Source organism: Melitaea cinxia, chromosome 24, assembly GCF_905220565.1.
Source record: "Melitaea cinxia chromosome 24, ilMelCinx1.1, whole genome shotgun sequence".
NCBI lineage: Eukaryota > Metazoa > Arthropoda > Insecta > Lepidoptera > Nymphalidae > Melitaea > Melitaea cinxia.
Window position 1 is genome coordinate 1,382,608 of NC_059417.1, and position 288,358 is coordinate 1,670,965.

Genomic DNA, 288,358 nt, shown 5'->3' on the forward strand with positions numbered 1-288,358 from the left:
GCGACGTTATTATGACCTAGGGCAGTTTTATATGCACCCTAACGATTATCAATATTTTTTTTTTATTTTTTATAACTGATTATGTATATGTATATTTTTTCAAAACATGATAATTTGAGCCCAATATATAAGTGTATAATCTATGATTTGAGCAGTCGATAGCATTTGTATCACTATTTTTAACACCAGTAATGCTATCTAGTAGTAAGTAGTAGCAACTTTTGTACAAATTTTGGATGGCTGCCCTACGGCGACATCTATTGAAAAATTACTCAAACAAGAAGCGTATTAGTTATCTGTTGTAACAATTCTCGCGATGGGAGAATGAAAAACAACTCGCGCATTAAGCTATCAAAAGCAGGTGTCTTTCATTTTATAGAAGAATTCTATAAAAGAGTAACCATTTTCGTGTAGTCGGCTAATAACGCGCGAAACTCATTGATATTTTCCAACGCACTAAACACTAGATATAAATGTAGTGTACATCGAAATTTGACATGTTTGACCTTATTTTGTAATAGTAATATATTTTTAAATAACACAGTGTACAAATAAAAGCAATTCAATTAAATAAATGTTAACAAAATGTCAAAATATTTACGTATTTAGTGTAAACTTAAGTGTGGAATTTATTCCATATATTTTTTATTATAAATTCAATTTATTAGTGTCGTAGGTAATAAATAAGCGTGAAACTCCTTTTTAATATTATAATCTGTTACATGTTACTTACTATTAGAGGGATTATTTAAAAATTATAACATCTTTATTCAATATATATATCCTTGTTACTGTTATTAAAATATAAAAATATTTATTCGTAAAAATGTCATTTGTAAAATGTTGTTTCGAATCTACCGAGGGACATGATTTTCTCGATTCATTTGTACAAAAGTGTACTGATCCAGGATGTAAGTATTTTCATCAATTTTTATTTACATTTTTTAAATAATTCCTTAATTTAATTAGTCGAGTCAATTGCATGCGGCACACGAATATTCGTACTTCTTAATTTAATTTTGGCACACGCTACTCCTGTTATTGATTGAATATTTATCTTTAGTTAGTACCGCCAAATTGGATATCCGCATTATTTTCGGTTTCGTTCGGAAATTTTTCGGAATCATAAACAAGTTAAACGTAACAATTTATTACACAAAACTCGTACAATCTATGTTTGTTGAAATTATAAAAATATTAGTATAACTTTCGTATAAATACTTTTTATTTGGGGGTTAAATTTTTGACATGCATAATAATCAAAACATGCAAAACACAAAGTCAAGAACGTTTAAAAAAAAAAACAATGTTGATAAGTGTGAGTCAGACATATTAAGGCCTTTAATTTTTATATTCAAGACCTATGTGATTTTGTATTTTGAAAATATAGTTTTGTTTCAATTATGGCGCAAGGTAAGTCACAAACTGTGATAGTTTCTGTCTATTAAGCCATAAAAACACGTGTATTATTAAGTTGACATCTATTTTGGCAGCGCCATTTTGTTTTTGTCATTTTATAGTTGTCACTACTCGCTCGATCGCATTAAACGTACATTTTGTGTATACTAAACGTGAATTTATTGCAAAAGTATTTTGAAATGCATAATTTATTTGTATTAAGTGATAAATTACAACAGTATATCATCATACAGTGCTAAAAGTGTGACATTAATTCAAGTTCCGTGTAAAAAGTTGCGACTTCCAAAATGACCACTACGACAGTTCAAAATCAGTCAAAAACCACGAACGCTACGCCAGCGAAGCCCCAAAAAAAGTATGGGAAGATAGTACTAACGCTACACAATTGTCTATTGCCTGAATCAGCGTTCAAGGAGACTCCATCACAGGCTGATGGCTTGGACATAGAAACTGAGACAGATCTCCGTATACTCGGCTGCGAAATGATACAAACGGCAGGTATATTGTTAAAATTACCACAAGTGGCCATGGCTACTGGCCAAATGTACTTACAGAGATTTTATTACTCAAAATCTTTCGTCAGATACCCTATGGAGACCACAGCTATGGGTAGCATTTACTTAGCGTCCAAGGTTGAAGAGAAACCTTGCAGGATTCGTGATGTGATCAACGTGTTCCACCACATAAAGCAAGTGAGAGCACAGAAGACTATATCCCCATTAATTGTCGATCAAAATTATATTGAACTGAAAAACCAGGTTATAAAGGCTGAACGGCGTATCCTTAAAGAATTAGGATTCTGTGTCCATGTTAAACACCCACACAAGCTTATTGTAGTATATCTACAGGTATTACAGTATGAAAAGAATAAACAGTTAATGCAAATGGCCTGGAATTACATGAATGATGCTCTACGGACTGATGTGTTCATGAGGTTCCCACCTGAGACAATAGCTTGTGCCTGTATATATTTAACAGCTCGGAAAATTGGACTGCCACTACCAAACAATCCGAGCTGGTATCTTTTATTCAAAGTTACAGAAGAAGACATTCGAGTAGTATGTGTAAAGATTTTACAACTTTACAAAAGACCGAAGGTCAATCCTGAAGAATTAGACAGTAAGGTTGATGCATTGAAGAAGATATACCAAGCAAACAAATACATGCAGGCGCAAAAGGAGCGCGAGGCAAAAATAGAGGAGAAAAAAGCCGAATCTCCCACTGCGTCCACATCGAAAGACTCAAAGAGAGATTCAAAGAAAGATAAATCTCCTAAAACACCACCACTGTCTTCAAAATACCATAGCAGTCACAAGAAGAGAGAGAGAAGATCTCGTTCCCCATATGACAGGAAGAGAGAGTACTCAAATAAGCGTCACAAATCTAGGTCAAGGGATAGAGAAGTTGATAGGTCTAGAGAAAGACGTTCGGATGATAAAAGGAGTCGTGTCTCATCTAGGAAATATGATGATTATGATCGTTCTAAACCAAGAGACAGGGACGACAAGCGTAAACATTGAATTTTAATTTTAAGACTTGAATCGTGATTATTTATCTGTAATATCTGTATGTAATATAGGATTTGAAAAGATTCAATGTAAAATCTGTTTCTTTTTGATCTCCTCTTTCTATAATTTAATTTTTTAAGTTCATTCGTGAACTATGAGAATAACTTTTTTTTATATTTTATATGAAGAAACACATTTTTACAAGATTTTCTTTTAAATAAAAATACAAGAAAAATAAAATTTAATCATACCACAGTAAGTTACAGTTAAGTAACATTATAAGCTAAATTTTAGTAGTCAATTTTGTAATAAATAAATTTATATATAATCTATATGCACACATTAATCTGTTATTAAGTTTGGCAACATAATGATTGTGGTTTAGGGCACTGATACATTTAATTAAAGATGTGTAATTATAAATGGAATTTAATAATATAGTAGGTACATAATTATATAATTAATAATCTCACACTTGGAGCGGGAATCAAAATAAGTATTGATCAAAAAAGACCATTGCTAACTGCCAATGGCTAAAGGCTTGCTAAATAATTTAACTTAGCAAGATTCTTCTTTTTTTATTTATTTTATTTGTCTTAATCACAATATCTCTGAAAAGCAATCCCATAAACTATTAAATTGTTTACTACTCAGTCTGACTTTAACCCGACTGTTATGGTTCTACCTCGCCAACTAACAAATGGATGAGATGTTTATAATTTTTTTTTAATTTTATTTGATATTTCTGATTCTGTTTTTTCTTATTTTTTATTTATTTATAAGAACAACATGTTTTTTTAAGGTTTAATTTATATATATATATATATATATATATATATATATATATATATATATATATATATATATATATATATATATATATATATATATATATATATATATACACATATATTAGACAAACTTTTCTTTTAAAGTAAAAATTTTAAAATTGTTTCCAAGTCATCATTCATTCCTCAAGATTATTCCAATTCCAAAAGGGTATTTAGGTAATCATAATAACAAGGACGGCAACACAAAGGCCTCCCTGTGTGTGAAAAGGGCGATTGATGTTTATTGTTAGTTAAAGAAATATTGCAGCTACACATAAGTTATTAGGGCATATCAATAAAAAACAAGGCTATTTTTGGTTAAAACATTTGTGACACATCACACAGACATGTTCTTCCCGTGGGTGTCGTAAAAGGCGACTAAGGGATAAAACAGTTCCGCTTACCACCTTGGAACTTAAAAAGCCGACCGGTGGCAGGATAACCATCCAACTGCTGGCTTTGAAATATACAGGCCGAAGACGGGCAGCAGCGTCTTTGGTGCGACAAAGCCAGCCCTGCGGTCACCAACCCGCCTGCCTAGCGTGGTGACTATGGGCAAAACACATGAGTTCACGTTATTTTTGGCGTAAACTTGTGGCCAAGCAGTGGATTGTATTAGGCTAAAATGATGATTGTTCTCAAAGAGTGTCCGGGTCCCCTTACTAAGGATGCGGTTTCAGTCACACTATATCTGAGGAGTATAGATACAAAAGTGTTTCTTTACTATTCTAAGGTCAGAATGTTTTTTTATTTTTATTTTGTTATTTGTTGGCAACCCTTTTCTACTTATCTTTGGTTTTATTGTAAGTTCCGATATGCACTGCGAGCACTGCACAGTGTAGAAATTCGTTCCGTTATGGACTGCCAGTATACTGTCGCAGTACCCTAGAGAAATAAATGACGTCATAAATCGCCGCCATATTTCACTGTGAGCACTGGCGTTTTCGAGGTAAGGAACTCGCAGTACTTTGATCACGTGATCAGTCAAAACCACTCGAGTACCAACTGCCAAATGTCTTTTAAACAATGCCTCCAGTTTATTCACAAAATTATAAAGTTCTGTAATTAGTTTAGATTAGTAAATAAAACAATGGAAGACCTGCAAAAATTAACCATATTAGACTGTGTTCAAAATGTTCAATACGAGCTGAAAGTTACTCAGGAAATTTTTGATCGTGCAAAGATAGGTAAATTTGCCATGTATATATTAATTAAAAAAAAAAACTCCTAATTTTTACACTATACGCTATGATCTTCAGTGATTTTCTCTAAGGTCGAGGTACTACACTACCCAGTCGGAACCCTCTTAGGTTCAATCAATCGAAACCCAAGAGGGTTCCGATTGATTGTGTAACGACATTTTCTAATAACGCCATCTCAGATAGATAGATGGTGTTATTTGATATTTGCTATTTGATATGGTATTCTTTTTCTGAGACTAGTGAGCCTTTTTTGTGCATATCTAGAGAATTTTAGACAGTCGATCTGAAGGAGTAAACTCCAGTCATCCGTCGGAGCTGACACACATATTTTTTTTCGGTTCCTTGACCGACTTTATATCTATATTTTGAATACAATACTAACCGTCTCGATAGACGTTGTTCTGTCAAACGAGTGAAATTTAAGCATACATTAAATTTTCTAAAATTTTCCATAGTTTTTGATAAAGCATTGTCGTAAATTGCTAACGAAGTAGTTTCTTACACTGTGTGTATAAGCAACACCTACAATATCGTGAATATCAGCTTCTGTATAGTAAAGTAGTTCAGTAGACTATAAAATATATCGTTACGGTGCATAGAATTGAAGCAACAAAGTAACAGTGTAACGATAGGATTACAATGATGTGTAATCCAGTATACTATAGTTTTGACGGTTTGGTTCTGTGGTCACTTGAACTGGCTGTATCAGTACTAGGTCGGCAAATTAGCGTACAACTCACCTGATGGTAAACGATTACCGCTAGCTTATAGATGCCTGCAATTCCAGAAGCATTGCACGCGCGTTGCAGACCCTACCCCCAATCCCCAGGAACTCTGATCACCTTACTCACTACAGGAACACAACACTGCTTGAGAAAAGTATAATTTAGCTGTGACCTTCTGTACGGTTTTCTGCTGTGCTCTACCTCAGTTATGTGTGTATATAGGCCATACAGATATTTAGAGATATTTGCTAGTCTGGGAGAGAATGTGTATCTCGTGTGCTCGTGAATTCTCAATTCAAAATAAACTCGTATATTTTAGAAGACTGTACTATGCTATATTACTACAAATTATAAATTTATTTCTGGTTCCTATATTTAAAGACGTATTCGTTTTGTAACTAAGTGGTCGTTAAGATGTCATTAACCCTCGCTGTAGATTACTAAATTATATTTTTAAATAAACTTAAAACATTTTTTTATCTATATATTCAACAGAGTAAGCATTTCCATTCCCGTGTCACTATTTTGGCCATTTCTGTTTAGTTAAATATAGAATAGCTTTCACCCCCACCGGCCGTTTCGCTCAGTATTTTCAGAACGTCCTTGGCGTTCGGACGTGTCTGTGAATAATTAAAAATATATTAAATTCGCGAAATTGTGCTTGTTATTTATATATATTAAAGTGGATTTATAGTTTTCTGTGATTAGTGTTTGGGTTATTAGTGTTGTGTTATCATTTGGTATTATAAAATATATCTATAGTTTTGAGGAAAAATAATTATTAATATCATAAATGTAAAGCAACGGTGTTCAGTTGATTATACATAGATTATTGATCATATATTATTTATAAGCGATTTTAAAAAAATTCTGTTGTTTCCTTGATCATAAACTAACAAATTAATTAATTGTAAGACGAAAAAAATTCCAAACATTTACATTTAAGAGTGAGATTAAATTTTACTTTCCAAAAATATATACAAAAAAACAAAGAAAAAACAAACGGAATTGAAGAGGAAAGAAAATACATTTAATTAACAAAAACAATATAAAAGATAAATTTAGTTCAAATAACAAAAGCTACAATATTAACATTTTAATTATTAACAATACGAATTAGAACGTTGAATAATAGAGGGAAACGTAAATTGTTTTACTGAAATAATTTTCGGCTGCTCGTTTAAGTTACTCTGTAACATATCAAAGTTTTTGTGCCCGCCGGTCCGTGAAAGGATGCCGCTTCCATAGGACGTTAATAATAAAAGAAGATAAAATTGTAGGAACAAGAGAATTCGTATAATATTTAAAATGCTGTAAACAATTCGGCAATGCTAGTAATAAAACTAGTCGATACACTTGACTCAGACTGCGTTGCTTATTATAAATAACTAACTGTATACCGCGGTTTCACCCACGTTAATTTAAAAAAAAGGTATTAAAATATTATATAGCCTATATCGAGAAATGAACAACACAAATTTATCGAATTTTTCAATTCGAAGGTGTAGTTCCAGAGATTCGCGTGTTTAAACAAACTAACTTTTTAACTTTATGATATTAGTATAGATAACGAGAATGAACAAAAATATACCGAATAATGCTAGAAATAACATCTTTGGATTTTATTGCTCTGGTGGCTGGCTGGTTGGTGGTGGATGCCGGGGTGGGCTATGGCGCCGGGCGGCACAGACTACGATTTTTTTCAATTGACAAAAAAAAATAGTTCAAATCGTGTCTGTAATGTAACACAAATAAAAAATATAGTAGAATTGAGAACCTCCTCCTTATTGTTTTCTAATGTTTACGCGAATTTCACCCATTATTATGAAAATTCAAAAAAAAAAAACAATTTAAAAATAAAAGTGAGTGTTGCTAACCGCAAAACGAAAACGGCGGGATCGACCCGGCTATATTTTTTCCAGTGTCTAAGTTTTCTAACACATTGTAGAAAGTTCTTATGACATGACAAGTTAAGAAATTACGCTGAAAATGGAATTTGGAAAATATCAGAGATCGTAAAGATTATTTCAACTTCTTGCTTTGACAGTTCGCAAGACAAGAACGTGTTTCGGGTCGCTTAGTAGCTATAAATAATATTATAGTCGTCACAAAATAAGAGAATTATCAATAACATAGTGTTTTTAAAAAACACGTACATTTTTTTGGCGCCTTAAATAATATGGTATAATATATTGGCAGTATTCTTTTCGCGCTTACTTTACAGTAGCATACTATTTGTAATTATTACGAAACGTTTCAAAAACAGTTACGTTCTAAGTCTTTTTTTTTGTATATTAGTGCTGTAACTAATTAATTACCAGTTTCATTCGATTTAAATCTTAATTAAATATTGTGTAGTGATCTTTACTGAAAAAAAAAGAGTTTGGCACTCAGAAGTAAATAATATTTTGATTTCGCTAATAAACCGCGATAAAATCCGAAAAAAAATGTTTCATTATAATGAGTAAAATTCGTGTAAACATTAGAAAACAATATAAACATTTAAAATAAAGACAAATTGGACTTTTGTACCATAGTAATATTTCAAAAAATTATCGTTAAATTTCTTGAATCGATTTATCGTGAGTATCGAATACTTTATGGTTACTTGACTATTTACGTCTCTATGACATATGTCCAAACGGGCTTATTATTTTGTGACGACTAGAGTATTTCGATTATATAATGCGTTAGAATGTTAGATGCTGAGATGACCCACTTGATAGAACGCGGTTGAGACTAAACAAGACTAAATAATAGTACATACTACTGTTAATAATTTTAATTTTATATTTTCGATCGCTCGTATATATCGATATCTATAGATCGTATAGATCGAGAGATCGTAAGAGCCATGCAAAACGCGTCGCTTACGCTTTTTTAACCAGTAATGTATTATATCTTTATTTTATTTTTCGTTTTATCGAGTTTTAAATCACAACGCTCTTACAGAAGTTACACTTCAAATAATTGTATTTGCTCGCAAACGAAAAAAACCGACTTCAATTACATCGACAAGTAATACAACGTAGAAAGACGAAAATATAGTCAAGTAAATACGCGTTATCAAAGATTACTCAAAAAGTTTTAATCAGATCTCGATAAAATTTATATGTGACCACATGATAAACATCAGCTTTCGATTAAATAATATTAAAATTATCAAAATCGGTACACCCAGTAAAAAGTTATTGCGGATTTTCGAGAGTTTTCCTAGATTTCTCTGGGATTCCATCATGAGATCCTGGTTTCCTTATTATGGTAAAATAATGTCGAAATCGGTCCACCCAGTCAAAAGTTATGAAGTAACATACATTAAAAAAAATACAGTCGAATTGAGAACCTCCTCCTTTTTAACCGACTTCCAAAAAAGGAGGAGGTTCTCAATTCGACTGTATTTTTTTTTTTTTTTTTTTTTTTTTTTTTTTTTTTATGTATGTTACATCAGAACTTTTGACCAGGTAGACCGATTTCGACAAATTTTGTTTTAATCGAAAGGTGGTGTGTGCCAATTGGTCCCATTTAAATTTATTTGAGATCTAACAACTACTTTTCGAATTATATCTAATAATGCGTTTTTACTTGACGCTTTTTTCGTCGACCTACGTTGTATTATACCACATAACTTTCTACTGGGTGTACCGATTTTGATAATTCTTTTTTTGTTGGAAAGGGGATATCCCTAGTTTAGTACCATGATAAGGAAACCAGGATCTGATGATGGGATCCCAGAGAAATCGAGAGAAACTCTTGAAAATCCGCAATAACTTTTTACTGGGTGTATCGATTTTGATAATTTTTACTTTAATCGAAAGCTGATGTTTATCATGTGGTCACATATAAATTTTATCGAGATCTGATAACTACCTTTTTGATTAATCTTTGATAACGCGTATTTACTTGACATTATTTTCGTCACCTTACGTTGTATTATACCTCATAACTTTTTACTGGGTGCACCGATTTTAACGTTTCTTATATAAATTAAAAGCTACTATTTGTCACGTGGTCCCATTCAAATTTAATTGAGATTTGATTCGTAATTTGTGAGTTATATCTAATATTGCGTATTTACTTGACGGTTTTTTCGTCACCCTACGTTGTATTATACGTTATATCTTTTTACTGGGTGCACTGATTTTGATCTTTTTTGTATAAATCAAAAGCTAATACTTGTCATGTTGTCCGTTTTAAATATGATTGAGATATAATGAGCAATTTTTGAGTAATCTTTGATGACACGTATTTACATGACGATGTTAAGACGACTGTGGTCATGTTCAATACTTTGCCACAACGCCATCTATCAAAATGTTATGAAATTACTTCGTTCACTATCGATCAAATTACAATATTCCACTAGAGTAGAGAGTAGCAGTTTATTCGTTATAAATATATTTGAGCTTTTAATTTTTGAGTTATCGCTAATACTGGGTATTTACTTGGCTATTTTACGTCGACCAACGTTATATTAACCTCATTACTATTTTACTGGGTGGACCGATATCGATGATTCTTTTTTTAATCGATAGGTGGTGCTTGTCATGTGGTCCCATTTAAATATAATTGAGATTTGACTCGAACTTTTTGAGCTATATCTGATATGGCGTATTTACTTGACTGTTTTTGGAGTTTTCTCCTTAAGAATCGATTTTCATTTAAGGCCCCGGAATGAAAAAATTGAACAGTAAAATCTACTGAACGAATGACCTTGTTAGAGATGGCGTTCAGACGTTTTCTAATAACGCAATTAGGTTCCGATAGATGGCGTTATTGCATTAATTTATTCACAATTTGATATAGTAATAATATATTTCTTAGACTAGTAAGCCTTTTTGTGCCTATTTAGACAGTTGATCTGAAGGGGTAAACTCCAGTCGTGCATCGGAGCTGTGTGAAAACATGAACATTACATATTTTTAATAAAAAAGACATAAACCGTAATTCAATATAAATCCGCTTCAACTAAAAAACCCGCCGTAATAAGCGATGTCAGCGCTTCGCGCGAATCGACGACGGGCCTTTTATGAAATTTCTGCCTACAATCGCTAACAAAATGTTAGAAATAACAGTAGAACATTATATAATTCTACAATTTTATAATGTCGCGTTATATGGAATACGAACAAAGTATTACTATTTTTTCGTCGATCTACGTTGTATTACTCTTCGATGTAATTGAAGTCGGTTTTTTTTTCGTTTGCGAGCAAACACAATTATTGAGTTTAAATTAAACTGGTAATAATAAGAATTCATTCAACGTGCTCCGCAGAACTACACTACTGCTAGAACACTTTTTTATTTTGGTAATTTAACACGGCTCTATTGAAACAGTGTTGAAAGTAATAAAAAAAGGATTTAGTTGTGATTGGTCGCTCGTAGTGTGATTCATTACTTTTTTTATTAAAAAAAAAAAAAATTGCGATTAAACCTTTAATTTTTTCTATGCCTTGTATTTTATTAGTATTCTGTTAGTATTTAATAGTATTCTGAAAGTGTTTTTGTAGATAGACGGGAGAGCCAAATGTTGGAACATTGCATAAAACTCTGTGTGATATAACAAATTTGTAAATATAAAAATGTTACTATTCTAAAGTTGTTATTGTATTAATGTTACTATTTTAAATTAGTTATTTGTTATTGTACTAACACTAGGTTATAAGAAACATTGTTACTAACACTATATGGGCTAGTTCCGAAATAAATTTTATTATTATTATTTTCTTTTTCTTTTTAACCGACTTCCAAAAAAGGAGGAGGTTCTCAATTCGACTGTATTTTTTTTTTATGTATGTTACATCAGAACTTTTGACCAGGTAGACCGATTTCGACTAATTTAGTTTTAATCGAAAGGTGGTGTGTGCCAATTGGTTCCATTTAAATTTATTTGAGATCTAACAACTACTTTTCGAGCTATATCTGATAATGCGTTTTTACTTGACGCTTTTTTCGTCGACCTACGTTGTATTATACCGCATAACTTTCTACTGGATGTACTAATTTTGATAATTCTTTTTTTGTTGAAAAGGAGATATCCCAAGTTTAGTACCGTGATAAGGAAACCAGGATCTGATGATGGGATCCCAGAGAAATTGATGGAAATTCTTGAAAATCCGCAATAACTTTTTACTGGGTGTACCGATTTTGATGATTCTTTTTTTGTTGGAAAGAAGATATCCTTAGTTTAGTACCATGATAAAGAAACGAGGATCGGATGATGAAATCTCAGAGAAATCGAGGGAACTTCTTGAAAATCCGCAATAACTTTTTACTGGGTGTACCGATTTTAATAATTTTTAATTTAACCGAAAGCTGATATTTGTCATGTGGTCACATATAAATTTTATTGAGATCTGATAACTACTTTTTGAGTAATCTTTGATAACGCGCAGTTACTTGACTATTTTTTCGTCGATCTACGTTATATTACTCGTCGATGTAATTGAAGTCGGTTTTTTTTTCGTTTGCGAGCAAACACAATTATTTGGAAGTCTGTTAAAAAGAATTAAGTGAATTAATCTAAGCCGTTCTCAAGTTGTGCGCTTAGCAACACGTTCTGTTATTTATTTTTATCTATATAGAAGATTATTACTGTGTTTTATTATTAGTATACAATAAATAATGTTGTAAATGTTTACATTGTTTGACCAGTAAATTTCAAGTAAAAAGTGTTTAAAGTAGTTTCAGCTCGAAGGATTTAACTCCATAGTCAGATTAACAGGATATTAAAAGCTGGTGTACTACAGTTTTTTGTTTTACTTACCTTACGTAAGTACCTTTACTCAATAACCGTCTCTCAATGAAAATCCTGCTGGACAAAAAACATAAAAATAGTCCAGTCTAATACAAGCATTTTTATTGCTATATGATTGTCATGAGTGGGATCAAACACGCAAACTCAGTAGCAATCTGCTGCTTTGATTGCATTGTCAACCTATACTTAACATCGTTAGAGTCATAGAGTATAGCTATATGACGTCATGAGTAATTAAATATGGCGGATAGAAATTCTATTTTGAAAATGATTGATTCAGCTTGTAGCATCTCCCTACTGGGTATCTCCCCCTTTTTCTTTATTTACCTACTATGATTAAAGTTCGTTTACAGGTGAACTGAAAAATACTAGAACCAATTTTAATCAGAGAAACTAGTATGATCGTATACGTACATATGTGTATTTCGGAGAAGATGTTTCCGTCGTGGATATCCTATTTTAAATATCTAGGTTACCCGATAAATGTCAACCTCATAATAGTCTGCGGTGTTCATATATATGTATTCGTGTAGGTATTGATTAACCAATAACGAGAGATGGGATTATTGACGGTTATTGCTGTGGTTATATATTATGTGGTATATAATTATTGTATTCTAGATGTATGTGGCTTTATATTGTATAATTTGAGGGTAAATTTTGAGTTTCTTGCCGATTACATTCAACAGAATCTATGCTTCAAAATTATTAATCTAATCTCATTGACTATAATAAATAATTCTATATTAAAATGATGATTCAGAAATGCTAATCAGAGAAAATTGTTTTATTTTATTTTATTTGATACCGTGAATAAAGTGATTTAGTTGTAGCATACTCCTCTGCCCTATAGATTTCTTGAACTTTAGTTTTACAATAGAAGCGTTTAGTGTCTTCATATTAACTTTATTAACCAACTTCCAAAAAAGGAGGAGGTTCTCAATTCGACAGTATTTTTTTTATGTATGTTACATCAGAACTTTTGACCGTGTGGACCGATTTCGACTATTTTTTGTTTTTATCGAAAGGTGGTGGGTGTCAATTTATCTAATAATGCGTTTTTACTTGACGCTTTTTTCATCGACCTACGTTGTAGTATACCGCATAACTTTCTACTTGATTTACCGATTTTGATAATTCTTTTTTTGTTGGAAAGGAGATATTCCAAGTTTAGTACCATGATAAGGAAACCAGGATCTGATGATGGCATCCCAGAGAAATCGAGGGAAACTCTTGAAAATCCGCAATAACTTTTTACGGGGTGTACCGATTTTGATAATTTTAATTTAATCGAAAGCTGATGTTTGTCATGTGGTCACATATAAATTTTATCGAGATCTGATCACTACTTTTTGATTAATCTTTGATAACGCGTAGTTACTTGACTATTTTTTCGTCGATCTACGTTGTATTACTCGTCGATGTAATTGAAGTCGGTTTTTTTTCGTATGCGAGCAAACACAATTATTTTAAACTATTTATAAACACAGCGGAAAAATGGCGGTTGTTTGTTGAAGTTACTGTCAAATCTTGAAATATCGTCTTCTACGTTAATTATTTATTATCGCTTATACAATTTTGTACTGCCAGATGTATTTTAATACGCCATTTTTCAGTTAGTGATTCAAGGAAGTGCTGCGCGATGGTTGAAAGTTTACAGCTTATAACTTTCTTAAATAAATTTGGTTATAATACAAAGAGGATTTAACTTAAAAAAAAAAAAAAAAAAAAAAACAGGTAGTCTTTCAATTAATCATAAACGGTGAGTTAGTATGATTATAATCTTTATAGTATCGTCTTAATCGTAAACATCAAAGTTAAGTCAGTCTTTAATAATTCATTGAGTGCATTGTAGAATAAATTATCATAAAACATGTAGAAATATACTTTATGTACAAATTAAATTTTAAATTGCTCTTTTGCGAAGGTTTCATAATGTAGGTATGTTTCCATATGTTACATCATCTTGTAACAGCTGAATGGTGTAATGGTATAGGCTTAAAATTGGTGTAATAACAAAATAATTAATACACGGAACATACAATGTTTCGTTAAAATAAAATTATTCTGGTGAATTTCCATAAAATATATCAACTTCTTAGACTTCTGCAGAAGTTCCGTAATATTTTAAGAATGCGTACCTATTTGCTACGATCAAACTTAAAATAAGTAAATAAATAAATGGTAATCGTTGTATAATTTTATCCCTTATTTCAAGATTCAGTGATGTTAGTTCCGATTTTTCGATATTTCAGTCAAGATTATATATCATTTATTATATATGCAGAAAAATTTTGTCTATTTTTCCTAATTTCGATCACATACTAATTTAATTTAAAAGGTTATTACATAGAGCAAGACCAAATTTCTCCTCTTCGCTTCAGACTATAACCGTCTATTGCTGGACATATACGAGTACCCGAGTTATGTTAAATATTCCAGTTGTCCGCAATCCTGTACTACATATTTTACGGTTGGTAAAATTATCTATCTACGGCATGATTCTGTAGTAACTATAGGCCGTTATAATTTAAAAAAGTAACGCAATGCATCGAAAAATACTACGTAAAAAACTATATAAAGTTAAATTAATACATTTACAGAAAAAAAAAACATTGCTAGCCAGCGGAACCGTTTTGTAATATAAGTCAAATAATAATAATATTGTACTATTAACAAAATGATTTTTCAATTGACAATATGAAATCAACTGATATCGAAAGTACTAAATTTTAGGTTTGGTAACGACCCACGCGATCTCAAATTCATAGCAGCGTAAGTAGTCAATGATCTTTAGACAAAAGATGGTTTGTTTTATAATTTGTAGATACTTGAAATCCGTCCAAATTTGTTACATTTGCTTTAACGAAATCACGGTATAAATATTTTCAGATAGGACGTATAAAGATTAGGTTTACGTATCAGTGAAAGGTTATGATCGGATGCAAATCTGATATCATAGGCCGCATATCAGATTTCGATCAAAGATTCCAGCAGACTCGATAGATTAAGTAAATCTATAAAATGCATTTATTATATCTCCTGCTAGCTGTGTCCGACTTCGTCCGCGTGGAATTCAACAAAAAGTTATTGTTTAGTTCGAAGAGCTATAAAAAAATATCTTAAATAAAAGTAGCCTAAATTACTCCTTATTACATCAGTTATAGTGTAAGTCCCGTCTAAATCGGTCCAGCCCTTTCAGAGATTAGCCGAAACAAACAGACAGACAGACAGACAACATAGTAAAAAATGTTATTTTGGTATATGTACCGTGTATGCATCCATTTGCATTTAGTAAAAGCGGTTATTTTAATTTTACAAACAGACACTCCAATTTTATTTATGTGTATAGATGGCTATAAAGATTTAACTGTTGAACTAGCTTTACTTTTAATGACCGAGGATTACCAAGACTTACGGTCGGTTTTCAACCGACTTCTAAAAAGAAGGTTATCATCATGTGGTCACATTTTAATTTAATGGAGATCTGACAAGTACTTTTTGAATTATCTCGAATAATGCGTACTTACTTGACACTTCTTTCGTCTACCTGCGTTGTATTACTTGTCGATGTGATTGAAGTCGGTTTTTTTCGTTTGCGAGCAAACACAATTATAGTACTCTATCTCCGAATTCTTACCAGAGATTAAATTTTGTCATAAAATCCATACGAATTCTTTCTTATATCTATCGCCAGCAAGTAAAACCGAAGAGGGTAGATATCTATTGCAATGGGCTGTTATTTACAATAGTGTATCAAGTAACTCTCGATCTGTACTCGAGAAATTAGATAATTTTTTTAAGGCTGTGATAATATAAAATATATAAAAGTATTTATAAACATTTAAACAGCGTAACATAACAAATAATTTATTTATATTAAGATTTTTGAAAAAATTACAGTAAACTGTCATATCACTTACGATTCGTCTTGTAGATATTCGTCACAGATAAGGTTATTTTAGGAGATAAAGGTCGCAGCAAGTGGCTGATGCGCTAGTGATCGCGAGTTGGATCTTCGCACATGACAAATGTTTTTATAGGTCATAGAGATGTTTGCCGTGGTCTAGACGTCTGTGGTTGTTATTGTGTGTATCCAAACCTTGTTACAGGAGTAATATCTCACAGTAAGCTGTTTGAATTTGAAGAGTTGATACAGACGTAATATTTTTAATGCGCAGATGCTTATTGTCTCTCGACCAGAATTGGGTTATATTTTTAGTTTGTTTTTAAATAGTAAAAGTAAATATGATATTCTTTCAGACCAAGATAAGTATATCGGCTTTTGAATGTCGCTTATTTTATTTTAAAAATTATTGCATGACTTCGCATTTAGCTGACTATCTAGTATGTTCTATTTCATTCCATTCTTGTAAGATTTCGTTATAAGTTCAGTTGTTTGCCTTAACTTATAGAAGAGCAGACGGTGGATTGATTCATTTAGTAAACAAGATGGGAGTATTCAATGATATAACCGTGGCAATTAAAATGGTATTAGAGAGTTAAGTACATTGTTCTAAACTTTCACACATAATTTAAGGTTGTATTCCTCGTACCTTTTATGGAATTTTCACACGCATTATAAAGAAAAAATGCTGTTTTTGTTCATATTTGATGAATCGTCCAGATAGTATTAATTAGCTAAAAATTGGTCGCTCTTTGTGTTTGATAATGTCTCAGTGTCTTACGTATTTTCAAGCACTTGCCATACATAATCTAGTTCTATAGGAATTTGTCATTATTTAGGTGATTTTTGGTGAGAATTGATAAATTTGTCGTTTTTAAATGTTTTTCAAGGAATTGTTATATATTCAACGACTCAAATTTTTTTTTATATAGTTACAATAAATAAAATTTTATAATATTTTTTTACTTTAAAAGTTTTACAAATGTAACGTAATGAAATAAAGTAAATTAAAAGTATCAAAACGAAATTATGGATAGAAATAAACGCATCATTGTAATTGCGTTTTAGAAACCTGGGTATTATTAAACGGATGACAAAAAAAGTAATACAGAAATAAACAGAGAAATTGTTGTATTGAGGACGATGAGTGCTCGACTCAATGAAGCGGCTAATTCAGCTCCAATTCATAGGAAAATGTCTTGCTATAATACCGTATAAAAATAATCCTACGTTCTCCACTATATGGTATTAATCACTTAAGTTATTATTTTTACCAAATAAAGGTACATTATTTTGTCGATTACATTAAATGGTTATAGGTTTTTAGGCCTTTTGGGGATCGGTCAAATGTCTTAACAGTAATTTGAGCTACTAGAAATTTCGGTATGGAATATTATTTGTGACAAGAATAACTGGTAAAGGAGAAAAAGAATGGTAGTTAAGGATTGCTTGATCGAAAGTATTTATTAATTATTTGTCAAAATTGGATGAATGTCCGAAATCTTTTGGTCATTAGGATTTCGTATATTGATTTGGGAAAAGTCTTGTAAGAGTCATTTGTTTCTTGGACATCGATTTAGGGCTAGTTTTGTATTTTACATTGTATTCAACAGATTCAAGTTAATCATATATTTTTCTTTTTCACCATTATTTTTTTATTTAATTTAATCTCTTAGATATTTTAATTAGAAAATTGTAAAACTTAAACTTGTACTTTATTATGTGCGGTGAAACAGGCCCTAAGAGTTCATATTGCCTTTGTGAGAAAAACGGTATCGACATTCGGTGAAAAAGATTTTTTGAATATGCATGCATAGGTATGGTACAGTAGGAAATATGCCTTTGAAAAAGTCAAGTAGCCCGACTGGTCAAGTACCTCAACCTCACAGAAGGTCACAGCGAAATAATATTGCTCTCACGTAGAGGTGTGCTCCAGTGGAGAGTAAGGTGGCCAGATCTCATCGGGTGGGGGGTAGAATAGGCAATGCGCATGCGATGCTACTGCCGCTTATCATCAGGCAGGTGGTACTCTTGTTTGCCAACCTAGTCGAAAAAAAACTTGTTTCAGAATTGCCCAAACCAAGCCAAGGTTGTTCCAGTTGTGATCATCTATTAAAGAAAGCGCGGTGTTTACTTAATTTTTTGTTAACCGCTTGCTATAGTTAAAGTAGTTTAAGATAACTGTGTCACGAAACCGATTATGTATCACTCGTGTCTTGTTCTGTTATCAATAAATGTTATCACAACGTACAAGTGCGTGCTCTGTGGCACATCGTAAATTGTTGTAACTTTGGATTTTTTTAATGTTGAAAATAAATAAAATTGTTGTTTCAGTGTTGTAGTTATTGAGATTTTTTTTGAGTACGTTGAAGTGATGTTTTTTTTTTGTGATTTTATAAATTTATTTTTTAAATTAATTTCGTATGTGTTGTAACTAGTTTGTAATAGATTCAGGTTTCATTTTGAGATTATTAATAGATTGGTGTAATAGTAATATAATTAAATTACGTTTTTATGAAGTAGGTTTAGATAAAGTAAGTGGGATATCCAGTTTATGTTATTACAAAAAGTATTTTACAAAATAAAAATTAATTTGTAGTAATGTCGTCTGTTTTAATAGCAAGTCAAACAGAAATATTCACTTAGATATATCTGATTTAAAAATAATTAAAAACAAATTAGACTAAAAAACATTACAAAGTATTAAATAATATTTTTATTTATACACATACAAAACTTTTAATTCAGGCCAGGTGTAGATCATATAATTATATATATATAAAAAAAATACTTGTAAATACTAGGTAATATATATAAAACTAGCATGTCGCGACTTTGACCGCCTCGATGACACGATTTTGACTATTATTCCATTTACTTTCGTTAAAATACAGCCTAGTCACGCAGTGATAATATATGTATTGGTGACATATTTCCTGTAATCAGTTCAGTATTTTGAGTTTGACAATTACAAACAAACATACAATCAACTTTTTTCTCTTTATAATGTTATTAAAGATGTAGGTAATCTAATATATAAAATTCTCGTGTCGCGGTGTTTGTAGTTAAAACTGCTCCGAAACGGCTTGACTGATTCTCATGAAATTTTTGCATATTGGGTAGGTCTGAGAATCGAACAACATCTATTTTTCATCCCGCTAAATGTTAAGGGTAGTCCACCCCATTTTTTTTTTAATTTTTAGATAAATTATTTATTTTTTATTTTATTATGATTTGACGTTGAAAAATACATACAACCCTAAATTTTCATAATATATATGGCAAAACAACGTTTGCTGGGACAGCTAGTAAATATATAACATAGAGATCCTATTTTGAACTCGGTTATAAAATTAATTTGTCATCGTTGACAATAAAGTAACCAGATGAAATTTAATACCCGCGTATAAGCTGTCCGTTGAAAGCAGACTATGATTTTAAAGAGGATACGATTTATTATTGACGATTTATCCCGCGATTTTATCCCCGTGGAATTTAACAAAAAAGTTATTGTTCAATTCGCAGAGTTATAAAATAAATAAATTTCTAAAATAAAACTAGCCCAAGTTACTCCTTATTATATCAGCTATTTGCCAGTGAAAGTCCTGTCAAAATCGGTCCAGCCGTTTCAGAGACTAGCCGGAACAAGAAAAACAGAACAGGAACGATACAATCTGGGTGCCTTCAAAGCCAGAGTGAATAGGCTGTTATTAGGTAGGCATGCTCCACCTTCGACCGCATCATCACTTAACATCAGGTGAGATTGTGGTCAAATGCCTGCCTATTTGACATTAAAAAAAAAACAGCTTAACATAAAAAATTCTTTCAAAGTTTCTTGTTTATTCCGGATTTCAAGTCGCTTAGATTTAATCCCGAGCGTTATAAATTATAGGGTCTGCAATTTTTGAGTTAATTAACGAAAGATTTTGTAATGTTTAGCGGATAATCTCTAAAACATCTCCTGTCTAATAAATGATTCAATCTGTTCTGATTACACGTTTATAAATTATAACTAAGATTACATTTTGACTTTAATAATTAATCTCCCAAGGGAACCGTGCCGAGTTTCGGTATAAATAGTACCCAGTCTTAGTTCGTAGTAGTCTTCCACTAAAATTAAATGAAATAAAATTAGCCCTAATACCAGCGGTCGCGAGTTCGATTCACACTCGGAGTGGAAATTTGTATTTGTATAAATATTTATTGTCACACTGCGTTGTCTGTCCTTGTGGGTCTCCCCATCGTGCATCGGAGAGCACGTTGAGCTGTCGGTCCCGGTTCTTATCTTAGACCAGGGGTTCCCAAACTTATTTTGTCTACTGCCCACTAAGAGAATAGATTATTTTATAGTGCGCCCTTTAAGCAATCTTTTAATAAATAGTTGATGTTCACAAGTTGCAGTCGAGATTCCTTATAGATTAAATGACAAATCCCCTCCCAAGCCTCTACACAACGCCACCATTTTTTTCTAGGTCTCTTACCGTCTCTTTTAATTCAGCGCCCACCAGGGGGCGTTATCGCCCACTTTGGGAAACACTGTCTTACGGCCGAACCCAATATTCAATCTAAAGATAGAGATAGGTAGTTATCATCGACTGCTAATAACTAACTATCTATCCTTTGTAGTTGTCCCAATAATTCGCATAAGGGACTACTATCTCCAGTTAGCTGTAGATAGACCGGCTACCTGAGCTCTTCCTTACATTCCAGTATACGTAGCGTCACAGACGGCCTCAGTTATGTTACACAGATGTTTTGTAGTATTTAAATTTGTCATACAAATTTTATTCATATTAAAGTAATCTTGTTTTATAAAAATATGGACAAATTAATTTTTACATAGACTTTTTAATTTATAATAAATGATATTATTTTAATATGGAATCCATGGTAAATCTAGTAACGGAACGTTTTAACACGACACGAAAAGACGCTACGACGCCATTACGCTTTATTGAATCGTCGTTTCGTTTGTATTTTTTTTTTACAAATCAAAATTCAAATTATACAAATCATTGCAAATTATACAATCATTCACCAAATTTTTTGTTTTATTCACAAGATGAGTAAAGTAAGTATTATTTCAAAGGAAATTTTTTATTTTTATTCAATTAATTGTTGCAAAAGAGCAATATCACTTGAACTGCTACTTGAACTTGAGTCTGCCATTATTTTTCACTCGAAATTAATTTTATTTTAAACAAAGAAAATACTTCTTCAATTAATAAATCTTAGTTATCCCCCGAAAACTATAGATCGGATATTGTTGTTACTAAAGATAACCAACGCTACTGACAGATAGAACTCTATTATTATTGGGACGCTTACACTGTCATTTTCATACGAACTGTTATCTCTGGTAAGCTATCCTCCCTCTCGTCGATAGACAGCTTTGAAGGATAGGATTGCCTATCGTCGACAAGTTTATTGGGTCAGTAAAATGAATGATAGATAGATATTTCTGTCTCTAGTAGGACATAACCAGAGATAGATTGAATATTGGGTTCGGCCGTTAGACACATGATAGCGATCGCTACTCATATTAGGCGATAAATCAATCGATTAATGTGGTGGATTAAGCTCCGAACCTTCTACGTGAAGGATGAGGCATATGACCAGCAGTGGGATACTACAGACTTATTAAATCAAAGAATAATTTTATTTAACATAAAGTGTAAAAATGTATTGTAGATCTACTTTTATGGAGTCGATGGTTATCATGCTTACGTATGTTTGTCGATTTGTTTGTATATAAATATCGAAATTACTCTATCGCATGTTCAGTAGTTTGTTTCAAAAGTCAATAAGATTTACTAGAATTTATTTTCTTCTGCAGGCCTAGCATGCGCGCCACGACAAAATTTTGTCTACCCCTTTTCTCGTATTATCTCTCTATGTCTACAGTAGCTAACATGCGTGCACGCGATACTCTTCTCGTTACGTCAAGAAGAGATAATCATTAAATTTTAGTGATCTGTGATATTTATCTCTACGGAAGCTAACATGACATCGTAATTTTGTCGAATTTTGTCGTTTTAGGAAGAGAAACTTCTCGTCTTCAATATTATCGACGAGAAAGACGATAAATAAAAAATAAATAAAACCGGGTGCCTATTTTTTGTATACCATGGCGTTTCCCTATTATAATTATATAATTTCGGTATACGAAGAGCGGGAAATGCGAAAAGTCGAGTGAAGTGTGCCATATAATGACACAAAAAACGTATTTGCGCCCTGTTGCTTCTTATTCTAAATAATAATAATAATACTTTATTTCAGACCAAAGTATAAGTCCATATTGGGTTAGTACAACAAGACAATACAACATTCAGAATAAAAAACAAAACAAAATTATATTAAAAAAATCAATAACTAAAAATAAAATTAAATAGAATAAAAGTAAAATCAATAATCAAAAAAAAAAAATTCAAAAATTCAAAAAATTTTAAAAATTAAAAAAAAAAAAAAAACAATGCTTGATAGAATAACAATTATCTAATGTGCGACAAGATATAAAGTACAACACGAGCATATTGTTTTACATATATAATTAAATTCATTTACTTACGCCGTTTTATTTTCCATATTAGATTTTTTAAATTAGATATACACTTTTTATCTTAGCCAAAAGGCCGAGAACATTGTTAAATAAAACATGTGTCACTCGTTTGAAATTGGTCAATAACCTTGTAAATTCAACTTTACGACATAAGAAATAAGAATGATATTCAGTTGTGATTATGGTTGATAATGTTTCTCTACTCGACAAGGCGAAGTCTTCGGAAGAGAATTTTGTCTCTCGTAGTGCGCATGTTAGGGTAATCGAGAAAATACTCGATGTAGACATTATCTCTCTCTCTCGTCAAGAGATATCTCGTTGTATGCATGCTAGGCCGGCTGGACTAGACTTCTATCACTGATTCACCCATTTTTAAATTGAAGTCTAGTGTTTTAGTACACGTCATTTGGTAGGTAAAGATTACTAATAGGATACGATACTTTTGGAGAATAGATTTCTATAGAGTAAACTTCATTTCCTATATTAAAAAAAAAAAAAAAAAAAAAAAACGATCCGTTTTGCAAACACTTATTGGACACACACACATATTGGAAATTGAACTGCTTGTGAGCAATACCAATGGTTTTAGTCAATATAGGAACTAGGCTAAAGGTGGCTATATTGCCTATAGAGGTTTCAGAATTTATCTGTTTCAAAGCAATAAATCCTTATTTTTTGTAACGTCACGGCGACTGGGTGTCGCTTTTCAATTTTCGCTCGTGATAAATATTTGTGGAGACTATATGTATGTCGTTGTTTGGCTGTTCGTGTTTGTACTGTATGTGCTTCCGGTCCCTTGACAGGGTATACAAATAGGGGACGAGAGTGACGCTTTTAGGTAGTATATTGGAAATCTAATCTTTTGAGGTCTGTGTTAGAGGTCATCTGTATAAATAAAAAATGTATAAACGCGTATATCTTAAAACTACTCCACTAAGTTGATTTAGATTAGTTCAAGGGCAAGGAGCAAGCAAAAAATCGATATAATCATGAAAAAAAAAATGGCAGAAGGAACATTTTTGAATATCATATCTAAAATTGACCGGTCCAGCGGGGTTCGAACCCGCGTCTCCGACTGGCCGTGTCGGAAAATGTTTAGAATTCCTAATGTGTGGGTAACACAAAAAGTAAAAATCGTACATATGGCAGAAGGAAGTTAGTCGGTTCAGCTATAGCCATATATAAGTTTTTAAACCTTTTTTTGATTATATATATCGTAAATGAGTGCTAGATAGTTTGGTCTATCATTGCTTTTTATATTAAACGTTCAGCTGGCATTTATTTTATTAATTAAATCACGCAATGCATTAACATAATAACTGGGAGTATATACGTTTTCCTGTTTTGGTAACCTTGAGCATGTAACTTGTTTTGATTTTGATTTTTATTTTATTGTCGATCTTATGACTTTGTCTATTTGTATGTGAAACATGCTAGGATTTCATTAAAAGAAATCCTAGCCTTTTATTGGCAATTCATTTCAACAATTTTCATATAATTTTGATTAAGACTAGTATTTGGAATTCTTTTTTTTTTCTTTTCCTTTTGAATATTTTATATATATATTATTTAATATATTTAATTATTTTCTCACATTATATATTATTTTTTTTAGAATATTGATTTGAGCTACAGAAATATATTTGAGTTTATTAGTAGTTTGACATGACTGACGTAGAAGATTTAAGCTCCGATAGCAGTGATATATTTACAGGGAGTCTCATCCCAAAGTGATTTCCCACGTCGTCTTTCCCGTTGTTAGAAAAATATATGTTTTTAATTTTCTTTATTGCAACTGTGTTCTAGGAAGTGTGACTTTAATTTTTTTGCACCGTCTTAAAGGTGAATTACTAACGCTGTATGAGTCAGTTTTATAGATAATCTGTTTTTTTTAATCCTTAATAAAGTTTTTGTCATTAATATGCAAATAAGTTATTATAAATAGTAGGAAATGAATAATAATTTCATGTAACGATGTAATTAATAATGAATTAAAATAAGTTTTTTTGGTTTGTTTTAATAAATAACAAAGTTAACCAAAAATTTAATTAATTATGTGCTCACAGATAAATAAATTATTATAAAACAGTGTCCATCAAAAGTAAAATAAAAAAAATAAATAATAATATTCACTATCTATTAAAAAATAAAAGTGTAACTAAAAATAAATGTTTCAAATATTTCAGTGACTTAATATTAATGAATCAGTGATCCAAACGATTTAAAGTGTTTTTTGTGATTTATAAAACTATGTGATTGTGTTTAAATCCGTTTTAATAATAATAAATAAAACGTTACAAATGCGTAAGATCGCTCACCGGACATGTTTCTTCATAAGCAGAACGATTTATATGTCATGTGAGTTTATGTGGATTATTATTTTAATATAATTATGTGTTTATTTCTATGTGTAATTATCAAAAAAGGTAAAATATCAGTTGAAGTTGCCTATATTAGGAACAGATGATCGTATGTATATGTTGAATGTATTTATTTGTTGAAGTAAAACTTCTGTACGCACGTTTCACTTGGGGAGTAAGCTGTTGAATGCGTGACGATAGCGTTACGAAAACTGGAGCAAGAGAGAGAGGTGCGAGCATACGTTTTCTTTCTCTCTTTCTCTCATAGCCAGTTACGTTTCGTTAATATAAGACACACTGCATGCCTATTGTGTTGAAGTTTTACTTCAATCGTTTGGTCTAAAGCACACTCGTTTTTATTATTATTTTATGTTGTATTTTTGAAGAAAAAAATCTATTTAGTCGCGTTGAGCATTTGGTAGGGGAAAATCATATGGGCTCGCGTTATCGACATGCTCATGACGTCACGCGTAGCGACCGTGTGCTGTGTATTAGGCGCTTTGTGGATGGGTAAAATATTGTACGTTCCCGTCACCGACATTCAAATTTGAATACTAAGTTTTAACTTCTATTGGCAGTTTCTATAACTGCCAATTTTTTTTTTTTAATTTAGGAACGTTTCATCAGAACTTAAAATATCTACCTCATTGTTTTCTAATTCTTCATTTCAACCAAACATTTACAGATTTCTTCAGTGTACAGGTATTAGAAACACGTGTATTACAGTTAACATATATTTATAAATTAGATATAGGTAATACGATTTATTACATTGCCATTTATCATGGGAACATAACAGCAGTCAATAAAAAAAAAAAAAAAAAAAAAAATTACGGCGATTTTCGTTTCCAAACCCGATATTTCGGCGACGTTGCAGACTTCGTTCAATGTATTCGTTTTTGTGAAAAAAAAAAAACCACATAATTCATTGTGTTAGTGACGATAAAAGATTATGATTGTGGTACATGTAGTAAAAGATTACATTAAAATAAATAGTATTTAAAAGATAATGTCTACTAATAGTTTAATGCTGTGCTCTAAAATCGTGTACCACTCAGTCAGAAATTGTACCGATTTTCAGTCTCAATTGATGGTGTTCGTAATGTGAATTTTTGATACCTCCCGGGAAATAAAGTAATCATACGTAAATATTCTGTTACGTGTGAAATCGGAAAAGTTTTGGGTTTCGATTGTGTTTTTAAATATTCACTACTTGTATCTTATGATTCTACGGCAACACTTGTTACTGTATGATATCTATCTATAATATAAAAATGAGTCGCTGAATGTGTTGCTAAGCGCAAAACTCGAGAACGGTTGGACCGATTTCGCTAATTCTTTTTTAAAAATATTCCTTGAAGTACGAGGATGGTTCTTACGGAGAGAAAAATTCTAAAAAAAAAATTAATAAAATTAAAGAATCGACTGTTAGGCGATACGAAGTTCGCCGGGTCAGCTAGTTAAAAATATATATAAAATATATTATTGTTAATTCAAAATTTAATACCCGCTAGCAACAAGCTGTTAAAACTTATCGATATGCAATAAATTTATGGACGATGAACAAAGTACCATTGATAAGAAATTGAAAATACACTATTTGAAGATTATTCGGTTGATTCACGAAGCCATTGAAACATTGTCTCTCTTGTAAATATTAAATACAATAAAATAAAAATCACACACAAATACACAAACACGCACACACAAATTTATTCCACACATTTTTTAATCATTTGTTTTTAATACTTTTATTGTGAATATGTTTACTAATACTAAGGGGTAAACATTTTCACAAAATTTGTTCCAAATATCAATATCTTGTGGTTTATCATTAAAATACTGATTGATTTAAATGATAATAAATAATTTCATTATAACTGATATCTTTATTTACAATTTATACAAAATTGTAAGAATCATTCACTTAGATATACCTAACCGCCAAACTCTTCCGCTTAGCTATAAATTCAGCTGTATCACAGTCTATACTATTACGGCTGCCAACGTTAACTTGTATATGTTTCTGTTTAAAATGTGAATACTTAACGTACTGTAAATTGTTTTGTTAAAAGGAGTGAATAAATAAATTATTATTATTATTATTAAAATTATTATTATTATTACAAATTTATTAATTTACTAGGTTTTGTTTATTTTTGTGAATCTTTTAAAACAGACAAAATGTCAATAAATATATAATTACTAACTAAAGTCGTAACTAATTTTATTAAAGTTTTGACAAAATTAATCGTAACTAAGAAGACGTTTTAACCGTAATTCGAAAAGAATACGATACGTCTAGCTGTTGTTTCGATTTTCGAATGCCAAAGGCTAGCCCCCTCCAAAAAGTATCTATTTACACTTAAGTCAGTGCCAATAACAGAGAAGCAACTGCCCAGATTCTGAGGCATAGACAATAAATAACTGACCAGGACCGGGTGGCGATAAAATTAGAATTTGTTTTATTTGAATGCTGAAAATAGTAATTCATATTTTGGTAAATTATTTTCAAGATTATCCACTTGGAAACAGTTTTATCGTAATACCTAATTTTTCATAAACTTACGCGTTATAGCATAGATTACACCGATACAAACAGTCGTAGGTATTTAAACGTTATTTTTACACTAAACTCACTAAATTCGGTTAAATTTTCATATTTTCTGCCTCCTCTACCCCAAGGTTGTCTGGAAGGAATCACTTACCTAGCGATAAGACCGCCTTTGTGCATAATATTGTTTTGTAAATTTTATTTTTAAAGATGTATGTTATGTTAGCTTGTAATTTGCACAATAAAGTATATTTCTTCTTCTTCTTTTCTGCTGTTTTGATACGCGTTCCATACACAATATCACACTGACTAAACTTTATTCGCGTTCCAATATTATGGCGTATTTTTTTTTATTAAATGTGGTTAAATGTTTTTGGGCTCAAATCAATCTTCGTCTTTCCAGGTTGCTGTGGATGTTGCTCCGCGCTCCGGCCGCGTTACAAGCGACTCGTGGACAACATCTTCCCAGCGTCGCCTCAAGATGGCCTCGTCAAGTCCAATATGGAGAAACTCACCTTCTACTCCCTATCAAGTCCGGAAAAACTGGACAGGATCGGCGAGTACCTTTTCCAGAAGGCCTCCAGGGATATTTACCGGCGGAGACATGGGTATGTAGATTAAGGAATTTTGCCCATTGAATGACTCAATTGTATCTTGAACCTTTTGCGGATTTTACGTTTAACTTGATTTTTTTTTCAAAAAAGGGAAGCTTAAAGTCCATAACAATTTTTTAAGGTTTCAGAAAATGTGTTTAATATTTATTTTTATTTTCGTATTAAAGAAATTCTAGGAATTGTTAGGGGAAACCTAAAAGAAAAAAGATAGCCGAATAGGTCCAGCCGTTCTCGATTTTTGCGCTTATCAAAATTTAGTGATTTTTTATTTATATAGATTATATAATTAATTCTTTGTTTATTTCCCTTTTCTAAAATATTGACACATTCAAAGTATTACTTTAACAGATGAGTTTTTTGAATGATATTACACCACTCTAGATAGAGTATCATAAGTGACGTCTGAAGGTCAGATGATTAGAGTCAGGTTTAAGAGTACCTTATCAATTACTAGATTAATCTGAACAGTTTCGATATTGATTTTTGTTTGCGTAACAAGAATTAACCGACGAAAGAAAAAGTTGTGTCGCATATTACAGTTATACCTATTTTTCAAAAAGATATGTGTGAATATTTTTGATTTATGAGACTCATAGACATATTTGACATTTGTTTTTGTATGTATCATCAATCATCTTTGTAGATACTCGTACATTCATCAAATAAACATATATTAAACATAGAGAATCGTTTGTTCAGTTGTCATAGTATCTAGCTATAGCGCTGATGTTAGTTGGTCGAAGCTCGGCTGCGACAGATTTTTATATAGGTCATGTCTGGGTTTGTATTGGATTTCCGTATTCCTGACAAGGGACTCTCTTATTTTACTATGTTTATTTTTTATTTATAGTAGTCAAACAACGGTCCTGAAATACCCTAATAGGTATATAAATACTAGCTGACCCCGCAAACGTTGTTTGGCCATATATGTTATAAAGCCCCTTAATCCCCCCAAAACCCCCTCCACCCCCATAAGGGGGTGTAAGTTATAAAACTTAGGGGTATGAAAAATAGATGTTGTTCGATTCTCAGACCTACCCAATATGGACACAAAATTTCATGAGAATCGGTCAAGCCGTTTCGGAGGAGTTTAACTACAAATAGCACGACACGATAATTTTATATATTAGATAATGCAATTGTGTATGTTATCAAACAACAAAGCAATCTTAATTTACACTAACAATTATAGTACAGTTCATATTACTATAAGTTCATATAACTATTCAATTGAGAACCCTTTCTTCTTTTTTAAGACGATTAAAAAGCCTGTCTGTTACTATTATGCTATGGAATGCTTTCATTTCAGGTTCGTCATAATAGCAATGGAGGCAATGGACCAACTGCTGGTGGCATGTCACTCGCAGACCCTTAACTTGTTCGTGGAGAGCTTCCTAAAAATGGTGCAAAAGTTGCTGGAGTCTACTGACCCGCAACTGCAGATTTTAGCTACACAGAGCGTAAGTATTTCATCCTTAACATGATGGAAACTTAATTTGCCAAAAAGCAGACGTACACTCAAATTTATTTGGAACAGTTAATTCTTTAAACCTTTTCTATTATTTTGTATGATAGAGCTTAGTTATGATCCGATCCGAATGGTAATGAACAATATATGAATCTGTAACTGTGCTAGATCGCATTATAAAATATCAAGGTAATCTTGGAGACCGAAGACTAAAACCAAGATATTACGGAAGATAAGACTGGGCACAAATCGTTATCTAGTCATCTTTGAGCGACTTCCAACAATCAAATATCTGTGATTTTAATGTAAGATTTGTAAAAATATTGTGGTCTAAAAATTGATTTAAAAGTGATAATATTAGAGGTCATTTATTCATTTATTACTGGGCTAAAAGGGAAAGCCCATTTCAGGCCCACAGTAGACTACAAATCTACCATAAAAAGACATGATTTCTGATGATATTTTAATAACTGCCGCTACGATCAGTAATATTTCAATAAAAAGGGAATTTTATTAATAAATATAATAAAGTTGAGGTGAAATATTGCCCGAAGATAAAATATTTTATCTACACTAATGTTGTAACATTCTACTTATGTTTCCAATACTTGACTTATAATTACTACTGTTATAGCGCAGACAACAAAACACTCAATTTAAGCAATTTCACATGATGGTTTAATATCCACATCGATATCGTAAAATCTCATTATAACATCGCGCGCATGCGCGCAGCTGCGCTCTCATTGGTTAGATTTTAATGGCGCCAAAATCACTGTGACAATATACGTACGCGTGAATTTAATTTAATAAATTAAAAGTTAAAAATGGATAGCGACGATGATATTTGTACGCCTCCGGATATTCTAGAATTGGCAACAAAATTAACTCACAATCTTTTGCCAGAAAAATCTAGAAAATTATATGAAAATTAACATTAACTTTCAGAATTGTACCATCCAAAATTTGAACAATTATTATAAATAAACTATTGTCAGCTTTTACTCTTGTTGTTTGATTAATTGCATTAGTGAAGATAAAGTAGTGTATGCAACTGCATATAACACGGGTATTAAAACACTCGTTATTATTATGAAACTCGCTGCGCTCGTTTCATAAACTCACACCCATGTTTCCCTTCATTATATGACAGTTGCATAAACTACTATTAACTATGGTCAATCGATCCGAATATCGATTTATATATATTATATCGATTTATATTATATTTAAAGTTTATTTTATTTGTTTATAAACAAATAAAAAAAAAAAAAACTTAGGTTAAGTAAAAATAACGGGCCGCTGGTGGTTATTCTATTAGACTTAACCAAAAGAAAACATTTATTATAGAACCAATGTGTACGTTTGTTACTTTATTCAGTAAAGATTTTCAAACAATCATCATTATTTTTATTTACGTAACCGATTTATCGATTTATTTATTTATTGTGACAAGTGGCAACACTGATGACTGAAATGACGTTTTTCAAGCTAATGAAATATGATTCGTTTGGTATATTAAAATAACTAATAATTTTGTTGGCAGAGATGAAATTGAATTATATTATTGCAATTTCATATTAGGGAAACGCACGATATATAAGATAATATTTACGTAGTATAAATGTTATGCTAATCTATAATGGTTAAAAGATATTGTTGAAAAAAAAAAATCCATCTGAAAACGCACCAAAACTATTTTGTCAAACTTAATAAGCTATATTTGAAATACACCTGTTGTTATACTCAATATCTTATTATTATAAATTATTGAAAAACTCGGAAAGGGCCTTGAATTATATTTCTTTCATGCACATTTTAATAATATATAAAATAGCCAAAAAGTTAAAGAAAAATATTTCTACAATAATGGCGCCATTTTAAGTTTTTTCCCAGATCTAATACTGTTACGACTTTAGAACATTCAAATTTATACGATTTTTTTATGTCTACATTGGGCCTGAGACACTATGGAGAGTGGGCATTTTCCTTTTACACTTATTGTTGACATCTTGCATTTGACGATTAAGTGGTAAAAGTAGGCCGTGCATTATTTACCAAAACATTGTTATATGTTATAAAATTTATATTGTTATCAGTTTGTCCGATTCGCAAATATCGAAGAGGACACTCCATCTTACCACCGTCGGTACGATTTCTTCGTGTCGAAGTTCTCAGCGATGTGTCATAGCAATCACAGTGATAAGGACACAAGAGAAAAGATACGGTTGGCTGGGATACAAGGGTTACAGGTGAGATTTGGAAATCTTCACTTAGCGCTTGTATAGATTATAAGGCATAGCAGGAAACATTCAGCTGAATATTTTAAGCGGCTTAACTGAGGAAGTACCTGAACCTTACAGAAGATCACAGCTAAATAATACTGTTTTCAAGCAGTGTTGTGTTCCTGTGGTGATTAAAGTAGAGAGCTCTTTGGATGGTTTGGGGTAAGGTTGTCAACCCACTGATAATGCTACTTACTAGTGTTGCAGGCTTCCATCAGCTACGGTATCCAATTACAGTAAGGCGTTTATATGCTTGTTTACCACATTAGTGTTAAAAAATTAGTACATAAAAATTTAAAAAAGAGATATTTTCTGTACTTTTAACTCTTATTTTGTGAAAATAGAAGATTGAATCGTGGGATTATTATTTCAGGGTGTTATACGAAAAACTGTGTCTGACGATCTGGTGGAAAATATTTGGGAAGCCCAACATATGGACAAGATAGTGCCATCTCTGCTCTATAACATGCAGGTATGTTACTGATGATACTCACTAAAACGATGAATTTTGGTAGTTATCCTTTTGCACTTTAAATATACATTTTTATATATTATACTGATTTAAGTGGGCAAAACTATCTCTGATAGAGATCTCTTCCAGTGTGCTTTTGAGGAGAAATAGTTTTAATAGGGTAAATAGTGCAAGAAAATGTCATTAAAGTGAATACCTTATATAATATCTACGTATATAATTATATCTAATATATAATAAGTTACAAGGGAGGTTAAGAGGGTTAATAAAATATTATGAAATTTTTTGTGCATATCGGGTAGGTCTGAGAATCGGCCAACATTTATTTTTTGAGGATTTAGTAGGTTAATAAAATATATGGCAAAACAACGTTTGCGGGGTCAGCCAAAGTAGTATAATATAATATTGGCATAAAGGGTATCCTTTGAGCTCCTAAAACATATTTGTGAGATTGTTACAATCAAGAATTTCTGGAGTCTGTATACTCTATATTGTAATTAAAAAACACATACAAAATAGAAGAAGAAGAATATACTTTGTTGTGCATAAAAGTTAAAGTACATAGGTATCTTAAAAAATAAAAACTTACAAAATAATAACATGCACATAGGCGGTCTTATCGCTAGGTAAGTGATTTCTTCCAGACAACCTTGGAGTAGAGGAGATTTTAAAACAAAACAGAGTAGGGTCATCAAAAAGGCAAAACAAAGTGAATCCTACAATCTAATAATATAATAATAATGATATAAATAAATAATAAACATATAAATAAATAAATAGTATGTGTGTGTGTGTATATATATATATATATATATATATATACACACATATACGCGCGCTATATATATATATATCAGTGATTTAATATTTTCGTTTGTACGTCTACCTACTTTAATTTCTGTCTGTAACCGTTCCTTTTTGGGTGTGCTGGAAGAAATCTCTTACAGGGATAAGCACACCCATTATACGTGAGTCTTCATGACAAAATATTGTGTATAATCCTGTACATATAAAAATTGTTAAATAAATAAATAAATAAATAGATTAATAAACAAATATTGATATAATGACAGTTGGCAAGGTATAACTCTCTAAAAGAGATTTCTACCAGTTTAGTCATGAGAAAAATTGTGAAAAATTCCAGTCTGCAGAAAAATACGAAACTGTCTCTTGTATGGAGACGGACACCCGGGACGGGTTGGAGGAGGACCCGCCGCGCCTCGCGGAGGCGTGTCTGCGCGAGTTGGTGGGCCGGGCTTCCTTCGGGCACATTAGGAGCGTGTTGAGACCTGTTCTCACGTGAGTACTTTGTAGTTTTTGATTATTTCAGTACTGTTGGTGTACCTTTTACTTGTCTTTTTGTTCTCCTTCGTTTGCTCTCTCTTGTCCTTAGTTCTTGGGGATCTGCAAATGCTTTGCTGGCGTCATATAGCTACGTCACACTGATTTTCTGCTAGTTTTTGAGCCTCTGTCTTATGTCGTTTCTCTTTAAAAAAAATACAAACTGTTTTCACTGCTTTTCACTATTCGTGTCATATCAAAAATTTTCTCCAGTAAGAAAAATCAGATAGATCATTGAAATGGGATGTTGTTAGTATTGATAAAATTGTACTAAATCTACTTCATTTTCATTTGAAAGTAAACGGCATGTTTCACAGTGTACAATACGGTTTCACTAGAGGTCGCTCTACGAAAGATGCTGGTGTGGCACTTTTTAATATATGCATATATGACACTTGGGAGAGGTCAAAAAATGCTATTAGTTTATTTTGTGACTTATCAAAAGCATTTGATTGCGTGGATCATGAGATTTTAGTAAGTAAACTCGAGTATAACAGAGGTGATAGTTTTCGCCATGCCGCCATATTGCGAGCACACAGCCCAAATATGCGTTCAACTTATAAAATTTGATAACAACGCCCGCGGCGTTTTTTAAATTTTACGTTAGTGGAATGGCAATTTGAGGGGTCGTGATTGATGGCGTTGTGGGCCTTAGGTGGAACGCGCCCATTTTTATTACTCCAAATGACGTCACGCGCTCTCAGATGACATAACATGGCGTTTTGACGGAATTTTGAGTATTTAAAAGGCTATAAATAAATAAAATTTTGTTTTTTTTCTGCTTCAAAGTGTCAAGCGGGATAGTTGTTTTTTTTCCTTTTGGCAAATTTTCAACTTTTTATTTTGTTGTTTGTTATAATATTAGTATTTATCTATTTTGTGTTGTGTTTTGTTCGTGTATTGGTAAGTTTGTATTTAATATTATAGTTATTTAAATCATGGATAGAAATAAACCTCCCGATCCGCCCGATATTCATCTACCCTCAAACATTCAATTACCGTCAACGCCTACATCGGGTTTTTCTTACACACCGATATTAACAGCTTCTTTAAGTGATTTTAATGCAGTTGAAAATTTATCACGGAAGCGACCAACTTCAAATGAAAGATCTACAAAAGAAATTCCGAACAAACAAAAAAGGCAAAACGAATATAGAATAAAATATACTGAATCTGATATTCGCCCTTTTTTAGTTCATGTTTCCCGTTTGGAAAGAGATCCCTCATCTGGGACCACATTACACCCTATTAAATTCGGCCAATTTCTAGAACGCATGCGATTCTCAGGCATTCTTCGAGATGGAGTAAAACGAGTAGGTCGCAATAAAGTGTCTATAGAATTTAGCAACGCAGAAAATGCAAATAATTTTATTACTAGTCCCTCAGTTACTGAACATGGATATGCTGCTTCTATCCCCACGTACAACATTACACGTATGGGTGTCGTGCGAGACATTCCAACGGACTGGTCTCCCGAGGAAATTATTGAAAACCTAAAAGTCCCTTCTGGAATAGGTAAAATTATTAAGGCTCGTAGAATAAACAAAAAAAATATGGTCAACGGATCCCCTGAATGGCAACCGACTCAATCGGTAATCCTAACATTTGACGGTCAAGTTCTTCCTACTCGAATTTACTGTTGCTACACAGCATTAAATGTAGAATTATATAAATATCCAACCGTGCAATGTTTTAATTGCTGTCGTTTTGGTCACACTAAAATGCAGTGTCGATCCCAACAGCGCTGCTTTAAGTGTGGTCAAAACCACTCGGGCGATAGTTGCTCCGTGTCGGAAGGTGATTCATTATGTATTTTTTGCTCCGGTAACCATTTCTCAACAAATAAAAAATGCCCTGAATTTATAAGACAAACCGAGATAAAATGCGTCATGGCGGAGAAGAACGTATCTTATGTAGAAGCCGCTAAGAGTTTCCCCGCATCTTACAAATCGTACGTAGATGTCTCAAAAGCTTCCCCTTCCCCTTCTTTACCATATTTAATTCCCTCAAAGTCGGTCACTCATCCATCTACTACATCCTACAAAAAAACCGTATTCTCCAACCCTAAGTCAAGACCCATTACAACTCCAGGATATGACAAACAAGCTCATCGGGCCATCCTAAAAGAATTTAGTATTCCTCAATCCGAAAATGGATACGCTTTACAGACAGACTCGACTAACTCATATGACAATTCTGCCACAATTACGGAACTCCTAATAAACCTACTCGTTAATTTAATAAATAAGAATAATTATTCTATACCTGACCACGTTGCATCTACTTTAATATCAATTTTAAACAACAAAAATGGATCCACTCAAGTTTCTACAATGGAACGCTCGGAGCATCCTCAGTAAGAAACATGAACTAATATATCTCTCTAATAAATTACTCCCTTCCCTTATATCAATCGCAGAAACTTGGCTTAAGCCTCAACAACATTTTAACCTACAGGGATTCTCTTCGTTTCGAGATGACCGTCTAGACGGCCATGGCGGAGCAATGATTTTAGTCAACAATAAATTATCCTGCTCGCCGCTCTCCATCCCATCTCACAACAGTAACGACATTAATGTTGTTGGTGTTAAGATTAAGAATATTAATGTCCTGTCTATTTATGTCCCTCACCCTAATTCCTCTCTTCTCGCATATATACGCAATCTATTTCTTCTTTTTCCTCCTCCCCTTCTAATTTTAGGTGACTTTAATAGTCACAATACAATGTGGGGCTCAGATACAAGCGATTCCTTTGGTAATAGGCTTGGTGAGTTGTTAGAGGACTTATATATCTGTATTTTAAATAATGGATCATCAACTCGTATTACTCCACCTGGTCAGAGAAAGAGCTGTGTTGACCTTTCACTTTGCTCAAATGACCTGTCTACCGTCCTCCAATGGCAACTACTAGACAGCACATATGGAAGTGATCATTTCCCCATAGAAATTGTACATACATCTAGATACACACCTCATTATGATTTACCTCCTCTGCTAAAATACAGAGTCTCTAGTGCCAAATGGGACTTATATAAAGATATTTTAGAAGAAATTACCAAATCTCTACCCAAAATTAACATGACTAATCTAGACACATGTTATAAACAACTCACAAAATCCATATCTGACGCCGCTAATTGTAGTATACCACTGAAAAATTCTGCTAAACATAAACTATCCTCTCCTCCCTGGTGGGATAGCGAATGTACTACAATGATAAAGGCTAGAAAATTAGCTGAAAGAGCTTTTGTCGCCTCCATGACAATTGAAAACCTGGTAGAGTACCGAAAAGCGGTAGCCAAGTCAAAACGATTATTCCGTAAAAAGAAATTTCATAGTTGGCGACAATTTTGTTCATCCTTATCCCCCAACACCAATGCTAGTGTAGTGTGGAGACAGATTAATCGGTTTCGTTGTGGTACTAACCCCTCTCGTACCCGCCTCCCTATACCTCACAATGTGGCCTCGGACTTCTTCGATAAAATCGCTCCTCCTTTCGTTCCCTCTGAGTTAGAAATCCCACACCTTACTCCTCCTTCCTCTTCCTCTTCCCATATTACAAATCCCTTTTCAATGTCAGAACTCAAAGCCGTCCTTTCCCACGTAAAAGATTCTGCGCCGGGAGTCGATGGTTTTCCATATTCCTTCCTGGTAAAGGCGGGTCCTGCCTTTTTACAATATTTCTTGAATCTGATTAATAAATTTTTTGACATAGGTTATGTTCCCAATGAATGGAAAACTCAGATTATTATTCCAGTGCTGAAGCCTGGAAAATCCCCCGAGAACGCTAACAATTATCGTCCCATTGCCCTCTCATCTACCTTTTGTAAAGTTTTCGAACACCTTCTAAAAAATCGCTTAGAGTGGTTTGTAGAGAGCAATGCTCTTCTACCTCATTGCCAGTTTGGATTTCGTAAGGGCTTCAGTTCTGCAGATAGTCTGAGCCTTTTTATCTCAGATCTCCGTATAGCTTTTTCTAGAGAACAGTCTGTGGTGGCATCATTCCTGGATATCTCCTCAGCGTATGACAATGTCCTTCTTGCGGTGCTCAGGTACACGTTACAACAGCTGAACATTCCCGACAAGATAGTGCAGATCATAGGCAACCTCTTAATGTGTAGGGAGGTAGAACTTCGCACACCTGGAATGCCCCTTGGATCCCGACTAGTATGGAAAGGCCTCCCTCAAGGCTCTGTCCTTAGCCCTTTATTATACAACTTATATACATCATCCCTTCACCAGTCCCTTAACTTAAATTGCCAAATATTACAATATGCTGATGACCTAGTCCTGTATATCCAGGGTCCCTCTATTCCAGAAGCTGCTCAGTCCTTACAAATTTCCTTAATCTGATTGGCTTAAACAAAGAGGTCTCCACTTATCTGCTCCAAAAAGCAGTGTGGTGGTATTTTCCAGAAAAAAAATCTCTCCCCAAATTAATGTTGTAATTGATGGCGTCGCTATACCAAAAAATGACAGTGTGAGGTTTTTAGGTATCATTTTAGATGATAAATTATCTGGTAAACAGCACATAGATTATATAATTAAAAAAAGTGAACGAAACTTAAACACAATTAAAGCTCTCTCAGGCGTGTCTTGGGGTGCGCATCCTTTTACACAAAAAATTTTATACAATGCTATTATCAGAAGCCTTTTTGACTACGGTATCTTTCTCATTGAACCGATTAACAAATCAAATATGAAATATCTTGATTCACTACAGGCAAAAGCTTTGCGCCACATTATGGGATGCATGAGGTCTTCTCCCATTAACGCTCTCCAGGTAGAATGTGGCGAACCACCTTTATCAATTAGACTTCAATTCCTCGCAGACAGATTTCTAATGAGAGTCAACTCCTTCATTAATCATCCGCTTATCAATAAACTTAGAATATTAGACCACCTGATTAACACTTCTAGTTATTGGCGCACGAAACCCATCCCTTATTTTGTCATTAGCTACAGGAAATTAATAAACATTAAACAAGAAGCTCCTATTTATCAATTTCATAAGCTTCCAATTTATGAATATCCTTACGATGTTTTAACTTTCTCTCCTAACGTCTTGCTTAGTATTGGAATTGTAAAAGAATGTCCCAATGCTAATTCTATCTTTGTTGCTGAAGTTGCTAAAAGATGGAATAAAAATCAATATTTTTTTACAGACGCATCTAAACGGACTGACTGTGGGCCAACTGGCGTTGGTGTATATTATCAAAACTCTAAAATAGGGTTGCTATATCAGTGTCCACAACAGTCCTCCGTCTTCACAGGGGAATGTATTGGCATTTTAGAAGCATGCCTCTTTATTGAGAGTCACAATATTAAAGATTCGGTCATTTTCTCGGACTCAAGGAGTGCCTTAGAATCTCTTTCACACAGTTCTCTTTATAACAAACTCTATAGCTCCATAATTTTAGATATCAAATCCTCCCTTCTTAGATGCTTCAATAAAAATTTAAATATAACACTTGCATGGATTCCCGGGCACTCGGGTATTAAAGGCAATGAATGTGCAGATTCACTAGCTAAACAGGCAGCTAATCATTGCTGTGACAAAAAATACTTTAAAAATCAAATATATGACCTACTAAATTATCCCAAAAAAGATATCTATCGGACCTGGCAAAAAAAGTGGGAATTATCTAGCAGAACAAAAGGTAGGTTTTATGCTTCAATTCAACCAGAAATACCTAGGAAGCCATGGTTCTGTAAATTCAAAAAATTATCTAAAACTACTGTATCGATTTTATGTAGAGTTCGTATAGGTCACTGCTGTTCCTCTGTTTTTCTTCATAAACTTAGAATAAAAGATTCCTCTCTCTGTGAATGTGGATTAGATGATGGAACTCTCGATCACATCTTTTTCTCTTGTCCAATTAATAATTCTTTTTGCCTCCTTGATAATTTATCCCAACTTAATATCCCACTTCCTATTAATTTTACTTCGCTTTTACACTTCTTTAAAGATCCAAAGGTGGTCCTTACCCTTGCAAAATTTATTAACGCTAACAACATTAAAATTTAATGTATCTATATTCTATAACTATATAATGTCTTCGTGAATTAGAAGTTTATGTATATTATTATAATATTATACTCCTTAGTTGTTCTAACACCACAAATATGTGCATTTTTTATATGTTTTCCCGCCTTATGTATTTTCCGGATAACAAAATAATTCAAAATTAAAATTTCAAGTGCGTTTTTTATTTTTATAATAATTTATACTTGACACTGGCAGAATGTCGCTAATGGCGATCGTATGCCAAAAATAAAAGAAGAAGAAGAAGAAGAAATAAAATTTTATTTTTTATGGAAATAAGTAATTTAGGTCCTTTTCTCTTATGTGTGATTTAGTGTTATTTGCTGATGATACATAGCTTGTTTTTAAAGCTGATAGGAAAAAAAACATACGACTGTTGATGTGAACAGTTCTTTATCACCAATTCAATGTTGGTTTAAATAAACAACTTGATATGTACGATTTTCTTTTTGTGTTACCCACACATTAGGAATTCTAAACATTTTTGAATATCATATCAATTATATTGATTTTGAACGCTAAGAAAACCAAAGTGCTTTGTGTGTGCGTTGCCAAATGTTAAGCATCCGAATTATAATTTTGAAATAAATAACGAGAGGCTTATTGTCAATGATACATTGATTTTGATTTTATTGTAGCTATGTTATTACTTTTCAGACATTTTGATCGTCACGAACTATGGGTTCCGAACGACTTTGCTGTCCACACGTTCAAGATTATAATGTTTTCGATTCAGGTAATATAAATATATTGTTATTTGTTTGACTAAGTGGTACTCGATACCGCTGGCTTTGAAACACACAGGCCGAAGACGGGCAGCAGCGTCTTAGGTGCGACAAAGCCAGCCCTGCGGTCACCAACCCGCCTGCCCAGCGTGGTGACTATGGGCAACACACATGAGTTCTCGCATTTTTGGCGCGAACTTGTCCAGCAGTGGACTGCAATAGGCTGGAATGGATGGATGGATACTCAAGCTAATGTGTTTCTAACAAATAAAATACATTGTAGTGTGCTTGTTTAATATTTTAATGTTATTAGGCGAAGTACTCACACAGAGACATTAGATAGAGCGTGACAGTATTGTGCGTTGTCGATATTTGAACGTAGCTCCGAGAGGAGTTTCTTGCCAATTCTTCTCCTCAGAATATATTATACATTCTTATTCATTATAGCTTCGCTTTTAACGAAGATTAAAATTTTATTTGTAGAATTAGGAAGGTGCCTTTTAAGCCTATTTGAGTATAGTTATTGTTGATATTAATTTTGAATTGATCGATTCACTCGACCCATACACATGAATAACAACCGAGACCGACAGCTTCACGTGCTCTCCGAGACACGGCGGGCCACAAAGACAGACATCTGATTCGGAAAGAAATATCTGTACGAATACAAGTATCCACCTGGCAGAAATGGAATCCGCAAACCGCGGGTGCTTAGGCACACGCACCACTAGGCCAGAGCGGCAGTTTGTGTTTGTATACATAGCGATGTGGTCAGCCGAGATCAGAAGGGTTGCAGGCCCGTTATGGAAGAGTGCTGCATTGTCCCGAGAGAAGTGGAAGGAGTTGGAGGAGGCCTTTGTGTCCCAAAGTCACGCAGATATACGTTAGCATGTACCCTTTTTGTAATATTGTCGATCAACATGAATTGTAAGAAACATTGTTAACTATATCCGCAATAAAGGTTTAATAATAATAATAATAATAATAACATGACGACGTGCAGGCGCAGTACTCGTACAGCGTGGTGGAGGCGCTGCTGCACCACCTGGACGCGGGCGCCGGCACGCGCGTGCGCGCCGCGCGCGCCGCCGTGCTCAGCAGCATCGTGGCCTTCGCCGCGGGGGACAGCGTGGGTGAGCGAGCACACAGCAGCAGTAGTCGAAGGCTTAAACTGAGCTGTGACTTCATTCACGAGTTAACAAGACCTAAGTATAGCATTTTAGAGGACATTGCTGCGGACTAACGCAACACCACGGGCGTGGTGTGGGGCGAGGGACGGAGGGACAGCCCCACCATCGGATCGGAGCGAGAACAGCGGTGGCTCGACCTACGACACGTCAGCGACCCTTTTATTCTATGCCTTAGACTGTCTAATTAATATTTGCTGCATTCACATTTTTGTTCCCGGAACGGCTAATAAACCAGAGATATATATACAGTCCACTTAGTATTAATTTAACGTTCGCCAGAACACTAACAGTCATTGCTGCTCATCCAGATGTATATTTGACATTACCAATATTACATACCCTATGGGTGTCTCGACATTTAATAAATAAATAAACCTGTACGGGTGTCTCGACATTAAATAAATAAATAAACAGACATACTAATGCTCCCAATATATTTTTTCAGGACCGTCGGTTTTGGAGATTATCAACAATCTCCTAACGAACTTAAGAGCATCAGTCGCTAGGGATTCTGAGGTAAAATACCAAAGTTGTCGACTACCCTTTACTCGTTCTTAGATATCTCCTTCTCTTCTTTTTCTTCCTAGCTAATAATGCATTCAAGAAGCCACTTATTTGAAGTTGTGAAATTTCATTGTTGATGTAATCTATGAAGTTTCTAAAATTGTTCTATTTTTCGATCATTCTGTGAATTTAATGAGTTCAGCTCAGTTGTGAACAAAGACATTAAGATTTCAAAATTATTTCCAATAGAAAGAGTCCGACGATTCATTGTTGATTTAATCTATGAAGTTTCTAAAATTGTTCAATTTTTCGATCTGTGTGTATTTAATGAGTTCAGATCAGCTCTAAACAAAGATAAAAATTTCAAAATTATTTCCAACAGAAAGAGTCCGACGAGAAATTATATCAAGATGCGCTGATAAACGCGTTGGGAGAGTTTGCAGACCACTTGCCAGATTTCCAGAAGATAGATATTATGATGTTTATCGTCAAAAAGATACCCAACCAGCGTGGAAAAGCTACCAAGGCGGATTGTCGCCTGCAAAGTATCTTACTCAAGTCTTTGCTTAAGGTGAGGTAATTTGTTATGACTATAATACATAGTCAAAGCTATGGTACAATCGGTGAATGCCAGTTTGAGCATATTATGGTCAAAATTTAAATTAGTCTCGTCAACCCTTTTTTTTTTAGAATGGTTGGAGCTTAATCCAGGAGATACTTTTCAATTTGCTTGAGATGTTTTGAACGAAAAATTTTAAGACTTTCTGAGGGTTAGAACTAATTTGGCCTTTTGTATATACGAAATATCTATCAGAAATTTTCAATGGAACTGTAGGCCTTTTGTATATACGAAATATCTATCAAAAATTTTCAATGGAACTGTAAAAAATTGAAAGAAAATATTTCTTTAATTTACCTCAACGCTGCAATAAATGTTGACAGTTTTTTGTATGAAGGTATATGGACAGTCGCTTTCTTTGTATACATTTTCTCAGGTTTATAAACTAAATTTATCTTCATTAGGTTGGCACGACGTACAAGACAACAGAGCTGAGCAAAGCCTTCCCTGCGGCTTTCCTCGATGCGCTACTACATTTGTCGGGGGCGGGTGAAGTCGGAACACGTGCATTGTTGCAACGAATCCTACACACACTACTTGACCGTCGTGGGAACGCACCAGCGCTAACCGTGCCAACGTGAGTGCACCCTACTGAATCCCTGTTAGCTTTGTCCCCACGTGAGTGCCCTCTACTGAGTCCCTATTAGCTCTGTCCCCACGTGAGTGCACTCTACTGAGTCCCTATTAGCTCTGTCTCCACGTGACTGCACTCTACTAAGTCCCTGTTAGCTCTGTCCCCACGTGAGTGCACTCTACTGAGTCCCTGTTAACTCTGTGCCCACGTGAGTGTGCTCTACTGAGTCCCTGTTAGTTCTGTCCCCACGTGAGTGCCCTCTACTGAGTCCCTATTAGCTCTGTCCCCACGTGAGTGCACTCTACTGAGTCCCTATTAGCCCTGTCTCCACGTGACTGCACTCTTCTAAGTCCCTGTTAGCTCTGTCCCCACGTGAGTGCACTCTACTGAGTCCCTGTTAACTCTGTGCCCACGTGAGTGTGCTCTACTGAGTCCCTGTTAGTTCTGTCCCCACGTGAGTGCCCTCTACTGAGTCCCTATTAGCTCTGTCCCCACGTGAGTGCACTCTACTGAGTCCCTATTAGCTCTGTCTCCACGTGACTGCACTCTACTAAGTCCCTGTTAGCTCTGTCCCCACGTGAGTGCACTCTATCCCTGTTAACTCTGTGCCCACGTGAGTGTGCTCTACTGAGTCCCTGTTAGTTCTGTCCCCACGTGAGTGCCCTCTACTGAGTCCCTATTAGCTCTGTCCCCACGTGAGTGCACTCTACTGAGTCCCTATTAGCTCTGTCTCCACGTGACTGCACTCTACTAAGTCCCTGTTAGCTCTGTCCCCACGTGAGTGTACTCTACTGAGTCCCTGTTAACTCTGTGCCCACGTGAGTGTGCTCTACTGAGTCCCTGTTAGTTCTGTCCCCACGTGAGTGCCCTCTACTGAGTCCCTATTAGCTCTGTCCCCACGTGAGTGCACTCTACTGAGTCCCTATTAGCTCTGTCTCCACGTGACTGCACTCTACTAAGTCCCTGTTAGCTCTGTCCCCACGTGAGTGCACTCTACTGAGTCCCTGTTAACTCTGTGCCCACGTGAGTGTGCTCTACTGAGTCCCTGTTAGTTCTGTCCCCACGTGAGTGCACTCTACTGAGTCCCTATTAGCTCTGTCCCCACAGAAGAAGTTGTTGAATAAAACGGGCGTATTATTTCTACTTTCAGAGTGGAATACGCGGAGTTGGGTCTCATTGTCGAGAAGTGCTCCCGACCTGATCTGATATTTATCAGCAAACATGGTTATGCAATCTTTAGCTCGCTGTACGACGGTGAGTATTTTTTGATTTTTTATTTGTATACAAGATATAGTATTGTATTGGGCTCGGTTTTCCGCATTTAGACGCAAAGGTGGTCTATTATGCGTGAAAATACAAGATATAGAATAGTGGGCCAAAGTGGTCCAAATCATGGGAGTTGAGTGTTATTTCCACAATTACAATTTATCTTAAAAATATATTTTGTGCTTGATATCATCTATAGACCTCTATCCATCCCGCATCCATTCTTTATTTTTATGCAGGGAATATGGATGAATTACATAAAATGTGTATTGAAAATTTTTGAGAGAATTTTTTTTAATTTCTTGCCACCTCTTCTCAGTAAAATCTCTCCAAATCAATGTCAGCTCAGTTACAAAGTCTGTAGAAAAGTTTGCAAGAATTAAGTAAGCTTTAATTTCTAGTTTTGTTTCATTATTGTTATATATATACAGGTCTACAGTTGGAATCCAACACGGCTGAAAACATAAGCGCTATATACACGACTTTGGCACTTTTGTGCGTTGAGCTCGCTTCAGAGGAAACGGTGTGCGATATGTTGCAGTTGATACTGTCGTGAGTACTATCTACATGTTATATTTCTACTATTCAAATATCAGACTTGTTAAGTTAAACCAAAATTTGGGAATGACGCCATAAAGCTAACCTATTGAATTGTTTTATGGTAGAAACTAGATAAAATAAGGAAGTTTGTTCGGTCAATTAGTTTTTTTTAGTTTAATTTAGTCGTTGGAAACTGTTCTGGTGATGATTTTGAAAATATGTGCTAATTTGTAAAAATTATTGTATACTGTTTGTTTCCACTGAAACTAAATAAATAAATAAATAAATAAAATTACCGAGCATTTAGGTGTTGCTCAGCAAAACAACATCGCACATGCAACGCGCCGCACTAAATAAATTAGGCCAACGCCGTGCATGTTACTTCAGTGCATATTTCACCGTGTCTTTAATCGGATGCGCTCATTAACATTCTTTAACATTAATAATATTTAAATCTAATAAACATCTTGAACCTATAGTTCTTTCTAATTTTAACATTTAAACATAAAAAATTTCGCTAAGGCTCAGGCACCCTACAAAGTTATTAAATTTCTTTTAAATAAATTATTTTGTTGCTATTATTTTTTTTAAATCTTCCAATTTATCATTTTTTTGCACTTATCCTTTTTATTACTATTTCTTTTACGTTTAAACTTGGCCTAGCTAAATTTCAAGAAAAAAAAAAACAGGCATTTATCTCAATTATTTACGAAGTTATGATTAAAAATAGCGCTAAGATCGAAAAACATTGAAAAAAAAAAAAAAAAACAATCATATCTCCTAAAATACAAAAAAATCGGATCAGTTTTATATAGTAAACGGTTAAAAAGTAGCTAAAAGCATGATCTCACGCGACCTCTGCCCCGCCAGCATCCAGCAGTCGGCGCTGAGCAACCCGGTGCTGTCGCTGTGGCAGCAGTGCGCGCTGCACGCCGTGGCGCTGGCGCTCGCCGCGCTGCTGCCGCACGTGCTGCTGCTGCCGCGCCTCGCCGACTACGTGGCGCAGGTGAGCGCGCTGTACTGAGGTAGGGCACAGCAGGAATTTCCTGCTCAAAATATGGAGCAGCCCGACTGGGGTATCTTACAGAAGATCACAGATAAATAGTACTACTTTCAAGCAGTATCGTGTTCCTGTTGATGAGTGAGGTGACCGGAGCTCTTGGGAGAGATTGGGGATTGGGTCGGTAACGTGCTTGCGATACTTCTGGTGTGGCAGACGTCTATAAGCTACGGTAATCTAGTAATCTCTTACCATCAGGTAAGCCGTACGCTTGTTGCCAACCTAGTGAAATAAAAAAAAACTTATTCACACACACACACACACACAACACTAACGCAAACACACACTAACACAAGCACACACTAATACAAACACACACCAACACAAACACCAACAAAACACACACTAACACACACCAACACAAACACACACCAAACCCAAACACCAACACAAACACCAACATAAGCACACATCAACACAAACACACACCAACACAAACACACATCAACACAAACACACACCAACACAAACACACACCAACACAAACACACACAAACAAACAAACACACACACACACAGACACACGCACACGCAGAGAGACACACACACACACAGACACACACACACACATACACACGTAGACACACACACACATACACACACACGTAGACACACACACACACACACACACACACACACACACACACACACACACACACACACGTAGACACACACACACACGTAGACACACACACACACGTAGACACACACACAGACACACACACAGACACACACACAGACACACACACACAGACACACACACAGACACACACACACACACACAGACACACACACACACACACACACACACACACACACACAGACACACCCACACAGGAACACACACAACTGTATTGGTGTATACTGTTCAGTGTGTGTGAATGATAAGTGCAGTGCAGTCTGTCAAAATTGGACATATTATGACTCGAATATTTTGTATTATGTTAACAATTAGGATAATACAAAATTAAGCGGATTTAAAAATTTTTCATTTTTCAGATAATAGAAGCGCGTCGTGAAGAAGCTCCTCACCTGTTACCTCCTCTATTGGAGGATTACGACTTGTCGCCATCGAAGATGCCCAACAAGCTGCCATACCTGATGATTGATCAGGTAAATTTGATTAAAACAGTAATATTGCAAAGTTATAATTATTTAATAACTATACAAATCTTTTAATTTTCTTATACAGAATAAAATTTGTAAGGTTGTTTTAATCATTTTGGGACTTGCGCAAGAAATAGAAGACGACGCGTTGCCGCAGCGGTCATATCACTGGCTATTTCGCTGACGGTCACGGGTTCGATCCCCGTTCACGACAGACATTTGTATTGGTCATATAATATGTTCGTCGTGGTCTGGGCGTTTGTGCTTGTGTATTGTGTGTGTTTCCGGACTCCTGACACAGAAAAAAATCCTACTAGGGGCCGTTAAGTGTAAAGCGTTTGGTTATTTATTATTTATTTATACAAAAAAAAATCGTTATCTTGCGATCTATTCACGTCCGTTACGTAAAATTACGAACCGTGATTTGCGAAGGAAATTCAGTTTAGGCCAAAATTTGTTAAGGATCGCAAGGTATAGATTATTAAAAGAACGATGGATGCGATGATACCAAGTTTTCAACCTCGGGTACATTGTTTCAGATGGCGATAGGTGAATGTCTGAAGGCGAGCGGGGTGGAAGCGCGCTTACAGCCGGCCGCGCCCTACGCCGGAGCGGGGCTGGCGCACCGCCACAGCTGGGTGGAGGCCGGTGAGTGACCGCTGTGCACTGTACGGGGGCTGGCGCACCGCCACAGCTGGGTGGAGGCCGGTGAGTGACCGCTGTCCACTGAACGGGGGCTGGCGCACCGCCACAGCTGGGTGGAGGCCGGTGAGTGACCGCTGTGCACTGTACGGGGGCTGGCGCACCGCCACAGCTGGGTGGAGGCCGGTGAGTGACCGCTGTCCACTGAACGGGGGCTGGCGCACCGCCACAGCTGGGTGGAGGCCGGTGAGTGACCGCTGTGCACTGTACGGGGGCTGGCGCACCGCCACAGCTGGGTGGAGGCCGGTGAGTGACCGCTGTCCACTGAACGGGGGCTGGCGCACCGCCACAGCTGGGTGGAGGCCGGTGAGTGACCGCTGTGCACTGTACGGGGGCTGGCGCACCGCCACAGCTGGGTGGAGGCCGGTGAGTGACCGCTGTCCACTGAACGGGGGCTGGCGCACCGCCACAGCTGGGTGGAGGCCGGTGAGTGACCGCTGTCCACTGTACGGGGGCTGGCGCACCGCCACAGCTGGGTGGAGGCCGGTGAGTGACCGCTGTCCACTGAACGGGGGCTGGCGCACCGCCACAGCTGGGTGGAGGCCGGTGAGTGACCGCTGTGCACTGTACGGGGGCTGGCGCACCGCCACAGCTGGGTGGAGGCCGGTGAGTGACCGCTGTCCACTGAACGGGGGCTGGCGCACCGCCACAGCTGGGTGGAGGCCGGTGAGTGACCGCTGTGCACTGTACGGGGGCTGGCGCACCGCCACAGCTGGGTGGAGGCCGGTGAGTGACCGCTGTCCACTGAACGGGGGCTGGCGCACCGCCACAGCTGGGTGGAGGCCGGTGAGTGACCGCTGTGCACTGTACGGGGGCTGGCGCACCGCCACAGCTGGGTGGAGGCCGGTGAGTGACCGCTGTCCACTGAACGGGGGCTGGCGCACCGCCACAGCTGGGTGGAGGCCGGTGAGTGACCGCTGTGCACTGTACGGGGGCTGGCGCACCGCCACAGCTGGGTGGAGGCCGGTGAGTGACCGCTGTCCACTGTACGGGGGCTGGCGCACCGCCACAGCTGGGTGGAGGCCGGTGAGTGACCGCTGTCCACTGAACGGGGGCTGGCGCACCGCCACAGCTGGGTGGAGGCCGGTGAGTGACCGCTGTCCACTGTACGGGGGCTGGCGCACCGCCACAGCTGGGTGGAGGTCGGTGAGTGACCGCTGTCCACTGTACGGGGGCTGGCGCACCGCCACAGCTGTGTGGAGGCCGGTGAGTGACCGTTGTCCACTGTAGGGCATAGTAGGGGATATTTCCGTCACCCCGCCATGGAGTAGCTACGAGCAGGATTAAGCTACAATATTTCTCCTATGTGGAGGAAGATGGCCACTAAACCAGAGCGGTGTCTTTGGGTAATAATGCATATATAAATGAATTTATGTCATTCATAGACCGTGGTAAAAAAATAATCTACAATTTCCGCATAAGATGCTAGGGTCAGTAATACTGAGTGTTTCTTCATCCAGGCGCAACGCAAGGCAGGGATAGCTTAGCGGATATATCAGCGGGACCTAACACTGAACTAGACAGCGCTAACAGCTCGCCTGGCGTACAGAGGGTGAGTTACTAAAAGTACAATGATATAATTATTAATTTACATGTCTACCAGTGCTGTGCTGTGTGGCTACGGCACTAAAGAATTTAGCCACCCCCTCTCTTCCCGTGGGTGTCGTAAGAGGCGACTAAGGGATAACAAGGTTCCACAACCACCTTGGAACTTAAGAAGCCGATCGATGGCGGGATAACCATCCAACTGCTGGCTTTGAAACACACAGGCCGAAGACGGGCAGCAGCGTCTTCGGTGCAACAAAGCCAGCCCTGCGGTCACCAACCCACCTGCCCAGCGTGGTGACTATGGGCAAAACACATGAGTTCACGTTATTTTTGGCGTAAACTTGTGGAGGCCTATGTCCAGCAGTGGACTGTATAGGCTGTAATGATGTCTACCAGTAGAATATATTTTGTGAGAAGAATACATACAGAAACATAACTTTTCTGTAAGTTTTAACTGAGGTAGGGCACAGTAGGAAATTTCCTGCTCAAAAAATGGAGCACTCCTACTGGGATAGTATCTCGACTTTAGATCTTACAGCTGAATAATAGTACTTACAAGCAGTGTTGTGTTCCTATTGGTGAGTAAGGTGACCAGAGCTCTTGGGGGGAGGGGGGATTAAGGTAGGGTCGGAAACACATGATGCTTCTGGTGTTGCAGATGCCTGTAAGCTACGGTAATCGCTTGCCATCAAGTGAGCCGTACGTTTTTTTGTCGACCCAGTTAAATAAAAAAAAGTTGCCCAAGTTATAGATTTGTCTATTTGGCTTATATGTTTATTTAGTACAAATTAGATATAACTACTTCCAAAATCCTTTAAGACAATTAAGTGTTCTTCAAACACTAACTTCCCATACTACCTTCCCATGTGTCGTCCAGTATACTTAAAAGAGATTCGATTTCTTTTTAAAAACTAATGTAAAAATTTGGCATAGAAAGTTATATCGTTCGACGTTACACAGTTAACCCAATACGATGATTTGGACGAAGAGTACAGAATGTTTATTGAGAAATACAACTATAATCATCGTCCTACGATGCCGAATTTTGGATCTTATGTAATTATATTCGCTTTATAACTTTTTAATTTAGTTTTGCGGAATATGTAAATTCCTAATCATGGTCATGACTGTGTCTAATTCTGCCTTTCTGGGAGACATTAACTTACAATTAGTTAAAAGTTACTTCTGTTGCTTGTTAAATCTTTCCGGCTTATTTGTATCCTTTAGACAGGGGTTCTATGTCCGTTATTCGTTGGAAAGCTAAGACAACATAAATTTTTAAAACTACCTTAGAAGAATATATGTTTAAAACAAAAGTTCAGTTGCTTAATAAAGTTTTGAAAAGTGATTTAAAAAGAATAATATAAATTAATATAATAACGTTAACGTTTAATAAGTTAAAGTAAGTCCAGTAAATATAAGAAGTAAACATTACCAAAGATATATCAAAGATAACTCTTTTATCGCCTTTTAAATTTTAACTCGTGTAATCGTCAACTTAAGTTGTGTGGTTACGGCAGTAAAGAATATAGCCACCCCCTCTCTTCCCGCGAGTTTCGTAAGAGGCGACTAAGGGATAAGACAGTTCCACTACCACCTTGAAACTTAAAAAGCTGACCGATGGCGGGATAACCACCCAACTGCTGGCTTTGAAATATACAGGCCGAAGAGGGGCTTCTTCGGTGCGACAAAGCCAGCCTTGCGGTCACCAACCCGCCTGCCCAGCGTAGTGACTATGGGCAAAACACACGAGTTCACGGCATTTTTGGCGCGAACTTGTGGAGCCCTATGTCCAACAGTGGACTGTGATAGGCTGAAGTGATGATGAAGTGAAGGGATCGTCAATTTACAAAAAAATAGCTAAAATACACGGATATGGTAAGTTCTTATATTCCCATTGCTATCCCTCTTCCTATACCCATTTCCTATAATCTTGTCCTTTCCCTAGCGAACTGAAAATGACTTCTGGTACTGGGATCACGAAGATGCTCATATCTCTTTACATGATATGCGGAAGGAAAAACTAGCTACGGTATATTATTGTCTTGTAAAAGTTAAAATGTATAAAGCTCATTCAGTAATGATACGAAATGGCTGTATACATGAAAACAGGAAATGTTTTACATGTGGTGTAGAGAAAAGAAATTGTTACGTTTCAGAATAAATTTTCCGAAATTTTAGGGGTCAAAAGTTTTCCAAATATATTTTTGGTAGAGCCATTTGTAATTTCAAGTTTCCATGAGTATTTGTGAGATTCTTGAGTATTTCTTTTCAAATAACAGGTGTCATGTTATTCCTTGAATAAGTGTAGACAAAATATTTGCAAATCACAATTCCGGACTCAATTCTATGGATTTCTATCGAATACATTTTTTTAGACTTCGTTGCGACCGTTCGTCGTTGAAATATTGGAATTTTGACACCACTTATAACAATGAAGGCCCAAAACTATTGTTACATATTTGGCATTGGACAAAGCGTTCGAGCACGAGTAGCGAGCGTAGAGGCATCACGACTGACTCTCAAAGCTCTATATGAACAAAAATGTTTAAAATAAAGATAGCACCGGACTCGAGTTTCAAACTTCACTCTCTCAGCTCGATACGACTATAGACTCAAGTAGATATAACAATGACGGTCGTATTGGTCTCGCTGCAGCACAGCGGCGCGAGCGAGGGCGTGAGCCTGGAGGCGCTGCGGCGCGCGGCGGGCCCGCCCGGGGACGCGGAGCGGCGCGAGGCCGAGCGCCGCCGCGCCGCGCTCAACGACGCCTTCCGCACCGCGCCCTTCGGCCAGCTGCTGGCCATCACGCAGCCCAAGGTGAGCGCCCTCGGGCTGTCGGAGGCGCTGCGGCCCGCCCGGGGACGCGGAGCGGCGCGAGGCCGAGCGCCGCCGCGCCGCGCTCAACGACGCCTTCCGCACCGCGCCCTTCGGCCAGCTGCTGGCCATCACGCAGCCCAAGGTGAGCGCCCTCGGGCTGTCGGAGGCGCTGCGGCCCGCCCGGGGACGCGGAGCGGCGCGAGGCCGAGCGCCGCCGCGCCGCGCTCAACGACGCCTTCCGCACCGCGCCCTTCGGCCAGCTGCTGGCCATCACGCAGCCCAAGGTGAGCGCCCTCGGGCTGTCGGAGGCGCTGCGGCCCGCCCGGGGACGCGGAGCGGCGCGAGGCCGAGCGCCGCCGCGCCGCGCTCAACGACGCCTTCCGCACCGCGCCCTTCGGCCAGCTGCTGGCCATCACGCAGCCCAAGGTGAGCGCCCTCGGGCTGTCGGAGGCGCTGCGGCCCGCCCGGGGACGCGGAGCGGCGCGAGGCCGAGCGCCGCCGCGCCGCGCTCAACGACGCCTTCCGCACCGCGCCCTTCGGCCAGCTGCTGGCCATCACGCAGCCCAAGGTGAGCGCCCTCGGGCTGTCGGAGGCGCTGCGGCCCGCCCGGGGACGCGGAGCGGCGCGAGGCCGAGCGCCGCCGCGCCGCGCTCAACGACGCCTTCCGCACCGCGCCCTTCGGCCAGCTGCTGGCCATCACGCAGCCCAAGGTGAGCGCCCTCGGGCTGTCGGAGGCGCTGCGGCCCGCCCGGGGACGCGGAGCGGCGCGAGGCCGAGCGCCGCCGCGCCGCGCTCAACGACGCCTTCCGCACCGCGCCCTTCGGCCAGCTGCTGGCCATCACGCAGCCCAAGGTGAGCGCCCTCGGGCTGTCGGAGGCGCTGCGGCCCGCCCGGGGACGCGGAGCGGCGCGAGGCCGAGCGCCGCCGCGCCGCGCTCAACGACGCCTTCCGCACCGCGCCCTTCGGCCAGCTGCTGGCCATCACGCAGCCCAAGGTGAGCGCCCTCGGGCTGTCGGAGGCGCTGCGGCCCGCCCGGGGACGCGGAGCGGCGCGAGGCCGAGCGCCGCCGCGCCGCGCTCAACGACGCCTTCCGCACCGCGCCCTTCGGCCAGCTGCTGGCCATCACGCAGCCCAAGGTGAGCGCCCTCGGGCTGTCGGAGGCGCTGCGGCCCGCCCGGGGACGCGGAGCGGCGCGAGGCCGAGCGCCGCCGCGCCGCGCTCAACGACGCCTTCCGCACCGCGCCCTTCGGCCAGCTGCTGGCCATCACGCAGCCCAAGGTGAGCGCCCTCGGGCTGTCGGAGGCGCTGCGGCCCGCCCGGGGACGCGGAGCGGCGCGAGGCCGGCGCCGCCGCGCAGCGCTCAACGACGGCCTTCCGCACCGCGCCCTTCGGCCAGCTGCTGGCCATCACGCAGCCCAAGGTGAGCGCCCTCGGGCTGTCGGAGGCGCTGCGGCCCGCCCGGGGACGCGGAGCGGCGCGAGGCCGAGCGCCGCCGCGCCGCGCTCAACGACGCCTTCCGCACCGCGCCCTTCGGCCAGCTGCTGGCCATCACGCAGCCCAAGGTGAGCGCCCTCGGGCTGTCGGAGGCGCTGCGGCCCGCCCGGGGACGCGGAGCGGCGCGAGGCCGAGCGCCGCCGCGCCGCGCTCAACGACGCCTTCCGCACCGCGCCCTTCGGCCAGCTGCTGGCCATCACGCAGCCCAAGGTGAGCGCCCTCGGGCTGTCGGAGGCGCTGCGGCCCGCCCGGGGACGCGGAGCGGCGCGAGGCCGAGCGCCGCCGCGCCGCGCTCAACGACGCCTTCCGCACCGCGCCCTTCGGCCAGCTGCTGGCCATCACGCAGCCCAAGGTGAGCGCCCTCGGGCTGTCGGAGGCGCTGCGGCCCGCCCGGGGACGCGGAGCGGCGCGAGGCCGAGCGCCGCCGCGCCGCGCTCAACGACGCCTTCCGCACCGCGCCCTTCGGCCAGCTGCTGGCCATCACGCAGCCCAAGGTGAGCGCCCTCGGGCTGTCGGAGGCGCTGCGGCCCGCCCGGGGACGCGGAGCGGCGCGAGGCCGAGCGCCGCCGCGCCGCGCTCAACGACGCCTTCCGCACCGCGCCCTTCGGCCAGCTGCTGGCCATCACGCAGCCCAAGGTGAGCGCCCTCGGGCTGTCGGAGGCGCTGCGGCCCGCCCGGGGACGCGGAGCGGCGCGAGGCCGAGCGCCGCCGCGCCGCGCTCAACGACGCCTTCCGCACCGCGCCCTTCGGCCAGCTGCTGGCCATCACGCAGCCCAAGGTGAGCGCCCTCGGGCTGTCGGAGGCGCTGCGGCCCGCCCGGGGACGCGGAGCGGCGCGAGGCCGAGCGCCGCCGCGCCGCGCTCAACGACGCCTTCCGCACCGCGCCCTTCGGCCAGCTGCTGGCCATCACGCAGCCCAAGGTGAGCGCCCTCGGGCTGTCGGAGGCGCTGCGGCCCGCCCGGGGACGCGGAGCGGCGCGAGGCCGAGCGCCGCCGCGCCGCGCTCAACGACGCCTTCCGCACCGCGCCCTTCGGCCAGCTGCTGGCCATCACGCAGCCCAAGGTGAGCGCCCTCGGGCTGTCGGAGGCGCTGCGGCCCGCCCGGGGACGCGGAGCGGCGCGAGGCCGAGCGCCGCCGCGCCGCGCTCAACGACGCCTTCCGCACCGCGCCCTTCGGCCAGCTGCTGGCCATCACGCAGCCCAAGGTGAGCGCCCTCGGGCTGTCGGAGGCGCTGCGGCCCGCCCGGGGACGCGGAGCGGCGCGAGGCCGAGCGCCGCCGCGCCGCGCTCAACGACGCCTTCCGCACCGCGCCCTTCGGCCAGCTGCTGGCCATCACGCAGCCCAAGGTGAGCGCCCTCGGGCTGTCGGAGGCGCTGCGGCCCGCCCGGGGACGCGGAGCGGCGCGAGGCCGAGCGCCGCCGCGCCGCGCTCAACGACGCCTTCCGCACCGCGCCCTTCGGCCAGCTGCTGGCCATCACGCAGCCCAAGGTGAGCGCCCTCGGGCTGTCGGAGGCGCTGCGGCCCGCCCGGGGACGCGGAGCGGCGCGAGGCCGAGCGCCGCCGCGCCGCGCTCAACGACGCCTTCCGCACCGCGCCCTTCGGCCAGCTGCTGGCCATCACGCAGCCCAAGGTGAGCGCCCTCGGGCTGTCGGAGGCGCTGCGGCCCGCCCGGGGACGCGGAGCGGCGCGAGGCCGAGCGCCGCCGCGCCGCGCTCAACGACGCCTTCCGCACCGCGCCCTTCGGCCAGCTGCTGGCCATCACGCAGCCCAAGGTGAGCGCCCTCGGGCTGTCGGAGGCGCTGCGGCCCGCCCGGGGACGCGGAGTGGCGCGAGGCCGAGCGCCGCCGCGCCGCGCTCAACGACGCCTTCCGCACCGCGCCCTTCGGCCAGCTGCTGGCCATCACGCAGCCCAAGGTGAGCGCCCTCGGGCTGTCGGAGGCGCTGCGGCCCGCCCGGGGACGCGGAGCGGCGCGAGGCCGAGCGCCGCCGCGCCGCGCTCAACGACGCCTTCCGCACCGCGCCCTTCGGCCAGCTGCTGGCCATCACGCAGCCCAAGGTGAGCGCCCTCGGGCTGTCGGAGGCGCTGCGGCCCGCCCGGGGACGCGGAGCGGCGCGAGGCCGAGCGCCGCCGCGCCGCGCTCAACGACGCCTTCCGCACCGCGCCCTTCGGCCAGCTGCTGGCCATCACGCAGCCCAAGGTGAGCGCCCTCGGGCTGTCGGAGGCGCTGCGGCCCGCCCGGGGACGCGGAGCGGCGCGAGGCCGAGCGCCGCCGCGCCGCGCTCAACGACGCCTTCCGCACCGCGCCCTTCGGCCAGCTGCTGGCCATCACGCAGCCCAAGGTGAGCGCCCTCGGGCTGTCGGAGGCGCTGCGGCCCGCCCGGGGACGCGGAGCGGCGCGAGGCCGAGCGCCGCCGCGCCGCGCTCAACGACGCCTTCCGCACCGCGCCCTTCGGCCAGCTGCTGGCCATCACGCAGCCCAAGGTGAGCGCCCTCGGGCTGTCGGAGGCGCTGCGGCCCGCCCGGGGACGCGGAGCGGCGCGAGGCCGAGCGCCGCCGCGCCGCGCTCAACGACGCCTTCCGCACCGCGCCCTTCGGCCAGCTGCTGGCCATCACGCAGCCCAAGGTGAGCGCCCTCGGGCTGTCGGAGGCGCTGCGGCCCGCCCGGGGACGCGGAGCGGCGCGAGGCCGAGCGCCGCCGCGCCGCGCTCAACGACGCCTTCCGCACCGCGCCCTTCGGCCAGCTGCTGGCCATCACGCAGCCCAAGGTGAGCGCCCTCGGGCTGTCGGAGGCGCTGCGGCCCGCCCGGGGACGCGGAGCGGCGCGAGGCCGAGCGCCGCCGCGCCGCGCTCAACGACGCCTTCCGCACCGCGCCCTTCGGCCAGCTGCTGGCCATCACGCAGCCCAAGGTGAGCGCCCTCGGGCTGTCGGAGGCGCTGCGGCCCGCCCGGGGACGCGGAGCGGCGCGAGGCCGAGCGCCGCCGCGCCGCGCTCAACGACGCCTTCCGCACCGCGCCCTTCGGCCAGCTGCTGGCCATCACGCAGCCCAAGGTGAGCGCCCTCGGGCTGTCGGAGGCGCTGCGGCCCGCCCGGGGACGCGGAGCGGCGCGAGGCCGAGCGCCGCCGCGCCGCGCTCAACGACGCCTTCCGCACCGCGCCCTTCGGCCAGCTGCTGGCCATCACGCAGCCCAAGGTGAGCGCCCTCGGGCTGTCGGAGGCGCTGCGGCCCGCCCGGGGACGCGGAGCGGCGCGAGGCCGAGCGCCGCCGCGCCGCGCTCAACGACGCCTTCCGCACCGCGCCCTTCGGCCAGCTGCTGGCCATCACGCAGCCCAAGGTGAGCGCCCTCGGGCTGTCGGAGGCGCTGCGGCCCGCCCGGGGACGCGGAGCGGCGCGAGGCCGAGCGCCGCCGCGCCGCGCTCAACGACGCCTTCCGCACCGCGCCCTTCGGCCAGCTGCTGGCCATCACGCAGCCCAAGGTGAGCGCCCTCGGGCTGTCGGAGGCGCTGCGGCCCGCCCGGGGACGCGGAGCGGCGCGAGGCCGAGCGCCGCCGCGCCGCGCTCAACGATGCCTTCCGCACCGCGCCCTTCGGCCAGCTGCTGGCCATCACGCAGCCCAAGGTGAGCGCCCTCGGGCTGTCGGAGGCGCTGCGGCCCGCCCGGGGACGCGGAGCGGCGCGAGGCCGAGCGCCGCCGCGCCGCGCTCAACGACGCCTTCCGCACCGCGCCCTTCGGCCAGCTGCTGGCCATCACGCAGCCCAAGGTGAGCGCCCTCGGGCTGTCGGAGGCGCTGCGGCCCGCCCGGGGACGCGGAGCGGCGCGAGGCCGAGCGCCGCCGCGCCGCGCTCAACGACGCCTTCCGCACCGCGCCCTTCGGCCAGCTGCTGGCCATCACGCAGCCCAAGGTGAGCGCCCTCGGGCTGTCGGAGGCGCTGCGGCCCGCCCGGGGACGCGGAGCGGCGCGAGGCCGAGCGCCGCCGCGCCGCGCTCAACGACGCCTTCCGCACCGCGCCCTTCGGCCAGCTGCTGGCCATCACGCAGCCCAAGGTGAGCGCCCTCGGGCTGTCGGAGGCGCTGCGGCCCGCCCGGGGACGACGCTCGAAGTATTGGCACAGCGGTCACAGGCACACTGACTGTTGCGCTGACGGTCGCCGGTTCGATTCCCGCTCACGACAAACATTTGAATAGGCCATCTAGATGTTTGTCGTGGTCTGGACGATTATTCTTGTGTATTGTATGTCTTTTCAGACCCCCAAAAGAAAATCCTGGGGGCCGTTGAGTGTGAAGCGTTTATTTATTAAATTTGTAATCATATTTATAATATTTTTTATTGAAAATCAAAATTGAACTTTATTGTAATATTTTAAATAAATCAAATTAGTCTATACAGTTTAGTGCGCTAATTTCAACCATGTATTATAACCTAAAAACATTATTTTTTAATTAATTCGATTTAATTTCAGTATGAAATAAAGGAGAAACTCGAAGAAATCTTCAACTCACTGTCCGAAGAGCCACTACTAGGCGCCGGGGTCGGAGGCTCTCCTCCCGGAAAACCGACCGCATGCACCAAATATTTTCCCGAACTATTCCTCTACTAGTAAGTTATCTTAATTTAAAAGTCATATTCTATCAGCACACACCAATTTATCTTTAAATTCAGACTTATGCCAAAGGCCCAAATATTTTATAATTCCAAGGGCAAAGAAATGTTATAAAACCAGCAGGCCTAGCATGCGCGCCACGACAAAATTTTGTCTACCCCTTTTCTCGTATTATCTCTCTATGTCTACAGTAGCTAACATGCGTGCACGCGATACTCTTCTCGTTACGTCAAGAAGAGATAATCATTAAATTTTAGTGATCTGTGATATTTATCTCTACGGAAGCTAACATGACATCGTAATTTTGTCGAATTTTGTCGTTTTAGGAAGAGAAACTTCTCGTCTTCAATATTATCGACGAGAAAGACGATAAATAAAAAATAAATAAAACCGGGTGCCTATTTTTTGTATACCATGGCGTTTCCCTATTATAATTATATAATTTCGGTATACGAAGAGCGGGAAATGCGAAAAGTCGAGTGAAGTGTGCCATATAATGACACAAAAAACGTATTTGCGCCCTGTTGCTTCTTATTCTAAATAATAATAATAATAATACTTTATTTCAGACCAAAGTATAAGTCCATATTGGGTTAGTACAACAAGACAAGACAACATTCAGAATAAAAAACAAAACAAAATTATATTAAAAAAATCAATAACTAAAAATAAAATTAAATAGAATAAAAGTAAAATCAATAATCAAAAAAAAAAAATCAAAAATTCAAAAAATTTAAAAAATTAAAAAAAAAAAAAAAAGAAATGCGTGATAGAATTACAATTATCTAATGTGCGACAAGATATAAAGCACAACACGAGCATATTGTTTTACATATATAATTAAATTCATTTACTTACGCCGTTTTATTTTCCATATTAGATTTTTTAAATTAGATATACACTTTTTATCTTAGCCAAAAGGCCGAGAACATTGTTAAATAAAACATGTGTCACTCGTTTGAAATTATACAAACTTTGGCTCATCCCGGTTTGGCACGATTGGTCAATAACCTTGTAAATTCAACTTTACGACATAAGAAATAAGAATGATATTCAGTTGTGATTATGGTTGATAATGTTTCTCTACTCGAAAAGGCGAAGTCTTCGGAAGAGAATTTTGTCTCTCGTAGTGCGCATGTTAGGGTAATCGAGAAAATACTCGATGTAGACATTATCTCTCTCTCTCGTCAAGAGATATCTCGTTGTATGCATGCTAGGCCGGCTGATGTTACTAGAAAATATATTAAGTAAAATTAAATACATATATTTTTTAAATAATCTAATTTCAAAGGAGTTGATACGAGTTGATATGATTTGTACCACAGAATGGAGATTGACAATTAATTTTTTTTCTTGATTTCAGATGGCAGAAAATACAATATTGAATATTTACTTACCTGATGTATTACGTAATCGCTTAGCATAATATATTGCTAACTATAATATAATCTTCCACGTTGTTGATTTTTTTTATTGATATTACAATTTTTTTAAAATTGTGATATGAATATGTGAAAGGTTATGTAAAATTATGATACCTAATGTTTGTCAAAATAAAGGAATTAATTATCTTTAACTCTCGTAAATAAATAAAAAATATTTCGAATCGAATCGTAAATCACTATATTGTGTTCCGAGTGTTGCAATGTTAAAAATTAATGAATATTTTTTTTTTAAATATTTTGTTGTAATTCTAGCAATAGTATATGATATAGTGGAGATTGACAATGGAATTGATTTACTTTTTACTTGTATTTTTTTTTGTGTAATAAAAATAATCCCATCTGTATTAAACGTCGGCGCGGTGATGTTATGATGTCTGTTTTTGTAAGCGGTATACGGGGCAATAATTTTATTTTAAAGTTAGTGAGACGCGACTTTTGAATGTTGTTTATTGAAATACAACAATGATGTCATCAAATAACTGACAGACTGTGCAATAAAAATGACAAATGTATATAAGATGTAATACTTCTAACCGCGTTCGTTCATTGTAAATTACAGACGCGCTTACCTTCCTTGAACGGTTTATGCAGAACTACATTGCCAGAGTAGATCGTGTGTTAAGACAAAAAATATTCAAAAAAAGGGACAGGATTTTTGTTCACGTGGCTAGTGACCTATGACACCTACAGGAACCCCTATTTGCAAAAACGCAGTTAAGAGTCGAACACCTTATAATATTGAAGTAAAACTTCTTAACACATGCTTGACTTGAGGGGTAAGCTGGTCAGTGTATGACAAGAGTGTTACGAAATGTGTGATCGGGCGAGGCGAACGGTAGTTGAGAGCGAGATATATGTTAGTAAAGATAGAAAGGGAGAGTTACGTTTCGTATGTTTTACTTCAGTCGTGTGGTCGAAAGCACAGTCGCTTTTTTTTCCTATTTCTTTCAATGAATATTGAACAAACTTTATCTTTGTCATTTAGAGAATTGAATTACTCTCGATGGAGATTTTTTAAAACGAAATTTAGTCAACTACTCTAAATATTGACATGTTTTAGTAATTTTGAACCTGTCCCTTGATTTGGTAAGGTGTCATGTGGTGATGTAAAATGGTGATAATATGGTATAGGTGATGATATCGGTGATGATTAATGATTATACGGTATTTGGCAGTATTTAGTGGTGTAATTTATACGTGTTACGTTTTGATTTTTTGTTTTTTATTGATTTTTTAATTTAGATTTATTTAGGCGACAGTATTTGAAGTAAAACTTCTTTACGCTCGCTTGACTTGGGGAGTAAGCTGGTGAATGCATGATGATGATGATGATGATGATGATGATGATGATGATGATGATGATGATGATGATGATGATGATGATGATGATGATGATGATGATGATGATGATGATGATGATGAGAGCATTACGAAAAGTGTCATCGGGCGAAGTGAACGGAGCGAGAGAGGTGCGGGCACACGTTTTCTGTCTCTCTTTCTCTCATAGCCAGTTACGTTTCGTATATCTAAGACACAGTGCAGGCCCATTGTGCAGAAGTTTTACTTCAGTCGTGTGGTCTAAAGCACACTCGTTTTTATATTGCACGTATCAATTAATTTATAATTTATAGTACGTATATTCTGTATTGTGTATTATTCTTCATAGTGACATAGAAAAAACGTTATGATGTTCTAAATATTAAATATTTACTATTATTCGGTCCAATTCAGCACGTGGATCTAAATATATTAACTTTGACAATTTTATTTGTTGTTCTAATGGAATCTAATATTAATTTGACACAAATTGAGTTTTCTATGTACTAAAATATCCTTTTCATGTTTAATTTTTAAACAAACAGCCAAATCTTACTCTCATAGGATATGATATGATGACGATGTATTGAAAATTTGTATGGTTTTTCTGCCGTTCATTGACCATAAAGCCATGAAGTTCTGAATGGTAAACTAAGAGGTCCTAATATGTATAATCGAGTGGTCAAAATTTTAATATAAATTATATTATTTTAAAACTTTGTCCTGAGAAACATATTTTAAATGCTTATAAGACGCAGTAACTTAAAAAGGGCAGTTAAACGAAAAAATATTAAATATATTCGGTAATGGCTAACAGTAAAACTGTTTTTAGAAGAATGTAATTAAGAAACGTACGATTTTTTTTGAGATGTTTCGAACGGCTTCGACTAAGGACGGTATTATGCAGTATGTAAACAGTATTCGTATTAACATTCCAATACAAGTATCTAAGGTATTAACGATCGAATCTCTTGATTAATGTACAGTCGGCGACAAAATTATTATTTATACATTTATACAGAGACAATAAACGACTGATATATTTCTTTTATTATGCACAAAAAAATTATATTTTCACTTCCAAAGGAATTTAATTTGAGTAACAGTTTTAACAAAAAAATAGGGATTTATAAAAATAAGTTAATGTTATTTTGTCGTCGACTGTACAATATTTGATATTACACAAAGCTTTTTATTGAATTTTTGAATTATGATGTTATATTCTTATGTAATAACTAGATAATTGCTCCTGGATTTTTTATAAATGTTTACAGTTTTTATTTGTATACATTATTTTGACCCTCCAGTTTTTTGAACCTAAGTTTTCATTTACAACTTTAATGCCAATAATATTTTTTTTTTGTGTAGAAACATTTAAGTGTAATTTTCCTGTGAAAAGTTTTATGGGAAGTGGATTATGAGCCAAAATGTTTATACACACTGGTTCATAGGCTCACTCAGTGGTTCATTTGGACTTAGTTGATACTTTTAAAATAAATAATTTGTATATATTAATTTGTATCTAATAATTTCGTATATAACAATTATTGCAATAAATTACTTGTATTATTCTTGTTAAATTAATCAAATAAAATCATGTAATAAAATAACTGAAAATATAGGCAGTAGTATCCATTGCCCTCTAGCTCAAATATTCATATAAAACAATAAAAATTAAGGACCAATTCTAGTTCTTCTGTTTAATAGTATTATGTGACGTGACATGTTTTTCTGGACGATATCTAAAAAATAATAATAATGATGTTTTATTCTTGAAATTTATTATAAACGTAGACGATTTGTCTGGTTATCGTCATAAGTAAAAGCCTAAGCCTTAAAATTTCATTGTTATGAATTGAATTGAAAACGCAAAACATTTATATGCTCCAGATTGATATCTATTAATAATAATAGTTTTTTATTAGATATTTCGTCAGCTCTAATAATATCTTTTTTTTTAAATTTCAAGTCAAAGAGCACGTAAGCGGTCTTTATCATTAATATCTAAGGGGTTCGTCCATTAATCAAGTGGAATTTTTTTGCTAACTTTTTAACCCCCCAACCTCCGTTGGTGATTTGACGACGCGTTGGCTCAGCGGTCAAAGTATAGGCTGTTGCGTTGGCGGTCGCGGGTTCGATCCCCGCTCACGACAGGCGTTTGTGCTGGTATATTGTGTGTGTTTCCGGACCCCTGACACAGGAGATAATCCTACTGGGCCGTTGAGTGTGAAAAATTTATTTATTTATTTATACGTGGTGAGGTTTGACTACCCACATATCCAAAACTCACGTGTAATTTTTTTCATACAAAATACGCTGAAATTTTTAAATATCGTCCTTAAATACTCATATTATCTGACTAAGTTTTGGAAAAATACGCAGCGTAATAGAAATTTCCAGACATTCATTGGGGTTGGTTATAATTATTGGACGACCCCTAAAACTGAGATTTTATAGCTTTCAATTACCGCATTTTCATACTAATATTGGACATCATTCGGTTTTATATAGAATTCTGTCATCCTATAATGATTTATGTCCAAACTTTGATATTTTCAATGGCTCCTTGGCCACAACCAAGAATATCGTTCATAGATTGGTTAAATAGTTTTTAATATTTTGTGATTAGTTTAAGCTGAACATGTCAAAATTGCATGCTGTGTTCACTGTAATAAGAATGAACATTGTACACCTTTCAAATTGTTACATACATAAACCTTTTTTATATTGTATCATTCAATTTGTGAAATAAAAAAAAAAAATAAAAAATAAAAACGATCGCTTGTCAATGAGTTGGAATTCTACTTTCCTTTTTACAGAGCATTAAATATTGTAAAAATCATTAAAATTTGTCTGTTAAAATATGTCATGATGGTTTACTAAACTTAGTGTATTCTAGGATCTGAAAATGTAATGTCCATTTTTATTGACCCATACTGTTGTTACTCGTTCTTAACTAATGTATAACTAGGTAATTAGGTTGTGTTCAAACAATAATAAATGTGGTTCGGATGATATTTTTTGTTTTATTTTATTGAAAATTCCTTTTTTGTGAAGTTATTTATGAGGTACCTATAGCAGAAATTATCTTGGTCAAAGTCTGGAGCAGTCCGACTAGGGTAGTACCTCCACGTTACAGACGTACCAGCTAAATAGTACTGCTCTCAAGCAGTATTGTGCAGGGTTCGCCAAACCGATTCATAAAGGTAACCGTTTGAAACGGTTACCGTATGAATCGGATACCGATTGAAAAGGTTACCGTTTTATTTCGGTTCCAAAACCGTAATAAAACGGTTACCGATTAAACTGTAATACCGAAATATAACGTTATGTATTTCGGTTTTAAATGATTCGGAGAAGTAACAGAGGGTGACAAAATCTGTGAGCCATCGTTTAAAATGAAGAATCTGTAATGTTCCTTTGCTTTTATTGATAATGCTTGGTTTTTCATAAGACTGGCTTCTTTAACTATGAAAGTAATTAAGTTTTTTGTTTTGAATTATTCGTTATATGCAATATAAACATTAACGCGAAAAAGAGATGAAAACTTGCTCGCGTCGCGTCACGCCCGGGGCCTGTCGTCTATCACAAATAAATAAGTTTTAAGTAAAATCACGCAACACACGGGAGCGAATGAGATAGAGATATGGTTTACGTTCGGACCGCAATCCGAGCTAGCGCAGCGCAGCTACAAGAACGGGAATTGCCCGTTTAAACTTACGACGCGAACGTTATGCCTACTACCGGTTTATTTCGATACTGTATTACCGATATGATTCGGTTACCGAATGATTCTCTTACCGTTATTTTGATTCGATAAGTACCGTTTTATAAAGGTAAATAACCCATACCGGAATATCCCTGGTATTGTGTTCCTGTTGGTGAGTAAGGTGACCAGAGCTCCTACGGGTAATTGTAGATAGGGTCGGCAACGCGCTTGCAATGCTTCTGGTGTTGCAGTCGTCTATAAGCTACGGTAATCGCTTACCATCAGGTGAGCCCGTACGCTTGTTTGCCGCCCTAGTGACATAAAAAAAAGGAAATCGGGGGTAGGATCGGCAATGCGCTTGCGATGCTTCTGGTGTTGCAGGCATACACGTAACGGTAACAGCTAACCATCAAGCATAGAATTAGTTACGTACTTTGTTTATAACTCTACCTTAAAATTAAGAAGTAACTACCAAATTATATATAATGTGAAATGAAATGAAAACATTTCGTCATAAGGTGATATACACACTTAACGAAAGTCAAAATAATGTCATTTACAGAAATGATAATACAAATAAATTTAAAAAAAAAACTCGACAGTAATATAAGAAAGTTAAGGCAGCAAAAAAATCAAACAATAAAATAAAAATTTATATCTTAGCATTGGGTACATTACAAATTTAGGTAATATACCCAGTGTTATGTGCTATCTTAACTTAGTCAACATAATCAACATTTTAAGTTACTTAAAATTTCTACTGTCTCGGTAGATATTACCTTCCTATTATGTCCTCGGCTTTATTAAATATTGCAATAAATAAGTAAAACTAATGTCCCTAGTGTATAGGCTGAGAGAAAAAAAGCCGAAGAAAAAAAAACTCGTTACTCTTTTAAAAATTTAAAGTCATATACAAGACAAAAAGTAACAGTATGACCATGAAATTATCAAGATTTTAACTATATCTATTTACAGATTGAGTTCTAAGACATAGCCTAGTCGAGCTTTATTCAATACCATGCCTTTTCATCATTAAGACATTAATATCAGCCGCATTGCCCCATAGCAAAATACCATAGGACATTATACTATGGTAGTAGCTGAAGTAAACTAATCTAGCTGTATCGACATCTATTAATAACCTTATTCTTTTAACCGCGTATGCTGCACAGCTTAGTCTATCCGTCAATTGACAGATATGGGGTCCCCACTGCAACTTTGAATCAATGGTGATTCCTACAAAAACAGTTGAGTTAACTAAGTTCAATTTATCACCATTGAGTTTTGGTTGCATATCAATTTGTTTTATATTTGGAGCAGAAAATTTGATACAATTAGTTTTTTTTTTACTAATGAGAAGTAAGTTATTCACATGTTTACATCGTCATAGTTGGTTTCTTGTCTACGTAATTTAAATATTAATGAAGTATCATCAGCAAACAATACAATCTCATGGTTCTTACCTACTAAATACGGTAGGTCGTTTATGTATATTAAGAACAAGAATGGACCAAGAAATGAGCCCTGTGGGACCCCCATCTGTATATGAGACTCAGACGACTTAGTACCATTCTCTTCAACCCTCTGAGTTCTATCACTAAGATAAGAACTCAGAAGTTTTAGTGCGGTATTTTTAATACCATAGTGACTGAGTTTCCTGATTAATGTGTTATGATGAACACAGTCAAATGCCTTAGATAAATCACATAATACACCTAAAGCATCACGCGACTCCTCCCAAACATTGACTATCGAAGTAAAAAGCTCGACACCGGCATCAGTTGTTGAGCGTCCTTTAGTGAAACCGAACTGCTTGTTATGTAAAAGATTATTCTTTGTGAAATGGTTTAAAAGCTGACCGAGAATCACTTTTATTATTTAGCTAGAGATAATTCTAATTTTATTTTAATAATAATGGTAATAGACAAAGTCAGAATAAATAATAATTCTTTATTTAGATGTAATGTTAAAGTTATCATATGTTTCACATATGATATTAAGCAAATAGGCAAGTAAATAGATAATAAATGCACTAGGATATGTTAAATAATAAAAAAACAATATGTGACATAAAATTTTATTTAGAAAATAACATTTTTAATCTACATTAATCTAGTATTCAATATTTACAACTATTTTTCCATTTGGATGGTATTGTCGAGGTTAAGGATTTCAGATAGCAAACGATCAGTATAGTTTATTATTGGAAGCTTTCTATCACTGCTCTGCTCATATGAGTAAAGCAATGAACATCAAATATAGGCATCTTAATTATTAGAAGTAAATTACAATAATAATAACTATATAGAAGTTTTCAAGTAAAACAATGGAAAAGATTTAAAAAAAGGCCATAACCAATATAAAGGTAAAAATTAAATGAACTTGACAATTTTTTTTTAAATTATCAAATCATTTCTATTCAAGACCTAAAAATAGGTACGTTATGCAAATATCGGCAGTTAGGTTAGCATCTTATTCTACAACAGAACAATAGTAACTGGCCTTATAATCATGATTTGATAAATTAAAAAAAAAAAATCAAACAATAAAAAAAGAACAAGTTCGGTTAAAAATTTTCAAAAACCAAATATGACAAAATCTTCAAAAAACTATTCAGTACGATTTAAAAAGTTGGCAAAAGACAACGACATACTTATTGCTTAAAATTTGTTACTTCAGCATATGGCATAATTATATTTGCAACAGATAACAATTTTTGTGCCGTTTTTGTGCGTTATTGCAGACTTCAGACTGATGAACATTTTTGGTAGTTTCAAATATACTAGAGATTTGTGACAATCTGTTAATTTAAAATTATAAACAGTTCTACTAGCACCTTTTACTTTAGTTATTTGTCTAAATACATATTTACAATATTACTGACCAATTCTTTTTAGTCTTTCTTATTAACAATTAAATAGTTTAATACGTTTTACATATATAAATTCCTTTGACAGTGACTAATTAAGTTATACAGTAATAACCTTAATATAACAAACCGATGTTGATAATTTATCTTACAGATAGGCTATAAGACTCTACACAAAGTGGAACTTTATGATAACATATGTTGAAGATTGTCGACTTTTGTTATATCGAGGTGGGACTGTATATTTTTTTGATATAGTATATACAAAAACATCTAATTTAGACAAAGATATAATTTGATTATTAATTCGTGTAAAACTTCTTAATATATTACTGATTTTTCTTTCGTGTAAATTATTGTTTTCGATTTTATTTATACAATTTATTTTTAAACCATTCTAATTTTATATTTATAGTAAGATGCACCAAGTCTTGACAGCTTATTTTAAAATTCTGGCAAGATTACTAATTACATGTTAGGAGACATTTGTATACTTTTACAGTACCAGTAATAGAATACAGGAGCTAATTTTCAAAACAGTTTATCTCCATTTTACCAACAATGACATTTCAATGAAAATTCGCTTGTAATGAACTTTCAAAATACAAAAAGTTATTTGGTTACAATAGTATTAATTTGGTTTCAGTACTCTGTAGAAGCGAGAACGTTGAATTTTGAAAATTAACTCCAGATTTATGACCCCACAAGTTGTTGAATACATTTCATAACGTTTATTAGGATATTTTAGTGTAAACTGTATCAAAAGTAAATAAATCCAAAAATAGGAAAATGGACTTAATATCTATTATTAATAATTCAATTTTTACTTTGTTTAGAATTTTTTTTTCACTTTGTGGAAGATATATTAGTATTGTTTATTTAAAGTACATAAATATGGTTATTGTTAATTATTTCTTTTATAGTGTATGGCAACATTGACTATATACAAAATACAAAAATCAGTAAAGTTTATCTTGGCTAACATTTACATATAGATTTTATCAGTAGGACATAAGTGGAGTAGTGTGGTGGATTAAGCTCCGAGCCTTCTGTATGGACAAAGAGGCCTGTGCCCAGCAGTGGGATGTCACAAGCTGAATCGATCGGTCAACTTAATCTTTAATCGGTCTTTGATCGGTTAACGTTAGGTTAGCCTTTAGGCTCAACAAATACACTACCATAGAATTCACAACTTGCTAATAGAAATATCTAACAGATAGTTTAATATGATGTTGAAAAAGAATAACATCTTACAAACTTTTATCTGTTAGATACCGTCATACGCCAGATAGTTTTATCAGTAACATTTTCCGCTTCCTTATTCCTTAAGTTATTTTTATGCTTGTATTGTGACTAAAGTTTGTGACAAACATAATTAATATATTTTTATTTGGTTATTCAGATGGCTTCATAGTATAATACTTTGTTGCATTTAAAACAATATTTTCAACTTATAACAAAATTCACTTATTTTTTTTAATTAAAATATTACTATTTATACAATCGATTTTCGAAAAACAAAATACAAAAATTTGATAAAATTGTGACAAATAAAACAATGTGACCGTAAACTTTTCGATTACACAATAAAAAAAGTATTAAACATTAAAAGAATGTCTTACTCAATCATTAACTTGACTCAATTCCTTTTTTATGACTTCTTCTATATAATAATAATACAAAGATTCAGTAACTTTATTTTGTATACAATCACTTTGAACTTGTTTAAATTATTTTAGACTTCGTAAACAATTTATTTATATACAAAAAAGTTTTTTTAAATATTTTATCAATGGTGTTTTTAAATCACAGATTATATATGGATATTGTATTTACTATCTGTGTCATTTGACATATGTTAATTTGAGCGGGATTTTCGATTTATTTATAAATTATCTAATATGGAGACTACGGGAACCTTACCACGGAAGTACCGATGGCGTCCTCTCCGCATGTGTGAGCTAATGCTGACTCAAAGTCTTGGGGAAAAAAGATCTGGAAAATAAAAATATAAATTTATTATACATTGTCATCATTGTTAAACGACTTAAAAAAACTCACTACTCACTCTCTACTCAATTCCACTGTATTTTTAATTCATGTACATATGTTACATCATGACTTGGGTGTACCGATTTTGACGATTCTTTTTCATCGAAAGTTGCTGCTGGTCATGTGATCCTATTTAAATTTGATCGAGATCTGGCGAATTATTTTGTACAATAAAAATGCGCATTTAATTAACAATTTTTTCAACTACCCACATTGTATTACTTGTATATGTAAATTTAGGTTGTTTTTTTTTTGCTTGCGAGCAAAGAAAAGTGTAAATTTTGTAATTTTGTCGATAAATATGACAGGCATGTGCGTCCGTGTATGTGATTTTACACAATATTTTGTTTTTAAACTTTATAAAGTCAGAAGAAAGAAATTGTTTAATGTTTATTTATTTTATTTTATTTAACAATTTTTTATACGTACAAGATTATACACATTATTTTGTCATGGAGACTCACGTATAATGGGTGTGCTTATCCCTGTGAGAGATTTCTTCCAGCACACCCAAAAAGGAACGATTACAGACAGAAATTAAAGTAGGTAGACAGACGTACAAAAGAAAATATTAAATAATTGATATATATATATATATATATACACATATACGCGCGCACACACACACATACATATATATACACACATACACACACACACATACAGACACATATGGACATGCACACGCGCAAACATATACTCACACAGTCCATATACATATATACTCATACAAAAAATATATATATATAGCTGACACACAAAATAATAATATTCAAATATAAATATATTATACCCACATAGTTAAAATTATGATAAGGAAAGATAATGCTCTTTTAATTTTTTCTTAAATGTATATATAGACGTGCAAGTGCGAATTGATGACGGCAATGAATTCCACAGCCTAGCTGCGTGGACAGTATAGGAATTAGTATAGAAACCAGAAGAGTGTGAAGGAATACGCAACAGTAGTTGTACGTTGGATCGGCACGAGGAACCAGGAGGATGTAAAAATTCAAAACGCTCGCGAAGGTAATTAGGTGACAAGGGATTAAATAAAATGTTATAAAGGAGACAAAGAATATGAGTATTCCTGCGAAGCCTAATGGGAAGCCATTTGAGCTCACTTCGAAACTTAGAGACGTGGTCAAACTTACGAAGTCCAAAAATAAAACGAATGCATGAGTTCTGTAGTCTCTCTAGTTTATTGAGTTGTTCTTCGGTAGCATCTAGATAACAAGCATCAGCATAGTCAAGGAGAGGAAGTAAAAGTGATTGAACAAGAATAGTTTTAGTTTTAATGGGAAGAAAGTATTGGAGATTTTTTAGTGAATGAAATGAATAACGTACTTTTTTAGAGATTTCACTGATATGTTTGGACCAAGACAAGTCGCGGCTAAAATGAAGACCTAGATTTTTTGCCGTGTCGACATAATTAATAGGTACGCCATTATACGTCACAGTAGGAACATTATAAGTAGATAGGCAAGAGTGCATATAACGGCTACCAACAATCAGTGCCTGTGATTTTTCGGGGTTGACGACAAGACCAAAACACTCAGCCCAGTAGCTAATACGATTAAGGTCTTCATTAATATGAGCAATAGCAGCCGTTACATCCGCAACACTAAATTGTCGATACAGTTGTAGATCATCAGCATAGAGGTGAAAATTGGAAGAGATTACCGTTGTAATTGTATTTATGAAAATAGAGAATAGTAAGGGAGACAAAACTCCACCTTGAGGAACACCCGTCCTAAGAGTGCACCAATTTGAATAACATTCACTCAAGCAAACACATTGTGAACGATCCCGGAGATAAGAATCGAACCAGCTACACGCAGAGGAAGAAACATTTAAAGATCTTAAGATACTTAATAAAATGTCAAAATCCACAGAATTGAATGCATTGCTGAAATCCAGCAAAAGAACAACCGTAAGATTCTGATTCTCCATAGCAAATCTGATATCCTCCGAAACTTTCACAAGCGCAGTAACAGTGCTATGTCCCGATCGGAATCCAGACTGCCAAGGGTTCAGAAGACAGTTAGTTAGCAAGTATCGAGACAATTGCTCATGCACAATATGCTCCAGCACTTTAGAGAGGAAAGGAAGTATGGAGATAGGACGAAAATGAGTTAGTGAAGTAGGTTTGTTAATTTTTGATAAAGGGACAACGTGGGCTTTTTTCCACGCTGACGGATAAACACAACTAGAGATAGAGTAATTAAATATATGAGTTAGTATGGGAAGAAATTCTGGAAGAATGATACTTATCATTCTGGAACATACTCCATCTTGACCAGCAGCAGTAGAATTTATAGCATATTAATGCATATATTATATGCATTTTTTCTTAAGCGTAACTTTGATTTATCACGCTTGGTCATACATTGCCTTATTGCCAGGGTAATCCATGGCGCTGGGTTATGTTTCAGTTTTACTCTTTTTAAAGGAGCATTGTAACGTTGTGCTGGAACGTTACTCTAATAAATAAGATCTTGTAGTAAAGATTAAGTTTTTTCACTTTATTTTTATCATGCTTCTACTTGTGGCGCCATCTATCGGCATGTTTCAACACTTCGTGACTATTGGTGTTTCATATCGGCGTTTTTCTCTAACGGACTTGATAGATGCCGCTGATGTTTTTTGGTAATTATTGATCTTTCTTTAATAAAATCAATTTAATTGTAATTAGAAATTCTAAATTTAATATTCCTGTCTACTCCTTAAATTATAAAATAATTTAATATCTAAATTTAAACTTAATAATTTATAAAAATACAGACTATGCTTAACGCATAGACTTTTGCTTGTCAATATAAGGAGCGCCTTGCTCGCGTGTCTTTGCTTCTCTTTTTCTTTGCACTTCGTTGCCGCCGAACCTCGAGACCTAACCTCGACCCTAACTCGGCTTAAATCCCGCTGGGGTAAGTTCTCATGATATCTATTATAATTACATATTGCTGGTGTTCTTAACTTAACGAGAAAATTGTAATTATTTATTATTTTGCTAATTGTGACACTGGTTTCTGAATTGTTCTTTTCCTGACTCGGAACTTTCTTCGTTCCAGGATTTATTCTTAGATCTATATCTTTAATCATACTTTGCTACAAATCGAGTCACTGCCCTCGATTAATAACGGGCTGACTGATTACCGGCATTTACACCGGTGGAGATCTCCGCCGGTCATCGGACGAAGACGGAACTGAAGACCATCATCGCCGGGAATTAGTCAGGCCAGTGTCCTTCCATTTTACTTTCCAAGGTACGTTGTCGCGGCGTGGGCCAGCTAAGGAAATAAAGGCTGAAAATCAGGTGCCTAACGCGCCTGATTCCGAACCTACCCCTGTTTTCTGACCGCGTGCTAATTAAAATTTATAACTTTAAAATAAGTCTATTATTCTATTTCTACGACTCCTAAACCACAAACCGCGGCAGTGGCGCCCTTAACGTGTAATTTCTAAGGCCTGCTCACGTTGTGATAGCGTATTTTTTCGTATTTTGTGTAAATCTAATCTACCTACACTTGCTGCATTGTGAACGTGAGGTGACCTATCGCCGAGCGAACTGGTACGTACTTATTTATTTGCTTAATTATTGTTTAATTGTCACTATATTTCCTATAATTGTATATTTGTTTCGTATGTTATAATTTGCTACAATATTTTGTTATTTCGAATCGGCCGTGCTATACGTCAAAATTTTTAAATAGTTATTTAACATATCGCTTTAAAACTATAAAATTACTACAAAACTCTAATAATTGTTGTAATACGTGTTAGTTCGCGAAGCTATAGTAATAACTATTAAATTCAATTTATTTTTACAAAATTTTTTTCAACTACCTACAATTAGTTTCATTTCCGAATTCATTAATTTTCTATCGTTGTTTTTACATTTTATTTGTCACTAAGCGTAATTCTGTGTAGGTAATAGGTAGCATACTTTGTAAAGAACACCATTTAACTATACTTACATGTAAACAGCTGATCTATTATTCGACAATCTTAACTATTTGCGATTTGTATAACTTCTATAACTTTTAAAATTTTAACTATTTAAGATTTCTGTAACCTACATTATCTTATTGTTTTGTATAACTTGGTAGTAATCGTTTTGATCGCTAGATATCATGGAAACATACCCCATTAAATTCTTTTTGCTAAACAAAAATGAATTAAACTATGAAGTATTAATCAGAGGCCAGGAACCTGCTTCAACTGTACTAGGGTACCCATATAGAACTACAATGGACCCCCATTTATACTAAGACTAAATACTGCTGTCAACTTTAATATTTTTAACATCTACTACCTAAATTATGCTGTATTAAATAAACTAAATAATACTATTTAATACTCTTAAACTAGCTTATTGAGTGAACAACATAGTGCTGCAGTTGTTTACTCTGTGTGTAAGGATCTTTGTGTCGCTACCTACTACTGACTAAAAGATTATTATGAGAGGTGAAAGAGTGTATGTGATGTGATGTATGCAATGTGATGTATGGATATGATGTATGTGATGTGATGTATGTATAGAATGGAAGTGTAGTAAGTTTAGTTGTTATGCATAGTTGGTGTGTAGGACTGCAATTAAGTAATTTATCTTGCAGTGAGTTTAGTAGTTAGTTCAGTCGGATTTTGCTCTAGTAGGCAAAATCCTACGCTTTTTGGCGGGGTACTGTAACGTTGTGCTGGAACGTTACTCTAATAAATAAGATCTTGTAGTAAAGATTAAGTTTTTTCACTTTATTTTTATCATGCTTCTACTTGTGGCGCCATCTATCGGCATGTTTCAACACTTCGTGACTATTGGTGTTTCATATCGGCGTTTTTCTCTAACGGACTTGATAGATGCCGCTGATGTTTTTTGGTAATTATTGATCTTTCTTTAATAAAATCAATTTAATTGTAATTAGAAATTCTAAATTTAATATTCCTGTCTACTCCTTAAATTATAAAATAATTTAATATCTAAATTTAAACTTAATAATTTATAAAAATACAGACTATGCTTAACGCATAGACTTTTGCTTGTCAATATAAGGAGCGCCTTGCTCGCGTGTCTTTGCTTCTCTTTTTCTTTGCACTTCGTTGCCGCCGAACCTCGAGACCTAACCTCGACCCTAACTCGGCTTAAATCCCGCTGGGGTAAGTTCTCATGATATCTATTATAATTACATATTGCTGGTGTTCTTAACTTAACGAGAAAATTGTAATTATTTATTATTTTGCTAATTGTGACACTGGTTTCTGAATTGTTCTTTTCCTGACTCGGAACTTTCTTCGTTCCAGGATTTATTCTTAGATCTATATCTTTAATCATACTTTGCTACAAATCGAGTCACTGCCCTCGATTAATAACGGGCTGACTGATTACCGGCATTTACACCGGTGGAGATCTCCGCCGGTCATCGGACGAAGACGGAACTGAAGACCATCATCGCCGGGAATTAGTCAGGCCAGTGTCCTTCCATTTTACTTTCCAAGGTACGTTGTCGCGGCGTGGGCCAGCTAAGGAAATAAAGGCTGAAAATCAGGTGCCTAACGCGCCTGATTCCGAACCTACCCCTGTTTTCTGACCGCGTGCTAATTAAAATTTATAACTTTAAAATAAGTCTATTATTCTATTTCTACGACTCCTAAACCACAAACCGCGGCAGCATGTTGATTAAATAAATCAGTTATTGTAGAGTTCAACCAAGCAACCTTAGCGTCAATACTTACCTCGTTATAAAATGGCGCACAATCAATTTTGGAAATGTCTAATTTTAGTTTTTCAACATCGATATGACTGAAGCCTCGACGATATGAATACAAGATTTTACGATTAGAGCGGCGGATTTTAAATGATAGAAAAATAAGATCATGGTAGGAAAAACAAGAGGTTAATTGGCCATGAGCGGAAACAAGTTGTATTTTTGTGATGTTTTTGTAATTTATTTTAATTTTATCCTGGTGTAAAATAAAGAATACATTATTATTATTATTAAAATCTAATTTTACCTTATCAAGCACAGGCGCCAGTTGCCCGGAGTCAACAAGTAGCCTCAAGCTGTCGAGTCCTTCCCGGAGCTGGGTCTTGTCCTCCAACCAGTCTGTGTGTGTCCCACATCCGGTTACCCACTGTTGGGAAAACCATTATTTTTAATACAAGTTGAAAACTTTGCATTTAATTGAAAATATTTTTCAGGAGACCCAAAACCTTTAGTTTAGCAGAAATTATGCCAGTAGGGATTTTTATTTAGGGCTAAAATTGCACTGATGTTTAAGTGTAATGACGGGTAAAATGTATTAATTTTGGCTATACTCGAAAAACAAGAGTATTTGATGTATTTTACTATTAATGATAAGCAATCTTGAACATGATAATTATGTCACGTTCAAATTCCATTTAGTCACAGCCTTGGTTTTTTTCTGTTCCAATAAAGAAATGGAGTTACAATATATTCATTACATGTGAAAAAAAAAACAGGACAGGTTATATCTTTATCTGGCCAACAGGTCATTAACTTATCACGACCCGGGTCTTATTAACAAATAAAACCCGTATTACACGGATATGGTGGTGTAAATCTAAATTGTTCACAGTACCTATTAGTCTTAATTTTCGGGATGCCTAGAGTGATGGATTTTGTCCCCATCTAGGGTTATGATTGATTTGATTGATTTTTCAACATAAATGAAAACTACCAAGGGTTTTTAGTTAGTAAGTGATTTGTATCAAGAGCAAAATTATAGATGATCCCGTTTCATCTCATGGGATATTGAAAGCAATTTAGTTATGGGGATTTAAGGTTATTTTGGCAAAGGATTTTCTGGCCCGAAATTTGAGAATCCCTGGTTTATATATTTAAAACAAAAAGTTCTTTGGCATTTGGCAAAATAGGCTAAGAAAATAATTTTTTGATATGTGGTCACAACAATACAATTATCTCCATTCTTACCCTTAAAAACTTGAAGGCGTAAAAGGATGCTGAGAATATCACCCAGAAGGGAGTTGGAAGACGGTCAGACAGTAAGGGCTTCGGTCGCAAATCTATTAACGCGGAGCGTGGTGCTGTCGATCTGGAAACGTATATTAATAAAATAAAACTTTATTAATTACTGCAAAGTTTAATATGGACAGGCATGTACTGTGTGGCTACGGTACTAAAGAATATAGCTACCCCCTCTCTTCCCGTGGGTGTCGTAAGAGGCGACTAAGGGATAACACAGTTCCGCTACCACCTTGGAACTTAAAAAGCCAACCGGTGGTGGGATAACCATCCAACTGCTGGCTTTGAAATACACAGGCCGAAGACGGGCAGCAGCGTCTTCGGTGCGACAAAGCCAGTACTGCGGTCACCAACCCGCCTGCCCAGCGTGGTGACTATGGCAAAACACACGAGTTAATGTTATTTTTGACGTAAACTTGTGGAGGCCTATGTCCAGCACTGGACTGTATAGGCTGTAATGATGATGTAATGATTAATATGGACCTCAATTTTTTTTATAGTTTCAGATATTTTTATGTGTTAGATTGACTTGAGGTAAGTTTGAGCATTTTGCATATAGGAACTCTACTGACTTGAGTAGGGCTGAGGGCGCAGGGGCGGGTGAGGGCGGAGCCCCGGTGCAGCAGAGGGCGCAGTCCCAGGGGCCGCGCCGGCTGGCCACCTGTTCCAGGGTCAGCCATGATGGGCTGGTGTGCGCGTTGCTATCCATTTCTATTAGCTCTTGTGCACCTGTAGAGTGGGAGGAGGTTAAATAAATAACATACAAAACATTTTGACAGTTTTTTTAAGGGCAGTGGTTGCGAAGACTCGGAGAAAAGGGGGAGGGAGTTTTTTACTTCAATAACTAAACACTACCATTTTTTTAACTGCTGAGTTTCTTGCCGATTCTCCTCAGCAGAATTTACATTTCGAATCAACAATATACATAAACTATACTTACTTTTGATGTCCACTAAAAAGTAAATTTTGATTTTGACTTGATATAGAGTTTATGAAAATTACAAATGATAGAAATCAGGATTCAAACGAATAATGAAAATTTATATGATGCTATAATGTAGGCTTGGATTATTTTATTCTATTTCATGAGCAAATTAATGGACAATAACTACCAAAGAATGAGAAAATATTTAGCAACAACAAGCTTTTACGGAGGTAGGGTACAGCAGGAATTTCTTGCTCAAAATATGGAGCAGTCCGACTGGGGTAGTACCTCGACCTTACAGAAGACCACAGCTAAATAATACTGTTTTCAAGCAGTATTGTGTTCCTGTTGGTGAGTAAGGTGACCAGAGCTCCTGGGGGATTGGGTCGGCAACGTGCTTGCAATGCTTCTGGTGTTGCAGGCGTCTATAAGCTACGGTAATCTCTTACCATCAGATGAGCCGTACGCTTGTTTGCCGACCTAGTGACAAAAAAAAAGCAAAATCTACGTAAATCGGTTCAGGGTAGATGAGCTGAAGCTGACTGCTGAAGTGATATTTACGAGTGCAGTAATCCGCACAAAATGTCCCGTACCCAGGTCCTTCAGTACGCGATGTGCCCTCCCCGGCGCGGCGGCCGCCACGCGCGCCCCCCAGGCGGCCAGCAGCTGCACCAGCGCACAGCCCTCGCCGCTGGCCGCCCCCGCCACGCACACCCTGTGGACACGCACTAGCGGTTAACTCTCTCTCCCTCCCGATTTGTCTTTTCCTTTATCTCCCTCCCGCTCTACCTGTTTCTTCCCCTTGTAGTGTGCGGAAAAGGGAGGATCCTCCGGCCAGACGGAAGTTGTGTCTGGCGGGCTACTGGCCCAACGGTCGTTGTCGGGTTCTTGTATATATACTTAATTACTTTGAAAATTCTGATGGCGCGATGTAGCATACATCAGTTTTTCTCTAATTACGTAGTTTTCGTAGTTGTTCGTATTTCGCGTGATAGATGTCGCCACACCCTCCCTGTCTTTACCCTTTCCTGTTCACTCCCTGTCTTTCCTCTAGAGATACACCCTGAAGTTTTCTTTTATCTTCCTCTCTCCCGATTCTGCCTCACCCTGTACTACTTCTTGTAGAATATAACGTAATCTAACACTACTTACCGTAACTCGATACGGTTTCTGTTGTATTGCATAAATGCTGAATATCTTCAATATGTAAATATTAGAATTGACTATTACATATTTAGCTACTGTAAATCTTCTCGTTATTTCACCCCTCGTTGCCATATATTACTCTCCTCCTTTATATTTCCCCTTCTTCCACTGTCCCCCTCCCTCCCCGACTCACCGTTTCCCCTTGCTACAGTCCGGCCTCAGCTGCGCCTGCTGCAGGGCGGCGAGCGCCAGAGCGCCCGCCCAGGGCAGGGCGGCCGCACTGTCAGCTGCCAGGTGACGCGGTCGCTTGCCTACTCGAGAACTATTGGAATTATAGAATTTCTAATATAATAGACTTTATGGCACAACTATTTAAGAATTAAAAAAAAAAATCTTCTTAAATAAAAAGATTCATATTCTACCCTAATGTTCATCAAACAATATTTTTAATACGTTATATATACACAGTACAGGGAGCGGAGATCGCTGTCGGTTCGCTGCAAGATGCTGGCTCACAGATTTGCACGTTGTACAGATGTCAAAATCACCCTTTTTAAAGCCTTCTGCCAATCGTTTTATACGTGCAGTCTGTGGACCAGCTATAGGTTGAGTGCTTACGACCTCCGCGTACAATACAATAATGCGTTCAGGATGCTGTTGGGGCTGCCGTGGCGCTGAAGTGCCTCACTGATGTTCGCGGAAAGGCACGTCGATGACTTCAAAGCTATCATGCGCAAGAGGTGCGCGTCATTACTTAAGCGTTTCCGCGGCAGCCACAATAGTATTCTGAAAGTATTTGTAGATAAATGGGAGAGTCCAATGCTGCGACATTGGATGTGATTTGAAAAAAAAATATGTATAAATATAAAAACTATTTTATATTTATTCTCTGTTATTGTACTAACACTAGGTTATAAGAAATCTTGTTACTAACACTATATGGGCTAGTCCCGAAATAAAAGTCATTATTATTGTCCATAGGTCGCTGGTTCATATCCGGCTCGAAGGACCAAAAAAAATATTGTACGGAACTATTTGTACACGTACAATAATATAGGAGGAGTTAAGGTGCGAAATGACTTTACTCTACGAGTGCTGTTTTTACACTGGTTTATTCATATTAATACACGTTAATTAATGCACAATGTATATGAAACGCTTAGTAGATAAAGAACATAAAAATATATATATTGAAATAAATTGAATGTACAGAGTTATTATTATTATTATATAACATCTGTAAATATTGTTGAATAATTTAATAATCTTAGCTTAAATTCTTATCTTACTCCACCTCCAACAGGCAAAAGACATCAATATTCGTTCACATTTTGCTTCACCATATCTATGGCATAGTTTTAGAAAAAATCAGCACATAAATAAAGATTGAGCAATGCTTCATTATATTGGAATACAAGATTAATTAAGTCTTATCTATGAGATCAAGTATACCTCCTGATGGCGAGCAGTTCATTAGCAGCACCCCCACTCCACTCGCTGACGCAGCCCCACACCTCGTCTCCCATCTCCAGGTCTGTCACCCCCTGACCCACGTCCAGGACTACACCTGGTAACAGATAGTAAGAATTCAGACATAAGACTCACAAGTTATTATGGGCCTTATATGGTAACAGGGGTATAAGTAAAATTTTGGGTGTTTTCCATTTAATACAAAACATTATGAAATAGTTTTTTGGTATAGTAAGGATAAAAAAGAAAATTTGCTGTTTGTAGCACACCGACACACTGACACACAAGACGACGAGAGCCTCACCCGCGAACCCCCGGCCCACAGTCACGTGTCCGGTCCCCAGCAGCGCCCGCAGCGCGCCCGCCCTGCCCCGCAGCACTGACACACAAGACGACGAGAGCCTCACCCGCGAACCCCCGGCCCACAGTCACGTGCCCGGTCCCCAGCAGCGCCCGCAGCGCGCCCGCCCTGCCCCGCAGCACTGACACACAAGACGACGAGAGCCTCACCCGCGAACCCCCGGCCCACAGTCACGTGCCCGGTCCCCAGCAGCGCCCGCAGCGCGCCCGCCCTGCCCCGCAGCACTGACACACAAGACGACGAGAGCCTCACCCGCGAACCCCCGGCCCACAGTCACGTGCCCGGTCCCCAGCAGCGCCCGCAGCGCGCCCGCCCTGCCCCGCAGCACTGACACACAAGACGACGAGAGCCTCACCCGCGAACCCCCGGCCCACAGTCACGTGCCCGGTCCCCAGCAGCGCCCGCAGCGCGCCCGCCCTGCCCCGCAGCACTGACACACAAGACGACGAGAGCCTCACCCGCGAACCCCCGGCCCACAGTCACGTGCCCGGTCCCCAGCAGCGCCCGCAGCGCGCCCGCCCTGCCCCGCAGCACTGACACACAAGACGACGAGAGCCTCACCCGCGAACCCCCGGCCCACAGTCACGTGCCCGGTCCCCAGCAGCGCCCGCAGCGCGCCCGCCCTGCCCCGCAGCACTGACACACAAGACGACGAGAGCCTCACCCGCGAACCCCCGGCCCACAGTCACGTGCCCGGTCCCCAGCAGCGCCCGCAGCGCGCCCGCCCTGCCCCGCAGCACTGACACACAAGACGACGAGAGCCTCACCCGCGAACCCCCGGCCCACAGTCACGTGCCCGGTCCCCAGCAGCGCCCGCAGCGCGCCCGCCCTGCCCCGCAGCACTGACACACAAGACGACGAGAGCCTCACCCGCGAACCCCCGGCCCACAGTCACGTGCCCGGTCCCCAGCAGCGCCCGCAGCGCGCCCGCCCTGCCCCGCAGCACTGACACACAAGACGACGAGAGCCTCACCCGCGAACCCCCGGCCCACAGTCACGTGCCCGGTCCCCAGCAGCGCCCGCAGCGCGCCCGCCCTGCCCCGCAGCACTGACACACAAGACGACGAGAGCCTCACCCGCGAACCCCCGGCCCACAGTCACGTGCCCGGTCCCCAGCAGCGCCCGCAGCGCGCCCGCCCTGCCCCGCAGCACTGACACACAAGACGACGAGAGCCTCACCCGCGAACCCCCGGCCCACAGTCACGTGCCCGGTCCCCAGCAGCGCCCGCAGCGCGCCCGCCCTGCCCCGCAGCACTGACACACAAGACGACGAGAGCCTCACCCGCGAACCCCCGGCCCACAGTCACGTGCCCGGTCCCCAGCAGCGCCCGCAGCGCGCCCGCCCTGCCCCGCAGCACTGACACACAAGACGACGAGAGCCTCACCCGCGAACCCCCGGCCCACAGTCACGTGCCCGGTCCCCAGCAGCGCCCGCAGCGCGCCCGCCCTGCCCCGCAGCACTGACACACAAGACGACGAGAGCCTCACCCGCGAACCCCCGGCCCACAGTCACGTGCCCGGTCCCCAGCAGCGCCCGCAGCGCGCCCGCCCTGCCCCGCAGCACTGACACACAAGACGACGAGAGCCTCACCCGCGAACCCCCGGCCCACAGTCACGTGCCCGGTCCCCAGCAGCGCCCGCAGCGCGCCCGCCCTGCCCCGCAGCACTGACACACAAGACGACGAGAGCCTCACCCGCGAACCCCCGGCCCACAGTCACGTGCCCGGTCCCCAGCAGCGCCCGCAGCGCGCCCGCCCTGCCCCGCAGCACTGACACACAAGACGACGAGAGCCTCACCCGCGAACCCCCGGCCCACAGTCACGTGCCCGGTCCCCAGCAGCGCCCGCAGCGCGCCCGCCCTGCCCCGCAGCACTGACACACAAGACGACGAGAGCCTCACCCGCGAACCCCCGGCCCACAGTCACGTGCCCGGTCCCCAGCAGCGCCCGCAGCGCGCCCGCCCTGCCCCGCAGCACTGACACACAAGACGACGAGAGCCTCACCCGCGAACCCCCGGCCCACAGTCACGTGCCCGGTCCCCAGCAGCGCCCGCAGCGCGCCCGCCCTGCCCCGCAGCACTGACACACAAGACGACGAGAGCCTCACCCGCGAACCCCCGGCCCACAGTCACGTGCCCGGTCCCCAGCAGCGCCCGCAGCGCGCCCGCCCTGCCCCGCAGCACTGACACACAAGACGACGAGAGCCTCACCCGCGAACCCCCGGCCCACAGTCACGTGCCCGGTCCCCAGCAGCGCCCGCAGCGCGCCCGCCCTGCCCCGCAGCACTGACACACAAGACGACGAGAGCCTCACCCGCGAACCCCCGGCCCACAGTCACGTGCCCGGTCCCCAGCAGCGCCCGCAGCGCGCCCGCCCTGCCCCGCAGCACTGACACACAAGACGACGAGAGCCTCACCCGCGAACCCCCGGCCCACAGTCACGTGCCCGGTCCCCAGCAGCGCCCGCAGCGCGCCCGCCCTGCCCCGCAGCACTGACACACAAGACGACGAGAGCCTCACCCGCGAACCCCCGGCCCACAGTCACGTGCCCGGTCCCCAGCAGCGCCCGCAGCGCGCCCGCCCTGCCCCGCAGCACTGACACACAAGACGACGAGAGCCTCACCCGCGAACCCCCGGCCCACAGTCACGTGCCCGGTCCCCAGCAGCGCCCGCAGCGCGCCCGCCCTGCCCCGCAGCACTGACACACAAGACGACGAGAGCCTCACCCGCGAACCCCCGGCCCACAGTCACGTGCCCGGTCCCCAGCAGCGCCCGCAGCGCGCCCGCCCTGCCCCGCAGCACTGACACACAAGACGACGAGAGCCTCACCCGCGAACCCCCGGCCCACAGTCACGTGCCCGGTCCCCAGCAGCGCCCGCAGCGCGCCCGCCCTGCCCCGCAGCACTGACACACAAGACGACGAGAGCCTCACCCGCGAACCCCCGGCCCACAGTCACGTGCCCGGTCCCCAGCAGCGCCCGCAGCGCGCCCGCCCTGCCCCGCAGCACTGACACACAAGACGACGAGAGCCTCACCCGCGAACCCCCGGCCCACAGTCACGTGCCCGGTCCCCAGCAGCGCCCGCAGCGCGCCCGCCCTGCCCCGCAGCACTGACACACAAGACGACGAGAGCCTCACCCGCGAACCCCCGGCCCACAGTCACGTGCCCGGTCCCCAGCAGCGCCCGCAGCGCGCCCGCCCTGCCCCGCAGCACTGACACACAAGACGACGAGAGCCTCACCCGCGAACCCCCGGCCCACAGTCACGTGCCCGGTCCCCAGCAGCGCCCGCAGCGCGCCCGCCCTGCCCCGCAGCACTGACACACAAGACGACGAGAGCCTCACCCGCGAACCCCCGGCCCACAGTCACGTGCCCGGTCCCCAGCAGCGCCCGCAGCGCGCCCGCCCTGCCCCGCAGCACTGACACACAAGACGACGAGAGCCTCACCCGCGAACCCCCGGCCCACAGTCACGTGCCCGGTCCCCAGCAGCGCCCGCAGCGCGCCCGCCCTGCCCCGCAGCACTGACACACAAGACGACGAGAGCCTCACCCGCGAACCCCCGGCCCACAGTCACGTGCCCGGTCCCCAGCAGCGCCCGCAGCGCGCCCGCCCTGCCCCGCAGCACTGACACACAAGACGACGAGAGCCTCACCCGCGAACCCCCGGCCCACAGTCACGTGCCCGGTCCCCAGCAGCGCCCGCAGCGCGCCCGCCCTGCCCCGCAGCACTGACACACAAGACGACGAGAGCCTCACCCGCGAACCCCCGGCCCACAGTCACGTGCCCGGTCCCCAGCAGCGCCCGCAGCGCGCCCGCCCTGCCCCGCAGCACTGACACACAAGACGACGAGAGCCTCACCCGCGAACCCCCGGCCCACAGTCACGTGCCCGGTCCCCAGCAGCGCCCGCAGCGCGCCCGCCCTGCCCCGCAGCACTGACACACAAGACGACGAGAGCCTCACCCGCGAACCCCCGGCCCACAGTCACGTGCCCGGTCCCCAGCAGCGCCCGCAGCGCGCCCGCCCTGCCCCGCAGCACTGACACACAAGACGACGAGAGCCTCACCCGCGAACCCCCGGCCCACAGTCACGTGCCCGGTCCCCAGCAGCGCCCGCAGCGCGCCCGCCCTGCCCCGCAGCACTGACACACAAGACGACGAGAGCCTCACCCGCGAACCCCCGGCCCACAGTCACGTGCCCGGTCCCCAGCAGCGCCCGCAGCGCGCCCGCCCTGCCCCGCAGCACTGACACACAAGACGACGAGAGCCTCACCCGCGAACCCCCGGCCCACAGTCACGTGCCCGGTCCCCAGCAGCGCCCGCAGCGCGCCCGCCCTGCCCCGCAGCACTGACACACAAGACGACGAGAGCCTCACCCGCGAACCCCCGGCCCACAGTCACGTGCCCGGTCCCCAGCAGCGCCCGCAGCGCGCCCGCCCTGCCCCGCAGCACTGACACACAAGACGACGAGAGCCTCACCCGCGAACCCCCGGCCCACAGTCACGTGCCCGGTCCCCAGCAGCGCCCGCAGCGCGCCCGCCCTGCCCCGCAGCACTGACACACAAGACGACGAGAGCCTCACCCGCGAACCCCCGGCCCACAGTCACGTGCCCGGTCCCCAGCAGCGCCCGCAGCGCGCCCGCCCTGCCCCGCAGCACTGACACACAAGACGACGAGAGCCTCACCCGCGAACCCCCGGCCCACAGTCACGTGCCCGGTCCCCAGCAGCGCCCGCAGCGCGCCCGCCCTGCCCCGCAGCACTGACACACAAGACGACGAGAGCCTCACCCGCGAACCCCCGGCCCACAGTCACGTGCCCGGTCCCCAGCAGCGCCCGCAGCGCGCCCGCCCTGCCCCGCAGCACTGACACACAAGACGACGAGAGCCTCACCCGCGAACCCCCGGCCCACAGTCACGTGCCCGGTCCCCAGCAGCGCCCGCAGCGCGCCCGCCCTGCCCCGCAGCACTGACACACAAGACGACGAGAGCCTCACCCGCGAACCCCCGGCCCACAGTCACGTGCCCGGTCCCCAGCAGCGCCCGCAGCGCGCCCGCCCTGCCCCGCAGCACTGACACACAAGACGACGAGAGCCTCACCCGCGAACCCCCGGCCCACAGTCACGTGCCCGGTCCCCAGCAGCGCCCGCAGCGCGCCCGCCCTGCCCCGCAGCACTGACACACAAGACGACGAGAGCCTCACCCGCGAACCCCCGGCCCACAGTCACGTGCCCGGTCCCCAGCAGCGCCCGCAGCGCGCCCGCCCTGCCCCGCAGCACTGACACACAAGACGACGAGAGCCTCACCCGCGAACCCCCGGCCCACAGTCACGTGCCCGGTCCCCAGCAGCGCCCGCAGCGCGCCCGCCCTGCCCCGCAGCACTGACACACAAGACGACGAGAGCCTCACCCGCGAACCCCCGGCCCACAGTCACGTGCCCGGTCCCCAGCAGCGCCCGCAGCGCGCCCGCCCTGCCCCGCAGCACTGACACACAAGACGACGAGAGCCTCACCCGCGAACCCCCGGCCCACAGTCACGTGCCCGGTCCCCAGCAGCGCCCGCAGCGCGCCCGCCCTGCCCCGCAGCACCGCCCGGTCCGCGCCCGACACGCTGAACGCCTGCACTCGCACTAACACCTCGCCCGCACCACACCCTGTATACACATACATACACATATAAATTAATAACAAACATGTCATGAATACAGTTGAAAAATGAAGCGTAGCGAGGTATTCAGAAGTTGAACAGCACCACTTGCATTGAGGTAGGACATAGCAGGATATATCCTGCTCGAAATCTAAAATAGGCTGCTTGGAGAAACATCTCAACCTTACAGAACACAGCTAAATAATACTGCTCACAAGCAATGTTGTGTTCCTGTGGTGAGTAAGGTAGCCCAAGCAATCTCATGAGGAGAGTTAGGTATAGGGTTGTTAAATACTGGTTTTAGAGGCGTCCATAAGTTAAAAAAAAAATAACAAAAGAATTGCGAACCTCCTCCTTTTTTGAAGTCGGTTAAAAATAGGTACAAACTCACCTGCAGGCCTAGCATGCGCGCCACGACAAAATTTTGTCTACCCCTTTTCTCGTATTATCTCTCTATGTCTACAGTAGCTAACATGCGTGCACGCGATACTCTTCTCGTTACGTCAAGAAGAGATAATCATTAAATTTTAGTGATCTGTGATATTTATCTCTACGGAAACTAACATGACATCGTAATTTTGTCGAATTTTGTCGTTTTAGGAAGAGAAACTTCTCGTCTTCAATATTATCGACGAGAAAGACGATAAATAAAAAATAAATAAAACCGGGTGCCTATTTTTTGTATACCATGGCGTTTCCCTATTATAATTATATAATTTCGGTATACGAAGAGCGGGAAATGCGAAAAGTCGAGTGAAGTGTGCCATATAATGACACAAAAAACGTATTTGCGCCCTGTTGCTTCTTATTCTAAATAATAATAATAATAATACTTTATTTCAGACCAAAGTATAAGTCCATATTGGGTTAGTACAACAAGACAAGACAACATTCAGAATAAAAAACAAAACAAAATTATATTAAAAAAATCAATAACTAAAAATAAAATTAAATAGAATAAAAGTAAAATCAACAATCAAAAAAAAATTCATAAATTCAAAAAATTTTAAAAATTAAAAAAAAAAAAAAAACAATGCGTGATAGAATTACAATTATCTAATGTGCGACAAGATATAAAGCACAACACGAGCATATTGTTTTACATATATAATTAAATTCATTTACTTACGCCGTTTTATTTTCCATATTAGATTTTTTAAATTAGATATACACTTTTTATCTTAGCCAAAAGGCCGAGAACATTGTTAAATAAAACATGTGTCACTCGTTTGAAATTATACAAACTTTGGCTCATCCCGGTTTGGCACGATTGGTCAATAACCTTGTAAATTCAACTTTACGACATAAGAAATAAGAATGATATTCAGTTGTGATTATGGTTGATAATGTTTCTCTACTCGAAAAGGCGAAGTCTTCGGAAGAGAATTTTGTCTCTCGTAGTGCGCATGTTAGGGTAATCGAGAAAATACTCGATGTAGACATTATCTCTCTCTCTCGTCAAGAGATATCTCGTTGTATGCATGCTAGGCCGGCTGGTGAAACAGCATCTTCGACTAGTAACACTGTTTGGTCAGACTGGGTATGTAGGGCTCTGGCGTGGGGCCCACTAGGAACTCTAGAACTGGCTCGGAGCCCTATCAAAAGTCCAGCACTTCCGCCGACCGCTGCACCACAGATAAAGATTATCATACTTCGACGCCATACTGTAACAGAAACATTAAAAAAATATAGGCATGATAAATAAAAAATCCTTTACCAATTCATCACTTCAGGCTATTGCAGTCCACTGCTGGTCACAGGCCTCCACAAGTTCGCGCCAAAAATGGCGTGAACTCATGTGTCTTGCCCAGTCACCACGTTGGGCAGGCGGGTTGGTGACCGCAGGGCTGGCTTTGGCGCATCGAAGACACTACTGCCCAACTTCGGTCTGTGTATTTCAAAGCCAGCCGTTGGATGGATATCCCGCAATCGGTAAACTTTTTAACTTTCAAGGTGTTAGTGGAACTGTGTCATCCCTTAGTCGCCTCTTACGGCACCCATGGGGAGAGAGAGGATGGCTACATTCTTTACTGCCGTAACCACATAGCAGATCATTTACCAATTAGGAAATTAATTTTAGCAAACACTAAAATAAATTTTTATTTAATATATAGAAATCAGTTTTTTGCCCTCCTCAAGATCTTTTCGGATTATACTCCAAGGGAGTCAACTGAACGTGAACACTTTTCTAGGCACAGATTAAGGTTTCGAAATGTCATCATCTATTTCTGTTTCTGCTCCGTAATTATAGAATTTCGACATAAAATGAATGCAAAAGACAAGAGTTTTAGGAAGTCCCTTAACTAGTTACATTTATATGTCAAAACTATACTAACCTATTGCCTATTCCCTATATTTAGAAAACAATTTCTTTACTTTACGAATCATTAAAATCCTTATATGGCATATTTGAAACCTAACGTAATAGTAAAACAATTAATTTTCTTAATATGGGACTTGGGCTCTAGACACTGCTGTTTTGGGCATATTTGTTAAAGAATTTAGAAACATACCGTGGTCTTTAAAGAGTGTCACGAGCTCCTGGTACAGTATCATGGGCGAGAGGGGCGGAGCGCCCTCCTGCACCCTGCGCGCCGCCTCCCGCGCCCACGCCACCGCCCGCGCCCTGCCCTCCGTCACCAGCTCGTGATCCCACATGTCAGAGAACGCCTCCCTGATCTGTTATTACATAGAGCAAGTGGTTGTCCATTAATCACGTTATGGTTTTTGAAGTAAAACTTTTTACGCACGCTTGACTTGAGGAGCAAGCTGGTGGATGCGTGACGAGAGCGTTACGAAAAGTGTGATCGGGCGAGGCGTACATAAGTTGAGAGGGACTTACAAGATAGTGAAGATAGAAAGATTGAGAGTTATGTTTCGTAAGTGTGATCTAACTTCAGTTACTTCAGTCATGTGGTCTAAGTCATGTTAGTTTTTTTTTGCAATTTTTTTACCTTTACCTCTGATGATATGTAGTGAGGTTTTGGACACAACCATTATTAAAATAATAAATAAATAGGTTGCCTGGAAGAGATCGCTTTTTAGCGATAAGGCCGCCCTTTGTGCCTGATGATACTTTGTTTAAGTCCATAATATGTATTATTTCTGTTTTGGTGTACAATAAAGTGTATTGTTATGTTATGTTAAATAAATATCTACACAATACACACACGGTCGTCTGTTCCTCAAGTAAGCAACTTAATGCTTGTGTTATAGGTAACAGCCGACTGGTATATAGCTGCATTTTTTTTTCGATAAACATACTTATAAATAATACATATATAAATATATAAATAAATATTATACCTAGAATCGGGGTGGGAATCGAACCCACAACCCTCGGAGCATAAATCAGGGTCACTACAAACTGCACCAACGGGCTACTATTATAGCATTAGAAAGTTATTTGAAACTACCCTATATACATTAATATTTTAATTAGTCCTCTCATGTAAAAAGTGCTAACTGAACCTTTAATCTGTGGCATGCTTGGTTTTTGACATAATTATTTTAATAATGGGATCCCAAGCAGGTGGTAATGGTCAGCCATCTTCTCTATTGAAATTTGAATGTTTTTAATTTCAATATTCTCACGGATCATCCCTGGTTGGAATGGGTGTTCTTTAGCGAGGACCTGTGGTGTATCAAATCTATCATAATGACAAGCTTTGTCTAAACCAGGGGTTCCCAAACTTATTTTGTCTACTGCCCACTAAGAAAATAAATTATTTTATAGTGTCCCCTTTGAGCAATCTTTTAATGAATATTAGTTGACCATCACAAGTTGTAATCGAGAATCCTTATAGATTAAATGACAAATCTCCCCCCAAGCCTCTACACAACGCCACCATTTTTTTTCTAGGTCTCTTACCCTTCAGTACTGCAGCGCAAAGGGGGCGTTATCGCTCACTTTGGGAAACACTGGTCTAGACTATGTTCACAGATTGCAGACTTAGTGTAGTGACGGTATTTTAAGTATGCTATATGTTCTTTAGTGGGAGTTTTAATTGATCTTTTGGTTTGGCCTATATTACCATTTTCTAATATATTATTGTTTTGATTTGAACTTTCTTACTCTTCTAATCGCTTCTGCTGTGTGGTCGATAACATCGTGAAATTTGTTTTTGCTGCTATTAGCGGCTGCTACAGCTGCATCCTGAAATTACATTTTTTTTTTATTAATATATACAATAATGTTAATACAAAAAATTGCTATACAGCCATTATTTTTTAAATAATTATTTTGTATAGTAATAAAAATGTAGTGAAGACATTAAAATAACATTCAACATATAACTATGATAGCTATAAAATATTATCAGTGTATTAAATATTTAAAACATAGTTTTATTTATAACTAGCTGTGGCCCCGACGTTGTTCGCATGGATTAAAAAAAAATATTGTTCAATTCTCAGAGTTACAAAATAAATAAATTTATAAAATAAAATTATTTTGTAATTATTCAGAGATTGCGGAACAACCAGACAGATAGACAGATGACAAAAATTATAAAAAATGCGATTTTGGTATATGTACCGAGTATACATACATATGCATTTAGTAAAAAGCGGTTATTTTAATATTACAAACAGACACTCCAATTTTATTTATTTGTATAGGGTATACATTATTAGTTGATAAATTTGTATAATTCCCATATAAATATATAATAATTTCTCATAGGCTTATATGAATAATTATTAAATAATTTAAAAATTATCAATAAAGACAGTGATTTAAATAAAAAACAACAAAATTTATATTTTAAAATATTTTTATTTCAGTTATAATTATACTAATCTACTAATAAAACATTCCCTTTATTGTGGATAATAATTTATTTCTATCGTAATTTAATCTATGTTGCCAAAATAGTATGACCTAATACCAAATATATTTAAAGTAATTAGTTTCTAAATGTATTGTTATGTAAGTTTCAGGGTCATATTAGAATAATGTCATTGCCACAGTACAGATGTAGACTCATAAATAACACAAATATATACCCAAACATATAAAATCACACAATAAATACATCGTAGAAGGAAAAGTTTTAAGCAAACACTGAGGTTTCACGGATTACTGAGAGACTTACGTGCAAAGCCCCGATTTTTTCTCCCGCTTTTAACTTAAACTCATCCATATCAAACACAACAGACGGAGGGTCGACCTATACCTAATGCACTGTTACTTCATATCCAAACACATCAGAAATTCAACCTTTGGCCACAATCCATTTTAAATATTTCAGTCTGAAAATAGAATATAATTGCGAGTGCATATGATTACCAGTTGAATGTAAATAAGCAAATTGTGTCTCTAAATGAAATACTAGTGACAACTTTAATCACTTTTATTATAGAATAATGGGTAAAGGGTCGTTAAAAAACAATTTTTACCTTAAACAAACATAACCTATTTGACGTCTGCGATTGACTTTAGACACCTGATTTTGACACTGATTATTTTGGCATTTGTTCCTCAGACTTTAACATTAATCTTCAACGGCACAATCGTTCTAAAATATATCAAATACAAATTTAACAACAGAAAATTTTTACATTTTTATTTTTATCGTAACTTCTTTGTACTTTAAATTGATGCCCCTGGTTTTAAACTTGACTGATCTATAGAGTTAAATTTCATTGTAAATTTAATATAGTCAATGAATTATGATGCTCCTAATATAATATTCTTGTAAATGGTATTAATAACCATAGGCGTTAATTAAGAATACTCGTCTTTTGTGTATAGTTATTATTAGATAAGTAAATTTGTCTATGGATTTTTCAACATTTGTTTGAAACATAGATTGTGCTGTACAGCATATTCATTCGTATACGTTGCTCCTAAAAGAAATTAGGGCTATTATGTACATCACAGGTAGATTAATTTAAGGGAGGTTAAATTTTTGTTATTTCTAACTCTACCTTAATTCCGGTGCTGCAGGAAGTGTACTCATGCTCCGTTCTGCGACTATCACGCGTTATTTTCGAACAAATTTACCTAAAAACGATCTTTACTGCAAGATCAAAATACGATACGAACTGACCTTTAACGACCGACAAATAGACACTTTGTGCTAGAATATAGGTATAGAAATTCGAAAAATACCCAAAACCGAATCGAAGCACCCCACTGTCCACGAGGTCTTGGTCTGTATTTATCAGAAGAGATTTCTTAAAAGTTAATTTTTTTTTAGTTAACTAAGTTACTGTTAAACTAACCCGCATGGAGCAGCGTGGTGGATTAAAGATTAATCCTTCTCTCACGTGGAGAAAGAGGCCTATGCCTAACAGTGAGATGTTACAGGCTGAATGCAATGTGACGAAGTTACTGCTATTTCCTTCACCACTTTTGTTTAATGTATCGAAATTTGTAAACTCGACCGTTCGGATCAATCTCCTTCGTGTATTCTTCATTCTATTTGACTTTGGAGAAATTTATTGATTATGCTGCTCAAATCTGGAGCAACCCGTCTGGAAAAGCACCTTAACCATAGAAAAGATCACAGATAAATAACATTTCTCTTAAGTAGTATTGTGTTCCTATAGTGAGAAAGGAGCCCAGAGTTACTAGGAAGCTCTCCTGGGGAGCTGGAGTGGGTCAAGTTACGGAGAGCAAAACTAGTTGCTGAATCTTAATTCTGAATCGAAATATATATATTTTTAGGAAACGACGATTTAAAAGTTTTAAAGCCGACTTAAATAATGTAATATTTTATTTGATTTGACTTTGATTATATCTTAATTAAATAGATTCTTATCTTATTAAGTAACTTGTTATATATTATATAAATAGTGAAAACATATGTTATATCAGCTACACATTATTATATTACATTTGTCATGTGACAATCTCCAAGACAGAACCACTGTTTTAGGAAAATAAATCAAGAAATAAAACATAATTTGTTGCAATTACTTATTGCGTTCAAATTAAAATGTTACACAAATAAAGGATTGTGTTAGTGGGATGTTGATAAGATGAAATTATACAAACTTTTTTCCGAAGGAAGCAAAATAAATCAAATAATATGTGCCGTCCTGAGTAAGAAATAATATCATTATTTAGTTTTGACTCATATTGTACTATTTTTTATTGACTTAAGCTGGACTTACAGTGGACTTAGTGACTTAACTTTTTTGGAAGCCGCTCAAAAATCTACATTTCGAATCGGAAGTAGCTTCTTTTAATAATTGTGTTTCCTAACAAACTAAAAAAAACCGACTGCAATTACATCGACAAGTAATACACCGTAAGTAGACGAAAAAATTAACAAACGTACTAGTCGTCACTACGATTTTCGAGGGTTTCCTTCGATTTCTCTGGGATTCCATCATCAGATCCTTGCTTCCCAAAAGAGTTATTAAAATCGGTTCATAAACGACGAAGTTATCCCCGAACATACATAAAAAATCTATATACGGTCGAATGAGTAACCTCCTCTTTTTTTGAAGTCGATTAAAAATAGTAATCACTTTAAATTTTTAATTTGTAAAATGACGATTCGAAAGTGCTTTTAAAGCCTATTTGAATAAAGTTGTTTTGATTTTGATTTTGATTTTGACAGTAGTGGATTATAGCAAAACATACTTTTAACGAAAAGTTCATTAGATATATATATTCAATTTTATCAATAAAATATAAAAAGCCCACGTCAAATTATTGACATTTGCTCGAGATCACCACAAATAAGTAGGTTCTATAGTAACACATCTTTTTGCAGTAAATCTTCCGGTGCTGTCATATGGGGCAAGCATTGGCTGGGTGTCTCCTATGACGCTCTTGTTGCAGTCAGAGAATTCACCGAGAGGTGTACCGCTTACTAATGCTGAGGTGGGAAATGTTTTAAAGTATAGCTTGTTAACCCGTCAAAGCGCTACCGGGTAAAATTAACCATATAGTGCATACATTTGAAATTATTTAGGGTTTCTGCTTAATTTTGAGCCACGCCGCTTTAAGTACTTTTCGAGAACCGTACTTAGGTCTACTAGTTTTAATGGCTGACCATTGTTTGTGCGGTATTTATCATCAACAGACCTTTTGGACACAAATTTGTATTTTCACTCGACTATTAGTGTTAGACTATTAGCGACTATTAGTGTTAGACTACTAGCGACTATTAGTGTCTTATTATTTTTAGTATTCGACTTTTCGTTTTTGTTGCTTTAGACTAACATGGTGTCTTATTTTTTCCTTGACGAAGAACAAAAAAAAAAAAAAAAAATTAGCTCCTTTTAGAAAATAGTGACGAAAAAATATGTCGTGTCATGAAAGGAGAATTTTTTATGTTATACCTATTAAAAAAAAAGCAAAAAAATTCCGATTTAAGATGATTATATTAAAAATACACATAATCATAACAAAGAATATTACGTTATGTTCTTTTGATATATTTAGAGTCAAATTTAAGTTTTATTATAAGACAGTTGCAAAAGGTATTTAGTTTTACGCTGTAATTTTACTAAAAAAATAATACATTATATTAGGTAATAAATACATTATGTACACATTATTTCATTAAACATATAATTGAAAACAAAAACTATTTTATGAACCTATTAGAAACCCCAATTTTTACAATAAACCCACTGTGGTATTTTTGACCCGGTAGCGACAGTACCTACGTGTTAAATTCCTCGTACCAAGTTAAATATCTAATTAATTTTATTACTGCCTTTTTGCAGCATGCACTGCAAGAATAGAATAAAATGGTAAACAAGCGATATAATTATGTATATCTATTGATGGTCTTCAGTAGGTTGAGATTCTGCATTAAAGGCAGAAAATAAACATCGCATACGTGCTCATTACACGCATAATACTTCTGTATTATATGCAGAAAATCGTTGGAGCTTTGTAGAAAATGGTTTATTGAAGCTCGATAAGCTAAACTTCTCCTCTCTCCCCGTGGATGTCATAAGAGACGACTAAGGGATAACACAGTTCCACTACTACCTTGGAACTTATAAAGCCGACCGATGGCGGGATAACTATCCAAGTGCTGGCTTTGAAAAGCACAGACCGAAGACGGGCTGCTTCCCAACTTCGGCCTGTGTATTTTCCCGCCACCATCCAATTGCAGGTTTTTTTTGGCTGCTGGCAACCACCGCCGCTAAAGTAAGTAATGTAAGTAACATTAAAATTAAGTAGCTTTTTGTAATTTTAGGTGTCATGGATGGCAGCTATACCATACTTGGTATGCGTGCCCTGTAATCTGCTGGTTGCGGTCATAGCGGACAAAGTCGGACGGAAGATTGCGCTTATTATCATTTCACTAGCCAGCGCTGTAAGTGACTAGACTTAGACTAACTAATTACGGAGATTATATATATATATATATATATATATATATAACTAACCGACTGAATGGAGTTTTTCCTATCTCGTGATCAGGAAAATGCGTACAGTTAAAATAATTGTAACGCATGCAGCTTGTAACATCCTACTATTGGACATAGGCCTTTTTCTCTATGTAGGAGAAGGATTGTGGATTCACCACGCAGCTTCACTGTGGGTTAGCAATTACGTTTCCCGCTATGAGTAATGATTGCTATCAGGTATTTATGATAATCACCGGGAAAGATGGCTTAACGCGCTTTTCGAGGCACGGTGGGGAGATCCACAAGGACGGACATCGAAACCGGACCGCAGATTTGTGTATATATATCCGGCGGGAAATCGAACCCGCAAACCGTCTTTGTTTTAGGCTACTACTCGCATCACAACACCAGAGCGATTGTTAATGTTACAGAAATTTCTCGTATTTTATTCGAATACATGAGGTGCTATGTTTCTTAGAATTATAATAGTACATAATCGGTTAAAAAAAGATCTAAAATTTTATTAAATTAGTTTTAAGAATGAGAAAGTCGAATTGTGCCCATTTTAGAATCCTAAAAAGGTTGCCACAATATCATAGAGATTTTGCTCTGCTTAGGCAAGTTGGGTTTTACTGCTGTCCTCTTTGGACACCTGGGCCCTGATCCTAGCGAGGGCCCTTGTAGGTGTTACGATGTCAGGGTGCTACGTCACGTGCCCGATATACACCAAAGAGATCAGTGACGACAGCATCAGGGGGGCTTTGGGGTGTTTGGTAAGTTAACTTTGAAACTGTTCTGATGATTGCTTCTGAGATAAAAATGTATCAAGTAATATAGTCTGAAAATTATATTTAGAGCTTTGCAAAGAGTTAATTTATATTAAAAATAACATTGAAATAATTTTTTAATTTCAACTTTATAATTACGAACTCCGGTACATATTTGACGATGCGTTGGCGCAGCGGTCACATTACTGGCTGTTGCACTAGCGGTCGCGGGTTCGATCCCCGCTCAAGAAAGACATTTGTATTTGCCATGTAAAATGTCTGTCGTTACGCTGATTAATAATAATGTAAGGTAACACAAGATAGTTATTAGCTAACGGGGGGAGACTAACCTCTTAGCTTTCGATGGATTCACCGTGTGGGTGCCGGGAAATGAGATATCCCGGATGATGATGAGATACAGATGAGAGAGACGGGAGATGATGATGTACAACTTTGGAACTCTCTTCCTCTCTCTATAAGAAAAGCTCAATCTCTTGCTTGTTTTAAAAAATATCTAAAGGCGCATTTTTTGTCACTAAATACCTCATAAATATCATTATCAGCTTCATAAATATATATATTATGTAGTATTTGTTTATGTAGTATATATCTATATATTTATTTGTATATATGTATGTGTATGTATATTGTGTGTATATGTATATTTACTTCTGTTAATATCATACTGCTTGTTAACTATACGCCAATTCTTTATCAACTGTTTGTACACTTCCCTCCCGCTTCTCTTTTTCTTCGCTATGTCCTATGCCCAAAGGTTGTCTGGAAGAAATCGCTCTTAGCGATAAGACCGCCTTTGTACATCTTTCTTTTCATGTATCACTTTTTTGTAATGTTTCTATGTGGTGTACAATAAAGAGTATTTATTATTATTATTATATCTCATGATAGTACCGTGATAAGGAAACCAGTGTTCGGTGATAGCAACCTTGAGAAATCGAGGGGAACCTTCGAAAATCATACTAGCGACAACTGCGTTTGTTAATTTTTTTTCGTCTACATACATTGCAATACTTGTCAATATAATTGAAGTCGGTTTTTTTCGTTTATTTTAGGTAATACTATTTCATACAACGGGAAATCTCTTTCTGTATATTATTGGTGATCTGTTGAGCTATAACCACATCCTCTGGATCTGCTTGACGATACCAACGGTACATGTCGTCGCGTTTCTGTTTATGCCAGATTCTCCTTCTTTTCTCGTGAAGAAAGGCAAAATTGAGGTAAAATGATTTTTTCAAACAGGCATACTTATAATATTAATTTTATTTCTACTTTAATTTAATCATTAGGCCGCATGCAGTGCTTTGGCGTGGCTTAAATGTACTACGGAGAATGATTCGAAAGTTCGAGAAGAACTCGAAGTTATAACTAAAGAACAGAAAAACGACGAAAGCAGCAAGTTCTCACTTAAAGAAATATGTGAGTATTTCATATTATGTATATTATTTCATATATAGGATTTCAAATTTAAGTCAGAGTTTACACTTGTACATTCGTTATAATGTACGTATGATTCGTAATGTGTTTTATATATGTATATCGTTTATTAGTAACTTCATACAAATTGCGATTCTGTGATGTCGATGACCTTAACTGAGGTAGGGCACAGCAGGAATTTCCTGCTCAAAATATGGAGCAGCCCGACTGGGGTAGTACCTCGACCTTACAAAAGACCACAGCAAAATAATACTGTTTTCAAGCAGTATTGTGTTCCTGTTGGTGAGTAAGGTGACCAGAGCTCCTGGGGGGATTGGGGATTGGGTCGGCAACGCGCTTGCGATGCTTCTGGTGTTGTAGGTGTCTATAAGCTACGGCAATCGCTTACCATCAGGTGAGCCGTACGCTTGTTTGCCGACCTAGTGGCATAAAAAAAAATGACCAATAGGTACTGCGCTCTACTGCGGTATATCAAAAATGTAATAAATAACTACTGTTAGAAATAATACAAGGAATAAGGATTATTATTATTATTAATAATAAGGTAATTTAAAAGTGTTGTCTAAAATTATATAGATATAAATATAAAAAATTGACGACGCGTTGGCGCAACAGTCACAGCACTGGTTTATGGCTGTTGCGCTGGCGGTTGCGAGTTCGATCCCCGCACATGACAAACATTCGTATTGGCCATACAGATGTTTGCCGTGGTCTGGGTGTTTGCGCAGTCCTTGTGGCTTTCCCCACCGTGCCTCAAAGAGCACGTTAAGTCGCTGGTCCTGGTTGATCATGTACACCTTTTTTTTCTTTTTATCCTTTTTTTTTAGGGACTTTTGTCTACACAGACATGCCAGCCCCATCATACCCTAATTCTCACTATGTCTAAGAAATGGAGAAAGAATCATTGATGATGTAAGATCATATTAACTAACAAATTTGCTGCATCAGACAAAGGTTCTGTTAACACAGAAAAAAAAGTACCCATATCAAATTTATTTATTCTAAATCGTTTCATCAATTATTCTCTCTCCGTTTCGTATTTATAACATTCACTTAATATGTGGTGTACATCGTCTAGCAGGCCGCATGTGTCACAATAAGGGGATTCAGCTTTTTTCATTAAAAAGGCAAACTTTTTGGATTTGGGTCTCCCTACCGTGCCTCGGAGAGCACGTTACGCCGTCGGTCGCGGTTGTTATCATGTACACCTGATAGCGATCGTTATTCATAGTAGGGAATATATCCGCCAACCCGCATTGGAGCAGCGTGGTGAATTAAGCTTTGATCTCTCTCCTACATGGGGAAAGAGGCCTATGCCCGGTAGTGGGATATTACAGGCTGAAGCGATATAAAATATTATTAAGGATATCGAGTCAATAAGCTCATATAACAAAATAATTGTAGTAACAAGATCTGTAAATAAACGTAAAGTTAATAACGTTGGTAAGTGGTACGTACACATACTATCTTAAACAAATATTTATATTAAAAATACAGTTCAGATCTTAGTAATTTTGTCTCAAATATATAATTGTATTAAAAACTAGCTGACCCGGCGAACTTCGTATCACCTAACAGTGACTTTTAAGTATTATCACAAATCTTTTGTATGGGAGTATAGAAAAGTGTTGTTTTTAGACTTTTTCAGAAAATTTTAATTTTTTTTTAGAATTTTTCTCTCCGTAAAACCATCCTCGTACTTCAAGGAATATTTTAAAAAAAGAATCAGCGAAATCGGTCCAACCGTTCTCGAGTTTTGCGCTTAGCAACACATTCAGCGACTCATTTTTATATTATAGATAAAAACTGCACATATAGTTTTTAAAAAGAGTAGTTTTAGTCTTTAATACTTCTATATTATTAGGTAAAGCTATATTTAACAAATAAATTACATTAAATTTAAAAAAAATCCTTAAGTATATTATATATAAATAATATAATAACTAAAAAATATTATTAAAAGGAGCCCCTTTAGGCAAGGTTCCGAAGATACTGGCAGCGTTCCCCCTTTGAATAGCTAGACTAATTCTTTGTCCGAAGTAGCTGCCAGCTCTTCGGTCTCCTGTGACGTCGACTAACCTTTTTGCTATTTCCTTAAATAGTGTTATAGCACTAGGACCCCACGGACCAAGGGTCTCGACACCGAATGGGACAAAATCATATTCGGAGCCTAGACCCCTGTATTTGTCTGCTTTTGTTTTTTCAGCCGCTTCACAAGCCGCACCAGCTCTATTGTTTGTTCCATGTAGATGGGAAGGGGCTAGCGTGTCTGAACAGGTTGCATCTCATACCAGCACCCGGCCCATCTTCCATGGAATCAAACTCATACCGTCCGGTCTCTTGCCATCGTCTCTTGCAATACCAGTCGGCTCAAGTAGACTTGGCACGTTGACGGTGGCAAGGGACCCGTCGTATGATATCGTTAAGTGCGGCATGTCTCGAGAAGCGGCCTGCACTTATTAGGCATGACAGACCGTGATGTCCTAGCTTATCGACATCACTACCACAGGGACATTTATGAGGAGCGCAGACCGGAACCCCAAGCCGTAGATAGGTTGCGATTCAGAGCGTGTCAGGCTCAAGAAATTGAGCCAGTAGCCGGCCTCGTGCGTACCCACGGCCAAAAGCCTAGCACGCGCCGAGCCTGTACTACAGCTTAAAAGATTGTCATAAGTCAATTTGCAGTTTATGTCGTCCCAGCTCCTCTGTGAATTTGGAGAAACTGGAAAATTTTGACCTGGGCATGCAATTAAGAAAGCCTTTCTAGCTTCTTCCAAACCAGCAATCTCAAAGTTTGAAGGGGATGCCCTTAAAATTTTACTTATGAGATTTGCTGAACTATGGACAGAAGATAGGAAGGCTGGTAAAGCGACACTGAAAATTTTGCGAATCCCTAAACCATCATAACGGATAAGTAGGGATGCTTGGGTCCAAGATTGCTCGTTCAGTTGCATATTAAGAATCGATTCCAAGCTAATTTTAATTAAGTCATCTATTTGTGTTAAAAGATCTGGGTGATTCCAAAAGGAGCAGCAACGGATCGCATACGTAAATTTAGGGACGAAAAGACAATATTTTAAGATGCAAAGTGCATAATGTGGACTAATTTCAAGGAGACTGTTAACTGAATTTTGAAATTTAGTGATTATGATGATATATTCAGAAATAGATTCATCAATAATTAAAAACAAAACAAAAAACCCGCCTGCGTGAAGAACAACTAATAGAAAATGAACAGAAAAAGCTGGAACAAGATAAAAATTCAATATGCACACAAAGTCAGCGAAATAAATAGAAACAATATCAAACATTTTGTGCTGTACATTTAAAATATATTAATACGGTAGTCCTTCGAAACTTTATGCAACGTCGTACATAACATCCAGTCGGAGACATGCACAAAGAGAGAATGATTTGACTTATCCTTCAATTTCATGCCTCCGACTGCATATTATCTACGACGTTGCATAAAGTTTCGAAGGACTACCGTATTAATATATTTTAAATGTACAGCACAAAATGTTTGATATTGTTTCTATTTATTTCGCTGACTTTGTGTGCATATTGAATTTTTATCTTGTTCCAGCTTTTTCTGTTCATTTTCTATTAGTTGTTCTTCACGCAGGCGGGTTTTTTGTTTTGTTTTTAATTATTATTTTATTTATGTCTTTTTAGTCAGACAAATTACGTAATCGGTTCAATTCATTGAAACAGTTTACACCATGTGGTTGATTTAGTAATTTTTTAGGGTCAAGAGAACTGATAGCAAGCCCGGAGAAAGATCTCACTCTGCTCAAAGCAACGTAAGCCTGACCTTTAGCAAATAGGTGACTGCTTAAGTCAACAACTATTAGTTTTAATATAATGAAATTATTATGAAAATTATTTGTTTGTATTTGGTATTATGTATTTGTTATTGATTTTATTAATGTAATTGTAAATTGGTGTGACATTATTTTATTAATTTTTATTTGTAATTTTAATTGTGTTTTTTTTTAACCATTGTATTTTATTAGAAAGGCACCCCGAAGTTGATCGTCGCCTAGGAGGCGAGTTTGGCATGGCATAGACGTGGGAAAGAGCAAAGTCCACATTTTTTAAACTTTAATATTGTATTTCTTTATTAGTATTGCGGTAATAATAATCATGATATATCTTTTTAAAATCCTTGTATTGTGCCCTTCAATTTGATACCCATATTGTAGTATTCGAGAAAAAAAATTTTTTTTCATTAACTACAATGGCTTCGCGCAGCCGCCATGTTTGATTTTTTTTAATGTCACCTATCTAAGAACACTTGGGCAGCTAAGACGAACCTAACGATACCTCAATTATGTAAATCCGTTCAGTGGTTCTGGAAATATGAGGTAGTATAGAATATTACATACAAATATACATACATACAAGATACGCGCGAAAAACATAACCCTTCCTTGGCAGTCGGGTAAAAATTGGAGAACCTAAAAGGTAAAGGGAATTACTGTTAATTATTTTAATATTTGGAGCCAAAATATTAAATTTTTGTTTTACGTTATTTAAATTTAAGTCGCAGCTATTTATAAAAAGTTCGCATTTGCTAAAATTAAGTTCCAAACCAATGGCTTTAAATTTATTTTTGATTAAAAAAAGGTCCGAAAACACAGTATCCACATCACCTCCTAGGGTTCCGTCGTCCAAATACCAGACGTTGAATTTAGAATTTAGATTTTTAATTATCGGATTTATAGCTAAACTAAAAATTGCAGGCCCAAGGGGATCACCCTGTTGACAACCTACTTCCGAGGACAGTTCATTAGAACGATATAATAATTTTGTTGGGTCAGCGTAACTGAGAAGAAGATAATTGTATACTTCTGGTATCTGTTGTTTTATTTCTGTCAGCAGGGTATCCCTATTTACCGAATTGAAAGCATTTTTGACGTCAATTTTGAGCAACACGTCAGGCTGGCCGTAAGTTAGGAAAGAGCGCAGGGCATGGACGGCTGCCCATGCTTTTAAAAATGATATTATGTAGGTATATATATTAATGTATGTAAATATATATTTTTTAAATCTTACCTTGAATTTTTGTATAAATACGAATCTGAATAAAATAAGAAGAAACTTTTTTCCCAAGCTAACATTTTACGAAGAATAGATAAGATAAAATTATTTGATCTCGTTATATATTGTTAACTAGATGTACCCACGACTTTGTTCACGTGGGAGATTAACATAACATAACAATAACAATATACTTTATTGTACACTAAAACTCAAATAATACATATCAGATTGATTTTAATAGAATATCATATGGTACAAAGGGCGGCCTTATCGCCGAAAAGCGATTTCTTCCACGCAATCTAGGGGCAGAGGAGATGGTATTGTGTTGGTGTAGGTGTACAAATTAAGGCATAAACGTTTGAATATATTTACTTAAACACATATACATACATACATACAAATACAAACATACCAACAATATACACACATACATATACATATATACATATAATTCTATCTGGATACTTATTATTTTTAACGACGTGATCCTGATCCCGTGAGAATTATAGGATACAATATGTATGTATATAACAATATGTAATATATGTTGCCATGTGAGTTCCATTATCTTATTTTAGCTGTTCCAGAGACAGATGTATAGATACATATAGGCAAATACTTAAAGACATTAAAAAAAAATAGTGTAGTTTTTTTCCCTCCACGTAAATGCTGATTTCCTGATAAAATGTAGCCTATGCATGCCTCTACAACCTCCTCTCTTTCAGCAATAATCCCATAAAAATCGGTTCAACCGTTCCGGAATTTAGAAAAGGACAGACAACGGGAAGACAGACAGACAGGCAGACAGGCAGACAAAAATCACAGACAGACACTTCAGTTATATTTATATGTATCTCTATAGATGAAAACGACAAATATAGATTTTTTTGTTTGTGTAATTACTAAAATATCAGTCAATGCAAAATAGTACAATATCCTATGAATTTGAAATACATCTAGCAAGACGTTCTGATTTGTTTTTATCTGCATTGGAACTATAGCTCTAGCGATATCGGTGGTTGCAATCAAGGGATTTACATGGACAGAAAATTGGTCTAGCTGGGTTTCCTATACGCGAAAATTCAGTTTTTTGTTTGGACTTTACTTTTTAAGAAACGATGAAAGACCCGTAGCATAGATATATGGGGACTAAAACCGTGTTAAACAATAACGCAGGGCTATGAGGACCAGTAGTGCTATTCTGTAAGAACATTTTCGTGTCTCGACAGCGGAATCCGCGGTGAGATATCAAATTCGTATTCATTAAAACTCGACAGTCCCGTAGCGCCACACTTGTGAGTGCGGCGACGAGTCGAACCCTGTTGCGTGAGAACGTTGACATTTAATAGTATGAAGTGGGTATTCTGTAAGGCGATTTACCGCTTCACACATCACAATTCGAGACTTGATTCGACACTTGACTTCATGCACATATTCTAAAATAAAGTCATAAGAAAAGAATATCGATAAAATAAACACAGCTCTAAATTGCTGCTCTTCGATTCGACACTCACTTCACATCGCTTGTGCGTACGGAATGTTTACAGAATTCCAAACCAAGGTGAAGTGGGTTCGCTTTCGAAGTGAGCGCTGTCACTCAGGTGAAGCTCGATATCGAAATTGTTATCTACAGAATAGCCCTGCAGTAGTGCTATTCTGTAAGAACATTTTCGTGTCTCGACAGCGGAATCCGCGGTGAGATATCAAATTCGTATTCATTAAAACTCGACAGACCCGTAGCGCCACACTTGTGAGTGCGGCGACGAGTCGAACCCTGTTGCGTGAGAACGTTGACATTTAATAGTATGAATTCGGTATTCTGTAAGGGGATTTACCGCTTCACACATCACAATTCGAGACTTGATTCGACACTTGACTTCATGCACGTATTCTAAAATAAAGTCATAAGAAAAGAATATCGATAAAATAAACACAGCTCTAAATTGCCGCTCTTCGATTCGACACTCACTTCACTTCACTTGTGCGTACCGAATGTTTACAGAATTCCAAACCAAGGTCAAGTGGGTTCGCTTTCGAAGTGAGCGCTGTCACTCAGGTGAAGCTCGATATCGAAATGGTTATTTACAGAATAGCCCTGCTGCCCTGTGAGGGATTTTTGACCACACAACGTCTCTTGCGAGATATATTTTATGCAATAATAGCTATACAGATATAATAATTGTGGTTAATGCATTTTATCGAAGTGTTCAAATTTATTTAATATTATAATTATAAACATTTTTTGAATATCATATCAAAAATTGATTACAAAATAGCACGATGTCGTCTCCTGTCAAAGATTTTCATTGTAATATGAAACTGAATAGTTACGGGTTTCTGTAAAGAGCTCACTATAGACGGCGCCACGGTTCGCTTAAACCGAATATAAAAATCATTACATCAAAAATTTCGATCTAGCGGGTACATCGTTCCATAGCTTAATTGGCTAGAGCGCCGACACGGTCAGTCGGAGACGTGGGTTCGAACCCCGCTGGAGCGGTCAATTTTTGATATGATATTCAAAAAATTTTTAGAATTCCTAATGTGTAGGTAACACAAAAATAAAATCGTAGATATTATAATTATATATATTATATATTTAATAACTCCATTATTTTCAGTCGTCGACAAAACTCTAAGGAGAGCTTACCAAATAGCCCTGGTAGTGGTATTAGCAAGGGAAGTCTGTGGTGCTGTACCGGTTTTGAACTTCGCTGGCGATATATTCAACCTGGCGTCAAAAGATACTGGGTTGGTGCTGACTCCTAACCAGCAGGCTATGCTGCTTGGTGCTGTCCAGGTCGTTGGGTCAGTTCTAGCGTCAAGCGTCGTTGAGAAATCTGGCAGAAAGGTAAAAATGTAGAAAAACTTTTAGAGGTTCTGTATCCTATGAACTTCTGTTATTGAAACTTCGTTGGTACATCTATCATTGCGCTGCATCTTCATAAACTAGGAACCTTCGAGAACTATCTTTTAAATTACGTTTAATAATAATAATAATAATAATAACAATAATAATAATACACTTTCTTGTACACCAAAAACATAAATGATACATAGCAAAGAAAGAAAAATATTAACAATATATGCATTAGGTACAGTGGCCTTATCGTTAAAAAGCGATCTCTTCCAGGCAACCTTAAAGCAAAGGAAATGGTCTAGCGTCAGCATAGGTGTACAAGTTACAACAAATTTATTATAAATATTCAAATAGCTTATAGACACCTGCAACACCAGAAGCATCGCAAGAGCGTTGCCGACCCAATCCCCAATCCCCAATCCCCCAGGAGCTCTGGTCACCTTACTCAACAACAGGAACACAATACTGCTTGAAAACAGTATTATTTTGCTGTGATCTTCTGTAAGGTCGAGGTACTACCCCAGTCGGGCTGCTCCATATTTTGAGCAGGAAATTCCTGCTGTGCCCTACCTCAGTTATATATACATACATATATACATACATACATACATACATAAATAGATACATAAATTAATTAATTTAATAGAGAAGCTTAATAGAGAAGTAAATAATAAAGCTTTAAAGTAAAAGACACTTTTTTCTTTGAATTTTGTTAATTACTTTTTAAAAATTAAGTGCCTGTAACATTTTATTACACTGTATTAATTTGCAAATTCTCTGTTTTCTCAAAAAATACCGGTAAGTCGGGGATAATACACCAATAATTTTTACAATAAGCGATTTATCATTTTTCAAAAAAAAAAAATGATCGCCAAAATTCACATACGATATAATTTTTGTTGTGTTCATTATGGGCTGTCCATAAAATACGTCACGCGAAATTTGACCACTTTTGACTCCACCTGTCACGCTTTGTCCCTTTTTAGTAACCCTATAACAAATAAAACGTCACAGAAGCCTTCCCTAATAAATGTTTTCGTGATTATTATTAGCATACAGACAATTTGATTTTTTCTTTTATTTTGATTAAATGTATAAAAAATTGTCATATTTTGTTACACTAAGCAAAGCCCCCACCTATTTGCAAACGTATTTTATGGATAAACCATTATTTTTAGGACAGATAATATAGATTCTATAACAAAAAAAAAAAAAAAAGAAAAAATCGATGTTATCAAAAACAATAATATAGTATGATATAATGAACTACGCTGGGTAACTTGATATTTATATATTTCCAGCCTCTCCTCTTCTTGACATCTCTCGTGTCTGGTATCAGTATGTGTGTCCTTGGCACCTGGTTCCTCTTGCGAGACTTCAATATCAGCGCGCCATCTTGGCTGCCATTACTGACGCTATGCGTTTGTATCTTCTGCGACTCGTCTGGTCTCCAACCCATCTCCATTGTTCTATCTGGAGAGATATTCTCTTTTAAGGTAGCTATACAAAGTACTTTAAGCAAAAACGATGTCTTTAATTTTCCTGTCAAACTATTAATTAAAGTGTAGTTATTGAGTTAATAAGCACCTCAGAGTCAAGGGTGAGGAGCGTTTGGTTTGGTTTTGCTGCAAACGTCAAGACCACGAAAAGTACCCGCATAGTCTATACTAAAATTTATTGTTATCATGGAGTGAATAACTTAACAAATTTGTCATCATTAACTCCAATAAGTATCATATCTTTTGATTGGTCTGATGATTCCAGTTGAGTATGCATACCCTTAACAACTTCAAATCTCTTGCTCGATATCTGGAGCAGTCTGACATAATGTACTTCATTAACCTTAAAGAAGATAAGGTAAAGAATATTCAATCATCATCAATCATTACAGCCTATACAGTCCACTGCTGGACATAGGCCTCCACAAGTTTACGCCAAAAATAACGTGAACTCATGTGTTTTGCCCATAGTCACCACGCTGGGCAGGCGGGTTGGTGACCGCAGTACTGGCTTTGTCGCACCGAAGACGCTGCTGCCCGTCTTCGGCCTGTGTATTTCAAAGCCAGCAGTTGGATGGTTATTCCGCCATCGGTCGGCTTCTTAAGTTCCAAGGTGGTTGTGGAACCTTGTTATCCCTTAGTCACCTCTTACGACACCCACGAGAAGAGAGGGGGTGGCTAAATTATTTAGTGCCGTAGCCACACAGCACAATAGAATATTGCTCTCAAGTAATCTTGTGTTCCTGTGGTGAGTAAGTTGGCCAGAACTCCTGGAGGGTGTAGGGGATAGGGTTAGCAGCGCGCTGGAAATGCTTCAGCTGTTCCTGAGGTCCATAAGAAACGGTAACCGCTTATCATTAAGCATAAAAAGAAGATTATGATGCCCAAAATTTTTTTTTCAATATCACTAGGTCGGCAGTCAAGCGTACGGCTCACCTGATGGTAAGAGATTACCGTAGCTTATAGACGCCAGCAACACCAGAAACATCGCAAGCGTGTTGCCCACCCAATACCCAATCCCCCGGAGCCCTGGAGGCTCTGGTCACCTTACTCACCAACAGGAACATAATACTGCTTGAAAAGAGTATTATTTAGCTGTGATCTTGTGTAAGGTCGAGGTGCTACCCCAGTCGGGCTGCTCCATATTTTGAGCAGGAAATTCCTGCTGTGCCCTACCTCAGTTAAAACCTATGTAACCCTGTTACCTATAGTGAAGTATATACAGCCGCTGGAAATGCTTGTTTCTTCTTTCTTTCAGTATCGAGGTACAGTGATGGCTACAACAATGTTATGCGCTTCGATGATGGATTTCCTACAACTCTTATTCTTTAAACCTTTAGCCGATGCTGTGGGTATCCAAGTATCATTCTACTTCTTTGGAATCGTCTGTTTGCTGATGGCTGTTTACGTCATCATCATCATACCGGAGACGAAGGCGAGGTGCCTCGAAGATATTTACAAAGATCTCTTCAGAAAGAAAAGAAAGATAAGGGATAAGGAAGTTACGGGGACTTAAGAAAATATTTCTATTACAATATTTTTTTTTTAAAGTAACCTCTTTTAATTGTTTTTTTAAATGGCGTTAATTGGGAAATGAACAGAAAAAAATAATTATAAACAATAATTTCACATACTATAATAAGCTAACCAAGTTCGCACTTTAATATTGAAACATGAAGCGAACGTAATAGAAATAAAACATTAAGCGATTAAAACAAAAACAAAAAAACGAGGGTACTTTAGACCACATGACTGAAGTAAGACAATCATCAATCGGTCAATTAATCTAATCTACTTCTTCTTCTATTGTATATATATTAAAACGCGAAGCAAAAACTTTGTATCCCTTTTTACGAAAATAACGCGGACGAAGGAGTATGAAATTACGTACACTTATTGTATATATAGAGAAAGAGTCCAGAATGCTAATTTTTAAATTATGCATAAAAATACATTAAATAAATAATAATTATGTTTGCTCGAAAACGAAAAAAAAACCGACTTCAATTACATCGACGAGTAGTAATATAACGTAGACCGACGAAAAAATAGTCAAGTAACTACGCGTTATCAAAGATACTCAAAAAGTAGTTATCAGATCTCGATAAAATTTAAATGTGACCACATGATAAACATCAGCTTTTGGTAAAATTAAAAAATTATCAAAATCGGTACACCCAGTAAAAAGTAACTGTGGATTTTCGACAGTTTCCCTCGATTTCTCTGGGATCCCTTCATCAGATCCTGGTTTCCTTAGATCCGGTACCAAACTAGGGATATCTCCTTTCCAACAAAATAAGAATTATCAAAATCGGCACATCCAGTAGAAAGTTATGCGGTATAATACAACGTAGGTCGACGAAAAAAAGCGTCAAGTAAAAACGCATCATTAGATAAAACTGGAAAAGTAATTGTTTGATCTCAAATAAATTTAAATGGGACCAAATGTCACACACCACCTTTCGATTAAAAAAAAAACTGTCGAAATCGGTCCACCCAGTCAAAAGTTCTGAAGTACATACATAAAAATAAAAATACAGTCGAATTCAGAACCTCCTCCTTTTTTGGAAGTCAGTTAAAAAAAACATTACACACACTACCATGTATATGAGACACAGACGCATGTAGGTATATACTCTTTTGTTAAATGTTCAAAGTTATAATTTAAATTAGTTTTGGTCACAAAGCCAGCCCTGCGGCCACCCACCCGCCTGCCCAGCGTGGTGACTATGGGCAAATCACATAAGTTCGTGAACGTGAACTTGTGGAGGCCTATGTCCAGCAATGGACTGTGATAGGCTGAAATGATGATGAAGATGATGATGATTGGTCAAATTTCGGCCACTAGGCGACCACTAGTACTAATAATTTTATTAGAGGAGACTACGGGAGGTAGTATGTACGATTTTTATTTTTGTGTTACCCACAATTAGGAATTCTAAACATTTTTGAATATCATATCAAAAATTGACCGCTCCAGCGGGATTCGAACCCGCGTCTTCGACATACCGTGTCGACGCTCTAGCCAATTAAGCTATGGAACGATATACTCGCTAGAGCGAAACCTTTGATATGATGATTTTTACTTTCGGTTTAAGCGAACCGTGGCGCCGTCTATAGTGAGTTCTTTACAGAGACTCGTAACTATTCAAAGTTTCATATTACAATGAAAATCTTTGACAGGAGACGACACCATGCTATTTTTAATATGTACGATTTTTATTTTTGTGTTACCCACAATTAGGAATTCTAAACATTTTTGAATATCATATCAAAAATTGACCGCTCCAGCGGGATTCGAACCCGCGTCTTCGACATACCGTGTCGACGCTCTAGCCAATTAAGCTATGGAACGATATACTCGCTAGAGCGAAACCTTTGATATGATGATTTTTACTTTCGGTTTAAGCGAACCGTGGCGCCGTCTATAGTGAGTTCTTTACAGAGACTCGTAACTATTCAAAGTTTCATATTACAATGAAAATCTTTGACAGGAGACGACACCATGCTATTTTTAATATGTACGATTTTTATTTTTGTGTTACCCACAATTAGGAATTCTAAACATTTTTGAATATCATATCAAAAATTGACCGCTCCAGCGGGATTCGAACCCGCGTCTTCGACATACCGTGTCGACGCTCTAGCCAGTTAAGCTATGGAACGATATACTCGCTAGAGCGAAACCTTTGATATGATGATTTTTACTTTCGGTTTAAGCGAACCGTGGCGCCGTCTATAGTGAGTTCTTTACAGAGACTCGTAACTATTCAAAGTTTCATATTACAATGAAAATCTTTGACAGGAGACGACACCATGCTATTTTTAATATGTACGATTTTTATTTTTGTGTTACCCACAATTAGGAATTCTAAACATTTTTGAATATCATATCAAAAATTGACCGCTCCAGCCCAGGCCCCAGACTTAGGTCTGGGACCTGGGCTCCAAGGGGAGGAGTTGCTGGACTTCTACTGGGCGCGTCCCCCGGGTGGCGGATAGGGGAGTGCCGCCTGCGGTTTCACGACTGCGGGCGGTAGGGGTCTTCGGATCCCCGCGGACCAAAACCAGACGATGCGCTCCGGGTCCCGCTCTGGTCTAGTACTGGAGTGGTCCCGCGAGTGCGGGTGTGTTGGCGCGGAGGCGCGGCGCGGTGTGTGTGGCGCTGAGAAGGCGCGGTGACGTGGGGGTCGGTCTTTCCTTCCCCCACGCGGAGGACAGGGTGGGCGGGTTCGCTCGCCCACCCTAAGGCGTGCGAGGGCGCTTTCTCGCGCCGAGGCTGCGGTCGGCTGGAGGGCCTCGACTGTGGCCACCCTGGCCTTTGTCGGCTTCGTCGGGCTGACATTGTCCGCCCCGGGCTAAGTGCCTGGCGAGCCGAAACGCCGGGCTAGGCCTGGGGCGCCGGGGCGGCGCGGGATTGTAGCACCCACAGGCGCAATGCGGGCGGGGGGTGTCCCCCTGCCCGCGGGGGCGGTCACGCGGGCGATGGGTCGGGGGATTCGTCGTCCGACTTGCACGGTTCCCCCAAGGAGGGGAGGGCGCGCTTCGTGTTCGAGTGCGCCCTCCGAGGTGCCTTGCACCGCGGTGGACCCGAAAGGGCAAGCACCGGCGGGGTTGTGAAAGAGCTAACAGCGTCCTTGTGACCCCGCCACATTGGCGTGCGGCAGAACACACGTGGCGGTTTTTATTCAGTAAGAGTCTGAATCCCCTCCGAGCCCCCCCTACCGGAGGGTGTCCATGACGGATTTTCCCCACGCTAAAAAAAAAAAAAGGTAGTGTTAGACTAAAAATTTAGGTTTTCGAGTTTTTACATGACCCTTCCTTAAACGGCTTTTTTCTTTAAAAATTAGGTAATGAAATAAAACACAAGAAAGATAATAATATTTTTAATAAAAGAAAATACATATTACCTAAAGTAGACTAATTTAATTTTAAAGTAACCAAATATATAAGTGCTTGGATATGGAGTACCTAGAGGAAATTTGAATATATCTCTGTTCATATCAATATATTTTTCCTCTTGTATTAAATTAACTTTATTTTTTCTGTTTTACTATGATTAATCCTTTGTAAACCAAAGCCGGATAGTTCCATTCTGAAAAATGCATAATTAATTAATTGTTATGTTTTATAACGAGCGTATCAGTATGGAAACAGCAACAGATTTGTAATAAATTTCGTAATTTTTTTTGACAGCAATATTTCTAAAAGAGTTTTCATTTCAAGAACTTTTGTTCAAAAAAAAAAGAATAACATACATTAATTTTGGTAAGACAATTTTACTTGACATATGTCTAATTAGTCAGTATTTTTTTATACTACTGGGATGGCAAATTAGCCTACGGCCCACCTGATGGTAAGCGATTACCGTAGCCTATAGACGCTTGTTATGCCAAAATAATCTAAAGCGCGTTACCTCCGACTTTCCCCAAGACCTCCGGCCACCTTACTCACTACAGCAACACAACACTACCTGATATCACTGCTATTTAGCTGTGATCTTCTCTAAGGTCACCGCATTTCCCCAGACGGGCTATTCCATCTCATTTAGCTTTGTGAATTTAATGGAGAAATGGATTGATTTAATACATATACAGTTATATTAATGTATTTACTTACATAGTTATGTTACTATTTGTTTGGGGTTAACAGTGTTCGAGAGACGCGTTCTATAGTGCAGCACCAATCTAATAAACCTGGACAGGTCTTCAATGCTCTACGTCTTCTTTTTTGTATTTTTAATGATGATCTATAAATATAAATGAAAATAATTACTAGTATGGAACACTACACTGTACACTTTACTTTTTTTCTTTTGAAGGATCAGCTCACCTATATTCAGTATCGTCCAACACTCCTCCGGGCTTGATCGTATGTTCTTCAGTGCATAAACTCTCATTAACACAGAGGCCTTCTTCGCCGTTTATCGCGATACATTTTTGATGGCCTTCTATAGAGCCTTCTGAAAATAAATAATCAATAATATTATTATGCATGATGTTAAAAAGACAGACACAAAACAAGCTTCAGATATTCAACACACGCAAATAAATGCAGGTAAAGCTTTAGATTAGGTAAAACCGAATTTCGGGACCGTGGGGGGATGGGGGGGGGAGGGTGGGGAACACTACCCCTGGTACCACTATCACACCTCGGAACCCCATGGTTATGGAGATATCGATGGTTAAAGTTTTGAGGTTAGAAGAAGAATTTCGTACCTTTCACACGTTATTTTCACATTTCACACGCGTTTTTTCACATTTCACACATTATTTTCACATTTTATAAGCTATTTTAAAAATAAAAACGATTTCGACTCCAAAATCAACAAACAATACAACTTCGATACTCATGCTCCATTCTATAGTTTTCACATCTTATTTTCACATTTCACACTTAATTTTAACATTCCACACGTTAATTTAACGTTTTCACACGGTTTCACACGGTTTTCACACTTCAAAACCCCATAGTTATAGAGATAGCAATGGTTAAAGTTTTGAGGTTGATTGATCAACAAACGATACAACTTGCGGTAACTATGCTTCGATCCGTAGCTTTAAGATATTATATTCACATTTCGCACTTGATATTAGCATTTTAAACGTTAAGTTATTGTTTTTACACGATTTTATTAACAACTGAGAAATAGACGTTTTAATAAAAAATGACAGGCCACTTATCGTTTCGTTCTAAAACAATATAAGCACAAATTCATTGTTTTTGTTCTCAACAAACAATTGTGTAAAATATTCTATAGAACTAAAATAAATTTATAAATACCTATGTAGTTAATTTTCAAAATTTATGGTCTATAATGCGTTCAACTACCGCTTGGCCGCTTTTACGCAGTCCGCGCGAGGGGCGCACGTTCATTCCTATTGTGTCATCAGTCAGATGTCATGTGCTTCGCCGGCCGGCAACAATGTTTGTTTGTTTTGGATTTTTACGTATTAAGGTTTGTGTGAAAGTATTATCATAATAATAAACCATTTTAATACATCACAATAGACATGGCAAGACGTTTTTGGAAATTTTTGGAATTGGAAAAGTCCTACTTTTTAAACTTACTGAAATATATGGAACATCTTTATTAAATCCAGATTTATTAATTCCTATGTAGAAACAACCAAGTGGTAGTTAATTCAGTTGTCATATTTTTAAGCACAATGTAGAGGCAGACAACTGCAATATCTCGTAAATTAAACATAAGTAGAAGAAATGAAATATACAATTGTTTGTCTTTATAAAAAATATAGCAGTGATGAAAAATTCAACAAATTTGGTTTGAAATTGACAAAATGGGAGCACTTTTTCCTATTTTGCGCTCTCCTGAAAAGTTGCTGTTTTGTATATAACTCTTTTTATTTTGCACCCGTCGATATGGCGGTGCGCGTCTTTACAACAAATACCCTAAGACACCAAAAAATTAACTGGTTCCATATATTCAAAAAGCGACTGTCTAATTATATTATTACAAAAATATCTGTCTGGGTATGTAGAATGAAATAATAGTGGTTTTCAAATCGTTGTGATGTTTTTGTTTTTTTTTTTTTTAGTTGTTCTGGAGTATCTTTGTGGTTGGTCTGTGTTTAAGAGTTTGTGTGTTATTTTCTCTTGAAAATTCAAAAAACTGTTCTTATTTCTTCATGAAATGTAAGTATGACAACGAATCTCTGTTAATTGTTTGTTTTTTTTTTAATTGTGGTCTCATGTAAGTGATAAAATTGTCTTTATGAGAATAAATAATCTTTAAACCTTAAACCTACACAAATACTAATAGTTACACTCTGACACCTGTGTGTGTGTGAGTGTGTGTGTGCGTTTGTGTGTGTTTGTGTGTGTGTCACGTACAAATCAGTCATGCCCTAATATGTAAAGGGGTTATCCGATTATCATTTGATGCTTAAATTTTTTTTTTGAACCAAAAAAAAAGCAACCTGCAATCTTGATCCCTGCCTAGAAATTTGTATCACGAAGCTTAAATTTGCAAAGTTTATTAATAAGTTTAAGTTACAATTTTTTTTTATCTTATAACATACACGGTCGTCTGTTCCTATGGTAAGCAACTTAATGCTTGTATTACAGGTAACAGCCGACTGTTATATATTTTTTAATCGACTTCCAAAAAAGGAGGAGGTTCTCAATTCGACTGTATTTTTTTTTATGTATGTTACATCAGAACTTTTGACCGGGTAGACCGATTTCGACAATTTTTTTTTAATCGAAAGGTGGTGTGCCAATTGGTCCCATTTAAATTTATTTGAGATCTAACAACTACTTTTCGAGCTATATCTAATAATGCGTTTTTACTTGACGCTTTTTTCGTCGACCTACGTTGTATTATACCGCATAACTTTCTACTGGATGTACCGATTTTGATAATTCTTTTTTCGTTGGAAAGGGGATATCCCTAGTTTAGTACCATGATAAGGAAACCAGGATCTGATGATGGGAACCCGGAGAAATCGAGGGAACTTCTTGAAAATCCGCAATAACTTTTTACTGGGTATACCGATTTTAATAATTTTTAATTTAATCGAAAGCTGATATTTGTCATGTGGTCACATATAAATTTTATTGAGATCTGATAACTACTTTTTGAGTAATCTTTGATAACGCGTAGTTACTTGACTATTTTTTCGTCGATCTACGTTGTATTACTCGTCGATGTAATTGAAGTCGGTTTTTTTTCGTTTGCGAGCAAACACAATTATTAATATGTACGATTTTATTTTTGTGTTTCCCACACATTAGGAATTCTAAACATTTTTGAATATCATATCAAAAATTGACCGCTCCAGCGGGGTTCGAACCCGCGTCTCCGACTGACCGAACCGAAAATAAAATCATCATATTAAAAGTTTCGATCTAGCGGGTACATCGTTCCATAGCGTCGGAGACGCGGTTTCGAACCCCGCTGGAGCCGTCAATTTTTGATATTATATTCAAAAATGTTTATATATTTTTTTTTATAAATATACATAGAAATAATATAATATAATGTCTTTTTCCATGTACTTTGCACAAAAAATACAGGTGTTTTTTGGGTATGCGGGCGGGGGGGAGGGTAGTTTAAAACCTCTCCACATATCACCAAGAGGGAGTAGGAGGTTGAAAGTTGCAAAAATATGACAACCTCAAACATAGAATTTTTGTAAATAAATGTGTTGTTAATACACACACGGTCGTCTGTTCCTTGTTACTAAATGATCCTGCTAACTTATGCTTGTCTTTAGGTAACAGAGAAATAGTATAGATAAAATATATTACACCAGGGCGCAGGATTCAGGGGAAGAATTGAATACTCAACTCTCAGAGCAAAGAAGGGTCACGGCAAACCGCGGAAAACGGGCTAGTTGACATACACGCAAGGACACAAAACAACGTCAAAAACACAGCAAACAAAATGAAGGTTGTGTACAGGCTCGTTTACTTAACATTTCCATTAAAACCTTGCAAGTAAAAAAAAATATATATTATGCTCACCATTTGAACGAGGCAACCGAGAAGCCATTGCAGTTGCAATTATAGATAACACCATGAAAACCCGTAGGAGCATCATCTATAGAAAAAAAGAAAATACCATTTTGATAATTTTTTTTTATCTAATTCGCACACATTTCGCAAAGTTTTTCCTCCTACACTTGTGTGGTATTAGGTTCCGCCCGCATTCGACCTTTACACGGTTTGGTTTTTCCGTTTTCTCCTTTACCTAAATATAGCCTCCGTTACATAATGATAATGTTTCTGAATAATATGTCCCTAGTAAGAGAAGTTCTAAAACCGGTCCAGAGTTTCCCCATTCATAAAGAAATAACAAAGGAAAACTCTTTTCTTTATAATATTAGAACATATTTAGCTATATAGACAAAGTAAACAATATATTACGATTAAATGGCAATACAGTTTTTTTTTTAATATGTTTTGAACACGGTCATATCTGTAAAGCTAACCTTTTATAATTAAACAAACTTATAGGTGATAAAAATATATGATTATATTAATTAATTAATTAAGATTGTTTACCTTGTAAGTAAATAGGCGTAAGAACACACGAGTGCTTTGCTCAATTGTTCAAGATGAGTGAGTTTTAATTTTAGTTTAGATGTGAGCCAGTGCCGTATCTAGGTCTCAGTGACCGGGGCATGGATTAGGAGCGCGAAATAAGGAGCGCGTTTAATATTTTTTAAGCATATTTTGCAATAAGATTAAAATTAACAATAAAGTTTTCATTTTTTAAGTTAGGTATTTTTTTTTTTTTTTTATGTAGGCAATTGCGATAGGGATCTGAGAAGGATAAGACAGAACGATATATGGGAAATTAATAATAAATGACGCACTTCGATACACTTCGAAATATTTATTCTTCAGAGAATGGGCAAGAAACTTCCTTCCAATTATGGACCCTTGCGGTAAACAGCAGCTGCTATTTTGTGCAGTACTCACAGAGCTACTTACTTTTACTACTTGACATCCATTTTTTAAAGTATGATTTAAATATTTCCAAGCAGAAACAATATTTTAGTATTATTAATTGTTTAGAAATTAAAATTAATCACCAAAATGTATTTATACGCAATACTGAATGAATGAATTTAACTGAGGTAGGGCACAGCAGGAATTTCCTGCTCAAAATATGGAGCAGCTCGACTGGGGTAGTACCTCGACCTTACAGAAGATCACAGCAAAATAATACTGTTTTCAAGCAGTATTATGTTCCTGTTGGTGAGTAAGGTGACCAAAGCTCCTGGGAGGATTGTGGATGGGTCGGTAACACGCTTGCGATGCTTCTGGTGTTGCAGGCGTCTATAAACTACGGTAATCGCTTACCATCAGGTGAGCCGTACGCTTGTTTGCCGACCTAATGACATAAAAAAAAAAACATTCAAACGACTGCAACAGATTTAATATACATTTTTGTTTTTTTTTTTTCGTTATTTCGTTGGGGTGAGATTTATACAAAAGAATATATTGATATCACGGTTCAGCCTGTAACATCCCACTGCTGGGCATTGTGGCCTATTTTTATATTTCTATATGTAAGAAAGGAAAAAAAGGAAAGTAGGGAAAAAAGTCGATATTTTCATAAACAAAAAAAAAATGGAGCCACGAAGTTCCCTGAGTAAGCTAGTGAGATATTTTTTCCCACATGTTTAGTTAAATTTGGAAACAGGGGCACCAACTTCAGTAGATACAGCTCTGGTATGTCTATAAAATTTTTTTTTCACCATATCCCCTTACATATAAGTCAGTTAGATCTCACTATTTTATTACTTCTAACAGAGCTTCATAAAGATTATTTGTTATTAAATTAACGTATAGTAATTTTAACGATATTTAAAAACAGGTTTCAAAGTTACGCGAAGGACGTGTTAACACAGTTTATATCATCTTACGGAACTATAGAGATTAATAAGAATTTGTGATTTGCAAAGAATATAATATTTATGTACTATTTGACAATTGTACGGTTTGATTGTGCATGGGTTTTTATAGTGTGTTTTTTTTTATGTAAACGTGATTTGACTTCCAATTGTTCATTAATCGTGTTGTAGTTTAAATAAATTGTAAGTATTGTGATATTATTTTTACATTAATAAGTCAGATAGACATAATTATAATATCAATTATATGTAATATATAATTGATAATATTTAGTTAAAAGAAACGTCGATATATATTATTGTTTGAGAAGTTTAAATGACAAAAATAGTTATTTTTAGAAATGAAGAGTCACGTCATAATTTGACAGCTTGCGACAGATAGATTAAAAATCAACAAAGTTCGTTTATAAGACAGAGAGAACAGTCTTCTGTGGAGCCAAGTTCAAAAAGATATTCTGTTTTTTATTTTGTAAATAAATACACAATTTAAATACCTTAACACGTTTAATTATAGAAAAATATTCGAGGAATATTTAATTTTTTTTTATTTTTTAATATATTAACTATCCATCATCATCATCATCATTACAGCCTATACAGTCCACTGCTGGACATAGGTCTCCACAAGTTTACGCCAAAAATAACGTGAACTCATGTGTTTTGCCCATAGTCACCACGCTGGGCAGGCGGGTTGGTGACCGCAGTACTGGCTTTGTCGCACCGAAGACACTGCTGCCATCCTTACTATCCATAATTCTGCATAATTATAACTATTTGTTAGTAATTACTATTATATTAAACAGGTAAGTATACGAGGTTAAAGGCTATATAAGAATTAAGATTTATGATGTCATTCCATAACTAACAAACTAAAAATTTTAGAATATTTACAGAATCTTATGAATAACTCCTAATACAACTATTAAATAAATAAATAACTAAGCAATAATTCCATGTTATGCAAAAAATGCCTTACATCCTTTTGGAACAGAGCTATTATTCTTATTTATTTATTTATTTATACTTTATTGTACATCACAACTACATTTTATAAACAATAAACATATTTAAAAAACATTTACAGACTGTGAAGTACAATGGACGGTCTTATGGCTATTTAGCTATTTCTTCCACCTAGTTGTCTCCTGCAGAGCGGGTCAGCCAGAACGTCGGCCTCGCGTTATAGTTTCGTAGCTTCCTTTAGTGCCATGGCCTTTTTGCAGAAAGAGGCCACGGCCAACCAGCACCTCTCGTTGCCGAGAATGGAGCGGACGCTTGACAGAGAGAATCCTGTGCCTACAATGGCCATCAGGGCTTGGCACTTAAGTCCCCAAGCGGCTCGTTTCTCTAGTATCATGCGCCGTACCACCAAGTGCCACACTAGTGGCAAGCAACCTCCTAGCGCAGATGCAAGTAATTACCGAAACAGCCATGTCCGGTAAGTACCTGTGTCAGCCTGAAGGTTGGTACCCCGAGCCGCCATCAGCGATGGAGGTAGAGACGTATAGCATTCATCGACTCTGGGCACGCTATTGAGGATTCCAGATCCTCCTCCAAATTTTCGGTTTCAATTTCGATAACGAAATTATTACGCTTTAAAAAATATAGGAACTGTTAATTTATATTTTAAAGTTAACGTTACCTTCAAAACAGGAAAACCACAAACAGAAAACATATTTCAGTAAGCACATGATAACGTGACTTCTTTAACTTACTGTAACCTATTGATTATCCTGGTGAAGTGGTGCATTTAAACACATAAACGCTAGCGGTAGTGGCTTCAATTTCCACTCCAGGCTGGCTTGTATCACTATATAACAAACAAGTATTGTATTTCTATAAATATTACTTTCTGGTCTAAGTTTGTATTTCGTATTAGGAGTTAGGCATAGAATAGTTAGTCTGCCATATTGGATTTATACTGACGTCACTTTATTTGAATTATTCTTAGCAAGCCCTTTCATTTGATACACATATTGTAGAAGTGTATTAAAAATAACTAGTCCGCCATCTTAGATATGCCGCCATGTTGGATTTAGAATGATGTCACAAAGTTAACTATGCATTGTCTTCCAAATTGAACATGTAGATATACAAAATTTCAGCTCAATTGGTTGAAGATATCTGCTTCAAAATTGAGTTGCAAGATTTCACCCGAACAAACTTACATACATACATTGTAAGTTAAATAAAAGCTTGTAAATAATATATACGCACGAAGTGGAGTAGCGTGGTGCATTAAGTTTCGACCCTTTAGATATTTAAAGAAAGAGGAAGCTTTAGTTGTTAGTTGTTTAGTTGTACTACGAGCTGAATAAATAAATTTAAAGTTATAATAGTTTTTAAAACGTAATAACTATTATGTTGAGTCAATTACTATTGTTTTAAAAAAAAAAACATGCCCCTGAACATGTATTATTGTTCAAAATTTACCTTAAGTAATCTAAGAATGCTTAGGTTAACCACAACTACAATAATACTTTAGCTAATAAATATTTTTTAAACTAGCTTTACCCGCGATGTCGTTCGAGATTACATGTTTAATTCATCCCTCCATTTTTTCTTCTTTGCCCAAATTCCAAGTATCAATTTACCATGGAAATAAAATATATCTCAAGTCTTAAATATTAGTAGTTGGTTGATTAAATTTACTGCAGTAAAAACCCAGGTCCTGAGGTCAGGTACAGACAGATAAGACTCTTTTTATGTCTCATCATTATTACTTTTAATGGCAAAGGTTAGTCCTTATCAATTTACATTTAATATTAGGTATATTTTTTAAATCATTGAGACGTACGTTTCATTTTGAAATGCCGTGTGTCTATTTAAAACTATTTTTCATCAAATCTATCGTTTTCTGAACTCTTTCTTAATCTCTAAATCTATCTAAAGTATGACGTGTATTTCATGTCGTTTGAATATCGGTCATCCTCATTATAATCATTATTATCATCATCAGTTCAGCCTATCGCATTCCACTGCTGGACGCCTATGCCTCCCCAAGTTCGCACCAGACATCCCGGTTTTCTGCAATTCTCATTCAGCCCTCACCGGCAATCTTACGTAGATAGTTGGTTCAACGGGCCGGAGGATGTCCCACACTGCGTTTGTCAAGATGCGGTCTCCACTCCAGGATCCGTCTGCTCCAACGGTCATCGGTCCTGTGACACCGATGACCAGTCCACTGCCACTTCAACTTGCTAATTCTGTGGGCTATGTCGGTTACTTTCGTTGTCTCGCGGATAGTCTCATTTCTAATCTTATCTTTAAGAGAAACCAAACCAAAACCAGAGAACAAGACCCATTTTCCTCCGACGTGAGGTAAGACAGGGAGATGTTATATTACCGAAACTATTTACCACTGTGCTGGAGGATGTCTTTAAGACCTTGGACTGGGGAGAACGAGGCATCAACGTCAGCGGTGAATACATTTCTTCCTTCGTTTTACCGACGATATCATTTGAGTAATATGTAAATAAATATTATCTTGCTCATTAACTTTATTGAGTTTATCTATATTTAGCCTTTTTTTACGCTAATTTTATTTTGGAAGAAAAGGTGCTTTAGCTACCATTTACCATCAAGATTATTTCATCTCGTGTTGCCGTTATCATTATTATTTTTGTGATTTCTTTCTTGCGCAAATATAAAGCGTAAATAAATAAATAATTAACAATATTATGTATTATCATTATAATCACCATCTCTTCACCACTGAAGCTATTTTTCTGCAACACCAGAAGCATCGCAAGCACGTTGCCGACTCTAGTCCAATCCTCCGTGGAGCTTTGGACGCCTTACTTATCAACGGGAACACAACAAAGCTTGAAAACAGTATTATTTAGCTGTGGTCTTCTGTAAAGTCGAGGTAACTCAGTCGGGCTGCTCTATATTTTGAGCTGGAAATTCCTGTTGTGCCCTACCTCGGTTATGATTTAGATTACTTATGATTAAGGCTTGATAACAATTCGTCGAAGAATTCAGCAAAGTTGTTCTGAAGCTAATAACTTTTGACTAGCCTATTCACGCAGGGTGTCAAGTTGTGGGTGTGAATCCTACCCTGAGTCCAGGTGTAATTATATTTATAAACGGTGTTTTTGCAGATGGAGCTTTCAAGGGTGTCGACTTTACTGGCCATATTATTAGTCACTGGAACTCTGGGATTGCCTGCATTACCTGAAGACGACTCAGAAGTTAATTTAGAGCGTAAGAATTTTTGTATATTTTATCACTAACGAAACGCAATACAATACAAATAAGAATGGTTAAGGAATAGTAAAATTATTTGTTCCACAATAAAGAATTACTATTTAAAAAAAAGCGAAAATATTAATAAACTTTACTGATTTTTTTTACTGTATTTTGAACGACTTCGAAAAAGCAGGAGGTTACTCAATTCGAACGTATATATATATATATATATATATATACACGGTCGTATATGTACCTTCGACCTTACAGAAGACAACAGCTAAATATGACTGTTTTCAAGCAGTATTGTGTTCCTTTTTGTGAGTAAGGTGACCTGAGCTCCTGGGGATTTGTGTTAGGGTCAGCAACGTGCGATGCTTCTGATGTTGAAGACGTCTATAAGCTATGGTAATCGCTTACCATACAGCTCACTGTACCAACGCTTGTTTGCCGACCTAGTTATATAAAAAAAGAAATCTGACTAGTATTTATTTGAGTGGTCTCTACTAATGCTTATTTAGTTGACTTCGACTATGACTTTCAGTAGTACCATATGAGCACAAATGATTTCGCCAATGTCACGGAGAATTCGACTATGACGATAAATTCTCGTTTTATTATTTGTCGATGGCAATTGAACCTGCGATAAGAACCACGAGTCGAGTTGCTCACGCGCAAACGACAGGCGCGTGCCTTAGCAACACACATTACACATTGAAGTAAGAATTCTGTACGCACACTTGACTTGAGGAGTAAGCAGGTGAATGCGTGACGAGAGCGTTACGAGAAGTGTGATCGGGCGAGGCGAACGGAAGTTGAGAGAGCGATATAATTCTTACGATTTATTTTTGTGCTACCCACACATTAGGAAATTCTAAACAATTTTTTAATATCATATCAAAAATCGACCGTTTCAGCGGGGACCGACTCAGATGATATGTCGTCACCTAGCACGTGTACAGCGAAAAATGGTCAACAAGGGATTTGTGTTCCCGAGAGTTACTGCACGGAAGATCAAACAATCGCACCGGGAGGAGTTTTACACTCTAGTGAGTACAGGTGAGTATTGTTAGACTTACGTACATTATTTTTAAATTATCGAATACGTTTTTTTTTTCTCAAACGTCTAGGGTTGCAAACAAACGTACGCCTAACCTGACGGCAAGCGATTACCGTAGCTTATAGATGCCTGCAACACTGATCATAGCAATAGCGATGCCGACACCACCTTCTACTCTCTACCCTCCCCAGGAGCTCTGGCCCCCTTACTCCCCCCAGGAACACCACACTACTTAAGAGCAGTGTTAATTTGCTGTGTGTGTTAATCTTCTGTAAGGTTTAGGCATTTCGGCTATTATGTACATCACAGGTAGATTAATTTATAGGAGGTTAAATTTTTGTTATTTCTGACTCTACCTTAATTCCGGTGCTGCAGGAAGTGTACTCATGCTCCGTTCTGCGACTATCATGCGTTATTTTCGAACAAATTTACGTAAAAACGATCTTTACTGCAAGATCAAAATACGATACGAACTGACCTTTAACGACTGACAAATAGACACTCTGTGCTAGAATATAGGTATAGAAATTTGAAAAATACCCAAAACCGAATCGGAGCACCCCACTGCCCATGTGGACTTGATCTACCCTACCCCTAGAGTGTTTTTTTAAGCCGGAGGCGCGGAGGGAGGGCAGCCCTCGCCCGCCGTGCGAATGCGCGCGAACGAATGCGTAGAGGAGTGGCTGAGGATGGTCGCCTTCGGCATTCGTTCGCGCGCTTTCGCACGTAAGGACGGAAGGGTTGCACTTCCCGCAGCGCCAGAGCCAAGCGTTATTCTAACCTCAAAGGTGGTAGGTTAACCGGCATTTCCACGGATGGGATGGGATGCTTTATATTTTGAACAGGATATTTCTTGCTGTTCTTTTGTCAATTAAATAATAAGTAGAACCTGGAAGATCGCGCTTAGCACGGTATTTTTAGTAAATCGTGTGTTTTGGAAATCATATTTAAATACGAATTACATATTCATAAAATATTAATAATGTTTTTCGATTTTACCGATATAATAATAAAAAATATAAACTGGCTACTTAAATAAAAAATAACGAGTGCAATTAGAAAAAAAAAGGAATAATCATCGATCCGGAAACATGAGGATTTAAACCATGGTCTTTTCGGTCGATCACCACCGGCCGATTTCCCGCCTGAGCTATTACAACTTCATTGACAAGTGCGAAATTTTCCTTTGTATTCTGACGATATTGTAGCTATTTTTTCATTGCCTAAAAACTGGGATAAAATGACATTTTCTAAAAATGAATCCTAGCTAGATTTATTTCTCTCCCCCGAAATCCCCTACACACTAAATTTCATGAAAATCGTTGAAGCCATTTCGGAGATTCAGATTATATACAAGAATTGCTCGTTTAATAGTATAAGATACTTTTTTGTTGCAAATTGTAATTTTATACTAAAAATTTTCAGGGAATTGCAATCAAATGTTTGCAAATCGCTTGAATGGTGTTGCACAGAGGAGCGCCAGATTGACACACCGCAGGTCAGAACTGATAACGTAGGTAGGTTACAAATATACTTATATACATATACTTAATGACTTATCATCGATTGCTGATAAAGTTATCTGGGGTATAACAGTATTCAGCAGATCAAAACTTATGCTTTCATTTTAAGGAAAACAAACGAGGCTTAATTAGGAAAACACAATTAATGATTGAGAGAATTTTATGAAGTGTTAGCGCATCGGCTGTTGGTCATGTCATTGGTTGTTGCGCTGGCGGTCGCGGTTTCAATCCCCGCACATGGCAAACACTTGTATTGACCATACGAACGTTACCGTGGTCTGGGCGTTTATGCTTGTATATTCTGTATGTTTTCGGAGCCTCGATATAGGAGAAATTCCTACTGGGGGCTGTTAAGTGCAAGGCGTTTATTAATTTATCTGTTTAAAAATATCTCAGCAAAAAATATATCAACTAGTTATATTTAGATTACAATAATGTCCAGATCTTGGAAAAATGTTACACGGATATAAGAAAGGCTTGTGCGTTTAGGTTCGTTGGTTTTCAAGACATTTTTATATGACTAGATCGGCAAGCAAAGTTACGGCCCACCTGATGGTATGCGGCTACCGTAGCCAATAGACGCTAGTAGCACCAGAAGCTGGGTATGGATGACAGGAATGGGATTGTAGGCGTTTACCGACCTAGTTGTATGATTTGCTTCCTCGTTCCTAATACGCACCGCAAAAATTTTGAATGCCCTTCCGGCTTCCAACGAACTATAACTTGGGTATCTTTAAATCAAGAGTGAATAGGCATCTTCTAGGTAAGCGCGCACCACCATAGGCTGCATCTTCACTTGCCTTCAGGTGAGATCGCAGTCAAGAGCTAGTCTATATATTTAAAAAAAATAGTTGTATGAAAAACCCCTGCTAGGAGCTCTGGCCACCTTACTCACTACAGGAAAATACCACTACCAAATGAATGAACTCACCACTCCTTGAGAGCAGTATTTTATTCAAGGATTTAGCATTGGCGCAGTGGTTATGAGACTGACCGCTCATGGCAATGATTTGGGTAGTCCATATAATTGTCTTTCGTGGTTGGGCATTTGCACTTATGTGCTGTGTATGCTTTCGAACCTCAGAAATCAAGAATCAATCCCACCAGGGTTCGTTGAGATTGAGGTGTTTGTTTATTACACTTTATATAGGCACACTTTCATATAGGCTTACCTAAGTTCGCACTAAAAATCCCGGTTTTCTGCAATTCTCATCTAATTATATATTTAATATATAGATGTTATATTCTGTAAGGTTGAGGAACGTATTTTGAATTGATTATTTCGGTATAGGATTATTTTATTTTTTCAGACAGCTGTCTGCCGCCGGATGGAGACATTTTCCCATGGATAGTCTCTCTTTATAAGTAAGTAAACATATGCACTAAGTTTATAAGTATATGCGCGTCAGCCTGTAATATCCCACTGGCATAGGCCTCTTTCCCGATATAGCAGAAAGATCAGAGCTTAATCCACCACGCTACTCCAATGCGGGTTGGCGGATATATTCCCTACTATGAGTAACGATTGCTATCATCGCATACATGATGACAACCAAGACCTACGGCTTAACGTGCTCTCCGAGGAACGGTAGGGAGACCCACAAGGACTGCACAAACACCCAGATCACGGCAAATATTTGTATGGCCAATACAAATGTTTGTCATGTATGGGAATCGAATCCGCAACCGCCAGCGCAACAGCCACAAACAAGTGCTGTGATCGTTGCGCCAACAAGTCGTCATTTGTTATGAGTATATAACAATAAAAAAAATATTATTATAACATCGATTATTATTACTTAATATTTTAAAATGTCTGATTGTGTCTTTTAGTCCATATTTATTCTCTTTTTAAATTATGAAAAATCGAAATTAATATTCTCATAAAATTAGGTATACAACAGTACGTAAGTATAATACAATTATCAATTATTAATTATTATTTACGTTGTACGTGTAGAAATTATGCTTCAAAAGTCATTTTACAAATTAATACTATATTTATTTGTAATTAATAATTATAAGGATGATTACAAGGTGAAGTTTTTTATGCGACAATTCTGCATAAATCAAATTATATTTATTTAAATGGGTTCAAAAGTACCTTCAAACTTTCATCTTACCAATTAAATATATAATTATAGTTTCAATTTCGGTTCAGAATGAAGATCCCGCAAAGAAGAATTAACAAAAAGCTCTCAGTAAAAAATACTCAGTTACATTCAAATAATTGTGTTTGCTCGCAAACGAAAAAAAACCGACTTCAATTACATCGACGAGTAGTAATATAACGTAGATCGACGAAAAAATGGTCAAGTAACTACGCGTTATCAAAGATTACTCAAAAATTAGTCATCAAATCTCAATAAAATTTATATATGACCACATGATAAACATCAGCTTTTGGTAAAATTAAAAATTGTCAAAATCGATACACACAGTAAAAAGTTATGCGGTATAATACAACGTAGGTCGACGAAAAAAGCGTCAAGTAAAAACGCGAAATTAGATATAACTCGAAAAGTAGTTGTTAGATTTCAAATAAATTTAAATGGAATCAAATGACACACACTACCTTTCGATCAAAAGAAAATTTGTCGAAATCGCTCCACCCAGTCAAAAGTTCTGAAGTAACATACATAAAAAAAATACAGTCGAATTGAGAACCTCCTCCTTTTTTGGAAGTCGGTTAAAAAAAGAGAACTGTCTTTTGTTATAAATTATTTAAATGTTTGCAGGGTTCACAATTCAACTGCACAATCGGCTCAGGCGGCATTCTGTCTGGGAACCCTCATCGGGTCCAAGGTTGTTTTAACGGCGGGGACTTGCATGGCAGCCGCTCAGCATCACATGCTGTATGCTAGTCTACCGCGCTCTAATGACCCTATGAAAAATTACACGGTCCGCTTTCGGAAAGCCCACCCTATGTATAATACCGGTAAGGAATTTACTCCAAAAGTATGGATTTAACTCAAACATCTGACCCCCGAATTGGTACTGTTTAAAGAATTGAACGGACATTTGCTTAATTGTGTTCGTTGACAAAATGAGATCATCATCAATGTAGTAGAAGTCTAAATAAATACGAATTTTTGGATGAGATCATCATCAATGTAGTAGAAGTCTAAATAAATACGAAACCTTATATATGGGTTTTATGGTAAAAATAGCTTCTGGAAATTAGGTGCCACGTGCTTTACTCCAGTCGTCCTAATAGAAAGTCATTGCGCATAAAAGATAATTTAAACCAATAATTGTAATACAAAGATTATAAGAATTCCGATATTAATCACGTATATTTTTAATTACAGGATCGCATGCCTTTGATTATAGTATATTAGTATTAGATGAGTATGTTACCTTTGGAGATAAAAGGGTCCAAGGTGCCTGTTTAGCCTTCGAGAAACCACAAGGCCAGTGTGCTGCTATTGGTATTGATGGCAATGAAAATTTATTTTCGGTAAGTATAATTTGCGTTTAATAATTGTTTGCTCGCAAACAAAAAAAAACCGACTTCGATTTTACTTCAGCCTATTGCAATCCACTACTGGACATAGGCCTCACCAAGTTCGCGCCAAAAATAGCGCGAACTAATGTGTTTTGCCCATAGTCACCATGCTGGGCAGGCGGGTTGGTGACTGCCGGGTTGGCTTTATCACACCGAAGACGTAGCTGCCAGCAGTTGGATGGCTATCCCGCCATCTGTCGGCTTTTTAAGTCAAGTTGGTAGTGGAACTGTTTTATCCCTTAGTCGCCTTTTACGACATCCACGGGAAGAAAGGGAGACACAGCAGACTTCAATTACGTTGACAAGTAATATAATATAGGTAGACGAAAAAGTAGTCGAATAGAGCTCAAAAGTCCTCTTCAGATCCTAATCAAATTTAAACGTGCCACCTGACAAAAAAAAATTCATCAAAATCGGTACACATAGAAAAAGAATAAATTCGAAATGAACTGAGAATTTTCTTTTCCTTTATTCAGTTTAAGTAATGTAAATGGTCTCTACTGTTTATTATGCCTTTGGCCAAAGGCATGGAATGAATCAGTATGGAATATAGAATATCAGTGATATCATCATTATCATCATTACAGCCTATACAGTCCACTGCTGGACATAGGCCTCCACAAGTTAACGCCAAAAATAACGTGAACTCATGTGTTTTGCCATAGTCACCACGCTGGGCAGGCGGGTTGGTGACCGCAGGGCTGGTTTTGTCGCACCGAAGACGCTGCTGCCCGTCTTCGGCCTGTATATTTTAAAGCCAGCAGTTGGATGGTTATCCCGCCACCGGTCAGCTTTTTAAGTTCCAAGGTGGTAGTAGAACTGTGTTATTCCTTAGTCGCCTCTTACGACACCCACGGGAAGAGAGGGGGTGGCTATATTCTTTAGTACCGTAGCCACACAGTACTCATCGTATATCAGTGATAATCGAGTATTTATTTGCTTTGTTGGCCAAAAAATTATTATACTGCAACCACTAGTTGACTAAACCACTTAGAAGTCGTGGATTTATTACATCGAGTCAGAAGATTGCCGATATTCGCGTTCATTTCGTCCATGCTACCACAATTTGTAAGACGATTTTCAATTCAATAGCTTTAAATCAATTTTACATTGTGGTATTTTATTTTCTTTTGAGATAGGGTACAGCAGAATATATTTTGTTCAACATTTAGAGTAGGCCGACTAAGGAAGCACCCCAATTTTACAGAAGATAGGACGAGTAATCTAGCAAGATTTCACGGGGAAGGTCGGCAGCACCCTGGTAAATCTTCTGATGTTACTGGCGTTTATAAAACATGGTATCCGTTTACAATCAGATGGACTGTTTGCTAGTTTACCACCGTTGTAAAAAATAAGTTTCGACCGAACTCCTCCTGGCTCTTCACCTAGCCATGGTTGTTGTAAAGAATCCGAAACATCGGGCATCTAAAAAACTTAATAAACCGCGATAAAATCCGAAAAGTTGTTTCATTATAATAATAATAATAATTATTATTATTATATTTATTAATTATACATTAATTTCAGACATTGGTGAATGTAACAAGCGATGTTTGTGACAGTTTTGGCGGCCGAGCGACCAACGAACGAGTTTGTACAAAGAACGCCGATGTACAGCAGTGCTTGGTTGCAACTGGGTCTCCCCTTGTCTGCCAATCAAAAGTAATGTTAATTCTGCAAAATACCTATTACATTACGAGCGAGAACGTTAGAGAGGAAACAGTCAATATTCGAATAACGCGCGATCAATGGGATTTAAATATTTTTTATATGGATTTCATTTTGGCTCGGAGTAAAGATATAAAACGAATGTTGGGGACCAGTAAGTCAGTTATCTCCGAGGTACTTGACTGTTTGGTTTAAGACTTCATCGTGTAATTTTTACATGATTGGGTATTATAATATTTACGGAAAAATCCTCATCAGTTCATCTGAAGGCGAAAATCTATTCTATTATTTTTTTTGCCTTCACATCTTATAGTAAAAGCATATTTGGAACTTTTGGGTTTCTGTAGGAATCAAAAGCACCATCAAATCTTCATTTTACAAATTAAAATTGTATTTGTTTTGTAATAAATAAATTATAAATAAAGCAGAACTACCACTGATTTCAAATGTAGATTCTGCTGAGCAGAATTAGCAAAAAACTCCGCAGCTACCCTTTTGAAGGACTCTCTTAAACGTGTATTTTATTTTATTTCAATTTTCTAAATTCGAAATTCATTTTTTCCATAGTCGGAAAAGGGGGTTGTCGTCGGGGTCACTCGCACCACATGCGTCAAGGATCAGGTCTTAGTCGGGAGCTTAGAATATGCTACGTGGATCACGGATGAACTGAATGCAATGAAGATATCAAAAGACGTGTATTTAGAAAAATAGATGATTTTATATAGCCTAAGCTATCAGAAATGTAATAAAAACTATAAATATTTTAATAAGCTTTTATTTCCTTGACTGTAATGTACACACTGTATTTTTGGCTAATTATTTTAGGTTAATATTGAAGACGTTCGTCTGTCGCCTGCTTAGTATGGAACAAGATATGTTATGTTTAAAAATTAAAGGCAGTCATAATATAAAATATTATAATTATTATATTATATTAACAATTATATTGTTAAATATTATACTAGCTGACCCCGCAATCGTTGTTTTGCCATATACGTTATTAAAGCCTAGCCGATAGATGGCGTTTATTTGATTCATTTTTTTACCATTTGGTATGGTATTAATCTTTTTCTTAAACAAGCCTTTTTTGTGCCTATTTAGACAGTCGATCTGAAGGAGTAAATTCCAGTCATGCGTCGGAGCTCACACACTTTTGTTTTAATAAACTTTTGATGCACATTGTAGCAACTTGGCTGAGCGCTTCATCTATGGCTGAGCGTATATCTCTTTCAGTCCCACGTAGGTACCCAAGAAATAAAATCCATAACATCTTTTATATTTCAAAATCAAAAACTCATATGGGAAATCAGGCGCTCGTGGTTAAACTGTATTTGAATTATAACAAAACTGCAAAATATATACCAGGCATTGACATATTTGGTGATCATTATAATGCATTTAAATAGAAACTTATTGCTCATTTTCACAAATAATATAGTTTTTTTTCTTTTTTAATATTCAATTTTGTAAACCTTTTTTATATTCTACTTTGTAATCCTTTTTTTAAGTAATTAATAGTTTTATTTTGTGTTATGCAAGCTGAAAAAAAAATTGAATGTTATGCATGCTAGTTATTGATATATATATTAAGGACCTTACTGTAACTATACTACTATACCTAATGTGCTTATTATAACAATGTAAAAATATGTATACTCGTATTGTTAGTATGCTTAAATAAATAAATAAAAATAAATAAATTTCGAACAATGGTGTTTTGTTGGACATTAATAATAATAATAAACCACTTAATTGCAACTAAAGATAGTATACATAGCAAACCATAATATTAGATACATATGGTGCAATGGGCGATCTTATCACTAAATAGCGATCTCTTCAAGATTACCCAACAGAAAAAAGCTAGCAGTGTAACGGGCTTGCGCAATGGTAATAAAGTTTAATCAAAATACATATATAAATTTCTACAAACATACATACATATACATGCAACTATAATACAATAAATAAATCATATAAATACATTGTGTGGGCGTAATTATGCAAAACGTATTTACGATTTTATTCCGATCGGGATTGAATCCACGATTATCAACGTCACAATCTTTATCACCATGGCATTAGGATATTTATTTTTTTATTTATTTATTCTTTATTGTACACCACATAGAGTAATTTCATACAGAATTGTAAAGAAAAAAAAGTATAATCCACAATGAGGCGGCCTTATCGCTCGATAGCGATTTCTTCCAGGCAACCTTAGGGTTAGGATTAGAGGAAAAAAAAAGAAATAAGTAGGTGGTGTATAATAAACGTACATCAAACAAAATAAGCTACAAATAATACAAATAAAATATATATGATAAACTATTCAATATTCCTATAGGTATAAATATACACGTACGTAACAATAAAATATAAGTACACGGTAAATAATACACACATACATATATACATACATACAAACATTTATACATATATATATATAATTAAGTCCTATTAAGAGACAGATAATGGTCTTTTACAAGTTTTTACAAGTTGATAGTAATTTTTATGTAAATCTGCACACTTAATTTTTTTATTTAATAGATGAGACCGGATGCAACAACTTTACGACGAATGTATTATTTTAAAAAAAATACCAATTTTCAAATAACGTTAAACTGACAAACGCTCGTGATTATATAATTTTTCTTATTATACAAAAACATTTTATAATGTTTTGGATGATTATATAAGACTTATATATAATTCACTGGACGTATAATTTTGAATCCACAGATACAAAAAAATTTAACTGACCAATATGTGTATGTGAGAAATATAAAAAAATCAATAAGCGCTTCACACTCGACGGCCCTTTGTACTGTGTGGCTACGGTACTAAAGAATATAGCCACCTTCTCTCTTCCCGTGGGTGTCGTAAGAGGCGACTAGGGGATAATACAGTTCCGCTACCACCTTGGAACTTAAAAAGCCGACCGGTGGCGGGATAACCATCCAACTGCTGGCTTTTAAATACACAGGCCGAAGACTGGCAGCAGCGTCTTCGGTGCGACAAAGCCAGTACTGCGGTCACCAACCCGCCTGCCCAGCGTGGTGACTATGGGCAAAACACATGAGTTCACGTTATTTTGGGCGTAAACTTGTGGAGGCCTATGTCCAGCAGTGGACTGTACAGGCTGTAATGATGATGATGATAACTTGACGGCCCCCGATAGGATTGTCTCTGTGTCGGGGGTACGAAAACACACACATAAACACAAATACTCAGACCACAACAAACATCGATAAGACTAATACAAATGTTTGTCATGTGCGGGGATCGAGCGTGCGACCGCTAGCGCAACATATACTGCTGTGACCGCTGCACTCACGCGTCGTCAGTATTACTAATCGATGTTAACTGAAGTCTTATTTTTAATTGGGAGCAACATAATTATTTTATTTTAATTTAAATAATGATTCATCTTATTTTGTAGTTGAGTTAATAATTTACATAGATTATTCCACTTTACCTGCAATTTTAATCATTATCAAAGTCAATGGTAAGGTTAGTTTTGGTATCTGTATATTTAGAAAAAGCAATTATCGCTATAAGAAAAATTATTTAATTACGTAGGATTCATTTTTTCTTAGTTGTCTTATAATTTCCTTTAACTAATCGAAATATAATACAAAAACATATATATATATATATATATATATATATATATATATATATATATATATATATATATATATTAAATTTGGTTTTAAAAGCACATTTCAATCTTCATTTCAACGTAGGTTCAAATAAATATTGTATACAGAATCTCCCTTTATTATTATTATTATTTTTTATGTCACTTGTCACTGGGTCGGCAAACAAGCGTACGGCTCACCTGATGGTAAGCGATTACCGTAGCTTATAGACACCTGCAACACCAGAAGCATTGCAAGCGCGTTGCCGACCCAATCCCCAATCCCCCCCAGGATTAAATTCAGTTAAATCCCTATCTCGAAGCCGTAATAATATTATAAATCTGAATGTAAGTCTGTTTGTTACGCTTTCACGTGAAAAATACTCATGACTTTGTACACGTATTCTTGAAATTATTACAAGTAACACCCTCTCTTCCCGTGGGTGTCGTAAGAGGCAACTAATGGATAACAAGGTTCCACAACCACCTTGGAACTTAAGAAGCCGACCGATGGCGAGATAACCATCCAACTGCTGGCTTTGAAATACACAGGCCGAAGACGGGCAGCAGCGTCTTCGGTGCGACAAAGCCAGTGCTGCGGTCACCAACCCGCCTGCCCAGCGTGGTGACTATGGGCAAAACACATGAGTTCACGTTATTTTTGGCGTAAACTTGTGGAGGCCTATGTCCAGCAGTGGACTGTATAGGCTGTAATGATGATTAAGATGTTAACCTCCAACCTGGAGTGAGACAGCGTTTTGGATAAAGCCCCGACTACTATTACAATTTACAAAAACAGTAATGATACAACCTCTTAAACTTAAAAAATAATAATAAATAAATTAGACGAAGCGTTGGCAAAACGGTAACTTCACTGACCGTTCTGCTTGGGGTCGTAGGTTCGTTCCCCCCACATGACAAATTCTGTATTGTGTGTCTCTCCACATAATAGTAAACCGTGTAGGTCGTTAAATGTGAGGCGTTTGTAGGTGTCACCTACTACAAAAACAATAATATAATTAACAAATATCAGTATGGATTCCAGCCAGGTAAGAGTACAACGATCTTTCTGTCCAAATTCACAGACTAACGCCGAGTTGCACGAAAAGAAATTAAAATTTAAGTAGTGATTAAACTAATTTAATCGCAAGAATTGTATGAAATTCTTGTGATTAGATTAGTTTAATCTCTACTTAAATTTTAATTTTGTTTTGTGCAACTCGGCGTATATCAATCATAATCTTAACGATAACAAACAGGTTCTTGCACTTTTCATAGACTTTTCCCGGGAAAAGACCCGGGTCTTAGATACCCATGACTACCACAAGCTCATCAAAAGTTTAAATAATACAGAAATACAGGATTATCTTTTATTTATTTTATTTATTTATTTTATTTATTTATAGAAGAAAAAAAGATACAATTTATGTGATAAACAGTGCAGCAAAAACAATGAATAGTTTAACAGTGCACTGTGTTTCTAAAGTAATAATACTAAAGTACATATGCTATTATATACTAACATAAAAATATGATATAAAGCTATACAAATATAGATTATTATACATGTGAATATAATTGGAAAGAAAAAATTGGTTAAAAAAAAAGTAATAATCATAATAAAAATAATAAATGCGGTCATGTCAATCTCTCTCTTTAAATTGGTCTAAAAAGAATTTTTTAAATATGTTTTTATAGTTATATTTTTGAATTTTTTTTTTTAAATTCGATGGCAGATTATTTATTAAGAAAGGAATAATATATTCAAGCGTACGTTTTCCATAAAAATTACTATGCCTAGGTATTTTTAATGTGTGATTTGTAATATTTCTTGTTAGTTTATAGTCACTCATTTTTATTTGAATGTTTGAATTAAAATATTGTTCTATTAATAATGTATATTTTATTTTAGTGTGTATTGGCATTACTTTGCAGTAGTTAAATAATTTCAAGGCGTTGTTTTTGTATTTATTTCTTATGTATATTGGTACGATCGTTTTTAAGATTCGTAATTGGAGATGATAGATTCTATCGAGATGTGATTTAAATGTAGTAACAATTGACCCATAAAACAATTCCTCTTAAACAATTCTTATAACAACTAGAAAAATTAATGAATGTCACGACAATTTGTGAAATACAATAATAAAATAATAAAATCACATTAATAATAAACAATACCTAATACAAATAAATAATTTTAACAATAATTTCATTATATTAAAACTAAAACAACTAATTACAGCAACACAATGTCAAATATGATATTTAATAAAATAGATGTGCATACATATAACGGACACATAAATTTTACTATTTAAAAATAAAAACATGTACCCAATAAAAACATATAATATAAATCTAATGTATTGTTCACTTCGATATCTAAGGCAAATACAACCTAAAAAAAAAAAAAAAAAAAATGTCACGACAATTTGAAAAATACAATTACAACATTAATAGTAAGCTGAGCCACTTCAGCACCTTCCAATTTGCTGATGGTACCTGTTTACTCGTTGCCGATAGTAATATAAATGAAGCAATGAAAAAGTTACAGATAAATTTCGACGCTCTCTGCAGATGGTGCCACGATACAGGATTGATTCTAAATGCGCAAAAAACAAAATTAGTCCACATAAGCTCACCTCATAAAAGAGATATTCTTCAAAAACATTTAATATCCCGCTGTCACTCATGCTTTCATAACCAACAATTACCTATGACTTGTCCGAATGATTGCCAACCTATTAAAGTCGCAAACAACCACACGTATCTTGGTCTTGTAATAGATCGCTAGTTAAACTGGCAACCACATATTAATTGTATATGTTATTCACATAATTTAAGAGCATTTTTGGCCAACATGGTAATAATAAAAAACCCTTTTTCTTTCCATACACGCTTGTTGATATATTATAATGTCTTTATAACCTCTGTCTTATCCTACGGACTCAGTAGTTATGGACGTACTTATCGCACTTACCTAAATAGTATTCATCGATTGCAAATAAGAATAATTAAAAAGATTGTACCGCCTACATTAAATTGGACTGCGCTAATAATGATAATCTGTTATTCAAAATCTGTACAACACTTTCAGTTCACGTCCTTGTCAATTTTTCACTTCAGCCTAATACAGTCCACTGCTGGACACAGGCCTCCACAAGCTCGCGCAAAAAACGACGTGAACTTATGTATTTTGCCCATAGTCACCAAACTGGGCAGGCGGGTTGGTGACCGCAGGGCTGGCTTTGTCGCACCGAAGACGTTGCTGCCCATCTTCGGCCTGTGTATTTCAAAACCAGCAGTTGGATGGTTATCCCGCCATCGGTCGGCTTTTTAAGTTCCAAGGTGGTAGTGGAACTGTGTTATCCCTTAGTCGCTTCTCACGACACTCACGGGAAGAGAGGGGTGGCTTTATTCTTACTGTCGTAACCACACATCAGACCTTGTCAATTACAATGCCACACGTCAAATAACAAACAAAAAATATACCTAAAATTAAATATATATACGGCAAACGTACCAGCGCCTATCTGATTCCATTTTTAGTCAACGATCTCGAACTAGAATTAAGATATAACTCCAATAAATATAAAAAACAAACTTAAGGTGCATTTCTTGAAAAAACTATAACAGGATTTATAAATATTGTTTCGTAAATTTAACATCTCTGTATGTATATGTATATATATTTTTATTTACTGAGCTGCCCGGCCTGACGAATTTCTTTTAATACTACCTATGTACATAATTATGTTGTTTTGTTTTGATTAAGAACTTGTATTATGATTCTTGTGTTTCGAATGATTGTTGAACGAAATATTCCTATGTAAACCTTATAGGTTTTTTTTTCTGAATGTGTAATTTGTATTTTTGTTACATGTTCGTATGGAAGTAAAAAAATAATTGTAAATTTGTCATTAAGTTCATCAAATATTCACGCTCTGTAGTAAAGTTGTTGTAGTAAGTGGCAGTCGCTACTGTGTGACGGTACATTGCTGATAGAATATTTTAATTTATATTTAAAGGTATGAGGATAGTTCTCTGTAATATATTTAAAGAAGGAAGTCAAGTTAATCAGATCCTATGTGCTTTACTGAGTAAGTTTCTTTTTAATTTCTTTTTTTAATGGTTTACCTAAGTTAGGTTTACTTAAGTACCTTATGGGCCGTTGAGAAGGGTTAAAACGCCGGCAAAAAACGTCTGTAACGTTAAAAAAAGCGTAAGATTTAGTGTTATTTGTATAGTCTATATATAATAACTGTATAATGTCTAATGTATGGTCTACATGATGACTGTTATTACGATGCAGTTTGCTATTGTTATTATATCATTCGATAATTATTATATATTTTTATAAATCATTGTAAATAAAATTAAGGTGTTAAGGTTATTTTGTAAAGTGGTTTTTTGATTTTTATCGATAAAAAATCATAATAAAAAATGTTTACACGAAAAATTATTTTCTTTATACCTCGAATAGAACTTGAAATTAATATTTTATAATAAGGAACTTCGTTCCTATCTGGTGTCCCACGACAACACACGGTTTTTTAATCACTATAAAAATATTTCGATTGTTTACTGATAATGAGAATATATGGTTATTCTTTACTAACATGATAAGGAAAAAAGAATCGATTATTTTTTAAATTTGTAACGGATTAACTAAAAAAACTATTGGACCGTTTAAAATAATTATTTCACCAGGATAATACGACGATATAATTGAAAGACACAGTTTATATTCAAAAGGAAGAAAATTGATCTGCCAAAATCTACGAGTATTGTACATAATAGCCATTTATTTTAAAAAGTTACAATAAAAGTAACAATTGGAAAAATCGATATTTTAATATAATATGTGCATTTAAACAGTTTGCATCCCTTTATACGGATACGGAAACTGCATAGGATGGATGTCTCCTATGACTCTTCTGCTGCAGTCGAAGGACTCTCCAAAAGGCGTACCATTCACAGATAGTGAAGTTAGTATCGAAACGTATTGTGATATTGATATTACTAATTAATTTTAAGTACTACAATAGTGGCAACGAATTAAAACTAAGCCAGCCCTGCAGGTGACTATGGGCAAAACACATGACTTCCCTGCATTTTCGGTGCGAACTTGTGGAGGCCTAAGTCCAGCAGTGGACTGTATTAGGCTGAACTGATGATGATGATGATGATGATGATGATGAATAGTGGCAAATAAGGGCACTGTATCTATAGCGTTTGCAAGCATTATTAAGCTGCCTATTACCGCCGAACCTCACCTTGTTCCTTGTTCCCACCTTTGAACTTTGAACCTTGTTCACTACAGTAACATAAAACTTCTTAAGAGGAGTATTATTTAGCTTTGTTCTTCTGTAATGACGGCCGCTCTGGTATAATGGCGCGTGTGTCGTGTCAGCTGCGCATAAATGTCGACAGTTGCGGGTTCGATTCCCGCTTGGAGTGGATATGTGTTTATACAAATATAATATTTTGTTTATACAATAATAATTTTCGGTCTGGTTACTGGTCCTTGTGGGCCACCCCACCGTGCCTCGGAGAGCACGTTATGCTGTCGGTCCCGGTTACACCTGATAGCGATCGTTACTCATGAAAGGGAAAATATCCTGATAATAGCTCTGATCCTTCTCCTGCAAAGCATTGGAATATTACAGGCTGAAGCATTCTTCTGCAAGGTCGAGATACTTCCCCAGTCGGGCTGCTCCAGATTTTGAGCAGGATATTTCCAGCTGTTTCCTACCCCAGCTGTCCTCCCCGGTCCCTCTCATTTTAACTTTAACTAATTTATTAAAAATAAATACAATTATAGTATTATTTAACTGTGTCTTCTGTAAGGTTAATGAACTTTCATAAAAAATGAAATAAATGAATGTGTACGATGATAGCGACACCAGTGGGCTGGCAATTATCTTTAACTGTACGTTACAGGTTTATGTGACATTTACATCAATAGTGAACGGAACCTCAAGGGATTAAAGTCTTTTATTTTTTCTTAATTTTGTTTATATAGAGAAGAATATAAAATAAAGTTTTATTGAAAGTTTCTCTAAGTTTGTAAACAGATTGATCAGTTTTTAAACGTCCAACTGCTGCGTAAAGACATCACCATTTCGAAATTTGGCAGAAAATTTCCCTATCACAAATAACGATCGCTATCGTGTGTCAATAATAACAATTGGTATGAATTGATTTACGTGTTCTTCGAGTAGCGACATCTACATGTTTTTACACCCAGACCGAAACCAACTGTTGTTCAGATACAAAAATTCGCGATCGAAAGCATTTTATTTTTTATCTTTAATTTATACTTAGAAATTAGAAATTATTTGAAATGTTGTATAAATCTGGAATTATGTATCTGTTATCCGTAATATTATATGTAAACTTCTCAAATATTATATTAATTTTGACGTGACAACGTCTAATAAATCGCTGAACGCCGGCTGCATGCACGAAAAAGTATGACTCATTGTAGCGTTACGCTCATTGTAGCATTACGCTCATTGTACGCTTGCGCCGCATCTATCTCTCTTCAACTCGATTGGCATATACTCCGAGGAGATGTTTTGTTATGTTTTGTTGTCACGTTAAACTATCGTCCGTAAACCAACTTTACAGATCAATCAGTCAATTTTTTTACTGATATTGTCTGTATTTAATTTATTTATTCATATAACGATATACCATCGACTACTACTAAAAAGTAAAGTAATAATTGTAACCTAACTAAATTTTTTTGCTGTGTGGTTACGGCAATGAAGAATATAGCCATCCCCTCTCTTCCCGTGGGTGTCGTAAGAGGCGACTAAGGGATAACACAGTCCCGCTACCACCTTGGAACTTAAATAGCCGACCGGTGGCGGGATAGTCATCCAACTGCTGGCTATGAAGTACACAGGCCGAAGATGGGCAGGAGCGTCTTCGGTGCGACAAAGCCAGCCCTTCGGTCACCAACCCGCCTGCCCAGCGTGGTGACTATGGGCAACACACATGAGTTCACACCATTTTTGGTGTGAACTTGAGGAGTCATATGTCCAGCTAGCCGTCCAGCAGCCAGTCCTATAAGGTGACGTACACTTAACGAACGTCAAAAAAAAAACACTTGAAAATAATCAGAGTCGAGGAAGCAAATTAACTAACGATTTCGTACGATTTCAAAATGGTTACATTTTAACAATAGACACATTACAAACTCAGGTAATGTAGGTACAATTTATTTGTTCAAACCGTGATTAATTAATACTTTGGTAATTATAGTTAACATTTAATATACAAGTATTTTTATTATGTAGCAGAGTTTTAAGTAGCATATTGTTTCACATTGACAAAAAAATAATATGTACGTAAAGGCTAAGTGTTACTTAAAATAATATAGTTTATATAATTATTGATATAGTTATAACTTATATTTCCAGATATCATGGATGGCATCCTTGCCATATCTCAGTTGTATCCCATCGACCTACCTCGTGGCTTGGTGGGGAGACACATTTGGAAGAAAAAACGCACTTATTTTCATGTCGTCACTCACAGCGGTAAGTGACTATTTCTTAAATAGTTTTTAGTTATTATGGTAGATTTTTTTTCTTTTTATTCCTTGTTAGAACATACAAAGTACATATATAAACATAGTACCCTTTTGTTGATCTGATTTGACATAAGAAACCTATTACCATGCAAAATGGCAAACGCGAAAAGTTTAAATAGAAAAAATAATCTGATAGGGACTATCAATCACTTTGTCGTATAAAAAATACTTTAAAACTTCTAATACCTACCAAATATACACAAAAAATTTATAAAAATCGTTCGTCACCGTTTCGAACGAACGCGGCCACAAACACCATTACAGGATATCTTTATAAATTAGACATTAAATGGCAAATTGATGTTCTTTTAATGAAATAAATGATTACTAATTATTATTATTTTAGTTAATATACAAACACATTAAATAATTTTAGGGATAGTGTACAACGATGTGAATATAATGTATATGGCCAACGCAATTGTCTGTCGTGAACGGGAGTTTGACCCGCGACAGCCAGCGTGGCAGTCAGTGCTGTGACCGCTGCACCAACACGTCGTCGATAGACATGAAACAATTTTTTCTTTAACAGAATTCGAAGAATATAAAACTTGACGTATAAAAAAATACTCACAATTAATACAAATTTTTAATGTCTTTATAGTCAACTGTAAAGTATTTTAGACGCCGCATTAGCGCAACGGTCACAGCCATGGATTGTGCCTGTTGCGCTGGCGGGTTCAGGTTCGATTCCCACACATGACAAACATTTTTATTGGCCATACAGGTGTTTGCCATGGTCTGGGTTAACACCCACTAACGTGCAGTCCTTGTGGGTCTCCCCACCGTGACTCGGAGGGCACGTTAAGCCGTCGGTCCTGGTTGTTATCATGTCTACCTGATAGCGATCGTTACTCATAGTAAGGAATATATATCCGCCAACCCGAATTGGTGCAGCGTGGTGGATTAAGCTCTGATCCTTCTCCTACGTGGCGAAAGAGGCGTATGCCCAGTAGTGGGATATTACAGGCTGAAGCGCGTAAAATATTTTTACGATATTTCATTACCAAAAATAATTTAAAAAAAAGAACACAATGCGTTATGGCAACGTAAGAGAATCTTTTTACTTTGAAACTTTTTAATCACAACTAGGTAGTACCATTGTTGGTCATTTCCAGGTCGTTTGGCTTCTGAAGTTGTGTTCGATGAGTATATGGGTCTTAGTGATTGCTAGGACATTGGTCGGTGTCGTGATGGCTGCCAGTTGCGTCACCTGTCCCACATACATTAAGGAAATAAGCGACGACAATATCAGAGGAGCTTTAGGTTGCTGGGTAAGGATTCGTGCATTTGTTAGTGGAAAATTTACTGAGCAAAATCTTCAAGGCCTAAAATTCGTCTGTGGCTCAATACTGAAGCAAAAGCATTGTGGGAAAAACCGCAGATTATTCTCGAAATTCGGAAATACATTAATTTCTTCGTTTTGTCTTTTCCTTACTTATAAGAATATAAGTCGATTTAATCTAATTTTCTGTTAACACTGTATAAGTTTACTGAAAATAAAGGACGTTAGAAAATCACCCTTAGAAATAATAACTCAAAGAATCTTTTCAAAAATTTAATTTTATTACGTATGTAACGTAATTTATTTTATTTATTTTTTGTTATACGACCAGGGTAGCAAAAAAGCGTATGACCCATCTGATGGTAAGCGGTTATCGTAGCCTATAGACGCTTGCAACACCAGAACCATTCGAAGTGCTCTGTCAACCCTAACGCTCTCCAAGAGATTTGGCCACCTTACTTACCACAGGAACACAACACTACTTGGAAGCAGTATTATTTAGCTGTGACCTTTTTAAGGTTGAGGTACTTTCTCAGACGAGCTTGGGCAGGATATTTTCAACTGTAGGTACTTTACTTCAACGACAATTTTTTAATATTTATAACTGAAAATTTCAGGTCGCGCTATTCTTTACTACAGGAAGCCTTTCTGCCTACGTTATTGGCGATTTGATGACTTATCAAAATATACTTATCACGTTCCTGGTCATACCCTTGGCACATTGCCTAATATTTCTGGCTATGCCGGAATCTCCTTCATATCTTATCAAAAATGGAAGGGATGAGGTAAAGTTAACTTCTCCATATTATTTTATATTCTTCTCCGATCTGTATTAGTTACATGGAGAAAGAGGCTTAAGCTCAGCAGTGGGATGTTATAGGCTAAATCCAATCAAATTCTTAAGATTCCTTATCACCAAAGGAAGTACGTCATCTGAATTAAAAATGTAACATTTCGCTACTGCTGATAAAAACGCATTTTTTCCTTTATTTTGCTCGTTCATTTTTTGATGTCGACTTAATAAATTCATCCAGATTTTAAAAGGAGTTCATGATTTATTCTCTATCAAGTTATTATCTATTTTAGGTTACTGAAATATAAATAGCTCTAGTAATATATAAGTAATATAACTGAGACTAGGAAAAGAAGGAAGAAATAGAAAGAAAACTTTTAGTGTATGATTTTGGTTAGTTTTATTATAGCTGCTAAAAACTTTGCACATATATTTTTTCATTATAAATCATGTCCGAGTAGAATGGTACACAGTAATGCTGCCAAAATTTCCCCGTTGACTGCCTAAATTCTGGCTAAAAATCGCACCAGCCCTCTTGTCACCAGTGGAGGCAATTGGACGAGGCCTTCAATATTTTTTTTTTTTTTTATGTCACTAGCTCGGCAAACAAGCATACGGCTCACCTGATGGTAAGCGATTACTGTAGCTTATAGACGCCTGCAACACCAGCAGCATCGCAAGCGCGTTGCCGACCCAATCCCCAAACCCCCCAGGAGCTCTGGTCACCTTACTCACCAACAGGAACACAATACTGCTTGAAAACAGTATTATTTTGCTGTGATCTTCTGTAAGGTCGAGGTACTACCCCAGTCGGGCTGCTCCATATTTTGAGCAGGAAATTCCTGCTGTGCCCTACCTCAGTTAAATTAAATTGTTTTAAAAATTGTTAGCACTGCTACTCCAAGGTCCAAGTGTTTTAACTGCAAACGGCACCATGATGTAATTTGGAATTAGTGACGAATACTCGCGCATTTATTCGTTGCGCCGCGGCTCCCGCTCTTAAAGCTGTTTAAACTTTTCATGGTGTTTCTTAATTATTAAATATGATATATATTTTTAGGAAGCGATAAAAGCATTGATGTGGTTGAGATGTCGAAAGGGAAACGATTCTTCTATAAAAGAGGAAATAGATATCATTAAAAAAGAACAGAAGAATGATGAAGGGAAAGGAAAATTTCTTTTAAAAAACATCTGTAAGTAACACACATACACACAGACATATTAATAACACACAGACATATTATTTAGAAATTCTTCTAAGTACATTAACGGTACTTAGAAGAATTTCTAAATAATATGTCTGTGCTGTGTGGCTACGGCACTAAAGAATTTAGCCACCCCCTCTCTTCCCGTGGGTGTCGTAAGAGGCGACTAAGGGATAACAAGGTTCCACAACCACCTTGGAACTTAAGAAGCCGACCGATGGCAGGATAAACATCCAAGTGCTGGCTTTGAAATACACAGGCCGAAGACGGGCAGCAGCGTCTTCGGTGCGACAAAGCCCGTACTGCGGTCACCAACCCGCCTGCCCAGCGTGGTGACTATGGGCAAAACACATGAGTTCACGTTATTTTTGGCGTAAACTTGTGGAGGCCTATGTCCAGCAGTGGACTGTATAGGCTGTAATAATGATGAGAAGAATTTTAGTCAAAGTTTTCTTTCTGGTCATAGCAAGACTCCGTAAATGAAGATTCTTGGATTATTTTATTTTTGATTTTCAGTCTATATTATTATAGTGTTTGGTTCATGAAAAAGTTACGTTAAAACAAATACTAAATGACAGAGGTAACAAAAGATGCGTTCTCTGGCAATGCCTTGTTATGTAAAAATTTCAGGTTGATTAAACATAACAATCAATTAGCTAAGCTTTTCTCTCATATTATAAATACTTATTGTTTAATTTAAATATGTTTGGTCGAACGACAAAAAAAATATTTATTTATATCTGTGTTACACTACAACAACCGCTCTGGTGAGTGAGTGGTGTGAGTAGTCACCTAAAATTCCGACGGTTTACGGTTTCGATTCTCGTTCGGGATATATTTGTACAAATATGTCGTTTTGGTTTGGATATCTGTCCTTGTGGTCAACGTGCCTAGAAGAGCATGTCAGGCCGTCGGTTCCGGTTTGTATCATAAATAGGGATCGTTACTCATATTAAATTTTATATTATATTGTTAATCAATTTATAGTAATGTTTTAGTATTATTATTAAGTTTTTTGATATTGAACTATTGTTGTGAAGCATCTCTTCTGAACTTTGTCATATGTTCTTTTTTAATATCGGAAACTATTTTTGGTTAAGTGATACTATTGTGTTGTGTATTCCTGTATATTTATGTAATACCGTTTGTTTCCAAAATAAAGTAAAATAAAAAATAAAAAAATAAAATTAAAGAACATATCCGCCAACCCGTAGTGGAGAACCGTGGTGGATTAAGCTACAATCCTTCTCTTACACGAAGAAAGAGGCCTATGCCCAACAGTAGGATGTTGCAGACTAAATGCGTCTTACACCTTTATAGAAATAGATCCAAACAAGAGACGACTTTCACCCATCTGTTTAACGGATAAAAAATAGTTAATATTTACGTTTTTTATAAAAAAAAACGAATGTGCTTTAGACCTCACGACTGAAGCAAAGCTACTTTAGCTCCATCTAACTTATATCTCTCCCTCTTAACTGCCGTTCGCCTCGCCTGATCACACTTTTCGTAATGCTCTCGTCACGCATTCACCAGCTTACTCCCCAAGTTAAACGTAAAGAAGTTTTACGCTTCAGCCTGTAATATCCCACTACTGGGCATAGGCCTCTTTCCCCATGTAGGAGAAGGATCAGAGCTTAATCCACCACGCTGCTCCAATGCGGGTTGGCGCATATATTCCCTACTATGAGTAACGATCGCTATCAGGTGTACATGATAAAAACCGGGACCGACGGCTTAACGTGCTCTCCGAGGCACGGTGGGGAGACCCACAAGGACTGCACAAACACCCAGAACATGGCAAACACCTGTATGGCCAATACTAGTGTTAGTCGTGTGCGGGGATCGAACCCGCAACCGCCAGCGCAACAGGTACAATCCATGGCTGTAACCGTTGCGCCAACGCGGCGTCAAAAAAGTTTTACTTAAAAAATATTTGTATTATATTATTACTATGTGACGTTTATTTGTTAATTTTCAGTGACTGACAAGATCCTGTGTAGAGCCTTTCAAATATCACTCGTAGCATCATTGGCTCGTGAGTTATGTGGTGCAGTTCCTGTGTTGAACTTTGCTGGGGACATATTTCACTTAGCGTCGCAAATGATGGGGTTGGTGCTCACTCCCAACCAGCAGACGATGGTTTTGGGTGTGGTGCAGTTCTGTGGTGCTGGTATGGCGTCGAGTGTCGTCGAGAAGTGCGGTAGACGTGTATGTGGATATAGTAAAATATATTTTTTAAGCTACTATGGTGCCAAATAAGTGTACGGTCTATTTGAAGGTAAGCAGTTGTCACGTTAAAAAGTAGACCCCATTCCACAACTCAAATATAAGTTGGAGAAAGTTTGAAATAAGAAGAATTTTGAGGGTACATGATAACTATTCAGGATGTAACTTCTAATGCGAACTTTGCCAATAGGTAATAAAAAAATCTGAAATAGTAGTGTGAATGTTTTGGCGCCAACTTGGGGAAGCCTATGTCCAGCAGTGGACTGCGATAGGCTGAAGTAAAGTGTGAAGGGATAATATAAGTGAAAAAGTTTCTTTGAGTATTTGTTGGGAATTTTTTACATCCCTTGGAAAATTGCAAATAATTAACGTATGTATTCTACAACTTTTCAGTCGGTTTTTAATGTCATACTACTGTAATCACTACACTAACACCAAAATTTATAAATAAAGTAAACTACCCCTTCTTAAGCTGACTTTTTTCTATTATCTTGAAGAGGTAATTTTTTAGTTACAAATGGATTCTTACACTATAGATTTCTGTCGTCTGTAATTTTTTTAACTCTAAAGGTATAAGCGTACGGTTCATGTGATAGAAAGCTGATACCGGAGCCTATGTACACCTGCAACACTAGGAGCTTTGCAAGCCGAGCTCTGGTTACGTTACTCACCACAGTGGCACAATACTACTTGAAAGCAGTATTAGCCGTGATTAACTGTAAGATTGATAATGATAAGATGATAACGATATTGACCATAATTACGAGTGAGCTATTGCCCTACCACAATAAAATAATTAATAACAGTTATTTATTATTTCTCTAGCCACTTCTATTTATAACTAGCATCATATCTGGCCTCAGTATGTGCGTGCTCGCCACATGGTTCCTCTTGAACGAGAACCAAATTTCAGCGCCAGCTTGGATCCCTGTGCTGATGCTCTGCTTGTGCATCTTCTGTGATGCGTCTGGACTGATGCCCATCTCAGTGGTTATGACTGGGGAGATATTTTCTTATAAGGTAATTATAACATGTTTTGGATTTTAAGAAATTTATAAATATATATGTTTTAAAAATGTCACTAGGAGATAATTTAGAATCAAAAAAGGGATTTCGATCGATTTCTTTCAAGGGCTTGTTTTGATTCAGAATAAGTTGAAACTCCTTTAAGCTATTGATGTCTTTGTAAAGAAATAAATATTGTTGATTAGCCACCCGGACACACTTCGTTCTGTCAAAAGTTGATTGTAATTTTTTTTTTTAGTAATAAAACCTTCCGTGGCCTTAAAAAATATACAAAAAATAAAATAGCCGAATTGGTCGAGCCATTCCCGAGTTATGCGCTTAGCAACATTCATTTTTATTAATATAGAAGATTTGACACGTCTTAGCTACTATTATTTATAACATAAGTATGTTATTGTAATTACAGTATCGCGGAACAGTATTAGCAACTACGATGGCAATCGCTTCATTGGCTGACTTCTTTCAACTTTTATTCTTCAAACCTTTAGCAAAAAGTATAGGAATTTACGTGGCTTTCTACTTCTTCGGAGCGATGTGCTTGGGTACAGCTCTATACGTGATCCTCATTGTACCAGAGACCAGAAATAGGCAGCTAGAAGAAATCTACGATGATTTGAGATCTAAAAAGGAGAAAAGGAAATTGGAGAAGCCGAATGAGGCGTGACACCTAAATTGATGCAGATTGTAATTCTTGTTTTTAATGATTTAGTTATGTTAAGTGATGGTCACACTGAGATTATTCTGGAATGTTTTTTATATGAATATTTTTATTATAAACATTTTAATGAAGTATATTTATTACTATTATTTTGTACTGATTTTCGTATGAATCTACTAAGTTTTAATTTTAATCATCAATTACAATCAAATTAAGATTAAAATTAGTATTTGTTTATAAGGAGAACGTATATAAGTCCTTTGTTTTATTACGGAACGAAGTTAGAAATTACAAGATTTATTCATCTATCTGTCTTTATAGACCATCTGATATGATTTTTAATCTTTGATAAGTGTACCGCAATTCATTTTATAAAAATGTGTAACACCTAACATAATTTTAATAATATTTTTTTAAATATTCGAATGTTATTTTTAAAGATGTATAATATGTTTATCGAATTATATTCGATCAGTATTTACTGTTGTTGTTAAATGTAACATTTTGTTGTACTTGAATATTTGTAAATAAAATATTAATAGTTTAGAGCGCTTATATTTTTAATTTTTTATTAATAAATTACTGAGAGGCAGTGGCAAATAAAATTCTTGTATTTATATACTTACTTTACAGTTAACATTTCAATTTATTCGATTTTGCCTATAATATCCACTGCTTTCACTAGCTAATGTGTAATCATCTGTATATTATAGAATGTGTATGTATTTACTTATATACTATAGTGAGTATGTGTATGTTTATGTATATTTATAAGTATATTTGTATTTTTGTATGTATCTTTATATGTATTTGTTAATATGTAGTATGTTACATTTTTGTATATATATAAATTTTATTATCTTTTATTTATTTATTTCTCTTTGGTGTTTTTTTTTTATTATTTTTCTTCTTAATGAATACTTCTTGCACTGTTTGCCTTGCTATATGAAACACTTACTCATGACCATGGGTTGACTGGAAGAAATCTCTTTCAGAGATAAGTCCACCTTTGCCATAAACCTAACTATTATTTTATGTTTCTATATGTATTTTTGAGTGCAATAAAGTATATAAAATCAAATCAAAATATCCTACTTGTGGCCATAGGCCTCACTCCATATAAAAGTGAAATTATCTATACATATAATATAATTGTGTTTGCTCGCAAACGAAAAAAAACCGACTTCAATTACATCGACGAGTAGTACAACGTAGATCGACGAAAAAATAGTCAAGTAACTGCGCGTTATCAAAGATTACTCAAACAGTAGTTATCAGATCTCAATAAAATTTATATGTGACCACATGACAAATATCAGCTTTCGATTAAATTAAAAATTATTAAAATCGGTACACCCAGTAAAAAGTCATGGCGGATTTTCAAGAGGTTCCCTCGATTTCTCTGGGATCCCGTCATCAGATCCTGGTTTCCTTATAATGGTACCAAACTAGAGATATCTCCATTCCAACAAAAAAAGAATTATTAAAATCGGTACAACCAATAAAAAGTTATTGCGGATTTTCAAGAATTTCCATAAATTTCTCTGGGATCCTATCATCAGATCCTGGTTTCATTTCATCATGGTACTAAACTTGGGATATCTCCTTTCCAACAAAAAAAGAATTATCAAAATCGATACATCCAGTAGAAAGTTATGTGGTATAATACAACGTAGGTCGACGAAAAAAGCGTCAAGTAAAAATGCATTATTAGATATAGCTCGAAAAGTAGTTGTTAGATCTCAAATAAATTTAAATGAGACCAATTGGCACACACCACCTTTCGATTAAAAGAAAATTTGTCGAAATCGCTCCACCCAGTCAAAAGTTCTGATGTAACATACATAAAAAAAAAAATACAGTCGAATTCAGAACCTCCTCCTTTTTTGGAAGTCGGTTAAAAATGGTAGGAAAGTTAAAACTGTACATAGAATATTTTTTTAAAAGAATACTTGGGGTGTGATCTATAATCGATACCGAAGCCAAAAATATAGCTTTTTTGTCTGTTTGTCTGTTTGTCTGTATGTAGGCCGGGATACACTCAAAAAGTACCGCATGGATTTACTTCAAATTTGGCACGAATATTATTAAGAAGTCGGATCAACATATAGGCTACATATTATCATGCCTACCACTGCCACCTACCGAGAACGAGCAGTGAACCTTTATTTCCTCAACGTATTCTGTAACAACGTGTAATCTAAAGACACATATTATACCGATAAAAAACGAAGATTGTATGGGCAGTTAATGTAAAGTATTGTGTGTTTGAAACAGGGATTACAAAAATTTCATACAATTTTTATCTGTTTTTATTTACCTGGGCTGGATGCAGATAGCCCAGATAAAATCACCATTCAACAAGGATACCATCAAATAAAGTTTATGGTGGTAGTGGAGACATAATAATGTGATAGAGCTTATATTGTCTCTAGATGGTTGAGCTCATAGTCTTTTTTGGTCCTAAGCACGTTGAGTAAAAGAATTGAAGAAAATCCACAATTATCACTTATGACATATGTCATAGTGAATTACGTTTATAGTCTAGGATATCCTAGTATACTCGTAGGCTATATACGTTTGCCAAGGTCAGGAAATTGAAAAAAAAATACTAAAAAAACAATATGCTAGGAATAGCAAACTTACCTTGGTAAAGATATAGAATAAAAAGTTTAGGCTAAATTTCCAACAGTTCTTGTTTTAATTAATAGGCTATTTTTAGTCTGGTTCATATTGTATTGCGTTTATAGCCTAATAACCTCCAAGTATCGAGTAACAATGTACACATATAAACACTAATTGTTGTAACGTAAATGCAGCTGATAACGACCGAAATAGGTATTTTCTAGCATCTGAACTGTTCCAGATTAATTGAATCCATTATATCTAACCAGCGATATCAATTACTTTACACCTAACGAAGGCAAATAGTCATAACACTATGGAGGAATAAAACTACATAATTTTTACTTTAAAATAAGATTTAAGATTCTTTATTTACTCACAAGCAGACTGTATTGAGACGTTATTAAAACTTAATTGCAAATTCGCAACCCGACATTCGCAAGCCCGCATTAGAGCAGCGTGGTGGATTAAGTTCTGATCCTTCTACATGGGGAAAAGGCCTATGTCCAGTGAGATATTACAGGTTGAAACGTGTAGCGTTATATGTAAGTAAAATGCAACTGGTCGGTGTCAGCTGCAATACCTCAGCATATGAGCGATATGAATGACGTCAGTTAGTACGCGCTGAGAGATATTAGTTTCACGATCTTATTACAAAAAATTGTTCTTTAGATAAAACATGTTGTGGTAACATGATAGATTCTAACAATATATGGTTGAAGCTTTCAAGTAGTGAATGATTATTTATGATTCTTTATTTGTATGATCTATTCGTGAAGACTGTTAGGGTGAAGTGCCGTTCGATGGCAGGATAACCGTCCAACTGCTGGCTTTGAAATACACAGGCCGAAGACGGGCAGCAGCGTCTTCGGTGTGATAAAGCCAGCCCTGCGGTCACTAATCCGCCTGCCCAGCGTGGTGACTAAGGGCAACACACATGAGTTCACGTCATTTTTGGCTCGAACTTGTGGAGGCCTATGTCCAGTAGTCGACTGCGAAAGGCTGCTGTGATGATGATATATCATATTTATTAATTTTTATTTATATACATTTTTGTATTGTTTCTGAAGAAGTTAACCTTTAAATATAGGTAGGGCATAGCAGGATATATACCGCTCAAAATCTGGAGCAGCCTGTCCGGGGAAGTACATCAACCTAACAGACCATCACAACTAAATAATACTGCTCTTAAATATTGTTGTGTTATGCGTGTGTCACAACAGTGGTTTTCTAGCCGTTGCTCTGGCGGTTGTGGGTTTGGTTCTCGCACATAGCAAACATTTGTAACGGCCATACAGATGTTTGTCGTGGTCTGGGTGTTTGTGCAGTCCTTGTAGGTCTCCCCACCGTGCCTCGGAGAGCACGTTAAGCCGACGGTCCCGGTTGTTATGATTTACACCTAATAGCGATCGTTATATCATAGTAGGAACATATAGTAGGGAATATATCCATCAACCTGCATAATGGTAGTTGTGTATTGTGTTTCCGGACCCCCCACACAGAAGATAATCCTAGTGGGGGCCGTTGATTGTGAGTGTATGATAATCGCTTACCATCAGGTGAGTGTTAAGTTTGTTTGCCGACCTAGTCTTATAAAATTGTGTTTGATTCTTCTTCTTCTTCTTAAAATGGCTTTCAATAGTGCCAAATGAGCACAGATGTTGTGTTTGATTTAAAACGAAAAAAAAACCCACATCAATTACATCGTAGATGAAAATACAGTCAAGTAAATATTCATTATTAATGATCAAAGATTATATTATAATACCAGATGTGCCTGCGACTTCGTCCGCGTGGAATTAAAAAAAAATGTATGGTTCAGTTCACAGACTTACAAAATAAAACTAAAAAAGGAAATAAAAGTATCCTAAATAGATACGCCTAATTACATCAGCCCAAAATCGGCTCAGCCGCTTCAGAGATTAGCCATAACAAACAGACGGACAAAAATTGTAAAAAATGCTATTTTGGTATATGTACCGTGTATACATCCATAAGCATTTAGTAAAAATCGGTTACTTACATATTACAAACAGACACTCCAATTTATTTATTAGTATATATGTTTAGATTGATCGAGATCTTATGACTACTTTTTGAGTAATCTTTGATAACGCTTTTTTGTCTACTTACGTTATATAACTTGTGGATGTAGTTAATTTTTTCGTTTGCGAGCAAACACTGAGGTAGGGCACAGCAGGAATTTCCTGCTCAAAATATGGAGCAGCCCGTCTGGGGTAGCACCTGGACCTTACAGAAGATCACAGCTAAATAATACTGTTTTCAAGCAGTATTGTGTTCCTGTTGGTGAGTAAGGTGACCAGAGCTCCTGGGGGGATTGGGGATTGGGTCGGCAACGCGCTTGCGATGCTTCAGGTGTTGCAGGTGTCTATAAGCTACGGTAATCTCTCACCATCAGGTGGGCCGTACGCTTGTTTGCCGACCTAGTGACACAAAAAAAACACGTTTATTTGAAGGCGGCTAAAGAGAAAAAATATTGTCATTTCGCTCTCCCACAGTTTGGTGGCCAAGGTTCTCGAATGTTCCGCGTCGTTTTATTGCTTAATGACTATGAATTGTATTTAATGAATACTGTTTAATAAAAACGTTCGTACAATCGCATTGATTAATATAAAAAGGAGGTAAGTCGTTGGACGTAAGCATTACACGCTTCTTTGTTTTATATGTATAGTTTTTTTTTTAATCTTTAAAGCGAGTGTGTCTTGAGATTCAAAAACGAAAGAAAATATTATTTTTAACCGACTTCCAAAAAGCAGGAGGTTCTCAATTCGACTCTATTTTTTTTATGTATGTTACATCAGAACTTTTGACTGGGTGGAGCGATTTCGACAAATTTTCTTTTAATCGAACGGTGGTGTGTGCCAATTGGTCCCATTTAAATTTATTTGAGATCTAACAACTACTTTTCGAGCTATACCGCATAACTTTCTACTGGATGTACCGATTTTGATAATTCTTTTTTTGTTGGAAAGGAGATATCCCTAGTTTGGTATCATGAGAAGGAAACTAGGATCTGATGATGGGATCTCAGAGAAATTGATGGAAATTTTTGAAAATCCGCAATAACTTTTTACTGGGTGTACCGATTTTGATAATTCTTTATTTGTTGGAAAGAAGATATCCTTAGTTTAGTACCATGATAAAGAAACCAGGATCTGATAATGGGATCCCAGAGAAATCGAGAGAACTTCTTGAAAATCCGCAATAACTTTTTACTGGGTGTACCGATTTTAATAATTTTTAATTTAATCGAAAGCTGATGTTTGTCATGTAGTCACATATAAATTTCATTGAGATCTGATAACTACTTTTTGAGTAATCTTTGATAACGCGCAGTTACTTGACTATTTTTTCGTCGATCTACGTTGTATTATTCGTCGATGTAATTGAAGTCGGTTTTTTTTTCGTTTGCGAGCAAACACAATTATGTTTCTTATGAAAAAAAAAAGATTACATCCATCGAACAGTAGTAAAATAAGCGAAGGTAGTCGAAAAAATAGCCAATTAGTCAAAGTACATCTAGTTAAAGTTAAAAAACTATATGAAAAAATAATATACAGACGAAACGAAAATCTTAACAACAGTATAGAATAACCTTTTTTTGCTTCTGTCACACGCTCGATGCATGTTACATTTTTTTAAATATCTAAGCGGTAGATTCAAACATTAGAAGATAATAATCAAACAAATTATCTATGTATTATTATTGTTCCAATTGACTATTAAAATAAAATTTCAAAACTTTTAGAATAAAAAATCAAAGATTACTTCATTAAAATAGTCTTCAAAAATATCTTCAAATCGCCATATAACAAAAAATAATAATCTTTACGCGAATTCCACTCATTATAATGAACCAACTTTTTCGGATTTTGTCGCGGTTTATTTAGTTTGTTAGATGCCCGACGTTTCGGATACTTTGCAGCAACCATGGTCTCCTCCCGCGAAAAAATTCGTCTTAATTAATTAATTATCAATAAAATAAATCAAATAATAAATTGAAAAAAAAAGGCTGTTATTATATAATTGATAATATCTTGCATGAAATACAGCGCCTCTGGTGATGTACAATTGCAAGTGACAACGGGATAAAACTCTAGCGCCAAACAAATGACACCCGACATCCTGTTACGTCGAAGCGTATCCGGAAACTGAACTATAATTCACTGTCCAGACAATTGACCCAGGATAGGACCCCCCTGATGCTATCACTGATAATGTTTATTAGTTAGGCGATCGCTATTTGCTAATGTTATCAAGCTTAGCATAACGTAGCTGTGTTAGGTTTAGTTATAAGAGCAACGGAGTAATAAAATGGTAACACTCATAATGTAACTCTAATATTACTCTATTCATTCATTGTACATTGTACACAAGTAAAAGAAAACGAGAGTGCTTTGCCACACTATTGAAATGAAATTAACGAAACGTAACTCCTATCTCTTTCCTTCTCTCTTCACAACTTTATATATCTCGCTCTCAACTTCCGTTCGCCTCGCCCGATCACACTTTTCGTAACGCTCTCGTTACGCATTCACCAGCTTACTCCCCAAGTCAGCGTGCGTAAAAAAGTTTTACTTCAAAAATTACAAATTCCAATCAATAGGTATAAAATTTTTATTAGTCGAGTAGGCTTCAAAAGGCTTTTTGAGTCGTCGTTTTCTAAAGCAGTGGTTCTTAAACTTTTATTGATATAACAATTTGTTGAAAGGTATTTTTTGCCACATACCAATTTTTTATGGTAAAAATTGGTTGAGGAAAAATCTGGAATACTTAATTAGTAAGACTCACTCGCTTTGCATCTCACTACAAATCTTTAATTCATTATAATAGGTAATGTGAAGTTAACATCAATTCGAAATATAGATTCTGCTTAGGAAAATCGCTAAGCAACCCAACAGTTACTGTATGCAGAATATATGTCAATCTATGATTAATGGAGTTGGTATACACGCAGTGGCGTAACGTGCTATTGACTTTTGGGGCCCTGTATCAAATTTAGTTAGGGGGCCCAAAAGATGGGTAAAGGTTTATCACAAAAGAAACAAAAATGCTTGCATTAACGTAAATATTTATTGACTATAAGTTATCGCTTCCTCCTAGAAATTGGGAATCTAATTAAAATAAAGTATGTTTTGAAAATCCTGGCAAGCACGAAATTAAGTATTATCGTGGATAAAATTTTACTAATTTTTTTGCTTAAACACGTTAGGCCCCTGTAGCCCGGGGGCCCCGTATCAATAATACGGCTGATACGGCGGTAGCTACGCCCCTGTATACACGTTAATAGCCGTTGATTCAGAGTGAAGATTCTACTGGGAAATACCGAACTTTCGACCCTTTTGATTTAAGGTTACAAACGGGAATAATATCAGAAGATTTATAAATATTCCATGTCTTTAAAATACCAATATAATTAATCATATATTTCCATAACATTTTATCGTAATTATTGAAAAGATATAGTAACTGGGTAATTAGTGAACATTCGATTAGATAATAAAACAGACACTCATACGACACACACGGCGATCTGTAGTATGATAATTAACGAAAATAAATGGATGTATTTGCGAGATATGAATACATAGATACTATAATATACTAACGTTTATCTTAGGAACTGCTGCATCAAACTCGGAAGTTCTTTTAGTGTTGGGTTTCCCTTGTCATTCCTCAGAGAAAACACTAAGTGAGTACTCGAGATGAAGAAGATATGAAGAAGATCCGATAACTACAAAGATGATTCTTATAGGAGGTTTTCTTCTTTAGAGTGCAGTTGTAATACATATACATATCATATGTAGGTTTTAGTAGCTAAGTGCTTTAAGTATCTGAGAGCTACAATAAATCAAAGATAAAGTTATAGATAAGATAATTTGATCTAATTTAAACCTAAACAGATTGAAGTACAATCGACAAGCGATAAGTAAGCAATTATTGCGTTTTTCTATAGGAATATTTTTAGGTGATAAGATAGTAGCGGTACGTTTTGAAATAAGAATGTTAGGTGTGCTTAACTTGATACCACAAAGTTTTAGGACAAACTTTTTACTGAGACGCTCATCTATCTTACATATAAAATTCTCGTGTCACAATGTTAGTTACCATACTCCTCGAAAAGGGCTGGAGCTGGGCTGGTAGCTCTGAGAATCGGCCAACATCTATTTTAATACCTCTAAGTTATAAGGGGGACGGATTAAGGGGGTTAATAACATATATGGCAAAACAACGTTTGCGGGGTCAGCTAGTCTTATAGGTATATACAATTCTCGTGGGACAATGTTAGTTAAAATAATCCTTCGAAACGGGTGGACAGATTTTTATGAAATTTTGTGTGCATATCGGGTAGGTCTGAGAATCGGCCAACATCTATTTTTTCATACCCCTAAGTTATAAGGGCGGGGGGGGGGTATTAAGAGGTTAATAACATCTATGGCAAAATAACATTTGCGGGGTCAGCTAGTATCTATATAAAATCGTTAGGACACTGACTCATTAAGTAATTTCTCAAAAACCGCTGGACGTATAAAAATGAAACTTGGCAGAGAGGCTGTTTGTTTTTTTTTTTAGGTAGTAGACGTTCGCTTAGAATGGATTTTTCGATAGAGGCGGATTCAAGAGGTCTACAACAAGTTTGTTCATACAAACAGTACTTAATTTTTTACTGCTGCAAACTTTAAATTAGGCGGGAAAATCTATACATATAAAAAAATGGTAGGAAAGTCAAAACTGTACATTGAATATTTTTTTAAGAGAATCCTTGGGATGTGATCTACAATCGATACCGAAGCCAAAAATATAGTTTTTAGAATTTTTGTCTGTTTGTCTGTATGTATGTCCGGGATAAACTCAAAAAGTACCGCATAGATTTACTTTAAATTTGGCACGAATATTATTAAGAAGTCTGGTCAACATATGGGCTACATATTATCATTCTATCACCTACCGGGAATGAGCAGTGAACCTTTATTTCCTCAACGCATTCTGTAACAACGTGTAAGACGACGACATATTTGAATGTTGTTGTTATTATGTTAATAACCATGCTATATGCTAGCTTAACAGTATAAAAATCACGCAATATAAGTAACTAAGCCGATAAACATAATTAAATGAATATAAGTAGACCAGACAATTTTACAGCAGCGCCATCTATGAGATTATTCTCTAGATATGAAATGTAAAGAAGAAACGGGTAAATGAATGTTATTTTAAAAGGTATAATCGTAGGTATTTTTGGTGCTGTATAGCGTTCACGCAGACGACGTTGCGGGCAGTTGCTAGTATGTATATATATATAATGTATGTTCGGGTATAACTTCGTCGTTTATGAACCGATTTTGATAATTCCTTTTTTGTTAGAAAGGAGATATCCTGAGTGTCGTATCCATAATAAGGAAACTGGAATAACAGGATCTGATAATGGAATCCCAGAGAAATCGAGGGAAACCTTCGAAAATCGTAGTGGCGACTAGTGCGTTTGTTAATTTTTTTCATCTACTTACGTTGTATTACTTGAGGATGTAATTGAAGTCGGTTTTTTTTTAGTTTGCGAGCAAACAGAATTATTAGTAGAAAAATTTAGAACATTCTATACATATTTAATATAACGTACCTCTCAATATGATAACATATTATCATAGGTTATTGAGATATATCTTATATAAATAAAAATGAATGTTGCTAAGCGCATAACTCGAGAATGGCTCGACCACTTCGGCTAATTTATTTTTTTGTATGTTCCTTAAAGCCCACTGGGCCTCAAAGCCCAAAGGGCAAAAAAAATACTTTTAACTGTTGCCAGAACGAAGTCTGTCCGGACAGCTAGTTTATTGCTATAAAAATCAATCATTTTTTTAAAAAGGAGGAGGTTCTCAATTCGACTGTATTTTTTTTTTTTTTTTTTTTTTTTTTTTTTTTTTTTTTTTTTTTTTTTTTTTTTTTTTTTTTTTTTGTTATGTATGTTACATCAGAACTTTTGACTGGGTGGGGCGATTTCGACAAATTTTCTTTTAATCGAAAGGTGGTGTGTGCCAATTGGTCCCATTTAAATTTATTTGAGATCTAACAACTACTTTTTGAGCTATATCTAATAATGCGTTTTTACTTGACGCGATTTTCGTCGACCTACGTTGTATTATACCGCATAACTTTCTACTGGATGTACCGATTTTGATAATTCTTTTTTTGTTGGAAAGTGGATATCCCAAGTTTAGTACCATGATAAGGAAACTAGGATCTGATGATGGGATCCCAGAGGAATCGAGGGAACTTCTTGAAAATCCGCAATAACTTTTTACTGGGTGTACCGATTTTAATAATTTTTAATTTAATCGAAAGCTGATGTTTGTCATGTGGTCACATATAAATTTTATTGAGATCTGATAACTACTTTTTGAGTAATCTTTGATAACGCGCAGTTACTTGACTATTTTTTCGTCGATCTACGTTGTATCACTCGTCGATGTAATTGAAGTCGGTTTTTTTTCGTTTGCGAGCAAACACAATTATTTAAGGTGTACTTACGATTTATTTACGAAACAGGTCGATTTATTTTCGAGCGATCGTTCAGACGTTCAGCTCTAAGTATATAAATCGATTCACTTATATTTTCAGCTCACAATCAGATCAATAAATTTCGTCTTAAGATAAGAATGAATTGATAACTAAAAATATAGGCTCACGTACTTATTTTTATCGGTATATTTTTACTTAAATTAATTTTAGTTTACGCGTTATATAAAATATATGAGATATTTCTGTCTATAGCATTCAAAAATATCTTTGATTTGTATGCTGTATGCCATTATTATTTTTCTATAACTATGTCGGCAACCAAGCGTACGACTCACCTGATGGTAAGCGATTACCGTAGCGCGTTGCCGACCCTACCCCAGAAGCTCTGGTCACATTACTCACCACAAACTACTTACTGAACCGGTTGTCGCTTCATAAAATATATGGTATAGTTATGGTGTAAACCCCACATTTATTACCACATGCCATTGCTGGATTTAGGCCTCTTTCTCCATGTAGGAGAAGGATTGGAGCTTAATCCACCACGCTGCTCCAATGCGGGTTGGCGGATATGTTCCCTACAATGAGTAACGATCGCTATCAGGTATTTATGATAACAACGAGATCGACGCCTTAACGTGCTCTCCGAAGCGCGGTGGGAGACCCACAAGGACAGACAACCAAAGCGGAAAAAATATTTTTAAATACAAATATTCAACTCGAGAGGGAAACAAACCCGCAAACTGCTGGTGTGTAGGCGCCGACACAGTATACGCACTACACGAGATCGGTTTCACACGTATTCAATATTTCATATTTATTTTAACTTTCGAGGTTTTATCAATTTTCCATAACATTATTTTCAAATAACATTCTTTATGCAAATTATTAACGGATATGATATAATTATTATTAATTACTTAAACAGATCCGCAGCATTTCAATAGTATTATTGTCCCCCTGATCGTTCAGTCACGATTAGCACGGGTTGCGCGGGGGCATATCGACTAGTATTACGCGCGTATTACCGCGGCTTACACGTGTTATTGTACGTACGGGTAATCATACCGCGAAGTTAATTCTTATTATTCAATCTTTTTTACCTTTGTTTGTTATTTACATGATTATAATAAAAATGAGTTAGTTATTGATGTTAAAATTATGCTATAACAGTGTTCCTTTATATGATAAAATATTTTTAATTGTAATAATTTTATGCGATTTTTGAATGATTATAAAAAAAGCGTCAAAAGCAATGTCGAATGTATATGAAAGCCTTATTCTTGTGGAAATTGTCGATGATGTGTGTGTATAAAGTGGGTTATTTTGAACCGTAAATATGACTTGGACAGAAGAATTAGACGAAGCGTCTGTGCTCGCAACAAAGAAGGGTTACTGGCATATTGTTCTCTTCTATTTGCTATGTGGACTTGCCGCTATACCCACTTCTTTCTTAGTCTTCTCTCAGGTACGCTGTAAATCTTTTTTATAATTATAATGAGCCACGCTTGATAACCTGCAGTACGATTTACGCCTGCGTCGGGATCTCGAAAATCACAAGTACAAACGCCAATACCTCAACAAATATCTGTATTGCCTATACAAATTTTTGCTACGAGAGATTGAACCCGCGGTCGCCAGCGCAACAGTCAGTGATGTGATCATATGTACCTACTCGTATTGGCCATATGTTTCTTGTGTTCTTGGCGTTTGTATTTCACAAGCGTATTCTTCTGTATTATTGTGTGTGTTTCTGGATCCCCGATACAAAAAAAAACCTAACTGGGGTCCTTGAGTGTGCAGCATTTATTACTGTTTATATTTATTAATAGCTATGTCTCGTGGTTTTATTTGAATAAATATATACAGGAGGATATTTATACTAAATGTTTCCGTTAATCCAGTTCTATAACAATGGATTCGATAGTTGTACCTAGTATGTAATAGCATCGATAATTCTTAAAATTACCAATACCAATTAAATAGATACACACTTGAACTGACGTTCCTATTTAACTGATGTTTAGTTGTGGATTGTAGATTAAAAATTTTGTTCCAATTTATCACGTAGATGCCTATGTTTGGGTTCCAAAAAACATAAAATGTCATCTAATTTCTTACATACCTTGGAAAACATTTATTGAATTAAAACAGAAATCCCGGAATATAGCACTGTTGAACTGTAAAATTCAATTTAATATTTAAGTCGGGACAAACATTTGCCACAATCTCATATTTAGTGGAGCAAAGGGCTCGCATCTCGGCTTTTCTTCTTCTTTAGATGTTCTTGCTTAGAGGCCTGTGACTATCTGGATTTTTGAAAATGTGTCTAAATAATATCTGTATAACATCCGGGTGTGTGATAAAAATGATTTTTTTTTTGTTTTTATATTTTTATAATTATTTAAGAAATTTTCCTGAAAAATACACAATTCCCTTAAATTTGGAGCAATATAACTTAGTTGTGTGATTGTGTCTTCAATCATGTGTTTGACAAAAAAAAAATATTTGACACCTATATTCACATATATTGTTCAGTAAACTGTTTTCATCGTTTCTAAATGAAAAATTAACATCGATATGTAACTAGTATGTATTTAAATCAATTTTGAATCGTCACTATACAGTAATTTCTGATACGAAGTTACCAGTGTCACGAAATGTAAACCATGAAACCAGTTGACCTGGTTATATATTAAATAATTTCATTAGTATCGACAACGCGCTTGCGATGCCTCTGATGTTGGAGGCGTCTATAAGCTGTGGTAATCGTCAGAGTCAATTTTTTTTTATTAAATCTAAACTCGAAATGTTCAAGGATATAATAAAAGATCAATCTTATTTCTTCAAGTCAAAGAGATGTAGATTTATCTAGTTAGCTAAGATTTGTTACTAGTCCTTCACTTTAAAATTTAGAAAGGCATTTATACGACAGATATATAGCTATAAGTCAAGTAAGTCAAGGTATATTTTTTACTTTTAAAGTTCAATTTTTTATCAGCGGTCATATGAAATAAATGGTTTAAAAAAAGATTCTATTCAAATTAGAAATAATAATTTCCAGTATTCACATAAGAATCTTCAAAAAACAAAAAAACTGCGAATTTTTAAAATAAAATTGAAACATCGTTTTGTTATTCAACTTTTTTTTTACTTTCTATCGTACTATTTATCAAAAGGAAAGATACTCTTAAAGTATTCTTGTCTAGTTTGTTCTAAATTACAAACTAGACAAGAATATATATTAATCAATTAATAAATTAATTACTAGATGGCTGGCCTCAAATGCAGAGGCCAGAAAATTGAGCTTTTGCTCGTGAACGTTATTAATCTCCATTTAAGTATATTATAATAACTGTTTGATTTATTGAGTTGACTGGAATGTTTCTGAGCTATGACCTTGTTTGAAGCACTCGTACTGTAACAGTGCGAAGATAAAGGACAGGTTTAAAAATACCGCAAAATGATTGTAAAATGTAATTGAAGCAAATATGAATTTATTTAGGTCACAATGAGGCAGATATTTCCAAACGAAAAAAGCCCCAAAAATGCTATTTTTTGCATGTTTTACTGTTCTTATTCTTCAAAACTGTGTTGATTTTAATGGAATATTTTGTCATATTATATTCTGTTTCAGACTGTTCCTAACGGTCTCTTATACCGCCATCTCCCTGCGTCATGCTCTTCATTACTGAGGGTCGAGACCCCTTCCACTGACGACTTTCTCTCGAACGATATCAATATCCCGAGCATATACTCTCGCTGTATAGTATTTCTCATAGGACCATTTTTACATAAGCCTAATGTGCCTACGCCATGTCTGCTAAAAATATATATAAGAGCTTTTTTTAGTTAGGTGCTTGAGGCTTCTGATGTTGCAAGCATCAGTAAGCTACGTTCTCTGCTTACCATAAGATGGACCTGTAGCGGCTCTATTTATCTCGCGACATACAAAACCATAGAAAACTGACGCATCCTACATCGCGATATCAAAGTTATCAGAGCGATTGATTATATACAAGAACCCGACAACAATCGTTGGGGCAGTAGCCCACCAGACTCAACACCTGATGTACTTATAACAAATAGAATAATATTATCTTTGCCAAACTTAGGAGCCTTTAGCCTTTCTTTAGGAAACACAATATCTGTCATTTTCCAAATGAATAAAATAATGTTGTAAATATTCAAGTACCATGTGCGCCGTTTCCTTGTATATAAACCGAGAGTCTGGTAATTTACCTAAAAATAACTTGTTTTCGCAATATTTCATCGTTGTTCAGATAAAATAGTAACAACTATAAATATAATGTTAAAGACACACTAAATGTAAACAATACAAGCTTTATCACTTTAACTGCAATGTATGTATTATTGTCTATTTATACTTCATTGTACATTAATTTTTGGGTAATATTTTCAGCAGACATTTGTAACTATAAAATGATTATTATGTAGAAACTTTAGCGACTCGAGACTATTTGTTTTGTACTAAATATGTTTTAAATTTATCTCTTTTTTGGGAGCGAAGACTCTTAGGATACAATGCAGATTTCACAAAAAAATTCAAAGAAGTGTGTGTTGTGGTTGTGTGTTGTGTGAGCTCCTCAATTTTGTAGAAGATCACATATAGCTTTTAAGTAGTGTTGTGTTCCTGTCGTGTAACCAAGACTTCCCGGGGAGGGTCGGTAACACGCCGGCAATGCTTCAGACGCTGCTGGCGTTTACAGTATATGGTATCCGCTTACCACCAGGTGGATTATTAGCTAGTTTGCCACCGTAGTAAAAAATAAGTTTCGACCAAAAGTCCTTCCGTGACCATGGTTGCTGTGCAGTATCCGAAACGTCGGTCATCTAAAAAATTTATTAAGCTGCGATAAAATCCGAAAAAGTTGTTTCATTATAATGATTGAAAGATATGTATTCACAATGGAAGAAGCCTCTGCCCAGCTGTGAGGCGCTTAGGCAAATACAGTACCTGCATCTTCTTTAACAATGTACGAGTAGTAATAGGATTGAAGTAGTAGCCATAGCTCTTAAACTTTTATGTACAACACTTTCAAATAAAATCTCTAATGTCTTGAGAACTATGAGTATTTAATCATTTTAAAATGTTGTGATTTTTTTATTATATAACTAGGTCGGCAAACAGGCGTACGGCTCACCTGATGGTAAGCGATTACCGTAGCTTATAGACGACTGCAACACCAGAAGCATCGCACGCGCGTTGCCGACCCAATCCCCAACCCCCCCAGGAGCTCTGGTCACATTACTCGCCACAGCAACACAACACTGTTTGAAAACAGCATTATTTAGCTGTGATCTTCTGTAAGGTCGAAGTACTACCCCAGTCGGGCTGCTCCATATTTTGAGCAGGAGTTTTCCTGCTGTGCCCTACCTCAGTTGTTGTTAATATGATAAAAATACTGTATTATTCTAGTTCGAATGTATTTAAATTATTTCTTTTAATAATGTATAAACGTATTGGTAACTCAATATATTTCCGGCGCGGTCTCGCTTTCCTGTATACTGGTAACAAACCAATCATAATCGAGTGCGACGACGGGAAGAGGTGTTAGTTTTTTCGTCAAAAGATCGGAATACAATGGACGAGGCTCTATTCGATTACCAGAGCAAGTCTACTCATTAATTATATTTGTAATTATTTAATGGAATCAATAATGAAGTTGGTCATTGCAGTCTTTGATTTCTTCACAGAAAGCTTATTCTTCATTCCTCTACTGAACTGTAAAACAGATTTTTGCCCATCGACAATCTACACTACGCTTCAGCCTGTAACATCCCACCGCTGGGCATAGCCCTCTTTCCCCATGTAGGAGAAGCATCAGAGCTTAATCCACCACGCTGCTCTAATGCGGGTTGGCGGATATATTCTCTACTATGAGTAACGATCGCTATCAGGTGTACATGATAACAACCGGAACCGACGGCTTAACGTGCTTTCCGATTACACCGAAGCGGTTGTCATCATCATCATCATCATCATCATTACAGCCTAAACAGTCCACTGCTGGACATAGGCCTCCACAAGTTTACGCCAAAAATAACGTGAACTCATGTGTTTTGCCCATAGTCACCACGCTGGGCAGGCGGTTTGTTGACCGCAGTACTGGCTTTGTCGCACCGAAGACGCTGCTGCCCGTCTTCGGCCTGTGTATTTCAAAGCCAGCAGTTAGATGATTATCCCGCCAACGGTCGGCTTTTTAAGTTCCAAGGTGGTAGCGGAACTGTGTTATCCCTTAGTCGCCTCTTACAACACCCACGGGAAGAGAGGGGGTGGCTATATTCTTTAGTACCGTAGCCACACAGTACCGTAGCCACACAGTTCGGTTGTCAGTACAGTTAAATTAATAATCCATTATTACTTGTAGAGTTTATTTAGTTCTATTTTCCTAGGCTTATTTTCATTGCCATAAAAAAATAAACAAAGAAAAAACACTTTTCTCTACTTAAAATAATATGGTTATTATAATTTTTATTAAATTTGTCTTTATAATTTTTTCGTATAAAAGTGTATCAAGCAAAGATGTCTTTGGCTCTTGGCAGGCAAAGAGAGATCTTTTAGCCTACTAATAAAAAAAAATTAACATTGCAAATCTTTTGTTACATAGTATAAAAATATTATTTATAGTCTATGTCTTGTCAACTGTCCTGCGTCCCTCTCCCACTTAACTGTCAGATTTGTTATAATAAATGTCGCGTCCACAATACAATAAAAAGTATCCGAAGTCATCAGCTGTTTTATTTATAATAAGAAACACCACATCTTTAATGTCTTATTTTCTCACCTACTTTTCTAATATCGACTCTCAAACGTATTTTCCAGGGTATTATGTGTGATCCATTACTATTCATGTATTTTATTATGAGAACATTCGTTGTTATTCAAATTAAGTTACATTCTTAACACACGAGAGCATGAACGAAATTATAAAGAATAATTGGTTTTAAACGCAAATATGCATAAATGACAAAGTTAATTGCCTCGTGTTTGTAAATGAAGATGTATGCAACAATATATTTTAAACTAACTGTAACTACATGACTTCGTTCAAAATTGTTATTCCTTGCATTATAGAGTAAGTACAGCTTAAGATGAGCTGTACGTTCTAAGATTTCTGTAGATAGTGGGTATCAGGTTATATTAGAATCCAATACTTAGTATATTTATAAAATAAATAAATTTCTAAAATAAAAGTAGCGTAAGATACTCTTATTACATCAGCTATCTACTAGGGAAAATCCCATCAAAATCGGTCCAGCCGTTTCAGAGATTAGTCGGAAAAATAGACAGACAGACAAAAATTGTAAAAAATAGTATTTCGGTATATGTACCGTGCATACATCCATATTATGCCTTTCGTAAAAGCTGGTATTTTAATATTACAAACAGACAGTCCAATTTTATTTATTTTTATAAATTCATTCCGTATTTTTAGCGCTATATGCAGGCAAAAGATACATAAAACAGACAGATACACAAATATAAACAAAAAAGAAACTTGGATTCTTGCCAGTTTCCCCATTTTCATAATTTTAATTATGTTTCATGTGGCATTATTTAATGTTTTAAATTCACATAACAAATAAATATATCATGTTAGTTGTACCAACTGTTGGTTTACCAAATTCCAGTTCGGAATTCAGATGCGTAATTACATATTAATTCAATTTTAAGAACGCAATACGCTTTTTACTAGATCAAAAAACTTGTCTTGGTAATGTTTACCGAATAGCAAAAAGCCATAATACAAAAACAATAATTCATTAAAAAAACTGACATTTGACTTCGGCTAGTTCCTTTAGCTAGATTTTTTTATACAACTGAGTTTGAAACCACAACAGCAACCAACCCAGGAACAGAAAGTAGGTTTTTTTTTTTTTTTTTTTTTTTATGTTTACTGACAATTGTGTTAGCAGGCTAGCTCTTGTTGTAAAGAAAGAATGGAAACCTGCCACGTTCTTTACTTGTATCCTGCATTGAGATATTTAATGATATTGGTTATTTTTTTTTTCATAGAAAGGAAAAGAAGTAAAAAATTGGAAATGAAAAATTACAATTTCTATAAATCTTAATTATCTCACTGCTTTCGAAAGCCTTCATTTAAACATTAAAAATGTAAAGTAAATGTAACAGAAGATATTTCTTGATCCTTGCAGGTCTTCATCAATGCTACACCTAAGCACTGGTGCGCACCACCTCCAGCACTGAAAGGGTTGGACCTCCCAACTGACCTATTGCGGAACCTGACAGTACCAGGAGATAAAAGTAATGAAGCTTGTAACAGCTACTCACTCAATATGGAAGAATTATATACGGCACTCGATGACTATGTGATAGAAAGGTTTGTATACAATATATATATATATATATATATTTTTTTTTTCTTTTTTTATATCACTAGTTCGGCAAACAAGCGTACGGCTCACCTGATGGTAAGCGATTACCGTAGCTTATAGACGCCTGCAACACCAGAAGCATCGCAAGCGCGTTGCCGACCCAATTCCCAATCCCCCCACCAGGAGCTCTGGTCACATTACTCACCAACAGGAACACAATACTGCTTGAAAGCAGTATTATTTAGCTGTGATCTTCAGTAAGGTCGAGGTACTACCCCAGTCGGGCTGCTCCATATTTTGAGCAAGAAATTCCTGCTGTGCCCTACCTCAATTAATATTCTAAAATAATATACTATTTGACAAAGAAAAGAAAAAGTAAAAAAAAAAACTAACTGTATAAATTTTTTAGCACCAAATGTTAGACAAGTTGATGCAGCCAGATCTCAATAGTTGCAAACTAAATTTTGATAACCCAACCGTTTTTCTTGGAATCGCCATTGATTCTAACCAGCGAGGATCCTGTATTTGTCGATTGACCGATAGACTGAGTTCTGCAACTTACGCGGTCAAAAGAATATGGTTATTAACAGATGAACATACAGCTAGATTAGTGTAATTCAGCTACTTCAATAGTATAATGTCCTATGGCATTTTTCATTTGGGCAATACGGCTGATATTAACGCTGTCTTTATTCTGGAGAAAAGGGCTATAATAGATGCCGTTATATTTATGAAATGGGTTGTAAAGAATCTCCGAGAGAGAATTTCGAAGAATCCACATTGACAAATTGAAGTATCTGTTTGTAATATTAAAATAATCGCTTTTTAATAAATTCATATGTATTGCATACACGGTACATATAGCAAAAAAACATTTTTTATAATTTTTGTTTGTCTGTCTGTCTTTTGTTCCGGCTAATCTCTGAAACGAGTGGATCGATTTTGACGGAACTTTCACTGGCTGATAGCTGATGTAATGAGGAGTAACTTAGGCTTCTTTTTTATAACTGCGAACTAAACAATAACCCTTTTGTTAAATTCCACGCGGACGAAGTCGCGGGCACAGCTAGTTATACATAAACGTAAAAATAGGTATTTGTTCGTTAACCGTAGTGATCCACATGCCTTAAATAATGTATTTATTTTCCGAACATGATAAATATTTGCATAGACCATTTAGAAGTTTCTCGAAGTCTAGGGCTTTATGTTGTGTCTGTTTTTGAAAACCTAACAAAGGGTTTCGTGTTAATAGAAGTCAGAAGTATAAATAGTTAGTAGACGCAGAAGTCATAGTAGTGTTTATGGTGTTTGAGATAAATGGGTCATCTCGCTCAACTGAGAGAGTTACAGAAAGCCAAACTTAACCGAAATTCTGATAAAATCTACATCGAATGTACCCAATATGTTTACAAGTACCAAAACCTTGTCAGGGATAGAATTAGAAATAGAAAGCGTTGTTTGTTTATTCAGAACATCAAGTGCGGTCAGAAAATTGTTTTCGATCATGTTAATATGTGGATGTTTGCCAAATATTTCACAATAACCTAATTTATGTTTTGATTTCTAATCCAACTGTCAAATATTTCAAGATTGTTTGATGTAAGCGAAATACAATCTGTAATATCGTTGTTGATATTAGCGTTAATGTTTTTGATTTCTTGGATAAATTATAGAAGATGTAAACATTTTTAATGTATTTTTCTTTTATTATCTTGTGTTCTTTGTATGTCAATATTCGTTTTCACTATTAGCTATTATATTTGGAAAATTATTGTTTAACTTTTAAAAACTGTTTTCGCAAATAGAATGACACCGTCAGTCCTCTTTCTTATCATTAAGTGTTTTTTTTTTCTACAATCTGTTCTTAACTCTTGAGTGGTTAGTTAAATTTTAGTTTAGGACATACTTTTATTTATAAGAGAATTGAGTGAGAAGTTTATATTTTTTTATTATTAAGCTATTGCATAGCTTCTATCGCGGGCCTTGAGCGCGGGGACCGAATCCAGAAATTCCGTAACGAAAAAAACCTCACGCTCCCCACTCCGACGGGCACGGAGGTGTGGCTTGAAGGCCGTGCATCGTCTAACGTCGTTTCAGTTCGGCAGTCTTCGACACGGCGTTGTGTGCGTGCGTTAAGTCGCAAACTTATGTTTCTTATTTCAGTTATCATAAACCTATAGTTTCAATGATAAATATTCCTGAATAACCAACAGCTACTGTAAGATAATAAAACCCACATGTATTGTAAAATAATAAAAATATTTTAAACAATATTAACTTTTTATTTATTTAATAAAAGAAAAAAATTTGTTTTCTTATCGGTCACCACGCTCAAAAAGTGTAACTTGAATTAATATCAAAGAAAAAGAAATACTGCATAAATAAAATAAATAAATAATTATAATTGCATAAGTTGATACAAAATGCTATGCAATAGCTTTACCGCGGCAGTCCCCGAGTGCCACACGTCTTTTTTTATTTTCAATACCTATATAGTACGTACTGTGAGGGTAGGTTAGTAATAAAATTTTAATAATGGGTGAATCTATACATATAATAAAATGCTAGGAAAGTCAAAACTGTACATTGAATATTATTTTAAAAGAATACTTGGGCTTGTGATCTGCAATCGATACGGAAGCCAAAAATATAGTTTTTAGAATTCTGTCTGTTCGTTTGTTTGTCTGTATGTATGTATGTCCGGGATAAATTCAAAAAGTACTGCATGGATTTACTTCAAATTTGGTACGAATATTATTAAGAAGTCGGGTCAACATATAGGCTACATATTATCACGCTATCACCCACGGGGAACGTGCAGTGAAACTTTATTTCTTCAACGCATTCTGTAACAACGCGTAATCTAACGACGCATATTTGAATGTTGTTGTTATTATGTTAATGCTATAAGCTAGCTTCACATTATAAATAAAGACATTCTGTAGTATATTTAGTATCAGCATTGCACCCTTGCGAAGCCGCGGCGGGTCGCTAGTGTATTAATAAAGATTAGACCATTACATGGCGCAGTCGGTAAAGCAAGTTCTTGCAGTTATTTATTTAAAATTCAAGTATGGAGTGTTTATTGTCACCGTCACCATTATTTTGGACACCGGCCAACGATCATTTCGAACTTAACACGTGATTGTTTGATTTAGTTATTATTATGATTGTAATACATTATAAGCCGCGTTGGCGCAGCGGTCACAGCTATGGGTTGTACCTGTTGCACTGGCGGTTGCGGGTTCGATCCCCGCACATGACAAACATTTGTATTGGCCATACAGTTGTTTGCCGTGGTCTGGGTGTTTGTGCAGTCCTTGTGGGTCTCCCCACCGTGCCTCAGAGAGCACGTTAAGCTGTCGGTCCCGGTTGTTATGATTAACACCTGATAGCGATCGTTACTCATAGTAGGGAATATATCCATCAACCTGCATAATAGCAGCGTGGTGGATTAAGCTCTGATCCTTTTCCTACATGGGAAAAGAGGCCTATGCCCAGTAGTGGGATATTACAGGCACTATTTGTTTTTGTGTTACCCACACATTAAGGAATTCCAAATATTTTTTTAATATCATATCAAAAATCGACCGTTCCAGCGGGCATCGAACCTACATCTCCGACTGACCGTGTCGGAGTTTGATCGAAATCTTTGATATGACGAATTTATATTCGGTTGTAAGCGCGGTCGCTTTTTGATATGATATTAAAAAAAAATTCAGTATAAACATAGAGCTTAAATATTTTTTTTTGTATACGACGGTTTGAGCCACGAGTTTCAGCTAGTAATGTGCTTACAATTTGTCTGACATATCAAAATCTCGTTTTTAAAATCTTTCTCTTGTCCTTTCTTTCTCAAAAACTTCTTCTCTTCAAAATCTTTTTTTTGTCTTATGTATTCAAATATATTTATAAGAAAAACTTTGTTTACAGATCTAAGATCATCAGAGTAGGAGATATAGTTACTACGTTGAAGACTAAGGAGTTTGTCCCTGCTTTTGGATTGAAAGAGAGAAAAGAACAGGTTATATATTACATATTAATCTTATATACCAGTACGAGCTGACTCTGCAAACGATGTTTTGTTATATATTTTATTAACCTTCTCAATCCCCCCCCCTACCGTTGGCCGATTCTCAGACGTACCCGATATGCACACAAAATTTCATAATATTTTATTAACCCTCTTAACCCCCCCCCCCCCTATAACTTAGAGGTATAAAAAATATATCTTGTTCGATTCTCAGACCTACCCGATATGCACACAAAATTTCATGAGAATCGGTCAAGCCGTTTCGGAGGATTTTAACTGCAAACACCGCGACACGAGAATTTTATATATTCGTCAAAATCTAAATGGCTATTTTGTACTACGATTATTATATATATTGAAAGAAATATCTTTGTTTCAGTTACGTCGCGTCCAGGAAGCTATTTTGACGACTCGCGGAGAGCCTACAACATGTCCACATGGTTGGCAGTTCAGCACCGAACATTACAAAACCACTTTAGTTACAGAAGTTAGTTTCTTTTCTCCTTAACTTTGTTTAAATATAGATTCGTGATACGTAACACTAATTGTTTTCATGCGATAATAACGATTGTGAAAAATATATTTAATTGATTCATCATTACAGCCTATACAGTCCACTGCTGGACATAGGCCTCCACAAGTTTACGCCAAAAATAACGTGAACTCATGTGTTTTGCCCATAGTCATCACGTTGGGCAGGCGGGTTGGTGACCGCAGGACTGGCTTTGTCGCACCGAAGACGCTGCTGCCCGTCTTCGGCCTGTGTATTTCAAAGCCAGCAGTTGGATGGTTATCCCGCCACCGGTCGGCTTTTTAAGTTCCAAGGTGGTAGCGGAACTGTGTTATCCCTTAGTCGCCTCTTACGACACCCACGGGAAGAGAGGGGGTGGCTATATTCTTTAGTACCGTAGCCACACAGTACTTGATTTAATTGATTGATTTTTATAAATCAAAAAACGAATATGCTATAGACCACACGACTGAAGTAAAACTTCTTAAGCAATAGGCCTGCATTGTGTCTTAGATATGCGAAACGTAACTGGCTATGAGAGAAAGAGAGAAAGAAAATGTGTGTTAGCACCTCTCTCTCTCTTGCTCCCCACTTCCCCGCTTACTCCCCAAGGCAAGCGTGCGTAAAGACGTTTTTAATAAATTAATTAATTAACAAACGCTTTTACACTCAACGGCCCCCAGTAGAATTTTCTCCTGTGTTGGGGGTCTGGAAACACATAATACACAAGCGCCCAGACCACGACAAACATCTATATGGCCGATACAAATGTCTGTCGTGAGCGGGAATAGGACCCCCGACCGCCAGTGCAGACCGCTACGCCAACGCGTCGTCAAACTCGTCGTTTTACTTCAGTAATAAGCGTATCATTCACAACGAAACTCCTAGTTAGACAGAAATTCTATGTCGTCATCTAAGACCATAAATAACATAAATATAAATATTCAAACAATGATTAATTACGAATTGTGATCATTACAACCGCCTGCTATTCGAGTAACTGCAGTATTTTTAAAGCTCTTACATGTTGTATTTATATCATTTTTTTGTTTCAGTTTTCATTAGTCTGCGATAAAGATTGGCTTCCAAGAACGAGTAACACACTTTTCTGGGTGGGCTCAATATTTGGCAATTTGTTCTTCGGGTGGTTCTCTGACAGGTGAGCCAAGATATTTTGAAGCTGCTTCTTTTTTTAAATAATTAGGAAACTCTAGTGGCGAGAGGAACAACGTGTTGAGTTCCTCATCCACCACTAGAAAAGGGAGGATCCTCGATCCTAGGAGGGTCTATAAGCTACGGTAATCGCTTACCATCAGGTGAGCCGTACACTTGTTTGCCGACCTAGTTATATATAATGTCGTAATTTACGTTATGGTACCGTTTTCAGATACGGGCGTCGTCCAACCATCCTCCTCATGATCCTGCTGGAAGTACCTTTAGCAATCGCTGCGTCATTCCCAGGAAACTATTGGACATACATTGCCTTGAGAGTTTCTGGAGGACTTTTCTTCCCAGCACTTTACCAATTGCCTTTTATCCTGGCTTTGGAGTTGATGCCACCGTCCAGGAGAACATATACTGGTATATACGTCTTAAGCGCCAGAATGTTGTGGATTTTAAATTTAGAATTAAATGCTAAATATTTAGATAACTATCGAAGAAAAAATCGTGATATGTCTATATAATCTAAATTATAATACATACACTAATCCATAGCAAACTCGCGCGTATTTATTTCCGATTTGTAGCCTTTAACAGTCATTTTGTTATCAATGTTAAATTTTGGTATTCGATAGCATGCTGAAAAAAACCGGCCAAGTGCGAGATTCGAGCACCGAGGGTTCAGTACAAACAAAACTATTAAAAATATTTTCATTACATGATGTAACTAAAAATGTATGCTTTTCGCAATTTAGCCATCATCTTTGCCATAAAATGATGCTTTATACCAAATTTCAAGATTATGAGTTCACGGGAAGTACCCTGTAGGTTTTGATTCTCTTGCGAGTGTCAAAAATTTGCAGCATACACGGCTGTATCTTTTTACTGCGTTGGCTGAGAAGTTTGCTTTTTTTCACAGCTTCAAGGGAAAGTAGATCTGAGTATTAGATATGAATTTTAGCTTGATTGAAAAGGGTCTTGACAGACAGATGGTCAACAATGTGATCCTATAAGGGTTCCGTTTTTTCCTTTTGAGGTACGGAACCCTAAAAATAACAGACAGGAGATTTGATAAAAATCGGCAAATTTAAAACCAAGCGAAACAATAGTATAAATCACATAGTGTATAGATGTAGTTTCTTAATATTCATTATAATAAATAAGTCAATAAGTGTTAATATGCGCCGTCTAATTGGAAGTAAGATTTTGTATAATAATTAATGATGTGACATAAAAAAATCGTATACTAGCATGTTTTGACTATACTTAAATTTAAATGTTTACAGGTATCGTGGTAGGAATGTTGTTCGCAAGTGGAATGTGCTTGTTGGCACTTCTGGCATATCTATTGCGAGACTGGTTCTATCTCTCATTGGCAACCAGTCTTCCGTTCATTTTATTATTCGGGTAAATACATATATACCTGGTAGATTACACACTCCATTATAGATTAAGTAATTTTTTTTTTTTTTTTTAAATATAGAATAGCGCTTGACTGACTTGATTTGATAGTTAGAGTGTATTATAAAAATATTGTGGTTTTATTTGAAATTATTTTAATATGTCTGGAGAATAATAACTGAAAAAGTAACTAGTCTTAATTAATAGATATAAAAAATGATAGCGTAATACTCAAGCCCATATTAAAATTAAGTATTTTTTCAGTTATTACTGGTTAATTCCCGAATCTCCAAGATGGTTAGTTGGCAGAGGCCGTGTCGCTGATGCAGAGAAAGTTCTAAGAAACCTGGCTAAGAGAAATGGTATAACATTACCACATGGATTTTTAATAGAATTACACGTCAGTATTATTTACTGTAAATATGATTTAACTTAAGATAATGCGCAACAAACAAAATAATGCAAATATGTTCATTTTCAGAAAAAAATCAAAGCAGATGAAGATACTGATATATCTATCGTTCCTAATGGTCAAATACTAGAGAGAGAAAGAGAAAGCTATATGGATAGGCGAATAAGCAATATGCTTCCATACAAACCTGATTTTAGGAAAATTAACGAAACAAATAATGAAAGCAAAGAAAGCTTAGAAAAGACAGTGACAATAAGTATTGACGCATCCCAGAATTATAAAAGAGACTCAGAAGATCATAATGACGAAATGTCAAATTCAGAAGAATTCTCCACTTTAGAACCACAGCAAAAACCATTACCAGTAGATTATACATCATCAATAAATACATTTAGAAGAAAATCTATTCAAATAGTAAATAAGATACTTTTGAAAGAAGAAGAAGATATTGTTGAAAAGAAGAGAATGGACGATCAGAACTCAGAAGGAGATTGTAAAGCATCTCCTTTAGATGTATTCAGATATCCTAATATTAGGAAAAAGTTTTTAATACTTACATTTAATTGGATAGCATTAGGTGTAGTTTATAATAGTTTAAGTTACAACACACCAAATTTAGGTGTCGATGATTATTTAGCTTTTTTTATTGGTGAGTAATTGGCCTTATTTAAAAAAATGCTAACTCAAATTTCATTTATGCATATAATTTGACTGCTACATAATGATTTTCATAAAACCACTTGATATGGAAATGTCTCCGCTCCTCCTTTTGTAAATTTAATCGTCCTTTACTTATGAAGTGCTGTGTGGCTACGGCACTAAAGAATTTAGCCACCCCCTCTCTTCCCGTGGGTGTCGTAAGAGGCGACTAAGGGATAACAAGGTTCCACAACAATCTTGGAACTTAAGAAGCCGACCGGTGGCGGGATAACCATCCAACTGCTGGCTTTGAAATACACAGGCCGAAGACGGGCAGCAGCGTCTTCGGTGCGACAAAGCCAGTACTGCGGTCACCAACCCGCCTGCCCAGCGTGGTGACTATGGGCAAAACACATGAGTTCACGTTATTTTTGGCGTAAACTTGTGGAGGCCTATGTCCAGCAGTGGACTGTATAGGCTGTAATGATTACTTATGAACAAGGCAAAAAAGGTTTTGTAAATTTATTTTCAGGTGGTGCAGTAGAAATACCATCATATTTTATTGCCTTGCAATGCATGGAAAGGTACGGACGGCGTTGGGTTTTGTGCGTCTTCATGAGTGTTGGTGGCGTCGCTTGTCTTAGCTGTGCTCTAGTTCCTGAAGGTAAGCATCATTGCAGAGATATACACGGCTGTTTTAATATAAACTGAAATAGCATCGAAGGGTTCAATGACTCACGACAAATATTTGTAAAGGCTATACACATGTTTTTGCTTTAAATGTGCCAAATAAGTGTGCGATTCCACCTGATGGTAAGAAAATACCGTAACCTATGAACGTCTACAATATCAGTAGCATTGCCCCCCAACCTACTCCCGAACCTCCCCAAAATCCTGGGCTACCTTGAATAACACGGGATTGGACACACGACACTTGGTTTAAATGCTTCTCCAGTTGGGCTTTTCTAAATTATGCTGTATATGCCTATCTCAAAATGTTGTTTTTGTTCGGACTTATGCGTTGTGTGTGTTACCGAACTTACGACACAGAAATTACGCCCCACTGGGACAATGTAGAATGCAATCATTATGGAATGCAAAAACTTTTTTGTTTATTGAGGTTTACTTATAAAGAAAAAACAGGATATGGTTTGTGTTACACAAAAAATGGGGAATGTAATCATATGAAACAGCGCTCATGATCTGTTCTGAGAGTGGGCCCGTATTACCGGGCAACGTCTCTTGTGAGAAAGTAATAACAGTATTTTAAGATATCACACCAATCACTCTTAAGGAGTCAACTTTATTCATTTGTCGAAGCTTACACACACACACACACACACACACACACACACACTTTCCTTTTTATTATCTACTTAATTACTTACATTTTTGACGTGCCAATGACTAATAAATCGATAAACGCCGGCTACATGCACGATGCAAATGATGACTCATTATCCCTTTACGCCAATTGTGCCGTTACGATCATTGTACGCCTGTATGCACCTACTTCTCTTCCACTCGATTGGCCTATGTGTCCGAGGAGATGTTTTGTTATGACGTTGTCACGTTAAGCTATCGTCCGTAAACCAACTTTACAGAAAATATTTTTTAGCCTGGCCCTGGATAACGGTGTCTCTAGCGATGTTGGGCAGGCTGTGTGCGGCGGCTTCCTTCTCAGTCTTCTACGTGCAAATCGGGGAGTTGCTGCCAACAGTCGTGCGGGCTCAAGCCATGGGCGCATCTTCCGTCATCGCCGGCGTTGGGTTATTGACCTGCCCATACATTGTGTCTTTGGTGAGTGCTAATAATGATAAGACCTTTAAGATGCTTTTAGTTAAGGGAATAAAAAGTGTCCTAAAATAAAACCCGTTTTTATAGGATTAATTATATTATATATGCCATAGACGTCTAACACACTCCCAGAAACCTTTTTTGTTTAAATTTTGGGACGAATTTCCAAGGTTTGAAAACCCTAACATAATTACTGATGTTATGATTAAATAAAAATGAACAGGCATTTTTCGCAAGCGTACTGTAATGCAAGCCAAGATTCAATATTTGTCATTGCTTCAAATACAAAAATTGGTTGTGTAGAATCTATAGTTTCAGGATAAGATACAAAAAGTTGCTTGAACCCATCTGAACATATAATTTCGTTTCACTTATAATTTAATACTATTCATGAGAAAGTTCAGTTATTAATTTAGTCCATAATTATTTCGATCATTAAATTTACAATTTTCAAATTTCGATAAATAATGGAAATGTAGATCAGTCCAAGTTTGAAAGATAAGTATTATGTAAATATGATATGGCGCTATCAGCTGAGAACGCCTCAAAAACAGACAAATGTCGATGAAACGTTAAATACGATATCTAATACCAGTAGTATATACTCGTGAAATGATATCTTCAAGTGCAACATGACATGTTTTATAATTGTGATCATCAGCGAGGATATTATTTACTTTATCGATTACTTATACTAGATTATATTTGGCCAAATACTTAAGATGTTCTGATGAAATAAAATCTAACTATGCCCTATTTGACATTAATTAGTTATAGCTATTAAATGCTTCAGCCTGTAATATTCCACTGCTGGGTAGAGGTCTATAATTTTTTCCCCATGTAGAAGAAGATCAGAGCTTAATCCACCACACTAGTCCAATGCGGGTTGGCGGGTATAATCCTACTATTAGTAACGATCGCTATCAGGTGTACATGATAATCAATTGGGACCGACGGCTGAACGTGCTCTTCGAGGCACGGTGGAGATACCCACAAGGACTGCACAAACACCCATACCACGGCAAACATCTATATGTCCAATAGATGTGTTTGTCATGTACGGGGATCGAACCCACAACTGCCACAAAACAGTGCTGTGACCATTGCGCCAACGGCCACATCACTGGTTTGTTATAGCTATTAGCTATCAGATAGTGTATAATTGAGGTAGGTCAAATCAAACTGGACCAGCCTGACTGGAGATGTACCTCGACCTTACAGAAGATCACAGGTAAATAATACTTCTTCACAGCTCTTTGTGAGCCTAGGGTTGGTGTTAGAGTCACCCTTGCGATGCTCCTTGTAGGCCATAAGCTTGTTTGGCGTCCTATTCATAAAAAATTAATAATAGTATGTTAAAAATAATGCTAATAGAACTGTTATGTTCTTGACAAAATAAAGTTAATTAAACCTAAGATAAATAATAAATGTCTGTACAATATTTTCCAGGCGTCCTACTCCAGATCTCTTCCACTCATCATCATGGGTGTTTTGAGTGTAGTTGCGGGGATAACATCACTTTTTCTGCCGGAAACCTTAAACCAACTGCTACCTCAGACTCTGGAAGATGGAGAGTCGTTTGGAAGAGACTTCAAAATGTTGAGTTGCGTTAATACGTGATGATGGACATTTAAAATGTTAAAATAGTGTCTTAGTGTTTATGTCTGTGTTTCATATGTATGTATATTTTAAAATTACATTAATTCAGTCTTCTATTTCCATATAAGAGTAGGAACAGGAAACTCAGCTTACCATAATATACATTAAGATAAAAGCGAATTAATATAGATGTCACCATTTTATAAAACGACCAAATCATCTATATTAATATCTTATATGTTGTATGAACTGCCGGTCCGATTTGAAAAAAAGGTTTTAGTGCTAGATAGCCCATTTATTTATGAAGCCTATTGACTATATATCATCACGCTAAGACCAATAGGAGTGGAGCACCAATATGTTTCAAAATCGGGTTTATTTTCCTTTTGAGAGCTTCCGCTGCGTGCGTCAACGAAGTCGCGGTTACAAGCTAGTAACTAAGCTAGCTAGTAACTAATACATAATCAGTATCAATTTTTTTTTGCTAAAAGAATTGTGATAGAAATAAATTGATTGTACATTATATCCTTCTATTGTATAAAATAAGTAAAAATAAATAACCAATATATAAATTGCATTTATATGTTTAGATATAGCAGACACTTATTAGTTGTTAATCTGACTAGTTCTTTAATTAGAATGTAGTTTTAGACGTATTTTATTAAGTATGTCTCGAGTGAGTGATAATTATTGTGAGTGAATTAGATTAGTGTGTATTTGAGTGTGTACAGTCTAGTCTGAGTTTTTGTTTGTATGTTTATGAGTAAGTTTTCGTGTTTATATGTATGTGTCATTAAAAGTCAAATTAATAATTTATTTAGTAATATAATTTGTAGTTTTTATTAGTTTAAGTAGGACGAATTTAAAATTGGCATACCTACTTTTTATTATGATACTTAAGTTAGAGTATAGAACATATATTTTGAATTTAATGTAATATTAAAAAAAAAAACTAATTATAAGTTAACATACCTTTACTATTTCAAAATACGTAAATAACTGTTTTTTTTATATAAGTAGGTCGGCAGACAATCGTACGGTTCACCTGATATTAGGTCATATGGTAAGTGATTATCGTAGCTTATAGACAACTGCAACACCAGAAGCATCGCAAGCGCGTTGCCGACCCAATCCCCAATCCTCCCAGGAGCTCTGGTCACCTTACTTAGCAACAGGAACACCGCATTACTTGTAAACTGTTATTTAGCTGTGATGTACCACGACCTTCCGAAGATCACGGCTAAATAATACTGCTTACAAGGAGTGTTGTGTTCCTGTTATTGAGTAAGGTGACCAGGGCTCCTGGGGGAGATTGAGGGTAGGGTCAGCGACGCGCTTGCGATGTTTTTGGTGTTGCAGGTGTCTATAAGCTACGGTAATCGCTTAACATCAGGGGAGCCGTACGCTTGTTTTGCCGACCTAGTTGTATTTAAAAAAAATATTTAATATACTAAATATTTGTTTAAACCACAATTTATATTTATAATATAATATTAATGTCAGTATTATTCATTAGTATTCTATATTTGTATTTTATGTAAAGCTTAGTTTGTTTTATCTTATAACTTTATATGAAGTATAAGTATGTTAAGGAAGAGTGACTCCTTCTGGCACGGGAGGTTATTGCACTCAAAAGAAGAAGTCAACCTTTGTGTTATTATTGTAACGTGTTGGTTATTGATGAAATAAACATTTTATTTGATTTGTTTTATATTAAAATTTTCATAATCATCATTTGTATACAAAATATCTTTAATAAAAAAGATTTAGCTATAGGAATATATATTTATAAAAAAATTACAAAATAATATTTTTTTTTATTTCCCCATTAAAATGTTAAAAAAGGATTAAAATAGAAATTTCGATTATATTGATTATTCATAAGCAGGGATTTTTTCCTTTTACCGACGGGTATTTTTTTTTAAATTAAAGTAATCAATGTCCACGGGCTCTCAATCGGCCATGCCTTGTTTTTGAACGTCATGCATTAGGAGATATTTAGAGCAAGTATTACGTGACGCAATTTGGGTGGAGGGTATGTCTTTTTACGTATTAGAAGTAATAAGATTTTTAAGCAACGCCTTATTAAATTTAATAGCAAAAGCATGTTTCTGTTATTTTATTATTATTTTTTCTAATGTAATTTTTGGAGTATAATTTTTTAAGGCCTGTGGTACAAGAAAACAATAGGGTGAATGAAAATTGTGAAACGGTAACGATGAGCAGTAATGCTAAGAGTTACGTTTTATAGTACTTTTAGCTGTATATTATAGGAACTTACCATAGGTATAACAAACTTACTGTACCGGTGCGAATAGCCAACGTCAATTTATATTTGATTTGAGTTTTTTTTTAATTTAAATTAATTATATTTAAATCTATTGAATACAACATTTTAAATTTCAATTTTACATTTATAAGTCGTAAACTTAATTGAATTGTCAACTGTAATATAGGACATTATGTGACATATTCAGCCTAGCCATAAAAGCACCAAAATTAAAATAGCAAAAAAAGTCCAGTTGCATGACTAAGTTGACACACACACACACTTTCATTTTGTTATACCGTCAAATTCAAGTCTTTTTGAAAACATTGTGAAATTAAAATATCTATCTGCATCCCCACCGGCAGAAAAAAATAAAAAATACTAGTTATTTTATCAAACGCTGCGTATCTTAAAATATAATTAACTCGAAAAGTACTCGTTAGATCATAATTAAATTTAAATGAAAATAAGGGGCCACGTGGCAGTGGTGCGTGTCGCTTTCGATTAAAACAAATATCAACGAAATCGGTCCACCCAGTCAAAAAGCCTCCTCCTTTTTTGGAAGTTAAAAAAAGGAATGATCGAATTGGTGCAGTTATTTAAGCTATGCGCGTAAATACGTTTCCTTTTTTTTAATCTCGAAGATCAATAAATAAAGATTATTTTGTACGAATAAAATGTTTAATACTTTTCATTAATTCGTCATCGGTTTCCGTGGTGTAGCGGTTATCACATCTGCCTAACACGCAGAAGGCCCCCGGTTCGATCCCGGGCGGAAACAAAGAATTTTTTCATGTCAGTAAGTATATTTAACTATTTTTTTTCTTATAGTTTTGTTATTCTTTAAATTATTTGAAATAATATAATAAAATGGAGTAATTAAAGTCTATTTTTTTATGTAAGATCGGCAAGCAATCGTACCTACGGCTCACCTGATGGCAAACGATTATACCATCAGGCATTACGTAGGTTAAAGGCGTCTGCCAATACCAGAAGCACCGCAAGCACGTTGCCAACCCCTTCTCCAATTCCGCCCAGGAGCACAATACACTGCTTGAAAAGGAAAACAGCGTTATTTAGGGTTATTTGCTTAAATAAATATTATAAAATATTAAGAAACTTATGTTCATTATAGTTATTTACGAATTCATTAAAAATCTATAAAAAAAATTAATTAGTACGTATGTTTTATTATATATATTACTATATACTTTTACTTTTTAGTTACTATATTTAATACACGTAAACAAGTTTTAATACGGTAGCATGCCATCTAGCGGAATGAACTATAATCGAAGAAACTCAGACAACATATATTAATAATCTGATATCTCTACTCGCCACTAGATGGCAGCCATACGTATTATTTTAAGACAGAATTAGGCAATGTACGTAGTTATTCGCGATTTTAATATAATTAGGACACAAAAATTGATTTCTTTTTTTGCTTAATTTTTTATTTTTACCATTTTTTAAAGATAACCATAAATCCCTATTATATAACTAAGCCTTTTGTGGCTAATAAGTTTTTTTTTAAACTTAAGGTTAACATCACACCAGTTAACTTTTTTGAGTAGCATAAAGCAGTTAGTTACTTTTGTGGGTTTTGTATAGTGAGTGAGAAAGCCGGAAGTTATTACTCGTCCTTTTGACGTATTTCTTTTTCTAAAGAAAAATACTTAATTCAATTAGGCTTTAAAAGCACTTTTAACCGACCTCCAAAAAAGGAGGAGCTTCTCAATTCGATTGTATTTTTTAATGCATGTTACCTCATAACTGTCGACTGTTGTACTGATTTTGATATTTTTTTTTAATCGAAAGGTGGTGCTTGTTATGTGGTACGATTTAAATTTAATTGAGATCTAATGAGTACTTTTCGAGTTTTATCTAATAATGCATTTACTTGACTATTTTTTCGTCGACCGTCGTTGTATTATACCGCATAACTTTTCATTGGGCACACTGATTTTTATGATTCTTTTTTAATTCGAATGCTGATACTTGTTTTGTAGTTCCATTTAAATTTGACCACGATCTGATAAATACTTTTTGAGTAGATAATCATTGATAACGCGTATTTACTTGACTATTTTTTCGTCTATTAGCTGTCGATGTAATTGAAGTTGGTTCTGTTTTTCGTTTGCGAGCAAATACAATTATGAATCATAAATTTACAAATTAATTGACATTTAAAAAATATTATCTCCTATGCATTTATGTATGTTAAATTTCAAAGTGGGTAGATACACATTTTGGTTAAAAAAACATAGCCACAATTTAGACGGGAAATGTTATAGACGAACAGCAAAAAATTAAAAAATAACTTAGCCAAGTTAGTTTACACAATAATGCGATCATCTCTTTTCTTCGACCTGCAATGTCACACATATACCCTCGATATAATGCAAATATCTCACGCGTTATGATCTCCTGGTACTAACGCAATGTTCCGTAATTGTTAATTATAGTTTTTATCATTTTAATTATTGTAGGTACTAAGTAATGTAATGAGAACTAAGTTAACTAAGCAGAAGTTAAGAAAAATGTAATTTTTTTTTATTTCATGCACGTATAGCTGTTGGTCCCGATTGTTATTATGGAAACTTCTGGGTGTTTGTGCTCGTGTATTGCGTTTCTGTACCCCTGACACAGGGGAAATTCTACTGGGTGCCATTGAGTGTGACGCGGTTATTTATTTATTCATATTGGCAGTCTCGGAAAATTTGATAGCTATTATCACGCATAGTAAAAAAATTAACCGTCTATGCACAGGTGATCAGCGTATTAAATAAGGCTTTTTATCCATCTCCGATATATGAAAAAAAGGTTGTCCAGATAGAATTTACACTGATTAATTATGACTATTACTGATGATTATTATTGATTAATTGATGATTAAGGTCATTTCTTAAGTAACTTCTAAATAAAGGGATGTGCTAGGTATTTTCATAAATTTGAATTAAATGAAAAAAATGTAACTCATGCCGAATTGATTGTTACCTATATTGCTTACTTACATTATTAGTGATTGTCTATGGTAACAACCGGAACCTATGGCTTATATGTGTTCTCCGAGGCACAGTGGGGAGATAAGCATTTATTAGATTACTCAATTATTATTTAATATCTTAAGAATTCTGTATATAGGTTAAATGTTTATCTATAATAATACAGTAGTTATAAACGCGAACAAAACCGTTCTGATCGTCTTGTATTTGTAATATTATCAAATATATAAAATTCTCGTGTCGCGGTGTTTGTAGTTAAACTCCTCCGAAACAGCTTGACCGATTTTCATGAAATTTTGTGTGCACATCGGGTAGGTCTGAGAATCGAACATCTATTTTTCATCCCCCTAAATGTTAGGGGTAGTCCACCCCTTTATTTTTTTTATATTTTAGATAATTTTTTTTTATTTTTTTATGATACAACATTAAAAAATACATAAAAGCCTAAATTATCAACCCTCTACGATCCACCCCTATTTTTAAATAGCGTTTAGCGGCAAGACAACGTTTGCCGAGTCAGCTAGTAAACCTATAAAGACTTATTGGTTAACCCCCCGTACTGGTGTACTGTTTCTAGGTTCCTTTTGCTTGGAATTTTCTTTAAAGAATGTTATTGCAGAGAGCATGTATGAGGAAAAATTTTTTATGCGACTAGGTCGACAAACAAGCGTCCGACCCACCTGAAGGTAAGCGATTCCGTAGCCTATGCAACATAACAAGCATTGCAAGCGCATTACAGTTTCACCACCACCTTGGAACTTATAAAGCCGACCGATAGCGGGATAATCATCCAACTGCTGGCTTTGAAATACACATGCTGAAGACGGGCAGCAGCGTCTTCGGTGCGACAAAGCCACTACGGTCACCAACCCGCCACCGCCCCAGTGTGGTGACTATGGGCAACACACATGAGTTCACGCCATTTTTGGCGCAAACTTGTGGAGGCCTATGTCCAGAAGTGGACTGCAATAGGCTGAAATGATGATGATGATGATGATATACATTTCGACCATTCATTTTTATAGATTTATCGAGTAGGAGAGGAGATTAATGCGTAATTAAACAAATTATATTCCCCGCTGAACTCTAAAATAGCTCGTACACGTGACACGGCTGTGACGAAGAGAACTCGTGAGAAAAAATATAACCGACGTCAAGTCAAAGGGCGCCTGCTACATTATTATTAATTAAAAGTTTGTATTTTATATTAATTGACATTTATATGGCATTACCATTACTAATAGCTAACTTACTGTAGTTATCACAACTACAAGAAAAGTATAAAGTTACTGGTATTATAAGCTAAACTTTAAATCGATTATTATGACGTCACAAGTCGTTTCTTCCGAGGATCAATTTGTGACTACACTTATACTAATTACGTAGTAACTATAACTACCATCTTCTAATATATAAAATTCTCGTGTCATGGTGTTAAACATTGAACTCCTCCGAAACGGCTCGACCGATTTTAATAAAATTTTGTGGGCATATCGAGTAGGTCTGAGAATCGGCCAACATCTATTTTTCATACCCCTAAGTTATAAGGTGAGGGGATTAAGCGGGTTAATAACATATATGGCAAAACAACGTTTGCGGGGTCAACTAGTAGCTATATAAGTATGGAACAATAGGCATATATGTTAAACAATTTAGTTTATGACGTCAGGCTTTGCCTTTACTAATTACTAACTTACTATAACTGGTATAACTACAGTATAATTATGAAATTAATTGATGAAATTAACTTAATTACTCTTTGAACCCTATGGTCTAAGATACGAACTAGACGTGATCTTCACTCATCTCCATAATGGATAAAAATTAAATAATTATTTTCTTTAGTATGCTACAGATTAATCGCGTAAAAATTGGTTGAAAAATTCCTGACCAGGCTGTAATATATTCAGCAAACACTATTCAAACTAGACTTTTAGCAGGAAACCCGATGTCATCGTATTTGCGACGAAACAGCGCTCATTTTGATGTAAGATTTATTTAACATGTGGATGAAAATATCTAGAACAATATATATTATTATACCTGTTTATACCTGCCACCCAAGGAGTTAAGCCGGAATAATAATAAAGTGTTATGTGGCAGTGGCATCAAAGAATATAGCCGTAATCGTAAGAGGCGACTAAGGGATAATACAGTTCCACTACCACCTTGGAACTTAAGAAGCCGACCGATGGCGGGATAACCATCTAACCGCTGGCTTTGAAAGACACAGGCTGAAGACGGGCAGCAGCGTCTTTGGTGCGACAAAGCCAGCCCTGCGTGGTGACTATGGGCCAAACACATGAGTTTACGCATTTTTGGCGCGAACTTGTTTAGGCCTATGTCCAGCAGTGGACTGCAATAGGCTGAAATGATGATGATGAATAATAAAGAGCCCATCGTTTATATTTTCTACAGACCTCAAAGTGACGGTAGGTATTTTTACTCATTAACTCATAGGTAGGTACATTTTTCAATAAAGATGAATTTTTCAATTTTGAATTAAATTTTGCCTGGTCAGGTTTTTTACTAACTAGCTCGGCAAACAAGTTTATAGCTCATCTGATAGTAAGCGATTACCTGCAACACCAGAATCATCGCAAGCGCGTGGCCAACTCTACCCCCAATCCCCCCAGGAGCTCTGGTCACCTTACTCACCACAGGAACACAATACTGCTTGGAAGCAGTCTTATAGCTGTGATCTTCTTAGGTTGATGTGCCTTTGTAGTCGGCTACAACTAATCACAGTAGGTACACTGGATCTATAAAGTTTCTGTGATATTATTTAAAAAATCACACTATTACATAAGCAATGAACTTAAGAAGCATTAATGAAATCTATTAGGAATCCACAGATAGGAAAGACATTATGATGCAGAGTCAAGAACGTCATCCATTTTGAAGTCGAGTAAGGAATTTGCGATGTATTTCCGTCCATCATATTAGTGATGTCACATCCGTTCGTATATGTACAGTCCACCTGATAAGTGGTCGATTCTGTGGTAGAGATGTTTCCCCAGTTGCACTCCTCCAGATTTTGACCAAGATACCTACTGGCCCTACCTCGATACGTACAAAATTTATATAGTAGGGATAGTTTTAACTTAGTTAGTTACAGTTTAGTATACATATCTTTATGACATTCAAGACATTTCTAGAATTCAAAAACACTAGTCTCATGTCTTTTACTAGCTCTTTCCCCGCGGTTTCACTCGCAGTAATTTGAGGAAAAATATTAAAATATTATTAAGCCATTACTTAGCAACTCGAGCGAATTACCCGCGCAGAGCGACGCGGCTTCGTTTCATTTGATTTTACATTACCTCCTAAATTACGCGTCCAAATTAAACGTTATAAAAGAAGAAGTTTATCTTCATAAAATTGACTTCTTGATGAAATGTTTTTTATTCGTAATGATTTATATTCCTGGCTAATACGAATGCAATAAAATCACCTTTTCATTTTTCGTGATCATCATTCATTGATATCGAAAGATGTCAATGAAAATTTTGTTACAAAAGAAATACTTGTAATGATTAACGTATTTATTTGAACTAGTGGTCGCCCAGAGGTCGAAATTCGACAATAATTTAAAATTTAAATTAAAGAAAACCAAAAAATGATGAAAATATAGAACCTTTTTTTTTAAATTCCATTTGCCTACAGACTGACAATTAACAAAAGTAGTGTGTGTAATGCATTTTTGTATTGATTTATTTAATATATTTTTATGAATAACTAGCTGACCCGGCGAACTTCGTATCGCCTAACAGTCGATTCTTTAATTTTATTAATTTTTTTTTTAGAATTTTTCTCTCCGTAAGAACCATCCTCGTACTTCAAGGAATATTTTAAAAAAATAATTTGCGAAATCGGTCCAACCGTTCTCGAGTTTTGCGCTTAGCAACACATTCAGCGACTCATTTTTATATTACCTATAGATTAAAAAAAAAATATTCATATCATATAAACTATAAGTGTATGAAATTTTATACTTCCCCGTCAGTGCATTTTTCATAAAAAGGGGTACAAAATTTTTGCTTCACGTATTAATGTATAGGATAAAGATTTATACCGTGACTATAAATCCACTTTCGCAATTATGCATTATTTTAGAACAAACTTGATTACCATAAAAAAGTTTATAATGAGTTAACCTTAAGATACAGACGTATCATGCTGTCGCGGACTTTTTTTAGAGCTTTTAATGGCGATCAATTCCGTCATACATAATTTTTGCGTATGTTTAACCGTTTACGCAGCGTACGTAACGGAAGCTCAAAAAAAAAAACGTACCGTGTCGTAAAATTTCTTATGCTCAACTATTGATCGTAGCAAATATCATATAGCCTTTCTTCCTTCTTATCAAAAAATTTAAAATTCGAATAAAAAAAAAACAGGCAAACTCTTTGGTTTATAATATTAGTACATACAACAAGTTTCTAGTAGACTTTAAATACATCTATAAATTAGTGTTATCTCCGCACACTTCTTATATAATATTATATTAAAAAAATAATGCGAACCTATGCATATTTATCAACACGCATACAGGCATCGGTATCTCGTTATGTGTGTGTGCGGCCCAATGTCGTAATCCCTTAAATAGGGCAGGCCCACTAATAGAAAGAAACAGGGCCGGCGTTTGATGATAATCTATTTATTTATTTTATTTTATGCGAGATTAAGTGTATTTACTTGCTTTGAAAATTATAAAAATTAAAATCAATTAGATCAAGTTATTGAATTTACTTGTTTATCTACATTACATACATTTTATGTAAGTCTTGCAACAGTATTTTATATCATGTAAATTGTGTAATGACGTAATATAATATGTTGATAGTAAAATCTTTAAAGCAAAAGTTTATTTTATTATTTTTAGCGCATTTAAAATAAAAGCTTGTTTTTTAAAGTTTTGTACTTTATTAATTTTTGCTTTTTACTTATCGCTGGACAGGTTTCTCAGTATAGTGTTCTCTACAAATCCTTTCATTTGATAGTCATAATATAGAAAAATATAAAACTTGCCGTCTTTAGACAGCATCCAAATTGGGTTTAGGGTAGCGTTACACTATTTTTTTTGAGTAACTTTCTGCAAGCCATTTCTTTTGATACCAGTATTTTAGGAGTGCATTAAGAATAATTACTCCGCAATCTTCGGTCACAAGGACTAACAACCAGACCGGAAATAAATACAGGGTTCGGCACTCGAAGTGTTACTAACTTTACGTTGCCATTGCAAGTAAACTGTTTACAGTATGCCGCCCATTTTTTCACATTCCTTAGTCTATTGTATTGTTAATAAACTTACAAAAGCCTGTTATTTTTCGTCGTTGTTAAAAAAAGTTTTGCAGATGGAAGTCGAAACAGAACAGTGTCATTTCTTTGTATTTGGCTGGAAAATCGCAGTCAGTCATCGTTAATGAGCTAGGACATTTACATTTGAACAAAATGTTTGTGTATCGGACCATCACGCGTTACAATGATACGGATAGCATTAAAAAGCGCCATGGAGGTGGACATCCAACAACAGCAACATCATCAGAAATGGTTCGAAAGGTAAAGGCTAGAATTGAACGAAATCCACGACAAAGCGCAGTTAAATTGGCGAAAAGTCTTAATGTATCTGCCCGGAGCATAGGACGCATATTGAAAAATAAACTTCAACTGAAGCCCTACAAATTACAAGAAGTGCAAGACCTAACACTTGTACAAAAGGCAACTCGTCTAAAAAGAGCTAAGAACTTAAAGCACTTGCACGTTGGTGGCATACTTGAAAATTTGGTATTTTCCGATGAAAAATTTTTTACGGTTCAGCAATATGTGAACAAACAAAATGATCGCGTATGGTTAAAGTGTAAATCAAATGACAATTTAGACCAACGAATTGCCTTGCGAAAGCAAGCACCAGCGTCTGTGATGGTTTGGGCTGCGGTAACTGCCACGGGACGCTCACCTCTCGTTTTCATTGACCAGGGTGTAAAGATAAACCAGCAGATCTACCGTAAAAACATTTTAAACGATGCTTTGTTACCTTGGGCACGTAAACAATTTAGTAGAAATCATTGGACCTTTCAACAAGACTCGGCACCATCCCACAAAGCACGTGAAACCCAAATTTTTTTACAAGAAAATGTTCCGAGCTTCATTTCTTCGCAACAATGGCCACCATATTCCCCGGACTTAAACCCAATGGATTTTTCTATATGGTCAATTCTAGAAGCCAAAGTATCAACAAAAAAATATGTGACGGTCGACGCCTTAAAGACTGCTCTCCACCGAGAATGGAACAAAATACCAGCAGACCACATTCGTGCAGCGTGTGAAGCCTTCTCGGTCAGACTCGATGCTGTTATCCGCGCTAAAGGTGGTCATATTGAACAATAATTTCTTTTTTATTTATTTTATATGTTTTCTTTTCGAAACTAAAGTTTTAAAATAAATATGCTCATAATTAACAAAATTACAGCATTTTGTATTAGTAACACTTTGAGTGCCGAACCCTGTATTTGTATAAACACAAACATCCACTCCGAGCGGGAATCGAAATCGCGACTGTCGGTGTTTAAGCGCCGCTGATACTGCTAACCATTACACCACCGGTCGTACTATATTCGTCGGCTGTTACTTAAAATACAAGCACAAATTTGTCCACCTAAGTAACAGACAGTATATATTTTAATCATTTTTATTTATATAAGCAGTTTCTGTTTTGTTTTATTGTTTGTTGACTTATAATACCTTAAAACCGCGTTTATATAAATTAGCATCTAATATATAAAATTCTCGTGTCATGGTGTTAAACACTGAACTCCTCCGAAACGGCTCGACCGATTTTAATAAAATTTTGTGGGTATATCGGGTAGGTCTGAGAATCGGCCAACATCTATTTTTCATACCCTTAAGTTATAAGGGCGGGGGGATTAAGCGGGTTAATAACATATATGGCAAAGAAACGTTTGCGGGGTCAGCTAGTATTACTATAAAAACTGCTGGAAACCTTGGCGACAGAACTCTGAAAAGTCATGAAACATTATTTATTTAATATTATTGAATATGAATATAAATTTATTTATTTATGTTTTCTTTGTTTAGATAATTTTAGAAATATAATAAACATTGCTGAATTGTCTAGGCTTAATAGGTTTTTAAATTTAAGGTGAAATATTTTATAAAGACTAATTATTATCAGTCTTGCTCTTGTTTCCCCATATATCGGATAGCATAATCAGATCTATAGTACCTATAATCAGTATTTAGAGTATAATTGTACTGTTTATTTTATTTTCCCTAAAAAAATTATAAATAATTGAAATTTAATATCTTAAGAATTGAAATTCAAACTTGAATCGGGATAGAAGGCATTGATAATTGTGGATGAAATATAAAAACCGAACATTGCCGAGAAGAGACGATATCGCCCGAAATGTGACGTCAAGTCAATTGAGTGACTTTTAATCAATAGTTTGATCCACTCCGTCCCTGGTATCAAAGTTAAAAAGATTGTTTGCATCTTTTAGTTACAGTTTTAGGTCAGTATATATATACATGTGTGCGTTGCTTTGTGTGATAACTTCATTTTATTGTTATTGTGTTTATTTTTTAAATATAATCGTGTCTTATGCATTACTTTAAGTTGTATATTAATGGACTATAAGTCATTTAACTTGTAACGTATGTTGTTTGTTAGGTGTGTTTTTGTTTTTTCTAGTAGAATATTAAGTCAAGTACAGCAGGAAATTTCCTGCTCAAAATATGGAGCAGCCCCTCTGGGTTAATACCTCGACCATACAGAAGATCACAGCTAAATAATACTATTTTAAAGCAGTGTTGTGTTCCTGTTAGTGAGTAAGGTGACCAGAGCTCCTTGGCAGAATTGAGTATAGAGTCGGCAATGTGCTTGCGATGCCTCTGGTGTTGCAGACGTCTATGAGCTATGGTAATCTTACCACCAGGTGAACCGTACGCTGGTTCGCCGACCTAGTTATATATATAAAAAAGTTAATATGAAGTCTATACGATATTTTTTTTGTGAAAATAGATAGCAAATTATCAGACAATTAATTTAATCAAATGAACCACAAATGTATGATGTATGTAATAAGCAACTATTTTTTGCTATCGTTTTCACATTACTATTTTTTTGTTAAATTTTATTGTTTTGTTGCCAGCACTGTCTCTAAAAAGTGCATACACAGTATCAACAGAGAAACATGAAACATATGTTGATTAGCATATTTTTTCTATAACTCTAGGTAAACAATAAAACAGTTCAAATATAGACGTAGTTGTATATCTATTTTGTGTTTTTTATATAGATATAATCCAAATGAATCCAAGGTCACTCACAATAAAGTTCACAGGGCACTAGTATCATACGATTGACCGACTAATTTCTATTACCACAGTAAACATTGTATGGTAATCACTGTCTAGTAATTGTGTCTAATTAAACGTGTTAGTGTATCTTCTAGAGTTATGATCGCCTGGTACTTTGTTTTTATAATTATGCTTCAAATCTATACAAATAAATCAAATTGGAGTGTCTGTTTGTAATATTTAAATAACTGCTTTTTATTAAATACACACGAATGTACATACGGTACATATACCAAAATACCATTTTTTTTTACAATATTTGTCTGTCTGTCTGTCTGTCTGTCTGTTTATTCTGGCTAATCTCTGAAACGGCTAGACTGATTTTGACGGGACTTTCACTGGAAGATAACTGATGTAGTAAGCAGTGACTTAGGCTACTTTAATTTTAGAAATTTATTTATTTTATAACTGCGAACTGAACAATAACTTTCTTGTTAAATTTCAAGCAGACGAGGTCGCGGGCACAGCTAGTTTAGGTATATAAAAAAAATATTTTCAGAACAGTTCCCATTAGTACAGTTAGTTGCTTTTCGATTCAGAGGTTGTTGATTCGATTCCCGCCTCAAATCTAAGTGTAATATTCATATATTTATTACGTACCAACTAACATCCCACTGCAAGGCATAATAGGCCTCTTTCTCAATATAGGTGAGTGATCTACTATATAATCTCTTCTTAATGTATCATACTAATATTATAAAGCTGAAAAATTACTCCTTCGAAATGAAAAAAAAAAATAAATAAAAAAAATTGTGTTGGATAGCCTATTTACCGAGAAAGGCTATTTTTTGCCTCAAAAAAAAAGTATGCGACCAAGGGGCACAACTAGTATTGTTTATATAATTATGTACAACGCATCCGCATTAATTCAATGAGTTCAAATGAATCATTAGTACACAGCATAATGGGACATTATTTATATATTGTTAATTTGTTGAGACACTTTTCGTTACTTTTTTTATTGTCTTTATTATTTAGACGAATTGTCCTATTTTCAATTTGTTATCCTATTTTTATTTGTTGAAAAGTTATTATAATAACTTAGGTAGGGCATAGCAGGACATATTCTATTTAAAATCTGGGACAGTCCGACTAGGGGAGTACCTCGACCTTACAGAAGATTACAGGTGAATACTGCTTTCAAGCAGTGTTGTGTTTCTGTGGTTAGTAAGGTGACTAGAGCTTTGGGGGTTTGAGAGTAGGGTCGGTAAAGCGCTTCCGATGCTCCTGGCGTTGCTACGTCTATAGGCACTTACCACTAAGTGAGCAGTACGATTGTTTACCGATCTAGTTGTATAAATAAATAGTTTTCGATAAAATTAGCAATCGTTTGGCAAAAGGCTTAAAGATTATAAAAACGATCTCAAAAACCATGTGGTGTCGTGGGACACCCGATAGGAACGAAGTTTCTTATTATGAAATATTAATTTCAAGTTCTATTCGAGGTATAAAGAAAATAATTATTCGATTATACATTTTTTATTATGATTTTTTTTATCGATAAAAATAAATATAAAACTACTTTACAAAATTATCTTAACACCATTAGTTTATTTACAATATTTTATAAAAATATACCATAACTATCGAATGACATAATAATAGCAAACTGCAATAATAATAACAGTCATCACGTAGACTATACATTAGACACTGTATAGCCATCATGCATAGATTATACATAAAAATCTTACGCTCTTTTTTAAATAACGCTAATCTCAACTAATCTGATTTTATCACAGACCGTTTTTATTAAATTAAAAAAAAAAGCTAGAACGATTTACAAAAGAAACATCGAAAATATATCTTAGCCCGTGAGAAAGCGCTCTTATTTTGCAGAGCGTTTTGCTCGCCAAAAATTTGATATCGATAATTTTTTAATAGCACCGTGTGGTCACCAGCTTCTCAGTACCTTCCTAAATATTCCTCTACTTTATAATGATCAATAAATGATAAGCTGTTAATCGGTGCCACTGCAAATAAGCTGGGAAGTGTTTAATACAACAGCGCGCGAACAACGGATGGGCATCCGTGTACATATTTTTTTCTCTGTGAGAAATAATGTTTTGCAGTTTTTACGTGTCATGTCCCTTTCAAAATTAAGCAATAATAATGTACATTATTTATCGACAAAAAATATTAAAATATAACTGAGAGATAATGAATGACAAACTCGTAAGACTGAACACATTTGACGAGTTGGTCAATGGAAGTTAAAGTGAATATTAGAAAACAGGCACAAGTAATGTAGAACCCTGAGAGTTCTAATATACGCACCATAGGGAACTTCGTTCCAAACAAAAACAGGTGATGAGTTACACATCCAAAGAAGTTGGATGCATTTTTATACAGAGAAAGAAAGGGCAATGAAATGTTTATGCATAAATTTGTGATCGTCATTTGAAGAAATATAACGTACCTAGTCGGGTTTTAAGTAAAAATTCAAAAATTATGTGGTGTCATGGGACACCGGGTAGGAACGAAGTTCCTTCGGATAGTATAGATGCAACACAATTTGAAAAAAAAAATGTAGAATTTTATATATATATTTTCTAGTTCTTGATTTTTTTTAATTTTGTTGATTGTTTTTTAATTATTTTCTAAAATAACGAATACCGTAAAATAAAATAAATCAAACAAAATAATAATAATTCAAACTATTAAGTGAAATAAAAAAACATATGTCTTTATTTATTTTTGTCGACAGTATAAAATTACATAAATAATTTTTTAAAAGTTTACTAGTAATGTTTTAGTTTTACAAACGTCATATTATACAGTCGTGTGACTGATATTACGTCACTTCCGTTATATATTTTTCTTACGGTTTTATTATCACATTATTTCAGTTTCAGTCGCCCAGCCAAATATCCAGCCTGCCGTAAGGAACTTCGATCCAAAACTATATATTATTCGGCCATAAAAAGTCACACATTTCGCGTCTAATATGTGTGCAAAGCATAATTATCTTAAAGTCTGAACGTTTATTCAGATTTTATTTTATTATGAGTGTACTAAAAAATGTATAGGATGCAACGAGTACGCGACATTCATGTGTGTTTTAGTAAAATCACACTTCTCAAGATTTCACGGAGGAATGAATAATTCAAATAAAACTATTTTTTCCAAGTCTACTGAAAGCTATTACATGTTTTTTTACTTGTTCATAAAACTGCAATTTTTGTTTGATATTTTTAAATAAATTTACATAATAAGAATTCAATGCTACTTTGTTTCTTAAAATTAATTTTTAGTGAAACATCAGACCATCGTCTCAAAAAATTAAGTAACATTTAACTATACTATTTTATGCATGACAAACTCGGGGCGGATCGCTAGTAAATATCTCTTTAGCTTGTAAAGCCAGTGTTGGCATACCTCATCCCTACTACGTTACTGTGTGGGCCAGTTTGACACACTTTCGCTTGAGCCACGATAAAACGATTTGAATATGCAACGAAATTATAACATTTTTTAAATATATTTTGGATGTATGTAGATGAAATCGAAAGTTGGCTTCCCAGATGTCAGTGTCATCAAAATCTGTTGAGTAATTTTTCCGTATTTGTCGAAATTTGTGCTAAAAGTGGAGAGGATTGAGGAAATGACCTGCAATGATTTTCATATAAATTAAATTTATTTTAATAATAATGTAACAAAATTAATTTAAATAATTTATTAATAATTATTTTAATAAAATTATTAATATTTTCGCTTATAATATACTAGGCCTACATAAGTCCGGCGTAGTAAAGATGGCATTAGACCGCAAAGGCCTCATTCGCGAAAGTGAGAGTGGCGTGTTGCGTAACCTGCGCTAAACTTATGACGCCCTGGTACCACGGCCTCATAATTACGTTTACAAAATACGTCCCTAGTACATTTGAAATAAAGACTATGTTTCTATGATTTTGTATATAATATGTTTTGTATATTATATTATGCTTGATTCGACCAGTTATGATGGTGTTATGGGAACTTCGCGTAGGTCTGATGACTCGTCGCTATGTAGGCGGAACGAAGGTTTTAAACATTTAGACGTTGTTTCCTATAAATATGAACATTTCATAAAGTTATCGCGCTCGGAACTAAATTCAATGTTCAGTTACAGACGTTTTGAATAACTTAAAAAATGTTATAACGAGGCGATCATGATTTTGCTACTTTTTAACGTGATTAAACCCGGTTACAATTAATGAAATCGAATTACCTTTAAAAGGGAAATATATTCAACATACATGTGCCTTTAACAGAACATTCTGCGCATGACATTACGTATTGTTTTCTGTTCTTATAATCGTTATATAACACGTTAACATAACAATCATAATATTATTATTTACATTGATACATTAGACTAATTGGTCTTACAGTTACAATTTCTAGGGCATACTAGAACTAGTTCCAATTATATACTTAATCCTTCGAATTTCTAAAGCATTAGCTTATCGGGTGTCAAGTGTCCCGGCGTTTATTTAAGCTGTCATTATTAATACGCAATTATTTTTGAATATGCCGTAAGGTTATTTCATCTTATTGGAGACTAAGTACTAGGGATCTATGTGTCAATACATTTCCAGAATATTGCAGTATATAGTACAATATCTTAAGTAAGAGTTGACTATATTTATTTTAATGAAATGATATATAAATAGCTTATATAAAATCAGACCAGACTAGTCTAGAATAAAATAAGATTAGACAAAGCTTATTATTTTTTTTCTTTCTTAATCTTGATTTATATTTGACACTAATTAATAATTAGTAAAATTTTGTAAGGCAATATAACATATATAATATAAGGCAGTATAACAATATAGGTCCTAAATAAGCATTCAACTCTGTTGAACATATTACATACTAGCCGTGCCCCGCGGCTCACACAGGTTAATTTGAGGAAAAAGCTTATAGTGTCTTTCAGTAGAGGGAGTTATCAGATTTGTTTCTTTTACTTGAAAACTATTTTGCTACGATGTTATTTTAAAACTGCGATATCTCCTAAGATATACATTGAAATCGAATGATGTTAAAGGTAATTTTGTTTTAAATTAAATACTTATGACGATTAAGGTATTTATTTGGATAAGGATTAATATCATGTTTATAAAAGCACCTTCGCAAATAATTGGCTAGCATAAAGAAGGTTATAGTGAGTCACCCTTAAAAGATAGACATATGTTGTCGCGGACCCTGTCGTACATGATTTTTGCAAAACTTTAACTGTTTACGCTGCGCACGCAGCGGAAGCTCTCAAAAGGAAAAACACCTGATTATAAAACATTCTTTATTGATCGTCTGCTCCTATTGGTTTTAGCGTGATGATATAGCATTGAAAAATTTTTAACATTGAAATAATTTTTCAAAGCGGACCAGTAGTTCCTGAGATTAGCGCGTTCAAGCAAACAAACAAACAAACTCTTCCGCTTTATAATATTTGTATATATATCAGTTGGCCATAACGTTAGAAGATTTCGGTGACTGGGTTACCAGTGTCTTGCGTAACAGTAGCTTTACCGTCACGATGGCACTTCGTATTCCTACCACACCGTTTGATGGATTATATCAAAAATATAAATTCATATTTATTATTTGATTACAATTGAATTTGTTTTAATGCATTGATTTAAAAAAACAACAATTTAAATATTCTGTAACGTCAGCAATGAGCGTTATTTGTGTGTATAAAGAAATGCCATAAGCAGTTCTTATATTAATAAATTGAAGGTAAGCAAAGTGTAGCATAAATTCATTTCTGATCTTATTTGATCTTTCTGGCAGTTTACGTTGTAAATATATTACTAAGAGATCTTACTTTACTTTCTTTAGAGTCAGTTTATATCTACTGATTACTCCTTCACTTTTTTGTAATTATAGATACCTAAATTTGCCGTAAAAAACACCTATTTTACGTTTTATTTCATACTTTAATTATAAATAAGAATGTATTTTGAAAGTCACTGCTATTTGGTTATTGTTTATGACGTTCTCACAAATTTTATGAGTCATTTAAAATATAATAAAGATAAAATATAGCCTATATACCAATTTTGTACAATTCCTCAGTTTCTCCGATGATCCCAGGTCGCAAAGATCTTACGAAGTGTTGTCGTTCTGACTGGGTTACCGGCGCGGTTGCGTCACCGTCGACCACTTTCTGCTGTCGCTCGCCTACTTACCCACTCACTGAGACTTACGATTCTAGTGGATTGGTCGTTTGTAATGATACTGTAATATATATATGAATAATTTAATCTGTTCGTTTGTATGACAATGTTAAATTATAGTAAAGAGAAAATTTGTTTAAATAACGCAAACGAAGTTTTTGGGTAATTACAAAGAGAAAAGTTCATTGATAATGAATAAAATGAATAAATAAAATTTGAAATAAGAAGCTAAGAAAGAGAATACAGAATTTAGTAATACAAGAATATTATTTTGGTTGAGCCTTTTTATTTAAAAAATGGTACTCGTATGAACATATTTAAAAGGAATGTTAGCTGCAGTTAACTGCTTATATAACTTTTCGTAATGAATATTTCAACTGGTATTAAAAAAAAAAAAAACAAAACGAAAAAGGTTTTTGTTATATAAGAGCATAAAAAAGTTAACTGATCATTATATCTTCATAATGTTTATATAATTTTTTTTATAGTATAGTTTGATCAAGTGAAACAGGGATTTATGTCTAGTCTATCTGGTGCATACCATTTTACTGTGGTACGACTACACAGCGCGGCGGGTTGCGTCACTGCACCGCTCACTAACCCCACCAGGGACTATGTTTACCACCTAATTGTGACCACCTCATTGCGGAATCTTTTAATTATAATACTAGATTTAATTATATATGTTGATTGTTTTAAATAAATTCACGTCTTTTAGATGTGTGTACCTTGTTTGATCTTAGTTTTTTTATTATTTACTTACAGCTTTCAGATTCGTCCTGACGATATTGGCCATTACGCTATCCGTTTTCTTCTGTTAAAATATAGCCTATGTCATTCAGTGATAGCATTGTATTCTCCCGGTAATATGTTAAAATAAAGTGTCTATAAGTTCATATGCTGCTGTGTGGTTACGGCTGAAAACAGATGTGGCTAATGTTATTGATAGTAAGAAACAGGAGCCTCTGGAACGGGAATTTTATAAACTTTTATTAAACAATTCTTTAGAGTCGTATTTTCCAAACTTAGAAATTGCCTTGCGCATTTACTTATCTCTCATGATCACTAACTGCACTGGCGAACGTTCTTTTGCAACATTAAAACGTATTAAAAATGAATTAAGGAACACAATGGACCAAGAACGTCTTAATCATTTCACTTTGTCGAATATAGAGCACGATTTGCTTACAGAAGTCGATATTGAAAGTTTTATCTCTGAATTTGCCCATATTAAATCCAGAAAAGTTTATTTGTAACAAACCAAGGGCCCCTTGAAAGAATTTGCTACAGGCCCCGCGCTGACTTAATCCGGCACTGCGTACATACACGTACATGTACTGTTGTGTGGCTACGGCATTAAAGAATATAGACATCTCTTATCTTACTGTGGGTGTCGTAAGAGGCGACTAAGACATCTTGGAACTTAAAAAGCCGATGGCGGGATAACCATCCAACTGCTGGTTTTGAAATACACAGGCCGAAAACGGGCAGCAGCGTCTTCGGTGCGACAAAGCCAGCCCTGCGGTCACCAACCCGCCTGCCCAGCGTGGTGACTATGGGTAACACACATGAGTTCACGCTATTTTTGACGCGAGCTTGTGGGGGCCTATGTCCTGCAGTGGACTGCGAAAGGCTAAACTGATAAGTTTATATACTTTTGTGATAGTAATATGGTTGGCAATAAGTGACTTACATAATTGTAGGACAGTCATATTTGTATTGAATAATAATACAAAATAATAAATGAATGAATGATATTTCTCAAACTCAACACACACTCACACACAACAAGCACGTTCAGACCACGGCAAGCATAAATATACTCGTAGCTTATTCAAATAAAAAAGTATGCGGCTAGGTCGGCAAACAAGCGTAAAACAAGCAAGTTCAGACCATGGCAAACATCTAAACACGGCATATGAATAATTGTGTTTGCTCGCAAACGAAAAAAAAACCGACTTCAATTACATCGACGAGTAATACAACGCAGATCGACGAAAAAATAGTCAAGTAACAACGCATTATCAAAGATTACTCAAAAAGTAGTTATCAGATCTCAATGAAATTTAAATGTGACTACATGATAATCATCGGCTTTTGATTAAATTAAAAATCATTAAAATCGGTACACCTAATAAAAAGGTATTGCGGATTTTCAAGAAGTTCCCTCGATTTCTCTGGGATCCCATTATCAAATCCTGGTTTCCTTATCATGGTACTAAACTAGGGATATCTTCTTTCCAACAAAAAAAGAATTATCAAAATCGGTACATCCAGTAGAAAGTTATGCGGTATAATACAACGTAGGTCGACGAAAAAAGCGTCAAGTAAAAACGCATTATTATATATAGCTCGAAAAGTAGTTGTTAGATCTCAAATAAATTTAAATGGGACCAATTGGCACACACCACCTTTCGATTAAAAGAAAATTTGTCGAAATCGGTCCACCCAGTCAAAAGTTCTGATGTAACATACATAAAAAAAAAAAAACAAAAATACAGTCGAATTGAGAACCTCCTTCTTTTTTGGAAGTCGGTTAAAAAAAAATATGCGACTAGGTCGGCAAACAAGCGTATAACCCAACTGATGGTAAACGGTTACCGTAGCTTACAGACGCCTGTTACACCACAAGCATCGCAAGCGCATTACCGATCCTACCCTCGACCCTTCCCAGGAGCTCTGATCACTTTACTCATTACAAGGACACAACACTTATCGTGAACAGTAATGTTTAGCTGTGATCTTCTGTAACATTGAGGTACTTCTCCGGACAGGCTACTACAAGCTGCTACAAGTTTTGAAAATAATAAATAGAATTAAAAATTAGGGGATCCATAAATTACGTGAGGTGTTTTTTAAATTTTCTGTCCCCCCCCCCCGGTGAGATGTCGTGAGATTTTATTCAACCCCCTCCCCCAACGCCTAATCTCACGTGAGATTTTTCAAAATGCTGGTTTTATTTCATACTACAAATGTGGCAAATAGGCTTACCGTGCCGTCTACCTGATGATTTACCGAAGCCTATCTGTCTGTTTACCAAAGATTAGAAATTTATACCGATAAGTAATATAACGTAAGTAGGTAGGTAGTCATCTAAAAATAATTAATTATCTTAGGGATAACTAATAAAATACTCGAAATATCTCCAAAATATTTAAATAAGACCAGATGATAAGCGCCAGCCTTCGTTCAAAAATATCAAAATCCTCTCAGTAAAAAGTTATGAGGTGATACATAAAGGAGAACCACCATTTTTTTTAATTCGTTTAAAAATTAATATTGACCACTTCTTCAAATTAGCTAAAGTTTTTTTACTTAATTAGGTTTCAAAAGCACTTTTGAATCACTCTAAAATAATAAATTATAAATAATTCGACACTACCACCGGATTATTATCAATTAAAATAAATACCTACTATAATAAATAACAAAATATACAAAATTTCGATGTTTTTATTATAAATTGTAATGTAAATATCGCTAACAATATCATATAACGCTTAATTTACGAATTTGTTACGTATTGGGTCATAAGCACGTGTCAGTATTGTATGAACAATATGTCTGTCTGTTGGAAAATGTATTGTTTGTCATCCATAGTAAAATTATTAAAAGAAAAGTTTATAATTGATAAAGTCAAAGACTACTGGACCGATTTAAAAAAAAGTCTTTTAAGTTAGAAAACGGAATAGATAATAATGCTAATTTAGTTGAAAATACATGGGTACTTTTTATAAAGAAAACAGTTAAAAAACAAAAATAATTAAAAAAACGTTGCACCCTCAACCATAAACACAAGCAACACAAATACACACGCCAAACTACAAAAAAATATCTGTATGATCGATACAAATATTATTGTCATGTGCAGAGATCGAAATGACCGAACGATCGATTGTTACACTGATCATAAAGTATAGCAATAAATATAGGATTGCTTATTCGTAATTTGATATATTTGTAATATAATTGTGTTTGCTAGCAAACTTAAAAATGTTATATTTTTATTTACAAAATACTATATATCTACAAAATCTAAAAAATACACATATAATAACAATGGCTCTGATGTAGTGTATAAGCGCCGAAAACATCAACGGTTTGCAGGTTTCATTCAAAAATCAAAAACAACTTTAATCAAATAGCCATGCCCCCATGAGCACTTCGTCATTTTACTAATTAAAACTTTAAAAATGATTATCATTTTTGTAAAAGTAAAGCTACCACCGATTCGGGATGTAGATTCTGCAGAAAAATATCAGCAAAAAAACTTCGTAGTTACTCTTTTGAAAATATTATATAAACTGTACAAAAAAGTGTTGCTCATAGTCACCCCGCTGGACAGGTGGGTTAGTGACCGCGCAGGGCTGCCAATTGTTCACCGAAGACGCTGCTGCCTGTCTTAGGCCTGAGTATTTCAAAGCCGTTGCATGGTTATCCCGCCATCGGTCGGCTTTTTAAATTCCAAGGTGGTAGTGGAACCGTGTTATTCCTTAGTCGCCTCTTACGACGGTGTCTATATTTTTTACTGCCATAACCACACAGCATGTCGTTATTCTTGTTAAATTATAATAAATTAAAACTATTTTTCCTATCAATAATAAAAATAAACATTAATTAACATCGTTCAATGTAAATCACCCCGCGTATCCACAACATAGTGTGACCGCATTATTTTGCGATTGATTGATTTGTTAAAACTTGGAGGGTAGTTGTAAAAATGTTGATCGTATTACTATTGAGTTGTTATATGCTGATGATGTCGAATGCCAGTATGCGGATAAATCAACGATGATTTTTTGTTACATCGTTGAATGCTAATGTTTTTAATTAAGATTCTTAGTATTTTGAATAAAAATAATAAAATAAATAGTAGGGAATATATTCACCAACCTACAGTGGAGCAGCGTGGTGGATTAAGATCAAATACTTCTCGTATGTGGAGAAAGAGGCCTATGCCCAGTGGGATGTTACAGACTAAATCATTAACAAACTTTATTAGATATTTCTATCTGCAACATGCCAACTCAAAAGTTTTAGTTTATTAGTTGATATGAAAATTACGTTAATGGCTTATTTTGTCCTAGCTGATAAACCTGTCAGTAAATTATGTGCGTGATAAAATTCGTATACATAACTTTATTAACACTTTACACATATCTTAAGACTATATCAATTAAATTTAAATTAGTTTCATGACTAAAAGTCAAATGTTACAATTATTGTTGGCAGTATACTTTTTTAATTATGTTGTATCGAAGGAGGTTATTGTTGTTTATGAATATTTTCCACTACTCTTCTAATTATTGTTTTACATAATTTTAGACCTTTTTTTGTCAATCAGTAAGTTGACAAAAAAAGTAAGTAAGTAAGTAGTTGTAAGTAACAATATACGCTAACTTAAAAATAATGTTCGATAAAATTATAAACTGTATCAAAAAGTACTTGGAAAACTTTTCTGACTTGTTTTAATTAACCGACTTTAAAAAAGGAGGAGGTTACCCAATTCGACCATATTGTATATTATTTTTCATGTATGTTCGGGGATAACTTCGTCGTTTATGAACCGATTTTGATAATTCTTTTTTGTTGGAAAGGAGATATCCCAAGGGTTATACCATGATAAGGAAACCAGGATCTGATGATGGAATCCCAGAGAAATCAAAAGGATTGTACCATGATAAGGAAACCAGGATCTGATGATGGAATCCCAGAGAAATCGAGGGAAAACTTCGAAAATCGCCGTGACGACGAGGACGTTTGTTAGTTTTTTTCGTCTACCTACGTTGTATTACTTGTCCATGTAATTGAAGTCGGTTTTTGTCGTTTGCTAACAAACACATTTTTTTTTACATATTTTTAAATAAAAAAGTAGTTTTAATTAAGTTCAAAATATCACTCAGTTGATCAATATCCACGTAATAAAACATTATCGTTTATTGACGCAACGCCCATCCCTAGTTCATCGATAGTCCACGTAGTGTCGTGCCGCATCTCGATACGTGTAATCAACTCATCGATAGCTTCGTGACGATAGGTAGATATCGTTTGTACTGATAACTTATCGATAATATTGATGTTAGGACTTGTTCTAATGTATTTTTTAAATTGTTGTTTAATTTTTAAATGTTCAACAAATAATAAAAAAAAATCTTAGTTTAAACATAAACTCAAAAGAGTCAATTTCTACGATTTCTCAAATCATTTTTATACATTTTTTATTGTCCGGTAATTTTTTTTTAATAAAAATATTACAAATATGACATAAAAAAATAAAAATACATTCGAATTGAGAACCTACTAGGCGGTATTATAGCATCGAGTAATTTATTCCAGACAGTCTTTGGACAGAAGTTTAAAAAAATTATCAATTTTGAAAGTGTTTCGAAACATAACATGATAATAGGTATTATGTAAACATTAATCAATGAAATGCACGTACGCGCAACAACTTCCAAATGACTGCATCAGATGGTGTAATTCTTTTTCTTTTGTGTTAGTTTTTGTCATTTGTCAGGATAAGGATTAGGTTCATTACAGAAAATTAAAAAATATATATGTACTTATAAACTTATAATTTAAAAAAAGTATGGCAGCACGAACTTCGTTTCGTCAGTTAGTATAACATAATGTTTAACGTTAAAATCTATATCGAACAATATTTCCTGATTATTTAATTTATATTTATTTTGTTAGCTATTTCTTTTTTATATTTGAAATTGAATGTTTAATATATGTGTAGGTATTTATGTGTAGATTTAGATATTTTTATACGTTTAAAATGTTGATGGCCCCGTTATTATTACTTACATTTTTGAATTTTATATTTCTTATTTCATGTGAAAACTTTATAAAGTTTTCAAAATAAATTTTAAATACTTAAAACTAAAATTAGGTTTTAAATTAAAGGTAGCTACTTAAATGTACATATACATTTAGAAAATGTAGTCTAGAGCTATACCTAATTATTATTATAACGTAATTTTTTTTTATTATTATTTTTATATTACATAATTCAATAAGATGATTAAGTTCAAAAATAACAGCCATAAAATGTTAAAACTATAAAATGTTATAAAATAGTTTATTATATGATATTTTACGATATTTTAGCCCGCAAAAACGGGATGTGGAATAAACGCAAAGTATATAAAAATAGAATACAAATAATAATCAGCCGAGTAGTCCGAGTACGAGGCGCGTCGCCGCGGGCGCCACTCTGCGCGAGCCTTAAACTTTTACTTGTCGACTTTCAGCTTCAGTTTCCTTCCGGAGCGGATTGCGCCGCTAGTCCGCGCCCGACCGCCGGAGCGAACGCACGTACCGCTCCTCGCGAGTGCAGCCCCGACGGTGCATGTGCCCTAGTGATCATCAGTGCTCTGAAGTGGAGACTCGCAGTGCGACCGCTGGGCCGATCGGCCCCGGCGGCATGGAATCCCCACAAATGTACGACGCAGCCGCGGCCCCGCCGCCGCCGCCGCAGCCCGATCTAAAAAAGGCGGCGGAGGATAAAAGGACACCCTTCCCGCCTCCGGACCTAGACGAGCTCAATGGACAGGAGATCAGCTTGGATTTGCAGCATCTCATCGATGATCAGTTCCGGGGGGAGGAGACGATGGCTCTCTTCCAGGAGATCCTCCCCGGGGGCCGGTCACCGCAGCAGAGGCCGTTCGCGCGGACGACCCTCGCGTACATGCCCCAGCCCGTCCACTCCGGGGCTTCGTACGCGGCTCCCGTGCCTTCCAATTCTCACGATCAGGCGCCCCCGATAAAAGAGGAGCCCCCGGAGCCGCACGATTTCAGGAGAACAGTGACTTGCGCCCAATACACGGGCCAGTACAACCCGCAGCCGCCAGTCGGAGTTAGCGGACCCTACGGAGGTGGCTTCACCCCGCTGCCTCCTCTGGGAGCTCCTCTGCTGCCCCCCCTGTTGAAACACAAACCGGCTCCGGCGAGACGATCGTCCGGCAAGGTGATAGACAAAGGCACAGACGAATACAGGAGGAGGAGGGAACGCAACAACATAGCGGTACGAAAATCGCGCGAAAAGGCAAAAGTTCGTTCTAGGGAAGTAGAAGAAAAGGTAAAGACGTTACTTAGAGAGAAGGAAGCGCTGCTAAAGAGGCTGGAGGCGGTGACCGGGGAGCTAAGCCTGCACAAGCAGATGTATGTTCATTTGATAAACCTGAACCATCCAGAAATAACGGAGCTGTGCCGGTCCATGTTGCAGCTCGGCGCCCCGCACGGCCAGGATCACTCGCTCTGACCGTAGGTGAGTGGTCTAGACACGTGATTTTTGTGATAAAAGTTACCATGAGTTCCAAATATAGTTTATTTATTACGTAAATAGTTTTAAGATAGATGTAAATAAGTTAATATTAACAGCCGTTTTGTTTTGTATATAATACTTATATGTTTTATAATAAATTATAAGTCGTTCTATATTTTTTATTTGTTTTACAAAAGAATGTTTTATTTACTTTCGTTAAAATATTAAAATTAAAATGATACTTTATAAGTTAATTTTTTCATTACTCATCATATTCTCGATAAGCAATTAACAATTGCTGTTACAATGCAATTAGTTAGCAATATCGTTAAAAAGTTGCGATTCAGGAATTTATTACTTTTAAAAATATCAATTTTCTTAATTAATTATCTGTTAATGTTATCATTTAATTTTTTAATACAATAAATGAAATAATATAAACGAAAATTCTTTGATAAAACTTATAATTAAATTAAACTACTCAAACTACACAAATCATCATAGTAGGTATGTTATGTTTAAGTAACAAATAATACAACTATGATACAATACAAAATACCAAAACAACGTTATATCTATTTATAGCAATACACTCCTTATTATTATATACATGATGTAATAAATCCTAGCTAACAGGACACGTGAATCGATACCAGACGATCACGGGTTCAAATCCGTGACTTATACTTAGTTTTTATGAGATAACTAAATTCTTACAACTGGGACGAATTTTTGGAAGTTGAAGGAAATCATCGTGAAAACTGCATGATTGGTAAGAAAATAAAAGTATTTGTCAATCCGCTTTAGAGCATCGTGACGGATTACGCACCAAAAATTTTTATAGAAACTTAAAAAAATAATATTATTGATAAATCTTTCAATTTATAACTGAAACACACCTTACGTGAGTTAATATATTTCAATTTTATATAAAAATGCATCACATATATATATATATATATATATATATATATATATATATATATATATATATATATATATAAATTATAAATTTAATTATTACATTCAGCACTAAATATAAAAAGCAGAAAAAAAAATCGAATTTTTCTTTAAAATCTACAGAAAATCAAACATATTTTTAGGAAATAAAAAAAATTAAGAAAATTACATAAATTTTATTGTAAAATTTTTGTGAAAAGTAATTTTGACCATAGCATATGAAATTACCACAACGAAAAAATTAAAGAAAAAAATATTAAAGTTTTTTACTTATATTTTATGTCTTTCAAATGTACTGAGCTTGTGCTACATATCGAGATAATTCAAAATAAATGTAATTCTTAATCAATTAATTTAACAATATTTCAACATGACAAAAAAAAAAAATTGCGAAAGAAACTCTCTGTTTAAAACTAGAACATTATATCTTTTATTTCACAACTTTTAAAAGTATGAAATAGAAAGATAATAAAAGAAAACTTTCGAAACTTTTCGACATCTTTCTTTGGTCTATAAATGACTGTGTGGGTTTAGGTATCACTGACTTTCATACAGGACACAGTTGAGTTTGAAGTGATGAAATCACGTATAAACAGTTTCCAAAGAACCAAAAAACATTAAATGAAGATAGAAAGAGAAAGAGTTACGTTTCGTAAGTTTTACTTCAGTCGTATGGTCTAAAGCACACTCGTTTTTTTATATTAATGACAAAGGGATTTAGTGGCGCTATATTTTTTAGAAGACGATCAATTATATAATTAATTATTTATATATAATTGACAGATGTTTTTAGAATAACCGCGGAGATTCTTCCCGATTCTTCTCATTAGAATCAACATTTTAAATAGGTGGTATCTTCATATTAACTACGATTAATTTATTCGAGTAATATGTACTATTAAAATTTGTGGATTGACAAATCAAGTGATTTAAGTGGTTTTTATTGGAATACACATTTGGTATTTGTCAGATTAATTGGTAATCATATCATATCATAAGTTTCAGTTAGCTTTTATTTACCACATCGCGATGTATTATAGCCTTCTTATTCTTGATTTATTCTCATTATGAAATAATAACCAAAATCGGTTTAATACTTTCGTGGTTACATGTATACATTTATTTACCCATAAATCCCTTATTATAAGAAGCTAAACAGGTAAAACCGCGGGACTTTACTAGTTTACTATATAAATAATATCGTATATAAACTAGTGTAAACATATGACTTTACTTACTGATATTGTTTTATTATTCATTTCTTTTGTTTTAATCACGTGTTCAGATAACAAGAGCTAATATAAGCTTTTATAGAACTTGGAATCTTGGGAACTGATTTGATTTTAATTTTGCAGGCCTTTTTTAAAATTATTATAAAAAACACTAATATTAAAAATAAAATATTTGGTTTTTAGAAATAATGAAAATGGGATTTATTCTTTTTTTATCGATAAGGTATACTGTACACACATTTCTTCCATAAAAAATATTAAAAAAAAAATATCTAATTACTTACTCGATTTTCAAAAGCTCTTTCTCTTAGTCACATGTCAGTTAAATTTTAGACTTTAATTCTATTTTACAAAGATATGTTTCGTTCAACTTATGTTGTTTATATTACATATTGATACTAATCATTATTATAATAATAATCATTAAAAATATACTTTTATCAAGTAATAAAAGTAATGGTTCTATTTTCAAAATTTCAACCAAAAAAATAAACAGCCTAAACAACAAACATATTAAGTCAATGCTTTGTAATATAATTCGATCAGAGGTAAACAATGTCAGATAAAATTTTCCGTTCCATTTTCAAAATTTCTTTAATACCAACCAAAACAATACGTACATGGGGCGCATTTGAAGATAAAATCGCTAAGCAATTCTCGACCTTAATACATTGGGTTATAGGTGTAATTTATTTATATAAAAGTTTTTTGTCGATTATGAACTTTAGCTTAAAGAAATAAGGTTCTTTATAATGTAAAGAGTCAGCGTGCATCGGGTCACGTTTACTTGAAAATGTAAAGCGTTTGATTTTAACACGTACTAGATCTGTTTACCTTTTAGTTACATTAAAGGGCTAATTAAAATGAATGTTTTAGTGTTAATTTATGTATCGTAAAAAAATGGTCACCAATCCAGTTACACGCTGAGAGTAATGTTGTTTATCGTCGCAAGAGCATCGTTGTATAAGTCATGACTAATGTACTTTGAAATCCCACAAAATAATTGTACATGACGTGACGTGACGTCATAAAAGCAATATGGTCTCATTAAATGATAAATTTTACTATTTGTCCCGCAATCTAGGGACCACTTCCTAATATTTATAACATAATTAAACCGATTCTGATAAGAATTAGTTCGCGTAGGAAGTTGATATTTCAGCAAGGCTATGCCATAACTGGACCTTTATATTTAATGATAACACATATTGAGTATTAATTAATAATTGTAATAAATAGTTACTGTTGGTATAAAGATCTGATTTGATGTTCCTTGACTTAGATTGTTGGACAATAAAAGTTTGAGATGTAAAGCGTCAAAAATAAAAACAAAAAAATCTTTAAGTACATTATAAAGAATCTGCATAAAAATTGTGTTTTCTAAATCAACATAAAACTATTTTTGTAAAAATTATTTATTTTTATTCGAACGCGACAAATTAAAAACCTATGAAAACGGACCTACGCCAATATTAAAAAAAAAGAACGCGAACGGAATCGAGAACTCGGTATTCAAATTCGTTTGTGCAAAACGTGGTTCATAACTTTCATTTTCGCTACAACACACGTCGTTATAAATCCAACTCTGTTGATATAAAAACAAGAATCTCTTTCCATTGACGCGTATCGAAATTTCGCCTCATGTCCTACTTACAGCCTTTCGATTGAATTGTTGATTTTAACTATTTTACGTTTGCTTACGGAACAATAACATTATGCTTTTTTATGGTTATCTTTTTGTAATTTTTTGAGTTCGAAATTTGAATTTTTTATGTTCCGTATATTTGTAGAATCTCAAATACAATACAATAGAACTTTTATTTTAGAAATTAACCAGAGAACATTTTTGAAATGACACTTCTGTTGGTGCTTTAGGGAAAAAATGATGAGAGAACATTTTTACGATGCGTGCGCAAAAAAACCGACACCATGAAGTTAGATAGTTAACGAAGAAGAAGTTAGCAACGTGAAGGTAGCTAGCCAATGAGTGCGCGCGCACACCGTCACAAAAACCCGACACCATGAAGTTAGCTAGTTAACGAAGAAGAAGTTAGCAACGTGAATGTAGCTTTTTTTTTTTGTTATCGCAGGGGAACCCATTTACGGGTGATATCCAGGACACCCGGGTAGGCAATCCTAGACCGTATGTCGGCTTCAGCACTTGGGGGTGCAGTACCGACCAAACCCCTGCGGGAGCCTTCAGCCGCTTTAATTGGAGGGTCCCGGATCTGCAGGCAACAGAATCCCTCCAGCAACCGGCTGGCCTCGGCGAAAAGGCCAGACTTCTCCTCCATGGGGACTATCCGTCTCACCTCTGAATAATCCCGACGACGCCATGTCTAGCAGGACCGGGTTCCCATCCCGGCCCGACACGAGCACAGGGGCGTTACTGGAGGCGCATTAAGTAGCGCCTCCTAAGCACCCCCGTTCGTCGCCTGCGGAAGGAGGCCTCGTCGGTGGCCTCCTCTCTCATCCGCTCGTCGTTCTCCTTCTCGCAGAAGGAGACCATCGCCGTCCAGGACTTGTCGTCGCCGAGCATCGCGGTGATGACGCTAGGCAGTGACAAGTCCCCTCCGAGAACTGTCGTCAGATCGCGACGCAGTGCCGCCCATCTCGGGAACACCTCGAGGGTGTGCTGGGCAGAGTCCACCGCCGCGCCACAATCGTGACATCCAGTCGTCGGCTCCTTTTGGACCGTCCGACACAAGTATTCACCATAGCAGCCGTGCCCGGTGAGAACCTGCGTCAGACGGAAGGTGAGAGGTTTGCGCTTGCGGCGCATCCACCGCTCAAGGACCGGGCGCAAGGCAGCCGTTACGCGTATGCCATACGGCTGCTCCGCCAGGTCCTCCCCCCACCTCCGCATTAATGCTTCTTGCCCCATCCGGCGCACCCGTAGGATCCCGTCCAAAGACAATGAATGCGCGCGCATACCGTCACAAAAAACCGACACGCTGAAGTTAGCTAGTTAACGAAGAAGAAGTAAGCAACGTGAAGGTAAGAAGTTGGCAACGTGAAGGTAGCTCTAGCCAATGAATTATAACTTCTTACGTGACACACATTGTTTTTAATTCGCTCGATTTGTGCTCATTTTTGTTTTAAATATCGAAAAAATTGAAAATGGTTTTTAAAAAATTGAAAATGGTTTTTAAAGAATTTTGATGAATATTCTCATGATTACGTAACTTTAATCCAATTAAAGTTAAAGTTGATGCGCGTTCCCTAAAGGAGAAAGTTACCGGTTAGTCAGTTTAGATACTTAATGGAAATAAATAGTAAATCGACGATATATATTAAAATAAATTCAGTATAAAAACAAAATTAAAGCATTTACATACAACTTGATAATGTAAAGATAAAAACTCTTAGATGCTAGGCTTTTTCGTAATGAAGGTAATATGTATGCATATAATGATATAATAGTTTTCGTGTTTTGTTAATTGAATTTATTTAAGCATTTAGATTTAGGTCTTTATTAGTCTTTACCACTAGTCAAGTTTAAGTGGTTTTTGAAAATTTCTATTCCGGTTAAATATATAAACAAACATATAAGTATTAGTACTAAGATTTCGTTGGTACTCTGTTTCAACTGAAGTTTCACTTATTACCATCAATCAATTTCTACGAGTCTACCGTATTATATTTCCGTATAAAATTAATAGATTTAAGGTATTTGGTATTACCAGGTCAAATTACTAGGTAAAAATACTTGTGTTATTTCTTTACCTAACGATTTTAGTACTTGTCGATTGTTATTGCATTCAGCCTTAACATTCCACTGTTGGGCATAGGCTCGAGGGATTGAGATTAATCTACTTACCACGCTACTCCACGTTTTGGCGATATGTTCCCTACTACGAGTAACGATCGCTATTAGGTATCTATGATAACAACCTGGATCGACGGTTTAACCTGCTCTCCGAGGCACGATGGGGAGACCCACAAGGACAGAAATATTGTTGTCGGTGTTTTAGGCGACTATTCGCTCCACTACACCAGAGCGGCCAATTGTTAATTAGTTCTCTCAATATAACACATATTTGACCATTTTGTTAGTTTAAATTACAATCTAATTATATAGATATTTTATAAAAATTTAAGACCATAACAGAATTTTTGTTTTTTCCCTATACCCTATTAATGTTAATCCATATGAGGGTTTTTATGACTAAAATTTTTCGTTAGGACCTAATTCTAGATTATATTTTTACTTTATAGGTAGAGTAAAATAGCATATTTTAAAACTATAATTTAATATATAGCAAAAAAAAAATGTAATAATATATTTATTGTCATTTATAACGTTAAAATATAAAACAAAGTACCAGGCTAACATAAATCTTGAAGAGTCAAACTACTTTTAATGAATCATTGGATAGGATTATATGTAGATAAGGCTGACCAAGTCTAGTTAGCTCAGGCCCTTATAACGTTTTAACCAACAAGGACAGATGTGTGGGCGTAAACTTTCACTTTTTTTCATTTATATGCCTTTTGTGTTTTGGACAGCGTTATGCGAGACCTTTCAAGTATGAAATTAAATTATTATAGGTGTATTTAATTATTTATTATATTGAAAGTTGATTGAAAATTTATTATTTGTCGTCTTTTTGACAAATTCATCTCACCTTAAAATAATTAATTACGTAAGTAAAAAAAAAATAGCTCGAGTAGTTTTCGAGTTAAAATTACAAACAAAATAATAAAACATAAAATATTATTTTTACGGTTTGTAGTATTTGTATAGAAGTATAGATAGTAAATAATAATTAACTACAGTCCACTATCAACATATCTTTTGTAATACACTAAGTCCACACTAAGAACAGGTACATACATATGTTTCGCAACAGCTGAGTATGTGTGTCAAACCGTAACGCAAGAACGGGCGACTCGTCACGTGGTCGTGTTATTGTTTTATATTAAACCCATTACACGCGTTTTGTTCCAGTCGGTTAAGTATTACTGAGCACATACTAATTCTATATAAAATTTAAGTAACTGTAGTATAAATTGTAAATTCATGATGACATGAATGTCCAATACAGCCAACCTAAAAATCTGTCAATAATGTATGTATAATACGTATATTGATAACAGTACTGGAAGAGTTGTTTTAAATGTTGGTCACACTGTCACTTAGATTTTGTTACCAGCTAATGACACTGAAAGCCAGTTACTTTCGCATTTATTTATTTTAGTATGCAAGTACAGACACAGTTTTATAATTTTATATTTATATCATGTGCTGATGATAATTATATAATCATACTAATTTTGATTTTTTATTGAATATCATGATGCGGTGTCATGTCTGAAGAAATCAAAGACTACAGACATTTAGACATACAAAAATGTCAGAGATTTTAATGAGTACTTTTCGACAGAAGCGTATAGGATTATTGTATTTGTTCTAACCCTACTGCACGGCCTGCCTCAGCACAATTATAAAATCGAATAAAATAATGTATACACTGTGATTTTTGTTCTGTGTTTCTCGCCAAAAATTATTAGAGTTATTTCTATTAAAATATATCAAAAAGTAATAAAAATTTTTGGAAAAATGATAAATACGAGTACGAAAAAAAAAGTTGGTGCGTTACCGCATAACGCCAGGACAGCGTTGGAAAGTTTGGCGGTCACGGGGAAATCGCGAGAGAAACTCGTTGTGTAATATAATATATAATATACCCTTTTCACTCGTCCCAGTTTTTTTTAAGGTTCATCCATATCATCTAAAAATCTTACTAAACATATAAGTAGTAATTAAACATTTTAATATTTTGGTTTGAAAAATATTTGTCAGAATGTTTTAATCTGGAGAGCCAGCAATCAAGTTTAAAATCTATTACACTAAAAAGGGTCATAGGCTAAAAATATCATGCTACGACTTATACCGACCGAGCAACAAGCTGCGCTTCTATGCAATACGCTTTAAAAATGTAAAATAGAATAACTTACATAACTGACCACAGATTATCTCCGACAGTACCGTTCTAAAGTTCTACTGTTCTATAAATGTTTCAAAAACAATGCCTGCCTGCGACAAACGTACACACACTTAACACACACACACTTAACACACACAGACTTAACACACACACACTTAACACACACACACGTTGGGGACCCTTATGAAATAGCACTTTTTCGTTGGTAACTCTAAAAACATAATTATTTATTTTATACTTAAAGTACCAGGCGATCATAATTCTCAAAGAGATGCCACTTCTAAAACCTATGTTTGTCATACTTTTATTTGAATTTATTTTAGTGAACAACATTTTAATACACACTATGATTTATCCATTAAATATTTACACAGATACTTTATATTTCTGTTACCCTAGTAGTAAAATTTTGTCACAATATATATCTTACGACATATAGGTGCAGTCCGAGTGGGGAATTTACCTTCCTTACCTCCTTCCTGTTATATCGATCACAGCTTAATAATAATAATACTGCTTTCAAGCAGTGTTGTGTTCCTGTGGTGAGTAAGGTGACCAGAGCTCCTGGGGGAGATTGAGGTAGGATCAGCAGCGCTCTTGCGATGCTTCTGGTGTTGCAGGAGTCTGAACTACGGTAATTGCTTACCATCAGGCGAGCCGTACGTATGTTTGCCGACCTAATCGTATAAACAAAGTAATTCACGTAATAGTAATAACATTAACTGTATATTATTTTTGTAAATGTTTGTCTAATGTATGTGTTTCTTTTAAAATGATTACCATACAAAATAAAAATCTCTTGAAAATACTATTGGCAATATTCAAAGCATTAGACAAATACTTTGACAGAAATTCGTCTTCCATGGAATCTATCTACATATAATACATTATTTAGGTTATTAAATCTATTAAATCTATACAAATAAATAACATTGGAGTGTCTGTTTGTTATATTAAAATAACCGCTTTTTACTAATTACATATGGATGGTATACACGGTACATATACCAGAATAGCATTGTTTACATTTTTTGCCTAGCTGTCTGTTTGTTCCGGCTAATCTCTAAAACGGCTGGACCGATTTTGACGGTACTTTAACTGGCAGATAGCTGATGTAATAAGGAGTAAATAAGGCTGCTTTTTTTTAAATTTATTTATTTTATAACTCTGCGAACTGAACAAATAACTTTTTTGTTAAATTTCACGCGGAAGAGCCGCGGGCACAGCTAGTATTGTATATACTAAGCCAGCGTAATTTTACATGTCCCAGATATATATTGTTGTTCGGTAAGTGTTTTGCTAGACAGACAAAATTAACTTTGATATACACAAACAGCTGATTTGACCTTTTGTTGTGTTACTAGACAAAAGCTAGGTGTTGAAAATGACACCGGTCACATGTAAACAGTATTCTAAGTTTCGTAAAACTGTTTAAAAATATTGTAATTAGCGCTATAGAATTATTAGGTTTTGTGATAATTTCAGTTGTCTTGGTAGATATTCTTTAGTGCCGTAGCCACACAGCACATGTGCTGTGCTGTGTGGCTACGGCACTAAAGAATTTAGCCACCCCCTCTCTTCCCGTGAGTGTCGTAAGAGGCGACTAAGGGATAACAAGGTCCCACAACCACCTTGGAACTTAAGAAGCCGACCGATGGCGGGATAACCATCCAACTGCTGGCTTTGAAATACACAGGCCAAAGACGGGCAGCAGCGTCTTCGGTGCGACAAAGCCAGTACTGCGGTAACCAACCCGCCTGCCCAGCGTGGTGACTATGGGCAAAACACATGAGTTCACGTTATTTTCGGCGTAAACTTGTGGAGGCCTATGTCCAGCAGTGGACTGTATAGGCTGTAATGATGGTAGATAACTCAGGTCTCTATAGATCTATGGAATTTTATGTTAAAAAGCTCAATAAGACCTCAGATTAATAATATGGTACACGAAATATATATATCAGGAGTAGCAGTTATAAAATGACTATTAAGGTCAGTTACGCGTAAATAAATATCATGTTGGAAACGACCGTGAAAGCTTAACATCTTAAATCAATAGCTACTAGACAAGTCCGTTTTTCCACAATTTGATGAGAACATTAGTTTGTCATTTGAAATAGGCTATTTTCAATTTTTTTTTTCTAAATATATAGCCAGCCAGCCAGCTCAGCGCATTGCAGTCCACCGCTGGACATAGGCCACCCAAAATATATAGATTTTATTTTAATTATCCTTTACAGGAACCTTATCTTAAAAAACCCCCTCTCTTCCCGTGGGTGTCGTAAGAGGCGACTAAGGGATAACACAGTTACATTACCACCTTGGAACTTATAAAGCCGACCGATGGCGGGATAACCACCCGACTGCTGATGCACCCAACTTTCAACTACACAGGCAAAAGACGGGCAGCAGCGACTTCGGTGCGATAAAGCCAGCCCTGCGGTTACCAAGCCGCCTGTCTAGCGTGATGACAACACATGAGTTCGCGCCATAATATTTGGCCGAAGTGATGTCTTAAAAAAATCAAATTTAGCGCAGTCTTTAGGAAGTTATGCACAAGATTATTATGTAGTTTATAATTTATATAGACTAGAATTGGTTCGAAATCAATCAAATTGGTATTAAAACTCATTAGAAGCAAAAGTAAAATCTTTTAAAAAAAAATTCAAAATACACACTTGAAACTTGATATATGACAGTGTCATTACTCGTCATTACGTTAGTGTATTAATATAATTACTCATTCCGATTCATTCGTATTTTGTCATTGAATCGTTTGATAAGCACAGGAAGACGATATACTAGTACGTAACGTTTAATTTATAACATTGTCAAAGACTTGGTTAGATTAACTGGATTTTACACACGGATTTACTGTTGTAATTATTGTTTTATACTGAAAATATTTTAGAATTAAAAATATGCGTTATTGTATCTTCCTTGATCGTATTTGTATCGTTCTAATCTAAATGAATTATTATTTCTTCTAATTCTTCACTTAATTTTCTTATTTTTTAATTCAGTAAGAACATCCAACAAAGAATTTGGAAAGGAGATTTTATTTTTGTTAAAGTGCACAGACGTATTTAGCGAGTAATCTTTTTAATATATAAAGTTCTCGTGTCCCGGTATTTAATAACAAACTCCTCCGATACGAGTGGACCGATTTTCATGAAATTTTGTGTGCAATCATCAATAGGTATGAGAATTGGCGACATTTGTTTTTTATATCCCGAAACGATAAGGGTGACCCACCCGAGATTTTTTTTTATTTTTTTTACATTTTTTTTTAAATTTTTATTTTATTACGATTTGGCATTGAAAAATACATATAACGCTAAATTAATAATCCCCTATTTTTTAATAGTGTTTAGCGGCAAAACAACATTTGCCGGGTCAACTAGTATTTATATAAATATGAGATAGGTTGTCTTCAGGTGTATTTATCGTAAAGAAATGTTCGTCAAATTCCTTCCGAACCGGTAGTTGAATGTAGTCTACATTGAGAATAAGTCCTGGTTATTTAGTTCTGAATCTAGGTCATAGATTCGAGTACTTTGCTATTGTCGCATCTGATAAAAAATGTATATTATTTTATTTATAACGTTGGACATTTAAGAATTGAATATTGAAAAGTAATGTACATTACTCTCTTTAGTAGCTTCGTAATCGGTTATTAAATCATTGATGAAGCGAGATGCAATTGTGCAGTCATTGACCTCGTTAATCTAAAATACCGTCACATGTCCCATTCAGAGATAAAAAGATGGTGCATTTAAATTTTATTATCTAATTATAAATGTATTATGTAACATAAATAAGTACTAGAATTTTTTTAGGATTCTGTATAATATGTAATGAGGCAGGACACATCAGGAAATATCCTCATTTTAATACACACATGATTTATAAATTAAATAGTTACGCACATCTTTATATTTCTGTTATCCTAGTAGCAAAACTTGGTCACAATATATATCTTACACCATAAACGAAATACATGTGTATTTATTACGTTGGCTTTCTGAAACATAAATAAATAAATAAATGTAGGATAACTGAGGTAGGGCATAGCAGGAAATTTCCTGCTCAAAATATGGAGTAGCCTGATTAGGGTAGTACCTCGACCTTACAGAAGACCACAGCCAAATAACACTGTTTTCAAGCAGTGTTGTATTCCTGTTAGTTTTTTTTTCTCTTAAATATAATAATTACGTATATCAAAATAAAATATAGCCTATCTTTCAAATTGGATCGAATTGCACACTTAAAAAAATTTTGATTAAAATCGGTTAAGTAGCTTAGGAGTCCATCGCGGACGAACAACGTGACGCGTAATTTATATATATTAAGATACTAACGACCACGTGGCGTCGATCACGCGGTTTCGAATCTCGACAAAAATAACGTGAGCATAAAACGCGTTTTTCTTCAATTGCCTTTTCAAATTTCCTTAACTCCGCGAAACCGTTGTAATGATTGAGATTACGCAAAAGGGAATTCACCAAAATTTAATTATAAAGATTGATATTTGTGTGATATTAACTTTGTTAGGATTTAGAATAATGCATTTTTTTTAAGAAATCCCTAAAGAATATCTTACGTTAGGGCCATTGATTATTTACCGTAATGATGATTTTGGCAATTTTTTACCCCTCCCTATCCCTATGTAAGGTTACGTAAGATTTTTAAACCCCTCCCTCCGTTTCTTACGTAAGATTCCATTTCGTTTTTTCTTTTACGTTTTTTAAGTTTTTTTATTCCATAGTTGTACGACCTATCATTAGTTCCTTAACAAGCTACTAGATGGCGTGGCGGCATGCGCAAGAATAACTTTGACCCCCTCCCACTAAAGTAAATGTATGTATAGATTTTTACAACCCTCCTTCTCCGTCGGGACCCTTACGTATTTTAATCAATGGCTCCTTATTCCATGTAGTCTAATGTGCTACGAATACCTTAAAATGTGAAATATTAGTTAATAACAGTGAACCAGTATTATTTAGCTGTGATCTCCTGTAAGGTCGAGGTACTTACTACCCCAGTCAGGCTGCTCCATATTTTGAGCAGCACATTTTCTGCTGTGCCTACTTCAGATAAAGAGATACAAAGCAAGCACACATAGGATGAAACGTGTACTTAACTTAATTGGTATATGTATGTATTGAATTTATATGAGGGTTAGGTTAGGTATACCAGCGACCCGCCCTGGCTTCTTCGCACGTGTGCAAAAACTCAAGTGTTACTACATTATGCATATATTATACATACAAACCTTCCTCTGGAATCACTCTATTTACTAAAGAAAACCGCAGCAAAATCAGTTGCGTAGTTTTAAAGATCTAAGCATACAGACAGCCGTAAGCGACTTTGCTTTTTATACTATGTAGTGAGATAAGGAATAGAATAGGTGTTATATAAATATACATAAATACAAAGACCGGTGTTATATTTAATTTTATTATGATTTAAAGTATTATTGCGAAAAAAAAGTATAATTTTCTTTCAAATAATTCCATTGTCGGTCATAACGTAATATTGTTTACTTTTCGAACGAGAAACTTTTAAAAGTTCATTAAAGAAAATGAGTTAGTCAAGTTTTTGTTTTTGTTTTGTTTTATATTTTATATTATCAAAATTAACTGTTGTTATGAGTATTTGATATAAGTATTTCAATTTTTTTTATTTCAATTTATAAGGTTTTGTATTGGGCAGGAAATATTTCTTTTTAAATTTTTTTTTTTTCGAAGTTGCGTTACCTTTACAGAACTACACAGCCAAATAGAACTGTTCTCAAGTATGTGTTCCTATGGGTAATTCTATAGACAATCGGGCGACGATTTATGGGGTTTGGGGAGGGGAGAGGGGAGGGAGTACCAGAGGGTAAACCCTCTGGCACCACCTGGTGGTTTACCCTCTGGTACCACTCCCACCGTTCAAAACCCCATGGTTATGGAGATATCATGGTTAAAGTTTTGAGGTTAGAATTGTGTTATTTAGAGCTATCAAATTACCTTAGAGCTCCGCGTCTGATTCCACCTTAGCTCCGGCGCTGCGGGAAGTGCACTCACGCTCCTTTTCGCAACTTTGACACGTTATTTTCGAACAAGAGTTGTTTGTTGTCATTTGTTTGTTTGGCAAACCATCGTTTGCCACCTTTGAATAATAAATGTAGATAAAAATAAGATATTTCAGTTTATAAAGACAAAGATATAGACTGGGTTTAGAATATTTGAATTAGAAAAAAGTTTGTAATCACTTGAAATCGAATAGGCTACTATTGTCAAAAAATAAGAAGATAAGCTGTCGCATATTTTACTATATTTCGTAGGTTTCGACCACGATAATTAGAAATACAAAATACAAATTATAACTAATTAACAAATTACCAATTTCCATTAATGTCATTATTATTAGTCACGAACATTTTTACATCATGACGTGTTTCTGTCACGTAATTTTTCTTTTACTAAAAACCGGAGTCATCCGGAGTATGGCCATTTCCGGCGCACCTGTCTGGGCGGACGCCCTCGGTCGCACCAACAAGACCCTGCTGCGACGTCCGCAGCGAGGTGGGAGGAGGAAAATCCATCATGGATACCCATCCACAACCAATGCTGTGACCGTTGCACCAACGCGTAAAAAAAACATATAACATATATATCGGTAACATCATACCTGTTATGTAACTCGTTTTAATGATCGTCCGAATTAAACCAGTTCTATTACTATTATAACTTGCTTTTAAAATAGAAGTAGGTCACATTCTGGTAATAGTCTCATGCTAAATCCATTTCACTATTAATAATTTTATTAAAATATTCCGTGACAATAATGTATGTATGAGATTTGATTGTTAGTAAATTATAAATTAAGGATAAATAACTCTATTGTTTTCTTATGTTCACTTATTATAATGAAACAACATTTTCGAATTTTATCTCGGAACGGGAGGACTCCCGTGACCAAGGTTTCTGTTAAGTATCCGAAAGTTCGGGAAGTTAAAAAATTGAATTAACCGCGAAAAAAACCGGAAAAATTTGTTCGATTAAATAACCTTATTAAGAGTGCACGAGAACCGAGAAAGAGAAACGCGTCAAAGAGGATACGAAATTGTTTTTTAACTAATGTTAGAGTTCGGTATATGTAGGACATTGTTGTTTTATTAACTGCAAAAGAACTTATATAATTTATTGAGCATAGCAGGAAATAAACTTGCTTAAAATTTCGAGCAGCCCGACTGGGGAAGTACCAAAACATGGCAGCCAGAGTTCCGGGACAGGGTTAGGATGCCACTAAGCTATTAGCCAGCCTTTTGTCCCAACTGTTTCACTTTATATATATATATATATATATATACGAGTATATTAATACGTGAAGCAAAAAGTTTGTACCCCTTTTTACGAAAATTGCGCGGACGGAGGAGTATGGAATTTTGCACGATTATAGTTTATATAGATGAGTGCATAATGCTAACATTTTTTTTTAATTATGCATAAAAAAATACATAAAATCAATAAAATAAAACATTACACAAACTACCATGTATTTGACACACACACCCATATATACTCTTTTGTTTATTGTTAAAATCTGGTTAAATTATAGTCGAATGTCGACCACTGGGTGAAAAAATTAAAAGTTCAATTAATAATTGTAAAATTTAACTGTTACATTTAAAGTTCAACAATGCAATCCGAATAATATTTAGGGCACGCACTGATAACAGTGACACACATGCGTTATCAGACAAACAAACAAACAGATCGATAAGTTATTGATATGTCAAGACAGGTTCACACTCAATACTGAGTTATTTTTAAATATATTTAACGCATTAGAAATTAAACATCTTATATTATTGTAATCATTCTGAATTAGCTAATTAATGATTGTATCGGCACGCAAATGAAAAAAACCGACTTCAATGAATGAAATAGAAATCAAATTATAATTTACATAAAAAATGCAATCGAATTGATAGCCCCCTCCTTTTTTTTAATAATTTTAAAACCCTAGCAAAAATTGTATCATATATTTTATTAGTGTCTACTTAGATAGATTAACCTGTTACTTCACAAAATATTAACACACATTCATGTTGCTTCTGTTAAATATGTATTAAAAATTGTTTACCTAAATATTTGTATGTGTGATTTACATTACATTCACGTTTGGTAAAGTAAAATATGAAAAGTTTTATTATATCTAAATCTTATACAAAACATTGTGGTTGAACGAGTAGTCGTAGATACTCGTTTGGGGAATGATTCGCTACTTTAGTTTTTAGTCAAACACAGACACCTTACTTATAAAATTATTCAAGTAAAACTTCTTTACGAACGCTTGACGTGGGGAGTAAGCTGGTGTTACGAAAAGTGTGATCGGGCGAGGCGAATGAAGCAAAAGAGAAAGCACACATTTATTAAGTAAAATATTTCTTCAAGGCTTTAAGCTCTTCTACGTCTGTTATCGCGATCAACTGAAAATGATCTTTATAAACTTGAAAAATATTTAAGTCTGTAAAGATATGTTGATAAAATCATATATCAAACGATCTGACTTTGACGAACTCTGTTTCAATTCTCGTCCTGACAATGAGTCTGGGCGCTGAACTTTTTAACCTTCATAGGTTTTTAACCATAGTATTTTTTATTACACAATATTTGAACTTTAAAAATTTAATCATAAAAATTATAAGTTTAGTTTATATAAGATAGATTTATTTTTGTTCACAGATTAAAAATTGTGTGTAATATAAGTGATTTCATTTAAATCAGTTGATCCAAATGATAAGACATTAATAGCTAAAGCTTATTTATTTGGTGCAGGATTATATTAATAATAATGATGCGTGGATTAAGTGACGCTGTATTCCTTGCAAGATGTTACCAACTTTATAATAAAACTAGAGCAGCCCCGGCTTTGCACGGCTACAAAAACCATCTGTGTTCCTCTACTGTATTATACATATAAACCTTCCCCTGGAATCACCCTATTTACTAAAGACAACCGCATCAAAATCCACTGCGTAATTTTAATGATCTAAGCATACAGACAGAGGGTAGCGACTGTTTTATACTACGTAATGATACAGTTCTTTTTTCAAAAGAGTAACTGCGGAGTTTCTTGCCGAGTCTTCTCTGCAGAATCTACATTCCGAATCGGTGGTAGCTTTACTTTTAACCATAATGAATTATTAAATTTGTAAAATGGCGATTCGAAGGTGTTTTTGAAGCCTTGTTAAATAAAGTTTATTTTTGATTTTGATTTATTTTTGACTCTCGTTCGTGTCCATTATGTACGTCTTAGAACATAGCCTGACCTAAAATATTGTAAAGTCCTCCCGTGACCATGGTCGCTGTAAAGTATCCGAAACGTCGGGCATCTAAATAACTTAATACACAGCGTTAAAATCCGAAAAAGTTGTTTCATTATAAAGAGTGAAATGCGCGTAAACATTAAAAAACAATATTGTAAATAAGTAAGATGTTATACGTCTAAATTGCACAGAAATATAATGAATACTGTACTTTAGTCTATGATCTTATATTATAGTTTAATTCTATCAGACAGTTTCACAACTTTTGGTAAAATTTTGATTAATTGTTTATTTATAGATAAAAAAGTTAATATGGACTAGTTTATGGTTATAGATAATTAGCTACTGTTAATGAGTATTATCTAAATCGTAGTAAAATTAATACTTATGCGACCTGAATCAACAGTTGTGGATAACGCTTTATCTATAGATATACAGTATATATACTGGCGACCTTTGTCCATCCATATTTTTTACATTTTTCCGAAACACGCTGCATCTTATGGTATAAGTATTATTCCGATCGGTTCAGTAGTTTTCGCAATATAAATGCACAAAAAACCGGCTTTTCATTTAATAGTATAGAAGATAGTGTATAGAAGATTTATACGTGAAGCAGAAACTTTGTACTCATTTTTACCAAAATTGTGCACACTTATAGTTTATATAGAGAAGGAATGCAGAATGTTATTATATTTTTTTAAAATTATGCATAAAAATAAATACATCAAAAAAAAAAAAAAAAAAAAAAAACATTACACACTACTACGTATTTGACACACACACGCATATATACTCTTTTGTTTATTATTATTGAAGTATAGTCTATGACAACAGAACCTTAATAATGTTCAAACTTATAATTTAAATTAATTATGTTCGAATTTCGAACACTGGGCGACTACTTGTTTAATATTATTCTTTCACAATTGAATTTCACTGTATTTATGAGATATTTCTATTTGCAAATATGAATCTAAAACGTGTAGTTTTTTTTTATTGAGGTGAAACAGGATGAAAGACCCTATTCTACCTTCTACTGTTGAAGTCTAATAATAATAACTTATTTGCAGGATAAACTATATCCACAACCGGAAAAACGAAAAACCTTAAAAGATAAAGACACGGATTTTGATTTTTTTTTTTAATTTGGTGACTAACAAATATGATAAATATAAAAAAATACGATTGTTTGTACGGATATTTAACCAACTTCCAAAAAAGGAGGAGGTTCTCAATTCGACTGTATTTTTTTAATGTATGTTACTTCAGAACTTTTTAGTGGGTGGACCGATTTCGACAATTTTTTTTTTAATCGAAAGGTGGTGTGTGTCATTTGGTCCCAATTAAATTTATTTGGGATCTAACAATAACTTTTCGAGTTATATCTAATAATGCGTTTTTACTTGACTATTTTTTCGTCGACCTACGTAGTATTATACCGCATAATTTTTATTGGTGTACCGATTTTGATAATTTTTAATTCAATCGAAAGCTGATGGTTATCTTGTGGTCACATTTAAATTTCATCGAGATGTGATAACAACTTTTTGAGTAAACTTTGATAACGCGTATTTACTTGACTATATTTTCGTCAATCTACGTTGTATTACTTGTCGATGTAATTGAAGCCGTTTTTTTTTTTTTGCGTTTGCGAGCAAATACAATTATTGCTATTCAATTCGATTGTATTGCTAAACCAAACTAAATTAGTCACCGATATAGGTTATAGTCTGAAGTAGTAAGACTTCATATCCTGAAAAATAATATTATCAGAATTTATCAACCAAAGCCGGTTTAACATAAAAGAAAATCAATATCATCCTTAAACTTTTAATTCGGTACGACGTATCACACGTCCGTTCTTGTGGACGGACGGCGTCGGAATGACAATACGTTTGATTGTGAACACTTTCACTGTGCACGCGTGTGCGTGCGCGGGCGTCGTCAAGTTTTTTTTTTAATATTAATTTAACCCACATCCGAGATTAGTTACGTCATTACAAAGTAACGTCATTTATGACGTTTAATTTTTTTTGTAGTAAAACTTGACGCACGCTTGACTTGGAGATTAAAGCTAGAATGCGTGACGAGAGCGTTACGAAAAGTGTGATCGGAGCAAAAGAGAAAGGTGCGAGCACACATTTTCTTTCTCTCTTTCTCTCATAGGCCTATTGTGCAGAAGTTTTACTTCAATTGTGTGGTCTAAAGCACATTCATTTTATTTTTGATGGAACAAAATTTTATTGTTTTTGCTGTGTCATACGATGCCTAATAACTTTGAATGAATTATATATATTTTTAATTTTTAATATATATTCAAGTAATGATAAATAATACAACTAACAGCTTATAATAATAATAAATAGTTTAAATGTTTAAAAAAAATATATGTTTAATTGACGTTGTGAAATCCTCCACTGCGGGTAGTCTGTAATATGCTATACCGTTTTACTACCAGCCGGTTGATTTAATTGTCCATGTCTCATTTGTCTGGAAGCGTAGGACTAATTGTAATCCATATTTTATTTAACTATAATTTAACCACACATTTGACTTTTAAGATAAAATTCAGTATTTGTAGTCACTTTTGTCATCACTTATAATGTCCAACAAAAGGCATGGGCAATGTAGAGCCCGTGGATGTTAATTTAAAAAAAAAAATAAAAAAAAATAAGTCGTGTGGTTTAGTTCAATCAACTAGGCCATCTTAATTCTAAATAAAATTATATAATACGTTTTACATAATATTCCGAAACAATTATTTTATTATATTTAATTAAATAAATATTTAATTTTTATTTTAAAAAGTAAAGTATTGTAATGACTTAACAGATCGAGAAGATATGAATTGAAAATTAAATTAATTACGAAGTCTATATTAAATTGACTTATGTATACGTTATGTAATCGCAATTTATATTAATTTTAATTATTTATTTTAGTAGGTTGCTCCACTTTCAGTGAATGTCAATATGGTTATTCAATTCCGCGGTGAAATTTTTTGATTATCGCGCTGGAAGTATATATATATTATATATTATCTCAGCTTTATAAGTTTTAAAGGCACTTACTTAAATATCTTTTGAAAAAAAAATATTAAGTAGTAAACTATTTTTATTTAATATGATGCTACCAACGATCCGTAATGTAGAATTCTAGTTAGAAGTATCGGCTAGAACCTTGAAATTCATTCCTTCAAAACTATCATACTAAATACTAGTTCAGGTGAAATCATACCACCATTTTTTCATCCAGCCTGTAGCATCCCATTGCTGGGCATAGGCATCTTTCTCCATGTAGGAGAAGGGTTGGAGCTTAATCGCACCACGCTGTTTCCTGCAGCTCCTTACTATGTTCTTTAAATTGAGTAACATTCGCTATCAGGTATTTATGATAACGACCAGGATCGAAGGATTAACGTGCTCTCCGAGGCACGGCGGGGATAGACATCCAAACCGGAAAGAAAAATTTGAACAAATATAAATATCCATTCCGAGCGGGAATCGAACCAGCAAACCGTGTTTTAGGCGACTACATACACCTCTACACTAAAACGATTGTTATTACTATTTTATATTAATTTTATGGTTTCTTAAAAGGTTTATTTTGAAGGAAAGAACTTATTACGTTTTTATTTATGGTCAAGAGGTCGAAACCCGACCATAATTAAAAAATTAAATTAAAGAAAACCAAAAATTATTAAAATGTAGAACCTTCTTAAAAAAAAAAAATTCAATTTGACTACAGACTTGGATGATCAACAATAGAGTATAAATATGCGTGTGTGTGTGTGTCAAATACACGGTGTGTGTAATGTTTTTTTTTTATTGTGTGTAAATTTGAATATAAAATATGAATTTTTGAATCTAAACCTCAAAATAGTCTACTTTCTCTAGGGTTTAATGTTGTTAAATCGTTTTATTTTTAAATATTTCATTTCTTTTCAAAAATACTTATTGAAAACAATACGTTTATCAATTTATTATTTTTATTTTTAAATTAAACATCTAAGATGGACATTAAACGAAAATTATAACCGAACACCATATTAGATTTTTACTAGCTGACTCCGCAAACGTTGTTTTGCCATATATGTTATTAATCCCCTTAATCCCCCCTCCCTTATAACATAAGGGTGTTGAAAAATAGATGTTGGCCGATTCTTAGACTTACCACAATGCACACAATTTTTTTTTTATCTAGCCGTTTTGGTGAAGTATGGTAACTAACATTGTGACACGAGAATTTAAATATAAGAAGATAATGATTACAAAATTATCTCATTAATAAAAATTCTACTACCAATATTTAACAAACATTTTGTAATTGAAAAAAAAATCATACATCTATTCATTCATAGCGAGATAACCCAAGATATTAGTGTAAATGTTATCAAACATGCGCTTGTGAAGAGTGCAATGCCCATCCCGGTTTTTGGATGCGGGTTCGTCGACCTCGTTCTGTGATTTTTATGACGTGCCTCGTAGAGCGTATAGCGGTGTCCCCGGCTCTAGCGTTTCGTTAGACGTTATTTTATTTGGGCTAATTGTTTGTACTTTTTTTATGTTCTGTATAGTGTTGTATTTGTATTATATTGTGGAAGATTTTATGTAATGGCAGCAGTTTGTTAATTCGTATTGTAAAAGGAAGTGTTGTGTTTAGACTTTGTTTTTGTTGTGGAGACATTTTTTTTTAATAAATCAACTCTTGGTTTGTTTCTGAGTTGTGTATGTTCGTATCAACTGTATCATCTTATGTGTAGCAGCTAAAAAGATACTTTAGCTGCCGTGTGTTCGATTCTTGCTCAGAATGCATTTCAAATGCTTTTAGTCGATCTTCGTACTCTGTTTTGGAGAGTGTGTAATGTGACGAATTTTAGACGTTCTGGTTGCTATCGTAACATGACCACCTGATGTTAATCGTTACTCTTGGTAACTGATGGAGTAACATACTTTTTTCTAATGTTTACGCGAACTTCACTTATTATAATGTTACAACTTTTTCGGATTTTATCGCGGTTTATGAAGCAGTCCTTCCATGACCATGGTTGCTGTAAAGTATCCGAAACGTCGGGAATCAAAAAAACTTAATAAGCCACGATAAAATTCGAAAAAGTTGTTTCATCACAATCTGATGGATTAAGCTCCTACACTACTCCTACATAAAACGTCTCCTACGTTTGGTCACCAGTAAGATATATATATATATATAATAATAATAAATAAACGCTTCACAGTCAACGGCCCCCAGTAGGATTTTCTCACAAACGCCTAGACCACGACAAATATCTATATGGCCGATACAAATGTCAGTCGTGAGGGGATCGAACCCGCGACCGCCAGCGCAACAGTCAGTACTGTGACTGCTGCGCCAACGCGTCGTCATACTATATGCTAACAGTTTCAGTTCATTAAATATAAAATAAGTCAACTACTTCAATTTCAAGTAGAACTCTACTTGAAATCAAGCTCCGAGCTTTTCGTGTTGTTCACGGGCTATCCCCCTTGATTTCCAATCACGTGTGGTCCTGACTTCGCTATCAAACTCATACTAGTATGTGTTCATATGTGTAATTCTAGATCTTTCCTTTTAGTAATTCTTGTATAAAAGTGTTCATTAAAAAAAAAAAAAAAAAAAAAAGAAATGGCAAAAAAAGAAAATATGGCAAGAACGTAGTTTTTTTTTAAATATAAGATTTTAGATTAACATGGTTACTTCTATTACTAAAACTATTCAAAAACGGGATCGGTTCAGTCTGTAATATCCCTACTGGCATAGGCTTCTTTCCCCATGTAGGAGAAGGATCAGAGCTTAATCCACCACACTGCTCCAATGCGGGTTGGCGGATATATTTCCTAATATGAGTAACGATCGCTATCAGATGTACGGATCATCATCAGATGTATGTATCAGATGTATGATCGGAAACGGCTCCAGATTTTCATGAAATTTCGTATGCAGGGGATTTCGGGGAAGATAAATAAGTTTAGCTAGGATTCATATTTAGAAAATGTCGTTTTATCCCTGTTTTTAGACAATGAAAAAAATGGCTACAATATCGTTAGAATACAAAGGAAAATTTCGAAACTGTCAATAAAGTTGTAATAGCTCGGTTGGGAAACCGGCCGGTCGCGATCGACCGAAAAGACCACGGTTCAATTCCTCAAATTTCCAGACCGATTAATATTTTATCTTTTTTTTTTCTAATTACACGTTACACGTTATTTTTAAATTTAATTGCCAGTTATTATTTTTTATTATTGTGGGTAAAATCGAAAAATAGTATTCATATTTTATCATTATTATTTTTTAATTATTTTTTTATTTTTGATTTATTTATTTATATTTTCTATTATCTATAATATAAAAATGAGTCGCTGAATGTGTTGCTAAGCGCAAAACTCGAGAACGGTTGGACCGATTTCGCTAATTCTTTTTTTAAAATATTCCTTGAAGTACGAGGATGGTTCTTACGGAGAGAAAAATTCAAAAAAAAAAAAAATTAAATTTCCTGAAAAAGTCTAAAAATAACACTTTTCTATACTCCCATACAAAAGATTTGTGATAATACTTAAAAGTCAATTTGAACTTTAATACCATGCGATAAAGTTTGTGTTAGGCGATACGAAGTTCGCCGGGTCAGCTAGTTGTCGGTAAAAAACACGATTTACTAAAAATACCGAGCTAAGCTCGGTCACCCAGGTACTTTTGTTAAAACAACAAAAACGTATCTATATAAAAATAAATGTGTGTGTATGTCCTTTATAAAATCGTAAACTATGCATTTGAATTGCAATGAGCTCACAAAAGTTTCTGAGCAGTTACGACCAAAAATAATTGTGTTTGCTCGCAAACGAAAAAAAACCGACTTCAATTACATCGACGAGTAATACAACGTAGATCGACGAAAAAATATTCAAGTAACTACGCGTTATCAAAGATTACTCAAAAAGTAGTTATCAGATCTCGATAAAATTTATATGTGAGCACATGATAAACATCAGCTTTTGATTAAATTAAAAATTATCAAAATCGGTACACCCAGTAAAAAGTTATTGCGGATCTTCGAGAGTTTCCCTCGATTTCTCTGGGATTCCATCATCAGATCCTGGTTTCCTTATCATGGTATAAAACTAGGGATATTCTCTTTCCAACAAAAAAAGAATTATCAAAATCGGTACATCCAGTAGAAAGTTATGCGGTATAATACAACGTAGGTCGACGAAAAAAGCGTCAAGTAAAAACGCATTATTAGATATAGCTCGAAAAGTAGTTGTTAGATCTCAAATAAATTTAAATGGGACCAATTGGCACACACCACCTTTCGATTAAAAGAAAATTTGTCGAAATCGCTCCACCCAGTCAAAAGTTCTGATGTAACATACATAAAAAAAAAAAAAAAAAAAAATACAGTCGAATTGAGAACCTCCTCCTTTTTTGGAAGTCGGTTAAAAAAGCGTAGCAACGCACGCAGGGTACAGCACTAGTATCCTAATTAAGATAACAGGAGAATATCGATTATATAAATTTACGTTTGGAAATTCATAAATATCAAAATGAAAAAAATAATTACTTACATTTATTGCTTAAAATGTTCGGTTATTGTATTTAAAAATATTTGATTTTGAATATGCATTGAAGTTACTAAAATTATTTAAAATGGGATATTGACCATGTTTTTATTTTTATTTTGTAATAACTTCTCGTGAACAAGACATTCGTAGATAATGTCGAAATATCGAGCTGAAATTTATATCACGTTTTAAATAATTTCAGTAATGAAAATAACTATGTTAATTTGAAATCTTATACACATTGAAATGTATTTAAAGTGTTAACCCTAACGGCCAGTTTCAATACTCTTATCTATCCCTGAATTTGCTTATTAGAGGTGTAAAATTTTGCCGTAAACTACATAAGAATTGAGTCAAAAGCCTATCGCTAGTAAGCAAAAGATATGAAACTGAAACTAGCAGCTAGCAGCTAGCAGCCAAAATTAAATGACACTGAAACTAGAAGCCACGCTTTATATCTCTTAAAAAAGCAACAGATTAAGTTGTAACTGTACAGAAATTAGTGACGTTATATCATCTCGCTATGAAAAAGATCTAAAGGGTAAATTCCACCCCTTCTCTATTTTTTATATTTAAAAACCCAAACAGGGAGGTAAATTCGATATAAAAGCAAAAAATCTATGTCTTTAAGCATGAAATAAGGTTAAAATTTAAATCAAAGGTCGTTTAGAATATTAAAAAAAATTAGAAAAAAAGGTAAAAAAATAAATAATCCACTTTGATTATTTTTTTAATATTGCAATTTCCCTAAGGAGGCAATTATATTGTATTTGTGAAAGTAATCATATCTCTGCTCGTGGACACTACATTTTGTTGTAACTTCGTAGAAACCTTTCTATTACTGTCTAGAAACGATGATAACAATTTCAAAAGGGATACTCAATCCCTTCTTTTTTTTTTTTTTCTCTAAGACAACGCCCATGTACCATTTCTTCAAATGTCTATATCTCTGCTCGTGGACACTACATTTTGTTGTAACTTCGCAGAAACCTTTCCGTTACTGTCTAGAAACGATGATAAAAATTTCAAAAGGGATACTCAACCCCTTCTATTTTTTTTTTTTTTTTTTCTCTAAGACAACGCCTATGTACCATTTCTTCAAATGTCTATATCTCTGCTCGTTGACTTTACATTTTGTTGTAACTTCGCAGGAACCTTTCTATTACTGTCTAAAAACGATGATAAAAATTTCAAAAGGGATACTCAATCCCTTCTATTTTTTTTTTTTTTTTTTTTCTCTAAGACAGTGCCTATATACTACTTTTTCAAATGTCTATATCTCTGCTCGTGGACACTACATTTTGTTGTAACTTCGTAGAAACCTTTATATTACTATCTAGAAACGATTATAAAAATTTCAAAAGGGATACTCAATCCCTTCTATTTTTTTTTATTTTTTTTTTCTCTAAGACAATGCCTATATACTACTTCTTCAAATGTCTATATCTCTGCTCGTGGACACTACATTTTGTTGTAACTTCGTAGAAACCTTTATATTACTATCTAGAAACGATGATAAAAATTTCAAAAGGGATACTCAATCCCTTCTATTTTTTTTTTATTTTTTTTTTCTCTAAGACAATGCCTATATACTACTTCTTCAAATGTCTATATCTCTGCTCGTGGACACTACATTTTGTTGTAACTTCGTAGAAACCTTTATATTACTATCTAGAAACGATGATAAAAATTTCAAAAGGGATACTCAACCCCTTCTATTTTTTTTAATTTTTTTTTTTTCTCTAAGACAACGCCTATGTACTACTTCTTCAAATGTCTATATCTCTGCTCGTGGACACTACATTTTGTTGTAACTTCGCAGAAACCTTTCTGTTACTGTCTAGAAACGATGATAAAAATTTCAAAAGGGATACTCAATCCCTTCTATTTTTTTTTTATTTTTTTTTTCTCTAAGACAACGCCTATGTACCATTTCTTCAAATATATCTCTGCTCGAGGACACTACATTTTAATGTAACTTCGCAGAAACCTTTCTGTTACTGTCTAGAAACGATGATAAAAATTTCAAAAGGGATACTCAATCCCTTCTATTTTTTTTTTCTCTAGTTACAACGCTTACGTCTTTACGTCTCAGAGAAAAAAAATAAAAAAAAATAGAAGGGATTGAGTATCCCTTTTGAAATTTTTATCCTCGTTTCTAGACAGTAACAGAAAGGTTTCTGCGAAGTTACAACAAAATGTAGTGTCCACGAGCAGAGATATAGACATTTGAAGAAGTAGCTTAAAGGCATTGTCTTAGAGAAAAAAAAAATAGAAGGGGTTGAGTATCCCTTTTGAAATTTTTATCATCGTTTCTAGACAGTAATAGAAAGGTTTCTACGAAGTTACAACAAAATGTAGTGTCCACGAGCAGAGATATAGACATTTGAAGAAATGGTACATAGGCATTGTCTTAGAGAAAAAAAAATTAAAAAAATAGAAGGGGTTGAGTATCCCTTTTGAAATTTTTATCGTCGTTTCTAGACAGTAACAGAAAGGTTTCTGCGAAGTTACAACAAAATGTAGTGTCCACGAGCAGAGATATAGACATTTGAAGAAATGGTACATAGGCATTGTCTTAGAGAAAAAAAAAATTAAAAAAAATAGAAGGGGTTGAGTATCCCTTTTGAAATTTTTATCATCGTTTCTAGACAGTAACAGAAAGGTTTCTGCGAAGTTACAACAAAATGTAGTGTCCACAAGCAGAGATATAGACATTTGAAGAAATGGTACATAGGCATTGTCTTAGAGAAAAAAAAAATAAAAAAAAATAGAAGGGATTGAGTATCCCTTTTGAAATTTTTATCATCGTTTCTAGACAGTAATAGAAAGGTTTCTGCGAAGTTACAACAAAATGTAGTGTCCACGAGCAGAGATATAGACATTTGAAGAAATGGTACATAGGCATTGTCTTAGAGAAAAAAAAAAATAAAAAAAAATAGAAGGGATTGAGTATCCCTTTTGAAATTTTTATCATCGTTTCTAGACAGTAATAGAAAGGTTTCTACGAAGTTACAATAAAATGTAGTGTCCACGAGCAGAGATATAGACATTTGAAGAATGATATATAGGCATTGTCTTAGAGAAAAAAAAATAAAAAGAATAGAAGGGATTGAGTATCCCTTTTGAAATTTTTATAATCGTTTCTAGATAGTAATATAAAGGTTTCTACGAAGTTACAACAAAATGTAGTGTCCACGAGCAGAGATATAGATTTGAAGAAGTAGTATATAGGCATTGTCTTAGAGAAAAAAAAAATTAAAAAAAATAGAAGGGATTGAGTATCCCTTTTGAAATTTTTATCGTCGTTTCTTGATAGTAATATAAAGGTTTCTACGAGGTTACAACAAAATGTAGTGTCCACGAGCAAAGATATAGACATTTGAAGGAGTAGTATATAGGCATTGTCTTAGAGAAAAAAAAAAATAAAAAAAAATAGAAGGGATTGAGTATCCCTTTTGAAATTTTTATCATCGTTTCTAGACAGTAACAGAAAGGTTTCTACGAAGTTACAACAAAATGTAGTCTCCACGAGCACAGATATAGACATTTGAAGAAGTAGTATATAGGCATTGTCTTAGAGAAAAAAAAAATAAAAAAATAAAATAGAAGGGATTGAGTATCCCTTTTGAAATTTTTATCATCGTTTCTAGACAGTAATAGAAAGGTTTCTACGAAGTTACAACAAAATGTAGTGTCCACGAGCAGAGATATAGACATTTGAAGAAATGGTACATAGGCATTGTCTTAGAGAAAAAAAAAATTAAAAAAAATAGAAGGGGTTGAGTATCCCTTTTGAAATTTTTATCATCGTTTCTAGACAGTAACAGAAAGGTTTCTGCGAAGTTACAACAAAATGTAGTGTCCACGAGCAGAGATATAGACATTTGAAGAAATGGTACATAGGCATTGTCTTAGAGAAAAAAAAAATAAAAAAAAAATAGAAGGGATTGAGTATCCCTTTTGAAATTTTTATCATCGTTTCTAGACAGTAATAGAAAGGTTTCTACGAAGTTACAACAAAATGTAGTGTCCACGAGCAGAGATATAGACATTTGAAGAAGTAGTATATAGGCATTGTCTTAGAGAAAAAAAAATAAAATAAAAAAATATAGAAGGGATTGAGTATCCCTTTTGAAATTTTTATCATCGTTTCTTGATAGTAATATAAAGGTTTCTACGAGGTTACAACAAAATGTAGTGTCCACGAGCAGAGATATAGACATTTGAAGAAGTAGTATATAGGCATTGTCTTAGAGAAAAAAAAAATAAAAAAAATAGAAGGGATTGAGTATCCCTTTTGAAATTTTTATCATCGTTTCTAGATAGTAATATAAAGGTTTCTACGAAGTTACAACAAAATGTAGTCTCCACGAGCAGAGATATAGACATTTGAAGAAATGGTACATAGGCGTTGTCTTAGAGAAAAAAATAAAATAAAAAATAAATAGAAGGGGTTGAGTATCCGCTTTGAAAATTGTCTTATCTTTTCTTGATAGTAAAGAAAAGGTTTCTGCAAAGTTACAACAAAATGCAGTGTCTATGAGCCGAGATATGATAACTTTAATAAATTTTATTTAATCGTCTGCTTAGAAAAAATCCCAAAATAAAAAAAATTAAAGTAAATTTTTTTTTTATAATCTTTATTGTTATTATAAATTACCTTTGTTTTCAAATTTTGACCCTATTTTGCTTAGTAACATTAATTTTTTAGCTTTTATATCGAATTAACCTCCTTTTTTAGTTTTTAAATTAAAAAAAAAATAGAAGGGGTGGTATTTACCCTTTGGATTTTTTTCCATAGTTAGATGAACAAACGATACTAATTTGTGTAAAGTTACAAATCAATCTGTTGTTTAGAAGCAGAGATATAAAGAGTGGCTGCTAGTTTCAGCGTCATCAAAAGATTACTGAAAAAGGTCGAAATAGCAATTACTGCCTTTATATCGGTTTGTCCAACAAAAAAAAAAAAAAAAAAAAAAAAAAAATAGAAAAATAAGAAAAAAATTGAATTTAGTACTCATTCGCGAATTTAATATTGCATTTATTTAGTCGAAGTGCTTAATACGTCTCACATCTTGCTTAATTATCTACGTTTAAAATAAATATTATAATTTATCGAATTTTCCATTGCACAATACATATTGCACGAAAAGCGCGCTTAAGCAGTGGATAGTACAACAATATAAGGGACAATTGTTGGAATAAAAAATTTAAAAAGCGAACGAAAATATAATAAGTCAAAAAAACTATACTTAATTTAAATATATAATAATCTAATATATAAAATTCTCGTGTCGCGGTGTTTGTAGTTAAAATCCTCCGAAACGGCTTGACCGATTCTCGTGAAATTTTGTGTGCATATTGGGTAGGTCGGAGCATCGAACAACATCTATTTTTCATCCCTCTAAATGTTAAGGGTAGTCCACCCCTATTTTTTTTTAATTTTTAGATATTTTTTTTTGTTTTTTTTTATGATATAACATTAAAAAATACATACAACCCTAAATTTTCAACCCTCTACGATCAACCCCTATTTTTAAATAGCGTTTAGTGGCAAGACAACGTTTACCGAGCTAGTATCGCTATAAAAATTGACAACATATAAAATAATTGCGACACGATTAGAACGCAGTAATTCGCACGTCCCACTTTCTACTCGTAATAACATTCAACTCTAAACCGAAAACGAAAAATAAATATAATAAAAAAAAATGACGTAATAACGTCAGTAGGACATTAGGTCTGTAGAACTGTTATGCAATTCGGTTTTGACTTACGTAAGTCGTGAAAGTCGGCCACCGAGCTTCCGTGCTTATATAACTTATCTGAACGCTGACATAGATACTTGGTTAAAATAAAATATTGAATGTACACCGGTTATTGGGATAAATATTGAGGCTTTTTCGAATCGCTTATCGTTTAACTTTAAATTGCTTTCAATTAGTTTGTAAGCGGCTTTGTTGTACGTTAAAACAATCGTTTACCAGGAATGGTGTGTTTGTAATGTTATGTAAGTGGTATTTGGTACAACTTAAATGTAATACATAAAAATATTTACGATGTAATCCAAAAATACTTTACTCCACACTAAAAAAAGGACATTTTTATTTAAAAAAAAATATATTAAGAAAAACATAAATATATGTACAACAATTTCAAATTTTTTTTCGTTCTTTTTTGTAACTAACTAGTATTTTGATTTATATTTCATTTTAGCAATTTTTTTTATTTATAGTTTTTTTTTTTGTATTCAATACACTTAGATGTATTTTTTTTAATTAGTAATTAATTCGGAATCGCAAAGATTAAACGATATTAATAAAGATTACAAAATGTTTCTCATATAGTATTGTATCTAATCATTTTGCCATGTTACAAGTCACTTATTTGACTTATGTATTAGTAAAACACCTATTAATTATATTTTTTTCTTTGTTCTAGATCGAGACATCAGTTGATAGAATGGACTACAGTGTGATAACGTGCATTAGTTAAAATATTAAGTGTCGCCTCTTCTTAATGTAAGCTTAGGTAGCAAAATTACTTTGTGATTTATACTTTTTACTTTTATATACATATACATAATTATAAAGATTTTTTTTTAATTGTAAAGATTATAAAAGAGTACGGTTACAGATGTGATCTCAAACAAGACCGTTACGCTTTTGATAATCTGTTAAAATATAGATACGACAAAAAAAATAACTGTCATTCAAATGTCAAAAAACTAACAAAAGATAATTTATTTACATGTTTCTCTTACAAAGTATGACTTTTTGGGTTGTTTAGATTTTGACATGTGATGTTTTGTTTTATATTTTACGAACAGTTAAGACATGGGTAAAACAATCACTGCCATTTCAAGTCTCGAAACTATTATTAATTTCTCCATTAACATTAAAAACTACTTATTTTGAAACGCCTGTTTCAATATTCCCTAATAAAGATGACGCAAAAAGATTTTCAACAGATAAAAAAATTAAACTATATAATTCTTACCTTTGTCAGATACCAACCTGTTAATCTAAAAGTTGAAGTTTAGTGACTAAATAGGCCCTAAGGGTCTTTTTTAGCTTTGAATAAAACATATCAGTAATTAATCCACAAGATACACTTCTTTATCAGAAACCGATGAAACCGGTCGTTATTCACTTCATCGATCATCATACCATCATCATAGGTGTCGCTAGCGTCGCTCAAAAATATTTTTGACAATTTTATTAAATTACCCTATTAAGACCTAATTCCTTATAACCTCCTTTTATTCCTATTATTAATATTTTTCACTATCACTAATTTACTTAAAAAAAAAAAATTGAATTTATTGTAAAATATAGAATTAGTTTTTTATTTGTAATTATTATGTAAATTGGTTGTATATAATTCTTATTCGAATCATTTAACGTAATAATAGTCTGTTTGCTATTAATTAATTTCAAAAAATTTAAATGTTTGAGAAACCCTGTTGAGAATATTTGTTGCGTTTTTAAAACAATGTTACCTGTTCTAAAAAAAATTACATTGTTTATCTATATGTTGATGAGGTTTAAAAAAATCATAAAAAAATCAGACTATTTATAATAAGTGTAAATAAAATTAAATTTAACAAATAAGGTTGCAAGCGGGATATTATTGAATATTATTATTATTTTGTTGATTTCTAAAAAAAGTTTATTCCTAAAAAGTACCTTTCATTATTTTGATGTTAAATTAGGATTAAGGATAAAAACACGGTCGTTATGGGCACTGCCGGTTGGACAGTACAATGGGGTTCTACAGGTCAAAGTTTATATGCGTTCCTTCGAGCCCATCAACGTTACTCACTGCATGAAACTTTTCTTTACATAATACTATTGAATGACTACTAACTACCCACATTTTTGTGACTTAGGATAGTTTCATGCAATTTATTGCAATACTTATACAAATATAAAAATATTTTTGACTATTTTTTTAATGAGAATATATAGTTAATAGTTTACAAATATAAAAGGAACGCGTAAGACACCTGTATGTCAAACTATTTTTGCTACTTAATCATACCACGATCACGGGTTGAAGGCTGCTACGGATTTGACAATCCAAAAAAATAAAAAATAAAAGAATCGACTGCTGATTCTAATAACGGCTATTATTTTTAACTGTATTTATTATAACAATTAGAATTAGCAGTCATTGAAAACGGGTCATGAAACATATAGTTACCATATGGATCCTGCGATGACATAAGCTATATCCACATACTAATATTAATTCTATGGATTACCATAGAAACTCAGGTGTTAATGTGTAATGTGACGGACAATAATGTAGTAAATATATTAAGGAATATACGAATATACACTTTAGTTGTGAGGCTGGTTGATATATGGCCATCGAACTTAAAATTTACATAACGAGGCTGAGAAGCTTTAACAGCCTGAGAGGCTTTAACCCGGCGTCGATGTCGTGGCAAAATATTTATAGATAGATAATATAGACCATTGTTGATGTATTCGGGCTTATTTTACCCCTGAACGATATCCACACTATCAATTTTATGTCTATAATAGTATCTTACAGAAATAGGCAATAATAACTATTATTATTTACAAAAAAAATACTTTATTTACTATAACAATAAGTTATAATCATCGAAAATTAAATTTAGACGATTTTGTGTCCGTATCACTTGTTATAACATAATTTGAATTAAATATTCTTAAAAATAATATAATAATATTTGGCGGACATATCAATAATTTTTGTAGTACAGGTTAACATAAACGTAATAATTATACAGGAACATAGCTTTTTTATTATAAGTATACAAAAAAAAACGAGTTTTCCAATTAAATTAAATCATGTTCTTAAATGTATTGGTTTTCGTTTTATTTATTTATTAATTATGTAGTATTGTATTTTTCTGCATAGAACCGCTAGTAACTGGATGTAATAATCGTTTATTCACGTCATTCTCTAGTTCAATATTTATTAGCTCTCTGAATTCCGCTTTGAAATATGCTAAATGTGTTCTTCATTTAAACTGGCATATTCGTTTTCATTAATAGGAGCTTGTTCAAATATTATATACACTATACGTCAATAAGTAATAATTAAAAAAAAAATAACATACATAAAAAAGGTGTAACTTAGCCGCGGGCTCTGTAGGCACAGCGACACTAAGTATAATAGCTAAAATGTTCTGAGAACACAACAGCTTCGGCTATTGTTAACCACAAATAACGAGTATCATTTATTTCAAAATTATCAGCGTTTTAAAATCTGTCGGGTACGAAATACCCAGCCACATCGACGCCGGGTTAAATCTTAGAAGTTACTAGCAGTTGAATAGGATGTCGCACCTTTATATTATAATGTTTTATAATACTTTACATTATATTACTTATACATCAAAAAAAGTTTATAAAAAATGGCACAAAATATGTGCAACTCCAACTAAACTATTTATAGTTTAGTGTTAAAATAATGGTGGCTATGTAGTTTTGAACCTCGTATTTTTATAAATATATATTTTATACGTCATTTTATTAGTATGTGGATATTTTTAAAGTATATTAATATAGATATATAATTATATAATCACTGTACTCCGTCCCGTTTTACTATATAGTTAAGAGAACGTACGAGAAAAAAAAATATTTTCTAATTAATATATACATATATAAAAAAACTAAGTCTAAAAAAGGTTTTGATCGTGTTTTTATATTAATGAATTGTATATTTGAACTAGTTTTAAGTAAAAGATAAACTTGAAGTGCAGACGTGAGACAAAACAGCCTTATAAAGAACGAAAACAAAATTAAAACTTTAAAAAAAACAGAATTGAAATACATTTAATAGAAACTTTTTGTTCACAAAAAAAAAAAAAAAATATTAAATTCACTTGAAGGTTTTTTTAATTCGAACGTTTTTAAATGAATAGTGTTTTTGATCTGTCTTATGATCAATGCAGTAATGTGTTGTTAGGTGAAAATATAGTTTGTCTTACGACTGTCTGGTCTTACGTCTGCACTCTTTTAATATTAAAAAGGCCAATCGAAACCTAGTTTCAACCCTTCAAAATTCTTTCTTTTTATTTAATTTTTAAAATGTTGATTTTGATGTATATTATGTTTGAAAAGAAAAATTATTTTATCCTGTATTCCGAATGGTGCTACTAACTCCGTTTTTTTTCAGAACCAAAGACTTTGTTATTCTTTTCTTGTAATTTGTTTTTTTTCTTATGTTTGCCTTTTAATCCTATATCTTAAAAGAAAGCCTTGTTTTGTCGACAATACTGTTACTGCAAACGCGTATAAATTCTGTAGGTGCGAGTTATATAAATAAATACTTATTTAATATAAATGTTTTTTTAATTATACCCCTTACAATAATTTTAATTTGTAGTGACATTGACATCTAAAAACGACACCAAATTAGTAATGTCAATTTGACGTATCTTTAGATTACTCAAGGTGTCAATTCAGTATGTCATAAAAGTCAGGCGGAATTCTGTCACAATATATACTCAGCAATTCTTGCAATTCTTGTGGGTCTCCCCACCGTGCCTCGGAGAGCACCTTAAACCGTCGGTCCCGGTTGTTATCATGTACACCTGATAGCGATCGTTATTCATAGTAGGGAATATATCCGCCTCATTGGAGCGTTATGAATTAAGCACTGATCCTTCTCCTCCTCGGGGAAGGAAGCCTATGCCCAGCAGTGGGATATTACAGGCTAAAGCGTATATTACTCAGCTCCTGATCTAAGTATCTTTATCATCAGTGTGATAAGAGGCCTATGCCCAGCAGTGGGATGCTACAGGCTGAAGCGTATATTACTCAGCTCCTGATTTAAGTATCTTTATCAACGGTGTGATAAGAGGCCTATGCCCAGCAGTGGGATATTACAGGCTGAAGCGTAAAATTATTTATTTACAATCTTATTAAAATGACATAACAGTGATAATAAATTACTTTTTATTTGGTTAATATAATCATCAAATTTATCGTCACACAACGCTTCAAGATCTCCATAGTACAATCGATTTAATCAACAGAGATTTAGCTAACATTTCTGAGTGGAGCAGACGCTACGGACTTAATGTTAACCCGAGCAAATCACAGGTCATAATTATTGGTAGTCCAATCTTGATTGCAGGGGTTGATAGCTCAACCCTACCTACTATCTTATATGTGTATAGTATTAGTCTGCCTTACTGTGCCATGAGTTACGCCAAAAATGGCGTGAACTCATGTGTGTTGCCCATAGTCACCACGCTGGGCAGGCGGGTTGGTGACCGCAGGGCTGGCTTTGTCGCACCGAAGACGCTGCTGCCCGTCTTCGGCCGTGGTGTACAATAAAGAGTAAATAAATAAATAATTATATCAAATAATATATATCAATATCGAAATGTCGTCTGCCTGTTCAACAATACGTTACACTAAATTCTTAATGAAATTTTAAAATTACATTCTACAAGGGATCGAAACAATATAAATAACAGCTTTTTATGCCTATGTTTTATTTTTATTTTATTTGTATAACTTGGTCGGCAAACAAGCGTACGGCTCACCTGATGGTAAGCTATTACCGTAGTTTATAGACGCCTGCAACACCAGAAGTATCGCAAGCACGTTGCCGACTCAATCTCTAATCCCTCCAGGAGCTCTGGTCACCTTACTCACTAAGAGAAACACAATACTGTTTGAAAGCAGTAATATTTAGCTGTGATCTTCTGTAAGGTCGAGGTACTACCCCAGTTTGGGTGCTCTATATTTTGAGCAGGAAATTCCTGCTGTGCCCTGCCTCAGTTAACATTTAGATGATAATCATTGAGCTGTAGGCTTTTTATAAATCAATAATAATAATAGACAAATAGTCAATAAGATAGTCAATAGTTACGATTGGTGTATACGATAGGGTTCACGCACCATCGGCGGCGCATAGACACTGGCGGTCGCGGGTTCGATTCCCGCTCGGAATGGATTACAAATATTTATCAAATATTTATCTTGTAGTTTGGTTGTCTGTGCGTGTGGGTCTCCCCATCGTACCTCGGAGAGCACGTTAAGCTATTGTTCCCGGTCGTTATCATATACACCTGGTTTGTAACATGCTTTTTGCATGGCGCTTACGACCCTCTTCACTAGACCGTAATCGTCGTCGACAGAACAAACCGTAAAAGTCTACCTTTCTACGACTTTTTAGAAGTTTCACTTCTGCCGTGTGTGACTTGCACACACATACATTTTTTTTGTGTTAATTATTTTCAGGGCAAGGTTTGTAACAAAGAGGATCAAAAAAAAATGTTATAAACAATATACGCTTACGCTTCAGCCTGTATTATCCCACTGCTGGTCATAGGCCTCTTTCCCATGTAGGAGAAGGATCAGAGCAGAGCATACATCACGCTGCTCCAATGCGGGTTGGCGGATATATTTCCTACTATGAGTAACGATCGCTATCATGTGTAAATAATAATAACCAGGAACAACGGCTTAACGTGCTCTCCGATGCACGGTGGGAAGACCCACAAGGACTGCACAAACACCCAGACCACGGCAAGCATCTGTATGGCCAATACAAATATTTGTCATGTGCGGGTATTGAATCCAAAACCGCCAGCGCAACAGCCACGAACCAGTGCTGTGACCGTTGCGCCAACGCGTCGTCAAACAATATGGCGGTACAAAAATTCGTCGGCTCAAGCTTTTTTTAATTATAAATTAATTCATATTTCCTACGAAAAAACCAGCATTACTATGGCCACAGTTCTTACTACGGGACGCAATTGTACTTACTGTAACACGTGCTTCGTCACGTTGTAGAACACGCTGGAGCGATTATAAGACGTATTTCGACAAAAAAATGGCACGTCACTTTCGAGAAACATGAACTTTTATTACTTTTAAATAATGTAGAGGTTACTTATCAATGGCTAACTTCAATCCATTTTTTGAAATAAATTTAAATTCTAATTTGTTTTCCAAATTTAAAAAAAAAGTTTTGTACTTTTTACGTAAACCGATAAATGTTCATTTATTTTGTTCATTATATACTTAATTTATATAACAACAACAACCGCTTTGGTCTAGTGGTACGGGTAGTCGCCTAAAACACCGACTGTTTGTGTGCTTTGGTTCGGATGTCTGTCCAATAGAATTTTGGAGCTTAATACATCATATCATTCTGCTGCGCTTTAGCGGATAAAAACAATGTTAAAAAAAATTAATTTGTTCGCAAACGAAAAAAAAAACAACTTGAATTCAAATCAAGAAATAACAGAACTCAAAAAGTACTGACTACACATATTACCATACGGTAATCATTAGCTTTCGATTAAAAAAGAATCATCAAAATCGGTACACCCAGTTAGAACTTATGAGGAAATAAACATAAAATATACATATTATTTATTTTTGTGTTACCCATACATTAGGGCAATTCTAAACGTTTTTTAATATTATATCAAGAATCGACCGTTCCAGCGGGGATCGAATCCGTATCTCCTACTCGCTCGGAACAACATATAAAATCATCGTATCAAAAATTTCGACCTAACGGTTACATCGTTCCATAGCTTAATTGGCTCGAGCACCGACACGGTCAGTCGGAGATACAGGTTCAATCCCCGCTGGAACGGTCAATTTTTGATATTTAAAAATGTATAAAGTATACAGTTGAATGGAGGACCACTTTCCTTTTTTAAAGTCACTCAAAATCATAACAGATTATAGATCAAGAAAATTATATTCAATATTCCATTCAATGAGGTATTCTAATTACAGACATGACATATAAACATAACAGATTCACCAGCCGTCATATTTACGCTGTTACATTTTAGACAGGCAGAACTCAGAGAGTCGAAGTGTAAAATCATCGCTGTTGACAGTTACAAGTTATTTCTAATGAAATGACGGCGTAAACACACCGTATGTCTGTCGCTTTTGATGTCTTGCTGTATGCCGATATCATTTCTGCTCAGTTCATCTTATTGGTCTAGGGTTAATACGTTGTTAGTAATACAATATATAACAATTTTATTATGAAAAAAAAAAATATATATATCCACCAGTATGTAACTCAACTAAATGAGACAAGTAACGGAGATGTGATCACCATATTTATATACCATACACCATAGCCAGTTATTTTGGGTGCGTCCAGAGTGTAAGGTGTTTGTACTAATTATATCATTGTCTTAGAGATTTTTTTAATACGAATATTTCAGCAAAAGAGAGTATGGCTCACCTGATGGCAAGCAGTTACCATAGCCTGTAGACGTCTCTAACGCCAGAAGTAAGCGCGTTGGCGACGCTACTCGCGACTCTCCCCAGGAGCTCTGGCACCTTACTCATCACACAGTACTATTGATAGGAGTATTATTTAGCTTTGATCTTCTGTAAGCTTGAGGAGCTTCCCGAGATGTAGTAGTGACGAAAATTTCGTTACTCTCGGATTGGAATATTTAGGCGGATATTTATAACTTTTTTTTCTTAGATATTTTTTGAAGATTGCTGTTATGAGTCTCCCTATCTCGCAAAAGTATATAAAGCCGTCCTATTTTGTATGCACAAAATCTTCTATCTGACGGATACATTTAAACGCTTTGCACTCAACGGCCCCACGACTGGCACTAGTATTTTCTCCTATGTCAGGGGTTCGGAAACACACACAATATACAAACACAAACGCCTGGACCACAACAAGTAAATCACCACAATCTATATACCCAATACAAATGCCTGGCGTGAGCGGGGATCGAACCCGCGACCGCCAGCGCAACAGCCTGTGATCGCTGCGCCAACGCGTCACATTATTCTCTTTATAACCGTCATAGTTGAGCAAAGCTAATCATCGAGACAGTAATGACAGTCATGTATTATTTAATAAGTATAAATGTCGTTGCTATTATCGCATAAAATAATTCAATCTAGTTTCTGATTCATAGCCGTCTGCATTCTTTGAACGCTGAGCACTAAAATAGTCTTTAGATATCTGTTTGTCGGATTTATATTATTATATTTATTACTAGATGACCCGGAAACTAATAAACTATAACATCGTATCCCCCGATTATATTTATAAAAAAAAAATTTTGACATTTTTTTTTGACATAAGACATCAAATGTTTCACAGCTAGGGACAATTCTCTTTTTTTGTACTTTCCGTTACTTATTATTTATGTTTCTCACCCTTTAAACCTTCCCTGAACTTTCACAAATATTTCAAGATCAAACTCAGCAAAATCGGTCCAGCCATTTTGGAGTTTTATCGAGACAAACGAATAGCAATTGATTATATATATTACGAACTGACCCCGCAAACGTTGTTTTGCCATATCATGTATGTTCTTACCCCCTTAATCCCCCCATCTTATAACTTACGGGTATGAAAAATAGATGTTGGCCAATTCTCAGACCGAATAATACATATATAAATATGTATTATTTTTATTTATAATTATAAAAAAAATGTTTAGTTATACCAGTCGGCTGTTACCTATAACACAAGCATTAAGTTACTTACCATAGGATTAGGCGATTGTGTATGTTATAAGATAATTGTGTTTGCTCGCAAACGAAAAAAAAAACCGACTTCAATTACATCGACGAGTAATACAACGTAGATCGACGCAAAAATAGTCCAGTAACTACGCGTTATCAAAGATTACTCAAAAAGTAGTAATCAGATCTCAATAAAATTTATATGTGACCACATGACAAACATCATCTATCGATTAAATTAAAAATTATCAAAATCGGTACACCCAGTAAAAAGTTATTGTGGATTTTCAAGAAGTTCCCTCGATTTCTCTGGGATCCCATCATCATATCCTGGTTTCCTTATCATGGTACTAAACTAGGGATATCTTCTTTCCAACAAAAAAAGAATTATCAAAATCGGTACATCCAGTAAAAAGTTATTGCGGATTTTCAAGAGTTTCCCTCGATTTCTCTGGGATCCCATCATCAGATCCTGGTTTCCTTATCATGGTACTAAATTTGGGATATCCTTTTTCCAACAAAAAAAGAATTATCAAAATCGGTACATCCAGTAGAAAGTTATGCGGTATAATACAATGTAGGTCGACGAAAAAAGCGTTAAGTAAAAACGCATTATTAGATATAACTCGAAAAGTAGTTGTTAGATCTCAAATAAATTTAAATGGGACCAATCGGCACACACCACCTTTCGATTAAAACAAAATTTGTCGAAATCGGTCTACCTGGTCAAAAGTTCTGATGTAACATACATAAAAAAAAAAAAAAAAAAAAATACAGTCGAATTGAGAACCTCCTCCTTTTTTGGAAGTCGGTTAGTTAAAAAAATAGCACATATTATATAATAAATAAATGACAATCAACCCGAGTTGATAATTTCAAACTAATTATAAGTAATTATAGAAAAAATAATAAAGATTGAATTGCTTATATATAGGTGCACGCTGTATATGTCTGTGTGCTGTATGTGTATACATTATGCATGTGTGAATTTATAAATTATAAAAAAAAATATTTTTCATAGTTTCATACGTATTTCTACTGGTGTGCTCATTGTTTGCCATTGCATGTGGTTTATTAGCCTATATTAATATGAGAGCAACTTTTAAATGTTTATGGAAGAACTAATATTTGTTTATTAATTTTAAAGTTTAGTTCGGCTTAAAATAAGTAAAAACATAACTTTTTCTTTCTTTCTTTAAAAAAAGCGGCCAAGTACGAGTCGAAATCGCGCACCGAGGGTTTCGTACAAACCAAATTAATAAAAATATTTTTTTTAATATATATTTTATTATATGGTGTAAATTAACTCATGGGGGTTTTTGCCCATGGTCACCACGCTGGGCAGGCGGGTTGGTGACCGCAGGGCTGACTTTGTCGCACCGAAGACGCTGCTGCCCGTCCTCGGTCTGTGCATTTAAAAAGCCAGCGGTAGGATGGCTATCCCGCCATCGGTCGGCTTCGCTAGTTCCATGGTTGTATTGGAACTTTGCTATCCCTTAGTCGACTCTTGCGACACCCACCGAATGAAAGGGGGTGGCTAAATTCTATAACGCCGTAGCCACACAGCACAGCAGTCTGTGTGTGTGATGTAACTAAAAATTTATGCTTTTTGCAATTTTTCCTTTATCTGTGCTATAAGACGCTACTTCCCTTTAAAATATTAAATAATATGTAGAATAATAGCAAAAAAAAAACAATTAAAAACAATTAACCTGACTGCGACATATTTTTTTTTTATGTCACTAGGTCGGCAAACAAGCGTACGGCTCACCTGATGGTAAGCGACTACCGTAGCTTATAGACACCTGCAACACCAGAAGCATCGCAAGCGCGTTGCTGACCCAATCCCCAATCCCCCCAGGAGCTCTGGTCACCTTACTCACCAACAGGAACACAATACTGCTTGAAAGCAGTATTATTTAGCTGTGATCTTCTGTAAGGTCGAGGTACTACCCCAGTCGGGCTGTTCCATATCTTGAGCAGGAAATTCCTGCTGTGCCCTACCTCAGTTAAGTAAATTATCACTAAAAAGGGAAAAACAAGTTCTACAGTTTGTTGTGAAGCGTATACCGTTCAGCATTACATGCCATTCTATACTTTCATAAACTTAACAAACTTCCTCCTGAGTTTTTCCCTAAAAAAGCTTAAACTAACAATTTTAATTATAAATAGCTCCTTAGAATATAAACCGATTACAAAGTTCAAAGTTTATTGTTCATAAGAAAATATCTTGACCTTTTCGTAAACAATATTATGGAGATCACATTACCAGAGACATCTCATACGTCTACACAGCATCACGCTAATTCCTTCTGTGCCCCACTTAAACAAGTCTAGTTTATTTCATTTCCTTTAACCGCTAAGGATAGGCTAAGGATATGGCCATTTCTTAAATCTATTCTTAATTTGTTTGGTATTTACATAAATAGTTTTTAGTATACATATCAAGTATTGTATATCATTGTACAATTGAATTTAAAAAAAATACTTGCAGAGCCTATATCTCATTGAGAGTTTTCTCTAAATCGATATTTTTTTTGCGGTCTCATTACATTAATAATAATAAGGATTTTCTCCTGTCTGCGTGTGTCCGAAAACACACACAATACACAATTACAAACGGCCAGACCCCGACAATTATTTATATCGCCCATCGAACCCGCGACCGACATCTCAACAGCCAGAGCTGTGACCGTTGCACCAACGCGACGTCATAATAAGACTATTTCAAATGAATCTTGATTTTGGCCATAAATCGTCTTGCAATGACTAGCATAAACAGAACACTCACCAATAACAACAACCAACATTTAAGCAAAGTAAAATTTGTACAGTACTGCGGTCACCAACCCGCCTGCCCAGCGTGGTGACTATGGGCAAAACACACGAGTTCACGTTATTTTTGGCGTAAACTTGTGGAGGCCTATGTCCAGCAGTGGACTGTATAGGCTGTAATGAATGATGAATGAAAATTTGTACAAACATCAAAAATTGGTTCAAACTAGAAATGAAACGAAATAAAACGTTGGCCCCAATATCCCACAAGTCACCTGTTGGCAGACAGACGAGTCTAATCAAAAATAATTGTAAGCATTGTGTGTATCACCTTGACAGACATAGTCATATAAATAGAGCTTAGATACGGTGACTAAGCGGCAAGAGCGCAGTACATAACACAAGATACTTGCCAATATACTGCCCTTTGACGAATCACTAGAACGCTTAGCGGAAACCTTTTGAGAAATAATATAATCTTTACGAATGAAAATGAATAGCAAATATAGCAATAAGTATTTCTAAGTTAAAAACCCGTAGAAATTTGGTTCAATTTAGTTAATTTTTGTCTTTTTTTTTAAACATTTTTTAATACTTTTGCAGAGGATTTTCACAGAACAGAAGATCAAGAAAGTTGCATAATTTCAAAAAACATAACAATCATCAAACTTTTCGCGTTTGACATTTCAAAAATAAGGCGTCTGCCCGATTAGCTATAAACAAATACCTTACAATCAACAGTCTCAGTATGATAATAATCTTGTGTTGGGAGTCAGGAAACACACGATACAAACAGAAAATCCCAAATAACGATAAATATCCATGACCTATGCAAATATGTGTTATAATCAGATATTTAACGCAGATGATTGATCTGGACCCGATCAGGAAATCTCATCTCATCCTGATCAAGTCCAGACAAATCTTCTGCGTTACATACCTTGTCCGGTCCAGATCGGGCATGCATGGTCTGGTCCTTCTAAGGAACGCGAAAAAATTTCTACTCGGGAGGAATCAAACCGATTGCTATCGAAACAAGCAATAGCTGTGACCATCTGCATTAGCCATTCATCAATTTTTTCATCAGTCGTTTTCAGATATGAAATAATTTAAAAAAAAAAACCAGAAAAATACAAATATTCTGCACAGTGGTAGGCGGTTACCGTAACCTGAGGACGCTTCAATAATAGAAGCAACAAATGTGTTGCCGATACTGATCTCAGCCATCGCTCATCGCCAGGAGCGCTAATAGTACCTATATTATTAACAAAATTTTAGCAAATGTTTTTAACATACTTCAAAAAACTACAGGTTACTCACTTCCACCATATATATATATTTTATGTATGTTCGGGGATAACTTCGTCTTTTATGAACCGATTTTGATAATTCTTGTTTTGTTGGAAAGAAGATATTCCAAGGGTGGTACTACGTTAACGAAACCAGGATATGACGAAAATCTTAGTGACGACTAGTGCGTTTGTTAACTTTTTTTCGTCTACTTACGTTGTATTACTTGTTGATGTGATTGAAGTCGGTTTTTTTCGTTTGCGAGCAAACACAATTATAATTACTATAAAAAAACTATCACTACTACTCACCGATAACCTAGTACCTAGTGAACCATAAATGCATTGCAGAATAAAAAATACTGGTAAGTATAGGAAAGATTGCACAAGAACAGGAAAAGGTTACTTTCGATTCTCTCACTAATCATAGGAAATGAACTTGCAATAAGGCATTGAAAAAACATTGTAATAATGAACATTTATTCATAAACTAAATACTATCTGCAGTGTTTAGGTAAAACGCAGTAAATTATAAATATATTAGTCTGAGAAAATTGAGTTTAACGTTTAGGAGTTCTTTGATCTAAATATGTGGCATTACAATATTAACATAGATTTATAATAATAAGTTTAATGATACACTAAAAATTGTAATTACAAAGGAAAGGTTATAAGGAAAACCGGCTACTGTCTTTTACGTGCACATCAGTTGTACAGTTACAGTACAGTTCAGCCTATTGCAGTCCACTGCTGGACATAGGCCTGCCCAAGTTCGCGCCAGACATCCCGGTTTTCCGCAATCCTCATCCAGCCTACACCCGCAATCTTACATAGATCGTCGGTCCAACGGGCCGGGCCGGAGGACGTCCCACACTGCGTTTGCCAAGACGCGGTCTCCACTCCAAGACACGTCTGCTTCAACGGCCATCGGTCCTGCAACACAGATGACCAGTCCACTGCCACTTCAACTTGCTAATTCCGTGGGCTATGACGGTTACTTTCGTTCTCTCGCGGATAGTCTCATTTCACTTCAACCCTATCTTTGAGAGAAACCCCAAGCATAGCCCGTTCCATTGCACGTTGAGCGACTTTAAGCTTGTGGACCAGTCCCTTTGTCAGTGTCCACGTCTCGGCTCCGTAGTTAACACAGACAGGACGCATTGCTTGAAGACTTTTGTCTTCAAGCAATGCGGAATCTTCGAAGTGAAGACTCGACGAATCCAAATGCCGCCCATCCCAACCGAATCCACAGCAGTGTCGTCCAAAGATATTTTAATATCAATTAATTATTATTACAAAATGATCCTTTAATATAATTAATTTAATTAATTATCAAATTCATTTACTCGATAGCATTTATAAATATTCAATATAATGTGTTTTATAAAATCGTTTATTACAACGTTTTTTCGCAGAATATAACATACCGAGTCCACAGGTGTAGGTTAATGAAATCAGCTGAATTGGCGCGAAAGAAGCCGCCATTATGGATTTAATTTGACACTTCCACGGATAATGTTGTTGATAGAGACATAATTTAAAACATACCTTTATACAATGTATTAATATTTATAATAACTAATTATAAAATGAAAAAAAAATGTTTGTTTATAATTAATTAATTAAATTAAAAAAAAAACACTCATCAAAATATAATATAAATTGTAATCTGTGGTAAATGGTGTTGGTGTTACTTTCAGTAGTTTATGTTTAATAAAGAAAAAAAAATCTATAACATCTCGTCACTAAGCCAATTTTCATATTTTTTTTAATAATTAACCATAATGGGCTAGGCTTTATTATCAAGAATAGCATAATAGCAGCAGGATGTACAATACTTTCCTTTCCTCATAGATTATAACGTGATGTTTAACAGCCTTTTCTGCTCAATAAACAGTCCATATAACCAATACGTAATCATCATCTAGATGTATAAATAATTTTTCCACTCATGAAATATGTATAATAACTACTCTGTGGTGGCACGTACCTTAAGGATTCAAATTACCGTAATTCATATAAAAACGATATTTCCTTTAAAGTAAACGGTATATTAATTATGCTAAATTTGTACTTTTTTAAAATGAAAAATATTCTAAGTACTACGTTTCCTAAAAAAAATCTAGACGTTTTATGTATGGCGGAATTAGTCTTTATTTATCAAAAACAATCAAATACAAAAGGTAATAAACATTCCTCACCAGTCCATAATTAAAACTATAAGTACTTCATAAGCTGTAAAGCAGACGTTCTAGAACAATCTAGATCACAACGATTCGTTCGAACACTTCCCTAAATAACAAATAATCAATCAATTAATTTACAAAAAAAAAAAAAAACATTAAAAAATAAAGATACAACCAGGAAATAACGAAAAGGAAGCAAAAGGTCCTTGTGTTTAATAGTAATTATGATGTTCGAACAATAGAAAAATATTAATTTTTTTTCCGTACCACCGACACGCGATACCATTGACGTGTTTGATGAAACAATCATAACAATTACATTTTACAAGGGTCTATAAGATTTGATAGTAAGTTATTTAAGCGGTTACCATAGCATATAGACACCTGCAATATTAGAGGCATCGCAAGCACGTTGCAAACCTTATCCCTAATCCCCCCAGGAGCATTGGACACCTTACTCACCACAGGAATACAACACTGCTTGAAAGCAGAATTATTTATCTGTGATATTATGTATTTCAAGTACTTTTACAGTTTGGCTGCTACAGATTATGTAAATCAAATGAATAAGACATTCTTTAAAATACTATAAAGGACGATAATTGGTTTCCACCGTTGACAGGTGGATTGTATTTTTTTGCAAAGATTAATTGGAATTGCTCGTTGCTAGTGGTCTTACTATTATTCCACTTGTTAATGATTAGCATATTAATTATTTATAATAGCTTTTGTATTGAAAATAATGTGTAATTAAATATTTTAACACTCGATATATTTTTTGTATTTATCATATTTATGCTTATTTCATATTACGTTCTAGATTTATGTTCGTAAGCTACGTTAAAAAAGTGCGTTCGTACAGTCAGTACACATGTCAGATGTGAAACTTTTTTGTCAAACTATTTTTTTAAGTCTCATTTATATTTATACAAATCTAAAGTTTTAGATTTCCGTTCCAGCGCCATCGACAAAAACGTTGCCGTTTCATTCGTAAAAATTTTAGCAACATACGCCTAAACAAGTTGCACTTTAAAAAACCACCATGTTCATCTCAAATATACAATTGTTTATTTATTTCTATTGACTATCTTTTAAAAAAAATCTTATCAATAAAGTCAAATATTATTCAAAATTGCATTTATTTTGAAACACAAATTTTCAAATACAAATTCAAATTTAAATTACATCAGTCGAGTCAAACCGATTTTAATTTAAATGTATTGGTTTGGAAAGTCAGAACGTATTAAAATAATTATAAATCAAGAATCTATAACGATGCAAATCAATACGAAAACGATTCAAATCGTGTATCAACATAAACGTGTATATCTGTGCGTAAAACCAGAAGCCCGGCGCGGCAGGGACAGGGCTGCCCCACAAATGCAGCCCACTTTAGAAATTAGGCCGATGTAAATATATCGGTGCACTTGCATGCGTCCCTAGGGTCGACACTCGTTTTGTTTTTACTATTATTTCGTATTATCTTTGTTTCTTTTAATAGAGAAAATATTTATTTTTATATTTCGAATAAGTAACATGGTATGTATTTGTATGTTGGTAATTACAGTTAATTAAAAAAAAAGTGCGTAGTAGTTGCTATTTAGATTATTAAGTTTATTCAAGTGTTAAATGTTTTATAAGTACTTTGAGTTTTTGAATTATTAAAAAAAATATATTTACACTTTTTATATGTAATTGTCATTTTGAAGCTCTTATTTCAATGCTGTTGCAGACGCCATAATTATAGGTGATTGTAAATAATCAACTTGTAGGTAAAAGAAATTTTGCTACAGAGTTCCGATAAATAACTACTAGATGTATGAATTTAAGATGTTTTGATTTTGTAAAAAGTGTTCTTAAAAAATGTTTTTAAAAAATGTTACTAATTTGAGGGCACTTACTAAAACGATTAAAACAAATTACAGAATTTACGTATGCAATGAAAAATAGGAAAGAAAATAACGAATTTTAATTTTTTTCCTTTACAAAAAATTTGGTACCTCCGAAGTGTGCTCGCATTTATATTATTTTTTTTCAGCAATGTCCTTTAATTTTTTTGTTACAGATTAAAAATAATATAAATATTTATTAAAAATATGTCGCCGGCCCTGATTGCAGTCCGGACGTCGCGTTAACCGGGCCGAGTAACGCCAAAATTATTACTAGCTTAATAACTACACTGTTTTATTCTAATCTTTGTATTCATATTATAAAATTTATTAATTATACAATGCTTAATTACAAGGAACTGACTTTATCGAAAGTAATATTCAATTCTATTACTAGATGGTGACTGCGTTTTCACTTGTAATCATACACAACGTATTACAGACTAGGTCTAATATACTTAATAATGTTTTTCAAAGCCTTTCGTGCAATAAATTCCTCAGCAGGATTTTTCAAGCAAACATACTAACTAACCCTACTGATTTTAAGCATAATAAAATATAGATTTATAAATTAGTATAAATTTATGAACCAAAGTTGGTTTTCTTTAAGTTTAATGAAACAGAAAAAGTGAATTAGCTACAAAAGAAATAAGTAATGGTACGATAAGTTATGTTAAAATCCGATGGGATATGTTTTGGAAAATTAAGTACCGTACGATCTCGTCTGTCAATGAAGTTATTTATAATTCTGTTAACCGACTTCAAAAAGGAGGATGTTGGTATTTTTTTATGTATATACACCGATAATGCCGAGATTTCTAAATTTTATTATATATTTTTGGTCCCATAAAAAAATTAATACAGTTTGTTTCAGTAATATTTTATTCAGTATCATTTTATGAACATTTTCGTTAATTTGGACGATGTAAATTTCAAGATACTTTGTAAATATTTCTGATCCGATTTACCCGATTCTTTTGTTTATTACGGAGTTACCATTTGGCCCTATAACAATTTGATTTAATTTAATCTCGTAGTTTTCATTTCACGAGCATTTTTATTTGCCTGGAAGAGATCGCTTTTTAGCGATAAGGCCTATGTACCTAATGAATATATTGTTAATATTTTTCTTTCTTTGCTATATATAAAGCCGACCGATGGCGGGATAACCAGCCAACTGCTGGCTTTGAAATATACAGGCCGAAGACGGGCAGCAGCGTCTTCGGTGCGACAAAGCCAGCCCTGCGGTCACCAACCCGCCTGCCCAGCGTGGTGACTATGGGCAAAACACATGAGTTCACGTTATTTTTGGCATAAACTTGTGGAGGCCTATGTCCAGTAGTGGACTGTATAGGCTGTAATGAATGACGAATGAAAATTTATACAAACATCAAAAATTGGTTCAAACTAGAAATGCTAGAATGCTGTAAAGGCTGTAATGATGATGATGTAATGATGATATATATTGTTTCTGTTTATGGTATACAATAAAGTATATTATTATTTTTATTATTATTTTTATTATTATTTTTATTAACTTGGACAATGTAATTTTTACGATACTTGTGTACAGCTTTTTTAGGGGAAAACCATGCAATGTATAGTTTACCTGATTCTAGATCACTAGAAAAGTTCTACTATAGATTATAAAATAATTTATTACATTATAAAGTAATAAATAAATAAAAAATTACGATCTAAAATCCATAAACACATTTTTTGCATGTAAACTTCTTTAAAGCTGTTTTGCGTATTTTCAAACAGAAACAGAAGATTCAATTATATACTTAACAATTTGAAAAGTTTGAGATAATTTTACTAATTCAAACACAACACGGAAAATGTAGCAAGAAAATTAACAATTTTATGTTTAAAATTAACCGTAACGAAATTTCCTATGTGTTTTTCAAAATCTCCAGCTATCTTCTACTAAGTTTTATTATAATCAGTTAAGTAGCTTTTGCATAAAAGAATAACAATAGCATCCAGTTTCACAATCTTTCGCAATTACAATATTAGCTTTTTTTATATACAACTAGGTCGACAAACAAGCGTACGGCTCACCTGACGGTAAACGATTACCGTAGCTTACAGACTCCTGCAATTTCCAAAGCATCGCAAACGCGTTTCCGGTCTTACCCTCTAGCTCTGGTCACCTTACTCACCACAGGAACACAACACTGCTTGAAAGCAGTATTATTTAGCTGTGATCTTCTGTAAGGTCGAGTACTTCCACAGTCGGGCTGCTCCATATTTTGAACAGGAAATTTCCTGCTGTGCCATGTCTCAATTAGTATTAGTATGATAACAACACAATAACAGTTACATTTATGTGTTAAAATATAAACTATTCTCGTAATAAAATGTAGTTTAACTTTCCCGTTTCACGCTAACCGTCGTCCCATTTAACCGACGGTTAAAAATAACCGCATTCCCGTTGGTATAACGCGCTTTTGCCAAACATTTAACCCTGGTTCATCAGACGGCTACTGACCTCAGGACTATCTCTAATATATAAAATTCTCGTGTCGCGGTGTTTGTTATCAAACTCCTCCGAGGTAGGTTATAATTTTTAACCGACTTTAAAAATGAGGAGGTTACTCAATTCGACCGTATATATATTTTTTATGTATGTTCGGAGATAACTTCGTCGTTTATGAACCGATTTGATAATTCTCATTCTTCTTTTCTTTTGTTGGAAAGGGTATATCCCTGGTGTGGTACCATGATAAGGAAACCAGGATTTGATGATGGGGCCCCAGAGAAATCGAGGGAAACTCTCGAAAATCCGCATAACTTTTTACTGGGTGTACCGATTTCGATGACTTTTAAGTTAATCGAAAGTGATGTTAAATTTGATTGAAATATTATTACTACTTTTTGAATAATGTTTGATAATGCGTATTTACTTGACTATTTTTTCGTCTACCTACGTTGTGTCACTTGTCGGTATAATTGAAGTCGGTTTTTTTTTCGTTTGCTTGCAAACACAATTATCTTGAATACAATTCTAAATGTGTAATTAAGTATTCAATAAATTTAAAATAAAAGATTCCTATATACGTTTATGTCGTCAAGCTTGACTTTATTTATCCGATATACAATCCGCAACATGTGAATTTAAAAGTTTTAGTTTATAAGTGAAGGTGTCAGCCATTACCAGTTTTATGTGCAAGACTTGTAGAAATGATAATTGTGAACATGAACATTTGTGTATTATGTCGCCTTTAAAATATGGAGCAGCCCGACTAGTACCGTGACCTTACAGAAGATCACAGCTAAATAATACTGTTTTCAAGCAGTGTTATGTTCCTGTGGTGAATAAGGTGATCAGAGTTCCTGGGGGGAATTTGGGGGTAGGATTGGCATCACGATTGCGATGCTTATAGTGTTGCAGAAGTCTATAAGCTACGATAATCGCTTACCATCAGGTGAGACGCACGCTTGTTTGCCGACCAAGTAATATGTTTAAAAAAAAAATGTGACGAATACGCATCATTTAGTCAAAGAACTATTCCACATTAAGTACGAATATTAAAATATTTGCTAACAATGCGAAAATAACAATGTTTCCGTATCAAATATCAATTTTGAACAATAAATGAAATTTTATAACGATAAACGTTGAAACTTAAAACCGTAAAATTTTAGACGACGTGTTGGCGCAGCGGTCACAGCACTGGTTATTGTGCTAGCGGTCGCGAGTTTGATCTCCCCACATGACACACATTTGTATTGGTCATATAGTTTGTCGTGGTCTGGGAGCTTGTGTTTGTATGTTGTGTGTGTTTCCGGATCTTCCTTCTGGGTGAAGAAGGGGAAGATAAGTTGATTGTGAGGTGTTTATAAATATTAAAAAAATTCGACGGCAAATTTCCACAGAAACATACCATAACATGTATCGTCTTCTCTAATAATAGAATTTATGTCACCCATAGGTGACATAAGTTGGCCCTCAATCAATTATTAGAACTAGTAGTCGCTCCGTGTTCGAAATTCGAACATAATTAATTTAAATTATAAGTTTGAACATTATTAAGGTTCTGTTTTCAAAGACTATACTTCTATAATAATAAACAAAAGAGTATATATGCGTGTGTGTGTCAAATGCATGGTAGTGTGTGTAATGTTTTTTTTTTTACTGATTTAATGTATTTTTATGCTGCATGATTAAAAAAAATGTCAGCATTCTGCATTCCTTCGCTATATAAACTATGAGTGTGCGAAATTTCATACTTCTACGGCCGCGCAATTTTCGCAAAAGGGTTACAAAGTTTTTGTTTCACAGATACAATGTTGAACCGCGAAATTTTATCTAGGTATACAATTCTAAAATAAATTACATAGAAAGAAATAAAAAATACATGAAAATCAATCAAAACTAAGCCATTCACAGTTCAATCAATTTTATCGATAACGCGTAATTTATTTACAATTGAAAATCGTAACGCGAATACAAATAAAAAAAAAAAATTCTAACTTTCTTATGAAAATAATAATTAGTCTCTCACATATATACATATATAAATGTGTGTGTAACATCAATACTTATATTAACATTCAATAATTGTGTTGCTCGAAAACGAAAAAAAAACCGACTTCAATTACATCGAAAAGTAATAAGACGCAGGTAGACGACAAAACAGCCAATTAAATATGTATTATTAGGGATAATTTAAAAAGTACATATCAAAGCTCGATCGAACTTAAATGGGACCACACGAAAAGCACCAGTAAAAAAATACAGTCGAACTGGGTACTTCCTTTTTTTCGAAGTGAAATAGGCAATGTGTTAGTTTGAATCCCTAGGTTGCTATAGTCCAGTAATTTCATTACGAACAGTTCTGTTTTTACGGAACATTTTTTTTATTTATCTTTTCAATCTTTTACACTTATATGTATAAATAATAAATATACATTTATCATACACAGTCACCTGTTTACATGGTAAGCAAGTTGATACTTGTTACACCTAGGTAACAGCCGACTGATATAGCTACATTTTTTATTCCGATAACATTGTAAATAAATATAGATATTACACCCAGATTAAGCCGGCGATCGAGCCCATAAACCACGGAGTAGAAAGCAGGACCACTACAAAGTACGCCAACGGCTCGTCTGTGTGATCATTGAGTAGGTATATAGTAAATATTCTGATTGTTTTGAAGTCATTTAAAAAATGTCTAAAATGAAGAACTCAATGCAAAATACACTACGTTTAAAACGCGCCCACGCGGTCGTAAAAAATAACAAACATAACTATACATTATACACACACACATCCAAGCAAAAGGAAATCTAAAATCACGCACACAAACAAAATGTCCATATAAACATGAATATTAAATCATAGTCACGCACACTTATTAATAATAGTCGAAAAGTGACTCACACATGTGCATCTAGTTGCATATGGATGCATCCGTATGGCCCACGCACACAAGTGTTTCATTGTGTGGGTAAATGGGTCACAGAGATAGGAGGGACACGTGTTAGAGGGCTGAGCCTTTATTAGTGTACACTGGTCTATTATTACATAATTTTAATTTACACAAATACATAGAAATATTATTAAAGATTTTTATCATCATCATACTATCCAAGATTTTTCATTTATAATGTGATCATTTAACTAACACGTAACATGATAGCTATCTTTTTCAAGTATATGTTTTAACAACATTCACGGGCTCTTAGTTGCCCATGCCATTTGTATTACATAAAATATTTGTATACGGCGTGCGTTTGCTTACAATAGTTTAAAACTGTCTAGCAATACTAAAAAAAAAAAAAAAAAAATTAGACTACTAATAATTATTACTTTTTTTGTGGTTCTATAATCGATTTAAGGATTTTAATGTTAGTATTTTAAGACGTTGATAAGCTTTTTTTTTTTAAATTATTTATAACGTAATCACAATAAAAATACAATCGAATTGAAAACCTTTTTCGAAGTCGTTTGAAATCACTAAATAATGATTAGTTAATATAAAGTACATATGAAATACAGTCAAATATAGTCATATATGTTGATTGAAATAAATGTCTAAAATATATATTTTCCCAGTAGAGTTAAAAATAATATTAATTATAATTTAGTCATGCCCTTTGCACAGTAACAAACGCTCTGCGCCCGCGCAGCGCAGCGCTAGGATGATATCGTGAGTAGAGAGCGTTAACCCGCGACAGGGAAATAGGATTTTCTTCAATGACGCATAAAAAAATATATATTCACTGAAAATTATGGTATAAAACCTTTTTACAAAATTCGTCTTTGTTATTTGGCTGGATATTTTTTTTGGAGTTTTAATATTTTGAGTTAGGAATGTTTGTTTTATAATATTATTACTTTTGTATTGACTTTGTATGAAAAAAAATTTTATAACTAATTTTGGAATACAAACTTTTTAGAAAATTTAGTTTTTTTTTAAATTATTTTTGTTAGTAGTCAGTTATATTTTTGTACAGTTTTATAAGTTTGAAGTTGTAGTTGAACATATATAACATATATTATAATGACAAAATAATTGAGGTAGGGCACAGCAGGAATTTCCTGCACAAAATATGGAGCAGCCCGACTGGGGTAGTACCTCGACCTTACAGAAGATCACAGTTAATAAGACTGTTTTCAAGCAGTGTTGTGTTCCTGTTGATGAGTAAGGTGACCAGAGCTCCTGGGGGTGGGATTGGGGATTGAGTCGGCAACGCGCTTGCGATGGTTCTGGTGTTGCAGGCGTCTATAGGCTGCGGTAATCTCTCACCATCAATTTTAGTAAAACTTTTTTTTACTACTGGCCAGCAATTTTTTTTCCACGGCTCCATAAATGAGAATTTAGAATATTTCTTCTATAACTATTTTTATAACGACTTAACATGTAATATTTCGGAAATAAAATTATTTAAGATGGGATATTTATGTATGTATTCATGTTTTGTTGAAACGTGAAAACATGAAAGTTGAAATATTGAGCTCCACAAAATAAAAATACATAACATGGTAAATATCCCGTCTTAAATGATTTTAGTAATGATAATTGTGTTTGCAGGCAAACGAAGAAAAACCGACTTCAATTATATCGACAAGTAATACAACGTAGGTAGACGAAAAGATAGTCAAGTAAATACGCATTATCAGAGATTATTCCAAAAGTTGTAATCAGATCTCGATGAAATTTGAATGTGACCACATGATAAACATCGGCTTTCGATTAAATTAAAAGTCATCAAAATCGGTACACCCAGTAAAAAGTTATGCGGATTTTCGAGATTTTCCCTCGATTACTCTGGGATCCCATCATCAAATCCTAATTTCCTTATCATGGTACTAAACTAGGAATATCTGCTTTCGAACAAAAAAAGAATTATCAAAATTGGTTAATAAACGACGGAGTTATCGACGAACATACATAAAGAAAAATATATACGGTCGAATTGAGTAACCTCCTTCTTTTTTTGAAGTCGGTGAAAAAATATCCATGTTAATTTAAAATCGTATATGTAACATTTAGTTTTTTTTTTCTCAGTAGTATGATAAAAATGTTGAGTCCTAAGTTGTGTTAAATACCGCTTCCGATGCGCCCATCCTATTTACCACTTATGGCGCGGAACTATACAGAGACTGTACGTGTAATTATGATTATTTGTACTGCGTACCACTTGTACAATTAAAAATCGACTTAATTTTATATTTTCTGTTTGATGAAAGCTTTTTAAAATTTATCCGTAAATAACTATTCAAAATAGGAATTTCTTTATTCAAGTGAGCTTTAAAATACTTAACATTTTTGAATATCATATCAAAAATTGACCGCTCCAGCGGGATTCGAACCCACGTCTCCGACTGACCGTGTCGGCGCTCTAGCCAATTAAGCTATGGAACGATGTACCCGCCAGAGCGAAATTTTTTGATATGATGATTTTTATTTTCGGTTTAAGCGAAAAAAATACTTTTTATAAATTAATTATAGTTCATTTAAAATTGCACGATTTTTATTTTTGTGTTACCCACACATTAGGAATACTAAACATTTTTGAATATCATATCAAAAATTGACCGCTCCAGCGGGGATCGAACCCGCGTCTCCGACTGACCGTGTCGGTCGACCTCCTCCACGGACCTCTGACACGGTTAAAATTGATAATTTTATATATTTATATGCAGAATATGGATTTTGACGAAAAAACTTGAAAAGAAACTCCGCTTTTACTGTTTTAATAAAGTAATAACTAGACTCCTCACAATCAACGGTCTCAATATTAACTCCCGTGTCGGGAGGTCTGGAAACACGCACAATAGGTACACAAGGGTAAACGCGCAGACCATGGCAAACATATGTATAGCCAACACAAATGTACGCCATGTGTGGGTGATCGAATCCGCACCCGCAGTGCAGCAGCCGCAATCCAGCGCTGTGACTGTTGGGCTGATGTGTCCAACAACGGCTTAAAAGTTGTTTTAAAGCTGTTGTTCGATGTACTTTACTAGTTAAGAGTCCGTTTGATCAGTGGTTGATAAGTTTATCTTACACATAATTTACCGACAGGCTTTAGTCGCAGGTTGTAAGATAGACCTTGCCTGTCAGATATCTTTGTTAGGAACTTGTGATACAGGCTAACACATAGTAGATAAGTTATTAAATTCTTTTGTGTTGTGTTCCTGTTGGTGAGTAAGGTGACCAGAGCTCCTGGGGAATTGGGGATAGGGTCGGCAACGCGTTTGCGATGCTTCTGGTGTTGTAGTCTATAAGCTACAGTAATCACGTACCATCAGGTGAGCCTGACGCTTGTTTTCCGACCTCTTTATATAACAAACATATCATAACGTAAATAACTCTAAACAATCGCTCAGGTGTTGTGCGAGCGCTATGTGCGCGTCTAAACATCGACAGTTTGCTCGTCCGATTCCCGTTCGGGATGGATGGTATTTGAATCAATATCTTCTTTCGGTATGGACGTGTGTCCATGAGGCAGTGGACAGTTGTGAGGTAGCCTGTTATATTCCATTGCTATAGGCCTCTTTCCCCGTATTGGAGAAGAATCAGAGCTTAATCCACCACGCTGCTCCACTGCGGGTTGGCGGATATATTCCCTACTATGAGTAACGATGGCTATCAGGTGTACATGATAACAACCGGGACCGACAGATTAATTGCTCTTCGAGGCACGGTGTGGAGACCCACAAGGACTGCACAAACACCCAGACCACGGTCAACATCAGTACGGCCAATACAAATGTTTGTGATTATCAGGACTAGATTTGTATAAAAGAAATAAAAACAATATGTAATATATTTCACGAAAAAGAAAATGTGGTAATAAGCTCGCCGGGTCACCCAGTAAAATCTATTTTTTTCAATTCACTGTTTATCAAGTTTTACTTTTTAACCGACTTCCAAAAAAGGAGAAGGTTCTTAATTCGACTGTATTTTTTATATTTGTTACTTTAGAACTTTTTACTGGTTAGACCGAAGATTTTTTAATTGAACGGTGGTGCTAGTCATTTAGTCCCATGTTAATGTAATCGAGATCTGATAAATACACTTTGAGTTATATCTAATTTATTAATTAATAATGATTAATTTGTTTTATTTATTGTCTATTTTGTATTTTGTGTTTTAATTTTTTGTATTCAACTCCTTAATTACAAATTGTTAATAATGATAATGTAGATGAATGATGTGTAGTAAATAAATTAATAATTCACATTAATATAATATAAAAAAAAGAATGTACATTTTAGTTATTATGAATTTTATATTATGAATAAACATTATTATAGTTATTATTTTAAAATTTGTTAAAATAAAATTATTTAAGGTTTGTAATTGTACTAACATTAGATTATAAGCAACATTTTTACTAACACTATATGGGGCGAGTCCCGAAATAAAGATTATTATTATTATTATTATTAATGCTTATTTACTTGACTATTTTTTCGTCTACTTACGTTGTGTGTTGTAATAGACGGCTCGTGCTTGTTTATACCATCATTACATAGTATATAATTTTTAACAAAAAAAACCGACTTCAAACAGGAAACTAAAAAGTAAAAAATAAATTTACTTAGTACAAAGTAATTCGTATTTTGATTTAGTTAATCAGAAATGATTAAATAAATATTTTATAATTTTGAAGTCGGTGCCAAGTAAAACAATAACTACTCTAGTGTCTACTCGTAAGTTGTATTCAGTTTTCTTTCATAATTTGTTTCATTGACTATTAGGTTGAATACTGTTATTATTCTGTTATTGTTTTGACATATCTAATAATATTTTTTGTACTTGTTTGTTGTGTGTGTGTTGTTTGTATTTGTTATTGTAGCCAGGTTGTTGTAGCATTTACTTGGCACCAACTTCAAAATTATAAAATATTTATTTAATCATTTCTGATTAACTAAATCAAAATACGAATTACTTTGTACTAAGTAAATTTATTTTTTACTTTTTAGTTTCCAGTTTGAAGTCGGTTTTTTTTTGTTAAAAATTATTTTATTTTACAATTTTTAGTGATGGGTAGACCTAACAAGGATGCTTTTTCTCTTGTGTCGGGGGTCCGGAAACATACACAATACACAAGCACAAACACCCAGACAATGACAAACATCTATATGGCAAATACAAATGTCTGTCGTGCGCGGAGATTGAACCCACTAACGCCAGCGCAACAGCCGGTGCTGTGACCGCTGCACTAACGCGTCGACATACTATGAGTAAGGTTCGCTATCAGGTGTACATAATAACAACCGGGACTGACAGCCTAGCGTGTTCTCTGAGGCTAGGTTGGGCGAACCACAAGGATTAACAACTAGACCGAAAATAAATATTTGTATAAACATAAATATCCACTCCGAGTGGGAATAGAACCCGCGACCGTCGGTGTTTAGGCGCCGCCGACACGGCACATGCACCATTATATCAAAGCGGTCGTCAAACAGCAAAAGGTAACTGCTGTAAATTGTTGGGAAATTCCCTCGAGTGTTTATGGGCTCCATCATCAAACCTGGTCCTGCGACACAGATGATCACACAGCAGGTAATTGCTATAAATCGTTGAAAAGTTCCCTCGACTATCTTTCGTCTCTATCATCAGACTGTAATGGCACTTGTTACTCATATAGGTGCAAAGTTCTCATCAATAGAAACGAATTAAGTTCAAACAGCAGGTAATTGCTATAAGTCGTGGAAGAGTTCCCTCGACTATCTTTCGTCTCCATCATCAGACTGAAATAGCACTTATAACTCATACATATGCAAAGTTCTCATCAATAGAAACGAATTAAGTTCAAACAGCTGGTAATTGCTATAAATCGTTAAAGAGTTCCCTCGACTATCTTTTGTCTCCATCATCAGACTGTAATGGCACTTATAACTCATACAGGTGCAAAGTTCTCATCAATAGAAACGAATTAAGTTCAAAAAGCAGGTAATTGCGATAAATTGTTGAAGAGTTCCCTCGACTATCTTTCTTTTCCATCATCAGATCGACTCCAGACCTTTATTAAATAGTAGTGCTTTATAGTACTTAATGAAAACATGATTAAATTTACTAGTCACCCTTACGATTTTTGCAAGTTTCCCTCGATTTCTCTGGGATCCCATCATCAGATCCTGGTTTCCTTATCTTGGTACCAAACTATGAATATCTCCTTTCCAACAAAAAAAGAATTATTAAAATTGATTCATAAACGAAGAAGTTATCTCCGAACATACATAAAAAAAAATTTATACGGTCGAATTGAGTAACCTCCTCCTTTTTTTGAAGTTGGTTAAAAACAAAGTCGCTTACCGCTGTCTGTATGCTTAGATCTTTAAAACTACGCAACGGATTTTGATGCGGTTTTCGTCACTAAATAGAGTGATTCCAGAGGAAGGTTCATTTGTATAATACATGCATAATATGTCGAAGAACACTGAGAGTTTTTGCACCCGTGCGAAGTCATGGCGTGTCGCTAGTTGTTATATAAAAAAATCACTTTGACTATCGGCTCAACCGAAGGCACTACATATAAAATTTTAATAATTAATTAATTAATCTAACTTCTAATTCTTCCCATATATCTAGAAGCTGATCTGTTACTTAAAATTTATGTTTATAAAAAAAGTTCGGATAGTTTTTGTACAAATCTAAACCAAAGCAGTAAACCAGTACAAACTAGTTGGTGGTAGCAGTGGGGGAAGCGGTGGCAACCTACTTACCCCCCCTTTCTATAGAGAACTCAGTGCGCAGATGTGACAGTTGGCATCATTTTAGACGGATAGTTAAAAATTTGTATTGAGAAATTTAAGACTAATCATTATAGATGTACATAATAAGTCAAGATAAGAATAAAAAAGTTTATTGAATACTACTTAAGGATACAATATCCTGCTTAAAATCTGGAGCATTCAGCAGAAGACGTACCACAACTTTATAGAAGATCACACACACACACTCACACACACACTCACACACACACACACACACACGCACACAAACACACACACACATAGACACACATCAGTCTATCACAGTCCACTGTTGGACATAGGCTTCCACAAGTTCCCGCCAAAAATGGCAAACATAAACATACCATTTATTCTTCTACCTTTTTTGAAAACTGTTTGTGATAGCGTATGTTAACTATTTGTCAAAATAGTGTTACTAATATTTTAAATGAGAAAGTTTTAATGGACTCAATAACGAGAGAACAGCTAAATAGATCTGGATAAAAGAAAGAAAATACGATACAGTCTGGAATGGACATATCGTTCTTATCCCGATAAAATTGTACGTTTTTTGTTTAATATATTTTAAATTTTTAATACGAATCAAGTCAATGGATGAACAATGGATGATAGCACAGAGATAGCTCTGGAAAAACACAAGACGTTTGTATAACAGAAAATCAATGTTTTCCGCAGGATTTTTTTTTGTGCAAAGTCGAGAGCACTTGCTAGTTAATTAACTAAGTTACAAAATAATTTCCACATATAATGACGTCACGACTTTCGAGAATTTCTCAAGATATATAAATGATAGTGCACGCGCCTACCGGCGTTATCGCTAATACGTGATATTTAAATTAATAAAATCCATGTCTATTTAAATTTTAATTTTATACATTTTTAATTGTATGCTGAAACAATTCCAACTAATTTATCCACACGATTTTGTTTCTTAAAATATCTCTTTACTCAAGTATTCTTTAAAAGATCTTTTACGTCTATTTAGTAATACAATTATATTAATCTTTAAGCAATGAATTATACTTCTTGTGAAGCTATTACCACAATATGAATTATAGATTCTTCAGAGAAAAATCGGCAAGAAACTCCGCAGTTATTCTATTGAAAAACCTGTCATAAAAATGTTATCAACGCGAGTCGTAATAGTGCAAAAAAATGATAAGTACATTATACTCTCTTGCATTGCGCAGTTGGGTAAAAAAACATATAATTAGCGATATAATATGTAAAATATCTGTAATTTATAAGCAAAGATGCAACATTGAGTTAAATTAATGAATGAAATTAACATCCAGCAGAGTTACTACATTGAGACATTCTGGAATTAGGTAAGTTAACCTTCCAAGGTAGCATACTTCCTGCTCTGGCATTCACTTTAGCATTATCTTCTTCGAATAGCGTATCTGCAACTAACTTAGTCTTTGGTATGTTGCAAGGCCCATCTTAATGTCTAAGTTGGCCGCATCTTACGCAATCTATTACGCCACATCTGACCGAGATTCGGGGTTTTCGCTTATATAATAACAATTGTTGGACACCTTTGTCGAGATCAAAATACCGTGGTAATTAGAAACGAGAATAGCACGATTTAATCGAGGCTAATGGGCTTTTTCTGTTTCCTATCAGTTTTTTGTATGGTCGATTATAATGTGAATAATTCTTTGTGTAATCGACCTCTTGCTGTTTTAGTATTTAAGACGACCGTTCTAGCTTTTGATGCGATGATTGTTCTTTAGTGTGATAATTTATAGCCTGTATTATTGCTGTGTTACTTTCTAATGGCAGTGCGTGTCCTTGTAGATCTCCCCTCTATGCCTCGTAGAGCACGTAAATCAGTCTCGGATGTTTTATATCGACATATAAATGTATTTACTGCATTTACTGAAGTAAAACTTCTTTAAGCAGCAGCGCTTAACTTGAGCAGTAAGCTGGTGAATGCGTGACGAGAGCGTTACGAAAAGTGTGATCGGTCGAGGCGAACAGAAGTTGAGAGGGAGATATAACTTAGTGAAGATAGAAAGAGGGGGAGTTACGTCTCGTAAATTTTACTTCAGTCGTGTGGTCTAAAACACACTCGTTTTAGATTAGAATCCTTAAAATAAGATTCCTTATTTTTATCCGTCTTCTAAACTATGTCCTAATAACTTTTTACTGGGAAAACTTGGAAGATATTTTTTTCATATTTGTAAACTGGTGCTTGTCATGGAATTATATATAAAAGTGTAATCTGAGAAGTAATTTTTGAATTATCTCTAACAATGCGTATATAATTGATTCATTTTTCAACTACCTATGTTGATGTACAATACTCACTTTCATCATCATCATTACAGCCTATACAGTCCACTGCTGGACATAGGCCTCCACAAGTTTACGCCAAAAATAACGTGAACTCATGTGTTTTGCCCATAGTCACCACGCTGGGCAGGCGGGTTGGTGACCGCAGTACTGGCTTTGTCGCACCGAAGACGCTGCTGCCCGTCTTCGACCTGTGTATTTCAAAGCCAGCAGTTGGATAGTTATCCCGCCATCGGTCGGCTTCTTAAGTTCCAAGGTGGTTGTGGAACCTTGTTATCCCTTAGTCGCCTCTTACGACACCCACGGGAAGAGAGGGGGTGGCTAAATTCTTTAGTGCCGTAGCCACACAGCACAGATACTCACTTTATTACTTGTCAATTTAAATAAAAGGTTCCTATATCCCTATATTCATAACAAATACATTTTAATATAAGAAATGTATTTTGATGAAACAATCTTTTTGTATGTTACCGCGACTTATTAAGTTTTTTAGATGTCCCACGTTTCGGATACTTTACAGCAACCATTGTAACGGGAGGACTGCATGACATGGTTGCTGTAAAGTATAAACCGCGATAAAATCCGAAAAAGTTGTTTCATTATAATGTATTTAAAATTGTTCCGATTTATTGAAATTATAGCTTTAACGGGAAGGCTGTGACCGAAACGCAATAGGAAGTACGCTAAGTATGTCAGAGTTGAACTCACGAGTCATGACGTGACCGCTTACACGCATGACGCTTGACGACGACTGTTTGTTTTTACGAGGAAAATAGGGGTATTTTGTAATATTTAGAAACATTTATTTACTATTGTTTTAGATAGTAATTAAATTTTATTAATTTTTTATGTGTTCATTCGATGACGAAAAGTATCAGGTTACTTCACGTATGGCAACCTTAAAAGATTTTTAATAATTATAATATTTCAAAAATATTTCAAAACAGCGTGATCCAAATGCTAATTATGTAAAAAAGAAGTCGGAAAATATAGTGTAAGACAATGTGACAGAGAGGTCACTATGGTTGAATTATTTCAATTTCCGATGACGCACATCTCACAAATAACTCAATTAAGTTTAAACAGAAAATAATATAATCCTGTAAATACGTTTATTATCATAATTTGAAGAAAACCATTAAAATGCAATTGCAGCAGAAGAAAAAAAAACACCAATTTTCAATTTCTGACAAAATTTATTTCACCACAATTACGCGTAACACAAAATATTATGTCATTACAACTGAAATAAATCTTTACTGAAACATTTAAAAACTGAAAAATAAAAAGAAATACAAAATAATCTTAAATATATTTAAAGTTATGTAAATAAAAAATGGGTTTCTGAACGATACCGATATTGCATCATTGAAAAAATAGTTTAATAAAATCTATAAAATTTCTTGAAAAAGATATCGCTTAAAATCGGTAAAGTTTTTAAAGTGAATAGTTCTACTCGTGTTATGTAATTTCAGAATTATGAAAGATTGTGAAATCTATTCTAGAACTGAATGGAAGGTGACGGATCAGAATAGATAACATAAGCCCTGAAAAGACTAAAAATACATTGTTATTTTTTTGTAATGAACGAATAAATCCTTTCGCTAAAAAATAAAATTTTCATTAATTTATTAATCATAATTAATGGCTTCCAATAGTGCCAAAAGTAGCACAGATAATGTCGTCAATGTTACGTGGAATAGAAGTAACACAAGGGAAATATCCTATTTCCAAGATCTTAGAAATTGTAGCTATATAGAAATTTCCTACTAAATTGATAAACAATAAAGAAAATACAATAGATTTCCTTTATTCTCTTTTACAACTTCGTCCACGGGAAATCTTGCAGTAAAGTTAGAATAAAATTTGGTTAAATGTTTTTATTTTTACTAATATTATAAAGCTGAAAAGTTTGTTTGTTTGTTTGCTTGAACGCACTAATCTCAGGAACTACTGGTCCGATTTCAAAAATTATTTCAGTGTTGCCCATTTATCGAAGGCTAAGGCTATATATAATATTTTAATACCTCTTTTTTCTATATTAACGTGGGTGAAACCGCGGGCACATCTAGTTTTAAATAAACGGATATTAAAGCAAAATATATTTTAAAATTAAACCTTAATCACGTCCTAAGCCCTGTAATATTAATGTTTGTCGATAAGTAAGAATATTGAAGCCGTATCTTTCCTTATATTCAGTTCGTATTAAATATAATTTGTCCTTCGAGTCTGGATCCATCTTGAACTAAAAACAATATAAAATTTCGGGGAAAGTGAGAGATGACAAGGATCCTGTATCCGCTACGTATCCGTAACGGCATTATGTTACACCGTAACGTAACACTGTTCGTTCGCACCGCAACACAGACGACTCCTTTAAAACGAATACCTCGACATGTAAAATTGTAAAAGTTGTATCAATCAATTCTCTAACTTCAAAATCAAAATATAAATTGACGTATCGGTATGCGTATCGCTACAGTAAATTCTCACACCATTATGCCTATATTATAGTGTAACTAAAATTGCAACGTCAAAAAAGCGTCCCTCCTCGTCGTTTCGCATCTTTTTCTATTCCGCGTTACTTTTATCATTTATAAAATCCCAATAAATTCTATTTAAAATTGGATAGTACACATTCTTCTTAGAGTTGGCCGGTAGTTTTTACTTACTAGTACAAACTTTTGTATTTATTAGTAGTGTCATTTGAAAGCATCTTTAAGTATAAATCTTTTCATTTCATTAAAAGCTAAATTAACTCCAATTCAATGTTAAGTAAATAAAACTCGTTAAAATCAATTTACAGTCAATTAAATTAATACGTAATACATTCGTGGGAAATATTTATTCACGGCACATTTTACGTTGCGGTGTAAGAGGCAGTTTTAAAATGAATTTTTCTGACTCACTCGAGTAAGTAGGACGTCTGCTTTTTCCTTTACATTACAATGACACAATTCTTAGACGTGTCACGACATGTCGTAATAACGAGATACAATTGGTCTGTAATGTATTTCACTATATAAATAAAATATTTAATATATTTTACAAATTATTTATCTTTATACAAAGACCTAATTGTGTTTGCAAACAAAAAAACCGACTACAATTACATCAACTATATCGGTATTACTATACAATGTAGGTAGATGAAAAAATAGTCAAGTAAATACGCGTGGTTAAAGATAATTTAAAAAATACCTTTTCAGATCTCAGTTAAATTAAAATGGGACCATATGACAAGCATCATCGAAAGAAAAGAAAAAAATAATCATCGAAATAGGTCCGCTCAGTAAAAAGTTATACGGTAACACACACAGAAAAAAATACAGTCGAACTAAGAATCTCCCCCTTTTTTTCCAAATTCAAAATCAATCATCATTACAGCCTTTACACTGGACATAGGCCTCCACAAGTTTATGCCAAAAATAACGTGAACTCATGTGTTTTGCTCATAGTCACCACGCTGGGCAGGCGGGTTGGTGACCGCAGGGCTGGCTTTGTTGCACCGAAGACGCTGCTGCCCGTCTTCGGCCTGTATATTTCAAAGCCAGCAGTTGGATGGTTATCCCGCCATCGGTCGGCTTTTAAAGTTCCAAGCTGGTAGCGGAACTATGTTATCCCTTAGTCGCCTCTTACGACACCCACAGGAAGAGAGGGGGTGGCTATATTCTTTAGTACCGTAGCCACACAGTTCAAAATCAAAAACGGCTTTATTCAAATTGTCATTTTAAAATTTAAACTTTAAAAATAAATTATTATTTTCGTAAAAGTAAAGCAACCACCAATTCGGAATGTAGATTCTGCAGAGAAGAATCGGCAAGAAACTCCGCAGTTACTCCTTTGAAAAATAATATATAAACTGTGTTTTAGTACAAAATTAGTAACATGTTGCATATAATACAGCGTCACTAAGTCTACACATCTTTATCAACTATGTAATCCTGCACCGATTAATAAGCTTTATCTATTATTTTTTTTAAATAAAAACTTTAAATTTATGTTGAGACAATTCCAAAATTGTTTGTCCGATTTTATTATACATGCGAATATCATAACCCAGTATTGAAGTAATACCCATGTATTTATTGCAGTACACTATTTATCTGTGTATTTTATCACAAAATATTGGCAAAGTGCTATATCAGCTGTTACTTAAAACACGGGTTAAGTTTTTCTTAAGTCAGCCTAATCACTTAAAATGATCCCTTCTTTAAAGTTTATTATCATACTTAATTAATAAATGCACTAAATTGTAAATATAATAAGTCGTTAGTAAGACTATTTTGTAGAAAATTATCTTTAACCAAATTGACACAAGTCAAATTTTATCAATTGACAACTAAAATCATTTAAAATGCACTTCCTTAGGATGTCATGTCGATACTATTTCTGACACAGTTATATAACTGTATCCGTTATTGGGGGTCATGTTGATACTATTTGATGCAGATTTTGGGTCATAAGTTCTGACAGACAGTTGATTAAATTTTTAGATTTGATTATGTCATCTATGCTCATTTGGCACTATTGAAAGCCATTAACCCTGAAGAAGAAGAAGAAGACTTGATTGTATAATTATTATTATAATAATTGAGTTTGTTTAGTAGATGATACCTGTAATCAACACGAACTTGCTGGTATAAACCCGGATTAGTATCAACGATTTTAAGGAACTTTTTTTGCATATTTTTTGTTTTGTAGTCAGACTGATACCGGTTTAAATTTTGTTTCGTACCAGATATTTCAAGAAATATTTCCGCCTATTTTTCTTTTACGTTGGTCAAAGTAAAATGTAGTAAATCTTTGGAGTATTTGGGATAGTGGTGAGATTACTACCAGAACGTATTTAAGTGATGTGATGGTATATGTATAGTATGGGTATGGAATTATTTTATTCAAGTAAAACTTCTTTACGCAGGCTTGACTTGGCGAGTAAGCCGGTGAATGCGTGACGATAGCGTTACGAAAAGTGTGATCAGGCAAGGCGAACGGAAGTTGAGAAAACTAAAGAAGTTTTACTTTAGTCGTGTAATCTAAAACACACTCACTCTTAAAGGAAATAGGGTTTTTTCCAATAATTAGTCTGTATGTACACCGAAAGATAAAGGCTAAAATGATGATATTCAAAAATTTATATGCAAGAAATACCTAGTAATTTTTTACTAAGTCCTGCCTCGTCACGTCGTATTTTCTAGATGAAAACAATCGACACAAAGGTTCACGTCAGTCCGATTTCATAACAGCAGTCCGTCATAAGGCTCTGAATCTCTCTTAGCGGAACAACCAAAGCCTCTTCGACCATTTCCATGTGTCATATCACCTGCAATGCTGCTATCGACAATAGACTTTAAATTATCACATTATGATTCAAATTCGATTGTACTTAATCCTATGTTTCGGACATTTTTCCATCGAAAATCTTATTGCGACATGGTATCAAATATAAAAAATAAAATTACTTATTTTGAATTCTATTTGTATGCAGATAAGTTTGAGTTTCGGATGTCAGGGATGATGTTAAAGCTCCGATATCGTAACGAGCGGTTTGCCCTACAATGAAAAGTGAAAGTATGGCTGCGTCGCGGCGAGGAGGGGGTTACCTGCGCCCGAGCAGAATAGAATGTAAATGCGGATTTCGGTGTTTGATGACCCGCACGTATTCATCGGTTATGTGAAACGGATGGGTTGAACTCTTCGCGACTTCTGGTCGCCTGGTACTCGTTGTGCCGAAATATTTTTTTATGGCAAATAAGTGATATATGTATATAATATATATATATATATATATATATATATATATATATATATATATATATATATATATATATACATTTATATATAATATTTTACTAATGACAAAAATTAGTATCAAAATCAAATGTAATTAAAGAAAAATAAAAATAAAATTCAATTCAGATTCAAATTCAGTTGCCACTTGTGCTCATTAAGTACATTAAAAAGTTTAAATTTCGTTTTTCATAATCTAACTGACATTAAATTTTGAAAATTAAATTTAAAAAAAAAACAACATAAATAATTATTCAATTTAAAAAAAATAAATATTCAATAGATAAATCAAAAATGTGTCATACAAACACATAAACAAACAAACCTAAAAAATACTATCATACCAATAAATACTTACCTACTACAAACTCGAATATTGTTAAGATTCAAATGAATTAAAATTTTATTCAAATAGGTCTGTCCGTTGAAAGTAAAGCCCGTACCTATCTCACCTATTTCTAGATTTCCCACTAGATTACTGAGTGTCCAAGCTTAGTTGAACATATATATATATATATATATATTTGTATGAAGTAGGTGTTTATGGTGTGTTGTCTATGATTTTATAAATAGTTGTATTTGCTCGCAAACGAAAAAAAAAACGACTTCAATTACTTCGACGACTAATAAAACGTAAGTAGACGAAAAATATTAACAAACCCACTGGTCGTCACTACGATTTTGAGGGTTCCCTCGATTCCTCTAGCATTCCGTCATCAGATCCTGGTTTCCTTATTATGGTACAACGCTTAAGATATCTCCTTTCCAACAAAAAAGAAATATCAAAATCGGTCATAAACGATGAAGTTATCCCCGAACATATAATATGTTATACGGTCGAATTGAGTAACCACCTCCTTTTTTGAAGTCGGTTCATCACATACTGTCTGTAAAGCAAAGATTAAGATATTTACCTATAGAATATAACGGTATTTACCTATTAAAAAAAAATTGCTATAAAACAATAATGTAAAAACTAATGTTACCGCCACATCTAGCGCCCTCATTTATTTTGATCGTCAGAGCTGTTTTTTAAATATGGTCTGTACATTATACGCGTATCAAGAAAAAGTTCAGGATATAACCCAATTAGGATGCCTATTTCGTCGGCTGATAAGGCTACCTGATATATAACGATATCTAACATTCATTACAAACAAGTTCATTAAATATATTTCTTCTTTGTTATCCAACTTCATTTTGTTTTTTTTTTTTTCAAAATGAAGTGACTATTTAGTGAATTTACTTCCGGTCGACAGAGTCTAGTGAAACAGGCATATAATGTTATAGAAAGTCTTAAAGTCAAAAGGATTTCCGATTATATGTATTCCAAATCTACTTCCAACCTTCCAAAGCTGACCCCGCAAACTTTGTTTTGCCATATATGTTATTAACTCCCTTAATCCCCCCCCCCCCTATAACTTAGGGATATGAAAATAGATGTTGTTCGATTCTCAGACCTACCCAATATGCGCACAAAATTTAATGAGAATCGGTCAAGCCGTTTCGGAGGAGTTTAACTACAAACACCGCAACACGAGAATTTTATATATTAGATTAATATGCTAAGGTTAAGATGTTTACCTCCCTTTTTAGAAAAAAGTCTCACAATTACTCTACATAAATTATGTGTCATTTTATAGATAATTGCTTGCTCTACCGGCATCCACAACAAAAAAAATATTATTGTTTTTTAAATTAATTATTAAAATTATATATATGACGGCTTTAATTTAGAAATAATGTCAACATGATTGACGGTCGGTGATTTTTTTACTTATTTAGTGCGAATTATTCGCATGGGTATGGTATTATCATATATTCTATATACTTAAAGCTTAAAGGATTTAAATCAACGTTTAATATATCTCATTCAATTACGTATATTACGGTTGAATTAATTAAAATAGATGATTGACAAAATTGAACCTTACACATTTGGGATAAGGTCGTTCAGCATAAAGTGTTTTTCATCTACATCTCGGTATGGTCTCGTGGGATTGTTCCCAGGTTATTGTAATAAAAACTCCTAACAATTCCTAGTGCCCTAGTACTTTAGTGCGTTTGTGAACCTATTGATTATTTATATAAAAAAAAAAACAAGTCAATGTCATATGCATTCTTTTTAGGATAGTTTGTGGAGTAACTTTTCTTTTCGGAAAAACTTGAGTCGATTAACCTGTTTTATCAGTTGTGGGTGAATTTTATCCTGTACATAAGTTGCGGATAGACTTTACCAGGAGGTCAAATAGGGCATTAGAGCTGTTTCAGCTCAAAGTTGTAGTTTTACAACAACAACAGAAAAAAAAACATTTTTGAATATCATATCAAAAATTGACCGCTTGTTGAAAAATGTTTAGAATTCCTAATGTGGGTAACACAAAAATAAAAATCTTAGATAACAGAAAAAAAAATGGATTTCGACGATGAAAAACAAAAATAATTCATAAGCCTTTATCTGTTGGATACTGTCAGATGTTAAATAGCGGTAGCCGCGACTGGATAAAGAGGTAAAACTATCAGAACCGACGGTTATACGTTTTTAAGTCACATTGTCTTTGTAATTATTATAACTATGGCTTATCAATTATATATTTAAAAAAAATACCAAGGCGTACTGTTATTGAATAACCTTCGAACAAAAATATAGAAAAAGATATATTATAAAATATATTGACGATGCGTTTAGCAGCAGGACTGTTGCGCTGGCTTCCCCGGGTTCAATTCCAGCACATGAAAAACAATTGTATTGGTCACATAGATGTTTGCCATGGTCTGGGCGTTTGTGCTTGTATATCGTGTGTTTCCAGACCCCCGACACAGGAGATAATCCTACTGGGGACCTTTGAGTGTGAAGCGCTTATATATTCTTTGAAATAAATAAATATAATTATAGCTTTCAACATATAAAATAAAATTCTCTCTAACGAAAATCAAATAATTAAAAAGTTAAAATATAAATAAAAAACTAGCCTCTTACAATAGAATAACTATAAGAAAAATGCATTCTGTTTACGGAATACAAAGCTATTTTTATGGCATAAGATTTTTTTAGTTTTCAAATTTTCGAAATTCGACCACTTTTTAATTTCCACCACCAAATGTCCAGGAAAATAATATAAAAAAAGAAAACGCACTGGGTCCATCGACATTGTTCCTAGGGCCAAGGGCCTCTGGAAGGGCCTTCACCCCGGTGAAAGTACTACTTTGAGCATCTCGCTTATTTGGTTCATTCACTCCTGACTCGAACAGTAAAAGGAATGGTGACCGATTAAAAATAGTTGAATGATTGTAAAAAAAAAACAATTATGACATTTTTTTGTTCCAAAGAAATTTATGGACGGGTGAGTGTTTTTGTCTATTGTATGCCTAATTGTACTGGAACTTAGTATGGATATAGCTAAGTGGTAACCTAACAATAAAACATACACACACACACACAAAAATAGGAAGTCCTAATTTTATTTTTTATTCATTTACTTACTACCTACCCGAATTTATATACAAAATATATTAAGAATAGGCGGACTATATTTACATATATGAGGTAGAAATATATAAACAAAAGTAAAATAAAAATGATTTACCTAATCAAACAAAAATCCAAACAAAGAAAACAACATATATCTGGTAGTGTTATCACCTCAACGGCAACTCTGTTCCAAAATTCCAAGGCTGGTCGGAAGAAAGCTCGGAAAGCGACAGTGGAATCCACCGGCGCCTCGCGTGACGCTCGTTTGAAAATAACGACCAATATTTGAACAGGGAATATATTTTCGAAGATTTAAATTTATTTGGAACTCATTTACAAAAAAAGGAAAACTATTTTATAGTACCTATATGTTTATAATTGTTTTACATTTGAATAGAGAATAAAATGTGATTCGTAATTTGAATTTCATTATTAATTCAATACAAATTTAAATTTAGAATATTAAAGAAGTGTATACAACTTTATTATATTTACATTGAGAAAAATGTTGGAACATTTAATTGTATTTGGAACTCTTTTTAAAAATAAGAAATATTTTTCTTCTTCTAAGCTTTTTTTTTTATTTTGTTACTATATATTGCCAATTATTATTATATTAATACACAATTATGTCTTATATTATGTGTTTTATGACAGATTTGATACACGATTTCAATATTTATATAGACGCATATCAACGCTATGCTATCAACTATAACAGCTTTAGTTTAAAAAATATTCACATGTAACTAAGCCTGTTTATACAGATTTTGAGTTACAAAACTAAGACTAATAGTTTTTAACATCAAAGCGAGTTAAATCTTCAGGGGTGGGTATATTATTTTCTAATGTTTACGCGAATCCCACTCATTTATAATGAAACAACTTTTTCGGATTTTATCGCGGCTTATTAAGTTTTTTAGATGCCCGACGTTTCGGATAATTTACAGCATCTTTTTCTTATATATATAAAGTACTGGTAAAATATTAATTTAAGCTACAAATATATTTTAATTTAATGCTTAATAATATTATTCTTATTTCAATCAATTTTAAAGCTTTATCATAATATTTACAAAAAATTAATTAAAATTATCATCATTTTATCATCATCATCATTTCAGCCTATTGCAGTCCATTCAGCCTATTGCAGTCCACTGCTGGACATAGGCCTCCACAAGTTTGCGCCAAAAATGGCATGAACTCACGTGTGTTGCCCATAGTCACCACGCTGGGCTGGCGGGCTGGTGGCCACAGGGCTGGCTTTGTCGCACCTAAGACGCTGCTGCCCGCCTTCGGCCTGTGTATTTCAAAGCCAGCAGTTAGATGGTTATTTCGGCATCTGTCCGCTTTTAAGTTCCAAGGTGGTAGTGGAACTGTGTTATCCCTTAGTCGCCTCTTACGACACCCACAGGAAGAGAGGGGGTGGCTATATTCTCTAATGCCGTAGCCACACAACATATTATAATTAAAATAATGCAATATATAAATATGTACAAAACACGAATCAAGTATTTATTTATATTAATGTAATCCGTACAATACCAGAGCCAGTGTACGATATGAGGGCGTTAACACCAGGAATCGAACCTGTTTCCTTCGAAAGTGATCCCGACGATATTAATTGTGACTTTCACCTTTCGGTGTTTTAGTAGGAAGGAGATCATTTATCATTTAGTAAGTAAACGAATATAATTCAATTATTATTTTTTGTTCAGCTAATTTTTCTCAGGATCTACCGGTCTTATTCTATATTACCATTTTATTATACAATATGTAGGGTTTAAAAGACGCTGATTTGTTTTGGGATAGCGTGGATTAGATCATCATAGATGAAGTACTCATTTTAATCTATACTAGCGACCCGCCCCGGCTTCGCACGGGTGCAATGCTGATACTAAATATACTACAGAATGTCTTTATTTATAGTGTAAAGCTAGCTTATAGCATGGTTATTCACATAATAACAACAACATTCAAATATGCGTCGTTAGATTACGCGTTGTTATAGAATGCGTTGAAGAAATAAAGGTTCACTGCTCGTTCCCCGTAGGTGATAGCGTGATAATATGTAGCCTATATGTTGACCCAACTTCTTAATAATATTCGTGCCAAATTTGAAGTAAATCCATGCAGAACTTTTTGAGTTTATCCCGGACATACATACAGACAAACAGACAAACAGACAATAATTCTAAAAACTATATTTTTGGCTTAGGTATCGATTTTAGATCACACCCCAAGCATTCTTTTAAAAAAATATTCAATGTACAGTTTTGACTTTCCTACCATTTTATTATATGTATAGATAGATATCTTATACTAATAGATTGAGAGCTGGTTTTTTTTGCTCGGTTATACTCCGAAAACTACTGTACCAATCGTAATAAGACTTATACCATACATGCAGCGTGTTTCGGAGAAGGTTTTAGTATATGATATGCTAGTGATTATTTATCGTGTAAAAAAATATGGACGGACAGACGTCGCTAGTATATATATAATTGCAAATCAATTGTTTTTCGTTTGTCTCACTAAAACTCGAGAATAGCTGGTGCGATTTGGCTGATTTTTAGATCGAGTAAGTAGTAAGTAACGGAAAAAATGAAAACGACATTTTAATTTTGGTATACAAAATGTTCCTGGCTGTGAAACATTTGATGTCTCTTGTCATTTTAGAAAAAAAAAAATGTCACTCGGTTGTCAAATATTTATAGGAGCGTTCAGAAAGATTTTTCACAAATATATGTAGGTGTGATATGGATAAAAAGTTCATCGGGTCATCTAGTATGATAACTAAGGTCGAGGTGTAAAAAATTCTCTTACGTACGCCTACTTATGTCCTAAAGAAGGTATAGGCAATAAATAACTCAAAGAGAATTGTTTTAAAATGCTGCTTAGTTTTAGAAACAACAAAACATGAACTCATCTCTAATATGTTGTCCTAGTCCTATTATTTGAATTTTAATATTAAAAAAAAAAAAACAAAATTGTTTTTAATAAAAAAAGTTAACAAGTTTTAGATACACACGAAAATTATGTTCATATTTAATTTTATATACTTAGCCCATTTTTTTTTTAAATTTATATATATATATATATATATAAATTTGTCAAAGATAACAGTATAAAAAAGTAAAGTGTACAAGGGAACAGTACGTAATAAGTTTAATAAGGAAAAATAAAATAGGGAAAAAAAATGCGATAATTAATTTAATTCTACAAAAAACAAATGTTATTTATGTTTTAACATTAGATTAATTAGACAGAAATTGTAATGTTATGGATATCCTCCAAATCCTAAGCAATAAACGTGGCGTTTTAAACTACAATGTTTTTTATGAAGGTTTTTCCCAACTGTGGGACGTTAAAAGGTTATTACAGACCAATAATTATGATATTATTTTTTTTATATTAATGTTATATAATTATTATACACCGCGAAAATGCTACGGCGTTTCTGTCGGACCGATCGCCTAAAACTGAAGTGTCAAAGGAAAGGTCAACGTACGTCGGTACAGGCGCAGCGGTGTTTATACTTATTATGTGAAATATAATATTTTTTATAATGTGTGTGATATAAATATGCATTTAAAAGGTAAAATTTGAAACGTTACACAGAGTGTAACATTATTATAAATTTGTTTAAATACAAATAATTTTTATACATTATTTATAATGTATATAAAAATAAAATAAAATTCAAGGTACGTATTAAAATTAACGCAGAGAAACTCTACCCGTTAAATAAACATTTATTCAAATAAGCTTCAAAAGCACTATCGAAACGTCATTTTACAAATTAAAATTTTAAAGTGATTATTATTAGATTGTAGATTCTGCAGAGAATTATCAGCAAGAAACTCACACACATACCAGAACAGACGACCGTGTGTGTATGTTAAAGATATGATTATTTAATTTTTATACAACCAGGGTGTCAAACAAATGTACTGTTCGCCTGATGGTAATTTGATACCGTGTCCTTTGTACCCCTGTAACACTGGTAATATGAAAGCCATTATACTTCTTATCCTCCACAGGAGTTATGTACTTGAGTTATGTACTTACTTATTACAGGCGCACAAAATTACTTGTTAGCAGTGTTATTTACAAGAGGTCTTCAGTAATGTTTGTAGTTGTAGCGATAGTAGTGTATATGTTTCATTTGTATGCTGTTTGTTTCGCAGTAAATATATAAATAAATGATTAAATTAATTAATTAATGTGTTAATTAGTAAATAAATAAAATAGTACTAAATATTAGAATTAGTACTATTATTAAATGTATATTACGTCAAAATCTCCCCTGTCGGTGTACTGCACGTGCAAGGACGGGTCTACGACCGGCGCCCGCGCAGCCTCCGGGCACTCGGACAGACGCCCTTAGACTACGAGACGTGCATCTAGTGTACTTGTTGCACTTATATATACTAGATATATAAATTAAAACGAATAACCGAAATATACGCGTCCGAACGACAGCAACGAATTTTTGTCATTTTTGTTTGATGTGGCCCTGATTTATGTTTAACGGGTTGTTGGTTCGATTTCCGCACGAGTCTATGTATTTTATGTGTCTTATTTCTATGTATATTTTTTAATAATAATGATTTAACTGTTACAGTCAACTGCTTGTTACCTATAACACAAGCATTAAGTTGCTTGCCGTAGGAACAGACGACCGTGTGTATGCTATAAGATATTTATTTATTAATCTGATTATTCGATTTCATGTTTGCTATTGTCAAAATAAAATTTGTACATAATTGTGCTTATTCTTAAAACAAAAACCGATTTAATATTACAATTTCGAATTCAGTACAATACGCAAAAACTAGTCGTTAGATCTTAATTAAATTTAAATTACTTTTTGTAGTCGAAAGCTGTTTAAAAATTATCAAACATACAATACAATAAATACAACTATATAACTCAACAATACAACTCTACAACTCAATAAAAAAACTATGAGATAACACACATGAAAATACAATCGAATTCCTCCGTTTTGATTTTGAATGCATTCAAAAATTAAATTCAAAAAATACATTTAAAAAAAGAAAATTAATATTTGCGTCGTTGTTATTTTAACGTTATTTTAAGTTATTTTAAAAACATTGTTTGGAAACGTAAACAACAAATTCAAAATTTTAACTTTTAGGAATATCTGTGACATTAGTTTTTTACCGTTATTTGATGCCACATGAAGACTGGATGTCTGGAATATTCGTTCAAGGAAATATTAAAAGAACAACAATTCCATATAAAATTAACAATTGAATGAATGAACGGAGCGGAGTCAGCGGAATGGGACCACCGGCGACGTTCATTCACACATTCACGGAAATTTAATTGTTTATTACTCTGAATGAGTAATATTGACCACCAACATTTATTAAGATCATAATTTTTTTATAACATTTATATCGATATGCCATTTTTTTTTTAATTTGCAATATTATACATAAAACCTAAAATTTAATACTAGAAGTGCCTCAGTGAACAAATTAAAGACGAAAATAAGCAAATAAACAAAATAAAAAATAAAATAAATAATAATATATCTACTGTATCAAATACTGATAATTTGTAATGAAAAATGAATAACTAAAATCAATATTTTACAACAAGGCGACGAAAAATAGACAAAAGAAAAATAACACTATTCTGCTACATACTAGACTCACTTTGAAATACGGGGACCAACCTCACGAACTAGCCTATTACTCAAATACTGAACCAATGTTCTTATGAAGTTTTTCTTTACATTAAAAATTAAAAATATAACTAACTTGAAAAAAAAAAAAAAAACGAGTGTCCTATAGGCCATACGACTGAAATGAAACATCTTTAACTCCATCTAACTTATATCTCTCATTTACGTCACCCGATCACCCTTTTTCGTAACGCTCTCGTCACGCATTCACCAGCTTACTCTCCAAGTCAAGCGTGCATATAAAAGTTTTACTTCAATAAATATTTATTAAAATCATAATTATGTCACACTATGGTAAATAAGCCTTATGTAATTGTGGTCGAAAATATAACAAAGCTATAAAAAACCAATATAATTTGAATGTCCATATTTCTTAAAATACTATCACGTACGATAGTCTAAGAGCTAATTAACTAGCTTTCGCTCCTGAATATGTTCGCATTAAAAGCAAAAAAGTTATCGAGGTAGTGGTTAGCAGGAAACAAGTTACTAATAAGGTTTTATTAGCAGGCTCTTATGACCTTTTTAACCTTAACTAATAACCGATAACTTTTGACCTTACATGCGAGAAATACTTAAATATTTATCAAAAGATAAAGTGAAGGCTGGTGGTAAAAAAATTGATGTAGGGCTGGCCGAAAATATCTTGTAAATAAATATCAACATCTGGAGCAAGTCGACTAAAAAAGTATCTCAATTTTACAGAAGATCACAGCCAAATAGCACTGCTATCGAGAAGTAATGCGTTTCTGTGGTTAGTAAGGTGACCAGAGTTTTTGAGAGGGATCGGGGGTCGGCACGCTCTTGTAATGCTTTTGATGTTGTAGGCTATAGACGAGCTACGGTAACTGCTTATATACAGGTGTGCTGTATGCTTGTTTACCACCGCATTTGCTACCCAGTTTGGAACTACATAAAAAGCGCCAGCTTTGGAATACCAAAAGTGCCACCAAAATTTGTACACTCAGTAAAAATCTATGAAGTACATCCATAAATTAACACACGGTTACAAATAAATCATCTTCACATTATCTAATAACACAAAACTTAAAAAATAAAAACGAACGTTCTTTAGACTATACTGTATATTATGAAACGTAACTCTCTCTCTCTTTTTCACTAAGTTATATCTCCTTCTCAACTTCCGTTCGCCTCACCTGATCACTCTTTTCGTAACGCTCTCGTCACGCATTCATCAGTTTACTCACAAGTCAAACGTGCACAAAGAAGTTTCACTTCAAAAATTTCAAATATAAATATTATCAAAATAAATTTCGTAAATTTTTAGGTATGTATCTTTTATCGTCTATCTTTTGCTATCTATCTCTTTGCCTATATCAATAAATGTCGCTCGGTAACCATAAAGTTGCCACAGCGTTATGTAAGGCAACCAGGCTGCCTGGCAACTAGACCGGAACACGGTTTATATAGAGTGATACTACCTATTATGTATTATAATTTTATGTAATTCATACATAAAACTTAACAATAAGATTACGAAATGGCCGAAATTTTTTTGTTAAATATTATATTTTT

The 288,358-nt window shown here is 36.0% G+C and overlaps 8 protein-coding genes, 1 long non-coding RNA gene and 1 other non-coding gene across 11 annotated transcripts; 8 read left to right on the forward strand and 2 right to left on the reverse strand.

The window, feature by feature from the left end:
* Nucleotides 1-443: 443 nt before the first annotated feature.
* LOC123665713 (protein EFR3 homolog cmp44E) lies at nt 444-60,747 on the forward strand. The gene is made up of 20 exons (XM_045599974.1): nt 444-911; nt 28,222-28,426; nt 29,742-29,892; nt 32,000-32,152; nt 32,559-32,657; nt 33,802-33,956; nt 40,702-40,780; nt 41,773-41,902; nt 42,405-42,475; nt 42,846-43,034; nt 43,487-43,659; nt 44,807-44,910; nt 45,354-45,474; nt 46,333-46,468; nt 47,522-47,635; nt 48,169-48,277; nt 49,792-49,883; nt 52,538-52,699; nt 58,654-58,790; nt 60,158-60,747. Coding segments are annotated over exons 1-20 (2,466 nt in total). The 5' UTR covers nt 444-826; the 3' UTR covers nt 60,159-60,747.
* On the forward strand, nt 1,485-3,022 carry LOC123665714 (cyclin-L1). Its single transcript, XM_045599975.1, has one exon. The coding sequence runs from the start codon at nt 1,707-1,709 to the stop codon at nt 2,937-2,939; it is 1,233 nt and encodes a 410-aa protein (XP_045455931.1). The 5' UTR covers nt 1,485-1,706; the 3' UTR covers nt 2,940-3,022.
* A 9,064-nt stretch (nt 60,748-69,811) lies between the features above and the next one.
* LOC123665519 (reticulon-4-interacting protein 1 homolog, mitochondrial-like) lies at nt 69,812-92,247 on the reverse strand. Its single transcript, XM_045599810.1, has 13 exons — nt 92,129-92,247; nt 91,825-91,981; nt 90,804-90,884; nt 89,242-89,407; nt 88,219-88,392; nt 86,595-86,735; nt 80,711-80,825; nt 79,452-79,580; nt 78,706-78,827; nt 77,760-77,916; nt 77,137-77,257; nt 76,196-76,315; nt 69,812-70,129 (listed from the first exon to the last, which is right to left on the reverse strand). The coding sequence occupies exons 2-13, from the start codon at nt 91,870-91,872 to the stop codon at nt 70,043-70,045; spliced, it is 1,461 nt and encodes a 486-aa protein (XP_045455766.1). The 5' UTR covers nt 91,873-91,981; nt 92,129-92,247; the 3' UTR covers nt 69,812-70,042.
* Nucleotides 92,248-93,715: 1,468 nt separating this feature from the next.
* LOC123665573 (facilitated trehalose transporter Tret1-like) lies at nt 93,716-109,232 on the forward strand. Its single transcript, XM_045599862.1, has 9 exons — nt 93,716-93,779; nt 94,459-94,568; nt 95,902-96,021; nt 96,673-96,828; nt 97,896-98,063; nt 98,133-98,262; nt 105,948-106,177; nt 107,488-107,682; nt 108,944-109,232. The coding sequence occupies exons 1-9, from the start codon at nt 93,716-93,718 to the stop codon at nt 109,199-109,201; spliced, it is 1,431 nt and encodes a 476-aa protein (XP_045455818.1). The 3' UTR covers nt 109,202-109,232.
* A 3,324-nt stretch (nt 109,233-112,556) lies between these two features.
* Nucleotides 112,557-117,805, reverse strand: LOC123665492. Of its 2 annotated transcripts, none has more exons than XR_006745054.1 (5): nt 117,715-117,805; nt 117,175-117,250; nt 113,518-113,644; nt 113,305-113,434; nt 112,557-112,780 (listed from the first exon to the last, which is right to left on the reverse strand). It is a non-coding gene; the product is annotated as an uncharacterized LOC123665492 (long non-coding RNA). The 2 variants fall into 2 exon arrangements; XR_006745053.1 differs by having other exon boundaries at nt 113,518-113,647.
* A 5,355-nt stretch (nt 117,806-123,160) lies between these two features.
* LOC123665434 lies at nt 123,161-131,789 on the forward strand. The gene is made up of 8 exons (XM_045599742.1): nt 123,161-123,278; nt 124,181-124,322; nt 125,749-125,840; nt 127,157-127,211; nt 128,585-128,784; nt 129,158-129,306; nt 130,882-131,016; nt 131,590-131,789. Exons 1-8 carry the CDS (start codon nt 123,176-123,178, stop codon nt 131,731-131,733), a joined length of 1,020 nt encoding a protein of 339 aa, XP_045455698.1. The 5' UTR covers nt 123,161-123,175; the 3' UTR covers nt 131,734-131,789.
* Nucleotides 131,790-138,698: 6,909 nt separating this feature from the next.
* Nucleotides 138,699-149,491, forward strand: LOC123665744 (facilitated trehalose transporter Tret1-like). Its single transcript, XM_045600006.1, has 9 exons — nt 138,699-138,768; nt 139,547-139,656; nt 142,099-142,218; nt 143,390-143,545; nt 144,174-144,341; nt 145,410-145,542; nt 147,536-147,765; nt 148,609-148,803; nt 149,216-149,491. Exons 1-9 carry the CDS (start codon nt 138,699-138,701, stop codon nt 149,471-149,473), a joined length of 1,440 nt encoding a protein of 479 aa, XP_045455962.1. The 3' UTR covers nt 149,474-149,491.
* Nucleotides 149,492-161,590: 12,099 nt separating this feature from the next.
* On the forward strand, nt 161,591-180,786 carry LOC123665560 (beta-alanine transporter-like). The gene is made up of 12 exons (XM_045599847.1): nt 161,591-162,101; nt 168,815-168,999; nt 172,928-173,018; nt 173,407-173,514; nt 174,594-174,697; nt 174,926-175,119; nt 175,986-176,106; nt 176,365-176,500; nt 176,582-177,161; nt 177,684-177,815; nt 178,770-178,951; nt 180,398-180,786. Exons 1-12 carry the CDS (start codon nt 161,973-161,975, stop codon nt 180,566-180,568), a joined length of 2,133 nt encoding a protein of 710 aa, XP_045455803.1. The 5' UTR covers nt 161,591-161,972; the 3' UTR covers nt 180,569-180,786.
* Nucleotides 180,787-183,524: 2,738 nt separating this feature from the next.
* Nucleotides 183,525-183,597, forward strand: Trnav-aac. Its single transcript has one exon. It is a non-coding gene; the product is annotated as a tRNA-Val (tRNA).
* A 24,202-nt stretch (nt 183,598-207,799) lies between these two features.
* On the forward strand, nt 207,800-208,760 carry LOC123665648 (CCAAT/enhancer-binding protein-like). The gene has a single exon (XM_045599921.1). The coding sequence runs from the start codon at nt 207,800-207,802 to the stop codon at nt 208,634-208,636; it is 837 nt and encodes a 278-aa protein (XP_045455877.1). The 3' UTR covers nt 208,637-208,760.
* Nucleotides 208,761-288,358: the final 79,598 nt, after the last annotated feature.

Bases quoted from the DNA above. Each gene is read 5' to 3' on its own strand.
- LOC123665573 (XM_045599862.1), top strand. From the start codon at position 93,716: ATGAAATTATACAAACTTTTTTCCGAAGGAAGCAAAATAAATCAAATA. The intron at 94,569-95,901 runs GTGGGAAATGTT...TTGTAATTTTAG, and splicing joins TACCGCTTACTAATGCTGAG to GTGTCATGGATGGCAGCTAT. The intron at 98,263-105,947 runs GTGAGTATTTCA...CATTATTTTCAG, and splicing joins GTTCTCACTTAAAGAAATAT to TCGTCGACAAAACTCTAAGG.
- LOC123665434 (XM_045599742.1), top strand. From the start codon at position 123,176: ATGGAGCTTTCAAGGGTGTCGACTTTACTGGCCATATTATTAGTCACT. The intron at 124,323-125,748 runs GTGAGTATTGTT...AAAAATTTTCAG, and splicing joins TTACACTCTAGTGAGTACAG to GGAATTGCAATCAAATGTTT. The intron at 131,017-131,589 runs GTAATGTTAATT...TTTTTTCCATAG, and splicing joins CCCTTGTCTGCCAATCAAAA to TCGGAAAAGGGGGTTGTCGT.
- LOC123665713 (XM_045599974.1), top strand. From the start codon at position 827: ATGTCATTTGTAAAATGTTGTTTCGAATCTACCGAGGGACATGATTTT. The intron at 40,781-41,772 runs GTAATATAAATA...GACGACGTGCAG, and splicing joins TTATAATGTTTTCGATTCAG to GCGCAGTACTCGTACAGCGT. The intron at 49,884-52,537 runs GTGAGTTACTAA...GTCTCGCTGCAG, and splicing joins GCTCGCCTGGCGTACAGAGG to CACAGCGGCGCGAGCGAGGG.
- LOC123665714 (XM_045599975.1), top strand. From the start codon at position 1,707: ATGACCACTACGACAGTTCAAAATCAGTCAAAAACCACGAACGCTACG.
- LOC123665648 (XM_045599921.1), top strand. From the start codon at position 207,800: ATGGAATCCCCACAAATGTACGACGCAGCCGCGGCCCCGCCGCCGCCG.
- LOC123665744 (XM_045600006.1), top strand. From the start codon at position 138,699: ATGAGGATAGTTCTCTGTAATATATTTAAAGAAGGAAGTCAAGTTAAT. The intron at 142,219-143,389 runs GTAAGTGACTAT...GGTCATTTCCAG, and splicing joins TCATGTCGTCACTCACAGCG to GTCGTTTGGCTTCTGAAGTT. The intron at 147,766-148,608 runs GTATGTGGATAT...TTATTTCTCTAG, and splicing joins TCGAGAAGTGCGGTAGACGT to CCACTTCTATTTATAACTAG.
- LOC123665519 (XM_045599810.1), bottom strand. From the start codon at position 91,872: ATGGATGAGTTTAAGTTAAAAGCGGGAGAAAAAATCGGGGCTTTGCAC. The intron at 80,826-86,594 runs GTGAGGCTCTCG...ATCTGTTACCAG, and splicing joins TGTGGGCCGGGGGTTCGCGG to GTGTAGTCCTGGACGTGGGT. The intron at 77,258-77,759 runs GTCAGTAGAGTT...ATACGTTTCCAG, and splicing joins GCGCCCTCAGCCCTACTCAA to ATCGACAGCACCACGCTCCG.
- LOC123665560 (XM_045599847.1), top strand. From the start codon at position 161,973: ATGACTTGGACAGAAGAATTAGACGAAGCGTCTGTGCTCGCAACAAAG. The intron at 169,000-172,927 runs GTTTGTATACAA...CTTTGTTTACAG, and splicing joins GATGACTATGTGATAGAAAG to ATCTAAGATCATCAGAGTAG. The intron at 175,120-175,985 runs GTATATACGTCT...AAATGTTTACAG, and splicing joins GTCCAGGAGAACATATACTG to GTATCGTGGTAGGAATGTTG.